Source organism: Microtus oregoni, unplaced genomic scaffold, assembly GCF_018167655.1.
Source record: "Microtus oregoni isolate MIOR12 unplaced genomic scaffold, Mior012 000014F_ref0000157, whole genome shotgun sequence".
NCBI lineage: Eukaryota > Metazoa > Chordata > Mammalia > Rodentia > Cricetidae > Microtus > Microtus oregoni.
In genome coordinates, this window is record NW_024543073.1 from 11,880,225 (window position 1) to 12,168,582 (window position 288,358).

General features: G+C 40.5%; 2 protein-coding genes and 1 pseudogene across 11 annotated transcripts; 2 read left to right on the forward strand and 1 right to left on the reverse strand.

Moving 5' to 3' along the window:
• Positions 1-38,075: 38,075 nt before the first annotated feature.
• Erbin (erbb2 interacting protein) lies at positions 38,076-146,977 on the forward strand. Of its 7 annotated transcripts, none has more exons than XM_041663621.1 (27): positions 38,076-38,311; positions 69,695-69,742; positions 77,003-77,200; positions 79,704-79,821; positions 90,954-91,032; positions 92,846-92,935; positions 94,066-94,122; positions 98,664-98,727; positions 101,039-101,113; positions 101,813-101,957; positions 103,242-103,314; positions 103,605-103,734; positions 104,272-104,387; positions 106,595-106,664; positions 109,263-109,362; positions 116,856-116,977; positions 117,476-117,646; positions 118,925-119,098; positions 121,305-121,419; positions 123,086-123,269; positions 127,155-128,697; positions 135,877-136,020; positions 138,318-138,434; positions 140,620-140,826; positions 142,086-142,178; positions 142,619-142,693; positions 144,912-146,977. In XM_041663621.1, exons 3-27 carry the CDS (start codon positions 77,012-77,014, stop codon positions 145,017-145,019), a joined length of 4,359 nt encoding a protein of 1,452 aa, XP_041519555.1. In that variant the 5' UTR covers positions 38,076-38,311; positions 69,695-69,742; positions 77,003-77,011; the 3' UTR covers positions 145,020-146,977. The 7 variants fall into 7 exon arrangements, with proteins under 7 accessions (XP_041519555.1, XP_041519550.1, XP_041519552.1 ...); XM_041663615.1 differs by lacking the exon at positions 38,076-38,311 and adding an exon at positions 38,368-38,886; XM_041663616.1 differs by lacking the exon at positions 138,318-138,434 and having other exon boundaries at positions 38,229-38,311.
• A 34,403-nt stretch (positions 146,978-181,380) lies between these two features.
• On the forward strand, positions 181,381-215,045 carry Srek1 (splicing regulatory glutamic acid and lysine rich protein 1). Of its 4 annotated transcripts, none has more exons than XM_041663288.1 (12): positions 181,381-181,656; positions 189,768-189,901; positions 195,014-195,138; positions 197,498-197,662; positions 198,115-198,293; positions 199,470-199,600; positions 200,427-200,541; positions 203,543-203,662; positions 203,981-204,301; positions 208,680-208,775; positions 211,834-211,978; positions 212,941-215,045. In XM_041663288.1, the coding sequence occupies exons 1-12, from the start codon at positions 181,496-181,498 to the stop codon at positions 213,079-213,081; spliced, it is 1,833 nt and encodes a 610-aa protein (XP_041519222.1). In that variant the 5' UTR covers positions 181,381-181,495; the 3' UTR covers positions 213,082-215,045. The 4 variants fall into 4 exon arrangements, with proteins under 4 accessions (XP_041519222.1, XP_041519223.1, XP_041519224.1 ...); XM_041663289.1 differs by having other exon boundaries at positions 195,014-195,129; XM_041663290.1 differs by lacking the exons at positions 181,381-181,656; positions 189,768-189,901 and adding exons at positions 192,471-192,487; positions 194,603-194,726.
• A 25,856-nt stretch (positions 215,046-240,901) lies between these two features.
• LOC121455608 lies at positions 240,902-243,809 on the reverse strand (annotated as a pseudogene).
• Between the last annotated feature and the right edge of the window lie 44,549 nt (positions 243,810-288,358).

The window sequence follows — 288,358 nt, forward strand, 5'->3', positions numbered from 1 at the left end:
GAGAGAGTACCTCTTCCTAGGTGGATCTGTGTAGCTCCTCTCTATGTTCAACATAGGTTACCCCAGTACTGTTTAGACACACGGCTTTCCAGGCACCCCCTCCTTTGTGTGCTTGTGTGAGTGTGTGAGTGTGTGTGTGTGTGTGTGTGTGTAGGCCAGAGGTCAATATTGAGTGTTGTTCTTGAGCCCCCCCCCCCTTTTTGGAGACCATCTTTCACTGGGCTAAACGGGCTGGCCAGTAAGCCTCTGCCCGTCTCTATTTTTCCAGTTTCATCTCACCTTGTTTTCTTTCGAGGGCTTAGTTCTGGGGATTGAACTCAGATACTTGTACCTGAACAGTAAGTACTGACGCAACTGAGCCGTCTCTCCAGCCTGGGCCTCTCTTTCTAAAAAAGGAACAGTTAGTAGAAAAACTATATTCCCAGCTTTGGGGACTGGGCTGGGGCTGCAATCAATTACCTTCCCTATCGCCTATTCTAGAGGCCCCTGAACCCCAGCTAACATCTCTCCTGGTTGGGGGGATTTACCAAATGCCATGACACAGACTCACTCCTAAAGAGACTGAGCTCTTGGTCTCCACTCTCGTCCTTCTCTAGTCCATCTCCTGCAATGTTCGCAAGGGAATGCGTGCTGCTACCATTCAACTGCCCATGCCAGTCATCTGGTTCCACAAGGAGGTCTCACCTGCCCTCGGTCTCATCAACCTCCAATGGCCAGGGTTGCTTTCTCCTGGCTTTGTCGGAGCTCCCTTTCTTGGTGCTAATAACCCCTTAACACAGGGTGCTTGAAGTGCTCAGGGCTGGCCTGGTTATAGTTCAATTGAAGACTTTGAGGTATGGGGGAGGGGGGTAACGACTCAGTAGTCCTGGCTGTCTTAGAACTAACTCACTATTAGATAATGCTGGTCTTGAACTCACAGACATTTTCCTACCTCAGCCTCTGGGTGCTAGTAGTACAGGTGTGTGCTCCCACGTCCCACCTCAGTGGGAATCTTATTGTGCTCCTGGGGTAGGGACGTGCTCCCCTCTGAAGCTCAGAATCCCCACCTCTGAAATGTAATGAGGCCAGGTGGCAGAAATCCTGCACAGAGAGTGAGGGTTTTGATCCTGTGGTTCACAGTCCATAAATTCTTTCTGTTAGGGACATCACACCCTGGAGGATGATGTCCCTTCTTACAGGGCATTGACTCTGAACTGGTGCTTCAGCACATTTTCAGCAAATTTGCCCAATTCTCTCTGTCCAGAAGCTCTGCTTCGTGTGTGTGGTTAACACCACGGTTTCCTGGCATGGGTAATAAAGTTCTCAGAGTATAATGATCTGGTAGGCAGAGAAATCTAACATACAGCCTAAGTATATGCCTATTACTGTCAGAATTCTTTGTGGGTTTTTGTTGTTGTTGTTGCTGCTGTTGTTGTTGTTTGAGGCAGCATTTCTCTGTGTAACAGTCCTGGGTTGCCTGGAACTAGCTCTTGTAGACCAAGCTGGCCTCAAACTCACAGAGATCCGCCTGCTTCTGCCTCCTGAGTCCTGGGATTAAAAGTGCTAGCCGCCACCGCCCAGCCTGTCAGTAAATATTTTAAGATATGTTTATTCATGTGTCTGTGTGGGTGTTAGTGAGATCAGAGGCATCAGATCCTCTAGAATTGGAATTACAGCTATGAGCCACCTCGTTGGTGCTGGGAACCAAACTGAAGTCCTCCGAAGAACAGCGAATGCTCTTCACTGCTGACCATCTCTCCAGGCCCTCCATCAGAACAGTTTTGATCACAGGACCCATTGCATTTAGCTGCTCATCAAGGGGCTGTTTGGTTTCTTCTCTTGGCCTATGGGGCAGGGTTGTGAGTGGCAGTGGAAGCACAATGGCCTGTGTTTTCCCTGTGGCCCTGTTCTTGTGCCCAACACAGCAATGATGGGATGGTGGATGACACTGGCTGACTGATATCAACTGAGGCACTTGGTTTCGGTGTGCCAAAAGAAATAGAAGGAACGGTCTAGTTGAGATAGGAAGACCAATGCTTGGGTTGGCCATCTATTATGTTTTCCTCAGTTCCATCGCGCATCAAATACTCTGCTTGCTTGTACCCCTTCATTAAGAACATTAGAAGCAAGGTTTCAGTTCACGAACTTGAGTCTCAAGAAGATTTGTGAACGCAGTTATTTGAAGCTTATCTCATTAGATACCACCAAATGTGACTAGAATTATCGATTTCTCAAAAGAGAGCAAACAGCTAAGCACTCACTCCCTCTTTAACCAAGTATGTTTGGTTAATGAGGAAAGCTCCTCTAGGAAGAATTTCATAATTAAATGAGGAAGAACGACAGGGTTAGAAAATCATTTGAAATATCCGTGGCAGGCAAAGCTCATCAATCTCGTAGCTAAACGCTGGTGGGATTCTTCCAACAGAGATCAGGCTGGGGCACACGGGCTTTCTGGTTAATCTTAGCATACTGAGGGAAGAACAGCCAGGCACTGTGGCTTCCCCTGTGGGGTGCAGAAGAAGGCTCACAGCACCCTATTTGAAAAGTTCTTTTAGTGACAATGAAAAAAAAAAAAACAACAACAAAAAACTGAGCTTGAATCTTGTCAAGCCATTAGAAGCTTCCATTCATAAACAAAGAAAGAAACAAACAGAACCCCCAAAGCCAACCAAAGAACCCCCCCCAAAAAAAAACCTTAAACAAAACAAACAAAGCAAAACAGATTTTTAAAAAAAAAAAACACACACACACACACACACAAGAAATAGAGGCAAAAAGGTTATTTTAAACTGTGGGCATTCTCTAGGCAACTCACCTGACTTCTGCAGTTAGTCAATGGCAGGATGTGGCAGGAAGCAGGGAAGGGCTGTGCTAGATCGGGGCTGGAGTGGCTCAACAGATGAGTGGCATTTGGGGACCCAAGTCTGACCACACAAATGGGAAAGCCTGGTCTAGTGAAACATCTGAGGATTTTACACAGTACAGAGACGCTTCTTAATTCCTTTGTGTGATGATGACATTGCAACTGTGACCTGAGATTCCTATCTTTTAGAGATTCAGAGATCAAGTTTATAAGGCAAGGTGTGTCTCCCCCTCCCCCCTCAAATCTAGTTTGGAAAAGATTGGCATTGACAAACAGCAGCAGAAGAAGCAAGTGTGGTAAAATCTATCCCTGCATAACGATACTTACATGCAATTGTGGTCAAGGTGGCAGCCATGTGGAGGGCACTTCACTTGTGTAGGCTTGAGATTTTTTTCTTTCTTACGCTAAATGTGCAGGAATGGGAGAAAGGAGGGAGCAGCAAAAAAAAGGCACTGGGAACAGTGGGACGTTGCGCAAGAAGCTCAGCAGGGAGATTTCTAGTTTAAGACCAGCCTTAAGACCCTGCCTCAAAAAACGGGTGGGGACAAAGGTATTCAAGAATGACAGGATTTGTAAACACAAAAGTATTCCTAGAATCCAGAGCTCAGGCTGTTCTTACTTCTTATAGGGCATCCAGAGGCTTAAATACCAATTATGGAAGAAAGTCATTCAGGGAACAATGGAGAGAGAGAGAGAGTGTGTGTGTCTTTGTGTGTGTGTGTTTCTAGTTTCTTAAACAACGAGCAATAAATCTAGTCTTTAGCAAAACAGCAAGGTTACTGTTATAGCCAGCTCAGGTTCCTAGACAGACAACCTACATACAATTTATGAGATAAATGTTTTAATATTACCACATTTTAAACCTCAGATGCCATCATTTATAGACAACAGTTTGAAAAAAGAAAAACAAGCAGCTAAAAATAACCATCAAGGATCCTTGCCAACACAAACACAAAGCGTGGGGCTATAACCTCAAACAGATGTCTTATTATTCCGCAGTAATTGTACACATGGAGACTCAAATGAACTGAACTGGTTCGGTATCTCGTTGACATTACAAAATGCCAGATCCCTGGGAATTAAAAGACCTGAGATTCATCCCTTGCTTGCTGCTGACGTAGTCCGTGACCTTGGGCATGTTCGTTCATTTCTCTTGGCCTTGTTCCTGTTCGTGTTGTCTGTGCCTAATTCTTTCCATCTACTTACCTTGGAAATGGTGAGGACGAATGAAAAACCACCCGGGAAATGCTCGAAGGTTCTCGGGCACACAAATATTTTTCAGGACCACAACATACGCTCTTACTTTGGCAGAGAGCCCCATGAAGTTTCTGAATGGTGGACAACAAACCAACTTGATAATTACCAACAAACACTATGTGGATCGCATTTCCTAGCGAGGAGCACTGCACACACAACTTTTTAATTACCCTCGGATTCAATTCACCTTTAAACCTCACACGTTCGCTAGAAAGGCTACATAAGCTGCAATTAAACAGAGAAGATTTGCAAAACCTCAGCCCTTCACCCAAAGGTCTGAAATGAAGGATTGGAAAGCCTTGTGTTCTCATTGGATGTGGCTGTTATAGGTTCTGATTTTAATTGCGATAGCCGCCTGGGAGGAGAATAGGTTAAAATTAGTAATTGCTTTAATTTTAGTTCTTAAACAAAATTACTTTCGAATCTCCCATTGGGTAGGAACAGTAGGGAAAAAAAAGAATTAAAATATGCAGAGAGGATTCGTTCTTCACCCGGAGTCACTAACAGACATAAAACATACTACAAATGCATTTTAATATGTCAACAATTCATTCTGAGTATTGAAATCTGACAAGGCACAAACAAATGGTTTTTAGTTCCAGTGGGAGAGGTTTAAAAGTAATAGTCACTTGCGTAGAGTTTCTAATGCTTCCTCGGTGCTCAAATCCAATCTTGCAGCCTGCAAACCGCCTTTGCCGGCAACCTTGAGGCTTGTCACAAATGTGCTTCTTTCCTGTTTCTTGAACTTGCAAATTTATTCTTTGCACTTGCTATTTCTTCCAACGTGATTATTCTTCCTCCACCTCCCTCCTTTTTACCATTCAGGTCTCAGTTCAGAGGTCCCTTCTTCAAAGAGGACTTTCTGGAGCATGTATAGAAAGCATCCCCCCCACCCTCTATCAGATCACCCCATTATGACATCATAGCATTTATAACCTCTGATCTTATCTTGCTGATGTCTTTGGTGACTTCGATTCTTCTCTTCTACCAGCAGAAGCCCTGTTTCTTGTGTAAGCCTGCTCCTGGTGTGTTTCTATTAAAATATTCCAAGTGTTCAATCCATGTGTTCGAACCCTCTGTCCATGCTCATTCTCCAGAATGATCTTTGATTTTCTAGAGTCTAATGTGGACCCTACAACAATGAAGAGAGCTGTGACTCGAGTTCCATCCCTTGTCCTGGAGTTCTGGAGTCTGCTGGCTTGGCCCTCTGGCAGAGACAGTAGATGCTTCTGTGATGTTCAGGTCAGAAGCATAGCCACCTGGGTCCCAGAAAGTTTGGCTTCCAGTGTAGACTAAAGAGAAGCAGGTCTCCAGGCATCTTCCAGACTCTAGCACTAGACTAGAAGTGCTACAACATCCAGACTCCCAAACTGAACAACCACCAGAGTCTCTGCCTTTCCAGTATGAAACAGCTATTGTGGAAAACCCAGACTGCATCCTGTAAGCCAATCGTGTGTGCGTGTGTGTGTGTGTGTGTGTGTGTGTGTGTGTGTGTGTGCGCACACGCGCATGCACACTATCAGTTTTCTCCCTTTTGAGCACTCCGACTAATACATGTAGTGTACTAGAAACCTTTTCCATCTAAGGCTGCTACAAAGTCCTAGGAGAAGGAGAAAGAGAAAATTCCTAAGCCGTCTGTCATTATGCCATTGTAAGGGACAAATTCTTCAGTGGAAGAGCTCCAAGGAAGATGGAAGGTTGTAGGCAAAAGTCATTGAGTGCTAACAATTGCTTTTTAAAGAAAAGAGAGAGGAAGAAGGGAGAGCGAGAGCAGGGACAGTGGGGGAAGAGAGAGAGAGAGAGAGAGAGAGAGAGAGAGAGAAGGTTTAAGTTGCCTAGTTTATGACTCATTTAGAGGATGAAATATCTCCTATCAGGACTTAGAGAGAGCTCAGCTGGTAGAGTGTTGTGAGGAGCCACTAGTTGGTTCCCGGCTGCTCAGCCCCAAAATAATCACACAGAAACTGTGTTATTTAAATCACTGCTTGGCCCATTCGCTCTAGCTTCTTATTGGCTAACACTTCTATCTTAATTTTACCCATTTCTAGCAATCTTTGTATTGCCAGTGGCTGTGGCTTACTGGGTAAAGTTCACAGTGTCTGTCTCTGGCAGGGCTACATGGCTTCTCCTGACTCTGCCTCCTTTCTCCCAGCATGCCATTTAGTTTTTCCCGCCTACCTAAGTTCTGCCCTATCAACAGGCCAAGGAGGTTTCTTTATTCACCAATGGTAGTCATAGCACACAGAGGGGACTCCCATATCAGCAAAGCATTTGCCATGCAAGCACGAGGACCCAGGTTCATTCCCAGAATTATGTAAAGCCAACCAGGTGCAGTGGCACATACTTGTGATCCCAGCACCTGGAAGGAAGAGACGGACAGGTCTTGGAACTCATGGATGGCCTGCCCAGCTTAGCCATTTCCAGGCTAGTGAAAGACACTGTCTCAAAAACCAAAGTGAGTGGTATCTGAGGAATGACACTAGGGATGCACACACAGATACAGGCATGTGCACACAAGTACACACACACACACACACACACACACACACACACACACAGTATTTTACAATTCAAAGGCCTTTGACTGTTAAAGCCATGACACTCAACCTTGGGATCAGGTCATCCTAGGCCATGAAAAATCAAAGTCCCGATATCCCCAATCTGGCACAGGCCCGAAGGTTTGTTTACTTGCTAATCCAGGCAGAGGAACTCAAGCTCTATTTGTAACCATTCTAGCAGCCAGGGAGCCTGTCACTTCAGCGACTTCATTCATTAGTTCAGTCAATAGGAAATGAGAGCTTAGTCCCAGGCCTCTCCTGGGTCCTTTACAAGACCTTCAGGCTATCGTCTTACAGCATTAAACAAGACGCCCTGTCTGTCCATAGGGAGTTAGCGATCTAATAAAGGTGACAAAAATAAACAGGAAATGAAAATCCAGTGTGCAATGAACTCTGACAGGAATAAGAATGGGGTGCTGTGGGAATGGAGGGGGATATTGTACTCAGTCTAGAACAGATGCTGGGAAGGCCTCCCCAGGAATTATGGAGTCCGCATGAAGATCTGGAACTGAGGGAGGCCGATAGCAAAATCTGGTGATGCAGAGAACACTTGGTGTCTTTCTTTTTTTTCTTTTTGGTTTTTTCGAGACAGGGTTTCTCTGTGGCTTTGGAGCCTGTCCTAGAACTAGCTCTGTAGACCAGGCTGGTCTCGAACTCACAGAGATCCGCCTGCCTCTGCCTCCCGCGTGCTGGGATTAAGGTGTGCGCCACCATTGCCCGGCCACTTGGTGTCTTTCAAGTGGTAAATGCAAAGACCAGGAAATGCCAGGGCACCCAGAAAGAAGCTCATTGTTGCTGCAGCTAGGTTGGGGGAAGGGACGCCAGGAGAGGTGAGGCTAGAAACAGGAAGCAAGAACAGACCAGGAATGTCTACAAAGCCAGGCTAAGAAATTGGAACTTAATCCTCAAGGCAGTGGGCACCATATAGTAACACAGAGAACAGCGCGGTTAGGTTGTGGTTTAAACAATCATTTTAAGCTACTATGTATAGACTGGATCTCTGAGGACAGACTGAACTCAAGGAGGTGATTTAGGACCCTTTGGCTATGATTACAGCAAGACATTATGGTGGCCTGGACTGTTAGTAGCATTGATGATGCAGGGAAATGGTTTGAAGTCTGTTTAATGAGCAAAATGTATAAGACTTGGCATTTGGATGAAGAGATGATGAACAGGGATGGGTCAAAAATGGCAGTTGGCATAGGTAGGAAACTAGGAAGGACCCTGAAGACTAGAGAAGGTACAGAAAGAAAACTAATGCAGGGTGCTGATAATTGGCCTTCCTTGAAAAGAAAAAGAAAAACAACTATTTGGTCTCTTAGAAATGAAGAACTGTAATATGCAATTTTATAGAAATTTGATTGTATATCACTTTATTCACAGGTAAGTCAGTGTGTTCATGCTAGTGTACAGCACTCTGAACCAGAAAGAGGCTGGTGAGGAAAGTTTTATACAGAGGCAAAACTATCAGAAAAATAGTTGGGACAAGAGAAGATGGCTTTCGGAAAAGCTTTTTGAAGTCTTAATCAAGTAACATTAAATACTCACGTGTCCTGTGCTACACTGGTTTCCTATTTCTATTTTTCATTGAAACACAGCAATCATACGAGTTTATGGGCTACCGCAAGATGTGTTGGCGCGTGTGCACACATGTGAGCACGCATCTGTGTGTGTGTGTGTTGTATAATTATCAAGTCAATGTGACCAGCGTGATCATTGCCTTAAACATCCATCACACCTTCCCAAGGCAGCAGTCGATTCCTTTCTGCTTGCTGTTTTGAAATACATACTGCAAAATTACCAACTATCCTGATGGATCAATAGCCCTCCAGAACGCATTCTCTCTGCCCACCCAACCGTAATGTGGCGCCTGATCCACATCCTCTCCCCGCCTCCCCTCTTCCTCCCCAGTCTCAGGCAACCGCTGTTCTCCTTTTGGCTTCCATGAGTTCTCTTATTTGTTCTGTTGGTTTTGAGATTCCAAGTATGGGTGAGATCATGGTATTTGTCTTTCTGCATCTGGCTTACTTCCCCTCTCATAACGTTTTCTAGGTTTGCTCATGTCGTAAATGGCGGGCTTTGATCTTTTATGGCCAAATAGCATTCTACTGTTTATATATTTTCTGTGTTTGTTCATTTGACACTCAACTCAAACCTGAACCTATGAGTACACATATTTTTTTGACGTGTTGACTCGATTTCCTTTGGGTAGCTTCGTGAGTGGGACTTCCAGGTTATATGACAGTCTTATTTTAAGGCTGTGTTTTATCTCGTTTTGTTTTAAACCTTCGTCCTGTTTTCTATAAAGGCAGTACTCATTTACATTCCCACCCACAATGTGGAGCCTTTCTCCAGGCTCCACATTCTCAAGAGCACATGCACCGTCAACTAGTTTCAACAAGGTTGCTAAGTGCACACACTAAAGAAACAGTGGTCTCTTCAGTAAATAGTACTAGAAAGAAAAATGGATATGCATAAGCAGAAGAACAAAATTAGGCCTCTGTCTTTTACAACATACGAAAATCAGGAGGCAGGGATGCAGTCAACAGGAGTTATCCGTACACACAGGACCCTGAGTTTGAGCCTCCGCACACGAGGATCAGTTCAAAGTGGACTAGACTTAGATGTAAGACTTAGATCTGTGAAACTTCTAGAAGAATACCTAGGGGGAAAAGTTCAGGATGTGGGACACGTTGGATTGGATACATCTGGGAAGCAGTTCTGGACGTGGGATGCATTGGACTGGCAAGAACCTTTTAGATAAGCCCTCTAAGAGCACAGACAGTAGAAGCAGAAATAGAGAAATGGGATTTCATTAAACTAAAAAGCTTCTGCTTAGCAAAGGAAGCAATCAACATCATAAATTTACTGAGTGGGAGAATAGCATTTGCTGAGAGCCAGTTTATGAACAGAACTCAATAGCAGGAAGTACACAATTCAACTGAAAAAGGGGCTAAAGACTCAAAAGACATTTCTCAAGAGAAGATGTACAAATGGCCAATGAGTATGTGGTGTGCTGGACACCACTGATCATCACAGAAATGCAAATCAGAACCGCAGAGTGTTATCACCTCATGCCAGTGAGGATGACTAGAGAACAGAATTTCTCAACATCAAAGCCAGCCTGACTACTGTGTCCTGAATACAAACATACCCTCACTCTGAAGGAAGCATCCTAATGCCTTCCTTCCTGGAATTCAGAAAGATAACGTCCATAAGCAACGCTATATTAACATGGCTTCATAAACTACACTAATAAGATCCTTCTCCTCTGCAGTTCCTGGCAGGCCAGTCTCCAGTACAAAGAACGACAATTTTATTCTTCATTGCACGATTGTAATTGTGCAATTCTAATTGATTCCAATGTTCGCCCGTTCCAGGGCCTGTGCTAACTTCTGGAGATATAATTTTTAGTTCACGGATATGCCGCTGTTTGCATGAAGCTTATTGCTGGCCCCACCGTGGAGAAAATATTAGAGGCAAAAGAATGAGGAAGGATGGATAAGATCTTGTTCTCAACCAAAGCTGTGCTTTGGGTCAGCAAAACAAGATCCAAAGTTGGTGGAAAGCAAAGGGGATTAAAAACAATGTTAGCAAGGGTGGAGGCCTCCGTGTGTAATCCTAGTGCATGGGAAACAGAGGCAGGAAAATCCTAAGTTTGGGGCCAGGCAGTACTACATAGTGAGACACTGCCTCCAAAATAAATAAATACATACATACATAAATAAATAGAAAAGAAAAAGAAAGAAAAAAAAAAGCCAGTAGCAAAAAGTGCCAAAGTAAATCAATGAAAAAATAGGTAGTATTTCAACTGGATGTTGATAAAGTCAAAGATAAAATGTTGAAAATGTTGAAAAAGGCAGACAGTATGAAGTACAAACAACACCAAGAAGTAGGACAGGAAGACTCTGCCTCCCACTGGAGGACCTGCCTTTTTAAATCTCCTTCCTAGGCAGTCACTACCAATCTCCTGCGTCTTCTTCCAGAGACATGTCACCAACATAGAGTGTGTTGAAGAACAGTGTCCCCCATCCTTCATAGGCAGCTTTGATTCTTTAGAAATTCCAGTTGCTGCCAGGCGGTGGTGGCGCACGCCTTTAATCCCAGCACTTGGGAGGCAGAGGCAGGCGGATCTCTGTGAGTTCGAGGCCAGCCTGGTCTACAAGAGCTAGTTCCAGGACAGGCTCCAAAGCCACAGAGAAACTTTATCTCGAAAAACAAAAAAAGAAAGAAAGAAAGAAAGAAAGAAAAAGAAATTCCAGTTGCTAAACACTTCCATAGACTTACTAACAAAGCATCTAAAGACATGACATTTTAATAATATATAGAGGTAACTTTTTGTAAACAATGTAAAATTCTTTTCTAGATAGTAGATATCACTTTACATTGAAGTAAGATTTTAAGAAATTTTAGGCATCTTGATCTATGTGTTTCATAAATTCTCGAAGAAGTTACATTAAGACTAACTCTTCAGTCATTCTGCTACATCTTAAACCTCCCACCGGTTCTGTCCGCAGTCATCCTGTTCCCACCGGTCAGGGAGAACCTCTTGGTGTGCTCGTTTCCTCTTCTCTCCATCCCAGCTGCATGGTGCAGAACAGTCTTCCACTGTTTCTCTGAAAATCCCACTCTCCTAGTCTTCAGAACTGTTAAAGGGCAGTCTCTTCCAAGTGACCAGTCCTAAAACACTCCAGTAGTCGGGGAAAATTCAGCATGACCTGAGTGTGCTACGGCATCCTCCTCTCTGCTTTAGCCTCTCCTCCATTCCAGCCTCAGAGCTAAAAACAACCCTCCTTCTAAGCTGTGTAGTTAGACTGACAGGATATTATAGTCAGGGTATGAGCTGGTGTGTGTTGAATGGGTTCGTCCTTCCATCTGGCTCCAAAAGCCAGTTTAAAACATCTTCCTATTTATATCGCCTACTTATAAATGAAGTGACTCCCACTTCCTCTTCTGCCCTTCTGCATGGCAGGTGTTCACTTAGAACACAATTGTACCATTGTCCTTTTTTTTTTTTTTTTTTTTTGATTTTTCCAGACAGGGTTTCTCTGTAGCTTTGGAGCCTGTCAAGGAACTAGCTCTTGTAGACCAGGCTGGCCTCAAACTCAGAGAGATCTGCCTGTCTCTGCCTCCCAAGTGCCCAAGTGTTGGGATTAAAGGCGTGCGCCACCACCGCCCGGCTCCATTGTCCTTCTTAAATCCAGGTTAAGCACCTTCGATCACTTCAGCTTTTCCTCAGACAACGAATTCTTCCTCAGTCTTTTGGCTGAGACAAAATGTATGCATGTGTTGTATATTCTAGATATAGCTTCATGCTAGTTCCCCTCAATTAAAATCTGTCTTAATGAGATTCCTATAACATAGTAATTACTAAACCTCTTCCCAAATACTTGAGGCCATGGCTTGATGCAATACAGAAACTTTAGGAATGGATCTTGCTGGCATGGGCTTTGGGGTACAAAGCAGCCTCAGTTGATAGCTACTTCCCAAGTCAGGGCAGTCAAGGAGCAACCCAGAATGTGAGCTAGCTAGGGGGAAGGGTCTGAAAACAAGAAATGGCCCTGAAGCAGAGTTTTAAAAGGTTGAAACTGATGTCTTGGAACGGTGGAGATGGCTCAGGGGTAAGAGCATTTCCTGGAAAGCATGTGGACTGGAGTTCCATCCCCAACACACAGTTAAAAAGCTTCCTGTAGCTCTGGACCTGTAAACCTAGCCTGGTGCAGAGGAGAGACATGAAGATGACCGCCCCACCCCATCCACATTAGCTAGAAGGGTGAACCCCAAGGAGAGGTCCTGTGTCAGGGCAATAAAGTGGGGCGTGATAGAGTGGGCATCTGACGTCCTCTGGCCGGCACTAGGTGGGCGCACAGGCATACCCAGGTGTGCACACGCATGCACACGTGGATTTCTAAAAACTATGTGTTTTTCTTGTTCTGTTATGCTCACTTTCTCTTAGTTCTTAATGGTAGTAAAACATGGGGTACAGACACAAGCAACCGAAAGGTTAACATTCTGTCCAACATGTGATTCAGGGCACACAAAGCGGAAGCTGCTGCAATGGGTTAATAGGACTATCGCAGCTCTGATAGGCCGACCAGCGTGACCCCAGGTCGCACCGCCTGTATCAGTACTACAGCACACCAGGGGCCCAGTAGAGACTGAGTAGCCTAAGCCATTAGCTGTCTTTCCAATGTGAATGGTGGCCTTTACCAAGATGCCACGTGGTATTAGTGCAACATACTTCTCTCCCCTACCGGCACAAATGCTTACTTATGACAATTAGTATTTATTTAATGTTTTGTGTATTCTACCTGGTTTAGAAGTTTAAGAGTTCAAGGTTATACTTGAACATAGGGAGTTTGAGGCCAGCCTGGGAATGAAACTGTGTCAAGAAGGAGAGGGAAGGAGGAAAAAGCAGGGGGAGGGTAGGGAGAAAAGGAATTTAAGTGCTTTAAAGTCAGATGGGCTTATAATCCAGTTCATCAAAACATGTCCATACATTAAAACTTAATTGTAAAGAACTTGCCAATAAAAGAAAAACACAGACCAAAATTAACGAGACCCAAATTCTATATACATCTTAGCAAACTTCTATACAGTTAGAATCGAAATATTTTCTTAAATAACTTTTTTTTTTTAACTAATCACATTGACATTACCCTGAATTTGGCCCTATGCTATTCATCACTCAACAAATACGTGCCTCCCAGGTACTAGGGTACCAATCTGCACATCCGGTGAGTGCCTTCGAAGTCCTCGTGAAATCCACCAGTGACTCTGATTCACAGGCTTGCTTGAGAATCCACCGTTAAGAACATCTCTTTCTCGGCACGGGTAAGTAGACAGACATCTACTAATGAAAACAGAATCACTGTAGCATCTGCTACAAATAGACTCGTGCGAACTAGGTCCTGTGCTCCAGACATAGCTGCACAATGAGTAACTTTTTTTTTTTTTATTCTGCAGTGCTGGAGACCGAGCCCGGAGGCTTGCACATGCTCTGTTAAATGCTTTACCGCCGAGCCATAGCCATGGCCCACAGCTGTATCACTGTTTATTCATTCCTCACTCTGATCAGTCATGGTGGGCTTGAGCTGTTGCCCCAGTTGCTTGTGAAGTAGAGGCAGGAGGATCACTTGAACTCGTGACATCAAGGCTCTCTTAGATCTAGCATCCAGAGACTCTAGATGGAAGAAACAAATACTTCATACCAAGCAGGCAGCAGAGCTCAGGGCCCAGTTACAACTAATGGAAGAACAAAAAATAGAGTCAACATATTCCCCCAAAGACTAAGATTTCCTCCCGTCTTTAGTGTGTGTGCTTGTGTGTGTACGCGTGTGTATGTGTGCGCGTGCGTGTGGTTTGTGTTTTGAGGTAGAGCCTCACGGCATAGACCTGGCTAGTGTAGAACTCACAGAGATCTACCTGCCTCTGTCTCCTGAATGCTGGCTGGGATTACCATGTTCAGCTAAATAACTATTTTTAATAATCTCAAACTGAGAACAATATAATAACAGAGAAAGTAATTGTGGTGTTTCATCGTAACCGATATAGCAACAAGAAAAGAACAAATTAGTTATATGCAGTAACTTGGATGAGTCTCACAAAAGAACGTCAAGAAAGGAAGCCACACGTGAACACGTGAAATGGCAGACGTTGTATCAAACTGCTTACATAAAATACGAAGCAGACAAACGTCATCTGCTAAGACCAGTCTAGTGTTTCCTCCTGGAGGAAGTGGTGCCTGGAAGGAGACTTTCTTTTTCCAGGGCCGGTGCTTGCCCTTGGGCCTCTCTCGCACAAGGCATGTGCGTTAGCACTGACATTTATCCCCGTCTTGGTTTTGCGTCCTGTGCTACAAGTCTTCAGAAGAGCAATTCATGAGCCCCCAGGCTGTCATCATTCATGCAACTGTCTCCTGGGGGCCCAAACTGAGAATCCCAGCAGTCAGGGCTGAAGCAGGTTCAGCTTCGTTCTCGACTGCTTAGTGAGTCTGAGGCCTACTTGAGCTACACGGCAGCCTGTCTCAAAGCCAAAGCCCAAGATTTTCTTGTTGAAATAGGGTTTTAACAAGGCCAGATGGACTGGGTCTGAAAAAGCATGGGATAAAACCAGACTCGCTGAACATAGCAGACAATGAGGACTGCTGAGAAGTCAAGAACAATGGCACTGGGTTTTGATCCTACTGCACATACTGGTTTTGGGGGAGCCTAGGCTGCTTGGTTATTCACCCTACTAGACCTGGAAGGAGGTGGGAGGTCCTTGGACTCCCCACAGGGTAGGGAACCCGGTCTGCTCTTTGGGCTGATGAGAGAGGGGGAGTTGATTGGGGGAGGGAAATGGGAGGCGGTGGCGGTGAGGAGGCAGAAATCTTTAATAAATAAATAAATAAATAATTTTTAAAAAAAGAAATAGGGTTTTAATCCATAAGATATATGTGGACATATAAAATGAGCTAAAAACGGCAGACCCCTTATCAAATTTGTGCTTAAATTAGAAGCGATTACTTCTTGAATTCCTTAGTCAGCGCCTTTCTGACTTCCTCAGGCCCAGCAGGCTTCATGGGATTGGTTGCAAGGCCCAAGCGTCTGGCAGCCTCCCTGGGAGCCCATCTGCCAACGACTGAAAAACAAGCATGCGCTCAGTTGCACAATGTGTATCAAGTCACGCAGTTCTATAAACGGAGCACTTGATTTGCTCTTTAGTGGCCAGGCTCTGGTGCCCGGAAGGTGATTATACGGTGTCCGGTATTTATATCAACCTCAATCACTCACTGTCTACCGACGGGCTCTAATAAGATACTCCAAGGCCTGCGTTTAATTCCCATGAATGACTTGTTGATTATCTACACCGCAGATTATCTTTGTCCTGAGCCAGCCTCTTGTACTTTTTTAGTCTACTTTTCTTCCCACCCAGCTGGTGTGTGCAGAGCTGCAAAGTCAAACTCATTTTGATGTTGGTATCAATCAGTGGGGGAGTCATTTGGCAGTGTCTGCAGTCATGTTTGGTTGTCCCAGTTGTAGGAGGAGCTTTTTCTACGTCATGTTTCCATTGACAGAAGCCAGAAGTACTGGCTGCTTCATTTACGAGATGCCCCATTATCATCTAGTCCAAAGTATATGTAGTACTGAGGTTGGGAAACCCTGGTATAAATAAAGATAAAGAATGGGGAAGTGATTTACAATTAGCAAATATATTTTACCTAGACATACACATGACATAGGAGTTATCCTCAGCGTTAGACCCTCTATTCCACAGGTGCCCTCCATTGACAAGGAGATTGGGCATTGCATGTGTGTTTATTATCTCTGTGCATGTCTTTTCACGGTTATTCAAGGATATGTATCATTCAAATTAGGATGATAAACCTGCCCCCCCCCCTTTGTAAATGGGAATGTGCTGGCCTTTGTTGAAAGGTTGGAGCTTGGTCATGGGTTTGCATGCAGACAACCATGCAAAGAAGACCTCAGGAACTCTTGACTAGGGTGCGTGGAAAATAGTTTCCATGTCAGATCATTCAGCCTGTAAGAGGGTCAAGCCTATGGGTTTTTACAATTTTATTTCACCCAATTTTTGTATATTCTATGTGTGTATATGAAAGGCGTGTTCAGTATCCTCATTTGACTCATTTGATGAACTGAGTTATTTGCATGCTTGGTTCTGCATGACTGCACAAATTCTTCGCATAAACTTTCCTTTTTGCCCTCATACTAAAAGTGTGGTTAATTTTGTTTATTTATTTATTTATTTTGAGATAAGGTCTCCTGTACTCTAGGCCTGCAATGAATTTGCTGTGTAGCTGAGACTGACCTTGAATGCCTGACCCTCCTGCCCCACCTCCCAAATGCTAGAAAATCCAGAGGCCTGCTGCTGCATTCAGCAACTCTAGTTAATGCTGGCAGGTTGTGGTTGGTTCTGTTTTGTTTTAATTTAAATTGAGAGAGGACTCACTGGTTAAGAGCACCTACTGCTCTTGTAGGGGACTCAAATTCAGTTCCTAGCACCCATATCTGGTGGCCCATACTGTCCATAACTCCAAGTCTGGGGGATCCACACCCTCTTTTGTATTCTGAAGGGACTGTACTCAGGTGTACATAATCACACACAGAAGACACATATATACATAATTTAAAATTTTAAATTGTATGTATTTACTTGTTTAATGTATGTATACATGCGTGTGCCACAGCCCTCATGTAGAGGTCAGAAGACAATTTACACGAGTCGGTCTCTCATTCCACCACATGGGTTCTGGAGACGAAGCTCAGGTCATGGGATGTGGCAGCAAGGCCCTTTGCTCACTGAGCATCTTGCTGGCCCCTCATACTGTTAGTTTGTTGTTCACATTTCTTTCAATAGTGAGTTTTCAGTGCTTCCAAAATTTCCATTTCTTTGACAGCTCTTGAAACAGCATTCTTCGTTTTAAATGAACTTATTATGGCATTTTATTTAGGAAAATAGCCTCAGCGAGCTGCCACCTTGCGAGCAGGATTCCTGTACAACTCTTCCCAGTGTGAGCCTTCAGCATCTAAAGGATTGGCGTGAGTGGCTCAAAGAAACACACTCCTGTTAATTGTCCACCTAGGAACAAGACCACATGTGTGTCAGAATTCAAACTCTACGGTGTCTACACTGGTGTCTAAAGGAGAGGAGTGGTCCAGGATCTTTGCAGGTGCTGTAAACAAAACCAGAAGATGCTAAAAGTCAAAATCTTTCCAACGTCCAACAAGAATGCACTCCTCATGAACGGAGAGTATAAGGAAGAAGTGTGGACCCTGGAATCAGTCTACTCTCAACTATCAATGTGTTCCTTAAGCTTCCAAACAGAGGATAACACATGGGATATACTTCCTAAACATGGCCGTAACTCAAACCCCCGTCTTCTCCTCCAGACTCTGGAGTGGATTCAGGAAGGGAATTGGGTGACATTTTTTTCTTTTGGATTTCCAGAAAACTGTTGATTTCACCTTGGAAAACTGAGTTCAAAATACATCATAGACTGTATCTTCATGTTGACTCCGTCTCTAACCAAACTAAAGGGGGACGGTTAATATTATTTCACAAGCCTGGAAAGTTAATAATAACGAGAGTAATTTGCACCAAAGCTCTATTAATCAGTTTTTTAAAGAAACATAGCAGAAACTCGAAAGCTGTAAAGTAAACACGACTGTCTTCTTACGTAAACTCGTAACTGGAAAGTTAGCAAAGAATCTTTTATAGCCGCAGGGACGGTGTGTAAAATCGTCCACATATGGCGGTAAAAAGCTGGTGTACTGAAAGTCTGGAAAGCAGGGCAGTAAAGGACAGTGGTCTGGTGTCAAACAGACCTCCAGTCAAACCCTGATTTGCCCCTTAGTAATTAGGTAGGCCTTGACCACCTACATAAAACTGTCTTAGTCTCAGCTTTTTCGTATTCAAAAAGGAGAGGAAATAATGGGGTTTACCTTTAAGAAATACTAAGTGATACAGTGTAGGTAAGACTCTTGTGGAGGCCTCAGTAAATAGGTTTGTATTTGATCTCTTTATTTACCTGTTACTTTTTGGCTTCAGAGGTGAAATACAAGGCCTCAAATATGCTAAGTAAGCAATCTACCACTTATATTTATCTTTATTATATAATCAAGCAAGGAATAGTGGTTTTGGATATTTGGCCATGGATATAAGTGAGCACGGCAAGATCATGGCACTCAATACATTTCACTGAATGCCAAGTTGATCTGTAATAAGAACACTTGCGCCGGGCGGTGGTGGCGCACGCCTTTAATCCCAGCACTCGGGAGGCAGAGGCAGGCGGATCTCTGTGAGTTCGAGACCAGCCTGGTCTACAAGAGCTAGTGCCAGGACAGGCTCCAAAGCCACAGAGAAACCCTGCTCGAAAAACCAAAAAAAAAAAAAAAAAAAAAAAAAAAAAAAAGAACACTTGCTACCCTGTGTCAATTTTCCATCACTGAGCTGAAACATGAAGTAAGTCAAGTCATAGGATAAAGGGTTTACTTTGGCTCACAGTTTTGGAGGTATCAGTCCACGTTTGGTTGGTGCATTGCTTTTGGGTCTATAGCAAACCATCATTATGGGCAGGTGTAGTCGAAAGTGCAGCTCACAGCAGCCAAGAAGAAAAAAAAAAGGGAAGAAAAGATGGGGCCAGAGTTGTAATATTCCCTTTAAGGGCACTTTTACCACAGGGCCCACCTCTTAAAGTTTCCACCATATTTCAGCAGGACCTTAGGCTTCTCACCCAGTCTTTCACACATGAGCTTTGGAAGGCGCTCATCCAAGTTATAGTACTTCTATTCATGTCATTATTTTACCATGGGGAAGTACACATCCCATTCCATCTGCGTGCGCCAGTGTTGTAAATACATCACAATATGCTTCTTGCTGTAACTACTTTTCCATCCCCAACAAAAACCTTGTATCTATTAAACAATAAAAGATTCTAATTTATGTTATTTTAGAATGATCCTCTTCCTCCTCCCCATTTTTCTTTTCCTCCCCCCCCCCCTCCTCCTCTGCTTCTTCTTGGTCACATGGAAAACACAGGCCTTGGGCTTGGGAAATCTCTCCTCGCCCTATTTCATCTTCTTAACACTTTTCTTGGTTTCTCAGTTACCTGTATGTGAAAGGGAATGTGAGTGCAGGGACCTGTGGAAGGGAGAAGAGGGTGCTGGATCTCATGGAGCTGGAGGTAGAGTTGGTGGTGAACCACTTGATGTGGACTTAGGGAACTGAACTTGGGTCTTCTGCAAGAGCAGAGAGCACTCTTAACCCCTCGCCATCTCTCAAGTCCCTATTTTATCTTTTAATAAAATGAAGCATATTTCTATTTTTAAATTATCACTTAGAAAATACATGTAAAAATAAACATGAAATAATCTAAGCAAACAGCATCAACATTTTGCTATAGAGTTACAACAAGCCTTCCTCTTACAAACACATATGTATATGGGATTATAAATCTAATAAAACTGTAGTACCTATTATTAATTTTTAAGTTAATTTTCTTTACCCCCCATGGAAAATTCTTTATCTAGCAAAGTTGATAAAAAGCCATGGAGAACTGTCAGAAAACAACGTCTTCAGTTTAAAAGGCTTTTACAGGGAAGCAACGAGGAGAGAAAAAATGTTGTTTTTACAAAGACCACCTTATCTGAAGACAAATTCTCACTCAACCTGCAACTCTCAAAAGCCCAGCTCCACCCACCGCCTAGAATGTCTCAAGAGAACAGAAACAAATGAAAACTTTCGTTTGTTTGTTTGTTTTGTTTTTTCGAGACAAGGCTTCTCTGTGAAACAGCCCTGGCTGTCCTGGAGGAACTTCCTCTGTGACCAGCATAGTGATCCGCCTGCCTCTGCCTCCTGACTGCAGGGATTGAAGGCTTGCAGCACCACCACTACCACCCAGTGTAAGACTTTAAGACAATCCTGAAGCCATTTTTGACAATTCTGAATCCTCTCAGCCTCCGTGCCATAGTGCTTCTCCTCCTCCCCTGGGAACCAAGGACCTAACAGCTACACTTGCACGTACTCAGTTCCTGAACAATTACCCATATACTTAAGTTTTGGTTCGGTCCCCTGGGAAACGGGGTCAAAATGACCTCTTACCTCATCTGATCTGGCAACAGCTCTCCAGTCAATTATTGGTAATAGTCCTTTCAAATAAGCCAATCAGAATAGTCAAAGAACAACCCCCCTTGCTTCTGTGGCCCCTTTAAAAGTAGACTGTACCCGCTATTCGAGGTCCTTCGGCTTCCCGAATGCTGGGGGACCCTGTCATGACAGAATTAATAAAATCCTCATGCTTTTGCATCGGCTGTGTGTATGAGATGGTCTCTGGGGGCGACTCCTTCTCGGTGTTTGGACGCTAGAGTCCAACACCAGCAAAGGGAAATCTTTTAAAGATACAGCATACAAACTCAAACAAGAGGATTGGAATGGGTGGTGGGAAAGGAATGCAGGGAAACCAAATATATCCTTTATATAGTTTGATCATGTAAATATCTAAATGTTTCATTACAAACAAAGTCTAAAAAAAAATCTATAAAACTCTAATGCCAAGGGAAACAAACGAATCACACTGGAACTGAAGCCCTGCCCTGGGAGGGCAGAACCAGAAGATCCCAGGAAAAGGGAGGAGGGGAGTAAAAGAAAAAAAGGGGAGGAGGAAGAGGAAGGGAAGATGAGAAGGAAGGGATCATTCTAAAATAACAAGTTAGAATTAGAACTTGAAACTTTCAAGTCCAAATGCATCTAATTGCTGCACAGCCAGTTGTGGTGATATTTTGTTTGTAATCTGACAGATAAAGTTTGCCTGAAGATCAGAGAACAGAGCTAGCCATTAGTTAGTCACAGAAGCCGGGCGGTGGTGGCACACACCTTTAATCCCAGCAATTGGGATCTCTGTGAGTTCAAGGCCACGCTGGGCTGTACTAGATTGACTCAGACTCAAAGCAAAGCGAAACAGAGTCAGGCAGTGGTGGCTTACACCTTTAATCTCAGCACCGGGGAGATGGAGGTGGGAAGTGGTATGGCTGGGTGGAGAGAGGAATAGAAGGTGGGAGGAGACAGGAGCTCAGATGTGGTCTGGAGATGCAGTTGGAGGATTCCTAGAGACAGATGCAGTCTGAGGATTCGTAGAAGAGATAGGATTGCCCATTTGGGCTGACCATTGGTAGAGAGGTAAGAACTCTAGTGGTTGGCTGCTCTGCATCTCGGATCTCTTAGCTCTCACCCACTAATATCTGACTCCGGGTTTTTGATTATTAATAACAAATAGAACTCGTGCTACAGCTAGTGCAACCCAAACAGTGAGCTCCAGGTTCACCTGAGAGATCCTGTCTCAGACACTAGGAGTGTATAACAGGAAGACACGCAACACTGACTTCCAGCTTCCACGTGTGCACATTCAGACATGCCCATCTGCATACATGTGCACACATATGCATACACACACGAGTTTAATGCAAATGAATAATATTGTCATTAACAACAAAGCTTGTAAGCATGAAAGATGAAAGAGTAAAATGCCAGCAAATATAAGTGGAAAGACTCTACAGGAATTCCTTATTATAATATTAAATTTGAATTAGAACTATCCTTACTGGGGCTGGAGAGATCGCCCAATGGTTAAGAGCACTGGCTGCTCTTCCAGAGGACACAGGTTCAGTTCTCAGCGCCCACATTACAGCTCATGCCTGTCTGTAACTCCAGTTCCAGGGCTTCTGACACCCCCACACAGACACACATACAGGCAAAATACCAATGATTATAAAATTGAAAAAAAGAAAATATTATTACTGTAGTCATTTCCTTTCCCTACTGAATATAGATGGTCCTAGACTTAATGATGATTTGGCTTCTGTTTTTCAGTTTTCTGGGGACTTGAAGGAGACACACATTCAGCAGATTCTAAAGGTTGATCTAGCCCAGAGACACGACGGTACTCTTATGGGGTGAGGAGCAGTAGCGAATGAGGCTCCCAGTCCGCGTAAGGTCCCCTAGGAAAAACGTCAGTTCTTAAGAGTGGGTTTTGTTGCCAGTTTATTTTTGTTGTTATTCTGTTTTTGTTTATTCAGGTATTCTGTAAATAATATGGAGTATTCCCCCGCTTTCTTATAAAATAAGCTGGGTAGTAAATGATTTTGCCCAACTGTGTCCTCGTAGCATGCTCTGAGCATGTGTCAGGTAGGAAGCACTAGGCTGAGCTACCATGTTCAGTAGAATAAGTATATTAATTAGATGCATTTGGACTTGGAATTTTCAAGGTCTAATGAGTTTAGGGTATTGGCAACACAAGTCTTTATAAATCGAGGAGTATCTATGTATATGTTTCAGTAATCGAAAAGGCAGTGATGAAATAAGTTATGATTCAGGCAACAATTGTCATTGTTTGAAGCAGTTGGAAAGCTGATGGGAGCTGACCAAGGAGGCTAAGGTTGTAAGACTATGCCAGTCTTCAGAAGAGGAAAACCCAGGCATGCAGGCCTCCTGATGGGTGCATGTACTCTGAGGGGGGAGGTTGCCTCCAGCTCCGGTAAGCACTCTAAAGGTAGCGATCATTAACTCAGTCAGGAGATAAAGGAACAAGTTAAATGACACCCCAAGAAAATACATAGTGCACAAAAGGGCCATTTATTTGTTTGTCATTGTTGTTTGAAATAGGATCTTGCTTTATAAATCAAGTTGGCCACAGACTAAAGTTTCTTTTGCCTCAGTCACCCAAGAGCTTGAATTACAGAGTGATGTTTTGCTGATTTTTTTTCATTTTTCATGTATATGTGGGGTGTGTGTGTGTGTGTGTGTGTGTGTATGGGCACCACACACTAACTCAAGAATCATCCTCCCTCACTCTTCCACCATATTCATTGAGGCAGGGTCTCTCAATCAAACCCAGAGCTCACAGATTTGGTTAGTCTTACTAGCCAGCTTGCTCTGGGATCCCCTGCCTCTGCCTTCTGCGGCTGGAATGCCCACTGGACATTTATGATCTCCAGTCCTCAAGCGCCTGAACTGCAGAGTCATCTCTCTAGCTCCTAGGTTGCTCTCTCAAAAGCAACAGCATTTCCCTTGTAAGACGTGTGAATGAATCATGCCAAAGCTTTTTAGAGAAAACTAATGAAGCTTGAAATCCAATCTGTTTAAAAATATTTCTGAAGATTAAGCAAAACACACCAGATTTTTGAGTCTAGAGTGTTGCCTTGGCCTCAAAGAAACTTCAGATGCTCGTTTGAAAGCGTAAAAATCCTTAAATATATTGTTAGACATTTTAATTCATTTGTGTCATTTCCCGAAGCAATAATGTGAATCAGATAACACCTACGCCTATTCAAGGCAATACAATCTATATATCAAACTACATGTTCCTGTGCTGGTGAGAAAACTCAGTGGGTAAAGATGTTTATTGCTAAACTTTATGACCTAACCACCGTCTCAGAACCCACGTGGTGGAAGGAGAGAAAGGACCTCTACAAGTACATTGTAACACATGTGCTCTTCCCATAAACAATACGTGTTTGAAAAAATTAAAAACACAAGTTTTCCAAAACATGTCACAGAAACAATGAGTTAATTATAAATGATTACTAAATAGTTAATTTTCCTTGGTGCTTTGATAATACTTAACAATAAAGCCATGACATAGCGTTTTAGTACTTCACTGATATAAATTGTTGGCCCTTCCAACAATTACATAGATTTCAGTGCCTTTATTTCTCCTATTTAGCAAATTTTACTTACCTAGGGATCTTTGGGGCACTGAAATTAAAATCCACATATTTTGGTTTACTAGACTCAAGGATTATATGTTCCAAATCAGCCAATTATGATATATTTTAGGGCATAAATTTTAGAGGTTCAAAGGTTGTTGGCTAAATGCAATTGTGCTTTTTATGTCACATGTTAAAAAGAAATAAAAATTCTCTGGCAGTGGGTGGTGCACACCTTTAATCCCAGCACTTGGGAGGGAGAGGCAGGTGGATCTCTGTGAGTTTGAGGTCAGATTGGTCTACAGAGCTAGTTCCAGGATAGCCAGGGCTATGCAGAGAAAGCCTGTCTTAAAAAAACGTAGATAGATGGTAGATAGATAGATAGATAGATAATAGATACATAAAAGAAAACTTAGAAACAGATGAATCTGTAATGATACTGAAGATTCTTTCCAGTTGCTGCAGATAGGTTTATAAATCCTGTAGGAAAAAGATATTTCTGTAGATGGCATTTTATTGAAATCAAGAATAGGTCTATTAAAAAAGAGGAGCATTGCAAATGTTTTTTTTTTTATTACATTCTTTGTGGAATACACTCTGGCAAAATAGAAGACCTTCCAGAAATCATGTCACTGAGCATGAAATCCCACTCTGCACAGAAGCACCATTGATGTCAACGGGAGTTCTGTGAATGGAACAAACGCTGAACTTGACCCTGTAATGTTTAAACTGCAATCCTCCCAGATCTTGGCAGAGCCTGGCTTCCCACTGAAAGGAGCTGTGGTCTGTGCAGGGATTACAAGGCAGGTTAACAAGCTAGTTCTTCGCTTCTTTTGGAGCAACAGATGAGACACAAAAAACCTTCTTTCAGGACTATTACGTACTTTCAAAAACAAAGGCTTTAAATGAGGCAATGTGAGCAGGTAAAAGGTGAATGGAAGTTTACTTGGGTAATGGTTTTAAAACTACTTTCTACTCTGCTAGCTGAGAACCATCAATGAGTCCTAAATGTGTGACAGGGAAGGAGACCAAGGATAAAGGCATCAATTTTGAAAGTAAATATCAACTGAGCCTTGCTTATGTTACATTGTGCAAGTGTGCAGAATGGTTATTAGAAACATTCCAGTGCAGTGATACTTGATTTAATTAAATAAAGTTGAGACAAAATACACATCTTAAAAAAGCAAAAGCCTTGAGATGGCTCAGAGAGTAAGCAAAGGTATCTGCCTATCTGCCGTGCAAGCCTGGTGACCTGTGGTTGATCCCTGGAATCCACAGTAAAAGCAGATTGAAGAGAACAGACTCCACAAAGTTGTCCTTTGACCTCCACATTGCACTGTGGTCTGTGCATCCCTCATTCCACACATATCAGACACACACAGCAATAATGAAAGAAAATGTGAGCATTATTTCAAGGTGAGCATGGTGGCTCATTCATGCATTCTTAGTACTTACGAGGCTAAGGCAGGAAGAGTGCCGTGAACTTGAGGCCAGACTGGGCTGTCACAGTTCCAGGCAGGTCTTTGTCATGGAATGCCCTTATCTCAAAAGAACAAAAGCAAACCAGACATATAAAACAGGTAAACAGCTTCAGCAGAGAGAGAGAGAGAGAGAGAGAGAGAGAGAGAGAAAGAGAGAGAGAGAGAGAATGGTGTGTGTGTGTGTGTGTGTGTGTGTGTGTGTTGGTCTTTGTTGTGGAATATTACATTAACTATGCAAAAATGTGGTATATTTGTTTATACTACATTTGTTTAATGATGTAAAGATGTATTGCTTTGCCTGCCTAAGGCATCTGATTGGTCTAATAAAAAGCTGAATGGCCAATAGCTAGGTAGGAGAGGAATAGGTGGAGCAGGCAGGCAGAGAGAATAAGGAGAAGGAGGAATCTAGATGAGAGATGGGGGGGGGGGGCTATTTAGACAGCCAGACTTGGAATAGGACATACAGAATGAAAGAAAGATAAAAAGCCCAAAGGCAAAACGTACATGAAGAGAAACAGATTAACATAAGCTGTAAGAGTTAGTGGGACGAGCATAAGATAAGGACAAGCTTTCGTAATTGATAACAAGTCTTTGTGTAGTGATTTGGGAGCTGGTTGGTGAGAAAGCTGGCTACAGATATTAGTTATGAACTCCTTCACTTAGCAATTGCTGCAGTCCAAAAACGAGAGAAAGAAGGTCTTTAATCACCATCTACCCTGTTCTACTGAGGCACTTGAATAATACTGTTAATAAGGTCCTGTTTTAGGCTGTTTAGGGTGAAATGTTTTTGTCCTCCCCTTGTCTACTTCATAAGCTGCCTATCTACCTCAATGCTGAAAAATTGCCTATATATTAGAAAGAAAGGAAAAAGATCAGTTTTTGTTTAGAAAGAGCATATGAGAAAGGTAAAGACAAGGAAATATTTGAAAATAAAATTGAAATTCCTTTGCTTTCATTTAACAGATTATAAATTATGCAAAAAAAAAAAAAACCCAGCCCTAAACCCAATGATTTAGAAGTGAAATGTTTTCTTGCTTTCAGTATAGAAAACCTACTGGTCCCAGAACTAAAAGTAGTTCAAGGGCTACAGGTGGTTTAATAGTTGGTGCTGATGGGCTGCTCCCTGTAGCTGGGTTCACATCCCAGCCCTGTCGTCTCCTAGCTACCTAATCTTTTGCAGCCAGGTTATCTATTAACTGGCGTCATAACTTACTGTTCTAATAAGGATGCATTGAAGATGAGAGTGAAGTGAAGGGCTTGGGAGAAATGTATAAAGGGCAGCCTGTGCTGCTGTGTCAGCGGCAGACGTAAGTCAGCTACTTCCTTAGAGAGCAGAGGACACGGAGGACACGGGGAGCCATGGACCTTAAAGTCCAAGGACGTTTTCAGAGAGGCCTTTTGTTTCTTCACCTCTCTGCTCAGGAGGCTGAGGATCTTGTCTCCTGGTGACACCAGACAACTTAAGAATTGTAAAAGCTGCCTCCAGCAGCTGTCTTTCTTTTTAACAAATGCAGAACTGTATGTGTGCATGAATTTATTTTGCCAGGAATGGAACCCCGGGCTTGATGTATGCTAGGCAAGTGCTCTACCAGTGAATTATACCTGTAGCTTTGTTATTCTTTCTGTTACAGATTAAAAATTTCCATACTAGCCTGGGTGGTGGTCATACACACCTCTACCCCCAGCACTTAGGAGGCAGAGGCAGGTAGATCTCTTTGAGTCTGAATTCAGCCTGGTTTACAAAACGAGTTCAGGACAGCCAGGGCTGTTTCACAGAGAAACCCTCTCTTGGAGTGAGGGAATAAAAATTACCATACTTAATGCCATACCATTTATTTAATATATTTTTGCTGTCATTTTGAAACAGGGTTTCATGTAGTCCAGGGGCTTGTTTCACACAGCTATGTAGCTAAAGATAACATTAAACTTCTAATCCCATACCTCCACCCCCTTGTAATGCTTGGGATTACAAGTTTACATCATAAGGAGTGGTGAATTTTTCAAATTTTAACTCAACTTCCCCCCACATATATACAACATAAATAATTTCCTGCTTTTTGTGGGGAATGTAATACTAAACCCCCCATTCTGCTTGATTCAGTTAGCAAATTTTAACTGCTTTCCTCCCTCTGCTCATACATTGTTTTTGACAAATTCATTTCAGTTTTCAAGATATTTCATTCTGCGTGAGATACTTGCAGGCCTTTGGAGGTAGAGGTGTGAGGATCAGCAATTCAAGGCTCACCATGCCTCTATAGCGAGTCGGAGAGACCAGAGAGATGGCTTGGTAGTTAAAGAGCCCTTGCTGCTCATCTGGAGGACACGAGTTTGGTTCCAAGCACCTCTCAGGGCATCTGATACCTTCTTTTAGTCTTCATGGGCTCCTGCACACATGTGACAGTCACATAAATACACATATATTTACATTAAAAAAATAAATCTTGTCAGACAGTGGTGGGGCACGCCTTTAATCCCAGCACTCAGGAGGCAGAGGCAGGCAGATCTCTGTGAGTCTGAGGCCAGTCAGGTCTATAGAGCGAGCTTCTGTCTTAGCCAGGGCTAAATGGAAAAACTCTATCTCAAAATACCAAATAAAATCCAAAATAGTAGCCGGGCAATGGTGGTGCACGTCTTTAATCCCAGCACTCGGGAGGTAGAGGCAGGCAGATCTCTGTGAGTTCGAGACCAGCCTGGTCTACAGAGCTAGTTCCAGGACAGGCTCCAAAGCCACAGAGAAACCCTGTCTTGAAAAACCAAAAAAAAAAAAAGCCAACCAAAATAGTGAGTTTGAGACACCCCTGGGCTATATGAGATCCCATTTCAAAAACTGAAATAAATAAGAATAAAGAGATTTTTATTTTAATCTCTCATTTTAGGCCTACTTTAGTCTATTTTAAATTTGTAGGATTTTTAAAAAGACTTCTTAAAAAATATATATGAGTGTTCTGCTTGCATATATGTATGGGTACCATGTGTGTGCCTGGTGACCGTAGAGGTTAGAATCAGGCACTGGATTCCCTGGAACTAGAGTTATAGACAGTTGTGAGCTGCCATGTGGGTGCTGGGAATTGAACATGGGTCCTCTAGAAGATCAGACAGTGCTCTTAGCTGCTGAGTCATCTTTCCAGCCCTTTTATTTTATTTTAAAAATGATGTTAAGCCTCACTTTGCTTTCTGTTCAGATCCAGGTACTTTCTCTTTAGTTGTCTTTATGATAATCTGCAAGAAGCAAATCCAAAGGTATGTGAGGAGTAGTGAAACCCCATGGTAACAAGAAAGGAGCCTCTCTCCTTCCTCTGAGCCCCTGCAATAGCTCCAGATTCCTTGGATATTCTCACAGGAGTCTCCAGGACTCACCGAACTGGGCACTACCAGCCTGGCAGAGAATTGCGAAGTTGCTCCCCTTAGAGGCTCAATCTCATCTCACGTACTGTTCTTCTGGACGGCTGCTGTGTGGCCAACTCTTGTGATTTGCTAGAATTGTTTGCCACCATCTCATCCCATTCAGCGCTTTTTTGGGAAGCATCTCATACAGGTGTTCCTGCTGGGGATAGGCTTCAGGAATCTCTGCAAATACCAAAGTCCTCAGCTGTTCAAGTCCCCTATACAAAAGCAGAGTACTTTCTTGTCCCCTACACACATCCTCCCACACACCATAAAATAAATCTAGGTGCTTACAATGCATAATAAAATGTGCATTCTCTGTAAATGCTTATGGTGTAGTGTTTAGGGAACAGTAAGAAAAAAGTCTACAAATGATCAGTGCAGATGGAGTGTTTTTCTTCCCAATATTTCCAGTCTGTGATTGGTTGAATCTGTGTGAAACTCAAAGATACCGAGAGCCAATGTATCTTTAAAGCTGTGTTTTTCAAAGCCTATAGCACTGCAATTTGGATAAACTATGGAAAACTCATGCCCGGAAGCCTGGTAGTTTAGGCTGGGGGAACGTGTCCAAGCTTGACACTCTTGGGGTACTGCTCTCCAACTTCTTTACAGGTGTCTTTCAGAGTGACACCAGAAGGACCCTGTCTACATTCTGGGGCCAGGGGTAAAGCATTTTAACTCCAGTCGGCTTGTCATCAATTTGGGCTACTTCCCTTTGTGTCCACATTGTAGGAGCACCCTTTGACTGTGGCTCAGAGCAGTTCTTTTTGCTTGACAATATTGAAAAGCAATTATTCCAACTACAGGGCAAATAGCAGAAGCCAGCAGGAGGGTTTAGATATCCTAGGTTCAAATGGGGCTGTTCAACCCAGAGTTCTAGTTCCATTACTATGACTATTATTAATATTAGTTTAGTGAGATAGGATCTCATATATCCCACAGTGGCCTCAATCTATGGAGCTGAGGATGATCTTGAACTTCTGATCCTCCTATCCCTACCTCATGAGTTTCTGAGTGCTAGGGTTACACACCCATTTATGGGGCGCTGGGATGGAAGTCAGCATCTCTAGCCTACTAGGCCTGCATTGCACCAACTGAGCCTCTTTCCTAGCCTTATGTGTTTTCAAATCGTCATTGGCTCTTTATACTGTGTGTGCACGTGTGTGTGTGTGTGTGTGTGTGTGTGTGTGTGTGTACCACCAGTCTATGTCTTTTGTTAATTGTTCAATTGGACTGTTATTCTCTTCTAGACTTATAAGAGATTTTATATATTACAGATATTAACTACTATATCTTACATCTTTTTTTTTCTGTCCTAGCCTGTTATTTATCTTTCAACTTTGTTTATGGTGTCTTTTGCCAATGGGAGTTTGAAAATTTCAAGTAGTTGTATCTGTCAGTCTTTTCTTTGGTGTTTGCTGGGTTGTTCTATGTTTGGATTCCGCTGTGGTGGCAGTGTGGCAGAAACGGGGGGGGGGGGGGGGAACTGTGCTCTTCCTCCCCTCTTCTCCTCTTTGCACCTCCTCCTCCTTTCTTCTTCACCCCTGTGCAGCACTAGGGATTGAGCCTAGGCCCTGACCCACACTAGACAATCACTCTGCCCCTGAGCAATATCCCATCCTCAGAGAACCGGGCTTTTATTAACTTGTGGTGTGACTCAGGGACAGTTGTCAAACCTATGGGGTTTTCCCACCTATAAAATTAGTTGAAGTGAGATGACTTCTTCCTGGTTATTTGAAATTACAACTTCTAGTTTTAAGAGCTTCTTTTCTTTTTTTAAATCCTTTTACTTTTCTTTTTAATGTTAATGTTTATTAATTTTTAAAAAATTTCTAGCAGCAAAATGAAATATAAGATAAAACAATAAACCACCATATTGAAATTGGACCAGATAAGCCAACAGAAAAATAAAAGAGAAGATTTCTCTGTGCAGCCCTGGCTGTCCTGGAACTTGCGTTGTAGACCAGGCTGGCCTTGAACCCCGAGATCCACCTGCCTCTGCCTCCCAAGTGCTGGAACTAAAGGCATGCACCACCACTGCTAGGCTAAGAGCTTATTGTCTTTATAAGACAAATATTTATTTACCCATCAGTATTTTTAGAGTATAATATCTAGCTACTGCTTAAATTATTAAGAATACTAAATTTTTGGTCTTTGGGTTAATAACTTGAATTTTTATTTAAACCATGATGAGTTAATACCTTCTATAGGTGACAGACTTTCTTTAAAAAAATGAGGCCCTACATTTAATATGGAATTGAACGTTTCCATACTGTGTTTGTTCACCTTTAGTCACTGAGACAAATAACCTAAGGGATGTAAGCAACTTATTTTACCTTGGAGGCTTCATTCCACAGTCAGAGGGCTCCATTGCTTTGGCCCTGAGGGCAGGCAGAGGCCTGGGATGAAGAGGAGTGGCTACCTCCTCTAGGCCGCTGGGAAGCCGAGACTGGCACGGAAGAGTCCAGAGACTAGTATACTTCTTAAATGCACCCTCTTGGTGGCCTCGTGTTAACCCATGGACACAGCCCTCATGAGGCATCACCTCTCAGAAGTCCATCATCTGGCAACAACATTTTAAAACATGGCCTTCAAGGAAGGTGTTTAGAGTCAGATCCTAACATATGCATGCCATGTAGTTGCCAAGTCAAGGAACGTTTAATATTGCTTATGCTGTTTTAGATATAACAAATGATGGTTTACTTAGGTAGCGTTTACAATATGCTTTAATGTCCACCATTTTATTTGGCACTTGAAATAACCATATATTATGTGTGTGTATTCATATAATATAGTTAAAATAGGGCTTAATTTCCCATTTTATAAGTGATTTTTCGATGGTTCTCAACTAGTAAGTGCTGGTATTAATCCCTGAACTTTTCTACAAAATGATCATATTGATAAGAAAGATTCTATCTGCAGCAGATGAAATAGAAATATGAGTTATCTATGAAACAAAAGCCACAAAATAAGAGCCCATGGGGGTAGTGCTTCTAGTGCTCTGCAGGCTAAACAGAAGTACTGAAGATCTAAGGCCAGCCTGAGCTTCACAGAGACCCCCTGAAAAGGAAAAGCATAAAAACAAAATATTCTTTGAAATTTATAAAGAAAGTATTTTAGAATATTGAGAACTTTTTCTTCTCTATGACAAAACATCTGGTGGAAGCTAAGTTGTCTTTTACTAGTAGTCTAGTATGTGATATAGCAGGAAAATGAAGGCTATGCTATGTAAAGTTCCACATAAGAAAATAAAAAAATCTCCAAGGGAGTTTCAAGAGGGAGAAAGAAATTAAGCATCTATCACAGAGGAAAACTGGGAGGAAAAAAACCAGGAATAATTAAAAACTAAGAAATCTGAAATAGATGGCTGATGGGATGGTTGACATTAATTCAAAATAAAAATACTGAGAGTAGATGGGGAACTGGCATAAAAATAAAGAGATTGGATTAGAGGAAACAGGAAAGAGAGAGGAAACATTTAAAATTATGTTGCTGTTTGGACAGCAGTGGGGGAAGGAAATTTGCAGGCTATTTCCAGAAAATAAATTTATCTGTAAGAGAAGAAATGAAGCCTAGTAAAGCATACCCAGAATTACTTTAGAAGACCTAATTGAGAAATATCATTTTCCAAATACTGCCTAAACCAGATTTAGATACGATTTATCCAGTATTACAGTTATGATATGCCAGCCTTTAACAGTGTAGAGAGGTTTTACTTTTTCTGAGATGGGAATGATACAAGGCTTCACTAGAAGATAGCTTTTTAAAAATTTAGCTGATATTTTAGAACAGGGCATTAAGCCACTTACTACACCTCAAATTATTTTCAATGCCTATTCATCCAGTTGCTATTTTCCTGGTATTTTAAGTAGTTTTTTTTAAATAAAATGCTATAAGAAAACTTTTAATTCATGAAATGTAGACTTGATTATGTAGAGGAAGAGTAATTTTGTTATCTAAAGAAAGATTTATTATTATTATTTGCCTCACTTGGAATTGCAAGCCTGCATGGATGGGCAATGCATAGCAATATTTAAATTTTTGTTGATTTAACATTGCTAAAATATTTTTTTTAATGTATACTGTAGTATGATGGAAATAGACTATGATACATGCTAGAAGAAGTAGATCGGCAAGGAAGCAGAGGTGGAAATGATTCGGGTAATTGCTTATAGGCTCAGGACAGTTTGGGTTTCAATTGTCACCCTGTGTAATCATCTGTCTGCTTCCATTTTTAAAGGTGCTGCTTTGCCCGGTAGACTATGGGGGGGTCTTAGAAAAGGCGGGAACACGATACACGTTGTCAGTTTGCTTTAAAGTTGCCACTAACCCTAGCTAACACTCCTGAGTCTGCCAAGAAATGCACACAGCACTTGGCTAGCTATTCCACTCAGGACTGCCAATTGTCTGTCATGGAGTTCCCCACTCTGAAGGGGACACTCACGTTTATGCTGGCACCGACTGAGGAACTTGGCCCCTGTCACCCAATACCCATGTTTCTGATTCAGTCACGCTTCAGAAGCCACACATATAATCTTTAGCCATTGTTTATAGTCCCCTCGTATTAAAATTATTAAAAAGGTATCATAAATTGAATCTTTCTAGCTCACGAATGGATAGGGTAAGGGGAAAAGATTAACAAGTATACATAACAGCTTCCCCTTATCCACACTTTCACCACAGTTTCAGTTACCTATGGTCAAACATGGTCTGAAAATATTGTATGGAAAACTCTAGAGGTGGCCATGTCTTACATTTTCAACTGTGTGCTGCTCTGCTTTGTTGTGATAGGGATGTAAACCATTCTTCTGCCCCGTGTTTTCCCATTGTGCTAGTCACCGTGGCAATACCACTGAGTGCCTGTGTTCAAGGAAGGCTTACGTAATAGACCATTGCTATACCGTATAATTTATCTCACTTTTCTCATCATGTAGGCTTTATGGTTGTTTTGTTGTTGTTGTTTGTTTGTTTCTGACATAGGATATCTTACATAGCCCCGACTGGCCTTAATCTTACTGCTTTTTGCCTTGTGAGTTCTGGGGTTGTAGGTGTGTGTTCTGCCACACTATCATCCTCCATCCTCACAAGAATGTGAGTGTTACACAGACGTTTAGAAAGACTTCATTCAGCATAGCTTTAAAAATTACATTTTATTCGTGGGCCTTGGTATGTGTACGTGTGTGAGGAGGCCAGAGGATTTTTGAGAGGTGACTTTCTCACGTGAGTCCTGGGGACTGAATGTGAGTCACGAGTCCGGCTCGGGGACACGCACTTTCACCCACGGAGCCATCTCACTGGCCCTCACATGATTTTATTAGATTACAATTATCCTACTGTTGCTGCCGATCCCTCGTGCATTTAGTCTATAAACTGAACTTCCTCATCCTTATGCATGCCCATGAAGAACAATACATCCAGGGCTAGTTCTGTCTGCAGTCTTGGGCATTGGTGAGATTCCGGGAATGTTTCTGTGTGCAAGAGAGGGAACCGCTGTACTGGTGTGGAAACTCTGAAACTTGGACAGAAACCTTTTCACCAATAGTCTTTGGCTGTAATGCATAAGATAGTACTAAATCTTTTTCCTTTTGTTGTGGGAGGGGTAGTTCTATTCCCAAAGTATTATTTAAAAATCCTAGTATTGGTTCCTGTAGGTGTTGGGATGCCTCTTTTGAGTCATAGATTCGTTCCCTGACCTTGTGCCCTTGCTCTCTGTCCAGGGGCTAAGGGGGAAGTGAGAAGAGGGAAGTGAAATCTCCACTGAAAAAAATGACATGGTATAATTTGACCCAGTTCATCTACAGCGTCTTGGCTTGGTTTTAATCTAACCCCTTGCTAGTCAGAAGGTTCGTTCTCCTAAATACTACCGTGATTTAAAAGAAAAAAAAAAGTAAAACAGAAAACTTTTGTTTTTAGATGACTAACTCTTTGTCAAAGGCCGAGAAAAGAGTGCTGGTTCCTTGTACTCTTCCAGTGTCTCCTCCTCAGGCTTGGTTGACATGGGGCTTCGGCAAGGGTCTTTTAAAAAATCGGTCAGTTAGGCCTGGTGGTGGTGCATGCCTTTAACCCCAGCACTGGGGAGGCAGAGGCTGGTGGACCTCTGTGTGTTCGAGGCCAGCCTGGTCTACCGAGTGAGTTCCAGGAGAGCAAGGCCACTCAGAGAAACTCAGAAAAACCCTGTTTCAAAAAACCAAAACCTAGCCGAGTGGCCGTGGTACACACTTTTGATCCCAGCACTTGGGAGGCAGTGGCAGGTGAACCTTAGTGAGTTTGAGGCCAGCTTGGTCTACAAAGCAAATTTCAGGACAGCCAGAACTGTTTATACAGAGAAACCCTGTCTTGAAAAAAAAAAAAACAAAACAAAATCAAACCAAACCAAAACACCAAAGTAAACAAAGAAAAAACAGTGCCAATGCCCTCATTTGGGGTTATTTTTCTTCAGCAAAGTGGCTTATTTCCATCAGGCAGCGTTCCCCTCAGCCCTGGGTTTGGGAAGAGGAATCCCAATGGGGATGCTGAACTGCTATCAACAGACATCAGTTTACTCTTGAAGGTGGTTCTAGAGGCCAGTGTGTCACTAGCAAGTCACATTAAGGCCGTCTTGCTGAAGGTGGGATTTTGTTTCCCGTTTAACGATAAATGAAAGAAAAGCTCAGTCCATCGTTCAAGGTCTTGTAAAAGGGTTTTCAAAGACAAGCACAGTACAGGCATGCGTGTAAGAAAGTCCAGGCAGAGGTTCGGCTATTTCTGTGTGTGCTGTTCATGAACTAAACAGTGATGGATAACAATGATGAACTCATTTTATTGCCCTGTTACTCTACTCTCCCTTATACTGTTCTCAGTAGTGAGATTCATTGTCCTGTACTTACTCAGCATCAACATATGCTGTCCTTATTTTCTCCTTCCTCCAAAAGCTGCTTTAGAGAACAATCTGATGAATTAGGTATAAATGACTATTAAGGCTTAAAATATTACCTTTCCCAGGATTATGGCTTTGCTCTAGAGAAATAAGCCCTAAGGGGATAAATGCTACTGACAGAATTTCAGGTGAGTTAGAGCAACTGTTAGATGGAGTGGTAGTCAGAATGGTCCCCAGTAGGAGTTAAAATAAAAAAAGGTTAGCACCAGGGCAAGTTTTAGCCTAGAGATGGGTTATTCAGGCTGCAAGTAGGTTCAATTCATTGTACTACCCTCTCCTCAATGGTGCTGGGGATTAAGCCCAGGGTTAAGTGTGAGCTAGGGAACCCACAGGCTGCTGTACTGGAATCCCAGAGTTCTCACCGGATGGAAGCTGCTCTATCCAGAATGCTTTAGGAGAGCAACGCTCTTTGATCGCAGCCCTCTGCACTGAGTCCTGATCAAACTCCTGACCTGCTTCCAAAGTGGAGTAAAACAAAACTTTCTCATGTCGGTTGAAACAGTCTGTACGAATACACTGTTTAAATATACAATGGTTAAGAGCCATATTAGTGTAAAAAAGATACCTCGGTACCATGCTCAGAGTTGCCAGTGAACGTTCTCATAGGCAGCAATGAAGCCCCGGTATCGCCGTCCATCTTCACCTTCTGCTCCATGCAGAAACTAACGCCTGCCTGTGCTAATTCTAGCAGTTTTGGGTGTAGTTAAAATGCTTCCACTTCGATTCAAAATGACTTGAATATCTTTGGAGTTATTCCAAGTATTTGTCTTTGGCGTAGAGCTCACTTTAGTAAAGAATCCTTGGGTGGACTTCGCGAACTCTTTCCTCTGGACGCGAGCCAAAACTCATCTGTAAAGCATACAGCTTTTTATTCAAACTTGGTGATGAATAATTATCTCTGGGCTACAGACGGAAGAACTGAACCAGTGGCTTGAGGGACCAGAGGCTAATTACCAACCCTGTGCATAGTTAATACGGCAGAGTGGGGGTGGACGATGGTTTGCCCAGAATCTATTCCATTCCCTCGGGTAAAACAAGGATGTTCTGTCTGTTAACATACTTAAAGCAGTAACTGTAAAAACGGCAATGTTATGGTTGAAGCTTTCGAAGCCATATGTGTTGACAGAATGCTTAAGTCTCTCTCTGCAATAAACGCAAACCCTGCCAGGCAGAACTACCAGGGCCAGCGCGACTGAACGACTTGCAAGCCCAAAAAGCGTAGGGGCTGGTAGGCTGTGCGCCGCGTTCGGAGCGCATCCAATGTTTCCCCTAACAAAGGCACCGTCTTGAGGCAATTTCGCGGGCCACGATCCCCTCCCACCCCCCATTCCAGCACCAGCTTTGTCTCCTCGGAGGGGCCCCAGCCACTGGCAGCCAGCTCGGCCCGGCGTGGGAAGAAGCTGCAGCGAGCAGCGGTGGTGGTTTCCTGCAACCTGAGCGTGCCATTAGAGGCTGTCGGAGCGCCGCGGCTGAAAAGAGATACCTGCCGCCTGCAAATCGGGGCTGCACCCGAACAACCTCTTTGCACCAATTAGGGCCGTACAAAGAAACTCGAGCGGCCGGGGTGGCAGAGGCCTCGCGGGGTCGCGAGGAGCCCGGGGCGGGGGCCGGGCCTGGCCGGTCGGGTTGGGGGTGGGCCTCCCGCCGCGCGCCCCCCGCCGCCGACGTCGGCCGCGTCGACCCCGCGCGCGCTGACTGGCTCGCGCCGGCCTTCGCCCGGCTGTGGGCGGTTGGGGCGCCCCCGCGGGAGGCCGCCCCGCCCCCGCCGCCGCCGCCGCCGCCTCGCAGCCTCGGCCCCCCAGCCGCCGGGGCGGTGGCGCTGTTGCCGCCGCGGCCTGTGAGGCAGAAACTCCCTCCACCCCGGGCCGGCCCGGGTCCGCCTCCTCTTTCTCTGCTCGGCCTCGCCTCCCCTCTCCCGTCCGTCTCCGCTCGACTGAAAGGTGGCGCGGCGGCGCGCGACGCAGCCTCGGTCCTCGGCGCGGGCCCGCGAGCTCCTGAGGAGGAGACCCGGAGGCGACGGCGCCACTGCGGCCGCGAGGAGGACGGCGGCGGGAAGGCGAGGGCGCAGAGGCCGTGCCGGACGGACGGACAGCCCGACGGACGGACGGCCGCCTCGGAGCCTGCCTGCGCGGCCGGTCGGCTCCGGCTCCGGGCGGGCGGGCGCAGGGCGCGGCCGGCGCACTAGAGACAATACCCGCGCGGCGAGGCTGTGGGGGCGGCGGCCTAGCGCGGCCCAGGCCCGGCCGAGCTCCGCATCCTCGCCCCCGTGAGCCGCGCGTGGTCCCGCGGCTTCGGGGCGGGCGCCGTCCCCTCCCTCCCCCTCGGAGGCGCGCCGCCCCGGGGTTCCGGGTTCCCGGGGCACCGAGCTGGATCCTGCTTTTCACCCAGGCAGGAAGTGAGTTTCGCACGGCAATTCCGGGTGGTGTCACGAGTGAAAAGTTTTTCCCTTCGGCGGAGGACCCAGTCGGGGCCGGGAAACTCCTGACACAAGTGGCGAGCAGGAAGCCAGCGCGCACCCCAGCCCCCACCGGAGCAGCCGCACTGCTGCGGGAGGCAGCTCCACATCCGCCTCGCCCTCACGGGAGCCTCGGCGGGGCCCCGAGCCGCGGAGGAAGGGCAGGAAATCATGTCAAGCCGAGCCTCGAGACGGCTGCCCTAAGACACCCCGAGAGGTAAAAATAAATAAATTTTTTTTTTCTTATGAAGAGCGTCGAGCAGCCGCCAAGTTCGTGGGCCGGAAACGATACTTTTAGTCGGCTTCGCTTTGCCCGAGTTGCCTCTTCTTGCTCTCGTGTCGGAGTGGTTTGGTATTTTAGGCGCTGAGTAGTAGGAACTGATGTATGTTTGGGTTTTTGTTTTGCCCGGTCTACCGTCTGGATTCCTTTCTTTCTGAGATGGGCTTGTAAGAATGCTGTGGGACGGAAAGTTTGCAGCCATCGGAAGAAAGAGTGCCTTTGTTCGGCCGAAGGTGCACAAGTTTTTAGTGTTCCGGGACGTATACAACGTGTAGTAAATCGCTGAGCCCGGCAACTTTGGTTTCGGAAGAAAGTTAAGTCTCTGCCGGGAGAGACGGATTCGCTCTTACCGAGATGGCTGCCACATTTGTTTATGTTGGTGCCGATTGTTTTGGCCCTGGCGTTAATCCTACGTGGAGCCCGTTTTGTTAGGGCTCCTGGGGTTCTTTGGACTTTAGAACCCATCTGTCTGCGGTTCTCGGTTGGCTTCTCCGGACAGCTGAGGCTAAGTCGTAAGTAATGTGCTCTTTTCAGTCGGTAGTGTACAGTGCTTGTTTGGCTACTTGATTGGAGACAAGGAGCTGCTAGATTTTTCTTGAAACTGGTGTTCTAGGAAGCAGAACGAGGTCGTGAAGATTAGGGTAAAGACAGAAGGATATGGCTACAAAAACAAAGCAAAACCCCAAACACCTGCAAGTGGTTGATTGGTCAGGACTTGGGTGCAGTTCCGAGTAGGGACGTAGGAAGGGAAGAGAAAGAAAACGCTTGAGATCCTCGGGGGAGGCACATTGTGGGACAGAGCGGCGCTGTCCTGCTGTTGTGTGACTCTCAGATTCTCGCGCTGGCCCATCTGTTTTTGTTTGCTTCTGCCTACTAAGTGAATAGGTACGAACTGTGCGAGCAGGAACTCGTGAAGCATGGCCGACATTCCACCAGTCAGACTTAGGAACGCCTCTGAACCAATGGGGGTCGGCTTCGTGGGGGAAACTAGTTTTGGCTGCAGTAAATCTGCTGTCTTTACCCCTAGTCGTGTTTCAACTGCGTGCCTTTTTAAGTTTAGTCCCCCCCCCCCCCCCGTGCTTTTATAGTAAAGGGAGGTGACAGAAAATACTGTGTTTAAAAAGTAAATATTAATTATAGGTAGATGTAACTTAAGCTTAAATTGATGTTTAATCAGATGCCATCGAAATAATTACCAGAAACCCGAGGAAAAAGAGTTGACTTTTTTTAGTTGAGAGAGGAAAGGTAGGTTTTAAAGATCAGGATCAAATTAGTTCACAGCTTGTTCTTGGCTGTATCGCTTTTATGAAGTACATTTCAAAAAGAGAATCATTCCAGTATTTATATTGTTTTGTTATTAGGGCCTGGTCTCTGGAGTTTTTGTTTCCATTTTTATTTTATTGGTAAAATTTGTGAGCCATCAAGTTATTCCTATTAAAAGTCCGACTGCTTTATGAAGGAATTTAAAGTGCATAACTGGCGGACTTTATGATTGGGGACGTATAATTAGGCAGCAAAAGAGGTTATTCTTTAGCATATGAAAGAGGGGAACAAAATAAATGACATTGAACTTCGGTTTCCTTTTATGGCTTCTGCTTGGCTTCAGAGCAGCAGCGCCTTAATAGAGCAAGTCTAGAGAGAAACCCTTTGCAGAGATGACAGGCACTGCGTTACTTCTGGATGCAGATGACAACACTGGACTATGCTGCTTAGCGCCCCCACCCACTCAAGAAGGACTTTGTTTTTCTTTTTTAGAGAGCAATATGTTTAGGTTTTGACATTTTAAAAATGAGGTGTTCCACCTTTGTTCACCTTTGGTTCCCTCTTTTTCCTCAACAAGACATTTATTTTGCATTTTACTGAAAGGTAAATTTAGCACCAAATTAGCTAATGAATTTTAGGTTTTATACTCTTCTCAAACCACATATTTTTGAAGTCTTGTTTAAAATGCAACAAAGGTTTGAAGAGAGATTTCTTTTTTAAAAGACAGTGATTTGAAGTCTTTCTCAGTGGACTCAAATTTTATGTGTTTTCAGCATTGTTTGAGGGAGGTTCTCCTGCTGGATTAAATTGTGAAACAAAGTACTTCCCAGTGTGTTTGCCTGTCTTGCTTAGAGAGGCTTGTTAATGAAAGTAATCTTGGGCTTTCAAAGCTCCTCCTGATTTTGTATTATTACGTTTCCTTGGCATTTAAGAACAAGCTATTTTGAACGTCATGTATAAAATGCTTAGCGAGATTCAAGAATGGAAACAGTTTTTATTGTATACTGTTTCTTAGCCAAGTGACTAATCTAGAGGCATTTTACATTTATCATTGGTAATAAATCAGTGAAATTTGGTTGTGTTAGACCTTTTTATGTTTTTTGACTTTTTTTTTAATTTTAAAAAAATTCATGATGAACAATATCTGCCAAGGAGCATACTTTAAATTTTCAGAAAATTATGTATTTGGCATTATTTGAAATAATTGCTTATTGATAATATGATTTTAGAGTTTAAGCTTCTTTTTGTTGTAGAAATAGATACTCGCAATATTTACAAAGCATTTAGGCTTATACAGAATTTGAATGGTGTTGGAGATCAAATACATTTCTTTATAATTGCTGTTTCTTCAGTCTCCTTTAAATATACCTGCATTTTAATCTTGACTCTATCTTATTCATCCATTTGTGATGTTTTGATTGTTGTTGAAACCATAGCCACACAGGATGGCTTTCCTTTTCTTTCTTGACAGCAGTGTTACACTTCCGTAACTGTTCATATTAGATTAGTTCTTGAATGCACACTGCTTTTGTTGTAGACCATGTATATATGAGCTGTATTCTATCATATCTACTGAATTTGCTAGGGAAATTGTTTCCCCCTTCATTTTATAGTTTCTCTTCCCTCGGTACCTTTTGTTATTATTTTTTTTTTAAATATTTATTTATTTATTATGTATACAACATTCTGTCTGTGTGTATGCCTGCAGGCCAGAAGAGGGCACCAGACCTCAGTACAGATGGTTGTGAGCCACCATGTGGTTGCTGGGAATTGAACTCAGGACCTTTGGAAGAGCAGGCAATGCTCTTAACCTCTGAGCCATCTCTCCAGCCCCCACCTTTTGTTATTTACTCCGAATAAGTAACTCCCATTTCTCAGTTTACATTTTATCTTCTCTCTCAGTGTTTGGTTTCCTAATTTTATTTTATTTTATTTTTTTTAAAAGATTTATTTATTTATTATGTACACAGTATTCTGCCTCCATGTATGCCTGCAGGGCAGAAGAGGGCACCAGATCTCATTACAGATGGTTGTGAGCCACCATGTGGTTGCTGGGAATTGAACTCAGGACCTCCAGAAGAGCAGTCAGTGCTCTTAACCTCTGAGCCATCTCTCCAGCCCTGGTTTCCTAATTTTAAAACTTGCTGTTATTCAACTTTCTCTTCTAATTTCTTTAGTTTTTAAATTTTTCTTTAATTAATGTTACTTGTTTATCCTATTTTTTCATGTTTACTAATTATTTAGTTATTTATTTTATTTTATTTTTTGCCTTTCCTCTTTCCCAAAAGTCCTTAGTCCATGCATATTGTTCCTCAAAGTGTTTGAAACATGAAACAGAAAAATTGATGATTTGGTCAATTTGTTTAATTTGGTGTTTGCATTCCAACTCCGTGTACACAGAAGTGTTTCAGTGCCTGTTAGCACACTGCTTTGTTTTTATGCAGTTCTGAAAGTTCTCTTTTTCTACCCGTGTGCCTCTGCAGGTAGTTTTTTCAGGTTGTATATATTCTTGTGTCTTGATCCATAATTGCATTGGTATTCTGTCACACATTATTTTTGTCACTTCCAATTTTGTTGCATTGAATGAAGACCTTGTCATACCTTATTAATGATAGTATGTAAGAGAATAGAAAATAACATTAGAAAATAAACGTAAAATAAAGCTCTACTGATATGTATCTATGAATTTAAGAATATATATTATGTTTTAAGAAACCCTAGAAAACAACAAAATGGCAGGTGTATAATAAAAATAGGTATAATAAAGACTGTGAAGTTTATTTATAGGGACACTCTTATTTAGATTTTTGTGCATAGTAAGCTGTTTCTTTTTGTTGTGCTAGAAGAATTGAGAAAGGCACATGACAGCACCATGAAATTATGACTAATGAGTATTACAGTGAGAGAATGGGAAAATGGAAAGAAGATTAAATAACTTGGAAAGTAAAGATGTTCCTGAACTTGTGATGGGTTTGCATGCTGATAGCTGAAACTAATCAAGAATGCATTCAGTACACCACACCTACTGAGTATTATGGCTTAGCCTAGACTACCTTACCCATGCTCAGAACACTTACTAAATCCTTCAGTTGGGCACAATCATCTAACACAAAGCTTAGCTTAAAACAGTGTTTAGTATCTCATGTAATTTATTGAGTACCTGTATCAAAAAACTCTGGCAACCCAGGTCACTATAGGGTTCATTCATTCATTCATTCATTTATGTGGCTCCTAAGAAATATCATCCCTGGTTGAATAAGTGATCATTTTAAGTAGTTTCTGTTGAGTGTATATCACTTTTATATGTTGTAAAGCGAAACAGCCATACATTGAATCTTGTTATTTCAGAGACCAATTTGTAGTCTGAACCACTTATTTTGGGACAGAATGCCTTCTTTACATTTCATTTGCAGGTTGGAGGAGTCATTTGTTGTGATGTGGTTTGATTATGAGAAATCATAATGGTCCTAAGGTTATATGGTGTTTTGAATTTAGAATCACCAATACTTCTGTACATTGAGAACCCCCTAAGTGTTTGGGTTTGTGCCAGCTATTGGTTACTGTTCTGTTAGAAATTAAAACAAACTTTAAAAATAACAGCAAGCCATTGCATACTAACATTGTTTGAGCAAAAAATGTAATGATTTTCCAGAACAAATACAGTTGTGACATGGTATCCATGGTGAATTGTTCCATTTTCATAGTTGTGGCCTAAGCACATCTGCTGAGACATATTAAAGCAGCTTCAGATGACTTGTATACTAAATCCTGGGGAAATACTAGGCGAACAGTGTGAAGTACTGCAATTTTCCCCAAGAATTTTCAACATGGTTGAACCTAGAGATTTGGAGGACTGGCGATAATAAAAAGAAGGATTTTTTGCAGTTTTGCAAGTTACTACTTATGTTGGACTTAATGGAAAGGAGTTCAAATCTCAAACATCACTTTCTTCCATCTGTTGTAGTATGTTGTTTTGATTGAAATATATAAAGGAAATCCACTCCTTATATACATTTCTAGAAAAGGGAGGGCTGTTTTCAAACATTCTTATGGGGATACTTATGGGGACTCTTTGAGTTATGGGAGAATCTTGAGACTTACTCTTTCAGCTCACTCATTGGTTTTTAGTTCTTAATAATTTGTTTTTTGCAATACAGTTTCTAAGAACTCCTCCCACCCCCAGAAGTTGTTTTTTATTTTTCAGTTGTATTTTGGTCTACATGTAATTAAGATTCTCTGAGATATTTCTTAATTGTTTCTTATTTGAAGTTTGATCTTATTGTACCTGGTAGATCTGTTAATGCTCTTGGGTTTTCTTCAAATACTGTATTTTACTTTTTGGTAGTGGATAAAGTTTTTATTAATGGCCTACTATGTACCTTACTGGTCATTTAAGCATATTTTTCCCAACCCAAGTGAATACTTGTTCTTGCTTTGGTAATTGCTTAGAAGAGGTGTGTTGTACTAATGTGTTTAGCTTTACGATGTTTGTGGGTCTCTTGGCTTCTTGGTACAGGTGTTTCCTGCCCTTCAGGAGATGCCTCCTATTTTCAGAATCCTGCTGGCTTGTCAGTTTTCCCACAGTACAGATAGCTACGTTGGAGCTTCAGCACGTTCTACTATAGTTTGTTTACAAGTTGACCAACTGCTCAGTCACAACTCTTCCAGTCCTTCTTGCTAAGAAAATTTAGTAATTGTGGAGATATTTTCTGCTTGTTTTTAACATCTACCCCTCATATGTATAGTAATAACAGTACTTGTTTATCCTTTGGCTATAAAAGGTTCAAATGCTTGTAGCCACTGATGGTACCAAATCCTATAATTGTATGCCCTTTCTGTCTTAACTAAGCGCTTGCTACATACTGTAGTTGTAACTTTTTTTTTTAGTTTTAATTTTTTAAGTGGTAAAAACTGATTTTGAGGGACCCAACCTGCTAGACAGGTAGTCTACCATATAGCTGTAGCCCCAGCTACAGTAGCTATAACCTTTGCTGTTTAAGGTGGGATAGCAAACTACTGTAAATTTCTGTATAGTTTCACAGATAGAAAGAAGAGTCCTGTTGTTGATTTGGAGACAGGGTCTCCTGTAGCTTAGGTCATGAACTCACTGTGTGACTGAGGTTGGCCTTGAACTATGATCCTCCTGCCTCTAAAAGTGCTTGGGATTATAGGTGTGTACCACTACACATGGCAAGAAGATGGACTGATTCTTAATGTGGATTTTTAGCAATTTCAGCATGTTCTTTCCCTTTATTATTGAGAATTTGTACTTTTTACTGAAAAGGAACTGGCTTTTCTTCTGCTTATTAGCCTATTTAATAGCCTATTACTTTTTGGTCCATTGAGTAAAAATAAGCTTTACGTGAACACCAGCCCTGTATCTGATACCCTAAATGGCTATTAAGTGGTTGACAGGTAGGGAGTATATACAGTATGGATGTACTGGAAAGGAATAGTATAAGCTTTTACTTAGAATTGTTTATTTCTGGAATTTTCTGTCAAATAGTTTCAGACTATGGATGACTTCAGGTAACTGAAACTGTAGGCCATAGAACTGGGTAACCTGCATTTGATGTCACCTTTCCTCGCCAATCCTTGGTAGCTGCAGATTGCCTTGTAGGTATATTCTTTCCAGGTTTTTAAAATGGCCACAGACTTCTTGAAAGCTTTCTTATTTGAGGTTTTTTTGGGTGTGTGTGTGTGTGAGGGAAAGAGAGATAGGGTCTTACGTAGTCCAGACTGACCTCAAACTCACTCTGTAGCCAAAGATGACCCTAAACTCCTGATTTATCTCCTGAGTGTTGTGATTACAGGCAATGACAAGACATAAAAGTTGAATCTATTTGTTCTTTAACCTGTTTGACAGTAAATTACCCATCTGATGCCCTGTTGCTCTGAAATACTTCCATGTTTATTTCTTATAAAGAAGGATATGTCACATGATCACATGACTGTCATAGTTATAATGTAACACGAACACGACCTTCTAAACCCTATTAGTTGTCTTTATATGTTACAATTGCTTGTCACTCTGCTCCTGAATGTGGAACAATTTCTTTCAAGGCACGGATACAGTTGAAAACTACAGGCCTCATTATTTCGTAGAATATTACTTCATTTTCAATTGTCTAATAGTTTTCATATTTAGTTTTACATTGGATTTCATAATTAGATTGTTATGATTAGCTTTTCAGCATCCTTATCAGAGATTTACAGTTTTTTTGTGTTCTCATGGCATCAGAATATTCCGTCATTTTCAGTTGCCTGATATTTTTCATATTTAGTTATTACATTGGGTTTCATATCATTCTCCACCTGGCGATTCTTTTGAGGCAGTTTTCTCCCTGAATCTGAAGCTCAAAGTTCTTTTCTTTCTCTAGGCTGGAATCTAGCAAGCCTCCCATCTCCGTCCCCTAGGATGGGCTCACAGGCTTGTGCAGGATACCTGACTTAATTTGTGGGTACTGGGATCTGAACTCCAGTCCTCAGGATTTGTGTTGCAAGTGCTTTTCATTATTGAGACATCTCTCCAGACTCACCAGTGTCTGGGTACTTGTATTTATTGCTCTTAAAATGCTGCTGCCCCAGGCCTTGCAGTTTACAGAGCAAGGGAATCTTTTTATGGACTCATATTTGTATTTATGTGAGACTACAAGTTTACAATAACGCTAGCTCTAATTTACACAAACAGATTTTTTAGTTATTTTTTACATTTTCTTTTGCTTTACTGGGGATCGGACTTGAACCTCGACTTGTATCTCTAGTTCTCTTTTTTGCTTTGTATTTCAAAAAATGTCTTACTACATTCCTCAGGCTAGTTTTGAACTCTGAAGCAGTATTTCCGCAGGTTCCTCCACGTCCTCCCTCCTCAGCAGTGAATTACAGAACTTTTATCACTAAACCTTGCTCATTCTTTGTCTACCTTTGTTCAGTATTTATAACATCTCTGACAGTGAAAAGTAGTTTTTCTTCTTTGTGTGTGTGCGGGTAGCGGGGATGGAAGGGGAGGAGAATGAATTAAGGCAGACTGTTTTAAAATGGCACTCTGAACTGGGAGTCCCTATAGGCCTTGGACATACTAGGTTAAGTGATCTTTCTAAGCTGTATCCAATCTGAATTTGGTACTTTAGCTGTTACTCTTAGACTAGTTCCCTATAGAGGAAGTGATTTTGATACATCTATGCCTTTTTGGGGAGGGTTGTTAATGGGTGCAGGCATTTGAGTTTGTTGGGGGAAGCCAGATCAGGAAGTCCAGTGTCTCTCCACCTTATTGGCTTGAGATGGGATCTCTTTATGAGCTGGAAATCCACCTTCTTTGACTAGGCTGGCTAGCAAGGGAGCTGGTAGCATCTGGGTGGCTCCACCCTCAGTGCTGGGGATATAAACACACATGCTTGCAGAGCAAGTACTCTCTCTCACTCATGGAACTTTACCCTAGATCCTCTTGTACCATGTTGAAATTCTATTGTTTATACCACCCCAGAATTTGAAGCATACACCTACACGATCCTGATGGCCTTGGTTTTCAAACCACAGGTCAATTCTAAACTTTGGAGTGGAGGTGTTTACATTGGGATCTATGTAAGAAACTTGTAATCTAAATATGAATCTCTTTTTTTGTCACTCTATCATCTAGAATGAATAGGTTGGACTTTCCTATTCTTGGAGATTTTGGACATGATTTGAGAGCATACTAAGATAGCTTTATGTGACCAGGTGGTGGTGGTACACGCCCTTAATCCCAGAACTTGGGAGGTAGACACAGGCAATCTCTTGTGAGTTTGAGGCCAGCCTGGTCTACAAAGGAGGTTCCAGAACAGCTAGGACTGTTACACAAGGGAACCCCTGTCTCGAAAGAAAAACAGAAAGCAAACAAACAAACAAAAAAAGTAGCCTTATGCGAGTAGATCTACTTTTAGGTTTTAAGGAAAGGCCCAATCAAGCATCCTGAAAATATCTAATGGACTTTAGATGCCCTGTGATCTCTGGGGACTTCATGAAATGTGGTTTATTGTCTTGGTGTACTGTGTATTAGGAGGGGGCTATACATAGTAGATACTGTTTCATATGTCGTAGGTAAGAGAAAGCCATTTCTAAACCAGAGATCATACTAGTCATCTTTTTTTTTTTTTAAGGCAAAGAGCAAACAAGCAAACTTTTTTTTTTTTTAACTTAGAAATTTTACTATTACTAGTGTGGGGGGGGGGCGGGGCAGGGGCATTCAGGTACCACAATGAAAGGCAGAGGACAGTTTGTGAGAGTTGATGCTCTCTTACCATGTGGGCTCTGGCTTTGCAGCAAGTGCTACTTGCTGAGCCTATGAACCCATCCCTTGGCAATCATCTGTAGTCATTTTCTTTACCATTGTTTTTAGCTATGGAAATTGTTTCTAGTCTTATCAGTTTTGTTTTGTTTTGTTTTGTTTTTTTCTTTCAAGATAGGTTTTCTGGGTATAGTCCTGGCTGTCCGGTATTACCAGCTGGGCTATATATCTGCAAACCCCCAGAGGAAGATTTTATTGCTGCCTGGGGGCTTCCGTTGAACTGTTTCACACTTGCTTTCTGTAGCATCTTCAGCTGTGAAAATAAGAAGCAATAGGAAACTTAGTAAACTCTGAATATTTATAGAGAAAAAAAGGTTCTGGTGTTGATTCTTTTAATCAGAGTTGGTCCTTTCTGTGTCTTTGTGTTTGAAGAATTCTTCAGTCATCTGAGAAGAACCTCTTGAGCACTGCTTCTGTACTGATTCTTTTTCTCCCGAAAAACAATCAAAAAACCACACCACTGTCTGCAGACATTTTCCTTGAACTCCTATTTCTTTTGGTTAACAAAAAAGGAAACTGTTAGCTCAGTTGAGGAATGAAGGTCTGGAGATAATTTAGTTTATCAGTAACATAAATACAAATCCAGTTTTCCCAACTTTACTGCTTTCACCCTTATATTAGCATTTCTTTAAGTATGTTTGACAAATCTGATTTCTTTAGAATAGTACTATTTCCTAAAGATTAATATTAGAGAAGAAATGTTGGAGTTCGCTTAAGTCAGGGAATTCTGGATTAATATACTTTTTCCTTTTTGGCAAATGCCATTATTATAGTTTTTAAATTTTAGAAATAGCTAGAACACAGTTCACTTTACAAGAAATGTTAGTATTAATATTTGAGCCAGTAAGTTCCACAGAGAAGTTTGTTTTAAAGCAGCATGCAGTTCTTCAACATGATTTTTTAAAGCAGTATGCAGTTCTCCAACAAGATTTCAGATTTTTGTTTTTCCAAATACATATAAGCTCTCTGTGTAGTTTCTGGTTTACAAAAAAAATTGCTATCAACTGAAATACCATGTCATATTTCCATTTCTTGTATTCTTGTGGCACATTCCTTGCACTTGGTAAGCTAATCTGATATATTGTTACTAACTTGAGTTCATTGTTTATTTTAAACTTTGATCTGTATGTTATATTATTGTTGAGGAATGTATAATGACTTTGGTCTATCATTATTGCTAAGACTAGCAATAATACATCGGTGATGTGACTAACATGAAAGAAATGGCAGCTTTGGTATTAGGGATGACAGTGAGGATCTAAGACAGTTATTTTATCTGAGATCCAGTTGTCTTTTACTGACTCTTACATGTGAATAATGTATTACTAATGTGAAATTACTTGTAGTTTTGAAGAAATAAAATCATAAACATTTGGTAGTTTTTGTCTGGAAAGTTGAAATTAAACATTTTATTTCTGAGAAATAAAAAAATGATTACAGATCAAGTGAAAGATCCATTTAAAAATAATCAGTTATCAAAACAGTCTCACTACCTAGCTGAAACTGGACTCATGATCCTGAGTGCTGAGATTTCAGGTTTATGGCCCAGTGTTTTACTATGAAAACCCAGATTTTTATCTACAACTGCTGTCAACTTCTAGATAATTTTGACTTAGTTCAACTCAAGTACCGTAGTTGCCATTGACACATCTTCCCAATATTTACAGAGCCTCCCGCCCCTGGGATTTTTCTCTTTAGTTTTCTGATTGGTAAAATACACATAAAATTCACTTTGATTTTCCTTTTCCCCCAAAGGTAGAAAGGAAACTTTATTCAAGCAATAGTCAGATTAGAAAGGAATACTTTGTTAAGATTGACTGCTAGCCACATGAGTGAAGGTACTAAAGGAGTCTCATATAGCTGAGCCTATCTTTGGACTTGCTGTGTATCTAAGGGCTGAGGGCTGACTTTGAATTCCTGGTTTTCCTGCCTCCACCTCTCTAGTGCTGAGATTACAGGCGTTCACCACCACTTCTGGCTTCATCATTTTAGAGCATACAGTTTTAGTCTTATGCATATATTGTAGCATACATGCCTCCATCAGCAATCTCTGGTATTCTTTGTTTTATAAAATTGAAACATCTTATTAAAAGTAACTTTATGCTCACCGAGTCCCTGACAACTACCATTTTCCTTTTTGTCTGTATTATTTTTGATTATATGATATGTATTTTAGTATAATATCTTTAGGGTTTATCTACATTAAGCCTGATACTAGAATTTTCTTGACCATGACAAAGGTAACTTATAGAAGAGATTATTCAGGTTTATGGTTTGTGCTGGTTAGTTGTTGCTGTTGTTGTTGTCAGTTTGACACAAACAAGGGTCATTTGGGAAGATGAAACCTCATTGAAGAATATGCCTCCATCAAATTACCTTTAGGCAAGTCTGTGGGTACATTTTTTTTTTTTTTTGATTAAAGAGTGATGTTGGAGGGTCCAATCCACTGTGGGTAGTGCTACCCTTGGGCAGGTAGTTCTGGGTTATATAAAAAAGCAAACTGCTGGGTGGTTGTGGTACATGCCTTTAATTCCAACACTCCAAAGCAGAGGCAGGTTGACTTCTGAGAGTTTGAGGCTAGCCTGGTCTACAGAGTGAGTTCAGGACAGTCAAGACTGTCACACAGAGAAACCGTGTCTCAAAAAAAAAAAAAAACACCAGACAAACAAACAAACTGAGCAAGGCAGTAAGCAATGTTCCTCTATGGCCATGACAATTAGGGAAATACAAACAAAATAAGTTAGATTTCATCTTACCTAGGTCAGAATAGCTATGATTTAAAAAAAAAATCAACCAAGGTGGGCAAGGGTTTGGGGAAAGGGGGAACCCTCATTTACTGTCAGTGGGATTGCATACTGGTGCTGCCAATCTGAAAATCAAGTGTGGAGAATTCTCAAGCTAAAAATAAATCTACCATATGGCCCAGCTATATACCACTGATTGCCATATGCCCAAACGACTCCATACTCTACTCCACAGATACTTGATCGCCATATTCATCGTCACTGTATTCAAAATAGTAGGAAATGGAAACTACCTGTGTCCATCAACTAACGAATAGATAATAAAATTGGTACATATACACAACGGACTGCAACTTACCTGTAAAAATAAAATGAAATTTACTTGTAAATGTGTGGAACTAGAAATATTATATCTAGTGAGATAGTGATGTGGGATATCTTTATATGCCTTGAGTATGTCTTATTAACATTGGTTAATAAAAAAGCTGACTTGGCCAATAGCCAGGCAGAATAGAGCCAAGTGGGAAACTCTAGCAGAGATAGAGGGAGAAGGAAGGTGGAGTCTGGGAGATGCCAGCAACTGCCGAAGAAGAAAGATGTGAGGTAACAAGCCATGAGCATCGTGGTAAAATATAAATGAATAGAAATGGGTTAATTTAAGTTGTAAGAGCTAGCTAATATTTTTTTTTCTCCTTTTCTCAATAAAAAAAAGAAAATGTGGATAAAAAAAAAAGAGCTAGCTAATAATAAGCCTGAACTAATTGGCTAAACAGTTTGTAATTAATATTATGCCTCAGAGTGGTTATTCAGGAACTGGCAGGCAGGAAAGAAACTTTCAGTTACAAGGTAACCCAGACCCAGAAAGACAAATGCTACATGTTCTCTAATCTGCAGTTCTTAGCTCCAAACTTTCAGATGGGAATACAGAACCTGGAGTAATCACAGAAACCAGGAAAGTAAAAAGAGATCATGGGAGATAATGGGTGATGCTAGAGAGGGGAATAATAGAACCCAAATTGTATGAAGGAGGAAATGGGAAAATGGGCTGGGGTGGGCGTTAGGAAGGATAAGGGGGGAGGGAGGGAGATCAATACAAAAGAGAAAAGGGGAGGAGGGACAGACAACACTAAGGATGTTTGAAAAAGATATAACTAATCATATCCTATACTTACCTGAAATTATAAAAAATACATATAAGTGTTTATGTGTCTTAAATGAAGTTATGCTGTTCGGGCTGACACTGCTCCCTCCCAGGACCATAGACTATCTAACAAGAACCCCAATACCAGGCATGAGAAACCTGATAGCGTTTTGAGTGAGAATGCACCCTCCTCCCCAATCTTGTGCATGTGAACGTCTGGTCCCCAGTTTGGTGGCACTGTTTGGGGAGGCAGTGTGTCACTGGTGATAAAATTTGAAATTAAAAGCCTCATTCCAACCAGCCTGGTCTACAAGAGCTAGTTCCAGGACAGGCTCCAAAGCCACAGAGAAACCCTGTCTCAAAAAACCAAAAAAAAAAAAAAAAAAAAAGCCTCATTCCACTTGTAGTTCACTCGTTGAGTGGTAGTGTGGTTGAGGATGTGAGTTCTCAGTTTTCTACTCCTGCCACCATGCCTGCTGTCTGTTTTCATGCCTTCTGCCGTGATAGACTCTTACCCCTCTGGAAACATTCATGTCTTGGTTTGCTTTCTATTGCTGTGATAAAACATTATGGTCAAAAGCCAATTGGGAAAAAAGGGTTTATTTCAGCTTACAGTTGTAGTCCATTATGAAGGGAAGGCAGATCAGGAACTCATGGTAGAAACCTGGAGACAAGAACTAAAGAAGTTTTGTGGTGAGGACCTGTGTGTGTGCTTTTTATTCTGTTTACCTTAGTGGTACTATATGGCAGAATTACAGTTCCATGGCAGCATTTAGTTTTTAATGGCTGCACAGAGAAACCCTGCCTCAAAAAACCAAACCAAACAAAAAGCCCAAATCAGTCTTTCATTGTTTCATTGTTTTTACTTGACCTTGTGTGTGTGTGTTCATTCTGCTTAAGTATTTTTTTAGTGATCCTAAATTGAGGTCTCTGATCTCAATGAGGGAGCTACCTCATTAGAATGAGGTTTTAGGAATTTTACAAGGGAAGTGCTCTTGACATATTAAGAAAGATACACAATCTTACCATGATGTAACTTTGATTACTTAGTTAAGATAGTATCTATCAAGTTTCTTCATTGTGAGATTATTTTTTTCCTTTCTGTAATCACTTGTTAGAAGCAACCCACTTTGAGGAAATTGGGCCAACTAAACTAAGTTGGATCTCCTAGAGAGAACTAAGTGTTAAGACATATTGTTAATATAAATATCAAGACATCAAATAGATATTAAGGAAAAGATGTTTCGATACTTTGGAGATACTTCCTTCATAAAAGTTTGCCCAGTATGTTACCGTACTTCTGATTTAAAGTAGTTTGCATGTAAAAGAGACAATGGCATAGCCAGGAAGGTTTATATCACTAATCCAAAAAAAAAATATGTTAGCAAATCAAATGTAGTTAGTTTAAACTTTTAAAATTTGTTTGATCTGTATGTTACCGAGTCTTGAGGTATTGTGTTGTGTTTTGTTTTGGTTCTTTTGAAATAGGCTGTTCATGTCCAAGCTTTCCTTCAGTTTGCTGAAACAAGGTCTCTTACTGGGACCTGTGGCTCTTTGATATGGCTAAACTGGCTGGCCATAAGCTCCATGGCCCCCATCTGCTTCCCTATGGCTGAGAACATAAGCATGTGCTACCATGTCTGGCTTTTTATGTGGGTTCTGGAAATCTAACGCAGATCATTGCTGCAGGGTTATACTACATTGACTGTCTAGTTAAGTATTTTTATTGTTTTTCATGTATGTGTGTGATTGTATCTTTTTTATGTGTGTTTGTGTACTAATGAGTGTATGTGAAGGTCAAAGGACAATCAGTGGGAGTTGTGTTCTCTGCTTTGACCATGCTGGTTCTGGGGATTGAACTCAGTTCATCATCAGCATTGGCCTCAAGTACCTTTATCTGCTGAACCCCTTTCCAGCCCAGAAAATGGAGATTTCATCATAACTGTGTGATCTACGTACGCTGTTTCATGCCTTGTGATACTTCTCCTGTGTTAAAATTTTGGATGACATTTCACCATAGATGAAATTTGGATTTGTGAATCTATTTATTTATATCTTTTCTACTTACTTTATCCTATCACTTGGATTTCAGCGTTGAAAACTCTAAGCACTGAGCCATATGTAGTGATAGTTTATTCCTCTACTCTCAACATCCAAGAGGCCGAGACAGGAAGATTGCAAATTAACGACTATCTAGACTATGTAGTGAGAATTTCTGCCTTTGTCTGCTTCTCAACTACATAGTGGGTCTCTTCTATCTTTGTTTGTCTCTCTCTCACACACGGACACACATATCAGGAAGTCCTACCTTTGAGCTAAGTAAATTATTTTTCATTAAAAAGTACCAATATTAGACATTTGGTTGTGATGGAAAATTGACTAAGATACTTTATTTGAAATGAAAATCATAGGTAATTTAATCTTCCAAACCACTTAGAAGGTTAAGGGTGGGGGAAGTGACCTGTTCTCCTAACTAGAACATAGAGTAGATAGCAGTATTATTGTTGCAACCATATACTTTTCTATGATCACATTTAGAAAATGTCATTAAGTTTTTTGGGGGTGGGGTGGGGTGTCTAGACACAGTTTGTCTGTGTAGCCCTTCTTGTCTGGAACTTACTCTGTAGACCAGGCTAGCCTTGAGCTCAGAGATCCTAGAGATCCATCTGCCTCCCAAGTGCTGGGATAAAAGGCATGGGCCACCACCTGCCAGCTGTCATTAAGTATTTTAAAGGTGCATATTAGTATTCTGTAGAGAATTTGAAAATTTTGATGCCCACTCCTTCTGAAATTTAAAATACCTGAAGTAAGCAGTTCCACTCCCGTCTGCCCAAGAGAACTGAAAACATGCATTTAAAATATGTTGGGAGCAGCTTATATAGTTCCTAAGTGACTGAATTCAAATATTTAATTAAAAGATAGATAAACAAATTGAAGGAGATGTCACTCTGCAGTTAAATAGAGCGAATTATTGACTAAACATAGATGAATTTCAAAAACATTGTTTAATGAAAGAAGCCAGACACAAGAGTATAATATTGTATGATTCTATTTACTACGAAATGGTAGACTTCTGCTCTAACATTAGATGTAAAGAGTGATTGCCTCTGGATAGTAGGGATGTTAACTGGATAGAGGATTTATGGAAAGGTTTTGGGTAATGAAAATGTCCTGAAACCCCAGTATAATTGTATATACATTTAAAATGTGTTCATTTCATTGTATAGACATTTTGCCCCCCAAAAAAGGAAGGTGAAATGACTCGGTAGATAAAGACATTTGCCACCAAGCCTGGCAACATGAGTTTATGTGTGTCATGGCATGTCTTCTTCCACCAATAAATAAATGAATATAATAAGAATTTTAAAAAATGAAACAAAAATATGTACATGTCTAGGTCCTGCTTGCCAGAGATTCTGATCTAATTTGTTTAGGTGATGGCTTAGGCATTGGATTCTAATGTACAGTCATAACTAAGAACTTTGAGTTCAGCTAGGCAATGCTGGCATAAGCCTTTTATCCCAGCGCTCGGGAGGCAGGAGGATCTCTGTGAACTGGAGGCCAGCCTTTGTTGTTCTTTTTTTTTTTTCCATTCTTTTCTCTTTTGGCTCTTTCTTCTTTGTGTGTGTGTGGGGGGGGGGGAGGGGGTCTGCTACTGCCTAGTCTTAGTTTGGCTTGTTTCTAGACAGCTTTTCTTTGCTTAAATTATCCCATCTACCTTTTCACTCTGGGTTTTTATCTTTCTCTATTTCTGTATACCTTTCTTTAGTTCTTGCTTCGTTGCCAGCTGTGTGCCTGGTGCCTGGAATCTCCCTCTCCTTCCTTTTCTCTTGCTCTTCCTCTCTGTGTTTTTCTGTTTATTTTTTCTGCCTGGTAGCACCACCTTTTTCTCTGTCCTGCCTAGCTATTGGCTGTTTAGCTCTTTATTAGATCAATCAGGTGTTTCAGGCAATGTACTTGTAGACTGACACAGGTATGTTGTATTGTCAAACTACAGGTAGACATGGCTGTTTATAAGATTTGGTGACAAAAATTTTGATAAATTAAAATTTTAAAACAAAACAAATCTTCATCTCTTAATTTACTGGATATTTACAGCTTATTAAAATATTGTGCAAAAAGCAAAACAATCTACCCACTCCAAATATGACCATTGTATTGACTCCTTCATTACAGGACATCAATTAGTCAGGCCTCTGACTATTCCATTTACTATCATATCTGTGAGAACCACTTTCAGATGTGGTGTTTGCTGTGTTAGTTCCTTATTCTGTAAGGAATTGTTCTTTTCCATTTGCGTTAGAGAATGTGTGAAGATGAGTTTTAGGTATCTCTGCTGGGAGGGCACTTTAAAATTTAAGAAATTTTTGTGTGTGTGTCTGTCTGTGTAGAGCAGTGGTTCTCAATTTTGCTAATGCTGCAACCCTTTAATACAGTTCTGCATGTTGTGGTGATGCCCCTCCACCACAAAATTATTTTCATTGCTACTTAGTAATTGTTATTTTCCTACTGTTCTGAACTGACATGTAAATATCTGATGGTCTTAGGTGACTCCTATGAAAGGGTCATTTGATCCCAAAGGATCGAGAAGCACTGGTGTAGAGGTGTGTGCACACGTGAGTGCAGGTGCCCACAGAGCCACCAGATGGCAGTGCTGAGAGCTAAAATCTTCAGGGCAGCAATTTCTCCTTATCCTCTGAGCCAAGGGGTACATGTCAACATTGAGAACAACCAGCCAATTTGGTATCAGGAGAGGTAATGCAGATGAATGGTGATGTCTGAGTTTTAAAGTCATGTGGGGGGACTGGAGAGGTGCCTCAAAGGTTAAGAGCCCTGGCTTCTCTTCCAGAGTTCCTGAGTTCAATTCCCAGCAACCACACGATGGCTCACAACCATCTGTAATGAGATCTAGTGTCCTCTTCTGGCCTGCAGGCATATGTGCAGGCAGAACATTGTATACATTATAAATAAATAAATCTTTAAAAAATAATAAAGTCATGTGGTTGGAAGAACAGTTATTTTGTAAATGCATAATATATAAAAATGATATTGAAGAAACTCAACTGATTTTTCCATTTGAATGAAAAATCAGTGACTTCTCACTATTTTATATAAAATTTGTTTGATTAGAGCATAAATCTTGTTTCTGAGTTAATTACTACTTGGAGAATCTTACTGGAAGAATGGAGAAATTAAACTACTAGAAAAAATGTCATGTTCATCTGTAAAGCTTCAGAGTTTAAAATACAGTTTACAGATGTATTTGTGTGTTTCTATTATGGACAGTCTGTGGACAACTTGAAGCAAATGTTAGAACTGAAGCAGTATGGCAGAGGAAGCTGTACACTTGCTTACTTTGATTCTGCTTAGGCTTCCGTAACTTTAATGTGGCATAATGCATGAAGGTATATTTATATGGAAGCATTTTATAAATGCAGGCGTTTCATATTCATAGTTTTAGTTTTAATACTATAAGTCATTTCCCCCATTTTAAGAGTTTATATTAGCTGATTTAACTAGGGGCTCGTGCATTCCAGGTGAGTGCTGTACTCCTGACTGTATTCTTAATCTCTATTTTAGTAATTTTTGTCGAATTCTATAATTTTCTTCAAAAACAATTCATACTGATATTCAGAAGATAAACAATACTGAATTGGCAAAATGACTTGAATCATAAGAGATCTCTTATTTGCCACATTACTACTTTTATCTTTTTTGAAAAAGTTTCACCAAAAAATGCAAATCATTTATAAATAAAATCAAATATATCTGCTTTGAAATTTTGTTGTTTGTAAATACAGTTTAACATAAACAATATTCACCTGTAAAATAACATGTTTCTTTTTTTAAAATAAGAGTTTCATGCAAAAATATTTTTAAAGCTTTTGATTAAACTGTAGACGTGATGGCAACTTCCATGTACTCAATTGCTTCCCACTTCTGAGATTCCTATGTTAATACTACTAAGTTAATAAAGTTTTTTAGTAATGACAGTCAGTGCACATAAAAAACTATTTCAGGGCCAGTAAGATGGTTCAGCAGATAGAAGCCCTTGCTATGGGAGCTTGATGACCCGAGTTTGATTTTTTGGAGTCCATGATAAAGAGAGAACCAGCTCTGAAAGTTATTCTCTGCCTCCGCTGGTGTGCTGTTGGATTTACTACACACTCTGGGTTGTGGGGGGACGTTAAAGAGCCCGTTTTAGAAGACTGTAAAAATAGAATCCTTCGGATTAATACTAAAATTATTGTGATTCAGTAAAGGACAGCCTAAAACAGTTCTTTTTGTGTTTGTAAGCATGCATGTGGTGTATGTGTGTGTCCAGGTGTGTACCCTGTTATGCACATGTGAAAGCAAACTTTGGTTTAGATATCTTCCTCTATTGTTCTCTGTTGACAGAGGTTTCTGTCCTGTCCGGTCCTGCAGTTGTTCAGTCCCAAAGAAATACACAGAGGTCTACATTAATCATAAACTGGTTGGCCTATTTGCTCTGACTTTTTATTAACTCTTACACCCTACATTACCCACAGTTCTTGTCTGTGTCAGCCACACGCCTTGGTACCTTTTATCAGTATTCTTACCCTGCTTCCTCTGTGTCTGGGTAATGACCTTAGACTGAGTCTTTTCTCTTCTCAGAATTCTGTTCTCCTTGCCCTGCCTCTACTTCCTGCCTGATTGCACTGCCTATACTTCCTGCCTGGCTACTGGCCAATCAGTGTTTTATTAAAGCAATACAGTTGATAAATATTTAAAGGGTGTACGATCATTGTCCCACAGCAGTTCTCCATCTTATTTTTTTTATAATTTATTGTTTTTAATTGAGCTATACATTTTTACCCACTCCCCTTCCTTCCTTTCCCCTTTCACACTTCCCTCCTCCTCCTGTCCCCCACGATAATAATTTATTTAGGAAATCTTGTCTTTTTCTCCTTTGTAGGCGGATCCATGTATTTCTCTCTTAGGATCTTCTTTGTCTAGGTTCTCTGGGGTTGTGGTAGGCTGGTTATTCTTTGTTTTATATTTAAGGGACATTTATGAGTGAATATATACATATACATATTTGTCTTTCTGGGTCTGCGTTACCTCACTCAGTAAGTTTTTTTCTAGTTCTGTGCATTTGCTTGCAAATTTTAAGGTGTCATTTTTTTTTAATTTTTTTTATTTATTTATTTATTATGTATTCAATATTCTATCTGTGTGTATGCCTGCAGGCCAGAAGAGGGCACCAGACCCCATTACAGATGGTTGTGAGCCACCATGTGGTTGCTGGGAATTGAACTCAGGACCTTTGGAAGAGCAGGCAATGCTCTTAACCTCTGAGCCATCTCTCCAGCCCCCATGTCATTTTTTTTAACCACTAAGTAGTACTCCCTTGTGTAAATGTACCACATTTTTCTTACCTATTCTTCAGTTGAGGGGCATCTTAAGTTGTTTCCAGGTTCTGGTTATTATGAAAAATGCTGCTATGAATATAGTTGAACAAATGTCCTTGTGATATGATTGAGCATACCTTGGGTATATGCCCAAGAATGGTATTGCTGGGTCTTGAGGTAGATTGGTTCCTAATTTTCTGAGAAATTTTTACACATTTAATGTTCTGTCACTCTCTGCCTGTTAATTTGAAGCAGGGTTTTCCCCTGAACTGGAGCTCATGTTTTCTTGACTAAAATGGAAGTCCAAAAGCCACAATAGTTCTTCTGTCTTTGTTCTTCACTCCAAGAGCTGGTGTTACTGGCGTTCAGGGAACACCCAGCTTGATACCTATGTGAGAGGGTCTAAGCTCTGGTTCTCATGATTGTACAGCAGGCACTCTTAAACTGCTGGGCCAGAGCTCTAACTCCTTTACTGATTGTTTTGCTTATTTGTGTGGAATGTGTGATGTATTTGCATTCATATGTATGTTGATGCATATAGGTTCATAGACACATATAGGACATCTTTAGGTTTAACATGATCATTTCCCACCTTATTCATTGAGCTGAACAATAAGGCTTGGCTAAATAGCCAGCTTGCTCCAGGGATCTCCTGTTTGTACTTTCTTGAAATTAAAAGCAGGCTACTACACCCACTTGGCATTTACATGGGTTCTGGTACAGAGCTAAGGGTGTTGAGTCTTTCAGTGTGGATGGAAGAATAGAGACAGTGGTTTAAAAAGTAATTGATGCTTTTTATATTAAATTTTTCATGTATTTGAAATTTTTTTCCAATTTTAAATTCAAAATCTTGGGTATAAAGCTATCAATGTAACTGACCCCCCCTTTTTATCAAATAAGCAGAAACTAGAAAAAATGGGATTATATGAAGGACATAGTTGGTCTTGTGAGCACTCAAGGTCTAGAAAGCAGTTAGTTTTAGGAAGGAATTAGAACTAAGAATTAGAAAGTATTCAGAAATTCAGGTGCATCTTGTCTTATATTTTTCTTCAGTGAGAGTGTTCTGATTCTGTGCAGTTTCTTCCACAGGAGCTGTCCTTTGTTCTTCACATGTTATGGAGAGAGAAGATGGTTGATTAGCTTCTCTAGTCGGCCACAGTGTTGCTGCTATGTAGTTCTACAATGGATCTGGGAACCATTCATCTAGTTTATTCTTTTCTCCCCTCTTTCCTCCTCTTTCATTCCCTTCTCTCTTTCATTCTTTTCTCTTTCCAGCAGCACTGGGAATTGAATGTAGGGCTTCACACATTTTAGGCAGGTGCTCTAAGCTAGGTTTCTGGATCTTTTTAAAATTTTTGCTTTAGACAGTACTGCTAACTTACATCTTGATCCCGTACTTGTTTTGTAGCCCAGGCTGGTCTTGAACTTGGGTTCTTCCTGCTTCTGTTTCCCAAGTACCTGAGCCTGTGCCTAGTATTCTTTCTCTTAATCATTTTAGTGCCCTTATTAAATGGGGCTGTTGGGTGGAGAGTTAAATGTGCAAGTTTGAGTTTAGAAAAGGACTCACTTTAGTGCAACTGTCATTGCTCGTGGACTGCATTATATTCTCTTAGTTCCCCCTTGACTCAGTCATGGGAATTGATACTATGAGAAATCAAGCTTACCTGAGGCTGGACTTCCTGTCTCAAACAGGCTTTTTTTCTTTTTTTTTTTTTTTTTTTTTTTTGGCCTCAGTGACTTTGCTGTGGGAAGCCTGGATTAGAAAGCAAGGAGGTGATAGTAAGGAAGAGTTAAAGTCCATAGAAGCAGTTCTGCTCCTGTCTCCCCCCACTGAGAAGAGCAGTAGATAAAAGCTTCTCATTCTATAGATAGAGAGTTCAGAGTAGCCTTGTGTTTTTCTATGCAGGTTTAAGGGGAACAAGCCCCTGTTCCATCATATGGAAGACTTTGATAATATATGATTCCTTGTATTGGGATTTACTCTATTCCTGCCTTTTCTTGCTCTGCCAACTGACTTCTCAAACACCAATCTTTACATGTTCTAGTTTTAGCCAATTTGAAGAACAAGTTGGAACCCAAACAAAGACAGCATTCACTTGTATTTATTAGGTTATTTTTCAATTAAATTACTTTTGACTGGTACACAAAAACTTACAGTTGTGCATATTAATGGAGTAATATGATATTCTGATGTGGCAACACTGAATTATTGTTAAGTCGTGTTAAACATATCTGTCTCCAAACATTTATAATTTCATTAGAGTTAAAACCTAAAAAAAAAAAACTGGTTGGTGGTGGTGCAGGCCTTTAATCCCAGCACTCAGAAAAGCAGAGGCAGGCAGATCTCTGAGTTCTAGGCCAGCCTGGTCTACAAGAACTAATATCAGAACAGCCCCCCCCCAAAAGCTACAGAGAAACCCTATCTTGAAAAGCAAAAACAACAACAACAACAACAAAAACAACCTACAAAATTTTCATAGCTTCATGAGTACTTAGTGGTATGGGAGAATTGTCTGTATTATGTCAATCATGTTTTAAATAAACGCTGATTGGCCAGGCTGGTAGTACAGGTGGTAAAACCAGACAGGAAGTAGAAATGATACAATGAGAACAGGAGAATTCTGGGAAGGAGGAAGTTGATTTCTCCCACTCCTGCCCAGACCACCAAAGTGGCAGGATGTGATCTGCTCACTGAAAAAGGTACTGAGCCACATGGCTAACATAGAACAGAATAATGGGTTAATATAAGCTACAAAGTTAATAAGTAGCCTGACCAAATGAGCCAATCAGCTTTATAACTTATAGAGATCTCTGTGTGATTTTCTTTGGGGCTTGCTGGCTGTGGGGTACCAGGCAGGACAGAAAACCCCAACAAGCAGGCTCCGATAATGTTACAACTTAGTATTTAGAAAATAAATAATCCAAACCTTGAAATTGAGCTATTTTCTGGCCAGGTTTGAGTATATGTAAAAGAGAAATGAGATTTGTGTTATGTGTTAAGAGGTTGATTTTAAAGAGGATCAGTCAACAAGCAAAGGAGACTTTGGCATTCTCAGGTGTAGTAACAGAACTAGGATGTGTGGATAGTTTTAATAGAAATGATAAGACAAAATGTGATTGAGGTTGGATTAAGAACAATTGAGTGGCAGTGGTGCACACCTTTAATTCTAGCACTCAGATGCGGGGCGGTGGTGGCGCACGCCTTTAATCCCAGCACTCGGGAGGCAGAGGCAGGCGGATCTCTGTGAGTTCGAGACCAGCCTGGTCTACAAGAGCTAGTTCCAGGACAGGCTCCAAAACCACAGAGAAACCCTGACTCGAAAAACCAAAAAAAAAAAAAAATAAAAAATAAAAAAAATAATAAAAAAAAATAATTCTAGCACTCAGGAACCAGAGACAGGTGGATGATATCTGTGAGTTTGAGGCCAGCCTGATCTACAAGAGTTAGTTCCAGGACTGCTAAGACTGTTACACAGAGAAGCCTTGTCTTGGGAAAAACAAAAACAAACAACTGGGGACTAGAGAGTGGGGAGATGGCTCAATGGCAGAGTGCTTACTGCTGTTCTAAAGGATGCAAGTTCAGTTCCTAGCACCCACATTGAATGTCTCACAGCTGCCTGTAATTCAGGCTACAGGAAATCTGATACCCTCTTTGGGCCTCTCTGGCCTCTGCAGGCATGCAGACACACATGGCACATATACATACGTACATGCACATATCCTTTTAAAAAAAATAAAATTTTTAAAAAAAGTATGATAGAAAGAGTAAATGAAGATAGTAAATGTAGACAACTCCTTGAGGGATTTTGTTGTAAAGAGGAGCAGGATAAAGGTCTGAAGATAACGTAACAGAGTTGTTTTTTTTTTTGTTTGTTTGTTTTTTTTTTTGTTTTGTTTTTGATTTTTCGAGACAGGGTTTCTCCGTAGCTTTTGGTTCCTGTCCTGGAACTAGCTCTTGTAGACCAGGCTGGCCTCCAACTCACAGAGATCCGCCTGCCTCTGCCTCCCGAGTGCTGGGATTAAAGGCGTGCACCACCACCGCCCGGCCAGAGTTGTTTTTGAAAGAGATTCTTTTTTAAGATGGAAGGGAAAATATGTCTTGTTTATGTTGCATATGATCAAACTCTTTTTGTCAATTACAATTTAATCTGTTAATTTAAATATGGTACTGAAGCACAAATCCATAATCCAAGGTCTTATGAATGCTGAGCCTAAGATCTGCACCTGAGCTAATTCTCCTGGCTCTCTTTAAAAGTACTTCCAGTTATCGCTGGGATGATAGTCTTAACATTGCTCATGATTTTAATATAGTCATTTGGTTTTATTCTCATTGACTCTTCCTAAATCATGTTTGATGAATCTTAGAAGTGAAAACAGTTCTTACAGGTTACTAACAGGAACAAAGAAGATTAAGAATTACCTTGGTGTTGGGAGGAGGCCACTTGTTTGTCCCTGCCACCTAGAACCTAAACACACAGAAATCATATTATTTAAATCACTGCTTGGCCCATTAGCTCTGGCTTCTTATTTGCTAACTCTTACATCTTAACCCATCTCCATTAATTTGTGCATCACCACGAGGTCATGGCCTACCAGCAGAGTTTCAGGACATCTGTCTCTGGCAATGGCTCCATGACTTCTCTCTACTCTGCTGTTCTTTCTCCCAGTATTCAGTTCTGTCTTCCCCGCCTACCTCTGCTCCACACTGCCATAGGCTCAAGCCAGTTTCTTTATTAACCAGTCATATTTACAGCATACAGAGGGGAATCCTACATCACTTTGGCATAGATTTAAACACTAGAAAGTAAAGAAAATTGAAGGCATTTACATAAAGAATCCTGCTGCAGGATTCTTATTTATGGAGAATAAGCTCATGTCAAGACTGTAGGAGAAGGCCATGATTAAACATCTTTCCCATGGTAAAGCATTTACTTTGTGAATACACATTTGCGATAACATTGAATAAAATGTCTCTCTGTTGTCAACTGGATGCTGAGAACTCAGTCAGCTTTGATAGGAGCAGGTGTACTCTTTCTCCTCCCCAAGTTTGAGCTGTTTACTCCTATTTATGCTTTAGGCTTGTAGAATGCTCTGTCACAACCTTTTAGTAGCTAATTTGCTTTGAGATAGTCAGTATTGTAATTGTAGAATGAAAGACTTTGGAAAGTAATTGGAAGGTCTTTTGTGCCTTAAAGAATATCAATCCTCCTAAATTGAGGTGGAGAATTCCACAGATTCTTCTTCTTGTCAGAGTAAGCCAGATAGTATTTCTCCCATTAGAGTATTTTTTTCTGTAAATTGAACTGTTTCATTTGTACTAAAAATCTATATGGAGATTTTGACTTCTAATTAGGCTATAGGAAGATACAAAAGAGCATTGGTTACTAATATCAAGAAAAACCTAAAAAACAAAAAATGTAAATCACAGGTACAAAAAGTAGAGCCAGAAAAAAATTAATGGACTTAGGACTAGAAGGATGGCTTAGTGGGGTAAGAGCACTAGCCATTCTTCCAGAGGACCTGGAGATTGAGCCCAGGGCCTCATGAATGCAAAGCAAGCTCTGTCTTTGAGCAATATGCATTTCCCACTCTGGGTGAATTTTAGCTAGCTAGTTACAAGGTTTCGCCAAGGGTTTATTTTGTTGTGATTTCCCCCCTCCTCTTTTTCTTTAGTAACTTTTAATGGCAGAGGTTTTGCTAGTGCAATATATGGATGGCTATCCATATCCTATTTATAAAGTTTATAATGGGTTGGAGAGGTGGCTCAATAATTAAAATAAAAAATTAATTAAAAGTGCTTTTGCAGAGGACTGGGTTCTGTTTATAGCACACACATGGGGCAACTCACAAGCACATATGACTCCAGTTCTTGGGGGATCCAACCCTCTCTTGCATCCATGGGCATCTGCATGTACATGGCACACATAAACTTACTCAGGCATACACTGCATATACTTAATAAAAAATAAATCAAAAAGGTCTTTTTCTTTCTTAAAAAAAGTTTATAATTGGCTTCTCTTGTCCAGAGCATGTATATATTTGAAAATGACACTCATTGCTTTGTACCACTAATTTATGTTCTTTAACTAGATTTTTCTTCTTTGCCTCCAACTCACTGTGTATCTTTTGATTCATATTCTGTTTTGCTAACTGGCTTTTTTTTTTTTAAATAATCCTGTTTTAAGTAAAACTGCCTGGCTATGTTTTGAATTTCCAGTTTTGCCCCCTTTCTTCTTCTTTGGTGTTGGTCATTGAACATAGGGCTTTGTGCGGGCTAGCAGATGCTCTACCCCTGAACTAGGGCTACCACCTTCTCTTCTTTCTTAAATGCCTCCCCAACATTTATTTTTTCCAGTAAAAGTGTTTTTGTTGAGATACTCAGAGATTGTTGTTTTTGACAGATTTTGTTATTCCATCTACCTTGAAACATTTTTCATTTTGTTTTTACGCGATCACACTTTTGCCTGTGTTGTCAGGGTTTCTGCCCTACCCGGGTCCTGCAATCATTAAGTCCCAAAGAAAATCGCACAGAGGTCTACATTAGTTATAAACTGATTGGCCCTTAGCTCAGGCTTCTTATTAACTCTTATAACTTATATTAACCCATTATTCTTGTCTCTGTTAGCCACATGGCTTGGTACCATTTTCAGTGAGGCAGTCACATCTTGCTTCTTCTGTGGCACGGTCACAACTGCTGAAAGAGCTTCCTTCTTCCCAGAATTTTGTTCTCATTCACCCCCCTCTACTTCCTGTCTGGTTGTCCCGCCTATACTTCCTGCCTGGCTACTAGCCAATCAGCATTTATTTAAAATATAATTGACAGAATATAGACATTTGTCCCACACCATCCCTGGAATGCAGTGTTGTCCTACCTGAGTTGACCATACTTCAGAGTCCTTGGCTGGTTCTTTTTCTTGACCTGTATAGTATTACAGTGTTGTGGAACTCAGTTATTGACCCTCTTTTCTGTCTATCCTCATACTCCTGATGATCTCATCTCATTTTTTGCTGTTTTAAGGAATAACTATAAGTAAATGTCTTACAAATTTATATCTTTAGCATGAGTCTTTTCCTTATATCCCTGAATGCCTATATCTGGTTATCAGCTTTGGGTCATATTTGTGTATCTCTAAGGTACTTTAGGCCCAACTTTTTAAATACAGATACCTCATCTCTCTTATATCCAAGGACCGATGTGATCTTTGCCATTTTAGGTTACAGCAAGCTCCATTCTACCAGCTTATACTGCCACATCTGGACAAACACTGAATGATAAGATTTAGTGACTATCTTTTTTTGTTTGTCTGTTTTTCAAGACAGGGTTTCTCTGTAGCTTTTTGTAGTTTGTCCTGGAACTCCCTTTGTAGACCAGGCTGCCCTCAAAACTCATAGAGATCTGCCTGCACCTGCCTCCTGACTGTTTTAAAGTATGTGCCACACTGCCCAACCCAGTTGGTTAGCTTATACATAAAGGTATTGTATGTCAGTGCATGCAATATATGAAGGTTAAATAATTCATACCTAAACCATTTGCACAGAGATTAAATAGCTTTATTTGATTAGAGCAATTGTAAAATTAGAGAACATACTATGGATATCTTCTGTTGGTCTTTTTTTTTATTTGCATTAAAATTTTTTTGATTGTATTCTTCATTGATCCTTTGGTCCTACTTCCTACTCTCTCTGGTCATCTTCCTGTTCTTACATAGCCTCCCTTCTTGTGTGTGTGTGTGTGTGTGGTTGTGTGCACATGGCAGAGATCAGAGGACAACCTTGTGTGTTGGTCCTCCTTGTCTTTCTGCCTTGTTTGAAAATAGGGTCTCCTTGTGGCTGCTTATGCAGACTAGCTGGGGTGGGGAGCTTCTGGGAATATTCCACTTCTGTCTCCCATCTCCCCCATGGTGAGAATAGTATAGTTGCGTGTGCTGCTGCATGTTCTTTATGTGGATTCTAGGGCTCTGAACTCCTAATCAGGCTCTTGCTGCAAAGTCTTATACCCATAAAGCCATTCCCCCCACCCCGCTTTATTTATTTGAGAATGTTTTGTTCTGTGGTTATAGCTGACGACCTGGAACTTGCTATGTAGACCAGGATGGAATTGAATTTGGGATTCATCTTTCTTCCTTCTGAATTTGGGGATTACAGGTTTAAATCATCATGCTTGACTTACCTCTGTACTTTTGTGGGTTTTTTAATTCTAGATTCTGTAGATGAAAGAAAACATGCAGTGTTGGGGATTTAGATTGTGTTACTTAATCATCTTTTGCTGCATTTGGTGTCTGACAGTTGTTTAAGCAAATAGATTAGTTTCAGGACATACTGAGAAATCTAGAAATGGTATTGGTTTAGCTACTCAGCTCATTTTGTCTTTCTACTTGATATTTGATAAGACTTATTTATGAACAGACTTTAATTCTTTTATTCATTGACTTCTGGTACTAAGATGATTTTTGCAACTCTAGTCATTATGTGATGATTCAAGAGTAGGAAAATGAAGGACTAAAACTGTTGTTTAGCCACAAAGTCACTGAATATTGTATACGTCATTGATTTTACTTATGCCCTCTTTCTGTGTCCACCTCTTTTAGTCTAGAACACTCAACCCACTTAACATTAGTGTGCTGAATAGTGGGGATTCTTAAGAGCAGTAATAAATTGTCTTTTTTTTTTTGCAAGTTAGCCTTAGTAAGTTTATTTTAGTTATTTGAGGAAGAAAACTGATAGCCTGGCAATTTTTCAGTTTCTTTAAAAAGCCCCTTTAATGCTTGAAGAGCTTCCTACAAGAGATGTTCTGCCTGAGAAGGTCCGATGTCTTTCAATGGTTATGCTGCTTTCTCTTCCATTGAGACTTCTTTTATTATTACTAAAAATTTCCACCTTCTCCCATTTCCCTCTCCCTCCCCCACGCCCCGTCCCCCTTCTCCTGTCCAAAGAGCAGTCAGGGTTCCCTGCCCTGTGGGAAGTCCAAGGTCCTCTTCCCTCCATCCAGGTCTAGGAAGGTGAGCATCCAAACAGATTAGGCTCCCACAAAGCCAGTACATGCAGTAGAATCATTCTTTAAGCTATTAGCAGTACTCATCGCATAGAACCTGAAGTCTGCTAAATTGAAATATAGTTGGTGATTGAAATTTATTTGCATGGAAAAAATTGTTATTTTTCAGTAAGCTCAAATGACATTTTAGTGAAAAAATATTTGCTTTATTTTGGTTTTTTGAGACAAGGGTATTGTACACTGTAGCTGTGACTGATCTGGAACTCACTATGTAGACTTCAAACTGACTTCAAACATTGAACTCACAGAGATCTGACTCTTCCTGAGTACTAGGATTAGGCATGTGCTATGTCACCTAGGCATGTATATCACCTGGGCATTTATTTTGATAGATGAAGGCTCCCAACAGTTTACAAATATATGAACAATTTTTTTTAAGAAACTAGCCATTTCCTTAGAAATAAGCAAATTTGTGCATACAGATATGCCCGTGTGTTTTTAAGAAGCAGTAGCAGTCTTGGTAGATATGTCTTTGTTGCCCGGTCCAGAAGGCTGTTGAGATGGGAACTTCCTCCAGCTGGGAATGAAGCCTTGTCTAAGCATCACCCGAACTGTAACTCTTAGCTCTAGAAGATACAAGCTTGACAACAGGTTAAAATGCAGGAACCAAAAGTAAGATGACTGCCAGTGGTCCTAGAAGTGTAAGTAGCCTGGACAGGTATAACCATTGGTTTTAAAAGTCTACCAGTGAAAACCTCCTTTTGTTCCTTGTTCCTTAAATCACTTGCACATTTGATGCTGTTTGGGAGATTTTGTTTTATATGTCTAGATTTATGGATATAAAAGCAGCAGTCTTATTTAGTCTTATACAGTTTCTTATACAATAGCTGCAAATCAAAGACTTACATTTTGAAGCACGGTTTCTGCAAATAAATTTAACTATATTTGTATAATAAAAGTTCTTGGATGTATTAAGTTTCATCCAATAAAAACAATTAGTGAGTTCTAGGAATAGTATTTGAGCTGTAAAAGAAAAGCAGAGCAGTAGGCTTGAGAGAAGAAAATAGTTGTTTTCTTGTATAATGAGAGCAGGATATCTTGTGTTTTATAAAATCCCAGGAAGCAAGAGAAGAGTCAAGATAGGAGACATACTTAGATATGGTCACTTAGTGTGTACCAGTAGTAGCCCACTTGTGTTCTGGGAGTTCGTTTTTGCTGGCCAAAGCTGGTTAATTGAATGATGGCCTGTTTTGGTCTTGGAATACTAGGTATCCTGTCAGTAAAAAGTGAGAACTATTGGCCCAATGTGGTTACCTATCTGGGAAGGCTGCCGAGTCCACTACAGCTGATGTGTTGTCAGTTTATGGTGGTCAGCATTTTAAAATTTCAGTTTGGCTTTTGTTGTAAATTAAGAATTAGGAAAGATGGTTCTTAGCTATAAAAATATATTTTTATTAATTTTGGTTTTCTTTTGCTTTTTATAGAATGTTGGCTCAATTAAGAAACATCAGGGAGATAAATTCAACCCAGTGGTAAGTAGAATTTCTTTTTTGTTTGATTTGATTCTCTTTCCGTCCCTCTCCTCCTCCCCCCGCCTCCTTCACCTATCAAGCTCTGGCTGGCTTGGAACTCAATATGGAAACCAGGTTGGCATCAAAGAGATCTACTTCCCAAGTGCTGGTGTTAAAGGCATGAACCATCGTGCTTGGCTAGATTTAGTTTTTGTTAGAAAGTTGTCAGTTTCATATGCTCCTTTTCTGGGTTAACTACTTTTCTTCATTTATGATTAGAAGATTCTTAACTCCAAACCTGGTGGTTGTGGCGCACGCCTTTAATATCAGCACTCAGGAGGCAGAGGCAGGTGGATCTCTGTGAGTTCGAGGCCAGCCTGGTCTACAAGAGCTAGTTCCAGGACAGGATCCAAAGCTACAGAGAAACCCAGTCTTGGGGGGAGGGGGGAGGAAGATTCTTAACTCCATTGTCACCTCTGGTTTATGTAGTAGCTTTTCCTAAAATTCTCATTAGCAGTCCATCAATTTAATTGTGCATCACTTCTGTTCAGTCTGGTTTGGTAGTCTTCCTTGAGGGTAACTGTCTTGTCTTATGCATTACGCCTTGTATTATTATTGCATTAGGTAATTTTGCTTTCCGTTTATACCTTTCTCTCAAAGATTAAAAGTCTTTTTAGTTTTTCTTTTAAATTGGTTAGTAACTTTCATTCTATACTGTCTTATCTGTAGACCTATGTAGAATTCAGACCCATTTTTGATATTGGCTTTGTGCTCACTCAGTTCTGTTTGAGGACTAAGAGTCTGACATAATGGCACATGCTTGTAATCTTAAGTTCTTATGTCTGTGCTTGTTTGTTTTCTTGAGACAGGGTTTCACTGTAGCTTTGGTGCCTGTCCTGGAACTCACTCTATAGTCCAGGCTGACCTCGAACTCACAGAGATCTGTCCGCCTTTGCTTCACGAGTGCTGGGATTAAAGGCATGTGCCACCACTGTTTGGCATAGTCTTAACATCTAAGACTGGATGCTCACTTGACTCCAAGAGGCCAGCCTGAGGCAGAATGAGGCCTTGTCTCAAACAAAACAAAAAAGACAGACAGAAAAAAAAAGTCTGAATTTAATCTGATGTTTGAATTGCTCTCTTTGTAGCTTTCATGCACAAGAGTTTCCTTTGAATGTGCACTCTCTAGCTTCCTGGAGCAAAGCACACATTATACTTACTTTTCTGAACTAATTGTCCTGCTATAATTTTTTTTTAAAATATTTATTTATTTATTATGTATACAATATTCTGTCTGTGTGTATGCCTGCAGGCCAGAAGAGGGCACCAGACCTCATTACAGATGGTTGTGAGCCACCATGTGGTTGCTGGGAATTGAACTCAGGACCTTTGGACGAGCAGGCAATGCTCTTACCCTCTGAGCCAACTCTCCAGCCCCTATAATTTTTTATCTATTTGCTCTATGAAGGAAAATCTTGGGGACATTCAATTTAACAATTACTTTACTCTATAAATTACCCTGTACCTCAAGTGACCTACATCATATCCAAAATAAATATGCTTTCTTTCAGATTAACACATATCAGGTAATAACATTTCGTGCCATTCATTTATTATGTTCCTAACTCTGGAATGGTTTCTGGAACATAAATTTATTTTAAGTCATATCATTCACGTTCTTGCACACTGTCAGATTGTGTGTCCAGATGTATTTGTCAACATGTAGTTGGTGAGAGTCGTAGTTGAGTCACTGCAGTGGCTCTGTGCAGCTGACGTTTCTGTCATGGTAGAAGTGGCTTCATTCACTTTGGTATCCCTCATATGGTGTGGCATTTGAGCGTTTGAACTAAAATGGAATAAAGTAATAGATTTTAGATTTTATTTGATTTAATATTAAGTTTAAATAGCACATGTATCTACTGGCTACCATACTGGATAGAACAGGTAGCAGGTTCTTAAATGGCCTGACTCAATATCAATTTAAATGAGAAATCTTTAATCTATTTTGAGGATTCAATTTTTTTAATTTAATATAATTTCTTTATTTTTTTTTTAAATTTATTTATTTATTAAGGATTTCTGCCTCATCCCCACAACCGCTTCCCATTTCCCTCCCCCTCCCCCGATCAAGTCCCCCTCCCTCATCTGCTCGAAGAGCAATCAGGGTTCCCTGACCTGTGGGAAGCCCAAGGACTGCCCACCTCTATCCAGGTCTCGTAAGGTGAGCATTCAAACTGCCTAGGCTCCCACAAAGCCAGTACGTGCAGTAGGATCAAAAACCCACTGCAATTGTTCTTGAATTCTCAGTATTCCTCATTGTCCGCTATGTTCAGCTAGTCCGGATTTATCCCATGCTTTTTCAGACCTAGGCCAGCTGGCCTTGGTGAGATCCCAATAGAACATCCCCATTGTCTTAGTGTGTGGGTGCACCCCTCGTGGTCCTGAGTTCCTTGTTCGTGCTCCGTCTCCTTCTGCTCCTGATTTGGACCTTGAGATTTCTGTCCGGTGCTCCCGTGTGGGTCTCTGTCTCTGTCTCCTTTCATCGCCTGATGAAGGTTAATATTCCTGAGGATGCCTATGTGTTTGTCTTTGGATTCACCTTATTTAGCTTCTCTAGGAACATGAATTATAGGCTCAATGTCCTTTATTTATGGCTAGAAACCAAATATGAGTGAGTACATCCCATGTTCCTCTTTTTGGGTCTGGCTTACCTCACTCAGGATAGTGTTTTCTATTTCCATCCATTTGTATGCAAAATTCAAGAAGTCCTTGTTTTTTACTGCTGAGTAATACTCTAATATGTATATATTCCATACTTTCTTCATCCATTCTTCCGTTGAAGGGCATCTAGGTTGTTTCCAGGTTCTGGCTATTACAAACAATGCTGCCATGAACATAGTTGAGCATATACTTTTGTATGATAGGGCCTCTCTTGGGTATATTCCCAAGAGTGGTATTGCTGGATCCAGGGGTAGGTTGATCCCGAATTTCCTGAGAAACCGAAACACTGCTTTCCAGAGTGGTTGCACAAGTTTGCATTCCCACCAGCAATGGGTGAGTGTACCCCTTTCTCCACAACCTCTCCAGCAAAGGCTTTCATTGGTGTTTTTTATTTTAGCCATTCTGACAGGTGTAAGGTGGTATCTTAAAGTTGTCTTGATTTGCATTTCCCTCATCGCTAAGGAAGTTGAGCATGACCTTAAGTGTCTTTTGGCCATTTGAAGTTCTTCTGTTGAGAATTCTCTGTTCAGCTCAGTGCCCCATTTTATAATTGGGTTGATTAGCCTTTTACGGTCTAGTTTCTTGAGTTCTTTATATATTTTGGAGATCAAACCTTTGTCAGTTGCAGGGTTGGTGAAGATCTTCTCCCAGTCAGTGGGTTGTCTTTTTGTCTTAGTGACAGTGTCCTTTGCTTTACAGAAGCTTCTCAGCCTCAGGAAGTCCCATTTATTCAATGATGCCCTTAGTGTCTGTGCTGCTGGGGTTATACATAGGAAGTGGTCTCCTGTGCCCATGTGCTGTAGAGTACTTCCCACTTTCTCTTCTATCAGGTTCAGTGTGTTCGGACTGATATTGAGGTCTTTAATCCATTTGGATTTGAGTTTTGTGCATGGTGATAGATATGGATCTATTTTCATTCTTCTACAGATTGACATCCAGTTTTGCCAGCACCATTTGTTGAAGATGCTCTCTTTTTTCCATTGTATACTTTTATATAATTTCTTTATTGATTCTGTGGGAATTACATATCATTCCACTTATTTTCTAGTCTCTCCATATTTGCCCTTCACCCTTGCAGCATTTCCCCACCACCCAAGAAAGTTTTTAAAAATTTCAAAACAAACAAACTCACTTTGGTTCTCTGTCTTTCTTGCCTATCCAACATCTTTTTATTCATTTTAGTGGCATTGGGAGTCACAGTGTGTCACACAATATATTTTTGTTCTTTCAGCTTTACTTTCAAATGTTCATGGCAGTGAGTCACTGGTCTGCTTCAAGGCCTTCAGTGGCAACTGAAGCCATGGACATCAATACAGACCCAACTGGTGTAGGGACCCAGACCCAGACATGGCCTTTGGTAGCAGCTCAGGCCCGAACATTATTAAGGGCCCTGGCGGGAGTGCAGGCCACTCAAGATCAGCATGGCACAGTTGCAGCATGACTCTTAGACACCAACATGGCCTCAAGAGACAGAGCAGACCCCTGGCATCCCCATGGCCTTTGCTTGTAACAGGAGCCAAGGACATCAGCTCAGATCCTGACTACAGCAGTACCATGGACTCAGACATGGCCCTCAGCTTCAGTTTGGTCCTGGATGTCACCATAGCACAGTGTGGCAGGGCAGACCATTCAAGATTAGTAAGGACTCTGGTGGCCTGGCCCTCTGACACCTGTATAACCACAGATGGTAGCCCAGACACTGGGCGTCCTTGTGGCCTTTGGTGGCAACATGGGTCACGAATGTCAACATAGACTCCAGCTGCAGTAGGACCATGATCCAGATAAGGCCCTTGGCAGCAGCACAGGCCTGAACTATACCATGGCCCCAGGTGGCAAGCTGGCTACCCATATTATCCTGCTCCTCATCCATCACCTTTGCTTCACCTGTTGTACGTCTTGCCACAGCAGATGAACCATTCTACTTCTCTTTCTCCCCTTTCACCCAGTATTAACCTCATGTTGTGTGTTATTTTGTAAACAAAGACTGGATGGACTTTTACTTTCCAGCTAGCTGCCTGAACCCAAATAATCACAAAGAAGCTATATTAATTATAATACTGTTTGACCAATGACTTAAGCATATTCCTAGCTATCTCTTACATCTTAAATTAACCCATTTCTATTAGTCTATGCATTGCTATGTGGCCATGGTGTTAGTCATTTTCTACATGTCTTTTTTTCTCAGGGACTGACAGGCATCTGCTTGACTCCACCTACTCTCTCTATATCTCTGTTCTGACTTCCTGCCCGGATTTACTCTGCTAAGCCATTGGCCAAAACAGCTTTATTCATATTCAACCAATAAAAGCAACATATATACAGAAGGATATCCCACATCAGTGTTTAATCCCTTTAGCAGTTAAATTCTTTATTGAATGAACTGTTATTTCTGTTGGTAAAAATTTACATCTCTTTAGACATAGAATTGTTAGTTAGAATTCAGTATGCTTCATTTTTTATATTTCTTTCTAGACAAAGAGTTTAGATCTAAACCTTGTGGGTGTGTGGGGCTGGGGTTCTAAACCAGGGTGAGCCTTACATGGCTGGTCAGCAAGCACTTTATCATTGCACTGAACCTTCAGCCTTAGGTGAAACCATCTGATGCTTGACTGACTAGATTTTCTTAAAAAGATTTTTAAGTAGACCTATTGATACTGGATTTTGAGGATCTAGTTCAAATGTATATTACATGCTTTTACAAAAATCCGTAAGTCTGTGTAGTTCTAAAAAAGAAAAACTAATTACTGCCTTAAAGATCTTCCTTTAATTTCTGGCTGTTGTTTCCTAGTTTAAACTCTATTTCTCTATGGAAACAAAGGACATTCCCTAGGAAATTGTAATACAGAAAATATTTACATACTTTATCCAAATAATTTTAGCATGGTGCCTGATGATTTAGTAAAGTCATAGTGTGAGAACGAGTATAAGGGGAGTGCTTACCCTGCCTGTTATCAGACATTCAAGTATCATAAAGTGGGGAGTAGAACCACTAGTGTAGTGCTTTGCAGAACCATATTGGATCCTGAGTCAAAGAAAAAATAATGCTGATTATGTCTTTATTTAAACATTGACATTTTAACTCATCGATTTTCAGTAGTTAAAAATTTTAAGGTATTTGTCTTTCTTACTGAGTTTTTATTTTTATATTTTGTACCTGAAGTCTTAATGACTTTAACTCAGATTTGGTGCTAGTTAAAAGTGTTGATTCTGTGCAAGAATTGTATTTTTATACAAAGAATTACTTACCAATTGGCAGTCATTCTCTTTATATTAAACTATTACTCTGCTAGTTTAATGTTTGCTTAGTTGGAATTTATGCACAAATCCTTAATAAAATTGACTTTGTGAATTTTTACTAATTCAAAACCAGCTTTCTGTTAACTGAAAGACTGTATTTGAAGTGAGTTTACTCACATGTAATCTTAAAAAAATTATAATCTTTAAACTCTTCTAAAAACTATAGGCTAGTATTTGATTGAAACAAAATTATACTTGAAGTAATTGGGAATTTTCATGTAGGAGAATCATAGTGTCTTAATTAGGGTTTTCAGTGCTGTGAAGAGACATCATGAACATAGCAACTCTATTAAAAAACATTTAATTGGGTGGCTCACTTACAGTTTCAGAGGTTCAGTCCATTATCATGATGGGGACCATGGCAGCCTGCTGGCAATGGTGGTGAGAGATCTCAAAGCCTGCCCCCACAGTGACACTCTTCCTCCAACAAGGCCACACCTCCTAATGGTACCGTGATAGGAAGCCACTTGTTTGTTCCTGGCTGCCCAGATCACAAAATAATCACTCAGAAACTATATTATTTGCAATACTATTGGGCCAATAGCTTAAACATATTGCTAACTAGCTCTTATATCTTAAATTAACCCATTTCTATTTTACATTTTACCACAAGGCTTGTGGCCTACCAGCAAGGTTCCAACAGCAGCTATGTGGCTTTTCTTCATTTCCACCTTCTTTCTCCCAGCATTCAGTTTAGTTTTCTTGCCTGGTGCTCTTCTGCTAGCCACTGGCTGAAAAGCTTTATTCATTAACCAATAAAAGCAACATATGTATAGAAGGACTTCCCACATGAGTACCACTCCCTTTGGAGGCTGTTTCTTTCAAAACACCACACATAGGAAAGTTAAATGGGGCTTGATTCCTAATGGGTGGTTAAGAAGACCCGAAAATTTCCATGTAGTCATTTCCTATTCAGAAATACATATAGTCAGTTCTTCTCTAAGAAACAACTCTTAGAGCCAGAAATGAAAGAGAAATCTTTTATTGTTGTTTTTGAGAGTTAAGCAGAGTTTACAAAGCACGGTTTTATAAAAATATGAATGATTACTTCTTGGATTGTTTTGTAAAGTACTGGAGTGCTTGAATTTAATTTGAAGTCCAGTAGATAATATAAATATAGATACTAAAGCAATCTTAAATAGGCTCCATTGGGTGTGTATGATGATGAGGAAGTATTTTGTCTGTGGCATATTGAGTTGGTAATTTGTTGGAAAAATTTTTACATTGTATATAATTTGACTTGTTTTTATCTACATGTTGCAGCTTTTAAAAATGACTACAAAACGAAGTTTGTTCGTGCGGTTGGTGCCATGTCGCTGTCTACGAGGAGAAGAAGAGACGGTCACTACTCTAGATTATTCTCATTGCAGCTTGGAACAAGTTCCCAAAGAGATTTTTACCTTTGAGAAAACTTTGGAGGAGCTCTATTTAGATGCTAATCAGATTGAAGAGCTTCCCAAGGTGTGCTAATACTGTTATTAATTATATTAGATAATGTCTCCATAAATGTTTACATTCTTATATTGTTGTACATATGTGTTTCCATTCACTGGTTTAGTCCTACTGTAAGCACAATTCAAAATGATACAGATTTTACCTCTGTTCAAGTTGTTTAAGTACTCGTGTTAATAACTTTATTCTATTTTAATTGAAGCATATTATAACCATCAAAATAGATAATGCATCAATACAGCTTCTGGAGCCATTAGATTTTACTAGTCAAAAAACTGAAATTTTACTTTTGTAAATTCTATAAACCCTTTATATGCAGTGTTATAATTGGGGCTAGTTGTTATTTCAGCTACCACATCATGCTTTTATGGTTGTATAAGTTTTTAGAGGTGGGATTCTGCGTTCCTTCATTTTGTCTGGAATTGATTTAGAGAACACGCATTTTTGAAATCTCATAACATCTGGTGGGAAAAGATTGATGTAAAGTTCTTTTTTATATTACCATTTTATTAATTTTTTTAGTAGGTACTTACTTATTTTTCTCTTATTACCTGTATTTGTTTTCATGTTTTATGAAAAAACTGCAGTAGCTTTAAATAGTTTCTTAGGGGCCATCTGAATGGCTGTTTTCTGTTTGTTTGTTTCAAGACAGGGTCTCACCTTGTAGACTAGATAGATGGTCCTCAGCTCTTAGAGAGCTCCCTGCTTGATGTGGGATTCCCTCTGTATGCTGTGATTACCATTAATGAATAAAGAAACTGTTGTGGACTTATAGCAGGACAGAACTTAATTAGGCAGGGAAAGCTAAACTAAATGCTGGGAGGAAGAAGGTGGAGTCAGGAAGAAGCCACGGAGCCGCTTCCAGAGACAGATAAGATGTGCTGAAACTTTGTTGATAGGCCACGACCTTGTGGTGATGCACAGATTAACGGAGATGGGTTAAATTAAGATGTAAGAGTTAGCAAATAAGAAGCTAGAGCTATTGGGCCAAGCAATGGTTTAAATAATATAGTTTCTGTGTGATTATTTTGGGGGTCTGGGCAGCTGGGCGGCCGCCAGGAAACAAACAAGCAGCTCTTGCAATACCTGCTCCTGCCTTCCAAGGCCTGTGGTTAAAGGTGTGCATCACCATGCCCTTTGAAGCTGTAAATGGAGTCTTGAAATTGGTGGCTTTAAAAATGGATTAGAGCTGAGCCTGGTGGTCCCTAAAGGAGAATGATCACCAGTTCAAGGTCAATTTGAGCTACACGGTGAGTTCTGCCTTGGCCTGGGTCATATGTATAGTGAGACCTTGTTTCAAAACTAGCCAGCCACAGCCACCAAAGAATAATTTAATATGTGTTATCAGAATTCTGAAAAATAGACTATAATTTTGACTATGAGATTTACAAAATAAAATTACAGGAGACTTATTTAAATAAGAATTTTGGATGAACAAGAAATAATTAGTATAAGCATGCCGTATGTAAGATATAGTTATACTAAAAAAATTATCTGAAATTCAAGTTTAATTGGGTATCCTGTATTTAATCCAGCAACCCTAACTGTAACATAACAGAAAATAAAGCATATTGCTTATAAACCTTGTTTCATGAAATAGTTGGTTTAGAGATTTGTGTGTTTGTGAACATCCTGGATGACAGTATACAAAGGCTTTTAATCGTGATGACCAATACTAAAAGCATTGGAAGGCCAATGCTATCCTAGGTAATTATTTTTTATAAATTTTATTATGATAGAATCTCACTTTGTAGTTAGTCTAGCTTCAAACTTCACTGCAACCCTCCTGTCTCAGCTTTCTAGCTATGGTCTCAGCTTCCCAGATCTGGGGATTAAAGGCTTGAGCCACTAAGCCCAGTTTATTCTTGATAATTTTGTGAAGTCTTTAATAGCTGTGGAAAAACGTTAAATGCTGCCAGTTACCTGATTGTGAATCACACCTACACTGTGATTGTAGTGTTCTTTGTAATTTACTGTTCATCATGACTGTGTTCTCCAATAATTCTGTTACTTGCCATGACTAGTTCTCTGACAGAATATGGAAAACCTAGGTTAGTCATGAATTAGGACCTCAGTGCGGAGGCATGCATAAGAGAGATGCTGACTGTAACAGTGCAAGTAACTGAACACATACCTACCACAGACCTAACACTTTGATGGTTTTCAAGGGATGCTCTTCAGTATGGCTTTCTTTTTGGAATAAGGTTGTTTGAAAGACAAGCTTATAGTTTGTAATGACCACTTACTATTTGATAGCTTCAACAAAGAATATAGGCATATATTTTATATACTGGTTCTCACTGGATGGAGGCTAGAAGTATAAATCATTCTAAGTGATTCAAGTTTATTCAGATTTACAATAACGTAGTAAGAACAGTGTGAAGCCTTTCTTAGTGTTAATATAGGCATAACTCATTCAGCTTTAATATGGATATTTATCATATAAATTAGTCCATGAAATAACTAAAGAAATATAAAAGATGATCAAAATCCTCTCTCTTTTTTTCCCTAGCAACTTTTTAACTGTCAGTCTCTACATAAACTAAGTTTGCCAGACAATGATTTAACAACATTACCAGCATCCATTGCAAACCTTATTAATCTCAGGGAACTGGATGTCAGCAAAAATGGTAAGTCTTCCAGATTCTTGTCCTTTGAGACATATTTCATTGGTAGGATTTCTGTTTTCCAAATGTTTAAAAGTATATTGTAATATATTAGATTCATCTAGAATCTATTTTACATAAATATAGTAAGATTTTTCCCATTCAAAAGTTGTTACCTGCTTTATGTCAAATACAATAAAATTTAATGTCATATTTTCAGTTTAGAATTGTTTATCGATATAAAATCAGTGATACCTCAAAACAGCTGGAAAATAAGCAGATTTTAAATATATTATTATAAACCATGTTGTGCAATGACCCTCTCAAATGTATTCCTCCTAACTGAAAGTTTTTACTTGGATCAACATCTTAATCACCCTACCCCCTCACCCTGCTTTCTGCTGACCACCATTTGACTTTCTGTTTCTGTGAGCTTGCCCATTTAATATTCAGTATTGGAGAACTCAGGATGTTCATGTTTTAATTCATGATTTCTTTTACTTAACCTGGTGTCCTTTAGGTTCATCCATCCTGTTGCAGATGACCAGGTCTCCTTTTTTAATGACTGAAGAGTGTTTCACTATACATACATATATACAGTTTTTTTCTTTATTGAGTCATTTATTTATGGAAGCTTAGGTTAAGTCCACATGTTAGCTATTGGGAATAATACTGCAGTGAGTACAGACATGCAGACCTTTCTTTTTTTGTCAGAAATTGTATGGCTTACAAACATTTTCTCCCACTCAGACAACTATATCCCTGACTTGTTTGGGTGTGTATAGCTTTCTAGTTTTATGTAAACTGGTTTATTTTTGTATTTGTTATCTTTTTGGTATCATATTTTTAGAAAACCATTGTATAGGAGGCTTCTCCTCCCTCCTCCTCCTCCTCCTCCCTTCCCCCCCCCTCCCCATCCTCCTCTTCCTCCTCCTCCTCCTCCTTGTTTTGTTTTGTTTTTCAAGACAAGGTTTCTCTGTAGCTTTGGTGCCTGTCCTGGAACTTTATCTGTAGACTAGGCTGGCCTCAAACTCACAAGTATCTGCCTGTCTCAGCCTCCCAAATGCTGGGATTAAAGGCATATACCACCATTGCCCGACTTTTTTTTTTAATTTATTTTTATTTATGTCCATTGCTGTTTGGCCAGTTATATGCCTGTGTGAGGGTCAGATCCTCTAGAACTGGAGTTACAGCAGTTGTAAGCTGCCATGTGGGTTTTGGGAATTGAACCCAGGTCCTCTGGAAGAGCAGTCAGTGCTCTTAACCACTGAACCATCTCCCCAGCACCTGTAGCAGCTTCTTCTTAAGAGGCAGTTTTACAGTATCTGGTCTCATACTTAGAATCCTTTGGTCTACACAGTGACATCTGCTTTCCCCAGTCCCATTGAAGAGACCCCCCTTTCCTTGTGATGTGTGTAGGCAGATTTTCCTTTGAGCTACCAGCACACAGAAAACAATATGAAGACATTAATTATGAAAGCTCCACCTTAGCTTAAGATTGTTTTTTAACTAGGTCTTATTACTTAAATTAACCCGTATTTTTAAATCTACATTCTTCCACACACTTGTTACCTCATCTCCATTATACCTATCTGATCTGACTTTCTTCTTCCTAGAGCTCTCTCTGTCCAGAAGTTTGTGCTATACCTCCTATTGGCTGTTTAACTTTTTATTAAACCAATCACAGTGACATGTCTTTACATGGTGTAATCAAATATCTTACAACAGATGTGTTCTTGGTAGCATTGTTGAAATCAATTGATTATACATATTTGGCCCTCTGTTCTGTTCATTGGCATTTTTCTATTATACTGGTACCATATTCTTTCATTGTTAGAGCTTGTAAGTGAATTTTGAAATTAAATGAGGTGAGGTCCATAGCTTTGTTCTTTTTATTGAAGATCATATTTGATTTGGAGTCTTTTGTGATTCCCTGTTAGGATTATTTTCTTCTGTTTTTGTGAAAAATGTCATTAGAATTTTGATAGTGCATTGGATCAACAGGACACTGGGTGATTTGGATATTTTAACAGTTTTGTTCCTTCTAATCTGGAGACATGGAGAATCTTTCTTTCCATTTATTTACAGTTCTAGCTTCTTTCATCAGAGCTTTGTTGTTTTCAGTGTAGTTCCTTTTTTGCTGTTAGCGATTATAAATAGAATTTTGCTTTAAAAGAAAAAATGTGGATAGATTATTGTTAGCATATAAAAGTATGACTGACTTCTGTATGTTCCATTTTAATGTTGATCCTTTTCATTTCTTCCTGTTGCCTAATTACTCTGGTTAGGACTTAATACAGCTATGCATAACTTAATAACCATATATTTACAAGTTTCTCTGAGAAATACATCACAGATAATTGTGTTTTGGTAAATATTATAGAATATGGTCTTTTTAAAATCATCTTTTTTTTTTTTTTTTGGTTTTTCGAGGCAGAGTTTCTCTGTGGTTTTGGAGCCTGTCCTGGAACTAGCTCTTGTAGACCAGGCTGGTCTCGAACTCACAGAGATCTGCCTTCCTCTGCCTCCCAAGTGCTGGGATTAAAGGCGTGCGCCACCACCGTCTGGCATTAAAATCATCTTTTATATTTTGAAATTATTTAATTTTCCGACCCCTGCTTCTTCCCACGTAACTCTCCCCCTCTCAAATTCATGGCTTCTTTTTCTTAATTGTTCTTACCTAAATATAAATACATACTTTCTCAGCCTATGTGTTATTTGTATTTATATAACTTCAGGACTGATCATTTAGTATTGGATAACCAATTTGGTGTGCTCTTCCCTGGGGAAGACTATTTCTCCCATTCTCCATATTCCTTAGTTGCCTGGAGACTTTTTTGTATATGTGTGTTGTGAGAGGTGGTGTTGAGAAAGGGTCATTTTACATAGCCCTGGCTGTCTAGAACTCACTCACTGTGTAGACCAGACTGGTCACTGTGACCAGACTCAGTGAGGTCTGCCTGCCTTTGCCTCCCAAGTGTTCTGCTACCACACCTGATCCCTTTAGTTCTTTGTCTTTATGAGGGGTGAGGACTTTGCGTACCTATAAATATTTAGAGTGTAGTTTTAGATCAGGCTGGTTTATTTAACCAGGTGTAGGTTCCTTCAAGATCCATAACTTAACTAGCCCTGGATAGTTGTCCGGTTTTCCATTATCAGGGATGATTTTCCTCTTGTTGTGTAGGTCTTAAGTCTAATGAGAGAGTCCATACCACCAAGGTATGAGTGCTCCTGCTGCACCCTTAGAGTTATCTGCCATTCTGCTAGATAACTTGGTCTTGATGTAATCAAGCAATAGTAGGCGTAGGGTGCATGAGAATGCAACTTGGATTGTACTACAGTAAATGTTTCCTTAATAAGTAGGAAGAGCTCTGTGCTCTTTCACTGCTGACAAGATACCCAAGAAAATACTGTTACAAAGAGCAAAGATTGTTATTGACTCACAGCAGTTTTGCAGTTTGAGATATATATGGTTTCGCCTCATTGCTCTTGGCTGGTGGCACAGTGCATCAGAGCAGGGACATGTGTTGGGGTCCCATCATCCTATGGGAGACAGCAAGCAGACAGAGAACGGAGGACTGGTGTTACATTTTTTTTCTTTAAACCGTGGCCATACTACCTGACTTTCTTTTAGAAAACCCTACCTATCTGAGAGTCCCACTATTTCCTAACAACCTTAGAAGTTGTCAATAAAACCTTTGGAAATATGTAAAGCACAAATTATAACAAGTATTCTTTAAAATTATTACAACAAGTAACAGTATATAACAGTAAATATACAAACCAGTGACGTTAAACTAGCATTATATAGTGTTTATAACTGACAGAACAGATTTGTTTACACCAGTATCACTACATATACATGAATAAATGTATTGTACTTGGACACTGGAGACTACTGCAGCATTTGAGACTAGGTTTCAACTGCAGTGTTATAGATAGCTGTTGCTTGTGTGGTTGATAGTTGAATGAAGCATTCTGTGGTGCTGAATAGGTGTAGTGACAGTAGTGATTTTTTTTCCTTGTTCCTTATTGTAGAAGGAAAGCTTTGAACTTTTAGTTGTTGAACATGATGTTAGTTGTGAATTTATATTAGGTCTTTATTATGTGGAGAAATAGAACTATCAGGGCTGGAGAGATGGCTCAGTGGTTAAGAACATTGCCTGCTTTTCCAAAGGTCCTGAGTTCAATTCCTGGCAACCATATGGTGGCTCATAACCATCTGTAATGAGGTCTGGTGCCCTCTTCTGGCCTGTAGACATATACACAGACAGAATATTATATACATAATAAATAAATAAATAAATAAATAAATAAATAAATATTTTTTAAAAAAGAAATAGAACTATCCTTAATCTGTGTGACTTTTTAAAAAGTTATTAAAAGATGTTAATTTTTTGTATTTGAAAGATTTTCCTTCCATATTCTACTAATGAGGCATGCTCAGATTACTGAATAATGAATTATTAACAAATAAGGAATAATTTTGTTTAGCTTTCTATACCTAGTATAGAAGATAACATTTTAAATTTTAAAATCTTTCAGAGAGGTAGGGAGAGAAGAAAAAAATGAGCTCTTAAAATTTTTTAAATGAACATATGTTTTATAATTACAAAAAAGAATGGCTCTCATTAGAATAACTTTTTAATACCCTATGTCTCTGTCATATATTGCACATTTGGAAGCTGCTGGATTGCACTCCCTGCCTAATACTATCTCCCTTCCCAGGCCTTCAGTGGAGTTGAAGATTAAATAGTTGTAGTTACCTTCCTCTTATGATCTAGCCAAGCCACTTCCAATGCAAGATTTAGACTCTTTAGGATTGAATGTTTATTAAAACATTTTTTAGCATATCTTCTTTCTTAATATTGTTTATGCTGGTTGTAATTCTAATTTTATATTTGATATCTATTCCTAGTGCATATAGTTTTCTATTAGGTTTGGAACTCTCTTATTTAGACAAAAGGGGGAGGTAATGGGGAACCTCCTTCAGCCAATAACCTTTAAGAGGCTGGACCAGGTTGGGGTGTGACCTTTTGGGTACCCAGAGAAAACCCATGGCCCACCCAGCTCACTCTCGTGTGCTCTCTCTCTCGCTCTCTCTCTCTCTCTCTCTCTCCCTCCCTCCCTCCCTCCCTCCCTCCCTCCCTTCCTTCCTCCCTCCCTCCCTTCTTCCTGGTGGGTGGGTGGAGCACAGACACTAAACTGAATGCTGGGAAAAAGAAGGTGGAGTCAGAGAGACGCCATGTAGCTGCCAGAGGGGAAAGACACGAGTTGCCAGGTGGAACCTTGCCTGTAGGCCACGAACATTGTAGTAAAATATAAAATAATGGAAATGGGTTAATTTTAGATGTAAGAGCTAGCTAGTAAGAAGCTAGAGCTGATAGGCCAAGCAATGATTTAATTAATACAGTTTTTGTGTGGTTATTTTGGGGCTGATCAACCAGGAACAAACAAGCGGCTTCCTACAACACTGGTCAGCATGTATGCCTCCAGGCCAGAAGAGGGTACCAGACCTTTACTGTAGGTGGCTATGAGCCACCATATGGTTGCTGGGAATTGAACTCAGGACCTGTGGAAGAACAGCCAGTGTTCTTAACCGCTGAGCCATCTTTCCAGCCCATAGAGTTTCTTGTGAGATTACAAATTTCTTTTAGGTTTAGAGCTGTGATAGGACAAACTTGGTTATACATGTTTAGGCCGTAAGCATGATTCATAGGTATTTTAATATTCTGTCTTTATAAAAGAAATATTAACTATGTAGATAACCATTACAGCAAAGTTTCTTAATTTTGTTGGAACTTTTGACTCTGGACTGGTTATCTTAAATCTTGTCTATAGGAATGTCAGACCATAGCAAAGCAGAAGTTACTATCATCTGAATAAAGTCATTGTGAAAGGGATGTTTGTCATTTTGATGACTTTGGGGTTTCTTTCCTTTGTCCCTTTAATTTTCCCTGTCTTTCTTTTCTGCTTCAGACTAGATAATACTCATACTTTGAAGGTAAACCTCTTTGGGAATGTCTTGAAAAAGTAAGGAAGTTTGCCATGTACATATCTGAAGTAAGTGCACCAGAAAGAGAAAATAGCGAGTGTACGAACATCTATAATGTTTTAGTGTCCTTAGCATGTGTGATAAACCCAGGGACAGGGTAGTAAAAACAGAGTACTAAGCTAATCGATTATATTAGAAATAAAAGCAGAGGTTGGGATTTGTAGAAGCAGATAATGTAGGCCTTGTGGGCATCTGTATGAACATTGATATTTAGGTTTAGCTATGTGTATGAAGTTTGTGAGTACATGGGTGGAAACCAGCCAATTCAACACAGTTTAAGTCTGTGGAGATGATAGTGGTAGAGATGGGTGTGGCCGACTGTGGATATCCTTGAAGGTAGAATCAGTGTTTGGTGATGGATTGCTGCATGTGCATGTGAGAAGAGAGTTACAAATGACCTCGTTGATTTTAACTTGCAACTAGAAAGACAAAATTGCAGCCAGCTGAGATGGAGGAATTGGTAGGCACTGCAATTGCAATTTCAAGGGGCAACTCAGGAATAGTTTTCAATTAAATTACTAAATACCAGATTTCCTTGTAATATTTTCATACATCCTTTTGTTTTGGTTGATCCTCCTGCGTTCAAGATATTCTTTCATCTTACTGCCCCTCCTTTTCCCTGCTTGTATTCTATTGCCACAGTATTCCCCCTTCCACATTAATATTCCATATTCTGTTGTCTCCTCCCCTTCCCAGGCAAGGACCCCTTTTTAGTTTCTTGCCCAATGGTCATATATACTTCCTCCTAGATGCACAGGTTTTACAACTAGAACCTAGGACTTGGCGGGTTGTAGCAACTCACTCTAATTGAATATGCTAAAGAGAAGGAAGCAGGAGGCTCACTAGTCAGAGGCCAGCCTGGCCCATTTTGGACTGGAGAGAATCTTATCTCTTAAAAGCATTGGGTGCTCTTCCAGAGGACCTGGGTCAGTGCTCACAACTGCTTTAACAACTGTTCTCAGGAAATCTGATGCTCTCCTTTGGTCTCTAGACACTAGGCATGCATGTGGTGTACACATAAACATACAGGGGAAAGACGCACCCACACACGTAAAATAAAAATTAAAGCTGGTATTCAAATATGCAAGAGAACAGATGACGTTTGTCCTTCTGAGCCTGAGTTACATCACTCAATGCTTTCTAGTTCTTCCCGTTTCCTGTAGATTTCCTAACTTCATTTTTTTCTGTGTGTATATGTGTGGGTGAATAAAATATCTTTGGTTTATATCCTATGTTGTCATTATCCATTCATCCATTTGCTGGTGGACATCTGGGCTGATTTTGTTTCCTTTCTATTGTTAACTTATCGGTGATAAATAAGTATCTCTGAGTATGATATAGCTCTTTAGGTATATGCCGTGGAGTGTATAGCTGGTTGTATGGTAGTTCTGTTTTTAGTGTTTGGAGAAGCCTCTACACTGATTTCTGTAGTGACTGTATCAGTGGATAAATTTATTATTCCTTTTTCCCCATACCCTCCCCCACATTTATTTTTCCTGACTGTAGTCATTCTGACTGGAATGAGGTAGATCTCAAAGTAGTTGTAATGTATGTTTCTTTGGCCATACATGTTTGTATATATGTGTGTATGTGTTTAACTTTTGCAATTCTTTATATATTCTAGATATTAAACACTTGTCTGAAATATAGCTGACAAAGACTCCCCCCCCCATTTTCTAGATTAGTTATCTCAGTAACTTGGACTTTTTGTTTAATTGCTTGCTTGCTTTCTTGTTTGAGATACCAACATCTCATCCAGTTTTTTTTATAAGATTATATTTGTAAGTTATAAAAACAGTTCTAGAGGAATACATTTGAAAGTTGTCACCATATGGGTACAAAAGATTAGGTGCATTCACTAAGGTCATAACTTTAAAGGAAAAGCCCAAAGAATGCGGCCTGATTGTACCTAACAAGATCTGCAAGAGTAAGAAAAAGGACAATAGATAAAAAGAACTTTACTAGGGTAGGAAGTAACCAGTATGAAAAATCATTTTCTTTACTACATTGATGTGTGCGCATGCCTGTGTGCATGTGCAAGTGAGTTGTGTGTGCCGGCCTGCTTGCTTACCTGTCTTGTCTTGTTTTATCTTGTCTGTCTTTGTACATGTGTGCTCATGTGGAAGTCGTAGGTTGAAGTCAGGTATCTTTCTCAACTGCTCCCACCTTACTTCTTTGAGACAAGGCCTTTAAGTGAACCTGGAACTGATTGATTTGGCTAAAATAACTATATATCAAGCCCTTGGTTTCTTTCTTCCCCCACCTTCCTACCCAGAGCTGGGATGACAGAAAAAAGCTGTGGTTCCATGCCCAGCTTTTCTGCACAAGTGCTGGAGATCCAGATTCACACAACCTCATTCTTGTACCGCAAGCACTTGACTGACTGAGCCATCTCCCCAGCCCACTTACCAAATTTAAATTTTGATAAAGTCCTAGTATTTGTAATTCATGTCTTCCACTTTGTATTTGGAACATGTTTGCTGAATAATAAAGTAAACATATTTTTGAATTTGAGGTACTTGAACAAAGCCTAGTTTTTTAAAAAGTGTTATTATAACATTCAGACAAGGATAGGAATTATAGATAAAGTTTTGAAGGTTAAAAGATCTCTTACATTATACAATTTGGTAGAATTTAGCACATTTTAAATTTTCTTCCACCATTACCAGACCTATATAGAATATTTTCATCAGTCTATAAAGAATTCCTGTCTCTTTCCTAGCATCTCCCAAGCTCTCATGTTGTGTGACTTTTTCCTATGGAGATGTGGGTGAACATTTTTTTCTCACCTCAGATAGTGTACCCAAGACAGACCAAAGAAATTATTCCAAGGTCTAGTGTTCTGAGCCAGTGAGTTTACTTGGATTGCTTACCCAGAAGGGCAGCTGTATCAGCAAAGAACTGGTGACAGCCATGATTTGTCAACTGGCTTCTGCTGAACTTAGAGCGAAGCCCCACTGGAGTCTCTTCTTTCCTAGACTGTTTGCTATTTATATATAATCTTGGGGTGAGGTTGTGACTCTTCTAAAGTTTGAAGAGCCTTCTAAGTCTGTGAACCTTAATTTTAAGTTTCAATTTGGAGGAAGTAACTGCAAACACCAGATAACCTCTTATCTGCTTTGTTTCTGTAAAGATTTGTTTATTGTTGGTTTTTCAAATAAATAAAACAATATGACCTTTTGTATCCAGCTTCCTTCTTTTAGCATATTTTCAGTATTCATCTTTGTTGTATCATATTTTGATATTCTATAGTGTGAACATACTATATTATGTTCATTATGCTTATACATTCATTTATTATTGATGGACATCTGGGCTCTTCTACATAGTATGAGCATTCATGTATAACATTTAATTTGAACATATGTTTTACATGCTCTTACATATATACCTAGTAGTGGAACTTCTGGGTCATTTATAATAGTGTATGTAACATTTTGAGGTACAACCACGTTTTCTATAGTTGGCTATGTGCTCTTATCAGCAATGTATATTCTCAGCATCCATATTGGAATTTGTTACTTTCATGTGTTACCTTTAGTCAGGTCTCTTAAGACAGATTCCTCTTCCTAGTTTCTCGGACTTCCTTTTCTTCCTGATAATTTTTTTATTATACTGGCATTTCTTTAAAGTTCTCTTAATGTGAGTTTTGTTTTTTCTTAGATGCCTCCCATCATTAAATTCAAGGTGTATGCCTTTGCATTCTTTTCTCAGTTGCCACATGATGAGGCTAACTGATAACTGCTAATAAGTCCAAAACATGTCATTTAGGAGGTGCTCATCAGATTCAGTTACTCTTCGTTACTCTATGAAGTATCTTGTTGGGGAATCTTTTTCACTATACTATACTTTTACCTACTAATTTTGGCATCTATTGGTGATTTTTTTCTTTGATGATGCTGGGGATTAAACCCAGGACAACGTTGCATATGTTAAGCACACATCTTACCACACCCAATTCATTGGTGAGTTTTGACCAAAATAGTATGCTAATTGTGGATTTTCATCATTCATTTTATCATGTAGAACTCCACACTTAGTGTTACAGTAAGTTTGTTGTTTGTTTTGTTCTGTTTTTTAAGTAGGATCTTGTGATGAAATTGATATGATCATAAATAACCCTAAAGTGACAACCCTATTGGATCATTATGATAATGAAGGAGACTATATAAAATTCATTCAGAATATGCTTTTCAAAAGTTTCTAATTAGTTTTCATTTAGAACAGAATGATGCAAGTAATTAAAATTGATCTGTAGTCTGCTGCCAATCACCAATTATTTGTTCCTATAATTTTGGTATGATAAATTAATGAAACTAAAATTTGACATCACAGTAATTTAACGGCATATTGCAAATATATAGGTAAATAACAGATTGGAAATTTTTTTTTTAAAAAAAAATCCTTTACTTCATTGGTCTGAAGAACATATAGAAACCAAAATGCCCAGTAGGTCTCTTGAAACATAATAGTGTACAGAAATCACTGTGGCCCTTAAATAGTTACATTGTAAGTGTTTCACTGTGAAGTAAGAAGGTTCGAAGAAAAGGGAAGTGATAACATGGGAAGGTATGGGAAAAGGTTTATATTAGAGGTGGACAGCACTACTGCCTTAGGGCACATTTTAGGGTATATTTTCCATCCTTTCTTCCTGCAGGTTTGTTTGCAGCTCTGTTCCTTTTATACACATAGGGGAGCAGCCCAGTCTGGAACCCTCCATTTTAAAAGCTGCTTTCTTTTTCCCTGAGGAAAAAAATAGGATGTTAAATGTTTTGCCTTTTGTATCTTTTATCATTAACTAGTTCATAGGAAAGATATTGATTTCCAGAAGTGCTAAGAAAAGGCAGAAAAACTAATCAAAGTATTTAGCAGCTATAGGGAGGCAAATGAAAGAAAATTAAAAGGGAGTTAGACAAATTGTGGTGAAAGTGGCCTGATTTGCATTGATGTGTCAGTTTCCTGAGTTCTTGGTTAGTTGGTAATTAGTTTCTGAATCTCCACAATGTCTTTATTATTATTATTTTGGCCTTTGTAATACTTCTCTTCCCCAAGACTGACATATCTGTACTATATCCTATTAATTTGGTTGTTTGTTTTCTAGGAATCCAAGAATTTCCAGAAAATATTAAAAATTGTAAAGTTTTGACAGTTGTGGAGGCCAGTGTAAACCCTATTTCTAAGTAAGTCTTTCAGTTAAATTATAAACTGCTTTCTTGACTCTAAACAATTGCAGAGCAGCAAGTAGTAGAATGTAGATTGTTTCTTTAGACACTTGAAGAAAAATTGGATCAATCTTAGTTATACAGAGAGTCAGGGTTTTGTTTGTTTGTTTGGTGCAGGTATGTGTGTGTGCGTGCGTGTGTGTGTGTATTTACCTGATTATATGTCTATGTACCATATGTGCTCCCCCCCCGTGTGTGTGTGTGTGTGTAAGAGAGAGAGAGAGAGAGAGAGAGAGAGAGAGAGGAGAGAGAGAGAGAGAATATGAGTTGAGTGTATGTAAAAGTGTTTTGCCTGCATGGTCTATGTACCATGTATGTATGTATGTGCCTGGTATCTGAGGAGGCCAGAAGAAGGCCTTCAATCCCCTGGAACTGAAGTAACATAGTTTTGAGCCACCTTTGTGTTTTGGGAATCAAAGCTGAATTCTCTGGAAGAGCAGCCAGTGTTCTTAAACTTGTCCAGCCCCATGAAGATTGAGTTTTAGATACCTTCTAATAGTCTTTCTAATGTGTATACTACAGGTATAAATTTGAGATCCAAAAGAAAGAATGCGAGTGTTCTAGGTCTTATAATCAAAGTAAAAAGTGGACTAATATATGCATATATCATACAATCAGATGGGGCACTTTCAAAATAAACTAAAAGAAAACTGAAGAAAAATACAAGTGATTGGTTACAACATGTACCTGGGGTTATGTGTTCTTTTATGATAGTAAAGTCTGTAAACAGTTTTCTTTTTTGTACCAGAGCTGTTAAATTTTGCAAAATTGTAATGTTAGTGATGCTAAAGGTAAATAGAATGAAGCACAGCCTAGTATAACCAGAATACTCATTCCATGGTAAGTTTCACCAAAAATAGAGCTGCCTTACTTGGTATTGAAGATGGTGGAATGTTGTGAGTAAAGGAAAAATAAACAGGTCAGAGTCTGATACGTCTTGCAACATGGATTTTATGCTTGTCACAATCCAGTACAAATATTTAAAGATGAAATAGATACTCATTTGAAAATATTTTTTCTAACATCAAGGTGTACATCAGTAACTTATTCAGAACGTATGTAATAGAAATATAAAGAACATGTATTCTTATCTGGCCTTAATCTGTCATTTACGGCTTCAGTTTCTCCTGTGCTCATTATAAAGCTCTACAGCCTTAGTCATTCATAGGCCAAAACTTGAAACTGAAAATAATACAAACCTAATGGTTCTTAACTGTTGGCTCTTTAATACTAGGAAACACATGGCATCCTTGGAGATTTTGGTCTTCACAGTGGGCATGTGATTGTGTGTGTGTATACTGATGCTACTGGCTTCTAACTGTAGCATCAAGGTTTATAGCTTTACATCCTACGGGACCAATTCTCAAAACAAAGAATCTCATTCATCTTGCTACATTATTAGTATTTAGGAATTCTTTATATAGTCCTTTTAGTTTATGCTGGATGAGATAGATTTGAAACAAAAACTAAATCTAGCCAAGCACAATGGTTCATAGTTATATTCTTCATTCTGTGTTTTTGGCTCATTCTAAATGTACTATTTTGTGCACATTTTATGATACTAAGACAAATTTTATCTTCCTTTGTAAAAAAAAAACATGCAGTTACTAGTTTACTAGGTAAGTTGTTAGAAAAGGAAAGCTTAATGTAAAGGTCACTAATAAAAGTGAAGAGGTAACTTTCTTTATTATACCAATTCTGAGTGAAGTTTTTGGCAAGAAACTGACATTTTAAATACGTACTTAATTTAATCCTTTTACATCTTACATAGGCTTCCTGATGGGTTTTCTCAGCTGCTAAACCTGACCCAGTTATATCTGAATGATGCTTTCCTCGAATTCTTACCAGCTAATTTTGGCAGGTAAATTACATTCTAAAGATATTTATTTATATTGTTGGCTTCTGTAAAATTCACAACTGCAAAGTACTTTACTAACACTCATTTCATAAACCTTTCTTTCGTAATTATTTCCAAATGTTGCAATTCTTGTAGTTCCTTTGAATTATTTCTACTTGGGTTTACTATCCCAAATAAATAGTAAATGCAAATTTAAACAGAATAAATGTTCTTAAAACTGGCAAAAACAGATGTTTTTAATGGGAACAATGCCTCTATATTTGAGATACTGAATGCTGTGTTAGTATTTATGAAACTCTAAAGTGACTTAACAGTTTAGCAGTTTTCTCTTTAGAAATCAAAGTTTTTAAGAAAAGGGAATCTTTTTCTGAGGTCTCTCTCATCTTTCTGTACCCACCCTCAACTGTCGAGTGTTTTTCCTTCATGGTCCTTAATGTTCTCTTATTCATATAGATGTGTACTATTGTCCTATAATCCTGGAGTGGTAAGCAGTTTTGTAGGTATTTTCTGAAAAGACATAGAATTTGTTCCAGGATTGAAAAATTAGGAATAAGCACTTTGTTCCTTTGAAGATGTATTAAAGTGACTTAGCTGTTTGCCAGTGAAAAGGCTCAGCAGGTAAGGCACTTGCTGTGCACGTCCTGTGTCCTGAGCTGGACCCCTGGCACCTATATAAAAGTGGAAAGAAGGGACTGACTGCATAGAGTTTTTCTTTGACCTTTGAAAGTGTGCTGTGGCACATGAACACACACACAAACACAGAATGCACACACAGTAATCAAAAACAAAAATGTTTTTTTAAATTGTGCTTATTTTTTTTACTTTCTTGATTTTGAGGAGCAGTCTGTTTTGTTTTAATCAAGATCTTACTGTATAACCTCAACTGCCCTAGAACTTTCTATGTAGATCATGCTGGCCTTGAACTCATCGAGATCCAGCTTCTGCCTCTAGAGTGCTGGAATTAAAGGCTGCACCTCTGTGCCTAGCTCTATTAAAATTATTTTTCTTCTTTCACATTTAACATTACATGTAGTAACTATATAGTTGATGCTGCTTTACTTTAGAATATGACAAATGTTAATGCAATTCCTTTTGTTTGATTCTTTTGTCTTGCTTTATTCTTTGTTTTACAGATTAACTAAACTCCAGATACTAGAACTTAGAGAAAATCAGTTGAAAATGTTGCCTAAGTAAGTCAGTATGCTGCTCTTTTAAAATCCAATTAGAGTTTTTAATCTTTAGGTCATAAAGCAAATTTTCTTAAAATATGAACATACATTATTTTGAAAGACATGTTTTAATACAATTCTTGGTATTAAATATAAAAATATATAAATTTGTTGGTTTTCAGTATGGTAGTATTATAACACTGATTTCATCCTTCTTTGAGCCACAATCTTATTTATATGTGACACAGCAGTGAAAATATCGAGTAAGAAAATTTGAATCTCAGACAGAGAGATTTTGTTCAAGAGTTCATACTTACACATCATTCAGAGTGGTTTGTGAGATCTTCATGTGACATTTTGTAACTACAGAACTTTATTGTATGGTTTTATAGTCTGTTGTAAATCTAGAAATGAGTGATTGGTTCTCTAATGTAAGCTGACATCAAGAAAAAAGGGCTTCATAAGAGCAAATAGTAATATAAGAGTATTTAAAAGGCAGAAGTTCTGATTCAAAATCGACTGTAGTTGTTGGCCATTTACTGAATATATAACCTTGAATGCATCGCTATATAGTTTATTAGTTAGTCTATGTGGTTAAATATGATACACAGTTCATATTTAGAAATAAAATTTCAGTGGAACACATCCACAGTTATTAAATTCTCTGGTTGCTTTTTCTTTTCCTTTTTAAAAAATTTTAATGTATCTTTATTTCTATTATACCCTTCTCTGGTTAACATGTATGCATCATGCATACATACCCCTACCCCTACATGATTATATGTCTTTGAGGACAGAGACCATATTTAATTTTTATTACAAGTGACTTTGCTAGGGCTGGAGAGATGGCTCAGCAGTGAAGAACACTGACTATTTTTCCAGAGGTCCTGAGTTCAATTCCCAGCACCCACATGTTGGCTCACAGCCATCTGTAATGAGATCTGCTGCCCTCTTCTGACTTGTAGGCATACATGCAGGAAGAACACTGTATGTATAATAAATAAATAAATAAATAAATAAATAAATAAATAAATCTTAATAAACCTTAAAGTGACTGTGCTAAACCTAGTGGCTGGTTTTATTATGTGAATGAAGTTTGTGGTAGTGCAAATAAATGTAAATTAGAGAATAATTTATATTATGATTTTATGGGATATATTACTGATTTGGTCCTGGCCTAGTTCAAAGTTTTACTGGGTAAGAAGAAATGTAAAAAAGCTAGATAAAAATTGTAATAGCTGATGGCAAAAGCTAGCTGTCACTGTGACAAAATGCCTAATAAAAACTGTTTTGCTTTATTCAAATGTTATATCACAGTAATGAGAAAAGTAACTAATACAGCACTTCCCACCCAAACACTTTGACAGAAAGCAGTTATGCTGTTTCTACTTATTGTTCATGCATTCTCTCTCTCTCTCTCTCTCTCTCTCTCTCTCTCTCTCTCTCATCTGTGTATGTGCACGCATGCGCTCATTCTTGTGTTCCTTCATGCCATTGATTGTGGAAGTCAGAGGACAGCTTACTAGAGGCTGTTCTTTTCTTCCACCATGTGGGCTATGCAAGTCAATCTCAAGTCGTCAGGCTTCGTGGCAAGTGTCTACCTGCTGAGCAATCTTGTTCCTGTGATACAACTTTTTAGGGTTTATTTTAGTCATAATGTTTGTTGATCCCTGGCTTTTTGGCTTTTGTGGAGAAGCAACACACTTTGATGAGGAGTGCAAGGTGCTCTCACCTTGTGACAATTTAGAATTAAAGAGAAAAACATGAGTGGAACAGAGGGTCCTTATGACCTCTTCTTTGCCCCCTCACCCAGTCTGACTTCCAGACCCCTTTCTAAAGCATATTTCTGAGTATACTACATGCTAGGGACCAAGCCTACAACATATAGGCCTATAGGGGACATAGAAGATGCAATCTGTAGCCTGTGGACCATCTGATACCTAATGGACCATTTGAATTTTAACTCTTTAGAAATTCAGTCAAGTTGTATAAATGAATTTGTAAATATATATTTTTATCTTGAAGCTATATGATTAAAATGCTTGTAACTTTATAGGATATAAATAGTTTTACTATTAAGATATTCATGTACATTTAGATTATGTAACCAGACTTTAAATTTTAAAAAAGTGTTGGATGTGGTGGCACATGCCTTTAATCTCAGTGCCCAGTAGTAGTAGTGAGTTTGAGGTCAGCCTGGTCTACAGAGTGTCAGGACAATCAGGGCTACACAGAGAAACCCTGAAAAAGAAAGGAAAAAACTATGTGTGCAGAGTGAGAGGGAGCCAGTCCTCCTTTGGCAGCTGGGCCCTGGGAGTAGAACTCAGGTTGTCAACTTGGCAGCAAGTGTCCTCACCCACTGAGTCTTCCTGCAGACTCAACTTTTTGTGATGAAAACTTATTTTATATATACAGTTAAGCGAAACTTAATATTGCATAAAGGAGTCTGAAGGGCACTGACAAATTTTGTAGGGCAGTCTAAGTTTTCCTTGAATTAGCAGACATGTTCTTATTCTAGTATGCATTTTTTCCCTGTGGCCTCTGAAGTATACAAATAGATCCAGAGTTGCTAATAGCAACAGAATTAAGTGGAGATTACTTGCAGTGGGTTTCCTCCTTTTGTCACGTATCTAAATTTCTCAGTGTTTTAGGACAGTGTCTGTAGTGGAGCTTTTCCAATGCTCTGCTTTTTGTTTTTGTACCCTGAAATGAAAGTAGTAGGTTTATTTTCTTCAAATAGCCCTCCTGTTTATTATGTATCCTGATGCTACAAGTAAATTTCTGTCACCTTGTCAGTTTGACAGTGTCGGAACAGGACTTGGTCTGTGTTTTTCAGGTGTCTCTTCCCAGCACCCCTCTTTTCTCAGATCCCCACCTGCACAGTAGTTTGAAGATAGCAACTTGATAACAGAGCATGCGATTTTATACATTTGATAAAAACCCTGGAATTTCTTTGTCTGATTTATGAAGGAAACTAGAACTTATAGGCTTTATAGACAAAGGTCAACATGAATGAGGGAAATAGAACTGTAGTCCAGCAGATAGGACCTCAGTAAATCTTACATTAAGGTGATTTTGATAAAGATAGGTGTTGTGAAATGAATTAAAGAGGTGTTGTTTTTTTATTAATTTAAAGAACGTTAAGAATTAAGGAATGTTATGTTTAAAATGTATTGACTGGAAAAAGTAGCTATATTCAATTTAGGCCCATAAAATTGTTCCATTAGAGTATGATGTATATTCTTTTACTGAAAAGCTGAAAAATATTTTAACTGAATTTTACTTTTTATTTTTACACATTTGAACATTCAGAGAAGATAAAATTCCATAATCTTTCACCGTATTTTTAAGTTCCTTTGTTTTTTAAGTTTTCATTTCCAGTATGATGTTTGAATATATTATACTAATGGTAATTTGATATAATTGTATTATTTTGCCTTAATGCTATGAAGTCTTAATGTGTGAGTAACACAGGCTTTTCTTTTCTGTATAGTTGATAGTGCCTCAGTGTATATAAAAAAATATTACCTCTAAGCAATTCAAGAGCATAAATACACATTTGAATGAATTCACAATTAATTTTGTATAAAAGATATTGTAGAAGAAGAAATAAAATTGCAGCATAATTTTTTTTCATTTCAGAATCTGTTTTTTTTTTTAGTCTATTTTGTTTTAGATTTATTTATTTTATGTGTATGAGTGTTTGTTTTGCCTATATGTGCCTGGTGCCTCCAGAGGTCAGGAAAGCAGCAGGCCAGATTCCCCTGGAACTGGAGTTAGGTGTGGTTGTGAGCTACCACGTGGGTGCAGGGAACTGACTGTGGGTTCTCTGAACCAGCTCCCCTTTCCTTTTTGATTTTTTTTTCTTATAGAGAAGTATTGACATTGGGGGGGGGGGATTGAACATGATATATTACTGCTTTAACTTAAAATTTTTTCTTGCTAGATTTATTCACTTTATGTGAGTGTTTTGCCTGCACCCACATGAGCCTGTGGTGCTCAGAAGAGAGCATTGATTGAATCCCCTGGAACTGCAATTGTGCATGGCTATGGGTTCTGGGAATTGACCCTAAAGTGTTCTGCGTGATAAGTGCTTGTAACAACTGTGCCATCTCTACAACCCATATTGCTTTAATAAACTTAATATCTAATTCTACTTTAATTCTTAACAAACCCTTACTTTGAATTGTATTGATTTGGCTTGAGCATGTGAGGAGCAATTTAACATTTGAAAATTACTTTTTAGAGTTATAGTTGTCTTTAAGTTTTACAAATGTATAAGCAGCCCAGAAAAAAAAGACTTCTTGAAATTGTGGTGGTAATGATTATGCATCTGCCAGATAGTCTAATTATATGATATCTTATTCTATGAAAACCTGAAATTAAAGCGATGAATTGACAGCTTATCTTATGTAGAAATTAAAAAAAAACCTTTTTTCTTTGGAAATAGTATGTTGAAAAGTCTGCACATCATATAAGTATGTTTTTAACTATGAGATTTGAAAGTGCTATGTAATTTATGATTTTGCGTCGTTCATTCTTTGTTACTCCTTTGTCAATAGAACCATGAATAGACTGACCCAGCTGGAAAGACTGGACCTGGGAAGTAATGAATTCACAGAAGTGGTAAGTCCTCACCTGTCACACCAGTCTTTAGTCTTGCATTTGTTCAGGGGCATGGTGCAAAATTAAGATTAGGAGAAACTACACATGCTTTTAAAGAAAATTCCTAACCTGAACTTTCCTGTCCATGAGAAAAGTTAACCCAAGGGAAATCTGGAAATGGCTAGACAAAATAGGAAATTGTTTTTAAGTTTGCATTGAGGTCTGCTAGTTGAATTTGTTCTTTGTGTTCTGAGTGAACTGTGGTACTGGATTTATAAGGAGTGGAGTAAGCATGCAGATTTGTATCTAAGTAAGTTCTCAGAAAGTAAGCCCACATGGGTTTAAAGAAATATTCATTAACTAAACTCACATTTAAAATTTTTGATTGCAAGTCTGTTGTTCAAAATTAGGGCATCTTTCAAATGGTAATGTTAAGAATAAAAATTTCTGCTGCGCATTTCAACTGTAGTCAGTATGATACTGTGGAATTTGACCTTATAACCTTTTCTAAAGTTCTTTTGCATATCCTTTTTGAAAAATTTATTGAAATTTTTAATTATATATATGGGTGTTTTGCCTTCACGTGTGACTTGTCTACCGTTAGCATGCCTGGTGCCTGAGGAAGTTGAAAGAGAGTGCTAGGTCCCTTGAACTGGAATTACAGACAGTTTGAGCCAGCATCTTCCGGAAATCAAACTCAAGTCCACTGAAATAGCTGCCAGTACTCTTAACCACTGACCCATCTCTCCAGCCAACTTTTTCATGTTCTAATTTAAGATGGTTTTTGATGGATTTCACTGTATTTGCAGAGTTTTACTTATTGAGAAAAAGTACATATTTTGCTTCCTAAGTTACCCTATATGACCTTATCTTTTATTTTTTAATGTATTAACTTTAATATAAGTAGTGTGAATACTAGTTTTGTGAATCCTATTAGCTTTCAAAAATCATCTTTTTTCTTACCCATTTTGATCTGTATTATTATCACACATGGGGAAAAATAAAAGCCAGCGTATACCTTTATCCTAGCACTCGGGAGGCAGAGGCAGGTTGATCTCTGTGAGTTTGTGCCCACTCTGGTCTACAGAGCAAGTTCAGGACAGCATCTAAAGCTACAAAGAAACCCTGTCTTGAAAAACAAAAACAAAAACAAAAAAACCCACCACAACAACAAGCTTAATAGTAGAAATACAGGCTAGGTGACGTATGCTTATAATCCCACCATTTGGGAGATGGCGTCAAGGAGGATCTGTTTAAAGTCATCCCTGTTATAAAGGGCCTCCAGTATGTCTCCAAAACAAAGCAAACCCATAAAACTTACTACTGGGTTGCAATGATAAAGACTTATAAAGAATAAAAGGAAGTTTCTCTTAATTCAAGTTATGCCTATATGTCTTGCCTATACTTATTAATAATAGATCTGAATATGTGACTTGCTATGGTGAGTGGGTATGTAATACCCTTTGCCATTGTGTACTTATTGATTGCCATGACTCTTTAGAATGAGAGAAGTAACAACTTCAAGAAGACATTCCAACCTTTAGCTCCAATGGCCAGTGCCCAAAAGCAGGTTTACCTGAATACCAAGGTTCACAGCAATATAAAGGGGGTTTTTGAGTTTAGCCTTTCAGCACCAATGTAATTTACCACTATACAGTTTCCTACTAGTTCACATAATAATATACTCTTATTATGTTCCTCTTTCAATCAAAGGACTGGTGTGTGGTTCCCAGCACCCACATTGGGCAGCTTACAGACACCTGTAGCTGTAGCTCGGGGATCCTTTATGCACACATGCACGTGTCTACTGGTGCACATGCACACGCACGCACATGCACACGCACGCACATGCATGCACATGCACACACATGCACACGCACGCACATGCACACACACGCACACACATGCACATGCACACGCACGCACATGCACATGCACACACAGAGGAAATCATATATTGCCTCTTTACTTTTGAGCTTTTTCCTAAGATTTTCTAAAAGGCTATGTATATCTATTAATGATGAACAAGAATATTTTTATTACATACTTTTAAACAATGGGTCCTATTTTAGTTTTCTTCTTATTATTAACTGTGTAAATACATGACCCAATTGGGTAATCCAGAACTTTAACAAATCTTTCTACCTTTGTGGAATTTGGCTTTCCCAGTGGTAACAATGGTGCTATACAGAAGCACACCCCTTGTGGTGCTTCCCTCTCCTCTCTCCTTTAATGTTTTGATTAAAGAATTTCTTGGCAATTCCTGGGCTTTTTCAGCCAGATGTAGATAGTCATGTAAATTAATTGAATTCTTCTGATTCTGTCCAAACAGCCTGAAGTACTTGAACAACTAAGTGGATTGAAAGAGTTTTGGATGGATGGTAATAGACTGACTTTTATTCCAGGGGTATGTATATGAAAATTTTAGTAGCTTTCCATTTATTACTGTCTCTCTTTTTGAGTATTTAAAATGCACATTTAAAAGTTGTTTAGTCATTTAAATGGTGAATTTTTACTTAATTTTTTATTAAGCAAAAGTTTGAAACATTGTACTTTTTAAAAACCATGCACACATCTGAAAACGTCCATAACAAATTGTATTAAAAATAGTCTTTTTACTACTGAGAACATATGCATTCTGTTACTACCAGTCAGTTATACTAAATTCAGTCTTTACAGAAATAGTTAAACTAAAATAATTTCTGTTTTATCACCTGAGAAACGGTATGCTTCCATATCTAGAGAAGACATAAGAGAATTGCCATTTCATAGGAGGTGATCAATGTTTACCTAAGAAAACTATCATTCTGCTTGAATAAAATTATTCCGCATCTTTATTATTAAATATGTCTGGTGATTGAGAAAACATTCACATTTAGTTATTAATTAAAACTTGGTATTGTGCTTATTACTTAAATTTTAAAAATTATTTGATCCTGGCCATAGTGGTGTACGTTTTAATCCCAGCAGCACTCAGGAGGCAGAACAGGCAGATCTGTAAATTCAAGTTCCAGAAAAGCCAGGGCTACACAGAGACACAGGCCTTAAAACAAACAAAACAAAATTACTTGATATAATAATGGCATTTTCTGTCCTTTACCTACAGTTTATTGGTAGTTTGAGACAGCTCACATATTTGGATGTTTCTAAAAATAATATTGAAATGGTTGAAGAAGGAATTTCAACATGTGAGAACCTCCAAGACCTCCTCTTATCAAGTAACTCCCTTCAGCAGCTGCCTGAGACCATTGGTCTGTATTGTTTTCAAAACAATTTCTTTTTAATTATTAAAGACTTCTTTTTACTCAAATCTTTCATAGAAACTCAAAATCTTTCTATTAATGTTTTATTGTACCACCACTTACATATATTACTTGAACTTTCCCTGATGTGCTCCATTGTACAGTTTACTACTTTTGTTACTACTTATATTTATTCTAAGGAAATTCTGTTTTTATCACTTTAATAAATTCTTGACAAAGAATCTAGCCTACTCATCTTCTGGGATCCCCATCCCTTATTTGGAAACTGTTTTCTCTTACTTTACTATTGATTGATTGATTGATTGATTGATTGATTGATAAGAAAACAGGAGGCTTTTAAAAAATTTATGGTATATCTACAATTCATGCTCAATCTATTTTAAAGTTGTTTGATAAAGTATGAGGTAGATAGGTCACTTGGATGAAAGTCTCAATGCTTAAATCTTCAAGGTGATATAATAGAAAAACTAAATTATATTTCTCAGTTGAATTACACCAGTTTTAAAGTTAAGACACATTTTACATTTTAGAATTCTATTCTAATCTAATAAGTACTTTTGATTTTTGAGTTGAAATATAGTTATTTACATACTATTTTGTTATGTAGTGACAATTCATACTGCTGTGTTTTTATTAATTTAACAGATTGTAGTTAATTCTTTATGTCATGACTTTGTTTTTAGAACAAGGATACAGAAGTGGACACTGGAGACAAAATGTCTGTCTTCTTAGAAAGCTTATATTTTACTTGGGGGTTGGGTAGTAAGTTAAACAGTACAGTGGGGGCTGGAGAGATAGTCAGTATAAAAGACTTGCCTGCCAATTATAAGGACTTAAGTTTGATTCCAAACACTAACATTAAAAGCTAGCCTTAGTGGTGTGTACACTTCTGTTCCCAGCATTGAGGAGGCAGATCCCTGGAGTTTCCTAGCCTGCCAGCCTAACCTAATAGATGAGCCCCAGGTCCTAGTATGATAAAATGAGGATGGTTCCTGTGTAAGGACACCAAAGTTTACCTCGGGCTTTCATAAGCATGTTCATACACCTGCACACGCACACACATGTAGACACATAACACACAGGTGAGGTGGGTGAAAATAGAAATATTGGGCGAGTAAGAGTGGGTGATGATAGGGTGTAGTGTCTTTTGTAAGTAGGTTTTTATTGGTAATGTCTTCTAAATGTTGTCAAATCCAATGTGTTTCACCGTGATTATTGATGAATTTGTTTTATAATTTAAGCTGAAAATGATTTATTACTTCTTCTCAATAGGTTCATTGAAAAATGTCACAACTCTTAAAATAGATGAAAACCAGTTAATGTATCTACCAGACTCAATAGGAGGGTGAGTTGTGTGTGAATGTGTAGACAAAGAAAGTGCTGTTATTAACTCAGCTTGTGTCTCTGCATGCATTTTATTTACATAAAGAACATCAAAGCAGATTCCACAAACATTCAAAATAAGTAATTTGCATACAGTTTTGTTATTATATAATAGTAATAAAAATATACTCATTTATTGTTGATAAAGTTTAGCTTTACCAAATTTCATTTGTTAATTTCATGTTGACGTGTTCTTAAATATTGGGTACAGTGTAGATTTTAAAAACAATGTGTTTTCATTTATAATTGTAGTCTAAGGTCTATAGAAGAACTGGATTGCAGTTTCAATGAAATTGAAGCTTTGCCTTCATCAGTTGGACAGCTCACAAACATAAGAACATTTGCTGCAGATCACAATTACTTACAACAGTTACCCCCAGAGGTACAGTATTTTACATTTATGTCAGATTTTTGTCTTCTTTTAAACATATTCTTTAAGTATGTTTTATTTTCTTTCTAAAATAGTTTATTAATCAATTTATATTCTGAATAATAACAGGCTATGCAACTTTGAAGCTGTTCCTAAACACATTTCTTCTTAAAGGAAAGTTAATAATTTAAAGAGAGTAGTTAAACCTGGGTGGTGGTGATGCATGCCTTTAATCCCAGCACTGGGGATTAAAGAGGCAGGCATATCTCTGAGTTCGAGGTCAGCCTGGTCTAGAGAGTGAGTTTCAGGACAACCAGAACTACATAGAAACCCTGTCTTGAAAAATCAAAGAGAGAGAGAGAGAGAGAGAGCGAGAGAGAGAGAGAGAGGGAGTGAGGGAGGGAGAGAGAGAGATAGAAGTTAGTTACTACAAAAGTAATACTTTTGTAAATGCAAGGATTATTTTTCACCACTTTCAGATATAGTAATACAGTTTTGTTTATTGACCTATAGGCCAGGTTTGTGATCTCCAGTTTGTTTCTCTTTCAGATTGGAAACTGGAAAAACATAACTGTGCTGTTTCTCCATTCTAATAAACTAGAGACACTTCCAGAGGAAATGGGTGATATGCAAAAATTAAAAGTCATTAATTTAAGTGATAACAGGTTTGTAATCTTCTGTTGGCTTATAGACTACATTGAAGTTAAAATTTGATATGAAATATACTATTCTAGCTGGTGTTTATTTCATTTTATATATATTTAAATTTTTTCAATTGAAAAAATGAGCAAACTACCTGATGTTACTGTGATTGTCATGGTTTACTTTGAACCAACATAATTATACAACCTTTATTCTTTCATTATTATATAGCCTTTTAATTCCTGTAATCTTAAATTCACCTTTGTACTGCTGCTGAACAAAGCAATTTTTTAATCTAATCTTTGCTTATGTTTTTCTAGGCAGAGATTCATTCATACAGTTTGGGCCACAAAAACCAAATTGCAGAGCAGATTGATTGCTCTGGATTCCCAGACTGGAGTAGTGATTGCTGGAGTGAAAGACTAAGGCTGTTTAAATAATAGTTGCAGAAAGTTATAGATGGAAGTTTCTGTCCCGCCCAATCTCACGGCCATTTAGTCCCAAATAAACACACAGAGGCTTATATTAATTGTAAATGGTTTGGCCTATTAGCTCAGGCTTATTATTAACTAGCTCTTACAACTTAAATTAACCCATAAGTCTTGTCTATGTTTAGCCATGTGGCTTGGTATCTTTTCTCAGTAAGGCATTCTCATCTTGACTCCTCTACATCTGGATGATGACTGACTCTCTGCCTTTCCTCTTCCCAGAATTCTCTTAGTCTGGTTGTCTCACCTATACTTCCTACCTGGCTACTGGCCAATCAGCATTTTATTAAACCAGTATGAGTGACAATCTTTATAGTGTACAAGAGCATTAATCCACAACAGAATGTTTTTTATCTGGTAACACTTTACAAAATACAAACATAAGCCTTTTGTAATAGTATAGTAGGTTTCTCTCTTATGTAGGAGAAATTTCAGGCTCAACATAGTTTGTAAAGTAGAACTTTAAGTACAGTATTCTGACTGACTTGTCAGAAATGTCCTAACAGCTACAGTTTATTTAAGAAGAACCTCTGCCTCTGTAGTAAAGTTTGTTTCTTCTCATAATTTTTTTTCCAAGTGAGAGCACCAACTCTTCAAACTCTGTCTTCAAAGGTATGCACAGACGACTAGTTAGGTTTAAGATAGCAAGGATAAAGTAAAAATATTATTTTAAATGGAATCTTATTTTAATTTACTACTCTAATAAGTGTTTGTATCACTTTATTTTACGTATTATCATTTTGAAATAGTAATAGCTCACTAAAATGTGGAGCAGCACAGTGTTCTTACAGCATTAGTCTTCCTACAGCATTAGTTCTCTACAACAGTTTGGTGAGAGAGTGAGTACTCAGGGTGGCCTTACCTTACTTTACGGCATGAACAATTGTTATTTTTTTAACAGATTTGTTTATTTTTAATTTACAATAAAGATTGTATAATTATAGTAGCTCAAAATGAACCATAACATTCACAGAATAATAAGTAGCATCAGATAAAGTTTGTTCATTCTTTCATTTAAAAGTATAGTTGTGGGGGCTGGAGAGATGGCTCAGTGGTTAAGAGTAATGATTGCTCTTCCAGAGGATGGGGTTCAATTCCCAGCACCCACATGGCAGCTCACAACTGTCTGAAGATCCAGTTGCAGGGGATCTGACACCTTCAAACCAATGCACATAAAATAAAAGTTAAATAAACCATAAAAACTATCATTTATAAATAAGTAAATAAATAAATAAAAGTATAGATGCTCATATTGGACAGGTTAATGTGCCTGTCCTAAAATAAATTGTCAGATAATCTAGAAGTCTTATACTAACGTTAGAGATGGCTTTTCAAGTCTTAGATTGTTGACAGTCATCAGGAAATACAGCCGCCTTTGGGGCTAGTGCATATACTCTTTTTGTTTTTGTTTTAATTTTCACTATTGACCTGATTATCCTTTTATCTCCTGAATTAAACCAGTTATAGAGAATTGTGTTTTAAAACTAGGTAATGCTTTTGTCTTTTCTCCTATATAAAAGTGTACATTTGACTTTACTTTTTTATGTTAACTGCATATGCCAGTATACAGCATTGTTCAGATGTTTTCATTTTAATTATTTTTTGTGGTACTAGGAGGTAGGAAGATAGGGTCCATGCTAGGTAAGCACTGGACCACTGAGCTGCACTTCTAATGTAATCTCTTAGTCATTTGAAATATTCTCATTTTTAAGTATAATTTTTGTTTGTCTTTTTCCAATCAGATTAAAGAATTTGCCTTTTAGCTTTACAAAGCTACAACAGTTGACTGCTATGTGGCTCTCAGATAATCAGGTGAGTATTCTGAACTAGTATTTGGCTGGACTTCCAATTGTGTTATGTAATTATACCCTTTAATTTATATAGTGCCACGTAAGAGCAGTTAGACCTTTGTTCACATGAAGAAATATCTTACCATATCTAGAACCAGTGTTTAACACAGATATAGATATCTGTGATTATCTGTGATACAACAAAATAAGTGATTTTGTTGTATTTTAGCAAGTTTTCAAACCCATAAAAATATAGAGATTGGAAATCAGACTCAGTTCTACCTAACTTTTTATATGACTTACTACCATTGTCACTTCTTTTTGAGTGCACATGAAAATCTGTTCTCTCAGCAATTTTGAGCATAGAGGCATTCAGAGCATTCTTTGCCCTATTCTTTTCCTCTCCTCACCTTAAACCTCTCAGAAATGCTGTCCTGTTTGTCTGAGACAGCAGTAAGTGAATGCCCCTATGCTCTCTAGTACCCTACACCTTATCAACTGCAGACTCGAGAATTCAGTGTACATACTTGTTTTGCTCTGTCTTGTGTTAGTGCTTTGATATAAAATATGTTAGTAAGTATTTGATGAATAAGTGATTTTAGGTTCCAGAGGAAGAATGCCAACAGGTAACATCTTGAGTTTTTATAGCTAGAGAACTGAAGGAGTGTCTAAAATTAAATGGAATTAAAGAGCAGTAGTTAGACATTCAGGGTATGGGAAAAGCTCAGTAAACTAATTCTTGTCTCTGCCCAGGTACTCCATAAGTAGCCGTGGTTATAAATTTTATGAAGTATAATTCATATGCCATTCAATTCACCCATTTTAAAATATGCCAATTTTGATCTATGTAGTGGGTTGTTTAAAGGATGATAGCAGAATATTTTTAGGGAAATTGGTTTTTACAAATGTCCTAGATAATTTTGATACTGCCATTTAAAGGGGTTGCTTCTTTACACACTAAGAAATGCTTGGACCAAAAAGTTTATCTATGTTCTTTATAGTTTATATCTGTTGAATTACCTTTGACTGTGGAAATATTTAATATAAGAGAAGGGAACGCAGATTGAGTATTCCATATCTGATATACTTGGGATAAGATATTTTGGAGATTTTTGGATTTTCTTTTTATTGTTGTTGTTTTGGTTTTTCAAGACAAGGTTTCACTGTGTAGCCCTGGCTATCCTGAAACTCTCTCTGTAGACCATTTTGACCTCAAATTCACATAGATTCACTTGCCTCTACCTCACAGATTTTTTTTAAATATTCACAGTTAAAAAATAAGATAGGAATAAAAGTCTAACTATAAACTTTATTAATGTTTCATATATTACTTACATATATGAAAAATAATTTATGTAGCATTTAAAAATTAATTTTTAGGTTTTTTTTTTTTTTAGTATAAACTTTCTCTTGACGTCAAATGTGTTCTGTTCTACTTGGGACAACCATGTCAGTGTTCAGTGTTTTCAGATTTTGGAATATTTTGAAATATTTTAATTAACTATGCTCTGCCTGGGGTTGAGGAGATTGGTGGATAATACGGAGATTGAATTTAGAAACCAGGATGATGTGTGCAGGACTGGCTTTTACATTTGACGATAGACCAGGGTCAGCTCTCAGAGCAGTGTTAATACCATCGTCTCTGTCCTTGTCAAAAACAGTGTGAGTGAAGAATCAGCCTGTCTTTGAGATTTCAAGGAAACAGATTTTTAGGAAAGAGTAGGCTTACCACTTCCATTATTTGAGGAAGTCACGTAAATTGGTCAGAATATTTGAGACTATAGGACAGTGTAGTTTTTAACTAGGTGGAAGTCACAAAATTTTTAAGTATTTGGAAGTAAGATTTCAGAATAGAATCAGGTTTTCACAAGAGTTTATTTGGAGAATAAACTGAAAGATAATACAGAAGACTGGGTAATTCCTACCTACTTGGAGTTATTTAAGGCTCTTAATGGTAGAATTTTAGGGGAGTATATTAAAAATAAGAGTAGTTGTATTAGAACAGATATTGATACTATTTGTTAACCAATTAGAAGAAAGATACTAAGAAAAGAATGAAGTCTAAAATACCTGGTGGCTCCACCAAGTGTCTTGTTGGTGCCATTGATGGAGATAGAAAAGAAGCAGTGTTCAACTTACTGATTACTTTTAAGCACTGTCTGTTTAGCAGCTAACTGGAATAAATGTTTAGATAACTAATTTAAACCTTCTAAATGGTTTTTTTTCCTTAAGCGTTTTACAAAAGAATATACTAGAGACAGCAAAATAACATATAATGGAAAACATTTTAAAACCTTTTTAGTAAAATCTCTGTGTAGTAAATAATTCATAGGCTATAGGTATTCTTGACATGTTGAAATATTTTATAATTGTTTCAGTGATAAATAATACATATTGAATTTGCTTTTTATTAAAATTTTATTTTCTAGATTTTTATGTGGTTTCATATGAATGCTCAAAAGTGTTCTTTTGTATATATACAAATTTGTTTTTGTAACCTGTACCTTGATAGTTTGTAAAATTGGTGGATGGTTATTTGTAGGGATTATTAGATGTGTATTTTCTTTTATTGAAAATTAAATGTTTATTAAAAAATTAACCATTTGTTTTCTTTCCCTAGTCCAAACCTCTGATACCTCTTCAAAAAGAAACTGATTCAGAGACTCAGAAAATGGTGCTTACTAACTACATGTTCCCTCAGCAACCAAGGACTGAAGAAGGTAGGAATTAAAGACTTCCTCCCCTTCTTCTTAAGTGCCAAGAGAAGTTTTAGTTCCAAAACTTTTTATTACTTCATTGGAATTTAGAATATTGATCAGAAAGTTTTCAGGAAATAGGTGGATAAGTAACATTATAAGTTGAATATAGAGGTGTGGGAATGTATTGTGTGCTTTCTTTATTTATGTAACACTGATAATGTTATCAATTGTAGCACTCCTTACTTCAAATCACACTTGACTAAATGTTAGGAATGCTTGTGAAGCATTGTGTGATTAGAAGTATTCAACCAGGACATGGTTTGTTCTATTGTATATAATACCCTTGGAGTCCACACACTAGATCAAGGTCATCTGTGAAGCTACTATCTAGTCACTACTAAGTTACTTTCTAGGTTTTGCCAAGCAAGAGAGAATATATTCTGGCCGCTAGTGTGTACTTGGGGATTATTGTGTGAAGACAGAGGACCAAATTATTTTTAATATATTTTGTTGTATTCTCTATGTGTGTAACATTTTTAAAATTACACTTAAATGTCTTTTTATATATGTATTAATCTTTCTGAAGACAGTAAGCATATCTATGGTCTGAAGTTACTTAGAAAGTAACTCAATATAAAATGTTAAAAAAAAGTGTAAATTCATTGTTAGTCTTAATGATAATTAGAAGGCTAGAGAAGTAGCTCAGTGGTTAAGAGCATTTATATTCTTCCAAAGGGCCCAGATTCCTAATCTTAGCACCCACTTGACAGCTTATAATTGTCTGCAACTCCAGTTCTAGGGTATATGGTTCTCTTTTCAGGACTCTATGGGCCCCATGCATGCATGTAGCACACAGAGATACATGCAGGTAAAAAGCACACACACATAACATAAAAATAAAATAAACCATGGTAAGTTAAGTGAGTGAGTTTCCATTTTCTCATTTTTAAATGAATTTAGTAGTTCCATTTGAACCAGCTTCCAGTCTATACTTGAGTGCTAGCAACAGAAATATTTCATTATATGGTGTTTACTGAAATAGTATGTTAGTTTATGAATAGAACATTAAAATGTTCTCTTCTCTGAACTAAGAAATCACTTCCTGTCTTTCTTTACAAATGTTTTAAGTACTATACTAGCATTCTTTACTACGAAAAGGACAATTACTTGATCACATTGCATAGCAGGTAGTAGCTACAGGACTCTCACACCTTCTTACTGTGCCAGTCAAGCTTTACATTGTCACAATTATAGAAGAGGAGAAACAAGGAAAGAAAGATGTATCTTTAGAGATCTCATTTCATCCTAGTAAGAAGGTGAAGGAGATCCAGAGCAGAAGAAGAAGAGGTTGGGGACCTGGTATTACCCTTAGAGGCATGTTTCCTCCAGCACAAGCCCAGCCCTAAGGTTTCCACAGACTCCTAGAATAGTACGACTAACGAGATTAGAATACTCCTAGAATAGTAAAACCAACTCTTCAAATGTGAACCTGTGGGAGATATTTCATATTCAGATCAATACTTAGTGCTGTTTTCTATTTTCATAAATCTTCAGAGATCAGGAAAAATGAAAAAGTTGAGATGAGTTCTGATGAATAAAAGCAAGCAAACAAATGTTTTGTTGACATGTTCAAATATTTGGTATCATTTTCTGTACTGTTCTATTAGTACCATAAGTAGTATTTGCCCATTTACCTTTTCTGTCTGTTTTATGGTTTTGGTAATTGAACCTAGGACCTTACAAATGGTAAGCAAGCACTGTACTAGTGGGCTATACCCCAGTGTTGTACATCCATTTAAACTTAATTTCTGTTTTTGTTTTTTTGAGACAGGGTTTTCTGTGTAGCCCTGACTTTCTTAGAACTAGCTCTGTAGACCATGCTAGCCTTGATCCATCTGCCTCTGCTTCCCCAGTGCTGGAATTAAAGGCATGAGACACAACTGCCTGGCCAAACTTTATTTTTAACATGCAGAATTTTTATTTACATGTGTCTTGGAGTTTATACTGTAAAGCACTATGACCAAAAGCAACTTTTGGTAAGAAAAGGGTTTATTTCAGCACTGGATGAAATTCAAGTCAGGAACTCAAGACAGGACCTAAAGCAGAGGCTGTAGAGGAATGTTGCTTACTGGCTTGCTCCTGATGGCTTGCTCAGCTTATTTTTTTGTAACATCCAGGACTGCCAGCCCAGGAGTGGAACTGCCCACAGTGAGCTTGGACCTCTTACACCAGTTATCAACCAAGAAAATGCACCATAGACATATCTGATGGGGGCATTTTTTTAAATGAGGTTCCTTCTTAAATGACTACCTTATGGCAAGTTGACATGAAAGTAGTCAACACAACATTTAGCAGTGTGTCAGTCTAACAGTTTAAAAATAAGTACACTAGTTCATTATGGAAACAGTTCTACATTTTATAATTTTGATAAATGAAGTTAGTAGTAGATTTAAATACATAGAAAAGAGATGTATCTTTTAAGTTTATTCTTACAGCTTTAATTTTATAGAACTTTCAATGAATTTATTTATATTTTGCATATCAAAAGCCTAACTTGGATTTCAACAGAAAGTCTGAATAGCCTTTGCTGTTCCTAAATAAGTGTTACAGAAAATACCTATGAAACAATAATCTTATCAAAGCAAGACTCTCTTCTTACAAAGATGATAGTGTTCTCTTTGTCACATGATAGAAACAAGTTAGATGAGTTAAATTTTTAATCTGTTTAGTCATTTCCAATCTTTTTATTAAATAGGCCCTTAAAAATCATCAGTTCGAATGACTTTGAAACAAGTTAAATATCTTATACCTGTAACTTCTCAATTTTACAGCCGTCTTCCAACATATATACTATGTCATTAGTTGCTTCTAGTTCATAGAGTTTGGAGTATTTACTCTCTGATCATTTTTTAGAAGTGTTTTTGCTAGCCCCTTCTTAAGTTGTGTAAACTGTGAATGTTTTAACCACAAATAGATATGCCTTGACCTCTTACTTTACTGTTTCCTATTTTCATGATTCAAATTCGCCTGGCCTTTTTTTATCCAGCCCCTATTTTAGCTGACTTCCTATTATGATTTCTTCTTTTAAAGGATGATTGTTTAGATAAGGAAGTGCTGTTCAGATTCTGATAGAATTATGCTGTCATAATTTTGGAATTTGTTTTAAGGTAGAGGGAGCTAGAGTCTGGAAATTTGTAATGCATTAGTTAATCAGAAAACTCTTAGATTTCCTTGGAGTTCATTTGCCCCTTAAAGTACCTTACCATAGGTATACATGAATATAATGTACTCACATCTCAAATTAGAAAATGTAGTGTTTGGGGGCTGGAAAGTGGGATCAGCAGGTAAAGGAGCTTACCACCAAGTCTGATGACTTAAGTTTGATCCCTGTAATTCACTTGATGGAAGGAGATAACTGATTCTCTTATTCTCCAACCTTCATTCTCATGCAATTAATAAAACTAAGAGAAAAAATTACAGTAGTGTTATCAAGAGGATGATGAACCTTTGAACTTCCAGGAAATGTTTTTCTTTATCTCAGTACCTCTAAGAAACAGATAACTCATATGGTGAATATTACTGTTCAGTTGTACCTTTATGCCAGCTTGAGAGGAATTGTGTTCACTTTGTTAAACTGAATTTAATCTGGTTTTGTCATCCTGTGAAACAGGTGCTATTAGAGCTAAGTAAAACCACTTGCCTTTCAGAATCGAAAGGTGTATAATGATGAGAGAATTTGAAAGACTAGGAATGAGAATGTCAGTCTAGGTTGAGGAATTAGTATTTTTTTTGAGAAAATGTTTCACTTTGTAGCCATGACTTACCTAGAATTCTTTAAATTCAAAGAGAATCACCTACATCTGCCTCCTGAGTGCTGGGATTAAAGGTGTGTACTACCATGTCTGGCCTAGTGGAATTAGACTTAAGCAGGGAGAAGGGAATGTATGATTGTTTTTAAAATTACCTCTATTCTGTTATTTAGGTACATATTGTATATGAAATATAGAGAACTCGGAAAACAGCCTGGTGGGGTAATATCAATCTGAAGTACCTCTCTAAGAGTTTTTACCCCCCTCCCCCAATAGTGACATGAAGGGTAACAGTAATGTGAAAGAAATTAGCTTCTGGTGGTTCAGAAAGGACATTTGAAGGAAGTGATAGGGTATCATGAAATGGAAAACATCATTAACGAAGGAAGTAAAACCTAGAGTGGTTTTGCATGTTAGAAAAGAAAGATGGCTAAAAATGTAAGCATTTACCAACAATCAGGGCGTGACTTAATATTTAGCAGGAGGGTACAGTGACAGAAGTGGGAATGTTTTGAATATGACTATGGTTATGAATCCCTTATCTGATTTGAAGATTAACTTTGGCATTGAAGATGTCTAGCAACTAAGATTACACAGTAGGGTGGCATCATCAGACATTCCCATTACTCAGGATATAGCAAATCTTTTTTTTTTTTTTTTTCGAGACAGGGTTTCTCTGTGGCTTTGGAGCCTGTCCTGGAACTAGCTCTGTAGACCAGGTTGGTCTCGAACTCACTGAGATCCGCCTGCCTCTGCCTCCTGAGTGCTGGGATTAAAGGCGTGCGCCACCACCGCCCGGTTATAGCAAATCTTGAAAACAATCTGTAGTCAGATACAGGAGTGTTGAATGAATTCGCCTCAACATTCAGATTTGTGAGACTGTAAAGTAAGAGTAGGAAATCATATTGCCTGGTACCCTGAAGTTAGAAAGGTAAGGAATTTATTCAAAATACTAAGAAACGTAATTCACCAGTAGCTATTGAGAGTGAGAGCCGTGGTCAGAGTTACAAACTCTGGGATTCTTGTATAAAATTGCTTTAATTCTTAAGCATTTGGAGGCTGGCTGGTGATTGCAGGTGCTACCCAAGGACTCTCAATGACTCAGGAGTCAAAGTACTTGCCAACCAAGCATGGTAATTATCTTCAGAATCCATGTAAAGGTAGAAGGGGGAAAATAACCCAGAAAATCGCCTACATACACACACGCGCACACACACATGCATGCATGCACATGCTCTAATGGCAAGAAAGAATTTTAAAGATTACTACCTAACTTAAGTGAGTTAATTTCATGAATCCTAGAAGTAGACTGTTAAAAACTGCCTGGCTCTGATTGCCTCTCTTTGTCTTCTGGACCTGGGTCTCCCGTAGACCTGGTTGACCTCCAACCCACCATGTATGTGAGGATGAACTTGAACATATAATATTATGCCTCTCCCTCCTCAGTGCTGTGATTAAAGGCATAGTGCTACTCTACCTGGCGTGTGGGTTCATTTAGTGCTTGAAATTGAACTCAGGGAGTCATTTTACTGAAGTATATCTGTTGACAGAGATTTCTGTCCCACTAGGTCCCGCAGTCGTTCAGTTCCAAAGAAACACACAGGGGTCTACATAAATCATAAACTGGTTGGACTATTAGTTCAGGGTTCTCGTTAATTAATGCTTACCTCTTAACCCATAATTCTTGCCTGCGTTAGCCACATGGCTTGGTACCTTTCATGAGTGAGGCATTCTCATCTACGTCCTTTATGTCTGGGTGACAACTGCAGAACTGAGCTTTCCTCTTCCCAGAATTCTCCTGTTCTCATCGCCTCCACTACCTGCCTGGCTACTGGCCAATCAGTGTTTTATTAAAAATAATATAAGTGACATGATAAAAGACCATTGTCCCACAGCATACATCTCTTACCTTTTTTATGATACCATGGAGATTTCAACAGTTTGAACCATATTCCACATTAGTTTAACAGAAATAGTCTGTTAAGTAAATACTAAACAACTCACCAAAATAGTTAAAATAAAAATCTCAAACTAAGTCATGAGAATAAAAGCATATGTATAATTTCAACACTCAGAAAACCAAAGCAGGGGATTCAGAGTTAGAGAGGTCAGCACAGGCTGTATCATGAGATCCTGTTTTAAAACTAGCACACAGTGGTCTGGAATTGGAACTCAGTGGTAGAATACTTGTCTAGCATACAAGAAACCCTGCATTAAGCCCTCAGCCTGTAATCTCAGCATTTGGGGAGTGGAGATGGGAGAATCAGAAAGTCAAGATCTTCCTCAGCTACATAAGGAACTGGAGGCCCTGTGTAGGAACACATAACAAGAAATAAAACTACACACACACACACACACAATGTCATTCTTATTGTTCCTGTTTATTTTATGTCACTTTTAGTGTGGACAGGTACTTCACAAAGGAAAAGAAAATCCAAATAAGTCATAATTTGGAATTTTTGGTATTAATGTTGTTTCAACACACATATTTAAGATGGCCATACTTGGGTGCTTGAGATTCTTCAGGGTTAGTTCTTTGGTTTTTGGTGGTTTGTGCTGGGGTGGTGTGTGTGTTGGCATATATTTGCTTTTACTCCCCCATTCTATAATTTCTTTTGTTCTGAATACAAATCCTTTTTTATGGGCAAAAATCTTGACTTCAGGGCTGGAGAGATGGCTCAGTGGTTAAGAGCATTGCCTGCTCTTCTAAAGGTCCTGAGTTCAATTCCCGGCAACCACATGGTGGCTCACAACCATCTGTAATGGGATCTTGTGCCCTCTTCTGGCCTGCAGGCATACCTACAGACAGAATATTGTATACATAATAAATAAATAAAATAAATATTTAAAAAAAAATCTTGACTTCATTTTATATGTATAACTTTTGTCTAATTGTTTTTTGTATTTTTTATTAAATTTATTTTTCAAAACAATCTTTTCTCATTTTACATAATTGTTGAATGAATTTTTTTGGTTGGTTGGTTGAGTTTCTCAGTGTAACAGCCCTGGCTGTCCTGGAACTTACTTTGTAGACCAGAGATCTGCCTGCCTCTGCCTCCCAAGTACTGGGATTTAAGGTGCACGTACCACACCCAGCTTGATTCTTTTAATTAACTAATTAACTTAATTAATTATTTTAAGCCATTCCAGAAAACTTACATAAGTCTTTGAAGATTTAATATTATATCTGATTGGGTAAAAATGATTTGATTTACATTAAATTTAAAATTTTTTTACATTTTTGTGTAGAAACCATATTTACTTAATGTAATCTATATTGCATATAATGTTTAATACAAGGAAATAATCATCACTGAAGTAATTTTATTTTTTAACAAGATATTTTATTTTGCCATTGGGCTAACTCTTCCCATGCTTATTGGACTGTTAATGTTAAAAAGAATTCCAGAATTGGAAGATGTGGTAGCTTTACTGTCTACAAATTTTTAGGGTCCTACACAAAAGCTATGTCATGACTCCTTCTAGTAACAAAAGCCTGATCAGCTTCTGGGTAACTAAAGTTGCATTGGTTATGGTAAAGAAATCTTAAAACCAGTGCCTGTTTCTTAATACTGGAATTTGTTACTGTTTATCCTGGACCAGTTTTAACTGCCACAGACTTGTTTTTATAATGCAGATTATGACTAAGTAATAGTTTCTGTGTTTATTGTAAAATACAGAAATTTTTCTTCTACTTTGCTATAGTTATGTTCATATCAGATAATGAAAGTTTTAATCCTGCACTGTGGGAAGAACAGAGGAAACAACGGGCCCAAGTGGCATTTGAATGTGATGAAGACAAAGATGAAAGAGAGGCACCCCCCAGGGTAAGTCTGTCAGCCATAACTTCAGATGTGCTGTGTACCTGTATGATGCTATTTCTGGCTCCAAGTATTGGATTCATTGCGTACCCTCAAAGCACTTACTAAACCAAAATATTTCACCTATGAAAAAATTTGAGAACAGTACAAAATTTCCATTAAAAGTACATTTTGAGGAGAGATATAACTCATTGGTGGAGTTCTTGTCATGTAAAGGCCCAGAGTTTCATCCCCAGCACTGGGAGAAAGAAAGGGAAAAAAAACAAACAAAGCAACTGAATTTGAAATATATATATTATATTTATATATAGATAGAGAGAAATATATATTTTATATTTAGATATAAATCTAATATATGTAAAGAGAAAACAGAATTTTGTGACTCTGTTATCTGTCTGCACTATTCTATGAGTCAGATGTCCAGAAGTTCTGGTGGATTCTTACATATTAAGTTGAGATTGATGTTAGAAATACTAATACTTCATATTTCTCTTACTTTTCTAGGAGGGAAACTTAAAGAGATATCCAACACCATACCCAGATGAGCTTAAGAATATGGTCAAGACTGTTCAAACCATTGTACATAGATTAAAAGATGAAGAGACTAATGAGGAGTCTGGGAGAGATATGAAACATGAAGATCAGCAAGTTGTAAATAAGGATATGGGTGTGAAGGTTAGAAACTCAGCTCCAAGAAATGATGTCAAGTGTTGGAAGTTACCTAAAAATTGAGAGAATTGATCTTAATTTTATACTACTTAACTTACAGTTTTGTTCTTAGATGCCTAAAGTAAACCTTTGAATTTCCCAGTTGCTTGTCTTCTAGTTCTCTGGCTACAGAATGTCTAGTTTATCAGGATAGTGTCAAGATAGCCTTTAAAAAGTTGTTACCTGAACACTTAATAAGATATAATGATTGTCTGAGAGTCATTCTGGAAATACTCTTACCTCCTACTTCGATGATCCTGATCCACTTTATTCTGATTTTCAGTCAGTTGTTATTGCAGACATTGACGTTTCCTTGGAATGCTTCAGAACTTTCCTCAGTGCCACCCATCTCCAAATCAAAGATTTGTCATGTCATTAGAGTCACTGTGCATTCCATAGCAGACAAAAAGATTTATGACCCTGGGCCATCTGCCTTCCAAATGGACATTTTATCTTCAGGTCTTAATGTACATGTCCTCAGTTTTTGGTTTTTTGAGACAGGGTTTCTTTGTGTAGTCCTGACTGTCCTGGAACTCACTCTGTAGACCAGGCTAGCCTCAGAATCACAGATGTTTGCCTGACTCTGCCTCCAGAGTACTGGCATTTGTAGCACAAATAATAAAACTCAGAGACAGATATTGGGGTTCAAGCTGAAGATCAAAAAAGCAAAGTAGTCAGTCAACCACTGGAGAGCTCTTACCTCTACCAACGCTCAGACAAAGGGACGATCCTGCAATGCTCTCCATCAACCTCAGACTCCAATCCACTGAGTTACTGTCTTCTCCCCTTTATATTCCTCCCTCTGCACAGCCATATTGCTCTTGTCTCCACCTCCCCTAGTGCAGGGATTGAACGTTTGTGATCCTAAATGCCGGGAATCTTCTTTGTGTGAGCTCTGTTTCTCTTTTAGACAGATTTGGTCTAGTACAGCCCAGGGTGGCCTTGAACTCAGAGAAATCAGTCTGCCTCTGTCTCCCAAGTCCTGGGATTAAAGGTGTGTACTCCCTGACCTGTATGGCTAACTAGTTTAGCTACTTTGCCCTCTGATCTCAGGCAAACTTTATTTATTAAAACACAAATAATATAACACTAAAGGGATTAAAGATGTGTGGCATCACTGTTTGGCAACAGTTTGTTTAGGACTAATTTAGAATTGGAGGTTGATGGATTGCTTAAATTTTATATAACACTTAATAAAAAAATAAACACAAAACATATAATCTGAGGTCTTTATCTTTTATGTAGACTTCAGAAAGTACTACAATGAAAAGCAAACTTGATGAAAGAGAAAAGTATATAAATTCTGTACAGAAGATGAGTGAACCTGAAGCTGAGACCAGTCCTGGAAATTTACCAGTGACTGCAAATATGAAAGTGTCTGGGAACCTGAAGCATATTAACCATGATGATGTTTTTGAGGTATGACTTCATTCTGACATAATCAGAGTTTCCAGTTTAATATTTCATTGATGTTAACATTAGAAGCATAATATGATTCAGAAAATATTACAATCCTTAAAAAATTTCACACTGCTAAAATACCACTCATCACTTTAAGCTTAAATTTTTGTTTTTGTTATTAAATGACTAGTTGGTAAATTAGATTATGATATGTTACATAAAATTAATAATTACAAGTGCTTTTATTTATTTTTGTGGTAATGAGTATCAAACTGAAGTTCATTGTCCATAACAGGTCCATGATATCTTACTCCATCCCCAGACCTTGCTTTTATTTCTGTAGTGTCAAAATGAAAAGCTAAAGATGTAGATCAGTAGTAGAGCAATGTTCTAGCTTGCGCACAGCACTGGATTTCGTCCCTAGCACTGTATAGGAAAAACAGAACAACAGAAAATGGCTGTTATGGCTATACTCAATCATTATGTAAATTTTCATCATTGAATTGTTTAGTGTCTAAGAATGTATAATTTCTCATATTGAATAAGTAAAAGCTAGAGATCTTTTTAAAAGACTTTATTGAGAGGTATCTCAAAACTACGCAGTTTAATACTTCAAAGTATATAATTCAGCAGCTTAAACAGTTTACAATGTTGTAAAGGCATTCCACAATTACTTGCAGAATATTTTTGACAACCACAAAAGAAAAAGAAATCTCATATGTTTTGTACCTTTGCTTCCCCCTCAACTCTAAGCAGTTAAACCTACTTTGCCTGTATAGATTTGCCTATTTTGTATAAACAAAATCATACACTTAATGTGTTTTGTTTTGTGTTTTTGTTTAATACTGCCTACTGCCCACTGAGCCATCTCACTTGTCTTTTGTATTTTCTTTCACTTACCATAATTGTCTTGAATTTCATTTTGTGATATCTCTCAGTACTGCATCTTATTCCTATTGCTGAATAGTATTCTATTGAATATATATATAATATATATATGAATATATATATATATATGTCTTAGGTGTAGATGAGATTGCTAAACATATGGAACTCTAACCTTTTTGGAACTACATCTCAGTTTGTGGCCTCAGATGGTCTAGACCTCACTGTGTAGCCCATGTTGGTATAACTTGTGGTATTCCTCCTATATTAGCCTCTTTCATGCTAGGTCTATAGGTGTGAACTACCATGCCTAGCTGGAACTCCATGGTGGTTTTGGTTATCTTTTAACTCCAGTCCCAGAGGCTCCAACACCCTCTTCTGGCCTCCATGGGTATTGTACACACATGGTACACAGACATACAAACAGGCAAAACACTCATACATACACAATAAAAATAAACACATCTTTAAAGATATTAATAGAAGTTAGCCAGCTATTTCATTAAAATTATAGCATTTTTGTGTGCCAAAAACTGGAGCTTCTATGTGGGTGTTGGAAAATAAACCTTTGTTCTTTGCAAGAACAACAAGAGCTCTTATTTGCTGAGCCATCTCCACTATTCACACCTTTCTTATGGCACTTAGGAAGAAATAAAGTATTTTTTTTTCTTTTTCAGGGGAACAAGTTTTGTAAAGAATTTGCTTTAGTTTCATTTTTCTGCCTAGGAATGAATTAGCCAGCAAGAGTTCTGTTTTCATGTATACTATATGATATTAAACTCTCTGCTAATAGTTGTTGGCAAGTCATTTTCTTTGCTGACACTATTCAGTAGTCGGTAATCTGGAACAACTGTGGTATATTGGTTGTAATAAACATGGACAATCACATTTTCAAAATAAATGAGAATTTCTAAGTTCACATTGATAGCAGTCTATCCTAGAAGATATCTTAGAAGCTAAGCATACTGAAGAGACCAGACTTGACAATTAGGGAGAGACTCTGTTGAGGGACTCTCTATAAATTGAATCTTTCAAAGCTAGTACTGTGTTTTGGTCATTTTTATTTACCTGTAACCTCACATAGCTCTGGCACGTAATAACTATTAATATAGCTCCAAAATGATAGAGTAAATATTTTAATATGTTGTTAATAACTGCTACAGTTTTATTATTGTACTTGAAAAGATTAAGTCATGCAGATTTTTATTAACTATTGCCATTAAAAGCTGTTTTGTACATGTTCTTAGTTATATACTTTGTCTTCCCTGTGATGTTTTTCTGGTGTATTTACTCAAGTCCAAAATTAAATTTTTATATCCCCCCCCCTTTTTTAAACTAGGAATCCGAAGACCTTTCTTCTGATGAAGAAATGAAAATGGCGGAGATGCGGCCCCCATTAATTGAAACCTCGATTAGCCAGCCCAAAGTTGTAGCACTTAGTAATAACAAAAAAGGTTAGATGTTGGAGGGTAAAGCATTAAGACCAGAAATTACCTAAATGTGGGAGTAAATTTTATTGAATGACAAATTATTGAAACATTTTAAAAACTGCTGTTCCAAAATGTTATTTCCTTTTCACAGGAAGATATCAGTGGGTCCTCCCTACCCCCACACAGACTTTGTTTGTAAGGTCATGGACATTAGAGGGATATAGTTACAGATTACAATTCCATTTCTGTTGCTTATGTTCTAAATACATTATCCTTGTGTGCTTAATTTTATTCATAAATACATGAAAAATTTGAATTGCAGTGAGGCCTGTTAAAGATTATGCATAAAATATATAGCCTAGTACCTGATATATGCTAGGTGCTCACATTACTTTAGTCTGATCTGTTCCAGAATGATATTAAGGCCTCTTCCCTAGTTTTTGCCAACTAATTTTTATGTAAGAAAATAATAAACTCTTAGAAATGAAGTTGTAGCAAACACCTCTCTTGTCACACACCTTTTACTACTAGTGCCTGATTAACTTTGCATTATCTCTACCAAATATCTGTCCAGACCTTTGCCTTCACTGTACTAATGATACTACATGGTGGTTTATAATGATACTTAGAAACTATTGAGTACTTTGTTTACCAGTTGCTTAGGTACTACTTTGCTAAATAGTTGGTTGTCATAATCGCCCTATAAAAAGAACTTCAAAGGCAATCTAATGGTATTTTTATAAATGAAGAAACCAAGACTCAAGTAACTTGAGGTTGGGATTTCTAGACCATTTGAGCCTAGCTTATAAGAACAACAAACATACCTTTAATTCATATGCTGCACTACAGCTATGTCTGGGCATACTAGTTCCTTGATTTGCCTAGAATTGAGCTTTTCAAAAAGAGCTTTTTTTTATGGACTGTTTTCAAAACTGCTTTTTACATTTCTGCCTTAGCGGAATGTAAATACTGACTTGTTTGCTTGTTTTTTCATTGTTAGATAAACAGGCACATCACATATTAAGAGATTACCACTTTATAAGCAGTTCTTTGAAGTTGGAGAAATACAGAAGACCCATGTTGGTTCCCAGCACTCACAATGGGTGGCTCATTTGTAACCTCAACTCCAGAGGAAGTGATACCTCTGACTTCGGTAGACATTTCACCCAAATGCACATACATATATAAACATACATATTAAAAATAAGTCTTTAAACATTCATAAAAAGTGAGGGAGATGACCTTTGAAAATCATTAATTTTGTTTATGTATTGACTACGTTGCTCAATTTTATTATAAAAATAAATTGAAAAAATTCCATGTGCATAGGACATAATTTCTTACCCAGATAAACTAAACTGTAGGAAGGTTGTGAATGATTAAGTATGTTTTATTATATGAGTTCTTAAAATGAAAAACATTCACCAAAATGAATGGGTAGGCTTTGAAAACTACCCATCATTTTATCAGTAAGCTAAATCAAATCTTGAGTACCTTTAAATTTGATTGCATTATAAAATGATACCACAACTTTAAAGTTCTTGAATTTCTGTATATATTTAGGATTTAATTTTCATAAATGCCTCTGATTATCTTATCTGCTTACCACCTTGTACATGGAATCAATACAAAAGCTTTCCATAAATTCTTAGTGAATTTATTATTGCTCTTAAATATTTTGTTGTTTCAGATGATGCAAAGGATACAGATTCTTTGTCAGATGAAGTCACACACAATAGCAATCAGAATAACAGCAATTGTTCTTCTCCATCTCGGATGTCTGACTCAGTTTCTCTTAATACTGACAGTAGTCAAGACAACTCACTCTGTTCTCCAGTGAAACAAATTCCTACTGGTAGTAACTCCAAAATAAGGTTTGTGAACATTTTAATAATATTATTTACTTGTATAATAAATAGAAATAGTAATACAAATAATAAATACAGGACTAAACATAAGCATTTTCAGAAATATTATACAAATTGCTTAGGCAATATATTTCTTTCCATTTTGAAACTTGTTGATTATTAGTTACTTACAATTCTGATTCTTTTGGTTTTGATTTTTTCTAGACAAGGTTTCTCTGTGTAACAGTCTGACTGTCCTGGAACTCACAGAGATCCACCTGCCTCTGCCTCCCAAGTGCTGGGATTAAAGGTATGCACCACCACTGCCAAGCACAGTTCTGTTTTAGAATAGCTTTTTTTTTAGTTGAGAAAGAAACAACAAAATATAGTGGATTTTTAATTTCTAGGTAAAATGAACAAACATAAATATTTCTAGATGCTAGAATATATAAACAGCCATTTTAAAGAAATTTATATTGAAAGTTATTTTTATTCTTATAAATCATGTTAATTCCTTTCTCTTACTATGATAAAATGCCATGACCAAAGCAACTTATGGAAGAGATAGTTTATTTTGGCTTGCAGTTCCCAGAGGGAGAGTTTATAATGGTGAGGAAGAAATGGCAGCAGGCAGCTAACGTAGGAAGCTAAGAGATCATACCTCTAACCACATGAAGAAAGTAAAGAGGGCAAACTGGAAGTGGGGTGAGACTGTAAATCCTCAAGTCCACTCCAAGTGATATACTCCCTCCAGCAAGGTTCCATTCCCTGTCTCCCATAGGCTCATGGCCATATCATAAGGTACAATGCATTTAAGTCTGTATTAAAAGTTCCCATGGTTTTTAAGTCTTAACACCGTTCAAAAGTCTGAAGTCTCTTCTGAGACTCAATACAGTCTCTTAACTGTGACCTCCCAACCTTTAAACCTCTCATGGCCCTTTCTCAGCAACTCCAACCAAAAAAAAAAAAAAAAAAAAAAAACTCCTTGCTGGACTTTACCTGTCCTCAGTGGCTCTGAAACCATATAGGAGGAATCCACCTTACTCTTACATTTTCCCATAAATGTCATTGACAAGTTAAACTGACAGCTCAAGTGGGCCCTTGATATTCTCCCTACATTAGTAGCATCTTTTGTAAACTGAAGACACCTTGTCATTGTTTTAGTGCAGAGCAGGGCACTGTCCTTAATGGTGATATCTCTAGAACATATCCCTTTTCTAGCACTTGCATTGGCTGTAGTATTAAGTTTTCTAGTGTTTTATTCTCTCCAAACTACATTTTTCATTTCTTTTGTTCTACTTGCTGTTTTTCATTATAGACTTGTATAAAGAGTAATCGATAGTAACTATGCCAAACTCTACATTATACTGTATTGAAATTTCATGCCCCAAAGAAATTAGTTCATTACTTTTTGTTTTGTTTTTAGACAGAGTCTCACCACATAACCCTGACTAGCCTTGAACTCACAGAGATGCTCCTGTCTCAGCCTTTCATGTACTGGAATAAAAGGAGTATGTAGCCACAGCTGGCTATTATTATTTTAGCATCAGGCAAGTTCTTAGGAAAGAGAAGGCAGCCAAATTTTTTGCCAACATATCAACAAATGGCCTGTAGCACAGTTGCTAAGACAGTTATTGCTTCCCTCAAACCTCTTGAGCAGGACCTCTCCCATCTTCAGTACTCTCAGCGCTACTGTCTCCAGGTTTCTACTGTAATGTAAACTCGGCTTAATTTTTAGTACGACCTTCAACAGTCCTCCACATTCCTCCAGAAACAACCTGGTCAGATTCTTTACAGCAACAACCCATTCCCTGGTGCCAACTTCTGTTTTAGCTTCTTTTTCTTGACCAAACATGATGTATGGGGAAAAGAGTTTGTGTTTATGGTTCCTAAAGGAGAGTTTTTAATGGTGGGAGGGTCATGGCAGCAGGCAGCTGAGAGATCACATTTAGACAGACTGCTCCTTTGTTCCAGGCTGACCAAACCCGAATAATCACACAGAAACTCTTATTAATTACAACACTGGTTGGCCAATAGCTTAGGTGTATTTCTACCTAGCTCTTATTTCTTAAATTAATCCATTTCTTTTAATCTGTGTATCACCATGAGGCTGTGGCTTACTGGAAAAGTTCTCGTGGTCGCAATGTCTTCCTCTTTCAACAGCTATGAGGTGTCTCCTTGACTCAACCTTCTCTCTGTATCTCTTCCAGCCTGGCTATATTCTACCCTGCCATAGGTCAAAGGAGCTTTTTTCGTTAACCAGTAAAAGCAATACCTATACAGAAGGAAATTCCACATCAATCACATCTCCAACCATAGCTAGAAAGAGAGAGCAAATTGGAAATGAGGCTCTTAAAGCTGGTCCCTAGCAATGTGTTGCTTTTTTCAGCAAGGCCCCATGCTCTAAAAAGTTCCCCCACACAGCATCATCAACTAGAGACCCAAGTGTCCCTACACATGAGCCTGTGTGAGGCATTTCTCATTCAGACCACCATGGAAATGTGGATCATACTAGTGAGGTGCCATTGAAGGGTTCATTCAGATACTCTTGTTTGGTGCTTTATATTGTCCTCAATATTGTAAGAAATATCTAACAAAGTAAGGGTGGTAAGCAAGGAGTAAAGCAGTACCTTTTACATGCTTTTTTTTTTTTTTTTTGGTTTTTCGAGACAGGGTTTCTCTGTGGCTTTGGAGCCTGTCCTGGAACTAGCTCTGTAGACCAGGCTGGTCTCGAACTCACAGAGATCCGCCTGCCTCTGCCTCCCGAGTGCTGGGATTAAAGGCGTGCGCCACCATCGCCCGGCTTTTACATGCTTTTTTAATAATGAACTGTAGTTTTAATGTAGTGACTATAGTTTTAGAATGGCACATTTATGAAATATTTGCCAAATACATTATATTACAGAGTAATGGTTATATAGTTTCTCTTTTGATCCCTTTTTGAACTTAGGTGTTTATACGGTTATTTAACTTAATTGTTTATATATTTGGATTTAATAACCACTTATTATTAATGACGTTAATGTAAAGCTTCAGAATTTACTTGTAAAATAGTCCTATGCCATTTACTTAATCACTCAAGTTACTGTCTGACTCTCAATGTAGCTTTCCCACTTTGAAGCATTTAAAGTTTTAGCACATTTGTGAAATGACAGAAGATACCATTCTGTTCTTGTTCTTGACTTAGCCCTGGTAATCTATTTTGTAATAAGTTAAATTGAACATGTTGATTAAAATTAATCTGTAAGCGGAGTTTTCCTGTGTCCCAGCAGTTGCTTCCCAGATAACTAACACGTAGATTTAATACTAATTATAAATGCTTGGCCAATTGCTCAGGCTTGTTACTAGCTAACTCTTACATTTTAAATTAACCCATATTTCTTACCTTATTCTCTGTCTTGAGGCTCATGGCTTGTTACCTCATTTTCTGCACATCCTGCCACATCCTACTTCATCTGCATCTGCTGGCATCTTCCCTGACTCTACTTCAACCCAGCATCTTTAGTTTGGTTGTCCTGCCTGCATTTCCTGCTTGGCTACCAGCCAGTCAGCTTTTTATTAAACCAATTTGAGTGACAAATCTTTATGGTACACAAAAGGATTATTCCACAGCATTAATCTTGATATTATTGATGATTTTTAACTGTTTTACTTTTCTCTCACTTAATAAAAATCTCCACTACTTGACATTTTTTATTTAACTTTAATGTTAACTGATATAAAAACATAAAATTTGTACATATCAGTAGGTTATAGTGATGTTTTGATACTTGTATATTATAATTAAAGTCTTTATCTGGCGCTCCATCAATTCTTTTAATGTGTGTTATCTACAGATCAAATAGTTATTAATGACTCTGTTACCAAGAAAACTTGTCTTTATTACTTTCTCATAAAATTCTTTTATTTTAGGCAAGAAGATGAAAATTTTAATAGTCTTTTACAAAATGGAGATATTTTAAACAATTCACCAGAAGAAAAATTCAAAGTTAATGATAAAAAGGATTTTAAGTTGCCTGAGTATGATTTGAATATTGAAGAACGATTAGTTCTGATTGAAAAAGATGACTCAAAATCCACATATGATGAATCTCACCAATTAGACCGTATCAACATGAATCTTAATAAACTTGTGACAAATGATACACGCCAGCCAGAAATCACGGAAAGATCAAAGGCACAAGATGTAGTGCTCGGAACAAGCTTTTTAAGTGTTCATCCTAAAAGTGAAGCTCAACATACAGAAAATGGAAATAAGTATCCGAATTTGGAATCCATAAATAAAATAAATGGTCTTCCTGAGGAAGTCCCACAGTCTTCTGGTAGGATAGAACCCCAGAATTCTACTTCTTCTGCTGACATGGGTGTTTCTAAAAGCACTGAAGATCTCTCCCCTCAAAGAAGCGGTCCAGTCGGGTCTGTCATGAAGTCGCATAGTATAACTAACATGGAGACTGGAGGCTTAAAGATCTATGACATTCTTAGTGATGATGATCCTCAGCCACCAAGTGCAGCAGTTAAAATGACATCCTCCGTGGATGGGAAGAACATAGTCAGGAGCAAGTCTGCTACACTGCTGTATGACCAGCCACTGCAGGTCTTCACTGCTTCTTCCTCCTCTTCTGATTTAATGTCAGGTACAAAGGCAGTTTTCAAGTTTGATTCAAATCATAACCCTGAAGATCCAAATATAATAAGAGGCCCCATAGTAACTGGCCCACAGTCTACGCCTCAACTGTATGGTCCTCCACAGTATAACGTCCAGTACAGTGGCAGTGCTGCAGTCAAAGACACCTTGTGGCACCCTAAACAAAATTCACAACTAGATCCTGTCAGTTTTCCTCCTCAGCGCCTTCCTAGATCAGAGAGTGCCGAAAATCATAGTTACACAAAGCATTCTGCCAATATGAATTTCTCTAACCATAACAACGTCAGAGCCAATACTGCATACCATTTACACCAGAGACTTGCTCCAGCCAGGCATGGAGAAATGTGGGCTGTCTCTCCAAATGACCGGCTAATTGCAACAGGAGCTCGAACTGCAGTTCAGCGACAGAGTAGTGTGTCTTCAACAGCTTCTATGAATCTTGGTGATCCTGGTCTCACAAGGCGTGCTCAAATTTCTGAAGGAGATTATTTGTCATACAGAGACTTACATTCAGTGGGAAGGACGCCAGTGATGTCAGGATCACAGAGACCGCTTTCTGCGCGAGCATACAGCATTGATGGCCCAAATACTTCAAGGCCTCAGAGTGCCCGTCCCTCTATTAATGAGATACCAGAGAGAACTATGTCAGTTAGTGATTTCAATTACTCACGGACTAGTCCTTCAAAAAGACCAAATGCAAGGGTTGGTTCTGAACATTCTTTATTAGATCCTCCAGGAAAAAGTAAAGTTCCTCATGACTGGCGAGAACAAGTACTTCGACATATTGAGGCCAAAAAGTTAGAAAAGGTAATTGAACGTGAGTTTTTTTTAATTCTTTATGAATTTATTTATTTTCCTTAGAAATGGTTTTTAATCAGTGAAATAACATAGTCCAAATTATTATCTACTTACAATGTAAGTGTTTTTTCCTGTTGCTAGAACCAGAGTTCTATATTTAAACTTAAGCCAGGACAAGTGAGGTGATTGTACAAACTGCTTTTTTACTCCTCAAAGTCTCTGATGGCCATGCAGTCTCCTTATGCTTATGTGTCTCTTTTAGCTTGTATCATAAACTGGATACAATATATATATACACAGCCATGCTCAGCATTTTCTGAACTGATTACTACCAATGATGATTGTATAAATATTTTAAGAAAAATACCGGTTTACTGTATAATTACTAAGATAATAAGAATATATTTGTAAATGTAAATCTTTTCTGCAGTCTATATTAAATGAACTAACCTCACTGACACAGATGACTGGCAGCATGGCATTTATTTTTTACTTTGCTGCATTACATTTCTGTTGTTCTTGAACAACTCAGTTGAGTGTTTTTTTTAAAATATTTATTTATTATTTATTATGTATACAATAGTCTATCTGTGTGTATGCCGAAGGCCAGAAGAGGGCACCAGACCTTATTATAGATGGTTGTGAGCCACCATGTGGTTGCTGGGAATTGAACTCAGGACCTTTGGAAGAGCAGGCAATGCTCTTAACCACTGAGCCATCTCTCCAGCCCCCAGTTGAGTGTTTTTGTGCCTGTATTGCAACTCGGAAAAGTTGGTATAATAACTAATGCTTGTGTTCATCTCATAACCGTATTTATAAATCTGTGTCTTTTGAAAGGATACATTGTTATGTGGCCCAAAAATATAAAATACAATCCTTAAGCCAGGCATGGTATCATAGGCCTGTAACTGCAGTACTTAGCCGTCTGCAGGAGGAGTTTTGAAGCCAGCCTGGGCTACAAAGAGAGATCTTATTTCCCCTTCCGACTCCCAGCCAAAGATTTTTTGTTATTAAGACTCAGCTTTATATATCTCTCTAGGTTTTCTTTTAAAAATTATTGTTTCTCTATTTATTAAAGCTATAATATATTTTAAATACAGCTGAACATATGTAGTCTGTTGCTTTATAAATTCCTTAATTTATTGGAAAAATACAAAGTATGATTATTTCTTTATAGCTAATTGTATTAAATTTATTTTTTAGCTAACATCTGTCAACTGTAGCTAACTTCATCTTCATCTTTTCTGTTTGCTATAACTGTAACACACTGTTGAGGCTGTTTGAATTTGTGTTCATTTTGTTGGGAATTTGAAAATTTCTTCAGCTGAGATGAGGAACATGGCTCCAGCTTATAATAAACTTGTGTTGCACATGTAGAAGTAGATTTTAGAAGAAAAGGTTGTTGACCAGGTGATGGTGGCGCACGCCTTTAATCCCAGCACTCGGGAGGCAGAGGCAGGCGGATCTCTGTGAGTTCGAGACCAGCCTGGTCTACAAGAGCTAGTTCCAGGACAGGCTCCAAAACTACAGAGAAAGCCTGTCTCGAAAAACAAACAAAAGAAGAAGAAGAAGAAGAAAAGGTTGTTGTCAAAGAGGCTTTTTCAGAGACTTGAATGAGAGCAAATGAAGTGTTTATTAATGGGCCGGAGATACAGGAATGAATTTCAAGAGAGCCTCAAAGTTTGATTGTAGTTGAATACTCCTGTACTTAGTTACTGTGGATAAGGGACAAAACTTGAGAGTTTGTGCTTTGCATAGGTGACTATTGGGAATTCCGGATTATCAGAGATAAGGGAGGGATTGCTGGTACAGATGAAGGTTTTTATTTGGTATAGTTTACATCATAAGTGGCTTATTCTCCCACTATTCTGTTTGATAGAGAAGTGTCTGGACTTCAGTTAATAGGAAGCAAGCACAGTTTTGCTCATTGTTGAATGTGCATTGTCGTTTTTTTCTTTCCATTGCATAAATTATGTATTTTTAAATTTGATACACAGTTTCTTAGAAAATATATGACAGTGGTTTTATAGTTGTATTCTGAAAGTCAATTTAATCAGTGGATTTATGAAATAGAACACTTGTAAGAAAGAAAATTTAAAGGCTAGATGCAAATTCATTGCTGATTGGAAGGAGGGAGAAGGAGAGAGGAAAAGTTTTCTCCTCAGCTATGCACCTCTGTAATCTTAGCACTAGGTGCCGTAGAGACAGTAATTCAAGGTCTGCCTTGTCTCAGAAACAAACAGTATTTTTCTGGTAAGAATACCGAGAATAGGGAGAGACAATTGACCTTGGCTGAATTAAGGATTTATTTATTTTTGAAATAATTTGATAGTGTGTAGGTTGAGTTAGGAGAAACAGAATATTCTAACAGTTAATTTTACATAAGATAGCATAGTGTAAAATAGTTCTAAACTTAAACAGAACCTTAAGATACTCTTATCACCACATTTTTTTGAGATTGCTAGGTGGTGGTGGCACAGGTCTTTAACCCCAGCACTCTGGAGGCCGAGGCAGGCGCGACCTCTGTGAGTTCGAGGCCAGCCTGGTTTACAGAGCTAGTTCCAGGACTGGCTTCAAAAGCTACAGAGAAATCCTGTCTCAAAAAATAAACAAACAAAATAAAAAAAAAAGTGTATGTATGTGTGTGTGTGTGTGTATATATAATTTTTTCATTCCTGCTCCTCCCTTCAAACCTTCCCATATATTCCTCTTTCAAATTCAAGTCCTTTTTAATTTTATTATTGCATGCATATAATGTATGCACATGTTTATTCATAAATAGAACCTTCTTAGTTCATAATAATGTTACTTGTAGGTATGTTTTCGGGACTGTTGGTGCTGGACAGCCAGTTGGTGTGCTCTTCCCTGGGGAAGACCACTTCCCAACCCCCTTCTTTCTTCCTTCATATCACCACATTTTATGAAGGAAATTGAGGGTCAAAACAGCTAAGTAATTGGCCCAGGATAATCTATATTATATTGCAGGAACAGAATAATTTTAAAAAATTCAGGAGGAAATTTTCTGTGTGAATATCACAGGAAACCATTTTTTTTTGTTGTGATCTGACGATTGATAATGATGAAAGAGGCATTTTAGGGTTTCCCAAGCACGTGTCTTCAGCATGAATTGATGATTCATACAGTATCCAAGATTATGGATTCTGTAGAGATCAATTTGAAATATACTTTAATGTCATTTTTAAAAATGTTTAAGTTACATTGTGTGTGTGTGTACATGTGTACATTTATCCATAAAAACTGTACTAGGAATTCAAACACACAGATACGGTAGTCAGAGGAAAACTTGCAGGGATCCCAGGGGTAATGCTTGGTGGTACCCTATCCTCACTAACCTAAAATATATTTTAGTCCTGAGTGAAAGAAAGAAAATTAAAAACTTTACTTGATCATAACTTTGTGTTTTTTTAATTCTAAAAAATTTGAGAATGGAGTTTTTAAAGCATTGTGACACTGTGGAGATTTGGCAAGATATAACTTACTTGGTTTTGAGTTAATTGAATTTGATGTGATAATAGGGCATAAAATTACTTCTAACCTTTATTATAGTACAGAGACTTAACTTATTTTCTTGTGTTCAGAAATGTTCCAAAAGTATTATATAAGATTCTGAAAGTTGACATTTTTAACTGTAGAAACTACTTTATGCTTTAGTCTGGCAGTTTTTCATTAGGTGTGAAATGGTAGCATGCATAGGCAATACAAGTACTTCATAATGATGCTACTAAATAGCTACTTTAATAGCAGCAAGATTTAAACTGTAAACTCAAACAATTGCTTCAAGATATTGGTAGATATTAAAGGACCCCGTTCCTTCCTTGGCACTGTGCATGTGGACATGCACACATGCATAATTGACGGTGGTGGAGGAGGCAGCATGGGAAAATGCTTCCCTTACCTTTTGAGGTACTCGAATTTTTTGCTTTGCATAGTAGTTTATTGAAGCATATGCATTTATGACCTTTTAGTTATAACCCTCTCCTTTATCCATAAAATAACTGTACTAAGAATTCAAACACATAAAATAGATTTTACTTTGAAGATCTTACCACTGACTTAAGTAAATTAACAAAATTTGAAAAGGAATTAAGCTGGGTGGTGATGGTACACCTTTAACCCCAGGACTCTGGAGGCAGAAGCAGGTAGATCTCTGTGAGTCCAAGGCTAGTCAAACCATTTCCTTTCAGAGTTGAATTATCACTAATACTAGTATTTGCTGATATCCCTACCTGTATAAAAAATCAGATATAAAGTACTCTAAACCATATTAATACAAAGTGGCCATTGTCTCATTTACTTGTTCTTGTTAGATAATAGGCACTGATAACCTGTGGTTACAACCCCTAGGAGGTTACATATCAGATATTTACATTATGATTTATAATAGCAAAATTACAGTTACGAAGTAGCAGTGAAAATATTTTTATGGCTGGGAGTCACCACAACATGAGGAACTATCCTAAATGGTTGCAGCATTAGGAAGGTTGAACAGCACTCTTCCGGGGCATGGCTAACACGGAGGTTTGTACTCACCACAACATGAGGAACTATCCTAAATGGTTGCAGCATTAGGGAGGTTGAACAGCACTCTTCCAGGGCATGGCTAACACGGAGGTTTGTACTCAGCCCTGTTTCCTCTCTACATGATAACAACAGTGCCTAGTACCTAAGGAGTAGTAACTTTACAGATCTTTTTTTCTTTTGGAAGTCTGTTATTTTGTGGTATTAGTTACCAGCTTCAAAATCAAGAGAATATATTTCTGAAGAGTAATATGTAAATGCTTGCTATTTCATTTCTCTATTTTAGTAACGGGTTTTGCCTAAAATGTGGTTTCCCTATCTTAGCCATCAAGCCCCATCCACATTGAAAGTCTAGGAATGATGAAAACCAGAAGTGTATTTATTAAGGTGCATCTTTAATTCTTGGGTCAAATACAAGGGTCTTCATGAAAACCCAAACTATAGAAGGATACTATTATTGAGCTACCACTAACTCCAAAATGCAATAACCATCTACTTGAATGGGAAATGTTTGTCAACATAAAGCTTTTCTAGGATTGTTTTGATGATTATAGAATGACAGACACTCTACAGAGGACTCCCCTTTGTTTCCAGCGCCTAATGTAAGGTGGCTCACAAGCTCCAGGTGACCTGATAACTCTCTTCTGGTCTCCATGGGCACTCATATACTGGACATACATACATGTGTGCACAGACACATGTACATAAATAAAAATAATAAAATATTTTTTTAACTTTTTTTTTATTGAGAAAAGAAAAAAAAATTTCCTCCTCCTCCCAGCCTCCCATTTCCCTCCCCCTCCTCCCACCCTTCTCCCCCTCCTCCCACTCCTCTCCCCCTCCCTCTCCAGCCCAAAGAGCAGTCAGATTTCCCTGCCCTGTGGTAAGTCCTAGGTCCTCCCCCCTCCGTGCATTTCTAGGAAGGTGAACATCCAAACTGGCTAGGCTCCCACAAAGCCAGCACATTACGTAGGTTCAAAACCCCGTGCCATTGTCCTTGGGTTCTCATCAGCCCTCATTGTTCGCCATGCTCAGAGAGTCCAGTTTTATCCCATGCTTTTTCAGTCACAGTTCAGCTGGCCTTGGTGAGCTCCCAATAGATCAGCTCCACTGTCTCAGTGGGTGGGTGCTCCCCTCGTGGTCCCGACTTCTTTGCTCATGTTCTCCCTCCTTCTGCTCCTCATCGGGACTTTGGGAGCTCAGTCCAGTGCTCCAGTGTGGGTCTCGGTCTCTGTCTCCATCCATCACCAGATGAAGGTTCTATGATGATATGCAAGATATTCGTCAGTATTGCTCTAGGATAGGGTCATTTCAGGTTCCCCATCCTCAGCTGCCCAAGGAACTAACTGGGGACCTCGGCTTGGGTATCTGGGAGCCACTCTAGGTTCAAATCTCTTGCCAACCCTAAGGTGGCTCCCTTAACTAAGAATCGTGCTTCCGTGCTCCCCCATCCAACCTTCCTTCATCCCAATCCTCCCCCTTCCCCAAGCTCCCCCCATTCTCCCCCTCTCCCCCCTCTCTCCCCATCTCCCCTTACCCCCATCCCACCCCACCCCCAAGATCTCAATTTTCTCCCCGGCAATTTTGTCTACTTCCCATAGCCAAGAGGACAAGTATATGCTTTTCCTTTGGTTCACCTTCTTACTTAGCTTCTTTGGGATCACCAAGTGTAGACTCCGTGACCCTTGTTTATGGCTAGAAACCAATTATGAGTGAGTACATCCCATGTTCATCTTTTTGGGTCTGGGATACCTCACTCAGGATAGTGTTTTCTATTTCCATCCATTTGCATGCAAAATTTGAGAAGTCATTGTTTTTTAACGCAGCATAGTACTCTAATGTGTAGATATTCCACACTTTCTTCATCCATTCTTCCATTGAAGGGCATCTAGGTTGTTTCCAGGTTCTGGCTATTACAAATAATACTGCTATGAACATAGTTGAACAAATGCTCTTGTCATGTGATAGGGCATCTCTTGGGTATATTCCCAGGAGTGGTATTGCTGGGTCCAGGGGTAAGTTGATCCCGAATTTCCTGAGAAACCGAAACACCGATTTAAAAGTTACATTGTACAATTTAAAATATTTTTCAAAATGTGGAAAATAAGTTTTTGAAAGAATGAAAATGACTGGTAACCAGGTGATTATCACAATGACATTTTGCTGTAGCATATATGTTTAAATGTTGATATTATTTAATAGTAGAATTCCCGTAGAATTAAATAGATCCTTTAGAAACTTCTTTGACTTAGAATTACTGGTTGCTGGTAAATTCATCTGATGTTGAAAAATTTGCTCATATACAACTTTATATAAATAAACACATACCTGGGTGTGTGCTCAGTTTCTGTTTCAGACATACTAATAGACATAAAGGAAATGGTAGTGTCTAATAAACAAAAGCAACTATATGTTTGTACTTCTTTGATTCTTAAGCATGTGATTAAACATGATTATACCTGTTTTTTATGTATGTATGTGTTATGTAACTGTATGTATCAGTTTCTTTCTGGCTCTGAATTCAGTGTTGCATGATACTTGTTCGTGGTATGGGTGGGGTTACTTGTAAATAAATCTGTGTACATAACACGTCTTGTGGAATTTGCATGCTACACTAATCTTCTGTAAATCTACCCTTTCTTTATTCAGAGTATGCTGTCAAGGTCCTTTAATTCCACTCTCACTGCTGTAAGCAGCTCTCACTATGGCAGCTCTAGGGATCTGCATGGCAGCCAGGGCAGCCTTGCCCTGAGTGTTGCAGACGGAAGAGGTTCTGGTGGGCACATTTTTCGAGTGAGTACCGATAGTAGGCTAGTACTTTTTGCACACACGAGAACATTCAGATCTTAAGTGTTTTGACATTTCTGGGGGAAAAGGTTCTCTAAAAGTTAGAAATCTTTATATTTTCTGGGTTTTTTATGGCTTAGATCTACAACTTCTGTCTTTAATTTCTTTGGTCATAAGTTAATGATTTTAGCCAGGTGTTATGTAAACTTAGTAACTAAGAATCAGCTAATAAAAAGCACTATATGCACCAGAGTTTAATCCCATTTCACTGAATATGACTAAACATGAGACTGAAGAAGTTGTGAGAGTATAGCAGAAAGGAAAAATCCAACTCTTAATTGAACACATTTCATCATGGTCATTAGTGGAGAAAGATTATTATCTAGTGATTGTTTAAGAGTCAGTTATAAGGACTGCCAAGAATGAACAAAAACAAGGCTGTCATGGCTTGGTAAGGACTCACAGCCTCTAAATAAATCTCCCCTTCTGCCCCGAATGACCTTTCTTCTCTACAACCTTCTTTTATTCCTTCTCATAGTTTATTTCCATTTTGACTCCTTGATTGTTCCAGGCTCTTTACTTGTTCCCCAGACCCCTTTCACCTTCATCCCTGGCTGTTGTCTGTTATGTTCTAGAGCAGAAGCACTTTTCTGGTTTCAGTTTGCTGTGGCTGCTCTGAGCTGGTCTTGCCCTGTGCTCCGCCATCTGCCATTACTTGGTGTCTTTGCTGTGAGCCAACAGCGGTCATCAAGCTTCTTAGTTTAGAAGAACAAACAGGCTGATGACTGCTGAGTCAGCCTTTTACTTCAGCATACCCGGAGTGGATTTATTAACTCGGCAATCTTTGCCATTCATAGTCACCTAGACAGCTGTTCTTTCTAAATTTGTTTTACAAAAATATTTTGTCCTTATTTTCCTTAGATTTAAAGTCTATACAGACTTTGAATTTTAGTTTTTCATTCACAGTATGCTTTTGTATATGATGCATAAGTGTAGTTGTCTATTCAGGCTTGAGTATAAGTTTCTAGCTTTGAGCTGTGTTGATTATATATTCTAAATGTATATCACAAAAAGAGAAGAAAACTGAAATACATACTGTTAGTAGACAAAATTAAATCAATTCACACCGGAAAATGCTAAGCCATGCTTTGAACTGGCAACTAACTGGACATGATATGTCAGTTTGCAACTATTACTTTTTAAGATTAAATTACAAATTCTTAAAACTGTATGTGTTCGGGCTGGAGAGATGGCTCAGTGGTTAAGCGCATTGCCTGCTCTTCCAAAGGTCCTGAGTTCAATTCCCGGCAACCACATGGTGGCTCACAACCATCTGTAAAGAGGTCTGGTGCCCTCTTCTGGCACCAGAATATTGTATATAATAAATAAATAAATAAATATTAAAAAAACTGTATGTGTTCCATGGTACATTATAATGGATTGTATTTTGAGTTATTTTTCAATATAAAATTTAATTTTTTTTGCTGCTAGGCATGCTTTGAAAGAGTGAAAGCAATGGTGAAACATACTGTGCTTTATTTTCCACATTAGGTGTGTTTAGAATTAACTTAAGGTGAATAGAGATGTTTTATTCTTACCATATTTATAAAAACAATCAGGGATAATGACATTTAGCTTTTTTTCTTTAAGGTTATCATTAAGTTAAACTATAATTTAGCATATGTAGGTATGAATTAGTTGAGTATGAAATAGTTAATGTTAAAGCATTTCTTTAAAACAGTGCCTTTAAAGTATTGAGCCAATGTTAATATGACAGAATTACAGCCCAGCAAGTTTTATACGGTGGATTTAGGGCACTGCACATCATTGTAATCAAGGGGGGTTCTTGGTGGTATCATGAGATCAAAACAATACCAGTTCATTTTCTTTTAATGAAAAACACTTCGTTAGTGCTTTACGATAATTTATTAGTTGCTCCTAAAATTGGAGAGAATTAGCTAGCTTTAACCACTATGCTTATTGAGTAAAGATATTAAGTTATAAGTATAAATGAAAGTAAAAGGAAAAAACATAAAATGGTGTGTATATATATATATATATATTACAAAGATTAAAAATGTCTGTCTTTATAAATTTTTTTACACATTACAGGAACAAATATTTTGCCATGTACCTTTGAAGGAAGCTAAAAGACCTGATGGCAGTGGTGATGCTAGTATCTGAGTTGAGTCTTCTGTGTCTCCAGTCTAGCAGCATTTCTTAAGCTTCTTTCATGCATCTCATTGTTTTGTTTCACATCTTAAAGTATATTATTTGTTTACTTTTTCCTCCCTCATTTGAAGCATCCTCAGACATCCAGTCCAGGAGATTCTTGCCAAGATGATAGATTGATTTCAGGAGAGCAGAGCTACTCGTCAGGTGCACTTGGTCACAAAGACCTTCCAGACAGCTTGATGAAAGTAGGTGCTCACAGCAGTAAACAAAGCAGTGTCTGTAGCTTACTGTCTTCAGTGTTTTAGTTTGAAATCTCATATGTACTTTGAAAATATTTTATAAGTCTTGCTTTCATTATGTAAGATTATTTTAAATGATTCGTAAATACAAGAGAATTTGACTCTGCTGTTTCTTGGTTTATTCCGTGATTTTTCACACTAGAGAATCGATTTATAGTTACATTTCTTGCTATAGTTCCACCTGCTTATTTTAGCATTTGAATCAAGAACTTTTTGGCATTCTTGACAATAAACCTACTTGGAGAGTTAGACAATGACTTTGTCTTAAATTGTGCATTCTAGAATATTTTACTGTTAATTAAAAACATTTGAAAATCTTTAGATAGAATTAGAAATCATCTTTGAAAGACCTTGTATATAGTAGAAGAGGTGATCATTTTGTCTTTTTTAGTGTTTTGTAGGAAAAACCTTACAGATAAATTATTTGTAGCAGTGCCAGAGATCATTCTTGTTCTCTCTCAGCTATTTTTGTTTTACCCAATTGCATGCCTCTAGTGTAACCGATATAATAATTATGACTCACGTTTATTATCTACAACTCTTAAGTTGCTCTGGAGAATAGGCATCCAGCCATCTGATATATAAGCTCATACATGCTTACTTATTTTATCCCTTTCCTTTTATTCAAAGCTGTCATTCAATTTTTTTAACATGCACCTTACAGTTCAGTTCTTAACACTTTTTTTTATTTCATGAGGAATTGACTAAACATAGCTTAATATATTTCTTATGTTTAATACTGATTTAGACAAAACTGAATATCCAGGTGTCAGCAGCTTTTAAGAATAGGAGAGGCTCAATTTAATAGCAGTGTCTGTGTTCTAGCACTTGAAACCCGCGGCTGGAAGGTCAAGAGTTTGAGGCCAGCATGGGCTACAAGGTCAGGGAGGTTGAAGCAAGAAAGATGGCTCAGTGAATAAAGGCAGCAGCTGTCTTGAGTCTGACAGCATGAAGTCAATCTCTGGAAACTACAGGGTGGAAAAAGAACAGACCTCTGAAAGTAGTCTGACCGTCACATATGCCATGGCATGCATGTACTGGCTATAGTCAGAAGAAACTATACTATATATATGTATTCTTTCTAAACAACAAACCTTTTTGTGTCTTTAGCAAGGTAGAAGTTCACAGCATACAATTCTGAAACTTTTGCCAAACTTCTATGTTTGGATAATTTTCAGGGAAATTTTAGTTTTCTTCTAATGTCCTTTGGACAGAAATTCTTTTCGGTTACCTACAAGGAAATTTAAATGATGAATAACAGAAACAGGCTTTCTTTAGCTAGATTCTTTGTAGAATAAAATAAGCTATCACTACAAATGTAATCCTAAGTCTAAAATTCAGGTTCAGTTTCCTAATACATGGGGGTTATTAAAGGTAGTTAGTTCATTAGCAAACTAATAATCTCACAAAATTTGTGGTGGGTTTATTTTGTTGTAAATAAGGTAGACTATCAGTGTTTTAACTCTTGTGTTTTTAAGTATTCCATAGAATTAATATTTAGAGAGCTTGAAAATTACTGATAGTACATGCAGGCATAAAGAATAAATCACTTAATTTCTGTAGAGATAGCTGAACTTTTATTTCTGAAAAGTAAGAAATAAAGTTAAAATATATTCAAATTAAGAAAAAAATTACACTCAATTAGTTTTTTTTTCTTGAGGAAAAACATAACTACACTCACCTTTTGTGTATGTATGTTATGATTTGGTATGAGAAAAGGATAACCTTCTACTAGGATACCTTAAGTTTAATTTTTTAGTATATAAAAAATTTGTTTTATGTATATCAGTAGTTAAAGTTTTCCAGTATACTCGTTTCCTACTTTAACATTGGTAAGTGTAACAGTAGATTTATATATAACAAAAGCAATTTAAAATATAGATCGAGGCCTTCTTTTAGAAGTTTGCTGATAGATTCGATCAGTAAATATTCAAGAAAGTTTAATATCTAGATATTAATAACTTTCTTTTGGAAGTTTTGAAATTAGAAGAATAAATGAGAGTAACTCAGTATTTAATGATGTACAATATTAAAACTCTAGTGCTTTTGTATTGCTCCAAGAAGAATGTCCAAATACTTGTAATAAGACATTATTACTGGTCATTTTAAAGATAATTCATGTTTTTCTTAGATGCCTTTGAGTAATGGACAGATGGGCCAGCCTCTCAGGCCTCAGGCAAATTATAGTCAAATACATCATCCCCCTCAGGCATCTGTGGCAAGGCATCCCTCTAGAGAACAACTCATTGATTATTTGATGCTGAAAGTGGCCCACCAGCCTCCATATACACATCCCCATTGTTCTCCTAGACAAGGCCATGAGCTGGCAAAGCAAGAGGTAAGAATTATCAATACTGTTTGAAATATGAAATTAAACTTTCCATATATTCTTATAGGTTAATAGCAATATATCCATATAGAATTTTAACAGTAGTTTTTAACATTTTAAGTTTATAAAGTTTAGTTTTCTAAAGTGTTAGACTTTGTAGTTTTTAGCTTGACTTTATGATCATGTAACATAGGATTTAGTGTTGGAGGTGTGTTTGTTTTTGTTTTTGTTTTTTTTTAAATTCTAAGGCAACTGCTTGTCCAAAATGGATTAATGGTGCTCCGGTAGATTTTCTTCTGAGACTATAAATAGTAGGCCAGTAAACTGAAGTGGTCCTATTCTATAGCAGAGTCTGAGCTTTTAGATTAGAAAATTCAGCCATCGTCTCCAGACCATGTTGAGGGTTTGATCTTCAAAACATATAGGTCATAATTTCTTATACCTTAATGGTTTATTCATGAAGTAATAACCTTGAAACCCTTGGTATTGATCACATTTTGTTTTGAGCAAGTCTGTGGTAAACAGGAGTATCCTTTAACAGAACTTTAGCTTCTATAACCTGCTATGCCAGCACCTTGAAGCCTGAGGCTGGAAAGTAGTGTGTTCAAGGTTCGCTTGGATGCATCAGACAATCCAGGCTAGCCTAGGCTGTTTAGTGAGACCCTGTGGTAACAAAACAAGCCAGCATTTAGGACGCAGAGGCAGGAGGATCTCTGTGAGTTCAAGCCCACCTGTTCTACACAGCAGGTTCCAGGACAGCCAGAGTGAGCCTGTCTCAAGAAAAGAAAACATTTCTATACCTTTTATTTTACAATAGTTTATTAAAACTGCTGTTAGTCAGTCTGATCTTACAGCCCTAATTCCCCTGAACCTTATAAACATAGGGAATGAAGGGTTGAGTTCTAAAGCCAGTTCTCAATGTTAAGTACCTTATGGCACAAGACAGTAAGCATATAATTTAAGTAGTCTGTAAGTGAAGACTGTTGGGAATGTGCATATGTGTTCTGTAGATGTTAAAAATTCAGGCTGGCTAAAAAGTAAAATAGAGCCAATGTCAGTTGATTGACTGAAGTCATAAGTAATGTTAGGAGCCACACTTTGTAATTCCGCTGTGCCTTTCCCTCACTAACTCATTAACATGAATAATGGTGTTATGTGTTGTTGTGTCACCTCATCTGCTTAAACTTAATTCACCAGTATTTAAATATGAATATTATTGTATATTTTTCTTGTATAGTGATATTTCCTTTATTTTCATATTAAATCAGATTCGAGTAAAAGTAGAAAAGGATCCAGAACTTGGATTTAGCATATCAGGAGGTGTTGGGGGTAGAGGAAACCCTTTCAGACCTGATGATGATGTAAGTTTTTTCTAAAAAAAAAAAATACCTTGAACATTCATAGTGTCTCATTTATTAATCTCATACTTATTGAGTAAAAATCTAATGTAAATTTTCTGGATCTCTCACCTCTTTTCTTTCTTTATTATCTTTGTTTTTTGAAATTTGCTTATTTCATGTTGTTAGAAGTAAAGAATTTGACCTGAAATATGATTATTGATATTACCAAGTGATTTTTAGTTTTGGTACTGCTTCTGCAAAAGTCCATAGAAGTGATTTCATTGCATTGCTAAAGTCAGGATTACTAGAGGGAGAAATGATCCTCTGAAAAGTCAGGAGACAGCTTCCACCATGTTCAAGTATTTACATGGTATTGAAAAGGTTTTCCCCCTTGCTCCTGAGTCATGCTTTCAGTTTGTGGTTTGGCCTTAAATAATATTTTTTGTGGTTATTCATTAAAGGGTATATTTGTAACAAGGGTACAGCCTGAAGGACCAGCATCAAAAATACTACAGCCAGGTGATAAAATTATTCAGGTAATCAAGTCAACCTTTTTTATTTCCTTTCATTTTGCAATAATTTTATTTTACAGTACTTTCTAATGTTTTAGGGTTTAAAATGTTTTTACTTTTTGAAAGTCATGTTTACATATTGATAAATCATTTTAAGTTTAGAAATGTTTTTACTAATTTAAGAGGATCTACTTGAATGCTAGTTGTCATTATATCAGATAGTAAAATTTTAAAATCTGAGAAACATTTTGGTATTTCCACTCCTTCTCTCTATTACTTCAGTAACTTCATTTTACCTAAGTTCAGGCAGTATGACAGTCTCTTAGTTCGCAAGCATAGTCCACTTCCTCCTTCATACGTGAACTACTGTTAGTTCAGATAATATTACGAAGAAGCCTTCAAACCAAAAATGATAGAGACATTATAGAGTTTAGTAGTTGAAAGTAAATACCACGTCAGAACAAATTCCTGCCCAGCCGTTTATAATGTTAGCTCAGTGCCTACTTCAGCAACACATACACTAAAATTGCAGTGATTAAAGGATTACATGCAAATTCATGATGATAAAATTTTTAATGGTTTTGACTTTTAAATAATTTCAAACTCAGAAAACTCACAGGAACTATGTAACAAAAGTGATCATGCTTTGCCACACTATCTTTAGTAATCCATTTTTTCTTATTTTGTAACAGGCTTTCTTTTGGGCCACCAACCAACTCTCAAATCATGACACAGAGATTTATTAGTTAAGAATGATCAGCCTTAGTTTACATTTGTTTCTTGCTAGTTCTTATAACTTATTCTAACCTGTTTCTCTTCATCCATGTTTTGTCTTGGGACTTTTTACCTTTCTTTCATTCTGTATGGCTGGTCCTGGGCGTCTCCCTCTTTTTCCATTGTTCTCTCTCTCTCTCCTCCCTGGAGCCTCGATTCCTCCTCCTACTTACTCTCTCTGCCTGCTAGCCCTGCCTATCCCTCTACTCCCTAGCTATTGACTGTTCAGCTTTTATTAGACCAATCAGGTGCTTTAAGCAGACAAGGCGAAACAGCAGTACATCTATACATAATTAAACAAATACAGCGTAAACAAATGTAACACGCCTTTACATAGTTGATCAAATGCGTTATAAACAAATGTAACAACGTCTTTGCCTAGTCAAACAAATATTCCACAGTATTATTTTTCCTCTATAAATACCCCCACACAAATATTCACACATATACTTTTCTGAATAACATTGGAATTCATGCTTTCAGTTTTATGGCAGGAAATTATTATTTCTGTTCAGACATTCCTGGGTTTTCAGTCTTCTGAAATAAGATGAGTCTATAGTATTACTTTTAATCTATAGTGTTCTTTTTAAGAATGAAAGGATTTAATTCATATGAAACATTTCAACATGTATGTCTGTCTGGTCCAGAGTGAGAATTCAGTAAATGCTAGCTATCTTTTATATAACCTGTTTGCTGATCTTGAACCAATGGCTCCAATGAATAATAAGTCTAGACACTGCCTTCCGTTACCCTTGAAGTTTGGTAAGCCTGGATCTACCTTAACACATACATAAAACACCCTGTCTGATCTTGTCTTGACAAGTACTTCCCAACATTGGAACAGTGTATTAGAATTATATGAGGGTCTGAAGAGATGGCTCAGTGGTTAAGAGTACTTGCTGTTCTTCCAGAGGACCCAGGTGGGTTCCTGGAAACAACAATCTGTAACTCCAGTCCAAGGCATCTAATACCCTCTTCTGGCCTTCTTGAATACCAGGCACAGACACACATGCAGGCAAACATCCATACACCTAACTTAATAAAATAAAATTTGTTTTAAAAGAAGCATCTGATAACCTGAACAAAATACAAGTTCCTGGGTTATTTCTATAGAGATTTTATTTCTGCTAAGTATGGAATGTAGGGACTGTTAGTCTGTATGTGTCTTTAATTGTATGTATGTGTGTACAGCACACATGTGCTGCACTTCATGAGTGTAGAGGTCAGAAAACAACTTGAAGGGGTCAGTTTTCTCCTTCTGCGCTGATGGTTCCCCAGATTCAAAATCAGGGCTTCCAGCGTGTAGTCAGATGGAATTATCCCATCAGCTAGTGTGTTGTTTTAAATTGCTGGACTGGTTCTTTTTTCTAATAGGTTATGAACTGGCTGTCAGAAATTTACAACTAGAAGTACAAATATTTTTCTGAGATTTTTTTTTTCTAAAAGTTGTTTTTCCTCTTTCTTCTAGGCTAATGGCTACAGTTTTATCAACATTGAACATGGACAAGCAGTGTCCTTGTTAAAAACTTTCCAGAACACAGTCGAACTCATCATTGTACGAGAAGTTTCTTCATAAGTACTATAGACAAAAAAAAAAAAAAAAAAAGAAGAAGAAGGAAAAAAGGAAAAAGAAAAAAAATGGGGAAGATAGCAAGATTTATTGGAAGACACTTGGAGGGGAAATGACTATTTTGCTTATTTTTATATATAAAGAAGAACTCAGACAGTTGGCTTGGAACTTGTACATTACTGAAATAATAATGGAGCTTGTGGTTAGAGGGAAAGAACCACTGTACAGAAGATAAAAAGAGACTGTTGAATTCATATCATATGAAATTTGTTGTTAGGTTTTTAAACTTAGCAAATCAAGGCTACAAAAACAAAATTATGTTGTTTTTGTATAGAATGTAGGTTTATTTTTGGATTTCATACACATGACTGACTGTATGCAAGGCAATAGTTAGCCTTGATTGTAGCCCAGAGACAGATGGCAGAGCTATCTATCTCATAGCTTTTGTGCCCTTATTTTTATCCAACTGGTATTAATGTTTTTTCTGCCGAACTACTTTTTTCCAGGTGGGTAAGAGATTTGAAGTGTTGGCTTTTGCTATGTGCATACTGAAGAGTGACTAGATGAAGTTGGTGCTGGTGGGTTCACTTTCCGAGGCCAGAATAAAACATTATTTCCTATAAAAATCTGAGGCTAACAGTGAAAAAAAAAGTTATCTGATAATGTATTTTTATTAATAGAATAATGCAATAAAATACATAATGTCTTTTTAAAAGACAATAATTGCATTTTATGAGCTCTACAAGATGGATTCTTGTCATAGCTGTTGATTATACATTTGCTACTGGTGATTCAATTTTTAATTTTTTTAGTTACTGAAGTTTTTAACTCTAATGTAGATGCATGTCCACACATTTCCCATACTACGAAGTTCTCTGATATTTTTTTTATTTAGCAAATGGTGGTACTTGCAATCTAATTTTTATAATTAGTACTCCATAATTAATTTATAATTTTTGTTTTAAGAAGCAAATTAAAAGGCCAGTTTTAAGATTGTGTCTGTTGCCTGTAATATGAAGTGTCAGAAGGTTTAGGAAAGCCTCTTGATTTTGTTTGGCCTGGTGTTGCCTTGGTAAAGTGAAAGAAACTGTGGCGTGAGTGCGCATGGAGCTAGGAAACCAAAGCAAGTCTGTGAGACTGCGCAGTGATAGAGAAGTGCTGTGGAGAACGGTAGAGCAAGGGATGGTCCCTGGGGCCTACCAGTGTAGAAAGGGTTCAAGTCAAGGGCTGTTCCTCCAGATCACGTTAAATGTGAACTCCACACTTAAGAGTCTTTAAAGGGTTTCTAAGTGTACAGTGTAATAGTGTTTTACCACCAACTGCCTTTGTTCCTAGTTACTGTAACAAATATTGGATGGTAGAGGTTATTAATTTTGTTTATCCAATCCATTAATTTTATTTGCTTTTGTTTTATGTAATCAGATAAAATTCAAATGCCATGCATGGTTATTTGGACCAGAGTAAAGTGCCATAGGAGACCAGCAACTGTTTTTAGTTGAGGCTAGTCTGAAAACTTTTATTAGAGCAATATTCATTTCTCAAATTCATTTTTAAATTTCTGATATGCATAATTTGGGTATTTTTAATGTGATATGCTTTTTTCTTCAACCTTGACTTAGCTGAGAATCTTGGACTAGCTAAAACAGCACCTGCATTATTTTTACAGAGCGAGTTGAAGCATTTCCATTCTAGTCAGAATAGTCAGCACTTTTAAAACATTTGAACTCAGAGATTGCACTTCTTTCAGGCTGTTATCAATTGGGTATTGTATAGTTTTCATAATTTTGATTGAAACCCTTTAACAACTCTTTGTAAATTTTAACTCATTTTAGTTGATTTTTCAGTACTATTTACATAGGAATTGATTTTTATGAATATAGTAGAAGAAATGTGCTGTATTTTGATAAAATTCACTTGTATGTGTTGTAATCTCTAAAACAAAGAATGACAAACCGCTTCTTTAATATAAGTCTCGGTGTTCCCTTTGTTCTTCATGGCGGCATTGTAAGACAGTCACACTCTCCCTTTCTTGACTTCACATTTTAACAGCCACTTTAATTAGAAATAAGTAAAACAGATATAATTGCACAGTTCTCAGTGGCCTTACCTTAAGCCAGAATTGTTGATTATAATTTTGCAAAGGAAATTAGGCTTCCCAGAATCAGGGCTTCTATACTGATTAGTCTGCATATTCCTGTTGAACTATTATGAGTACAACAGATGTTATATATGCTGTCATTTTATTGAGCTGTAGTTCCTTTTCATTTTGGAGTATTTATTTATTTATTTTGGTTTTTCGAGGCAGGGTTTCTCTGTAGCTTTGGATCCTGTCCTGGAACTAGCTCTTGTAGACCAGGCTGGCCTCGAACTCACAGAGATCTGCCTGCCTCCGACTCCTGAATGCTGAGATTAAAGGTGTGTGCCAACACCGCCTGGTTAATTTTGGAGTATTCTTGAAAATTGGATAAGAAAGTTTGTTGCCAAAGTTTGGGATAGCGTATGATATAGAGTAAAAGTAAAAAAAAAAAAATTAAATAGTGAAATTTTGTCCTTAAACTAATATGCAAAGTTTTCTTGCAGAATATTGGGGGTTTGTGGGGCTTAAAATTACTCTTTGTGAGAATTTTGTTAGGATAACAGAATTACAGAGTTTGAATAATAATCCGTATCTTTTGAAGAAACACAGAAACCGCTTTTAGTTTCTGTTGTTTACTAAATTGTAGTAATGGCCACACTCAAAACTGACCACTACTGTGCAACAGGTTTTCAAAACCAGAGCCATCTTGTTTGTAGTAACTGTTTAAATGTGGTGCCCAGTTAGTAGACAGTTGTACCAGTCGGGATGGTCAGTGAGTGACTTAGGGGATACTCAGTCTGGAAGGTACTTTCCACACAAACAGGAGAGCCTAGGAGTGGATCTCTAGGACCCACATAAAAAGCCCAAGTGTGGCAGCACGTGCCTGTAATTCCAGCACTGAGGAGACAGACCTGACCAACCAGTGGAGCAGAATCTCAACTTCGGGTTCAGTGAAAGACCCTGTCTCAAAAAATGAAAAATGTAAGGTGAAGTGCTGTTGAGAAGATAGCCAGTACCAGCCTCCACCCACAACTAGTGCATGCACATTGCATACATGAACACGTACACATCGTATTGTGGTGTTCGTTAAACTCGGTTCCTCTGCTTCTGGAGCATGCCTAATTAGTTACCTCTCCTGGTTGTAACACTTAAGGGCTTGTTTTGGCTCTGCAGTTGAGGTGCATTCCAGTCTCTCCTGGCAGAAATTCTCAGCTGGAATTTGAGGCGGCCGGCTGTCACATTGCTGCTGCACTCCAGAATGCTGGCATTCCACTTACTTTATACTTTCTATTCCATACAGAACCCTCCCCTGTGGGCTGGTGCCCCACCCCCAGGACTGTATCTTCCCTCCCTAGTTAAACTCTTCTGGAATCCTCAAAGACACACCTAGGGGTCATTCTAAATCCAGCCAAGTTGGCAGTAGGGATTTTGCCCATCATGGTGCCTATTAAGATTTAGCATTTTGGAAATTTCTTACTCTTTTTGGCCTTTTTGACTTTTTTTCTACCTCTCTGAAGTTTTAAAGACAAAATTGCAGGAGTTTCTTACAGGTTTTAAATACGAATTTCTTAAATTTTGTCATAGGAGTGCTTGAGACAGAGTTCTGCTATATAGCCCAGGAATCTTCAAACTCAGTCTACAGCTAGAGCTCTCAGTACTGCCACAGATTTCCTCGTGTTGGAATTGCAGGTTTGCACCTCAGTGCCTGAATTTCTTACTATATTCTTATATTACAAACAGTGCCCAGTCCACAATATAGTCACCATTGTTGATACTATCTTGGGTTTTGTGGGGGGTTTTTTTGGTTTTAAAGATTTAACATGCATATGATGAAACCTCATTTATGCTTCATTATTCTTAATAAAATCTTCATGCCCAAGTCACAAAGCTCTTCCATATTTACTTTTGTTAATGGTATAAATTTTTCTTTACCATATAGATCCTTAGTTCCTCTTGTATTTATCACTGACTGTTGTGTCCAAAAGCAGATCCATCTACATAGTCCCTCTGAATCAACTATACAAGACTAGTTTTTAAAACATTTATGTGTATGGGTGTTTTGACTGCATATATGCCTGTGCATCACATGTGTGCAGTGACCACCGAGACAGAACTAAAGTTAGAGATGATTGTGAGTCACCATGTAAATGCTGGGAATTGAACCCAGGCCCCATGGAAGAGTAGTCAGTTCTCATAACCTCCAAACCATCTCTCCAGCCCCAAACCTACTTTTCTTACAATCTGCAATGTAAACTTTTAACATGTATCAAGTACCTGTATGTACAGGACTTCTGAGCATCCACAAAAGTTGTAAAGTTTGTAGTGAATACCTGTCCGTGTTCCATAAATTACTTATGTAGTACCTGTTTTTATGTGTCATGTAAAACCTGCATGAATCTTAATATTTTATGCCAGCATCTCTCCTATGGCATCTGTCTGAGTCACCTGCACAGGGCCCAGGAATGTACATCTCTAGTGAGATCTCAGGAGCTGCTGATGCTTACAGTCTGAGGATACCAAACTGCACTGCTTTAACCATAATTCCTCTTTGTTCCTGCTTTTGGTTGTTTTGGTTTTTTTCCGTGTTTCATGGTAAGTTTTTGATATTTCATTTTCTGGTCATGACTGATTCATCCTTCTGAAAATAGCTAAAATTAGGCAAAATATAAAATACTGACTTTTACACTACTGAACATAGGCTAGACAGTGGAGAATGGTGGTGCTAAGGGAAGGGGTAGAGAGTGGATGGCCTATAATTATCCCTAAATTAACTACCTTGAGAAAATGTCTAGGTTGTGGAGCAGAAAAGAGGAGGAGTAGAGACAACTTTTTTTTTTAAATGAAACTCTTAAGAATTTTGCCTATTTTGTGTCTTAGAAATGTCAGTTTTGGCATACCTGCACTTTTGGTTATCCTATGAGAGTATAGACAATCAGTTCCTTTTGATACTGTTGCTTAACTTAGAGGTAGGTTTTTTTCAAACTCCCTTAAATTATACTTCTATAAAATGTTGACACTAATAATTGCATCACTTAAAAACCATTTAAGGAGAAATTATATTAGCTATTTATTTTGGTTATTTCAAACTATCTGTGAAGCCATGTCTAATGTGGAACTCATTGCAGTCCTGTCTCAGCCTCCCAAGTGCTGGCAGTACAGGCATATCCTACCATGCCCAGCCATTGATACTTTAAAGTTTATGTGTTCAGGAAAGAATAGAAATGATTGAATATAAATAACTTTTTTTGTTTTTGAGAGAAGGACTCTCTTTAACCCAGGTTATTCTAGAACTCAGTATGGTGCCCAGACTGGTCTTCAATTCATGGCAGTGCTCCTGTCTTAAGTTGCTGAGCTAGAATCACAGATGTGGCAACAAACTTTATGAGTAGTATCAGCTATAAAATTACCTGGCCCAATTGAGAAGGAAGCACACAACAAGCCCACTTAGGAGTTTATTAGAGGAAACCTGTACAGACCTGGGGAAGTCAGTGTGCAGAAAGGCTGAAGATGGCATGTCCAGCTTTTAAAGGCTGCCTAGCTCATGCACACAGGGGGAATGACATAGCTACATCATATGTAGGTGATGCAACCATGCCGCACATGGGTCACACAGGACCTTTTAAGGTCCCTGGGGCAGCTAGGTATTTTTGCCTGAGGGCTTGTCTGCACGTGCGTGGCCCTGGAATCTGGAAGTGCCAGCTATGCTGGTTGACTAAAATCATAACATTCCATCCTTTGGTTTATTCTAAATATTTGGGGAATTTGGGGTTCTTTAGTGGGTGGGAATGGGGCATTGTAAGGGTCTCTTGTGACTGCTTCCTGCTGATTTTGTGGACATTGGATGGTTGAAGTGCTTGGCCACATCCTGGGGTTGCTGATTACTTTTTGTTTTTTCGGGCTCTGTGGAACTGGCTGACTTGCAGCTTGGACCTCGCAAGATGCTGGAAAGGCAGAAATTTATGTCTGGAAAAAAATTAAATCTTAGAGATTGAGGGAGGAGAGTCCCAAGATAGAAGATGGGGGAGGAGGTTGGGGTGGAGGAGGGAATTTCCCAGGGGTTCCCTAGACCAGGAATGATAAGGGAAGAATTAAGCGATACTTATTCTGGGCAAGTCTGGTCCATTTAGATAGGTCCAATTGGCTCCCTGGAGCTTATGAAAAAATGTTTGAAAAGAAATTTTAGACATATTAAAAGCTTATGGTAATAATAGTATAGTGTTGGAATAGAAGACAATGGGGAGGAGGGAAGAAGAGAAGGGGAAATTATTAGAAAGGGGAATTATTAGGCCCCTCAATGTTTTACCTAAAGCAAATCTTGGCATTACCTTAACATCCAAGAGACATTGCTACAGTCAGTGATAAACCTGTTACGTTAAAGTCTGTTTTGTGAGTTTTTGAAGTCTGGGGCTGCGAATGTCCCCAAACTCGTTATTGTTTCTTATCACCTGGGCTCTTAGCAGTCCTTGTACCTCCGACTCTATGTTTAATGATGGTCCCTGTGATAACAGATTAGTGGTTAACTAGAAATTTAAGTTATGACATTGGAGATACAGAGAAGTTGGTAAAGCAGAAGAGGAAGAGGGAGAATATATGGAGTTTTGGGCGCAGGAGAATTGAGTATGGTGATGAGACTTATTCTTCTGGAACTGACGAAAAAGTGGCTGACCTTGGTGTCCTCTGGAACTTAAGGGAGCAGGACCCTGTTTAACTTACCACATACAGGGAGTATCTTGAGCTGGAAGAGTAAAAATTTTAAGATGAGACAGGTGGATCCAATGAGAGAGTTCCTCCACCTTGGCAGCTGTGGGAGTTACAAGAATTACTTTAAAGGAGCCTTGTCATTTAGGGGAAAGGGTTAAGGCATGTTGGTCTGGAGGGCAAATAATACTTGCTCTCCTATTCTAATCGGCAGTGGCATGGATTGGCACATGGTTGAGGTAATGAGTAGTTGGTAAAATCCCATAATAGGGAGCAAAGATGGGATAACAATGGAGTAAGCAGGTGATCAAGAAGGGAGAGGTTTTAGGTGAGAGGCCGGGGGTTAAAACCGCCTGCCCATACATGAATCCAAAGGACAAGATGGAAAGGGGGCTTTTGGGGAGAGCCCTAAGCCTAAGAAGGGCCAGAGGTAAAAGTTTTACCCAGTCAAGGTGAAATTCCTGTGACATCTTAACAAGGACATATTTTAAGGAATGGGTAGTTCGTCCTACCTTTCCTGAAGACTGAGGGTGGTATGGGATATGAAAATGCCAGGGAATGTTAAGAACCTTAGACAAAGTTTGAGAAATTTGGGGAGTAAACTCTGGGCCATTATCCGACTGAAGAGAGGTTGGGATTCCAAACCATGGGATAATTTCTCAGAGAACAACATCGGAAAATATCTGGGCCCTCTTGTTAATGGTGCAGAACGCTTCAATCCACTCAGACATGGTGTCCACCAAGAGCAGGAGATATTTAACTCGTCAGACTGTGGGCATATGAGTAAAATCAAGCTGCCATTCAGTTCCTGGAAGGGAGCCCCTGGCCTGGTGAGTGGGAAAAGGGAAGCTATGGTATTTGGTCTTGGGATCTGACTTTTGACAGATTTTACAAGAGGCAGTGATAGCTTTTAAGAACTCTTAAGTCCTCGGGGGTGGGTTGGAGATGAACCTTGATAAAATGAAGCAGAGCTTTGCTATAAAGGATGAAAAAGGTGATGTAGGTAGGATAAAATTTGCCGGGTGTCAGGGGGTGCCTGCAAGAATTTGGGCTGTACTATATTAACCCCCTGAGGTGATGAGGTAGGTTTGGGCCCTGGAATGCTGCTGTTTTAGCTGCTTGGTCAGCCCCATTATTTCACCTGGAAATAATGTAACTGTTGGTCTGATGAGACCAACAGTGAATAATTCCTATAGCTTTTGGGAGATGGGAGGCCTTTAACAAGTTCATAATGAAACCTGAGTTAGTTATGGATCCTCCTTTCATTGTTGTAAGAAGCCCACACTCCTTCCAGATAGCTGCATGGAACAGGAGGATATGAAAGGCATATATTACATATTTAAATGTAAACATTTAAAGATTGTTGTGGGAGTCCTTTTTGTGTGTTGCTTGTACTGGTTAATGAATAAAGAAACTGCCTTCGCCTGATAGGGCAGAATTTAGGTAGGTAGAGAAGACAGAACTGAATTCTGGGAGGAAGAAAGCAGAGTAAGGAGATGCCGTGAATCCACCAAAGACAGATGCTGGGAATTTACCCAGTAAGCCACTGCCATGTGGCAATATACAGATTAATAGAAATGAGTTAAATTAATATGTAAGAGTTAGCCAATAAGAAAGTAGAGCTAACAGGCCAAGAAGTGATTTAATTAATACAGTTCCTGTGTGATTATTTCAGGGCTAAGCTAGCTAGGCGGCTGAGACGAACAAGTGGGCCCCCCTGCAACATTTGGCACCCAACATGGGGGCATTGTCCCTTTGATTAACTGGAAGATATGGGTAAGGGCTATTAATTCAGCCTGCTGATTAGTTGTATGGGCAGGGAGTGCCTTGCCTCCACCACCCCAGTATCTGACACTATGGCATAGCCTGCTCTATGGGTCCCCTCATATAAAAAGGAGCTGCCATCTGTGTACCAGCTATAAGTGCCCGGGACAGTTTGCCCTCCTGTATATGTGAGGAGTGGGGCAGTAGATCCTTTAAGGTCTCTGTGCAGGAGTGGGATGGGGAATAATGTTAGGTTGAGGTAGGAAATTTGAGATATTAAGGGGTGGGCAGCATTGAAAAGTGAGTGTGGCATCTTCTACTAGTGCCACTTAGAGGGAAAGAACTCAGGAAGGGGGTAAGGTTTGTAAGCCTTTGTAAGTTAAGAGATGGGACTGATTGTGGTGGAGAAGACAGTGGTGGGCAACCCAAAAGTTAGTGTCTTTGATTCACCAATAAGAAGCTCAGCAGCTGCTAAAGCATGTTTGCAAGGTACCCAGCCCTGAGTGGTGAGATCCAACTTCTTTGACATGTATGCTACAGGTGCAAAGGAAGGTCCCAGATGATGTCCTAGGACCCCAAGGGCATATCCCTCCTCTGTTACATGGAGAAAGGACAAGTTAAATCTGGGAGATGAAGAGCTGGAGCCTGTATAAGGGCCTGCTGGAGTCTCTGGAAGGGTTTAGTAATGGGATAGGGAAGGAGCTCATGCAGAGAGCTGAGAGCTGCCTTGTATAAGAGGTGCGGGAGGAGAGAGAAAGAGGGGATCCAGGAATGCAGGAAGCCAACTATTCCTAGGAACGATAAAACCTCTTCTTTTGTAGAAGGAACTGCAAGGGACTGAATTAGCTTTTTTCTATCTAGAGTAATAGCTTTTTGGATTGGGGTAATAGTTAATCCCAAGTAAATTACCTGGGAGGTAGATAGTTGGATCTTAGAAGGTGAGATTCTATAACCCTTTTTGGATAGGAAATTTAAAAAGGCGGAGGTACCAGTTTTGCTAATCTCCAAGGATGGACTGCAAAGTAAGATATCATTCACATACTGTATGAGTTTAGACTTAGAGAGAGACAGTGAGAGTAGATCAGAAGCTAAAGCCTGACCAAATAGATGTGGGCTGTCCTGGAATCCCTGGGGGAGGACAGGCCAGGTGAGCTATATGGAGAGGTGAGTGTCAGGGTCCGTCCAGGTGAAGGCAAAGATTTTGAGATTGAGAACTTCGAGAAATAGAGAATAAAAGCATCCCTGAGATCTAGAACTGAGAAGTGGGAGATTCCTGGAGGGATAGTGGAAAGAAGTGTGTAAGGGTTAGGCACTACAGAATGAAGAGGAACCACTGTGGAGTTAATGAGCCGGAGGTTTTGAACCAGGCAATTGGTTCCGTTAGGTTTTTTAAGAGCAAGTATAGGGGTGTTAAAGGGAGAAGAGGTGGGGCGAAGTAGTTTTCTTAGAAGGTCAGAGATAATAGGCTTAAGTCCCCCAAGGCTCTGGAGAGAGAGGAGGTACTGAGCTTGGGTAATGTACTTAGTAGGATCTTGTAATTGGATAATGATGGGGGAATGGTGTTTAGCCACAGAGGGGTTTGGGGTGTCCCAGACTTGGGGGTCTACCTGAGAGGCTGGTAGAGGAAAAGACACATTGGAGCTGGGAGGTTGGGAGGGTAGAAGGAAGAGGAGGGGAGCTGATGGCAAATCTGGGGTAAGGTGAAGAGAAGGAACAAATGAGATGGAAGGTCCTACTTTGCTAAAAAATAAAAAAAATCTCTTCCCATAAGAGGTACCAGGTAGGTTGGCATGACTAAAAATGAATGAGTGAGATAAATACCCTTAAAAATACAGTCAAGTGGTGGGGTCTGCTGAGGTAGATAAGGCTTTATTGTTTCCCGACAATAGGGAAACTAGGAGAGGTAGGCCCCCAGAATTCCCTTAGTACCAAATGAGAAAGGAGATGGGCCGCCCTGATACTGTGAAGTTTACCCGTGGCTCCCATTATAGATGACAGTTGTGGTCGGGTCAAAGGAGTCCGGGAAGCCTCACTTGTCCATGGCTAGAACTGGAAGGCCAACTTGGGAATTTTCTGGGTTTGATGTCTCTATGCCACGATGTGCACGAGGACAATCAACTACCCAGTGTTCTTCTCTATGGCGTTTTAGACAAGGTCTCACAGGACCAAGATGAGAATTAGGGCATGCTCAGGCCCAGTGACCAGTTTTAACACATTTGAAACATGGGCTTGGCAGTTCTTGAGCCCTGGGGGGGGGGGGGGGGGGGGGCAAGGGAGTAGCACAGACAGCATAGATGGGGCGGTCTGTCACCTCAGCCAGTTGGGGGGCCATGATTAGCATGTGACAATGATTGTGGGCTTTGTCATTCCTTATATGGTACACCTTAAAAGTCAACTCTAAGACTTCTGCCTGTGGGGTCAAGGGCCTTTCTCCAAACATCTTAAGTTTAGGCTTAATGTCGGGGTAGCACTGGGAAAAAAATGAGTCATGAGTAGCTGTCTGCCTTCCATGGTTTCTGGATCTAAGTTAGTATATTGTAACAGAGCTTTAGTGCAGAAAGTTGCACTAAATTCCAAAAATGCAGAAGGATTTTCCTTCATGTCCTGAACAACATTTGAGAGCTTATTATAGTTTACTAGCTTGAGGGCAGCCTTATGGAGACCTGTCAGAAGGCAAGTCAAAAACTGGTCCCTCTACTCCCTGGGGGAGAGGGGGAGTGTTGCATGAGTTTGGTGAACCTCATCTGCATGTAGTCAGCCTGCTCCCAAACCAGTCTGTGCTCTTCAGGAAGTAGGTTATTAGATAGGATCATATAAATATCATGAAAGATGAGATTACAAGACTGGGTAATATATTGTAATTGCCTTATGAAAGAGCTAGAATTAGACGTATAGGACCCCAGTTTTTGTTCTGTATGGGAGAGTTTTGAAAGGGAGAAGGGGACGTGTATCCTAACCAACCCATCAATACTGGCCACCTGTCGCAACGGAAGAACTGCAGCTGGCTTGGCTTAGTCAGGGTTGGGTTCTATAGCATCATGAGAGCATGCGAGAGGAGGGGTAAAGGTGGGTGCCAGAGCCAGGCAGCTGCTGTAGCCTGGCACTGAAAAGGGGGAATTATCCAGTGGGGCTGATGGAGTAGTTAGTGGGGAGAAAGAGAGAGCTGAAGAGGGCAGCGGAGCCTGCAGCAGCGCGGTTGCTAATGGAGAGAGGTGGTGAGGCAAGCTGCGAACCAGTGGGAAGTGGAAGAAGTGGAAGTATCTGTCTGTTGAGGTTGGAAAGGTGTGGGTTCCTTAGCGGGGTCCAGAGCAGAAGCTGAAGAAGCAGAAGTAGCTGCCTACTGAGGTCAGAAAGGTGGGGGTTTGTTGGCTGGGTCCAGAGTGGAAGTGGAGTGTTCTTCCGTCTCAGATGGCATAGCCAGGAACATGTGAGCAGGTAAACAATTTGCAAGGACAGAAGGCTTAGACTTAGAGCTTAGCTAGTAAAAGGCTGGGATGTAAAAAAATTCCTTCCATCTGCCTGTGTGCTGACAGTAGTTAGAAAGCTCCCATAGAATATTGGGATCAAAGGCGCCATTAGGCAGTCACTTTAAATTGTTATCTAAATGGTAATGAGGCCGTTTTTTCAAGCAAAGATGGACAAGTGTGGGAATCTGTAAGTAGGTCAATTTCTGGGGGTTTGGGGCCTCTAAAGAGCATGGCAGGGTGGATTGACAGTCTTCAATGTCTTGTTTTCCATAGCTGAAACCGTGAAAACCCACGAGAATGACACCACAAGGCGTGCGATAGGAGGATATCTCCTTTCTATAGGCAGGGTGTGAAATGGCAACACTGCAAAGCCTATAAGAAGGAAGACATCTCTTCTCTACAGGAGGGCTGTTGTGTCCTGACTGGCTCCGGTCCTGGTGACTCAGAAGCCAGAGAGGCTATAGGCTGCTCCAATTGGTCTCTCATGGCAGGGACCACTTAATGAGTGGCCCAAAAGAAAAGAAAAAGAAAAATCTGAGGGACCCTGGGCCCCAAGGTAAACACACTCCTCAGCATGTGCAGTGCTAGCACAGTAGAGTACCCTGGGTTGTCTGACCACGTTTTTAGTTATGAAAAGCAACCAGGGATGGATGTCAGTGAAGGGCTCAGCCGTAGCTGTGATGGCTGTGGTTGGGGGCTTTCCCCCCATTTCTAAGAACATCAGAAGATTGCCAGGAGCTCAAAGGTCAATTCCTTGGGTTTGGAGAAACAGTTAAGCTGACCAGAATAGGGAAACTCACCAATTGAAGTCGGTGGTATGTGTACAGGTCGCACTCAGGCAGATGGAACACATTGTTGTGGAAAACATACCCGGTTCCGGATCCCTACCCCAGGAGAGGGGCAGGAAAGCCTTCGAGTCTCACAGCACCAATGAAATTACCTGGCGCGAGTGAGAAGGAAGCGCGCAGCATGCAAGATGTGTACAGGCCTGGGGAGTCAGTGTGCAGAAAGGGCTGAAGATGGCATGTCCAGCTTTTAAAGGCTGCCTCGCTCATGCACACAGGGGGATGACATAGCTACATCATATGTAGGTGATGCAACCATGCCGCACAGGGGGATGACATAGCTAAGTCATATGCAGATGACGGTGCTCATGCATGGGAGCAAGGGCCTAGTAGCTGCATCATACGTAGGTGATGCAACCATGCCGCACATGGGTCACACAGGACCTTTTAAGGTCCCTGGGGCAGCTAGGTATTTTTGCCTGAGGGCTTGTCTGCACGTTCGTGGCCCTGGAATCTGGAAGTGCCAGCCATGCCTGTTGGCTAAAATCATAACAAGCTAGAGAATAGAAAAGTCAGAAGTGTTCATGTTTGATATCCATCTAACAGATTTTGTTTAATTGAATAACCCAGTGACTCAATAGTGTTGACTACCTCCCCATAATCTCTTAGGATAAGAGTGTATATGCAAACGTAGGAAGTTCAAATAACTCCAACTAAAAAAAAGAAAAACACCAACAAGAAGACATGCCATAATAAAGAATTACAAAGAGATTATCAAATTAGTTGGCAGAATGCTCACCTAGGATGCAGAGGCTGAGTTCAATCCCTAGACCTCACAAAGCATGGGGGCACATGAGGATCAGGAGTTCAAAGTCGTTCTCTGTTACATAGAAAATGGGGAGTCCAGCCTGGGTTACATAACATTCTGTCGCCGAAATAATGAGGAGAAAACTAAACCATTGTAGCCAGGCATGGTGGTGAATACCCTTAATCTCAGCACTGGGGAGGCAGCAAAAGGAAGATCTCTGAATTTAAGCCCTGCTGGTCTATAGAATTCCAGGATAGCCAAGGTCACACAGAGAAACCCTGACTCAAAAAAAAAAAAAAAAAACAACAACAACAAAAACCGCATCATTATGTACAAGGCACGTACTATTAAATAATCATCTGATTTCTTAATGAAAAACTCTTCAAAAATGAAGTTGAAATTCAAATTTACCCAGATAAAAGTAAAAGTGTATCACTACTAAACCTATCCTCCAAGGAATGCTCAACAGAGTTCAGAAGAGTTTTTAAAACAGCAATACAAAACCAGATTAAAATACTGAACTCAATACAGGTAAGTGTACAGGTAAATATAGAACTGGTAGTGTCATAATTATGTAGTTCATTTGTAAATGAGAGAAAGAATTTTAAAGTAATTATAAGGCCATCTCAATGTATATGCAGTGAAGCAAAACATTTAAGTGCAGAGGTATACAGGAATAAGATTATTTGTGGTTGAAGTTATTAATTCAAACTATATTACTATAACTTTAAGGTGTAGTGATAATTATAAAGGCCAGTCTGGGCTACATAATGCAACTGTCTTAAAGAGCCAAATAAGAATTTTAAAAAGTTCCATATGCCCTAGTATCATTCTCATATTGCCATGTGTGTTGTTGAGTCTCAGAAAGGTATTGGGGAATCCTTTTAGGTCTGCTCTGACACAATGGATGTGTACTAGGTTTTCTCTGAAGGACTTTGTTCCCAGACAAGGGACTTTTACACTTCACCTCTGTAGTCAAGGCAGAAGGTGGTGGGAGAGAGAAGAGAGGAGAGGTCATATCAGATACTTAGAGGGATTGATATATATTGGCTTTTAGGCCATTGTAAGAATGGCAAGAATATAAAAGGAAAATGATAAAAGGAGAAAGGCAGGAAGAAGTGCTGTGGGCTTTCACAAAGAGCCCTATGCTAACTTGCTTTCAAAACAAAATTTGTGATATACATGCTAAAGTACTCAGCATCTGCATTCAGTACAATTTGTGAATGAATGAACAAATTATGCATGTGCTCTTTGGTCTGCACACTACCATAGGCAACAGCACTGTGCTCACAAGAGCAATGTTTGTAGGCAGGAACTTGTAAATTCATTGTAAACTGACATCAGCAAATCAGAAAGTGAATCCCAAACTGGCTGGCTGGCCTCACAGGTTATAAAAGAGCTATTCTTGGCTTCCGAGGAGGTAGTTAAGATGTCTCCTCACTGGCAGACTCCAGGTGACACTTTCTTAATTGCTTGAGGTATTTTGAGCACCGTATGCTAGAGCACTAGGTAGCTCCCACTGCCAACAGTCAGGCTTGCCTAATGGCTGCCAAGAATCCCATCTGCTCCCCATCCTCAGTTTCCTCACAAATCAGTACCATGTTCATTAATTCTAGGAACAAAGGCAAAAAAAATCCCTGCTTTAATTACACTTTTTTTTTTAATTTTGAAATGAATGTGTGTTTCCATGCAGTTTGTTGATCAACGAGGCAGCCACACATATGTCAGGGCATAGAACTACCCTACCTAAATATTGCTGACGTCCCTGCTACTGTGCTGAGGAATGTATGCAGCTGTAATTTCTTCTCTTCCACTCTTATTATTTACACTATGCCTTGGATGTGTTGCTAACAAGCTAAGAATTTCATTTATCAGGCATTTGTTTGCATTATAAAATACCTTGACAAAGGCTCCAAAGCCACAGAGAAACCCTGTCTCGAAAAAACAAAAAAAAAAAAAAAAAAAATACTTGACAGGAGCCAAGGAAATAGCTCAGTTGGTAGAAGGTTTGCCTTGCAAGAACAAGGACCTGAATTTGATCCCCAGAAACCACATGAAAAAAATAAATGTATGGTACTTGTCTTAGGGTTTCTATTGCTGTGCAGAGACACCATGACCACAACTCTTTCAAAGGAAAACATTTAATGGGGTAGCAAGGTTCAGTCCATTATTATCTTGGTGAGACATGGCAGTGTGCAGGCAGACGTGGTGCTAGAGAAGTAGCTGAGGATTGTACAACTTGCAGGCAACAGGAAGTGAACTGAGGCACCAGGTGTGACTTGAGCATAAATGAAACCTCAAAGCCTGCCTCCACAGTAATACACTTTCTTTAACAAATCCAAACCTATGCCAGCAAAGCCACACCTCCCAAAAGTGCCATTCTCTCTGGGCTTATGGTGCTAGTTACATTCAGACTATCAAATTGGTGAATACTTGTAATCTCAGTACTGGAAATAACAAAAACAAATTTTAAAAAAGAGAAAGAGGCAGATCCTGGGTCTTACTAGCCAGCCAGCCTAGCCTAGATGGTGAGCTGCAGGCCTGTGAGAAACCCTGTCTCAAAAGCAAATTTCAAAAGATGAACTATGCCTAAGGAATGATACCTGGATTGCCCTGGACTCCACATTCACATGTACACAAGTGCACAAATAAATCGGATGGTATGCCCAGGTCATGGGGATCCCCAAAAGACAACCACAGAGACAAAATCCCATACATAAAAATGAGAAGAACCTTTAGTCAAGCTTGAGCTTGGACTCTCTGTCTGCCCAACTCAGCTGCTGAGAACAGAGAGTGCCCAGCCCAGGCAGGGTAGGGTTTTGGGCTGACATTTGTCTAGGGGTATCTTAGCAAAAGGGGAGTAGGGGAGTCCTGGGCTCAGGGACATCTGGTGATCTTATCTAATCTTATCTGATGGTTGGAATGTCAGGTACTCCTCTTTAGATGCTGGCCCTCCTTGGTGGTATCTGTTAAACACTTTTCCTGGAACCAGGGGCTGCCTGTCGTCAGTAAACTGAGAAATTCAGGCCTATTTTTTAGCCTATCAAACCTGCCATGGCAGCTGTGTGGCTTGGGCCCCATATGTGTGGCCAGGATGCCCTGGGACCCACAGGAAAAAGTCAATTTCTGCCGAAACTCTTAAAAGAGGGAAGGGTTCCACTGAATTAATATATTGGGAAAATTAAATACTAACTTATTATTTGACCTTACTAATGGCCAGGCAACTTTTATTTTGCTCAGTAACAAAACTTATAGAAATTTCCTTCATCTGAAAATCTTAAAGAGGCTTTAGAAAATAATATTCTATATATTTAGAACTAGTCAAATTTTAAAATCTCGTGTTGTCAAAATTATTTTTAAACTCTACTAAGTATAAAAAAGATGAGGTGAGGTGTATGTTAGAATTTTGGATTTTTTTTAAATTTTGCAGTTCTGGGAGATAGAACCTAGTGTTCTAGTTCTTGTCACACAGCTCTGTGGCCAGCACTTCTGTGTTCCAGGGCCCCACATGCACTGACAAACGCTCAGGCAAATTACATAGCAACCTAGGGTTCTCAGGCCCTATGTGACCTACGTGCAACATGGTCATGTCACCTACACATGACGCAGCTATGTAAGTTCTTGTGCACATGTGTGTGGGCTCTGTCACCTACGTATGACCCAGCTCTCCAGGCAGATTCTATACTGTTGTTATAACTTGTCTAGACCCGATAAACAGCCCACAACTGCTCAGAGATTGGGGAATTTGGCATTTAAATGTTTAATTATTAAAAGACTTTTCATAACAGAGACAGGTTGGCTCCTAGCAACACTCTACTTCCTCCAAAGAAGACAGAAGACAGGTTGGCACAGAACAACGTCCATTCGCAATTAGCCTCATCAACTGCCAAGCACTGACCACTGGAAAAACTGTCTTTTGTCTAAACTGAAGATCTTCAGACAATGAACAGAATCGCTGGAATCAACAGCCTAGCTGCTCAGGTTAAGGTAGGCTTGTCTTCCTACAGATTTCTTAGACACAGGATCTTCTGGAGTCTGTCAGGCCCTGCACTAAACAGCAAAAGGCAAATACAACCCTCAGCGATCACGAAGGATCCTGAGGAGTGGCTCTAGGTAGCCAACCAACTCTAAAGAATGACTCTAGATAGCCAACCAACTCTAAAGAATGACTCTAGATAGCCAACCAAGTAAGTTTCTTCTTGTTTTTTAACCAATAACTCAAGTAAAATTTTATCCTTCTTAAAGATCTCTGATGCAGTTTGACAGCTGAGGTTTTGTCAGTTTAAAAGGACATCTTCACCAAACGAATTTCAGTAAAATACAAATACAAGTTATTAAGGTGTGTGCCTGCAAGTTATAAAGGTGTGAGGATAAATACAAGTTATCAAATTTCTCTCTCACTCTGCCTTTCATAGTCTTAAACATACTTTTCATTATGCAAAAATATCTGTCACAATCATTCTGATATAAACATGCTGCCGTTTCAAGCTTATGATTTCACAAACCCAAAGAATTCTTGTGAGCTCCAGGTAGCTTAATTGAAGGATCCACCTTAAACAGGTCAGATACACCCTTCTCAGTACCCTGGTCCCAAAAACTTTTTCTTCCTAAACTTAACTTTGTCCTCTGTTCTGCCAACACCTTACCAGGTCCAAGTGACACCGGACAGTTCCATACCACAAACCCTGGACAGGAGTAAAGAGACCAGCTACCCCAGGATGTGACCAGCACCAAGCTTTCTCAGGTCCCACCCCCAGGTCAATGCCCACAAATAAGCAGGAAGCAGTCTTGAGAAACTGCCATCCCAATTCCTTTAATCTGTTGTTCCTAACTTCCCTCCTTTTTATTATAAGAGATGGGAATGTTATGGTCTGGCAGCCTATCACCTGGGTACGCTGTTCCTTTAAGAGACAAGCCACACCTACTCCCAACCCTCCCTTTCTGCCTAGGCAAGTGGATAAGTGGATCTTCCAACCTCTTCCAGCCTGCCAGCTCCCTCCCTCCCTCCCTCCCTCCCTCCCTCTTCTGAAGAGGTGGCTGCTGCCTTTCTCTCTCCCCTTCTCTCTCTACACCCACTCCCCCTCTGCCTCTCTCCCTCTTCTCCTTCTCCCCTTCCCCTTCCCTTTCCCTTCAATAACCCACTAAATAAACTCTATACCCAAACTCTCTCGCTCTTTCTGCATGGCATATCTGTCTGTCTCCGATGGGCTGTGGTCTCCCGCCAGCTGACCCCCTGAGGCCTAAAGTGACCCACCACTACTTGGGTTACCTGCCACAGCCCTACCAAAATTTCCAGTGACCTACCATGGCCCCTTGTGGGACCCGCCTTCCCCACACCTTATCTTAAAAAAAAAAATTAACACCTAGGGCCTTGTCTATGTTCAACAAGCAGTCTACCATTTACCATTGAGCTACACAACTAGCCTAGAACATTGACTTTTGAATTGGTTATAACCAAAAGAAATAAAAGGATTTCTGTTTTCTTTAAGCCTTATATTTTAATACTTCCAAACTGGTAGCCTCACAAATAGATAATGATATGAGTATAGTTAATGAAATAAGCCAGATATTTGGGAAGCTCATAAAATTCTAAATGGAAATTAAGAAAGTAAGAAGGCAATGTAGAACAATGCTTGTGGGAAATCACGAGGCCAAATGGAAACCGCATCCTGTTTATATATTCTTTGTGTGTTATGCTGTGTTTGTGTTCATGGATGGCGTACACATGACACAGCATACCCCTGGAGGCCAAATGACAAGCCTGGGTGTCAGTCTTCACCTTCTACCTTGAGACAGATTCCGTCTTGCTGTTCACTCATGCGTCAGGTAGCTGCCCCCTGAGATTCCCAGGACTCTCTTGTCTTTGTCTCCCAGCCAAAGAGAACATGTGAAATTATAGATGCATGCTTCTAAATTATCTTTATGTGGGCTATGAAGGGCCAAGTCCAGGTCTCAAGGAGTTTATCCACAGACGAATCTCACCAGTCTAAAAACAGCATTTAATACAAGCATAAGTACACTGAGGTTCATTCATTCTCTCTCTCTCTCTCTCTCTCTGTCATTTTCTCTCTCCCTACCCTCACTCACAGGGTCTTGTTATAGACTCCAGACTAGTGTTAAACTCCTGATCTGCCTGCTTCAGGCTCCCAAGTGCTGGGATTACAGGTGTGCACTTTCATGCAGGGCTCCTGGACTTTATTTATATGACATGTTTTCTAAATTTTAAGGAAAAGAAGTCATCTTAAGTCAGTCATTCTTGAATATGATAGCAGATAATTATGTCCTGGCAACCACTAGGGATGTTTATTTTTTTAAAAACACATACACATTCCACAGCATGCATGTAAAGATCAGAGAACTTTCTCTCCTTTCTGCTTAGACTGTGGAGCATGGCAGCCAGGGCTTTTAGCCACTGAGCTGTCTTGCTGGTGCCAGCAGGAAAGTTTAGATGCAGACCTTGTACATAATCAAAACCAAATATGACATTGAAAAAGCTTGAAGTATTCTATAAGTACACCTACCTCTGGATTCACTACACCGTGAAAGTTATTTTTCATCCTAAATGGTTTCACTTGATTTTGACAGTCTTATATTTTTACTTTTGTCTGCAGGACAATCATTATGTCTGTTCTGAAATTTAACATGATCATCTTGAATGCTTGTATAAACACACTCTGTGAGGTATAAGGTGACCCTCAGTCTCTTGCCATTTAATTGGACGCTTGAGGAGGTTTTGCCATATGTCATTGCAAAGTTGTTTCTTCCTTGATTTTCATGAGATCCAGAGTCTATGGATCTGATGGTTAAGTGTAAAATGTTATGCGGAAATTTCTAAACAGTAAAAGGTAATTTAGTTTGATTTAATCATGATTGCACTGGAATCTGTAACATGGTCAGATACTAAACTCTAAAAAAGGCTCAAGTTAACAGTTGGGTTTTTTTTCTCATTGTAAAGTGTGGTACTGTTCTGTCTCTTCACACTGGGGTCAGCATGTGTGCACAATAACCATGACCTTCACAGGTACAGTGAGAACGTGAACTCTACTTTCATTTCATGTCAAGAATAAGAGTGTGACCACTTCCTGGAGAATAGTGGTGAAGACATTTCTGGGGTTTTCTTACCTTTCACTGTGGTAGATGATCTTCAGATGTAACAAACACCCCCTTCCAACAGATCTACTGAAGTTAGTTAGGACATAATCATGAAAGGAAAAAGTACCGAATGGCGAGTTCCGTGATGTCAGAGACTTAACTTCCTCTTGTCTTATTTCCTGAAAGGATTAATTAATCATGTTGGAGTGTGTCCTTGACAAAGGTTTATCTCCTCAAGGACCATGTTTCTGGGGCTAAAGAGATGGCTCAGCAGTTGAGAGGGTTTGCTGCTCTTGCAGGGAATCCAAGGTCAGTTGCCATTACCTTTATCTGTGGCCCACAACTATGTTACCTTCAGCTCTAGGGGATGTGACCCAATATCCTGGTTTCCTAGAGCCCTTGCACCCAAGGGACACCCACTCACTCACACCTGTATGCATAAACAAAACTGTTTGAAGGCATATTACTATCTAGCCTGACACCCTCTGGTAGGAATTGCTGAATTATGTACAGGTTCTCTGCCTGTGCTGTACAATACCATAGCTTGCAGCTGCACATCACAATTGAACCTTGAAATGTGGCTAGTGTGAGAACTACATTTTAAAATTACATTCATATGAATTAATTTCAATTTAAACAGTCATGGGTGGCTAGTGGTAACTATATTAGATGGTACAGATCTCATGAACAGATTTCTCCCAAGTGCTGTGTCTGATTGGAAAAGTGCTATATGGTGGTTTAAATGAGAACGGACCTCATAGGCTTATATATTTAACTGTTTGGGAAGAATTAGATGGCATGGCAGAGGTGTGCCACTGGGAATGGTCTTTGAGGTTTCAAAAGCCCATACCATTCCCAGTTAGTTCTTGCTGCTTGGTGGTTATTGTCTCAAGATCTGAGCTCTCACCTTCTGCTATACTCTCCACCGTGAACTCTTTCATGAAGCAGGAACCCCAAAGGATCATCTTACCTTTAGACAAGTTCAGCAGTTATCTCTCTGTGGGTACTGCATGTCTAGTGAATCAGTCCAGGCAAGAGCAGTTTCTTGCCCAAATGGCTAAGGAGCCTCTTCGATGCCCATCTTCCTCTCAAAGTAATTGGTGCTGCCAGAAGCTGACATGTCTCATTGCCATGAAAAGTCCTAAGTTATTAAAACATTTTAAATGCTATATTCTGAAGGTCTGTGAAAGATTTGAAGAATACCTATATCACTATACATCTAGAAAACCTAACTAACATGACTACAAGATAGGCATTCTTCATATCTTTCAAAGACTACAGAATATGGCATTTTAAATGTTTTAATAACTTAGGGCTTTTCATGACAATGACACATGTCTGCTACTGACAATACCAATCTACCTCAAGAAGAAGATGGGCATGCCAGGCGATGGTGGTGCATGCCTTTAATCCAAGCACTTGAGAGGCAGAGGCAGGCGGATCTCTGTGAGTTCAAGTCCAGCCTGGTCTACAGAGCTAGTTCCAGGACAGGCTCCAAAGCCACAGAGAAACCTTGTCTCGAAAAACAAAACAAAAAACAAACAAACACAAAAGAAGAAGAAGAAGAAGAAGAAGAAGAAGAAGAAGAAGAAGAGGAAGAGGAAGAGGAAGAGGAAGAGGAAGAAGAAGAAGAAGAAGAAGAAGAAGAAGGGCATCAAAGAGGCTTTTTATGGAGTTTGATAGCCATTTGGGCAAGAAACTGCTCTTGCCTGGACTGTTGCATAAACTGTACACAAAGAACCCGCAGAGAGAGGACTGCTGAACTTGCTTAAAGGTGAGATGGTCTTTCAGGGTTCCTGCTTCATGAAGGAGTCTGCAAGACAATTTGTAGGACACAGCAGATAGTGACTGAACTGTCTTTGGACTCTCCTGCTTCATGGAAATGTCTGCTGGATACTATGGGCCTCTAGGCTGAAGATGGATGCCCCAACGGTACAGAGGAACTTTGGGTGACTGTCCAGGCAGCAAGATGTCTCTGTCATTTCTAGAGTTTTGGAAGTTGCTTATTTCTTGTTTGCTTAAACAATATTATATCCTTCTGGAGTCTTTGATGGAGTTGAAGAATGGTTAGTTATAGTTTTCCTTAGTTATGATAAAAGATAAAATAGATATAAATATTGTATCTGTAATTCTTGCATGATAACTGTTTTGTTATATGTAATTTTACTATGTTAAAGTGAAAGCCTTTCTTTTTGTTTAAACAGAAAAAGAGGAAATGATGGAGGAGGGTCATCTATCTATGTGTTACTCTCATTGGTTAATAAAGAAACTGCCTTGGCTGTTTGATAGGGCAGGATTTAGATAGGTGGAGTAGACAGAACAGAATGCTGGGACAAAGAAAGCATAGTTGGTCAGACGCCATGGAGCCAGCCGCCAGGTTAGACATGATGAATCTTTCCCTGTAAGCTACCACCTCATGGTGCCATACAGATTATTAGAAATGGGTTAAGCAAGATATGAGAGTTAGCCAAGAAGAGGCTAGATATAATGGGCCAAGCAGTGTTTAAATGATTACAGTTTCCGTGTAATTATTTCAGGTAAAGCTAGCAGGGTGGTGGGACGCAGCCTGCTGCTCCTTCTACACTCTGAGGCGGAAGATACCAAGTCAGCATCTAAGAAGCACTATGTCTCATTCCTGAAAGCCACATTCTTACCAATGAAGACTCAGCAGACCCAGGTAGCCTTCTCTTCAGAAATGAGAAATATCAGACTTTTCTCTCATGTCTGTTTCGCAGTCCCAAGTGCTACTTGACTCATAGGCATCGGTTAGGAACAATGAGCTTTGGATGGCCTCACTTCTCATACTTGTTAGTGGGGGTTCTCTAGGGGAATAGAACTGATAGCATGTATGTACATACTAAAGAGGCATTTCTTAGCTTGGCTTCCAGGGTACAGTCTGGGTAGTCTAACAGTGACTGTCTTCACATTGAGTCCCTGGTAGCTACTCATCGCTAGGGATGCCTCAGCAGTCCCAGGCTGGCACTAAAAACCCAGAGAATGCCTGGGGAGTCACTGGTCCTCGGTGCATTTAGAGAGCAGAAGAGCTGTCTTCTGAGTAGGTGGACTGGACACAGAGATGTAAAGGCAAGAAGGCCAAAAAAAAAAAAATGAAAAGAGGAAAATATGTTCTATTGATCAAGGCTGCTGGAATGTGCCACCACATTCAGGGTGAGTCTTCCCTTCAGCAAATGTAATCCAGACATTCCTCACAGGTATGCCCATAGGTTAGTTTAGTCTAGACTACCCCCTCCCAAGTATGACCAATCTTGTCCAGTAGATACTGTCAAGTAGACAATATCTCCCATCACACTTAGGTAGTACAGACATCACCGGACATCAAATATGACTAATAGCGTGGCACACTGGAGTAAGGCTGGAGGGAGTATAGCACACCCTGGAGATGAGGGCTGAAGGAATGTAGACCCAGCTAGGGAACTGACAAGGGCAAAGGGCAGCAGGCTTCACACGCAGATCAGGAAATGATAATAGATCTCTTTGGGGGTGTTTTGAGTATTAACAATGGGATATCTGAAGGAGATGACTAAGGGATTTCTAGATATTCAAATCTGGCTTGGGGTACAGGTCTGGGTATAAAGCACTGATTGTGAGATGTTGGTATAAATGTCAAAGCGAAAGACAAATATGAGCAGGTAGAAAGAAAAATAAAAAGTGGGTCAACACAGGGGTCAAAATATAAAAAGGAAAAGAAGAAAAAAGAAGTGGGAAATGGAGATGGGAAGGGGAGGAGGAGAAAAGTGATAAGATTGAGAACAGAAAACTTCTAGAAAAAAATCACAGTTCCCAATCCTACGGAATGAGAATGTCTGATTTTATCTGAAAAGAGCTGTTTGGCTGGTGTGTGGAACATTCCTTTTATGGCACAGTGGAAGCTGAAGTTCAACAGTAAAGGAAAACGGAGAAGTGGGGTCCAAATATTAGAAATACTGGGTACTATGAGAAAATTGAAAACTGCCTATTACAAACACTAGGAAATTCTATGCAAAACATCAAAAATATTAAGTGCTTAACTAAATCCTCCCATTCCTCTGTTCCCTCCATCCCACCCACATATGCACACAGAAAATAGCAACGAACAACTTCCAAAAATAAAGCAGGAACTAGAGCTGGAGAGAAAATGGGGTTCATACTGAATTTGACTAGGTGCTTGTCTCAAAGGCTGAGTCTTTGGAGGCTAAGGTATATCTCCAATATCCGGATTTAGGAAATCAAAAATTCTGAGAGAGGAAAAGAAATAAGAAATTCTTAGATAAACTCATCATAGTGAACCTTCAGAAAAGCTGATGATGAAGGTAAAATTTGCTTTTTTTAAAAAAAGTTATCTGATTCAGGGGCTGGAGAGATGGCTCAGAAGTTAAGAGCACTGGCTGCTCTTCCAGAGGTCCTGAGTTCAATTCCAAGCAACCACATGGTGGCTCACAACCATCTGTAATGAGGTCTGGTGCCCTCTTCTGGTCTGCAGGCATACATGCAGACAGAACACTGTATACATAATAAATAAATAAATCTTTAAAAAAGTTATCTTCACAACTCGGCAATGGTGGCACACACTTTTAATCCCAACACTTGGAGGCAAAGACAGGTGGATCTCTGAGTTTGAGGATGGCCAGGGATAAAAAAGAAAAAAACCAAACCAAAACAAAAAGGAGCCATATGTGATATACAGCTATCTTTGTTTTAATCAAAACAATAAGTACCTAGCCAGTTGAGTCGTAGCAAGACTGACGCAAAAACAAAGAGAAATAAAAACCTACAGAGCCACAAGAAACAAGCTGTCACTATACACAACAAGATAGGTGAGTCTCAAATGCGTTATACCAAATAGTAAGCAGTCTTGACATGCTATGCACGACATGGATTCATTTCCATGACATCTTAGAGAAGGCAGACATGTAGAGATGGGAACCCGGTGAAAGGTGAGTAGAGTTTAACTACAGATGGGTGCATGAAAGAATACTTTGGGTGATGGGGATACTTTTCATGTTTGTTAAAATGGTAGCTCCATGAAACTCATTCGTTAAAACTCTTTGATGTCTATTGTAAATGGAGACTGCTTTTCTGTTTCCCAGCAGTCCAGACCCGAATAATCACACAGATTATTAATTATAACACTGCTTGGCCAATGGTTTAGGTGTATTTCTACCTAGCTCTTATATCTTAAATTAACCCATTTCCATTTTTCTATGTATCACCATGAGGCAGTGGCCTATCCGTAAGATTCCAGTATCTTTCTCCTTCGGCAACAATATGGCATCTCCCTGAGTCCACCTTCTTTCCCCTGCATTCATGTTAGTTTTCCTGCCTAGCTCTATTCTCTCCTGCGATAAACCAAAGCAGCTTCTTTATAATAAATAAATTATTTATTTATTATAATTCAATGATAATAAAACATATTCACAACATATGAACACAGAGAGGAATCTCACATCAGTCTATTCTAAAAAGACAAAGGCATTATAAGAAAATTATTGATAGTATCATTATTAACATAAATGTGAAAAGTTCCAACAAAAATACTAGTACATTGAACCCAGAAGCATAGCCCAAGGATAATAATCACGAGCCACCCTTGCATTCGTGGAATACTATCATGTTTGATCTAGAAAAATCATTTGCCAAAATCCAACACAATTTTATGGTTTCTCTGCTTCATCTTTCCATCATCTTATAGGTGTAGAATCATCTATCTGGCACTGTCTGTGTAACAAGTTCTGGCCAACTGCTACAATCAGATATTTAGCTCCAGGAGTGAGATTCCCTTTGGATTCAATGTCCTGGTACATCTGGCCAGTGAAAAACATTTTCCCACCTAGACGGGATTCTGACTCGAAGGCACTCAGCTACAATTTCACAGATGGCAGCTTCACTTCATTGGCTCCTCAGTCATGCACATACACCAAATGTTTGGACCTCCAGCACTGAGTTTGATTGCCATGGCAACGATACTATCAGATTACCTCATTATGATTTAAATGAACTACGGTCTGTACATGACTAATTGATCTTACCACATCCCTGTCTTGGGCCGTACATGCCAGCAGCAGTCATGCATTTATTTCAGGAACAAAGAGGTTTCCCTTTCTGGTACTTAGTCTGACTGTTGGCTCATTGCTTTTTCTACATTGGTGGCCTTATAAGAAGATTCCTTCTACACATGACTCTTAAGAAAACTTTCTAGTATGGGGACCCATGAAGAAATGGGACCACTTATACAATAGGTTAAAATCATACCCAATACCAGCCATTCTTTAAGGTAAGTTGATGACAAATACAAGATATATGACAGTATTCTTAAAGAAAAGAGTAAAATAACCAACAATAAGAGGAAAATGAATAACATTAAAAGTTCTAAATGGTATCTTCAAATTTTTGAAGCTCATGTGTTCATAAAGAACAGAGCACTAGAACACTGCTTGCTTTTTGCTCTAAATTCAGCCTTAATCTGTGCAAAGATTTTGGCCTTTGCTTCCTATAGAAAGTTGTTGCTTTTAGGTATCTGTACCTCTATTTTAAATTCAGTATATGTTTATCAGGTGTCAGGAACTGTGCCATGGTTTGGATATGGGTGAAGGGTGTTCCTCAAAAGTTAAAGTTCTAGAAAGTCCCCACTATGGTATAATGTTGAGGTGGTAGAAGTCCTAATTGAGCCTAATTAATCAGGTCATGGTGATGCACTTCTCCAAAGGAACTAATGCAAGTTTTGAGATGCAGATTTAAGTCACATGAAAATGGATTGGTATAAGGTATGTTGGCTATCTCAGTTTTCTCTCTTGATTTCTGTCTTATCATTGACACAGGTTCCAGCTCTCAGGCCACCAGCATGAGGTTTTCATCAGAGCTGAGCTAGTTTCATGCTCTTGATCTTCCAAAATCCACGAGTTAAACAATTACCATCATAACAGCGCAGTTAAGGTTTAGACTGGCAGTAAACTGGAGGTACCGTATTACCTCTATATGGTGCAACTTAAGTTTTTAAGAAGTGCTCCTGGATAATAAAAAAATTACAGATTCACAATAAAACAGATTCAGACATTTTGCAGATCACTTTTTTAATTCATATTCTATAATTCAAAACAGTTTTGGGATTTCAGTCTGTTTAGCTTATGATCTTTGGGGCAGCAAGCTCTAGTGCATGGTCTTGTCTGCTTAAAAGTTAAGGGGAGGGGTCGAGCTCTCTTGCTTTCTTGGTGGTTGGACCCCAGCACCCCTGGACAGAGCAGCAGGACATAGCAGCTGGACTGCCATAGCATCTAATCTTTATCAGTGAAGTGTTCACTCCCGTTTTATACCTAAAAAAATTCTTGAGACCCTTTAACGAACTATCGTGGTAACACAAAACCAAGTTACTAGCTAGGGTAGTGGTGCTTTCATGGAGTCCTGGCACTGCAATCCCAGCACTGGAGTCCCTAGACAGAGTCCCAGCGCTGGAATCCCAGCACTAGAGTCCCTGCATTGGAGTCCCTGCACTAGAGTCCCTGCACTGGAGTCCCAGCACTGAGTCCCCACACTGGAGTCCCAGCACTGAGTCCCTGCACTGAGTCCCAGCACCGGAGTCCCTGCATTGGAGTTCCAGCACTGAGTCCCAGCACTGAGTCGCCGCACAGAGCCCCCCACACCCACTGGAGTCCCAGCATGGTGTCCTTGCACTGGAATCTTTGCACTGGAGTCGCATTACTGAATAGATTGAAGAAGAGGCTCTAGAGTTGGAGACCAGTCTGTGGTCGAACACAAGATTCCACCTCAAAAAGCAAAACAGGACTAGAGAGAAGCACTGGTTTGCTCTTGCCGCACAGCTGGGTTCAGTTCCCAGAACCCTCGCAGCTCATGAACATCTGTAACTCCAGTTCCTAGAGATTCAATGACCTCTTCTCTACCACTCTGCCACCCCCTCGCACCGTGGGAGGCATGAGGCACACATGTGGTGAACAAACATACATTCAGGCAAGACACCTATACACACATTAAATAACAATAAAACATCTTTAAATGCAATGCAAAGCAAATACACAGAGGTGGGCAGAGAAAAGAACCTCCTCAAGTACCTGGAAGACCCGCCTCATTTGATACAGAGATCCCACACCAAAGTGATCATGTTTGCATATATCAATGTATGTATATATAAGAAGCCTGGCTTTTACTTTAGTTATATTTATTAAACTTTTTCATACAATACATTTTAATCCTATTCTGTTCCCTCTCCAGCTCCTTCCAGATCCTCCCTACCTCCCTACTCACCCAACTCCCCTCCCTCAAGTAAAAAACAAAAATCAAAACAAGTAATACTTCAAAAAAGCGTGTGCACATGTGCACGGGCACCCTCCCCCACAACACAGAACCCTTTTAGTGTTGGCTACTCCTGGGCATGGGTACTGCCTTGGATTGTGGTTGATATACCCACTGTCACTCTACTGGAGAAAGCTCATTTCCCCTTTGCCAGAAGAAACAGTGCAGTTTTTAAGGAAATCATCACATATACTTAAGGTCCTTGTAAACTAAAACTCATTTTTGGGGTGCAGCGCAGTGGCAGGGCACGTTCTTAACATGAGAGATGGGCAAGCCGGGCGATGGTGGCGCACGCCTTTAATCCCAGCACTCGGGAGGCAGAGGCAGGTGGATCTCTGTGAGTTCGAGACCAGCCTGGTCTACAGAGTTAGTTCCAGGACAGGCTCCAAAGCCACAGAGAAACCCTGTCTTGAAAAACCAAAACCAACCAACCAAACAAACAAAAAAAACATGAGAGATGGTCCTGAGTGCAATCCCAAGCCCTGGAGGAGAGGGGTGCCTCCCAGGATTCTTTTTTTTTTTTTTTAACTTTTTTTTATTGAGAAAAGGAAAAAAAAAAAAAACAAATTTCCTCCTCCTCCCAGCCTCCCATTTCCCTCCCCCTCCTCCCACCCTTCTCCCCCTCCTCCCACCCTTCTCCCCCTCCCCCCACTCCTCTCCCCCTCCCTCTCCAGCCCAAAGAGCAGTCAGGGTTCCCTGCCCTGTGGTAAGTCCTAGGTCCTCCCCCCTCCGTCCATTTCTAGGAAGGTGAACATCCAAACTGGCTAGGCGCCCACAAAGCCAGCACATTACGTAGGTTCAAAACCCCGTGCCATTGTCCTTGGGTTCTCATCAGCCCTCATTGTTCGCCATGTTCAGAGAGTCCAGTTTTATCCCATGCTTTTTCAGTCACAGTCCAGCTGGCCTTGGTGAGCTCCCAATAGATCAGCTCCACTGTCTCAGTGGGTGGGTGCTCCCCTCGTGGTCCCGACTTCTTTGCTCATGTTCTCCCTCCTTCTGCTCCTCATTGGGACCTTGGGAGCTCAGTCCAGTGCTCCAGTGTGGTTCTCTGTCTCTGTCTCCATCCATCACCAGATGAAGGTTCTATGATGATATGCAAGATATTCGTCAGTATTGCTATAGGATAGGGTAATTTCAGGTTCCCTATCCTCAGCTGCCCAAGGAACTAACTGGGGACCTCGGCTTGGGCATCTGGGAGCCCCTCTAGGTTCAAGTCTCTTGCCAACCCTAAGGTGGCTCCCTTAACTAAGAATTGTGCTTCCGTGCTCCCCTATCCAACCTTCCTTTATCGCAATCCTCCTTTTTCCCCAAGTTCCCCCCATTCTCCCCTTCTCCCTTTTCTCTCCCCATCTCCCCTTACCCCCATCCCACCCCACCCCCAAGATCTCAATTTTCTCCCCGGCAATTTTGTCTACTTCCCATAGCCAAGAGGACAATTATATGCTTTTCCTTTGGTTCACCTTCTTACTTAGCTTCTTTGGGATCACCAATTGTAGACTCCGTGACCCTTGTTTATGGCTAGAAACCAATTATGAGTGAGTACATCCCATATTCATCTTTTTGGGTCTGGGTTACCTCACTCAGGATAGTGTTTTCTATTTCCATCCATTTGCATGCAAAATTTGAGAAGTCATTGTTTTTTACCGCAGCATAGTACTCTAATGTGTAGATATTCCACACTTTCTTCTTCCATTCTTCCATTGAAGGGCATCTAGGTTGTTTCCAGGTTCTGGCTATTACAAATAATACTGCTATGAACATAGTTGAACAAATGCTCTTGTCATATGATAGGGCATCTCTTGGGTATATTCCCAGGAGTGGTATTGCTGGGTCCAGGGGTAAGTTGAGTGAAAGATCTATTTGACAAGAACTTTAAGGCATTGAAGAAAGAAACTGAGGAGTATACCAGAAAATGGAAGGACCTCCCTTGCTCTTGGATTGGGAGGATCAACATAGTAAAAATGGCAATTCTACCAAAGGCAATTTATAGATTCAATGCAATCCCCATCAGGGTCCCATCAAAATTCTTCACAGATCTTGAGAGGACAATAATCAACTTTATATGGAAAAACAAAAAACCCAGGATAGCCAAAACAATCCTATACAATAAAGGATTGTCTGGAGGCATTACCATCCCTGACTTCAAACTCTATTACAGAGCTACAGTGATGAAAACAGTGTGGTACTGGCATAAAAACAGAGAAGTCGACCAATGGAATCGTATAGAAGACCCGAATTTTAACCCACAAACCTATGAACACCTCATTTTTGATAAAGGAGCCAAAAGTATACAATGGAAGAAAGAAAGAATCTTTAACAAATGGTGCTGGCATAACTGGATGCCTCCCAGGATTCTTAATTCATATGTTTTTTTAATTACTTTTTTTTTGCTTCTTTGCCTTTTGAATAAACACAACACACCTGAATTAAAGTGAAATGTTTTAAAACTAGGTTTCCTTTGTGTGGTGACTAATTGCAATTTAATGAAATATGGAATGACCCAGGGCACAGGCCTCTGGGCATGCCTGTGGAGGACTCCCATGGTTAGGTTAACTCCATGGGAAGACATGCCTGCTGGGCTGGGATTCTGGACTGTATAAAAAGGAAAAAGTGAGCTGAGCACAGGAACCCATCTGCCTCTGCCCCTGGATTGTAGGTCTAAGGATACCAACTGCTTACTCACCTGCTGCTGTGACGTCCCCACCGTTGTGGACTGTAACTTGGAACTATGAGCTGGAATAAATAATTTTTTCAAGTTTATTTGCCAAGCGTATTTTGTCACAGCAGCAGAAAAAGCAAAACACTTTGTCATTGGCTTGTGTTTTTGTTTGGTTGTTGTGCTGCAGACTGAATGCAGCTCTGACCTCTGCATGTGTTATGGCTATATATGCATGTGTTATGGCTATACATGCAGGCAAATAGCAAATAGGTGTGTCAAGTGAGAACAAGGCCCACAGAGACCAGAGGGGTTGGACCCTCTGCATCTGGAGTTCCAGGAGGTTATGAGATGCCTGCCATGGGTCCTGGGTCTCTAATCCAGGTTCTCTGAAAGAGCAGTGCTTGCTAAGCCATCTCTCCAGTCCCCAATGGAAGAGAAGAATTTTAAACAACTACAGAGAGACATTAATGGTCACATACTGTAAAGGAGATACATTTGCTTTTCCAAATTCACCTTTGGTTTTCAGCGTTGTGTAAATGAATGTCTGATGGTGCAATATTAAACACTGTCGACAGAGGGTGCTAGAGACTCAACATGGCAGAAAAGGTCTATCCCCCACCCCCACACTATTCTGGTGGGCTTTTACTTGGGCACTCCTTGTGTAATGAATGATTTAATCAGAAACAGCAGTGGATGTGGCTTTAACAGCGTGGGCAGTATCATTAGTCTGGGTCCTACAGCGCATCCCACACAAGGAAACAAGTCTTGAGCAATATTATCAACCAGCTTGACCCAAGTGACAGGATGGCTCATTTTGCTTTTCAGCATGACACATCTGCGAAGAGGGAGCCTTCAGGAATTACGTGTACCATATTGAAACCGTGGACATGCCTGTGGGTGTTTTCTTGCTAACTGGTAAGGGAGGGCCAGGCCTACTGTGGGCGGTACCATCCCTGGGCAGGTGGGCTTGGGGTATGTAAGGTAGCTGAGCCTGTGAACAAGCCAGAGTTCCCATGGTTCCTGTCTGCTCCTGCTTGAATCCTGCTCTGACTTGCTTCAGCGATGGACGGTGATCCAAGGTGTTTAAGTCAAATGAACCCCTTTGCTCCCCAAGTTGCTTTGGTCGTGGTGCTTGTCACAGCAATGGAAAAGCAAACTAGAATAGTGGCCTAATACTCTGACTGCAGAAGGCACAGTCTTCTCAAGTGCACAAAGAGCAGTCTTCATGATAAGGCGTGTGCTGAGTCTGAAGACAAGGCTTAGCAACTTTAAATTCTGACAATATTCGAGGTGGCATATACAAGTTCAGTAAACCTTGTATTTCATTTGAAAACTCAGTAATACAGTGAGTGTTTTGCTGGGGACAGCTACTTTACCTGTACAGAAGTTCTTGTTTTGTTTTACATTGATCATTAAAAAAAAAAAAAACCTTTAATCTCAAGGATTTGGGAGACAGATGGATCTCTATGAATTCAAGGCCAGCACATGGTGCATTTGAAAAAAAAATCAGTGTTGCATTTCTTTACAAGGAACTTACTTGAAATTTACAGCTAGTGTAGTGTGAGTGGACAGAGGTGAAGAATATCCAGAACTCAGTTTAGAAACAGCCTTGTTTCCTGATTGTCAGTCCTTTAACCTACCATTATATCTATCTATCCATCCATCATCCATCCATCCATCCATCATCCATCACCCACCCATCCATCCATCCATCCACCCGCCCATCCATCATCCATCCATCCACCCACCCAGCCACCCATCCATCCATCATCAACCCATCCATCATCCATCCATCCACCCACCCATCCATCCATCATCAACCCATCCATCATCCATCCATCCATCATCCATCCACCCATCCATCATCCATCCACCCATCCACCCACCCATCCATCCACCCATCCATCCACCCATCCATCATCCATCCACCCACCCATCCATCCACCCATCCATCCACCCATCCATCATCCATCCACCCATTCATCATCCATCCACCCATCCATCATCCATCCATCCATCCATCCATCCATCATCCATCCACCCATCCATCCATCCATCATCCATCCATCCATCCATCCATCATCCATCCACCCATCCATCATCCATCCATCCATCCATCATCCATCCACCCATCCATCCATCCATCCATCCATCATCCATCCACCCATCCATCATCCATCCATCATCAACCCATCCATCATCCATCCATCATCAACCCATCCATCCATCAATCCATCCACCCACCCATCCATCCATCATCCACCCATCCATCATCCATCCATCCATCCATCATCCATCCACCCATCCATCATCCATCCACCCATCCACCCACCCATCCATCCACCCATCCATCCACCCATCCATCATCCATCCACCCACCCATCCATCCACCCATCCATCCACCCATCCATCATCCATCCACCCATCCACCCACCCATCCATCCACCCATCCATCCACCCATCCATCATCCATCCACCCACCCATCCATCCACCCATCCATCCACCCATCCATCCACCCATCCATCCATCATCCATCCACCCATCCATCATCCATCCACCCATCCATCATCCATCCATCCATCCATCCATCATCCATCCACCCATCCATCCATCCATCCATCATCCATCCACCCATCCATCATCCATCCACCCATCCATCATCCATCCACCCACCCATCCACCCATCATCCATCCACCCATCCACCCATCATCCATCCACCCATCCACCCATCCATCCATCCACCCATCCATCATCCATCCACCCATCCATCCATCATCCATCCATCCATCCATCCACCCATCCATCATTCATCCACCCATCCATCATCCATCCACCCATCCATCATCCATCCACCCATCCATCCATCCATCATCCATCCACCCACCCATCCACCCATCATCCATCCACCCATCCACCCATCCATCCATCATCCATCCATCATCCATCCACCCATCCATCCATCCATCCACCCATCCATCATCCATCCACCCATCCATCCATCATCCATCCATCCATCCATCATCCATCCATGATGGAGGAAGGTCATTGGTAATAAACAAACTGCCTTGGCCCATTTTGATAGGCCATCCTTTAGGTGGGTGGAGTAGGCAGAACAGAACACTGGGAGGAAGAGGAAGTGAGGTCAGACGCCACAGCTCTCCTCTCGGGAGCAGACGCCTGAGAGAGATGCCATGCTCCTGGCTCCTGGGCAGACGCACGCTATGAAGCTCCAACCCAGGATGGACATAGGCTAGAATCTTCCTGGTAAGCGCACCTTGGGGTGCTACACACAGATGATTAGAAATGGGCTAAATTAATATGTGAGAATTAGCCTAGAAGAGAAATGGGCCAAGCGGTATTTAAAAGAATACAGTGTCCGTGTAATTATTTCGGGGCATAAGCTAGCCGAGCAGGCGGCTGGGGTGTTGGGGACGCAGCCCCGCCGTCCTTATTACTACACATCCACCCACCCATCCATCCACCCATCCATCCATCATCCATCCACCCATCCATCCATCATCCATCCACCCATCCATCCACCCATCCATCATCCATCCACCCATCCACCCATCATCCATCCATCCACCCATCATCCATTCATCCACCCATCCATCATCCATCCACCCATCCATCCATCCATCATCCATCCATCCACCCATCCATCATCCATCCACCCATCCATCCATCCATCATCTATCCATCCACCCATCCATCCATCCACCCACCCATCCATCCATCAATCCATCCATCCATCATTCATCCATCCATCCATCCATCCATATGTCCATCTATTGGTAGAATCTCACGTAGCCTACCCAGTCTCGCCTCAACTTGCTTTGTCGTCATGGGTGACCTTGAATTTCTGATCGCCCTACCTCCACCTCCCCAGCGCTGAGATAACCAGTACACGGCAGTTTCAGGTTTACTGGATCAACACCGGGCTTTCAAGGAGAACATTTACCGATGTGACTACAACCTCAGCCCTACTGTTGCTTTTAGCTCACCAGCACAAATGTTAATGTGAAAAGTCTCAATAATAGTATGTTTCTCGATATTTGGGCCTACAGGAATGGACTCCAGACCATGCACTTTGGAGATAGCCGCTCTGGTTGAATAGTATTGAGGCATATTAAGGTGCAAGTTCTATGTGGACCGCAGGTACCTTTGTCTAACAGTATAAATATCAAGCTCTGATAGTGAATAAATTGTATTTTATAAACAATGACACCTACTCATTTACTTTAATTCAGTCGGAATCTCCATACTTGGTGTGGAAATTTCCAAGGATTCTCACTATCAGGGTGCATGCCAGCTTTAAAAACAGGTTAAGTGGGGCAGTAGCCTGTACTTAAGAAAGCTATAGTTTGGTCAGGTATTTATTTGTACTGTCCAGACGTTATTGCCTTTTCCCCCCACTGCAGCCCAGGCCTCTTGATTCCTCCTCGATGTTCGTAGCCGACCAGCAGGAGCCGGGCTTCCTACGATGACGGACGCACAGAGTTTCAGGGGACAACCTCCGCTCCTCGACCCGCGGCAGCGGTGAAACATCTCTGGGGACACAGTGACGCCTAGCAGCAGCAGCCGCGACCAGGCCCGGAGGCTGGAGCAGCCGGGACCCGCGGGAGCCGCCGCGTTACCAGGGCGACACTTCCGGCCGGCGCGCGCAGCCCCCAGAGCAGGAGAGTCGCGCGGCGGGCGGCTAGACGTGCCCGGCGCCGCGAATTAGCCCGCGGGAGCGCGCTCGCGGCCGCGCGTCTGCGCTTCCCAAGCTCCGTCGCTGACGCGTCGTGGACGTTGGGGAGCGGGAAGGCAGCGGCAGCGGGGCCGGGATGAACAGCGGCGGCGGCTTCGGTTTGGGCTTAGGCTTCGGCCTCTTCCCTACGGCGGTGATTCAGGTGACGAACCTCTCGTCGGCGGTGACCAGCGAGCAGATGAGGACGCTCTTTTCCTTCCTAGGCGATATCGAGGAGCTGCGGCTCTACCCCCCAGAGTGAGTGCTGGAGCCCGGCGGGGGGAGGGGCGCGCCGCCATCGGGACCTCGGGCGCCGAGGCGTGGGGGGGGGGGGGGGGGAGAGAGAGCGCGGGCGTCACGTGACAGCGCGCTTCCCTAAGGCGGCCATGTTTGATGAGGGCACCGGGCCGCTTGCCCGGTTCCCGGCGTTGGGATTTTGTTGATTAACCTCGACGCGCGGTGCCTGCGAAGGACTTAGGAGTGGCTTCCCCTTCCGAGCCTCCGGGACTGTGGTTGATGTCCGGGCTTCGAACTGGGTGCCCCCAGCCCTTAGGTTCCCCCCGAACTTAAGATGGCTGCAGGTGGGCCCTCATGGCAAATGCTCATAACGTTTTTGCACTGGGAGAAATCGTGGAGAACGCCTGCAATGGCCCGGACCTCTAGGTTTTAGTGTCAGGGTGCTAGTGCTGTTGAGCGTGCCTTTGACAACATGGAATCAGGGCTGGTTTTGTTCCCCGGGGTGATCACAGACATTTACTATCTTTTTGGTGTTTCTCACCGAGCCCGTATCTACGATCTTAAAAGATCACGTCAATACCTCCTTTTGGCTGCAGCCTGAATTTTTCTCCTAGAAGGTCACACTGGCTCAAACCTTTCAAAAACTATAAGTCAGTGCGGAATTATCTCTGCTGCGTCTGTGTGTTTAAAAATCAGGGCTTAATTGGCATTTTTATGTCGAGATCGCTTCCCAGTTAGTGTACTTGAAGTGGTACATTTCCTTATACAATGTTAACTAATCAGATAACTCGTAATGGTTTTCCCGTTCTTAAAATTCTTATACTCACAAACTTTAAGAAAAATATTGCAGTATTTTGTTCTTTATGTTAAAATCATTTGAAGGAAAAGGGTACTTGTTACGATTTTTTTTTTGTAAAAGAATTCGTCTTATTTCGTATATAGAGCGTTTTTTTCTCCCTACTATCTATCTGTAAATATTGGAACCACTGCATATTGATGTCCTATGCATTTGAATATTTAATTTTAAATTAAATATTTTCTTTTTTCTTTTTTTTTTGATTTTTCGAGGCAGTTTTTTTTTCATGGAAATATTTCACGCATCCAGAAAAGTTGAAATACTACATTGAATGCCCATCCAATTCACTGATTTGTTAGTACAGTTGGTTATTAAAATTTCATTTGTTCTAGCTGGGTGTGGTGGCGCACGCCTTTAATCCCAGCACTCGTGAGGCAGAAGCAGGTGGATCTCTGAGTTCAGAGCCAGCCTGGTTTACAGAGTGAATTCCAGGACTTTTTTTTGTATAGGGAAACCCTATCTTGAAAAACAAAACAAAACAAAAGAGCTAACAACAAAAAAAAAGAGTTCATTTGTTCTAAAAGTGGGATTCTGCCTCCTCTCCTTTCTCTAGTGTATCTTCAAAGACCACGTGATTTTTCCCCGAGGTCTAGAATAGGCCCCTCCCTCGCTTTAAAAAAAGTTTTTCACGAAGTTGACCTTTTATGAGGTAGTATCTTGTAGAAGGACGTTTAGTCTGTGTTTAAACAGGTTACTGGATCATGCTGAGATTCAAGCAGTATATTTTTGATAAGAGTACTGCATAAACGCATGAGCACAAGGTTTGAGCCGTGACATTACAGTCTGTGCTGTCTTAGCGGCTGAAGGTGCTTTCAGCAATCTCACGTACTCAACAGTTAGCAATGAGGAGTGTGCTTGGGGAGGACCACGGCCTGGAAGGGTTGGAAGCCAGTCTGTAAAATACTCTGCCTTTGAGCTCTTTTTTTTTGGGGGGGGGGGTTCGAGACGGGGGTTTCTCTGTAGCTTTGGTGCCTGTCCCGGAACTAGCTCTTGTAGACCAGGCTGGCCTCGAACTCCCAGAGATCCGCCTGCCTCTGCCTCCCGAGAGCTGGGATTAAAGGCGTGCGCCACCACCGCCCGGCTCTTTGAGCTCTTGTAAATTAACTTTGGGACCGTAGAGTATTGAGGAAATATGTCACAGAATAGACTTCGTTCCCAGTGAGTCGCCATTGGTGTGGTGCTTGGAACTTGGGTTCAGGTGGCAGCACTGCCAGGTATTAACGACAGCTGGGAAGATGCACCTTGAAGAGTCTACCCTCTTTCCTTTTCCTGCTTGGGAAAATGTTATTATTTGGGGTTTAAAGGTCAAAGGGAATGAAAAGGGTTGCTATTTGTATTAAAATAGAGTCATTATGTCACAAAGTAATCAATTCCTTTGGCAAAGTTGTTGCCAGACAAATGTTTACCTTTCACAAGTGCAGGAGTGGAGCCTGGTTCTGGTTTTGCAGGGACACTGACAACATTCCTGGCAGGTTTTCCTCTCCATGATGCAGTTATGCAGTTTGGTGCAGTCAGTAGAATGTTTGTCAAACACAGTGATAGTTGTTTTGATTGTCATATAGACATTGTTTTGTGATTAATATTTAGAAGTTGAGTGGTTATTCGCTTTAAAATTGGAAATACATTTCTTTAGTGAAATGTGAAAATAGCCCTATTTTGTGCTCCACCGTGTTTTTAAAGCAGTCTGTCATGACCCTGAAACCGGCTTAGCTGGCTAACTCTAGGGATCTGCTGGGTTCCATTCCCTGGTGCTGCAGAGGCATACCCCACACCTTGCTTTTCTGTGAGTGCCAGGATCCTACAGATCCTTCTGAAGGCTTTGTGGAAAGTGCTGTACTGTTTCCCCAGGGGCCAGTTTCATTGGAATTTTTAAACTAAGCATTCCTGTAAACAAGTCAGTAACATGGCTCACCAGGTGAAAAGGCTTGCCTCTTAAGCCTGCTGTCTTTAGTTCAGTCTCAACCACCGTGGAAGGAGAAGTCAGCTCCTGAAGGTTAGACTCTTGACATCTCTGTACAGTTCACCCTGTGTGCACACGCTTGCACAGACAGTACAGAACATTAAAGAAGAGATTATGTAGACATTCATTAACATCATTCTTTTTTGTGTTGCCACATAATTAAGTACCCAGAATTACTGTCCAATTTTTTGCACAATAGTTGAATTTCATAGTGTATGAAAACCTATTTAAACAAATTGCTTTTTTCAGTAAGCTTTCATTGTGAGAAAATATTCATACAGAAAAATGGACGTCATGGTGTGCAGCTCAATGAATTTTTACAGAGTTAAACAGAGCAATGGAGCAAGCACACAGTGGGGAAGTACCTGCGTCCTCCAAGTTCCCCTGTGCCCTCCTTCAGTTGACTCCCCCATTACCCCACCACCACCACCCCTGCCCCCAAGGGTAATTCTTTTGATTTCTAACACTAGGGAGATTTTCACCTGCAGTTTTTCTTGCTTGCTCTGGTTTTCAAGTTCAAAGAACCAAAGTTAAAGTGTCTAACTACTTAAAGTAACTTAATTAAAGAAATAACATGCTGTGTCTGCTAGATTTTGTTGCCATGGCAAAACACCTAAGATCGTAAAGCAAGGAGTTACTTTGGCTCAGGATTTCAGAGGTTTCAGTCTGTGCTGACTGGCTCTGATTCAGCCTGTAGCCAGGCTGCTGGAAGGAGCCAGCGACAAGATAAAATCTCCTTAAAGCTACAGCCTAGTGTTTTAGCCCAGCCCCCACCTCCTAATACTAATAGTGCATTCACCTGTTTAAGTAACACCAGCAGTTGAAGACCCAGCCTTCAACACACCAGAGCCCTTTTGGGTGGGGGGGGGGCTGTTTCATAACCTAGCTTTAGCAGCCATTTTATGTAGAATGGAGAACAAGAAAGTCTGTAATTTTTTTTTCTTTTTTGGTTAAAGTCTGTGATCTTAGCATCACCCCACCAAACTCCTTCCATTAGCATGTTTTTCCTTCTGGCTCCCTGTATGTGCTTATTATAATACAGTGTAATCAAAGGATTTATACACTGTGATTATAAGCCTTTTTTACTTAATCTGTAATAAGCATTTTGCATATTACTGTGCTTTACAGTAATATTTAAAGACACGTCCTGTGTTGAGTGTTTTTTAAAATTCTGTCATATGTTGGCCATCGTTTTAATTTTTAATTACAAATGAAGGAGTTTAAACTAGGTGCATTTGGAAGTGTTTGATCTTCAGTAGTGACTGGAAGGGCTGTAGGCAGTGTCAGCAGTTCATAAGAACGGCTTAGAACTGTCCCATCTAAAGCACTATTGGAGTCCTTAGATAATTCATGAATAAAATTATTTGTTCGTGTGATTCTGATAGTCTTTAAAACGGGGATTGCCAAGACCATTGGAAAACAGATATTTGCTTTATGATTTATAACAGTAGCAAAATTATACTTATGAAGTAGCAACAACAATAATTTTATGGTTGGGGTCACCACAACATGAGGAGCTGTCGTAAAGGGTCTCAGCATTAGGAAGGTTGAGAACCACTGTACTATATACCTTACGTGTATGTACCATGGTTGTGTTCTTTAGAATAGACCACTTTTAGATCCGTTCCCAGGTTTCTCAATCTTACTGGTAGACCTTTCATGTAGTTTCTTTAAAAATTGGGCTGGTTTACTGTGTCCATAAATATTAAATTTAAAGTGAAGTAGAGATATTGAGGATACATTTTTCATTTTCAGTAGTGACAATTTAGGTATGCATTTTTTTCACAAAAAGGTCTGCCAACTTATGAAATGTAGCTCTAGTGATGGATGGCTTCTTGATTAGAGAGAGGGCTGAACATATTCCTGTTTCAATTCCTAGGGCTTTAGTAGGCTTTTGACTCGCTTTAGCTGGGAAGGACAGAAAGTGTTACCTATCTCCTGTACTGGTGTTTGTTAAAAAAGATCTTTGCTAAACTGAAGAATAAAGGCTGTAATGGCCATAGAGCAGTGAGGCTTCCTGGGTCCAGGGACTGGGAATCAGAAAGGTAGCTGCAATCAAAGTGACTCTGCCTTTTTCTCTCAAGAGGCTGTTTGTCTTTGTGTATCTTCTTTGTTTCTTTATGGACCTACTCTCTACTCCCGCATCTGACACAAGCCTCTTTCTAGAAAGAATCTGATAGTTCTGAGTTTGTCTTTTCAAGCCTGCCTACCCAAATTAGGTGGTGTGTTCAGCCAGTGAAGTGGACTCTTGTGGAAGGGGCTAGAGAAACTTATAGAATGTGTTGGGGGGGGTGTTCAAATAAATTGTGCTAATGCCCCGCTGAAGCTGCATATGGTGCTCAGCGAGGGCTGCCTGAAGCCTGTGATGTCTTTAGATGGTTTCAGAGGATTGAGACTTGAGTCTTAAAGAAAGGTGGAATTAGTGTAAAGGAGAGACAGAGAGGAAATCAGATTCCCTGAGTACAGCAGCATGCCCAGAGTCCCCATGCCCAGAATATATGTCTGCAGTTTTGGATATATATAAAATGAAGCCGGAACACAAAGGCGCCTCCAAGGAAATGTAATCTTAAGGGATGTGATGCAATTTAGGGTTTAAGGATCACACTGGCACTTTTGTGGAAGACCATTAATAAGGGATTAAAGTTAGACAAAGAGTGATTGACTTGGTAACTGTAAAATGATCCAGGTGTGCATTGCTGAGGTCCTGAACTCAGACCTCAGTAGTGAGAATGAGGAAGGACTTACCTAGGATGACTTGTATTTGGGAGATGAGGAAGTTGGAAAGGCCAAGGATTAGGAGTGACTCAGGATTGGCAATTCAAAGCTCAGTTTGACAAGAGAGGTTATTTCCTAACACGCCTTGGTGGTTCTCACTGAGAACTGGCCTCAGTGAAACACTCTGAGATGAAGTGAACCATCAGCTTTCTGTCTCTGGAACATTGCCGGTGGCTGTGGCAGAGGAAAGGGGCTAAGCTGTGGCATCTAAGGCTTCTGCAGAACCCAGATGTTAGTTCTGTTGATCCACCAAGGCAAATTATTTGGACACAACTAAGTTCATGAAGTAGAAAAGTCTAATTTTACCGTGCACTTAGAAGGAGCATTGACAATTTTGGTGAATAGTGTCAGTTACTGTAAAACTAGTGACTCCCAGATACCAGAACAGAGAATGTCCTGTTACTTTTAACTAAACAGAAAATATAGGATACTGGCGGGACTGAAAAGCAGAAAAGGCAGTGAATGGATTGTGAGCTGAGATAAGGGTGCATCAAAGTGTACTATTCAGCAGGCAGACTCTTGGATGTGGCTGTTCAGATCTCAGGACAGACCTATAGAGGTGTGGTCGTGTAAAGGTGGTGGCTTAAATCTGAATGGGGTGTTTACTTATGTGACACCAGGTGATTGATTGCTGAGGAGGGGTTTTTAGTGAGAGCTGCTGTGAATTGGTGACCTTAGGTGGGTGAGAGAGAGGAAATTGAGCCGACTAGGAAAGAATTTGTAGTTTTAAAAACTACTTAAAGGGCTGGAGAGATGACTCAGTGGTTAAGAGCATTGCCTGTTCTTCTAAGGGTCCTGAGTTCAATTCCCAGCAACCACATGGTGGCTCACAACCATCTGTAATGAGATCTGGTGCCCTCTTCTGGCCTGCAGGCATACACGCAGACAGGATATTGTATACATAATAAATAAATAAATATTTAAGAAAAACTTAAGTGGTCCCACTACTTATATACTTATATTTATAATATTGACTTAAGTTTTAAATGCAAATATTATTACAGTGTTTGGATATCAGTCTTTTGCTGTGATAAAGGCAGCTTGAGAAAGGAAGGTTTTATTTTGGTTTATAGTTCTAGGGTTATGGTCCATTATGGAGGAGAAGATTTGGTAGCAGAAACAGGAGGTAGGTGGTCACATTAAGTCCACTGTAAGGAAGCAGAGACCTTAATGCTGTGCTCACTTGGCTCTCTCCTTTTTATGTTGTATATAGAACCTTAGCCCAGAGAATGTTACCCCTTCAACCACTGTAATCCAGATAATATGGAGTAGAACTGTCTCTTAGTGTTTGTGGATCCAGTTAGTTAGACTAGCAATGCTAACCATCACAGGTTAACAGTGTAACTGTAGCTTTAACCATTTAATGTCATTCTACATTGTTTCTACATTGCTTATGTGAAGGATTATAGAGAACAGATTTAGTAATAAATGACTGTGTAGGGGACTGGAAAGATGACTCAGTGGTTAGAGCACACACTAGTGTTAGGTTCTCCATGCCCTCTTAGGCAGCTCACTTGGGACTCCAGTTCCAGCCTTCTTCTGGATCTGATTGCCACCAGCATTCACATAGGTACACACACTTAAAAATAACATGTCTTTTTAAAGGGGTGAATTTATAGCCAGGTGGTGGTGGCACATGCCTTTCATCCAAGCATTCAGGAGGCAGAGGCAGGTGGATCTTTGTGAGTTTGAGGCCAGCCTGGGCTACAAAGCAAATTCCAGGACAGGCACCAAAGCTACGCAGAGAAACCCTGTCTTAAAAAAAAACAAAAACAAACAACAACAACAAAGGTGACCTTGTAATTACTGGTTAAACAGTTATTCAGTGTTTTAATGAGTAGTATCGATAACCCATGAAGGCAGTGATTTTATGTAATATAACAAGATCCTATTATAGACAAACTCTTTTCAACATGCTGTTTCCTTTTTATTATAGGTCTGTCTAGATTGAATTGAATTGAATCAAATGGTTTAGAATGTCTACTGTTTTGCAAAATAAATTACATAAAATTTGTTTGTAAGAACCTTTTGTTTTTTTGTCCGAAAAGCACATTTCTCTGTAGCCTGAAGCCATCTGGTATATACAAAAACTCCTTGTTTAATTCTGTATTACCTGATTGTCTGATTATTCTGAAGTTTTCAGTGATTTCTTTTTCCGTTGTTGGCAGTGAACCTAGGACCTCCCGTGCTACTACTAGCTATGACTTTAGCTCTGTTTTTAGGATATAAATGTTGGGTAATCAGTTAGGATTGGGAGAGACGTCTTGAGAACTGGATCTTCTAAAGAGATTTTACCAGAGAATATGTTAGCTGTTTTCAGATGTCACTCAAGGACTGATTGATTTTAAATTTCACTTGTCAGGTTTTGTAGATAGCCCTAGATTGACTTCTGCTTTGTCAGACAAGTCAGCAGTAAATGACTGAAATTTGTCTTCAGCCCATGAAAATTACCTAAGTCTGGTGAGAGAAAGTAATTGCAAATGAAAATTATAAAACTATGCAAATGTTTATTAATCCATTTGTTTTCTTTTTATCTTGCAGCAACACACCTCTTGCTTTTTCCTCCAAAGTATGTTATATTAAGTTTCGTGACCCATCAAGTGTTGGTGTGGCCCAGCATCTAACTAACACGGTTTTTATTGACAGAGCTCTGATAGTAGTTCCTTGTGCCGAAGGTTGGTATCGCATGTTTTTTTTTTTATTGTTTTAATATCTGTCCTGTGTGTTTGACTTTTCTAGAAATTGGCCAGTACTCTAAAAACACACCAGATAGAAAATTATACTGAAGTGGTTAGTTCATTATTCATGGATATTTGAAATTTTACAACTGGACACTTAGAAAATTTATTGCGTATTTGCCTTTTATAGTTGGCTTTGGCTTTTCTGTAACCAATTTGCAGATTGTAAGAAGAGCTTTCGACTTTAAAAACTTAAGTTGGTATGGAAAAGTATTTAAAATGCTTATGTAAGTGTATACTAATGGGACAGAATTAAGAGTTTCCCAAGCAAAATGCTACACATTCAGCCAAATTGGGGTTGTGACATTTTTATATTCATTTGAAAAATGCTCAGTTTATTTTTTCAAATATCCTCTTAAGGTAGTTTTTCTCAATTGTTACAAGACTATATGGTTTTATATTTAGTCTAATTTTTGCTATACACTTAGAACTTTTTTCTTTGATTGGCTTTTATTGGGGAGGAGGGTAACTGGAAAGCAATTTTTAAAACCTCCATCAAGGAGTGATGTCAAAGGTGGGAGCAGGGCCAAAGACCTTCTAGTTATCTGTTAAATTTTATGTCTTGCAGTGCTTTAAGAGCCAACTATTAAAAAATTTTAGGTTTTCCCAGAGTCATTCGTGTATAATTAATTGGTTTCTGATTTCGACAATTTTAATGTACAATTAACTTAGAGTACTGACTGACTTACATAAATTTTAAAATTTGGTTATTTTCTAAATTTAAATGTCCTCAGAAATGAACTTTTTTTTTTGCTGACTGATAGTAACTATTTTATAGCATAAAAGTATGCTAGAAACAATTTAATAGGCTTTTCATGTGTGATTTTAAAACTTGTTGTAATTACTAAGTTAACATTAAAATCACTTAGTGCATCAGGAATTTGTTGCACTCTGTGAGTTTTATGCTTGTTTCAGAACGCTTGCTTTAGAATGTTAAGAGCTATATAGCTCTTTCTAGACAGATAATTTTGAAATTCCAGAACAGGAAGTTCTGGTTCCTTTTTTTTTAACCCCCAGATAAATTAAAAGCATATCTCTCATGTTTCAGGGGTTAGAGTAGAGAGGGAAGATGGAGTGAAGTAAATTATTTGCCAAGTAGGTTTTTATCTGACACTCTTTGAGCGTAGTGAGCACTTACTTGGGGAGTAAGATGGGAGAGGAAGAGATATGAATTCTACAAAGTTTCATGCCATGAAACTGCACAGGAACTATTCAGTAGATTTCTTAACTGGAAATATCATAAGATTATAGCATAGGCTTTTATCATTACTGATTTTGAAAGAGGAGTTTTAAATCATTGGAACCTTGCTGTAATCCCATACAGTCAGAGAAGCTCTGGTTTGTAAGGAACTGTCAAGGTTATGAGCACATGGAAGTCTGTTGTTTATTTTACTTGGTAGAAATTTATAAAAACACAATCAGTTACAGCTCCTTAAATATTTTTATGCTATCATTTTGAAAGAAAATTTTTACCAATTTTGGACATGCAAATCTAAACATTTACTGCATTTTGTAGTTCCATGTTTATATTGGGAAGAAACTGATACACATTTTTTATTAGTTTTGTCAAATACAACTGATGAATTTCACAGCTGTTAAGCCTGATTATGCACTGCCAACAAAGAAGTAATGCATTGCTCTATTAAAAAGGAGCGTGAGAGAAGCAAACGAAGGGAAGTGTGAGTGGAGGAAACTCTGAGTGGAGGTGTGGGTGCTTTGTGTGCCCTGTGCACTTGACTCACTGCTCGCCTCCACGCCTTAGGAACAGCATTGTGGTGTAAATGGAAAAGGCCATGTAAAACATTTTACCTGGGTTTTCAGTTTCTTTCAGTTTGCTGGGTTTTAGTTCAGACAGTAATGTAGAAGAGGGTGGAAAAAAGTGGTATTGATACCTATTGAGCATGAACTGTTGCTAATAAAACATGCCATTTTGAATAAAATATACTTTCATTATACTTGTCTAGATATGACCTTTTTTTGTTGTTGCGTACATTTCAGATTTCCTTTTATAAATGTTAACACTTAGAAAAAATAAGATCAATATAGCAGGTGTCAGCCTAATCATCAGTCATAACTTTATGTCCACATTTTCTGGTAGATGGATTTTGACTATTAATTTGGTTTTGTATGTTTTCTCTATGTGATATTTGTGCATTATTAGATGACTAGACTGGCCAAGGCAGACCTGTTACACTTGCCTGAGTCAGGCATTGTTTGCCATGCCACTAAACCTGCCGCCAAGTGAAATCTTCATTGGGGAAATGAGATCGGAGTCTGAACCGCAGAAGATGGACGCCCTGTCTCTGTTTTTATTGTTTTACTTTCATTTCTTTTTATTTTGTCCCTTTTTTTGTTTTGTTTTGTTTTTGTTTTTGTTTTGTTAAATCTCTCTCACTTTTAGCTTGTGAGCTGGTTTTCCAGTTCTTTGTAAATGGTATTCCATTAAGAATTCATAACGTGTTGCAAATTTATGGGGGAATGATTAACAGAACTCAACCTCGAGATGAACTAAATTGTCATGCAGTAAGTTAGAGTGCAGTGCTGGGAAGATGCTCAGGGCCTTTTAATTGGTGTTTGTGGGTTGAGGTACATTTTGATCTTCAAACATTAAAACGCTTACTGGAATCGTAGGAACATTTTCTGATGGGCTCAGTGCTTATTATTTTCCCCAAGTCTACATCTCTCATAAACCCAACTGATGGCTTCAATTTTTATCCTTCCCCTAGAACTATAGGCATATAAAACCAGCAAGGAAAATTAAGTACATTTCTTTTAACAACCTGAAGGTAGGGGGAGGTCTTTGACTTTTATTAGCTTGGTCTTTAAGAAGCCTTTTGTTGCCTCTGTGGGGAATGGATATTAGAGAAAACTATTGGTTATTTATTTGCATGCATTTATTTTTTGTTTGCTTGAATTTTTTTTTTTTTTTTTTGTTGAGAATTCTTCAGAGGTTACTAGCTTTTTACATGGATTCTGAAGTCAGGACTCACAGTAGCGTGAGAGATGTTTCCCTTAGTTTTCTTTGAAGTATAGTTTGGGGAAAATGCTAAATGCTTATGTGTTTTATACTTCTATATACTCTGGTAGAATGTTAGAGGATAAATTTTATTTTGGAAATAAAGCAATGGAACTTTTCTTAAAATATCTTTAATAGAATAAGACAGAAATAATATTCAGCTTATAGTTATTGATTTTTAACAGTTTGTTGTCATGAACAGCAGGGAGAATCTGATAGCCTGCTGATACTTAAGATAGAACTGAGGCCACACAGTACTAAGTAATGAGCTTGGCTCATGATTGTGTAGCCTCTGTACCGTATGAATAGCTGGATTTGGTTACTGACAAATAATATTAAACCTAGAACTCTTTGAGGTGCGTGAATTAGGGTAATGAAGCATAGTGTGCCCACCTCAGGACAGCAGTTACTCATCAGATGTGTTCAGGTTTTAAACCTTAAAAAGTACTCTATATTTCTAATAGATAAAATGAATGTGATAATTATTATAATAGTATAGTATATGTGGCATATATAGATTTATAGTAATAGTGGTAACTGATAGTTCATTGTTATTTGATATCTTCAGTAAGGCCTACCTTGTTATCATTCTGCATGTTATGAAATTTATTCTCCAGAAGTTAAAGTAATAGCATCGTTTTTGAAATTAGTTAAATTAAATTTAGATGCTGTAAAATTAGAAAGTATGCATTTGCCCAAACCCCTAAACCAATTCTAATTTTCTTTCTATAGATAAGCTATAACCATTATCTAAAGTTTTAAATTCCAACTTGAATTCCATCCATCCTTAGAGATCTTTCCAGAAAAAGTTGTTTGGAGATTTCTCTCTTACATCTGGTTGTATTAAATAGGATTTTACCATTGAAAGCAGGCATAATACTTTTGAAAACTTGCCATATGTATTTCAGTCTTTGTAATTTTTTTTAAAGTACAGTTTTAAGATATTCTTAATTGATAATAGAAATGGTTATTTATATATGCAATCAAGTTTGAGAAATATTTTTTTTTGCTAAAAAGTTAGGGGAAATGTGAAAGTTTTAGTTTGTCAGGTTTTTTTTTTAAATTCAGAAACTAAATATGGTAGGACATGAACTTCAAAGTAGATTTTCCATTTTTTTAAGTTGCAGGCATTTTTCTTCTTCTAAAGTGATTTTAGTTTATTCTGTTAGAAAGTTACAGACTTTATAAGAAAAGCATTTTTAAGTACTAGTTACTATTATTCAGATAAGTATACATAAGTTGCATCTGAAAGTTAGAATTTTTTTTTTATCAGTTGCCTAAGGATCTTTGGGATTGGATTCTTTCTGGCATTACTGATGTTGGTGAGGTGCCTTTTTGATGAATGGGTGTGGACCATTGAAGTTGATTGCATGTTGTAGTTTCCTGTTTCTTTTGTTTATCTGAATTGAATGGAGGTGGAGAATTGTTAGAATTGTCTGCTCACAGTGGGTAGCTTCAGTACAGGGTAGAGACACTCATTATGGAGCAAATTTCAATTCGCACATATTTGTTTTTTTCTTTTTCTTTTTTTTTTTTGACTAATTTGGTTATTTGCCATTTCTGGGGATTAAACTTTAAAAAATGTTCTTCTTTTCTGTATCTGATGTTCTGTGTGCTATTAGTGACGCAGCCAACACGAACGGTTGTCATGTGTAACACAACTTTCGATCACCGCGAAAACAGCGTCCTGGGAAAGCGTCCATGCTTGATATCGTTTGGTTCATGAACATTAAGTTTCCAGTACAGGTGACCCATAGCTCAAAGTGTTAAATAATTGTCTACATTATTCAGTTTTTAAAAATAATATTCCATTAATGAGATTGTTAGTCTTTGAAGTTTTGCTCACTTTTATTTTTCCTAGTAGAGCAGGATAAAAGGAAAGACTTATGTTCTTATTTGTTTCTTTGTACGGATCTGCTAGATAGATTCATTTATTATTATTATTTTTTAAGTGCAAGGGTAATTGTAAAATCATAGTGTAAAGTTGGTGTGGTGTTTCTGCTCGCCATAATATTTGGAACTTGCCTCTGCAGGTAAAATCCCAGAGGAAGCCAAAGCCCTTTCTTTACTGGCTCCTGCTCCAACCATGACAAGCCTGGTGCCTGGTGCAGGATTGCTTCCCATCCCGACCTCCAGCCCTCTGACGGCAGTGAGTAGTGTAAGTCTTCTTGGTGGGTGAGCACTGACTGTGAAAACTGGTGAGGAAGGAGGGGGAAGTTGTTTTCACCTTGTGTTAGTTAGTGACACCATCCAAAGTCCATACATAAGAACTTACCCCACATCATCTTACTTGAGCTTGTTTTGGGGATTACTCTGAAATAATTGGGACTTGTTTAAATTTGAGGATTCAAAAAGGGTTATTTGTTAGAAAAATCATTTCCAGGACTTGGTGCTTTAGATAGCACAGACTAGATCACTCCCCAGTTCAAGAGGACCAGGACTAAGAAATTTAAACAGGAACTTCGTGTTAGTCATGGGAGTGCCTGGTGACTGAGAAGATGAAACAAGGTTTGACAAACACCTGAGATTTTTCTGTGTAGAATTAAACATAATTAGTATCTTGTGATTTCTTAGTAAAAGACTAACTTAATTATTACTGGACTTTTAGTTTTTGCATGAACTATCCAGTCATACTCCTTTTAAAGGAGGGCCATTCGACAGGTAAGGACTGTGACTAGTGTTTCCTAGGGAGCGCACAAACTTTGTGACTGTGATGGTCAGTTTGTCCTGATTAAAGAAGTGGTTTCTGAAACTTTGAATCTTGCCCAGCATTCTTCTCTGGAGACCTGCACTATGATCCATGGAGCGACGTGATTTTTACCCTCCCCCCAAATGGTTTTCTCCTTGTGTAGCCCTGGCTGTCCTGGAGCATTCTCTGTAGTCCAGGCTGACTTTGAACTCAAAGATACCTGTCTGTTTCTGCCTCCCAAGTGCTGGGATTAAAGGCGTGTGCTACTACTGCCAGCTTTTGCAAATTTTTTTTCTTCCTCGAAATGATTTTTAATTGAACTTCTGTGTTTGAGGAACCCATGCTGGTCAGTTTGGCTGCAGCATAGTGAGGAGAGAGAACCAGGTGTAGGGGGTGGATAGGATACTGACTTTGTAGGGCTTTTTAGGTCATAGAGAGGCATTTGGATTTTATTTTAAACTTGATTAGACTCTAGCATGTTTTCCAAAGAATAAGACTGGCCACTATGAAAAGAGTAAATGACGTTGATTTTTTTCATCTTTAGGAACTGCTTTTATTTAATAGTTGTTAAATCTTGGTCATTTACAATATATTTGCACATATTGTTAGTTAATCAGTTTTATGGAGTAGCACAAGGAGAAATGAAAGTGGTTGTATTTTTTCCTTGAAAAAAATCTTTTGTTTTGCCAAATGTTTTCAAGTCCTGAGATCTTCTATCTCTTCTAGTTTAAATATACCTTAAAATAAACATGTTTCCTAATATATGTTCTGAAAACTGATTTTATGAATGTCCTAGAAAAATTATCCATCCCATGGAGCCTGGAAAGATGACTTGACAGTTGAGAGCACTTACTGCTCTTGCAGGACCTGGGTTTGGTTCTGAGTACCTTTGTTGTGAGGTGCCTTACAGTCTTCTGGAATTCCAGTTCTAGGGATCCAGTACCTTCTTTTGGCACCTTTGTGGTGCATATAAACTCATAAATGTACACATAAACGTTTAAAATTTCATAAAAGATGACAGTGTTTTTTGTTTTTGTTTTTTTGTTGTTACACCTGTGAGCCACCTTGCTTGAGTTAAGTTTTTCTTAATAAAATTGGATTTAGTAGTACTGATCTCTTAGTGTTGATAACAAGGATTATTTTTTAACTTATTCACTTAGTAATTGTGGACACATACTCTAGAGTAATAATAACTTCAGTCACATGGTGCGCATATTTCCAAGCACCTCCTTGCCCTGTTTCAGTACTCATGCTGCAGACGAGTGTGATTGTAGTTTCTTTTAAGTGTTTGAAGTTTTGTTCTTTTTCTTTCAGTATGTGATTTTGCTCTTTAAATAGTTTCCCACACACAGTGCTTTTTTTTTTTTTTTAAAAAAAGAAGCTTAGTCCTTAATGATGAAAATGTAGAAAAGCTTCAGAGTTACTTTGCTGACCGTGTATGCATTCTGTGTTAACATGTATTGACTGAGGGAGCATCAGACAGAAAGGCACTGTACTGAATGCTTGATGGACAGGGGGTATTGTGACTCCAGGCTCTTAGAAACTTAACCTTATCTCTTTCCTACAGTGTATTTTATGGAAATAATAGAATGCAGCTACCTTGGAGGTTAAAAATTAGTGTTCATTTTTAGTGTCAGTTTAAAGGTAGTTAAAAACGTTGCTATTAAAAACTAATATGATTTCACGCTTAATAATTGAGATACGTGTAGCTTAAAGCAAGGGGTCCTTTTATACCTACCATTCATGATGAGTTGATCTCCTGGTAGCAACAATAGTTGGAACACTATTGAAAACTGTGCCTTATGGTTTACTTTTGTTTTTTTTATAGCTTGGTGTTTCACTTAGCAGTTTGGGAGCCATACCGGCAGCAGCACTGGACCCCAATATTACAACACTTGGAGAGATCCCACAGCCACCACTTATGGGAAATGTGGATCCTTCCAAAATTGATGAAATTAGGAGAACAGTCTATGTTGGAAATTTGAATTCGCAGGTAACTAGGAAGAAACTGAGTGGCACTATCTGCTTATTCATTCTTCTTACAAATTCTGTTGATAAAGTATTATTTACTTATTTTTAAATTTTATTTTTATTAGCATATTTTATATAATAGGTTTCATTATGGTTTTTATGCATGCATATATTTTGATGGTATTCATTTTTCCCACTATTCTCTTGTGACTACCTCACCCCATTGGTCCCCTTTCTCCTCCCAGCTAGTCCCCCTTCTACTCTCATGTGTATCTTGTGACCCAGGAAGTGTAATCAGGATCTTAAAGGAGCATAGGTAAGGGGCCGTTGACAGCAGCCTGGGAACCTTGCCAGTGGCCCCATCACTAAAGAAAAAGTACTTCCCTCTCCCTACAAGCATTAGCTGCTTTATTTACCTGATTTTAGAAAGAAAAAAAGATTATACTGTATTAAAGTGTCACTCTGCTTCCTCAGACAACAACAGCTGATCAACTACTTGAATTTTTTAAACAAGTTGGAGAAGTGAAGTTTGTTCGGATGGCAGGTGATGAGACTCAGCCAACTCGGTTTGCTTTTGTGGAATTTGCAGACCAAAATTCTGTACCAAGGGCCCTTGCTTTTAATGGAGTTATGTTTGGAGACAGGCCACTGAAGTAAGAAATCTTCCAACAAAGAAATTTTAATGGCTTTGAAAAAGTTTTAACATGTTTGATTTAATTAAGGCTTTAAAAAGAATAGTTATTGGCAATTTGTGGATAGGAAGAAACTATTAAGTATAAATGAAATGCATGACACCATAGCATGTTATATTTGAAGACATCTCTTTCTTCTGTGTTTAATATCTAGTTAGCCATTAACTCTTTGTATATAATACATAATGGCTTCAGGTATTTTTCTGTATAGTTCTGTAAGTCATGTTTGTTTTGTGAAGATTGCGGATTAAGGGTAACTTGTAGTCGAACTACAGAACTTCTTGTAATAAGAATATCACTTTTCAGATACTCAAGACCAGAAATTGTGTATTTCATAGATTATTAAAGTAAATGTGGGTTTGAGTTTTATAGGTTATCTCTTAATTAATAGTTTGATGGGATTTTAGTCTTAAAAGATAAGTCACTGTTATATGCTCAGTCTTCTCTGGAGAATGGGTAAAGAGACAAAGCAGGTGTGCCTGTATGTCACAAGAACCACCTTACCTACTAGGGGAGGTTACCAGATACCTTTCAACTCTGAAGCTGTGCCTGACTCAGATATGGGACAGTACTTAGCTTCCCTTTAATTCTGTTGGGGTATGCAAGTTATTAGCAGAATCTAATTAAGAATAGAAATGTTCCCTTGCCTGGTGATGGTGGTACACACCTTTAATCACAGCACTCGGGAGATCGAGGCCAGCCTGGTCTACAGAGTTAGTTTAGTTCTAGGATAGCCAGTTCTGTGCAGTAAACGATGACTCCATAAAAACCAGCAGGGTTGGGGGAGAAGTGGTCCATTTTAATCCTGGTATCAGCATTGTTATTTTTCTAAGGTATATGCATAAGCACTTGTAATTGTTTATTGTAATTCAATTGTCTATTCAATTGTTGAAGAAGTTAGATAGACTTCAGTTTTTCTTACTTTTTTCTTTGCTTAGCAAGAACTGATGGTAGGTTTAGATGAGCGATTAATCATGGTTTTCTGAGACTGCTGTTGGCTATTCTGTATTTAGTTATTTTATTTCCTTATGTGCTGTTGCAATACCCTCAGGTTCATAAATGTGTATATCTACTAACAATTGTTTCATGTTTTATAAACTATGGTGTGTTTGTGATATACTAATATTTTTAATTTAGAATAAATCACTCCAACAATGCAATAGTAAAACCTCCTGAGATGACACCTCAGGCTGCAGCTAAGGAGTTAGAAGAAGTAATGAAGCGAGTACGGGAAGCTCAGTCATTTATCTCAGCAGCTATTGAACCAGGTAAGGCCACAGTGCTGTTGTGTAGTCAGAGAGAGTCTTAGGACTGGAAGGAATTTTAGGATTATACTGCTCAGTTCCTTCAGTGTACAAATAAGAAGACTGAAACTCAAGAAATAGTAAGTGGATTATTCAGAATAAGTCAGCAAAAACCGACATTTCCCTAATACTGAGCTGACACACTTTAACTTAGTGAGTTTTCTATGGCAACAAGTCAGTGTTGAGGTTGGTTTGCCAGAAACAGTATGAGTGTTATTATAAGGCTAAAAAGGAAAGAAAAAAATGTGTAAAATGTTAAAAATAGGCAGCTTGACTTTCCCTCAAAGTTTTAATTTTAAGACGAGAAAGGGCATATGATTTCAAAAAACACACTCAGTCTTACAAGATTAAAGGAAAACTGACTCATTTTGTGTTGCTAAGTGCTGTAAAATCCACTCTAAAAATGTCTATGTGATTTAGCTTTAATTAGATTTCCTAAATTAACACTTGGAATTTAGCTTCAATTCTGACAAAATAAGTGCAGGAAGGTCTTAGCCTCAGTGTCCTAGGAATTGCAGACATGTTTTAATCGTGCGTTATGGCAGCAACAAAATACTACGAACAGCTGTTTATAATCATCTGGTTTATATGTACTGCTGCAGGGTGGCTGCACTCAACGAGTTTATGCAATGACTTTCTTGGATGTTTCTGAAGGATAATTGCACAGGAGGAGGATGTACAGAGAGTAGGCCCCTTGCACTATATGTGGTATATTCCACTTGTGCCTAATTATTAACTGGGATCTTTAATTGTTCTGAGCTTACGCTGCAAAGTGGTTTTTTCCTCCCAGAGTCTGGAAAGAGCAATGAAAGGAAAGGCGGTCGATCTCGCTCCCACACTCGCTCAAAGTCCAGGTCTAGCTCAAAATCCCATTCTAGAAGGAAGAGATCACAGTCAAAGCACAGGTGAGACTCTATACTATCAATGTTTAATGTTTTGTTTGTTTTGTGTTCCAAATAGTTAAGATGTCAAAGTATTAGAATTCAGAAATTTTCATTAGTGTTTGCTTACATGGTAGTATGCTTACTGTTAGCTAATGCTCTACCAATAGTGGTCTAGTTGTGGGTACACCAGTTACTGCCCTGCCCATTTCTTGCTTTATGTTCAAAGGAAAGAAAGTTTATCAAATTGGTTCTTTTCTCTTTGTTTGTTTGGTTAGTTTTTGAATTTTCGAGACAGGTTTTATCTGTAGCCCTGGCTGTCCTGGAATTTGCTCTGTGGACCAGGCTTGTCTTGAATTCAGAGATTGGCTTCCACCTCCCAAGTGCTGGGATTAAAGGCATGTACCACTGCTGCCCAGCTCAAATTGTTTCTTAATTTTTCATATTTTTTTTAAAGATTTATTTATTATGTATACAACATTCTGCCTCGATGTATGCCTGCACGACAGAAGAGGGCGCCGGATCTCATTACAGATGGTTGTGAGCCACCATGTGGTTGCTGGGAATTGCACTCAGGACCTCTGGAAGAGCAGCCAGTGCTCTTTAACCTCTGAGCCATCTCTCCAGCCCCCATATTTTAAATCTTTAATTTTAGAAGTGTTTTTCGTATTTGCGTATGTTTTGTACTTGATTTTTTTGTAAGCTAGCCTTTTACACATACTTAGCAGGAAGTGTTTTCCTTGTACATTCTGAGAAATGCTAATGCTGGAGCAGTGCTCAGGGTCTCCAGGCAGAAATGGCGCTGGAGAGGTAGCAGAGAGTTCTACATCTGCCTCCTCAGGCAGCAGGAAGAGAGAACAGCACTATACCTGGCTTGAGCTTCTGAAACCTCAACCCACCCCACCTCTAGTGGCATACTTCCTCCAGTACCTCCTAAAAGTACCACTCCTTATTGGCCACCACAATGCCTGACATGTAGTGAGTCTTCATTGTTGCCGAGTCACTTGTGTCGTGAGAGAATGACATAGATGTGTGCATGCATGTGCAAAGTAGGGGAATTAAAGGAGGAGGACTTGAGAAGCTACACACACCTTCCATCTTGTTTCTATTTCTGTGGTGATGAAGGAGATTCAAAGATAAGATGGGAAAATAGAGTGTTGTTCTTTGACTTTGGTAAACTGTATTTCTGGCCCTTTTAATGGTATGGTACATACATAGTTTACAAAATCTCCTTTGAGGACTTTACTGTCTCCAAGCTCTTATTGAGGTAAGCTCAAAATCAAATGCCTTATATTTAAGCCACTGTGGTCTACATAGTGAGTAAATACCAGATTTGCCAAACCTACATTATCTCAAAAATACCCAGAAAATAAGTGCAGTAGGGACCAGAGTCAAAGCAGGAAAGTAACACAGATACAATAGTATAAGACCAGGATGTATGATGGATGGATTCCCACATTTTGACAGGATAAATAAGATTGAGGAAATAGGAAGCTGCTGAAGAGTAATAAAGACTGATGTCTTAGTAAAGGTGTCTGTTGTTGTGAAGAGACACTGTCCACGGCAGCTCTTATGAAGGAAATATTTAATTGGGGTGACTCACTTAGAGCTCAGTGGTTCAGTCCATTATCATCATGGTAGGACATGGCTCCGTACAGGCAGACGTGGTGCTTGAGTGGTGCTTGAGAAGTAGCTGAGAGTCTTAAGTCTTGCAGGCAACAGGAAGTTGACTGAGACACTGGACAGTATCCTGAGCATAGAAACCCTCAAAGTGCACCACCACAATGACACTCTTCCTCCAACAAGGCTGTACACTTCAACAAAGCCACATCTCCTAATAGTGCTAGTCCATATGAAATTAGGCCAGAGACATTCAAACCACCACAACTAGTTTCCTAAGTCTTGTTTTGAATGGTTATAAAGGAGATCCAAGCTCTAAGGTTGAGATAAATTAAAACTTGTTCGTTAACATCAGTTTCTTTGATAATTCATGAAACTTTACATGCTTTTAAAAATTAGGGCAATAACTAAGGTCTTTGAATTTGCATACTATTTTCTCCCTCTAGGATAATGGTTCTTAACCTGTCTTCTTGGGTCACATATCAGATATTCACATTACAATTCGTAACAGTAGCAGAATTACAGTTATGAAGTAGCAGTGAAATAATTTTATGGTTGGGGGTCACCACAACATGTGGAACTGTATTAAAGGATCATAATATTAGAATGGTTGAGAATCACTATTCTGTTTATTATTTATAAATTGAAATTTGGCAGTTCTTGATATTCATGACTGAACTTTCATATAGTTGCATTTGAGGCTAATATTAGAAATAAGTGGCTCTTCATACACACATACACACACACATACATGACCAACATATTTTACACGTGCATGTTGAAATAGGCTAAAGACAAAAGAGAATGAGTTACCTCTGAAATAGAGGCATGGGATCATTCATTAAATACATAAGACTTGGGGGTTTTGACCTGAAAGAATCTTCCTACACTTTCCCCTACTCCTCAGCTGACTTAGCAGGATAGTGTAGATTATAATGTCAGCTGTTTCTAGAACTTTGCTTCCCCAGGCAGAAAGCTATTCCCATGAAAGAGCTTCAAAAGTTGCTCTCCTATAAGTGCAGGACCATTTATCTACAAACAGCAATGTAGAGATTGCTAAAGCATATAACTTGTTCCCCTCAGGACTCAAAAGCAGTTTGCAAGGAAGCCAGTATTAAAGACAATTGGTGATATGAAAACTCAGGCAAAGGAAACGGTCTCTAGATTTGAGGCTTGTAATGCTGTGATGAAAGGGAAAGCTATCCCTGAAAATACTTCCTCTGATAGGAAATAACCATTAAATTATTTTTGTTTTGTGTCCTACACAATAATATAGCTGGTAAATTTTCCAATAAATTAATTTCTGGTGTTATAACTAAAACATTATAGAAGGCTCATTTAAAAACTAAACTTTTTGCAGTTGAAATTCTAAGTTTTGATCTCCTTACAATTTGTTTTTCTTTAGAAGTAGATCTCATAACAGGTCACGTTCAAGACAGAAAGATAGACGTAGATCCAAGAGTCCACATAAAAAGCGCTCGAAGTCTAGGGAGAGGCGGAAGTCAAGGAGTCGTTCACGTTCACGGTGAGTTGCAGAGATATAAAGAAAATTTAAAATTTATCAGTTCTCAGTCATTTGAAATTGTGGTTTAGGTTTATCATGAGAGAAATAAGGCTTTCTTGTTTCTTTAGTGTCTAGGATTAATATTGATTGCCTCTGATGCAAATATGATCAGTGTGATTCAGGTCAGCCTGGTAATTGTCTACTCTGTAAGCTCAGGTCCACATTCGAGTTACACAGAAATTTCTAATGTCTGTAGCCATTGCAGATGATATTGTATTGGTAAAGGTCTCTCTTTTTGAGATAAAATTCTTTGAGCTAAGAATTTATTTGTTTTTCAAGGGACAAGAGAAAAGATACCCGAGAAAAGGTGAAGGAAAAAGACAGAGTGAAGGAGAGAGAGAAGGAAAAGGAGAAAGAGAAAGAGAGAGAAAGGGAAAAGGATCGTGAAAAAGACAAGGAACGGGGTAAAAACAAAGATAAAGACCGAGAGAAGGAAAAGGACCAGGAAAAGGAGCGGGACAAGGACAAGGAACAAGACAGAGACAAGGAGCGGGAAAAAGACAAATCCAAAGAGGCGGATGAGAAACGGAAGAAGGAGAAGAAGTCCAGAACTCCACCCAGAAGTTACAATGCATCAAGAAGATCTCGTAGTACCAGCAGGTTTGTGTGTGCATAGGCCCACATGCCTGTGGTTGTTTGTGTGTGGAGGTTATAGGGCAACTTGTGGTCTGTGTGTCTTCCTCCCCAGTACTGGCATTACAGATGCATGCTACCATACCCTGTTATGGTAACTCGAGTGCTGTGCTTTTCCATTTGGACTCTGGAGGTAGAACTCAGGTCCTCAGGTCCTCGTGTTTGCACTACAAACTCTTTACTGACTGAGATATCACTGCACCCTGCTTCAACTCTTTCCATGAGGTTGCTGGTGATCAGTGAGTACATTTTTAATCAAGGGGGAAAGATTATTCTATGCAAGTATAAAAGTAGTAACATTTACTCTTAATTGAACAACAGAGGGGTCACTACATCATTGAACCTCCTGGGTGAGATATTTGGACTGACTTAGCTGTCTTTCATAATGCAGTATTTAAATAATATTACTTACTATTTTTCCTAGAGGATGACATGTGATGGGGAAGATGTTTTTCTATTTAAAATTCTTTTTTTTTTTTAAAGATTTATTTATTATGTATACAGTGTTCTATCTGTATGTATGCTTGCTGGCCAGAAGGGGCACCAGATCTCATTGCAGATGGCTGTGAGCCACCATGTGGTTGCTGGGAATTGAACTCAGGACCTCTGGAAGAGCAGGCAGTGCTCTTAACCTCTGATCCATCTCTCCAGCCCCTCTATTTAAAATTCTTATGTGTAATAGTTGACCTTCGAGGCTTTGGTGTTTCTCTAGAATGGTGTGGTAAATCTTAGCATGTCCTAATGATATCTAAAGTTCTAGTGTGAGTCCTTTCTGTCATCTTGAGTTAACTTTTACTTCTGTTATGCTTTGTGTATGACATTTAAGTTTTGTTTCTTGATGTTTTAAGGATTAGATTTTAGCATTGTTGTTTCCACTTATTAATAGATACACTGCCACCAGGTGGCAGCAGGTTGCTATAGTAACAGCTACAAAATGAGAATATTCCTCTAGGTTCTTTAACCCTCTTACCCCTTATTTCAGATTGTTCTATGATAAGTTAAGCTTAGTCTTTTAAAAATATTTAAAAATAACGGTTTCAACTAATTTTAAAGTTGGCTTTTTAATTGCAAACAAGTTGATAAAGGAATATATTTCCTTTTTTAAAAAAGAGTTACTTAATGGTGTTTTTTTTTTAAAGATTAATTGTTTATTATGTATATAACACTCTGTCTCCATGTATGCACACATGCCAGAGGAGGGCGCCAGATCTCATTACAGATGATGGTGAGCCACCATGTGGTTGCTGGGAATTGAACTCAGGACCTCTGGAAGAACAGCCAGTGCTCTTAACCACTGAGCCATCTCTCCAGCCCAATGGTGTATTTTTTTATGCTAGCCTATTAAAAGATACTAAAAGCTAGTTGCAGTGTTTATTGGGAGTTGTTGTAAGAGGACAGTTCTAGTTCTTGGCTGACTTTGATGTCTCACCTTGTTTAGTCCTTCCAGCAAGCTGGTGAGACTATTACAACCTTGGTAAAGACAGGCCTTTCCCTTGCCCCCTGCTCTGCTGTCAGAAGTGGAATGCCTTGTTTTCTTCATTTAAGAAAGTGTGAAGTGGCCAGGCACTGGTGGTGCATGCCTTTAATACCAGTGCTTGGATGGCAGACGCAGGCGGATCTCTGTGAGTTCAAGGCCAGCCTGTTCTACAGAGTGAGCTCTAGGACTGTTTCACAGAGAAACACTGTCTCTGGAAAAAAAAAGAAAGAAAGAAAAAGAAAGTGTAAAGTATTTGTGCCCACTTTTGAAAAACTGCCACAGACTATGAAGTTGAAATTAATAATATCTGTCAGGATGGGTTTCTTGAAATAGAAACAGTGAAGCAGACTTATAGCCTTTGCCTTAGGGATCAGCTTAGACTGTCACTGCACCTTGCTTGCAAGTGAATTTGTTGATCATGCTCTGGGTACCTTTATATCAATGTATGATTCAGATATTCTGTTTACAGCATCAAATGATTGGAATTAATAACATAACCGTATAACTGCATTTTCTCACCTTTTAGCAGGTCCCTTCTTTTCTAATGTTCTGATTTGTTTATTGAGTGGGAAACAATTCTAACTGATCAAAAAAGTCTACTTCATGCTTTTATATTTAACATTGCCTCCTATTCTGTATTTTCAAAGAAAAATTGGTGGCTTAAAAAACTGTTTAATGGTGGCCGGGTGGTGGTGGTGCACGCCTTTAATCCCAGCACTGAGGAGGCAGAGGTAGAGGGATCTCTGTGAGTTGGAGGCCAGCCTGGTCTACAAGAGCTAGTTCCAGAACAGACTCTAAAGCTACAGAGAAAGGCTGTCTTTAAAAACCAAAATAAGGGGGCTGGAGAGATGGCTCAGCGGTTAAGAGCATTGCCCGCTCTTCCAAAGGTCCTGAGTTCAATTCCCAGCAACCACATTGTGGCTCACAACCATCTGTAATGAGGTCTGGTGCCCTCTTCTGGCCTGCAGGCATACACACAGAAATAAATAAATAAATATAAAAAACGAAAAAATAAAAACCAAAATAAATAAATAAAGTTTAATGCAGCCAGGCATGGTGTCACATATGTTTAATCCCAGCACTTGGGAGGCAGAGGCAGGTGGCTTTGTGAATTCTAGGTCAGCCAGGGCTACACAGAGAAACCCTTCTCAAAAACATAAACAAATACCAATGCTTGGAAATTGCTTTGAAGAAAGGATAGGGAAGGCAGAAAGAGTGGGTCAGTGCTTTCTACCATACGTGAGTAGATTTGGGTTTGATTTCTACAACATTCTGTTCGCGCTCCCTATAAGAAAAAAAAAATCTGTCTATTGAGCACCTGCTATGTGCCAGGCTCTGTTCCTAATACTTTACAGGTGCTATCCGCTAGCCCTCCAATAACCCTGTAAGTCTTGAATTGTCTGTATTTTCTTTGTTTCCGTTAGGAAAAGTAGACCCAGTTTAAACAGTAATTGTGTTGTTACAGATCTTTGCTTTTTTTTAGTCCTTTAAAATGGCAATGATGTGCAACTAATAATCCATGCGCTTAAATTTTATGAAAGAAAATTAAAAGCAATAGTAAGGAAGACTTGGATTTTAGAGGATTGCTGTTTTGGTTGTGTGGTCAGTGGTTATCAGAGCTGCTGCTTCTTTGCGTGTGTGTGGGATTGTGCACTTGTGTGTATGTGTTGCCATTAGAGGTCTCTGTCGATGTCTCCGTCTGTTGCTCTCCAGCTTATTTTTTGAGACAAGGTCTCACTGAACTTGAAACTCGCTGGCTAGCAAGTCTCCCAGTCCTCCTGTTTCTGCCTTCTGGTGCTGAATTACAGGTATGTGCCACCCTGCCTGGCCTTTTACATGGGTCCTTGGGCCACAAATACTTTACTTTTTCCACTGAAAAATCTCCTCAGCCCTTGTCAGAACTTCTTATATAAGATTATTGGCTATATTAATTAGTCATTTGATAAATATTTCCTGATACCTCATCCCTTAGGCATTGTGAAGTTTATTTTTTGACTACTATTAAAAATGATACAGTTTAGAATGTGCATTATATATTAATGTTAAATTTTTTTTTATCACTTATCTTTCTTTTTGGTAATTATTTCCTTACCTAAATTTCAGATTTTAACTACTTGTATAAATTGTTACATTGAGTTTTAAATTACTGGGACAATAGTAATGATAGCAAGCTAGAGGAGAAAGTGGTTTTTGAATAAGTTTCTTAAATGATTTTTCTGACACACCTCAACCCTAGCAAGATGGCTTATCTTTCAGTTTTGGCTGACTTTGTTATTTTTTTAAAAAATCTTTATGGAGGGGCAGAAAGGAAGAGCCAGAGGCACAATAGAGGATCTGATGCAAAAGATTTTAGTTGCTAAGAGAAGATATTTGAACATCTAATGAAACCCATCACTTTGTATACTAACTTGAAGAATTAGAAAGCATTTAAAGTACGTCAAATGAATTTCTCATGAAATTTTAGATGACGGTTTTGTCAGTGATAAAATTTATGGTTCATAATTTGTTCTGTACTAAAATCAGGTAATAAAACATGCTTGTAAAAAGAGTTTAATGGGCTCTTCGGGGGTTGGAGGAATGGCTCTTTGGCAAAGCACTTGTCTGTTTGGATTTGATCCCCAGAATCCCTTTAACTCCTCTCCCAATTATAAAAAAAATAAGCTAAACTGGTATTATAAGCAGATTTAAATGTCCGTTCTAAGGAGCCTGAGACTGGAATCAAGGTCTGGAAAACATTAAGAAGATAAAGTAACCAAACTAGTCTTAGAGAGATGTTCTCAGTGAATTGGGTACCCTTTTGCTTTATAGTTTGAACTGTTCTTTATTTCAGTTGCTGATTTTAGAAAATGACATGTTTTGTCTTTTCAGGGAAAGGCGGCGACGGAGGAGCAGGAGTTCTTCCAGATCTCCAAGAACATCAAAGACCATAAAGAGAAAGTCTTCTAGGTCTCCGTCTCCCAGGGGGTAGGTGGAAGCATTTGGTGAAACAAAATGTGGGAAAAAATTCCTTCTTTAATCTGCTTTCAAGTTATGTTTTTGAGTGGCTGATCCATTTGTATTCTTAAGAATTGATGTAAGATGTTGGTGTCTAAGACCATCAGCTTCCAGCCATGTGCCCATCCACTCAGTCCATGTAGGGACTGCTCCCTGCCTTTCCAGTTCTGTGTAGTTAACAAGATGGAAAAGTGTGAAAAAGGTGGGGACTATACTTTTCTGCCACTCTTAATTGTAAGATATGTCTCCATATGGTGAGAGAATGTCCCCTTTGCTTTTTATGATGTTGGGACTGGTTCTGTGGCAGTCCGGCTGACTTGAGTTCTATTTTCCTTCTGCCTTCTTCCCATTTGCTGTTTGCTTCAGCTTTTGTCTTTTTTTTTTAAAGTTAGGCAAATGGATATTTTCCAACTTTTTATTTCTCCACACAAAGGATAGCATATCCTTGTATATTTGTATGCTCAATGACTAGGCCTCATTGGTGTTTACATGTTAGACCAGACTAACTTTGAAACATGTCATGAACTGTCATGCCTGTTTTTGATTTTTGTCTTTTATTTTTTATTGTGTGTGATATACATGGAGGGGCATTCCTGTGCCACAGCATGTGTGTGGAAGTTGAAGGACATCTTTGTGAAATTTGTTCTCTCCTACTTGAATGTGGGTTCCAGAAATCGGACACATGGTTCAGGTCACTGGACTCTAGGCTGTTACTCTGAGCCATTTGATCAACCCTTTCATGTGTTTGGAGGTAACTTTTGTATATGGTTAGAGGTAGGTTTTCAGCTTCATTCTTTAGCACATGAATTTCAAGTTTTCCTGGCACCATTGTTGAAAACATCCATTTACCCATCTTGGAAACCATTTGATGTGGTATGTAAGAGTTTATTCTAGGCTTTCTATAGACTCATATGTTTGTCCTTAGCACCATATTGTCAGTTAATGTAGTTTGTAGTCATTTTGAAATGAGAAATTGTGAGTCACCTAACCCTGTTTTTTCTTTTGCTTTAAAAATATTTATATACTCTTTGATTTTATCTGTGTGTGCCTGAGTGTTTGTATGTTCACACATGTGCAGGAACCTGTGAAGGTGGGAAGAGAATGTCAGCTTCCCTGGCACTGGAGGTTGTGAGCCATGTGAGTGCTGGAAACCAAACAGGGCTCTTCTGAGAGCACCGAGTGCTCTCAACGACTCTGCCGTCTCTCCAGCCTCCACTTTGCTCTTCTTTAAAAGAACATTTTGGCTATATGGAGAGCCTTCAAGATGTCACATGAGTTTTAGGACAGGTTTTTCCTGTATCTGCTGCTTAATGCTGTTAGTGGTTTTTGTAGGAATTGCATTGAGTCTGTACATTGTTTTTGCTGGTGTTCTTAATGGCATTCAAGTCTTCTGAGTTCTTTCATTACTGTGTTATGGTGGTAGGATACAGATTGTTTTGTTTTTGTTATTTTTAGTTAAATTGATTGTATTTTCTTAAAATTTTTATTTGTAATCATATGTATGTGTGTGTCTGTGTATTTCTTCATGTGCACACAGTGCCTGTAGAGTCCCGAAGAAGATGGGGAGTTACAGGCAGTCGTGAGCTGTCTGACTGGAGTTCTGGGGACTGAACTCCAGTCCTCCGGAAGAACAGTACTTAACTACTGAGCCACCTTTCTAGCCCTTGCATTTTATTGTTTATGTTGTTCCTTTGTATTGTTCCTTAGATTTTGAAGCCGTATATGAAGACACATAATACACACAAAAATGCTTTCTTTTGAAGACCTAAGGTTTTGCTTTGTAGTTTTTTTTTTTTTTGCTTTGTTTTGCCTGTAAGGTTTCTTGCAAACAAATTTACAGATTTTTTTTGTTTGTTTTATGTATTTGGAGGTTTAGTTGTGACCAAAACTTCCTCTCACTTAGAATTCATCCAGATTTGCTTCCAGTATATAATCATTTCATTTAAAAATAAGTTGGGTCTCTAAACCATTTATTTGATTTCTTTTATGTAGAATAGCATGTGGATCCTACTTTATTACCAGTCGTCCCCAAACCTTCTATGATAAAAAATGGTTTTCCACAGTGGCTTTAAATGTTACCTTTTTAAAGCTACTAATAAGGAACTGCTCTAGTTCTGTTTTAGAGCTATCTCAGCTAGATCGGAGTACTTAGGTTTCTCAAATAATATGCAGAATTTCCCCTCTATAATCTTAGGAGTTTGTGATTTTGTTTTTCAAGTAGTGTAGTGGTTTGTGTGTTCTGGGTTTGCTTTTGAGTTGGTGCTTCTTGTTTCTAATAGTAGATGAGGTGGGCAAGTGACGTAGTAGGTTACTTGAAATTCGAAGTTTTGCTAGTATCTATTCTCACACATCTGATTCTCTGTCCTTTTATTCTCTGTTAAACTTTTTTTTTTTTTCCCTATTTTGTGTGGATGTGTGAGTCAGAAGATAGCCTAGGGACAGTTGAGTCTCTCCGATCTTGTAGGTCTCAGGTCTCAAACTCAGGCTATTATGCTTGATGTCAACTAAGCCATCTCGCAGGTCCCTTTTTATTCCCTCTTGAATGTTCATATATTAAGTTGAGAATGTGCATATGAAAGTGTTATATAATAGTATATTTAGAGATTCAGTGGAAGGGTTCCCTTACCAGGAAGAAAAGCGTCTGTGTTTAGTTCAGATGCAACTTTTCCTCCATATTGTTGATTTGTGGTTGGGTGAATCTAGGGACAAGGAATCATTAGAGTGTAGACTGACTATAGTTTGTTTTTATCTCAACCTTCTTCTAGTAGAGAAAGTGTATCTTGAGCATTTAAAAAGTAGTAGGTTGACAGTACAAGTTGTCTTTTATAGGAACACATTGGTGGCTGCTGAGCAGAGGTGGAAAGAGGTCAGGTTGTAGACCCATCTTTGTTACTTTCTCAATCCAGTTTATTATTATGCTTATTTACGATGCCTTGTTTTGGATAGCCAGTGTTAGATAAAGGACTGTTTTCAAGAGTACAGTGGGTCTTTAAATTCTTGAAAGATAACTCCTGTGTTTTCAACATAGCCGAAATAAGAAAGATAAAAAGAGAGAAAAAGAACGGGACCACATCAGTGACAGGAGAGAAAGAGAGCGTTCCACGTCTACAAAAAAGAGTTCTAATGACCGAGATGGGAAGGAGAAGGTGGAGAAGACCAACACACCGGTTAAGGTGAGCTCCTCAGCCAGGGCCCAGGGCACTGCTGCCTTACCTGTAGATTCCATTTCAGAGAGATGAGGACCTGTTGAGACATAAGCAGCTTAATCCCTTATTTGGAGAATCAGTAAGTAATGTACTGTGAGAAAATTGTAGAGAACTTCTGGGTAACAAGTATACTAGATGTTTATGATACTGAGGTTGAATTTGTGTCTGATGCTGTTTTCCTCAGCATATATTTGAGCAAATTTGATGAGATTTTGTTGTCATTGATTTTTGTAATATATAGTTAAGCTTAGATTTGTTCACATAATAATTTGTTCACATAATTAGATTCGTTCAAATATGTAATATATAATTGAAAACTATATTCCTTTACCAGTACAGAATTGAAAACTAAAACTCTCTAAACTTTTTCTTGGAAATTGAAAGTACTTGCGAATTTTGTCAGGTCTCTTTACTGTCTTGTATAATTCTATTTGGAAATACAGGTTCTGGAATTGGCTTTGCTACTGATGGAGGGTTGTCATCATTAGTAACATTAGCGTTATTTATTAAGCATGTATTCCTTGTTAGGCATTCCTTGTTCTCCTGTAATTCTTCCTTATGCCTCGGCAGAATTTGTACTGCTTTTGAAGGCTTTTCTAAGAGGAACGGTGGCTTCCTTTGTACGTGCTCACACTTATTTCTTGTGGTGTTTTGGAAAGTGCTTTGTCTTCTGGGGGCTTTTACAAGGCTGTTTGTGAAGAGCTAGAATTTCTGTTTACCTGTTGTACTCTGATTCTGTTACCATGAGTTGCCCATCTTTTGTTGGAAATAACTTACAAGGAGCAAATTGATACATGTTCTTTCATGGATTTTTAATGAAAGAAAACAATACGGTTTTATTCACAAGAGAGAGTTGAATCATTTAGCCATACATAATTAGAGACAATTATTGTGCAAAATAGTGAACATGCACTTGATATTTGTTGTAGAAGGAACACAGTAAAGAGACAGATTCAAGTGTGAGCAAAGATGCTGACGAGAAGGACTCCCCAAGGACTGAGGAAGAAAACAAAGTGCAGCAGAATGGGAATTGCCAACCAAATGAAGAGAACAAAACCGACGTGGCATAGGACCGCCCGCTGCAACTCTCCCTCCACGGTGGGATCAAAACCCAAAGCGTTCAGTTTGCAGCAAGGTGTACATGGGGAAGAAACCCACATATGGGAACTAGCAGCTCTTCCGGCTATGAGGTGACATTGTGGACATCATGGAAATAATCAGATGTTACCCAAGTGCACCATCTTCTGAAGTCTGCATTTCCTTGGTGGCTGGCACACTTGTCATGTGGTTCATTAGTGTTTGCCAAGAAGCATTGCAAATCAATTGAACATCAGAGGTCCAGAGTTGAACTATCCCTTAAGACTGGAGATGAACATTGGAGGCTCCTAAAGAAAATGCTAGTTATTGAATTTTGTATTGTTTTACTTTTTTAAAAAAATTTTCAATATATACAGTTTGATGATGTGCTTGAAATTTGTGCAAATATATATACACACTCTTGTAAGTAAAGTGCAAAATATGTAAGGAATTTTAACATTTACTTCACAGGACTTAACAGTGATTGTGGTAAATTCTCACTATTGTGTTTTCTTTTGCTCAATGTTTTGGACGTCAATTTTTCTTTAAAACAGTTTTACAGATTAAAATTGCTTAAATAAGTGGATTAAAAACCAACTGACAATGCATGCTACTGTTTGAGAAGAAGAGCAGCTGTCGAATACTAATAACAACGTGTTAGTATTCAGTGTTTAGAACCATTGGGTCTGCCACAAAATGAGCATTTCTTCTTGAACTTTCTTTACATTTCCAAGCTCATGAATAATACTGCAGTGTGACTTGTCAACTGTAGGCGGCAAGATGCCCTTATAAAAAGGAGACTGAGTTTTCAAAATGGGCTATGGGAGCACAAGCTGAAGCTCTAGTGCCTTCTGCAATGTGTGGTGTACTGCTTTCTGGGATTTTATATGTGCTAGTCATGCTCAATTCGTATGGAGTCTAGATGGCTATATTCTGTTCACAACCATTGGGAAGTGTGCGAGGGCTGTGTCAGAAGCTTTTTCATTCAGTTAAGAGAAGAAAGTCCTGTTTATAAGACTTGTGAAGTTTCAAACAACAGCGTAGTTTTGGGACCACCAGTTTTCTACTGTGATGATTGAAAAGGAAATACTTCAAATCAGAGGAAACTTATTATTTGACTTAATTGGATGGCCTTAATATTACCTCGCAATCATTTCTTCTAATGATACAGAAATTATACTTAAAGGAAGGACTAGGAGCATACAGAGGTGGTTTTTGTTCAATGATATGCTTATGCAAGTTTAAGATACACGGTCATCCACCAATCTTAGACTCAACTTTTCATAGACGGTATGGTATGCAAGTAGTAAAATGAATACTGCTCATGTTTTCTGCAAAACTATAAATTCTAGTTAATGCACTATTCATTGTTACATTTTCAAAAAAAAAACCAGAAACACTTCATTCATAAATCTTACTTTAAAATCAATTTTAATTTTATTTAATACAACCTAAACAATCAAATTACTCAGTTGCCTTACCTCATGGGAAGGGTTACTGTCACAGATTTAAAAAGTCAAGTAGCACTTTAGTTGCTTGGTTCCAACTTGAGTCTTGTTTTCATATTAATACTGTTGAAACTATAATTAGAAGAATAGAAAAGCCCTTTCTGCAAGTCATAAAGCCTGGTTCGATTATGAAGCTGCTTAATCATCTTCAGGTGTTCAGATTACTGTGTGTATGTGTGTGTTTTCTTTTCTGTCACTGTGTACATTAAACTTTTGGAAAATGCTTTACTATGTAAAGTATAAATGGCCATTTTAATCGTTTAGCCACATACAGTTGGCTAGTAACAGCTTATTCTGATAGAGAAATGCTTGGGTGCCTGTGGAAAGATTGTGAAGGAGTGTGTCTCACTTCAACCGCTGTCTTATTTATGATATGTAAGTAGACTAGAGCAAATGTTTGAATCTTTGCTATTTTTAGGACCATTTCTCTAATAAAGTTCAGTATTTTAGAGGAGTCTTCAGTTTCATCCCGCTCTTGTTTTGCATGGCACACAGAGGGTTGTGACGTGGCCAGAGCAGCCTTGTGCACTGTCTAAAACAGCCCTTTAAATGAGGTTGAGGTGTTTTCCTGTCCTCTGCACTATTCAGATGTTTTCATGGTGGAAAATAGCATTATTCTACCACTAATTACTCTTTATGTAGGTATTTATTTTACTCAAGTAATCACTAACGTAGAAGAGGTTTACAAATTCAGAATAAGTAGGGTTACAAGAGAAAGTAAAGTCAGAGGCTGTGGGATTGGTGTGTGTGTGTGTGTGAGAGAGAGAGAGAGAGAGAGAGAGAGAGAGAGAGAGACACATGCAGGGAGGCAACCACACATGTTCTTTTTTTTTTAATTATTCATTTGCTGTTTTCTATTAAGGTATTCTATTTCTTTAAAGAATATTGTCAACCATGTTGTGGTGGCGCACGTCTTTAATCCCAGCACTCTAGAGGCAGATGCAGGTGGATTTCTGAGTTTGAGGCCAGCCTGGTCAACAGAGTGAGTTCCAGGACAGCCAGGGCTACACAGAAAATCCCTACCTCAAAAAACAAACAAATATTGTCACTCGAGATACTGTCAGGAAAACCTGAGGTAAGATAAGAGAAGCTTCTCCCTCTGACAGCGAGTGTGGTGGTTCCTCTCCTCTCTCTGGACAGGATCTGATACTGTGATGTCTTCATGTGCACACTGACCTGGTGGCTTTACAGGTAGACCGCAACAGGTCCTTAACTTCTGTGACTATTGCCATCATTGCCGTTTAATCTAGTTAATTTAGGCAGGAAAACACTATTCAGCCAGTAATCTCCCATGTTTAGAATTCTTTTCTGGACAGATTCAGTGTTTTTTATGTATTTAACTTTATGTTAGAGAATTAAATTTTGGTATACTTAGTTACAAATAAAAACCAATGTTTATAATTGAGATGTTTATTTATTTATTTTTTGGCAGAGGGGCAAGAAAAGTTTCTCTTAGGATACTAATTCCTTTGTGTTGCTTTTATTTTCGGATTTTTAAAAAGACCCGACTTTTTATCTACACCTGTCTTAACCTATGAGAATATTTAACTTTAAGGGTTATGGAGCTCACTAGTAGGCTTTAAAATATTTCTCATTTATAGTGCATAACAGATGGAGTATGATTTCTTTTCATGTTGGTTGAGTTAGCAACTAGCATTAGTGTTTGGAGGGATGCGTTGGGTAAGGGCATATCTGGGCGTCATTGGAAAGAGGGTTGGTTGAACCGAGTGGATTGTGACAGGGAAATGCAGTGATGGTTCGTTACATATGTTTTCCCGCCAAGATGGCTTCTCATGTTTACTTACTAATAGTCAAATTATTTTTAAATTCCAGGTTTAGTGCTCTTCAAAAGGCTTCATCCTATTTCTGGAAATAGGAGTCTACTATAAATGTAACAAAATAAAACTTGTTTCCTACTTAATTTGTAGGTCAGCTTTTCTGTTCCTTTTGTTTCTTATTGTACAGTTAATGCTGTTTTCACCTGTGGCATGAATGATATATAATTAAAAGATTAGAAAATAAAGCCATTTGTGACTTTTGGTCCATAATCAGGTTAGAGTTAGTAATAGATCTTCTTACAAACTACGCTAAGATACTTTTGTAGTTTCTGGAATTGATTGTTTATAGTTGATTCTTTTTTTTTTCCTTCTGGGTGTTGGGGATTAAACCCAGGGCTTCAAAGTACTCTCTTTCTCACTGAACTGCAGCCCAGCTTATAACAATTTTTTAAACATAGATTTTTAGTCTTTAGCCCGATACTTAATTTTATAGGCAGCTAACACTTTAATTTGGAAAATGACCAGTTTGGGAGATAAGACATATAAATTCCAGGATCAAAATGGGGTAGCGGTCTCTGTAGTCTTTTTTTTTTTTTGTTTGTTTGTTTATTTGTTTGTTTTTCGAGACAGGGTTTCTCTGTGGCTTTGGAGCCTGTCCTGGAACTAGCTCTAGCTCTGTAGACCAGGCTGGTCTCGAACTCACAGAGATCTGCCTGCCTCTGCCTCCCGAGTGCTGGGATTAAAGGCATGCGCCACCACCGCCCGGCGCAGTCTCTGTATTCTTGACAGAATACAGACATTTGCTGAGAGACATTTCTGACTATGGGTAAGTTCAGATTCATCAAGCTCATACTAAGAGAATTGTAGGATTTTACTAGTAAACAGGACCAGTGGGCAGCACAGAATTGAGGAATAACGCAGAGGACTGATTTCCATACAAGATTGAATATACTGTGTAACTGTATAGGTCAATTTAGTAGTTAAAAATACTCTCTTGGTCTCAAGTAGTTTAATAGAACAGTGCTGTCGATCATCAGGGGAAAAGTTAATGTAAGCATAAAGATACTGCCTAGATGTGTCTGTGAGGAGGACTGCTTTTACATGGTACTAGTAAAAGAGTTATCAATAGTTGCTGCTATCATGTTGCTATATTTTTAATAAAATGAAAATATTGAAGTTCACTGTTGTGTAGTAATTTCATGTTTGGGCCAGATATTTGCATATTCACAGCTTGTTTTTATAACAGAAACGTGATTTTCTCTTCCAGAGTTGAGAAATGACCACCCAGACAGGTTTTCACATATTGGGAACCCTGTCTTATGGTAACTATAATCGAGGCTTTCCATATCAAGCATTTGGTGGTAGTCTCAGTGATAGCTGCTTGGAGTCTCTTTTGTTCATGGCATCCACTTCCTGGAGATGCCGCCATGTCTTAATAGCAAGTGGAATGCTTGCTCTGATTTTGGGGAAATGCAGTTCTCCATGAGGCCAGTGAATTGTGTGCTGAGGGTGGCCTTGGAAGTGAGACTAACCAGTTAGTCAAATTGCCTCCTTAATAATAAATTAACTAGACCTGTAAAGATGGTTCAGCAATAAGAGCATGTGCCAACAAGCCCTGAGACCAGAGTCATTCTCTAGTCTTGTTTGCATGGTGTGTGTGTATAGCAAATGCAGTAGACCGCCAGCCATGTAGATTTAGAATTTAGTGTGACCTTGTGGCTTGACTGGCCCATCCATGATGAGTGAGGCCCTTGTCTTAGCTGCCCTCTCAGAGGAAACTAGGCCGTTTGGTTTTCCGGTGGGTTATAAAGCATATGCAGGGGCTGGAGAAGCTTTCTGGGAACAGACATAGGCTGCAGTATGTGGTTCTTACTGTTTGACTTCATATATAGGTACACCAAGTTAGAGTAGCCACTTCTGACAGACACTGGATCATAAGTATAATTATAGTATTATAATGTGTTTTTATAATAGAACCTTTTTTTAAACATTAGGAAAACCAGCCTAACTGCAAATGACTAGCTAGTTCTCTTTAGAGTATGCTCCTGTGTTTAATGTGTTAGTCACAGTGTGCTCAGCTGGAGGTCCTAAGTGGAGTCACATAGGCAGGGCCTTTCCTACTTCCTCTCCTAAGCTCCAGTCTCCAGTTATTTGTCAGTGTTACAAGACTGGGTAGCTTACTAGTGACATCCACTGTTCTTTCTACAAACTTTATGATCATAGTGTGTGCCTCGGCTCTTCAGTTCACCAGTACCATCGTCCATTTTAATTCTCAATTGCCACATCGATCTTTGAAGTGACATGACCCTCATTCACCTTTGCTAAGTCTCTCAATTCTGGTTTCCTCTGAAAGGCCCTTGTTTGTTGTTTTGAGACTGAGTCTTGTGTAGTCTGTCTGAACCTGAACTCTTGGGCTGTCAGGCCTCACCACTGCCCAGTCCACCCTCGCCCCAAATATCTCAACACTCCTTTTATCAGAAATGATTGTAGATACATGGGATAATTCCTCTGGCAGAAAGGTAATTATTACAGTATTGAAGTTAAGTCCTTTTCATTTTAATTTATTTCAGTAGAGTCCTAATTGGTCTGACCCCGAGTTATTTCAGTGTATGTTGTTACTTAATTAACCTTTAAACTGGCCAGGCTTTCTCATTTTGATAAAAGGGTCGTGTTAATCTAATTGCTTAAGTTAAGTGTTCCTTCATCTTTAATTTTCTGAGAGGATTTGTATTTTATTGTTAAGTGTAATTCCCCAGTGAAGCTATTTGAGCCTGAAATATTATTTATAACCCATTGGTGTGTGTGTGTGTGTGTGTGTGTGTGTGTGTGTGTAGGTTGGAGGACAACTTGAGGGAGTCTGTTCTTTCACTACATGGGTCCTGGGAATTAAACTTAGGTTCCCAGATGCCTTTATCAGCTGACCCATCTCACAGTGGAGGTTTTTTTTTTTTTTTATTTTTATTTTTATTTTTTACTTAAAATTCAGTATTAACAAGCAGACTTAGGGTTACTTATGGTATTTAAAATAAGCTGTTGTGTGATTCTTTTTAAATTTATTTATGTGAAATTGTTCGCATTTTCTTTAAACATGTTAGATTTGTTGTGGGGTCCTCATTGTTAAGCTTTTTATTTGGATCAGTTTAGTAGGACACTTGTCAGTTCTTTTTTCTCAAGTCACATTGTTTTCATTGTCTTTCTGTAGTTTTGTGTTACAGGGTTAGGTGTTTTGTTACTTTTTATCTTTATTTTCTCCCCCTAAAGTATGAATTGGAGCCCTTGACTTGAGACCTTTGCTGTACTGACATTTTAATACCCTGCATCTGCACAAATCTCAATATATTGTTTCTTTGTTGTCATCAATTCAAAACGCTCAGAATTTCCATGGGTTTTGTTTTTAACTCATGGGTTATTTAAATCTGTGTTATTTACTGTCAAAATATTTGGAAAATCCCTAAGATCTTTCTTTTCTTTTTTTTAAAAAAATCTATCTTAATTCCTTTGTAGTTAGGAAACATTTGTATGATTTTATTCCTAATTATTTTTGTTTAATGGTTCATAAATTCCATTTGGTAAGTGTTCTCGTGTACTTGTTATAAAGATGTAACTTGTAACTTCTGTTCTTTTATATTCTTGTTAATTTTGTTTGCTTTCTGTCAGTGAGAGGTCTTAGTTTCATTTTTGTTTTATATGTTTTGAAGTTCTGTTATTTGGCTCATAAATGGTTAGTACTGTCAAATAATTCATATTAATTTGACCTTTTCCTCATTATTAAGTTGCCTTTCTTGTTCCTAAGAATGTTCTTTGCTTTGAAATCTTTCTCTGATACTAATAGCTCAAAAATTTATGAAGATTTTTTGCATTTGTGTAATATCTTTTACCATTATTTTACTTCAATTTTTTAGCATACTATTGAAATTATTCACCTATGAGAAGTGTATAGGTTTGTTCTTTCTTTTTTTTTAAACTGGGTCTTGCGCAGGCATGGTAATGCATGGTAGTGTATGCCCTAAGTCCCAGTATTTGGGAGTCAGGCAAGTGGATTGACCTTCAGGACAGCCAGGGTAGTTACACAGAGAAAGCCAAAAACAAATAAACAAAACAAAAACAAAACACAAGGTGGATCTTAATCTCTTTCTTTTCAAGTTACAGTGTGGTGTTTATGAGTTTACAAGGCTGATGCAGGTGTGACTTCTCACTAGCGTGTGAACAAAGGGATGTGTACACAATAGCTCCAGTACCCCGCAGTGCACTCTTAAGGAAGAAGCTGGTGCATGGTCTGTCCTGCACCTTAATGCCATCGACAGACATGCTTGTAGTTTTTGTCTTTCATTGTTTGTTTGCCATATTGGGGATTGAACATTGAACACTGGTGCATACGGGGTAAGCAATCTATCACTGAACTACATCCTGAGCCCATGATTATAGTTTCTTATCTGCTATTAATCTTATCTAGTATACTTTAAAAGTAACAACTGAAACCTCAGATACTGTGTTGTGCAATCCCAGCTCAAATTTATATTTCTTTTATATCTTTACAGGCTTAAATGTGAAATATAGTAACATACATGTACTTTGTAAAATTTACTATATTGGGTATTGGGTATTTTTGTGCCTTGTGGATACTCTTGAGTAGGAATGTGTGTATGTGTGTTTTCCGAGGCACCTAAGTTCCTCAGGGACTTTCTTTCAAAGCGTAGATTTTAAAGTTTTGTTAAGGACGCCTTGATTGGCCTTTCCTCTAGGGCTCATTTTACCCCACTACTAAGGCAGAAACTCTTCAAGCACCTGCTGTTCTGGGAATTGTCTTCCTTGCCCCCCACTCTCCACTCTTCCCCCCCCCCCACGCTCTCTCAGGATTATGATTGTCAGCCCTGTTCCAACTCTGGGGAGACTGATTGTTCAGAGAATTTTTTTCATGGGGGAGGGGGCGTGCAGAAGTTAACTTCAAGTATGGTTCTTCAGGAGACAAGGCCTCTCCCTGGAACTTGGCATTTGCTGGACCAGCTATGGTGACTGCCAACAAGCTCTAGGGGTGCCTGCCTCCCCAGTGTTAGTATTACCGAAGCACACCACCATTTTTCCAGGGGAACACTGGGGATCGAACTCAGGGCCTCATATTTGGACTGCACCTAACTAGCTGACTAAGCCTTCTTTCTCTCAATCTTGGGCCTTGGCTAGTAGCTTGATGGTTCCTCAGTTGGCAACACAGTGGCCCTGTGGTGGCCTGCAGATCTTCAGAGCTTCTATGCAGACCTTTCCTCCACATTCTGGCCTATAATCTCTGACCACCTTGATCTCAGTGGACCTTCTAACTTCATCTCCTTAACACAGACGAATAGGTTGGGCCTGGGTTCACCTTTCTACAGTCATCCAGAGCAGGCAGTGCCTACCTTGTTTGTTGATAACATGCTCACTGACTTGCAATGTCTGACATTCAGTTTCTGATTATCTTCTATCTTTCTGACTACCTGCCTATTGAGCTATTATGTCTCAATGATTATATGTTTTTTCTATATCAAATATAATGATACATGTAGTTTATAATTGTTGTTACTCTTATTTTAGCCATAAGTAGAAATCTGCTGTCATAATTTTTGGTCTATGGTTTTAGGCTGTATGCTGTGTGTGTCTGTGTATATAGATATATCTATATGTAGATAGGCTTGTGTGTGGTATATGTGTGGTGTGCAGGTGCATGCCTTTTCAGGTGCGTGCAGAGTCCAGAGCAAGATGGCAGATGTCTTCCTCTCTGGCTCTCAGTCTTACTGCTTCCCAGACAGGGTTTCTCACTGAACCAGAAGCTCGCTAACCAGTGATTAGCCAGCCAGTGAGCTCTCTGAATCCACCCCTCTTTGCTTTTCAGTGTTGGGGTACAGACATGTGCAGCCATCCTGGCACTTTACCTGGCTGCTGAGGAGGATTTGAACTTGCGTCCTCATACTTGCAGAGCACACATCCCCTCCCAGCTGCACACTGTTTTGTTTTGGTTTGTCACACACACACACACACACACACACACACACACACACACACACACACAGATTAGGTGGGTGTAGAGGTGCATCTGTGATTCAGGAAGTTAAGCAGGAGAGTTGCTGTGAGTTCAAGGCCAGTTTGTGCATGAAGCAAGTAACAAGTCAGTGCTGCATAGCACAGCCCTGTCTAAAAACAGCAACAAAAAAAGGACTGTGCAGACATATTGCCAAATACCCTTGGAAAGGGTCAGAACGTGTAGGTTTAACTATGGAGGCTTCATAGTGAATCCTTCCCAGGCCGGAAGAGGAGGAGCTGGTGTTAGCAGGGTTGATGCTTCCGCCCAGCCTCTTGAGCATCTTGACCTTGCAGTGTGAAGAAGTAGGCTTTATAAGGCTTGCTTTCTGGGCAGATGACAAAAACTCTTTCTTAAAAGATTCCAGGAATCTTTGCCAGGGTTAGATTCCAGATGGCCCAGGAGCTTATGTAGATAGACACTCTTGATAGAAGATATGAAATTGCAGATGTTGAATGGATATTAAACTAATGATGGGACAGGCTGTGAACTACTTAAGCTGAACAGTTTAAACTCTAACCAATGACTTAGATGGGCTTATCTTAGTATTGTTTGCATTAGAATTTTGTGTATGTGTATATATAAATGTGTGTTTGCGGTATATGTGAATCCATGGCAGAGGGGTGTGATTGCACTAGTATACACATGTAGAGTTGAAGGAAAGATGCCAGGTGTCTGCTCTCTAGCTTACTCTCTCCCTTGGGACAGAGTCTCTGTGGATAGCCCCAGCTGTCTTATTGTCTCCACCTGCCCCACCCAGCAGGGACTTTCGTTTTGGTCTTTGTTTCTTTGTTTTTTTGAGACAGGGTTTCTCTGTATAGCCTTGGCTGTCTTGAAACTCTTTTTTTGTTTGTTTTTCGTTTTTATTTTTCTTCAAAATAGGGTTTCTCTGTGTAACAACTCTGGCTGTCCTGGAACTAGCTCTTGAAGATCAGGCTGACCTCGAATTTACAGATATCCTCCTGCCTCTACTTCCCAAGTGCTGCAATTAAAGGTGTGCACCACCACTACCCGGCTATCAGGAACTTTAATGTGGGTTCCGAGGGTTGGAAATCAGGCCCTTATAGTTGTGCACCGAGCATTCTTATTTTGCAAGCCTTCTATCCACTAGAATTTGATACAGCTAGTCTGTTTGGCCTTCAAGTCCCCTAACTTCATGCACTTGTAAGTTATTCACCGAGTCCTAAGAATAGTGATAATAAGCCTGGTGGTGGTGGCACACGCCTTTAATCCCGAGAGAGGCAGAGGCAGGCGGATCCCTGTGAGTTCGAGGTCAGCCTGGTCTATAGAATAAATTCCAGGACAGCCAGGACTATTATTACACAGAGAGACCCTGTCTCAAAAAAACAAAAGAATAGCAATGATAAATGAATAAATTAAGAGCAATAAAAATAAGTGTATTTTTCCACAAAAATATGTTTCTTTCCAGTCTTCTTGGAAGCAAAGGAAGAACCTGGTGGCTTCCCATGATCTGAAGCTGATGACAGTAGGAACAAGGCTTCTGCTAACCTCTGGCATCCCGTGTTATGCGGTGTGCAATGTGCAAACTTGAACTGTAGAAGCACCTGTGGCGGGAGTTGGCGTCAGGAATCTTTCCTCCAGGTGCTAGCATCCAGCCAGCCTGTATGGCATGTCGAGGCTGAGAAGTTAAAAAGAGATGTAGTGTGCCCCCCCCCCAATGAAAACTGAGCACTGTGGTGTGGTGCATGACTCTGATCCCAAAATCTGGGGCAAAGGCAGGAGGATCAGGAGTTCAAGGCCAGTCTCAGCTATTAGTACATAATCAATTTTAGGCCATTCTGGGCTATATGACAGCAAGTCTTAAAAACAAAGCAAAACATACCAAGTCTGAGACTAAGCCCATACAGATATGCCACTGAGGAATAAACTCTTTGGGCAACAAACAAAATTTTAGGGCAGGAGAGGATCATGGGAAAGGCCCGGCTCTTTCCAGGTGAGGAGGAAGTGAGTGCCGCATCTCACTACCAGCTAAGGAGCAGGTCCTGAGTAGGACTCAAAAATACAGACTGTGTTTCACCCAAGACACACTGTTTGCCACTCTAATAAATTAAAATTTGGGTGTATTTTCTTTTAAAGTGCTGCTTAGCTTAAAAACCTATGTAAAAATTACTCAAAATGCAAGTTCTCTGGTGCCACATTCCAGGGCTTGCAAACATCACTGCTAGCATTTAAAAAAGACAATCTTCAAGGAAGCCAGGGCTGCTGCTTCTTCCATGAATCTTGGTGAATCAAGGGAGATGTCTGAGTTAATGCAATTTATGGTCAAAGATGTCCTGAAAGGCTGATATAACTATATCACCGGCATGTTTAGACTTTGACTTTTAGAAGCATTACAGACACTAAAATAGACAATGAGAAACATTCTGGCATTGCTGTAATGTGAGTTTTCTTCTAATCCCAGATGAGGTAGCAGAAGTTTAATGAGCACTTTCATTGCGTGATGAAACAAATAGGTCTGATGTTTGCTCCAAGGGTTGGGGTGATGTTGGCTCAGATGGAACGTGGCAGTTTTGCTTTGATTACTTTGCCTTCACAGACTAAGACCTACTTTAGAGGTATCCTGATTCCCTGGGTCCTGTATTGTGTTCCAGTCTACTCTCCAACAATTCATAAGTCACAAATCTTAGAGGTAGATAATTTCCTCTTCTCATGTTACCCAAGTAGTGGACAACAGGACTGCAGGAACAAAGCACCATGGAGGAGAGGGTTTAAACTGACCGAAATTTCCTTTCCCCCAGTCCGAGTTAGGGGTCAGAAGTCAAAGTTCATTGGGGGCCTACACTCACTGTAGACTTTCAGTGTTTTTGGCAGTCCTGCACTTCTTGGCTCATGAGTGCAAGACTCCAGTCCTGCCTGCAAGTGACCTTCTCCCTGTATCTCTTCTCTTAGTATTTTGTTTCTCTATGTGATGTGGGGTGTGTGTGTGTATGTGTGTGTGTGTGTGTATCTGTGTATGTGTGTGTATCTGTGTATGTGTGTGTGTGTGTGTAGGTGCATTGCCCTGGGAGTGCATGTGTAGAACTCAGATCAGCTTCCAATGTCTTCCTTTTCCCTCTCCACTTTATTTTCTGAGAAATATAGTGGTATATTATTTATGTTTTAATAAATAAAGCTTGCCTGAAGATCAGAGGGCAAAGCAGTCATACTCATTAGCCAGGAAATGGTGACACACACCTTTAATCCCAGGACTTGGGAGACAGAGGCAGACGGATCTCTGTAAATTCAAGGCCACCGTGGGCTACACAAGAGTGAATCTGTCTGAAAGAGAAATAGCTCACACCAAAGTGATCTCAACACATGAGATCTCATGCCTTTAATCCCAGTACTAGGGAGATGGAGGCAGGAGTGATATGGCTCATAGGAGAGAGGAATAAAGGGGAAGAGACAGGAACTCAGTGGAGTGTGGAGCCTGAGGATTTGTAGAGACAGGATCTTGTCTGAAAAATTGGTAGAGGTAAAAGGTCTCTGTAGAGGCTCGTTGCTTTGCTTTTCTGATCTTCAGCTTGAACCTCAGTATCTGTCTCTGGGTTTGTATTATTGTGCTACAGAGACAGGTTCTCTTCAGTGGTAGCTCACCAGTTGGCTAGATTGGCGAATCCCTGGAATCCTCCTGTCTCTGCTTCAGTGCTGGGGTTACAGGTGTGCACACGTACACACTCAACTTTTATGTGGGTGCTGGGATATGAACACAGGTCCTCATGCTTGTTCTGCAGGCACTGAAAACCCACTGTACTATCTTTCTGATTCAACCCCCACAACTCCCTCTAATGGGGTCCCTAAGAGTCCAGCTTCCTCAGGGTTCAAAAAAAAAAAACAAACAAACCAACTCAACAATAAGCGAAAAGGGGCTAGAAATTTCAGGGTTAGGAAGTCTACTCACAGCAGGTTCTTTGTATCCATCTTTCTTTATTCTTTTTTCTCTCTTCATCCCCCGCCACACATGTTCCTAGTCATTTATGCCCTTATAACCAGCGATTTCTCAGCCCTAGCAGGTTCTAGGACCAATCTTTTGCCCCAAAGGAACCAGATAAGAGTTTTCATGCACACAGATCCGTAGCTGTGAGCGTGGCTAGTATAGGTCGTACATGTCAGGAGGGCTCCTTAGTGGAGAAAGTCAAGGAAGGAATGACATCATCAGGGGTTCCAGAAGGGAAGGCCAGTGTGCTGTACTACATTTTTAGGTGGTTGGTAAAGAGCTAAAAAGTTTATTTTCAGTAAAAGTATGAATAGTGCACAGATTGTATTTTAAATCAGTGCCCCACTTCTTTTCTCCCAGCATGCACAGAGGGTACCATGTTACCAGACAACCTACGTAAACAGTTGAGGAAGCTAATGGCTCCTGATCTGATTAGCACATTCACCAGACACTGTAATTTCTGCAGGCCTAGGTCTGGAGTTAGGCTTATTGCTCTAAGCAGTAGAAATGAAGACTAGACCCAGGCCTCAAAATTATCAGTTCCAGGATATACTGTTATCAGCCATTCTGATCATGGTCGTTGTGGATCTTTCTCTGGATTATGGTTAATTATCTCTTCTACTGTCCTTGAGAGTAAAACACAAGCAGTAAATTTCCTGAACTAAAATCATCAGTAAACTAAGGTGAAAGTGAGTGTAAGGAGTTAGGAATTTTTTAAGTGGGGTAAAATCAGAGCATACTTATTCTAAGTAGCTATGAGTCAGCAGCTGGGGCAAGTAGTAATTCTGTGTCCTTGGAGATCTGTGAATTTCTTAAATGGGGTGCTTTTGCTTGGACCCTAAACGCCGACCGAATGCCTGCTGATAGATGATTGCAGGAAGGCAGATCTCTGTGTTTACCTAGGAGAGAGGAACCAAGGCCTGGCAGTGGGGAACTTTTCACAAATATCTAGGGCAATGTGATCACTGAGCCCCAAAGGCTTAGAAAACAGTTCTCAACTGTGGGACTTAATTCCCAAACATGTAGCAGAAAGAGTTAACTACAACGAAAATGTGCAGCACAAGACAGCAACTTTATCTACAAAGCGATAATGCCAAAATTTCCTTGAAACTTGGTTTAACCTTTACCAAGGCCCTTTGAAGTAATAGGGGTGGCGGCGGGGCTGCGTCCCCAACACCCCGGCTGCCTGCTCGGCTAGCTTATGCCCCGAAATAATTACACGGACACTGTATTCTTTTAATCACTGCTTGGCCCATTCTCTTCTAGGCTAATTCTCACATATTAATTTAGCCCATTTCTAATCATCTGTGTATGGCACCCCAAGGTGCGCTTACCAGGAAGATTCTAGCCTATGTCCATCCTGGGTCGGAGCTTCATCGCGTGTGTCTGCCAGGGAGCAGGGCATGGCGTCTCTGCTGAGGCGTCTGCTCCGGAGAGCAGAGCTGTGGAGTCTGAGCTCACTTCCTCTTCCTCCCAGCGTCCTGTTCTGTTTACTCCTCCCACCTATCCTCTAACCAATAAAATGGGCCAGGGCAGTGCCTTTATTAGCCAATGACCTTCCTCCATCAGCCCTTGACTCGCTCGGATAAGTCACTCGTGAAAAAATAGCTGAGCAATTACTGTATAATGTTGTGGCTTGTATTATCCTTCTGCTTCTTTTGCAGACAACAGTCTTACTAGATTCAGGGACCAGCTTATGCCAAAATGATTTCACCTTAGCTGATTGCATGGGCATACCTGCAATGACCCTGTTTCCAACTAAGGTCCCATCATTAACAGTGGTTAGAATGTAGACTTTCTGAGGACATACTTCTACGCATTATAGCATGCATCCTTACTACTTCTGTACCATTACTGGCACCAATCCCCATGGTTTTCCATGGACCTCTTTAGGAGCCGGGAGTAAGGTGTGCCATACACAAAATCTGTTCCTGACTTCAGCATACACTCCACTGGAAGTATGCAGATCAATCCACAGGTTTCCATGAGGAAAAATTAGCAAATGCAGTCTTTGTTTGAGTTTGAATTGCTATAACTATAAAGAAATACTTTTGCCTGGGTTGTTGAGAGCCCACTTCCTCATAGATGATGCCTTTTCTGAGGTCTCACATGGTGGAAGGGACCAACTACTTCAGGCCCCATTCATAAGGGCACTAATCCTATTTATAAGGCCTCCATCCCCAAGACCGATCACTCCTAAGGGTCCTTAATAACATGATGGGACAATTAATGGCTTCCAAACATTTTTGAGTGCTGGACATAAAATATCTTAAGAATACTTCCTAATCCACATATGCCAGCATATTCAGTGGGAAATAGAAATGAAGATAGTGAATTTTGGTCACCTTTGGAGGTGGCATGTCAGGATACCAAAATAGAATATACGTGGGAAAGTGAAAGAATTTTATGGTGATGATTCTCGGGGCCTGAGCAGTTGGGTTGAAGGTAGCACCAACATGTGGACTGGCAAGTCTTGGGGAGTAAAGGATCTTGAGGACAGAGTACAAAGAAATAATTTAGTGTGTGATACGGTAAGGAGGGAACATCTGTCCAGCTGGAGTGAAACAAATGGAGTGTTTTCTCCTGTGCTGTCAGCGCTCAGCCTAACCCCTCACCTCTGCTCATCCAAGTGTGTTATGGGATTGCCACCAGCAATCCATCCTCCCACAGACACTGCATGAGGGTCCTCGCAGTCAGACGTTAGCCTCTGGGAGTCTCAAATCTCATGGTCAAGGGCTCAGTCCCGCAAGACTGCTCACTTCAGATGCCGTCTCAGATCTCAGCTCGTGCTTCTGACACAATGGTTTGAACTAAGGGTTCCCATGATCCCCTCCTCAAGCATAGTGATGTGCTGGATGGAGAACTTTGAAAAGCCCTCAACAGGTAACAGGCCCTTTGTAAGGGATGTCACAAGAGATAACAGAGATGCCGCAGATGCCAGAAATACAGAGGTCTGTCTCCCTCCTTCTCTCCCTCCCTCCCTCCCTCCCTCCCTCCCTCCCTCCTTCCTTCTGTCCCCCCCTCTGTGTGGGTGTGTAGACTTTGGAGGTGCTTTCGTCTGTGTTCTGCAGCCCAGATTCTCTCAGAATCCTGTTCATTTGAGTTTTCATGAAGGCCTCTTTCTATTCACCTGGCTGATTGAATGATTACTGATGATTTATGACTTGTATAGGCACCTTTAAAGACTTGAGTATTTATGGGGTGTGTGCAGCCAGTGGCTCATTTGAGAGATGGAAGCAAGTTAAGTCTTTGGTGATTAGGAACCCATCCCCTTGCTGTCTGTCTTTCCTGACCCCCAACAGCTTTACTCTGCCATGTATCGTTGCTGTCTGTCCTGCCTTGACACAGGCCCCAAAGCAATGGTCAGCCATCAGAGTCAGAAACTCAGAACCGAGTGAAAATAAGTCTTTCTCCTTAATAAGATTTTGGTCTGAGACATGTTGTCATAGTGTCAGAAAGTTGACTGATGGCAATTAACTTTCAGCCCCTCCCCCCTTTTTTTTCTGAGGGGGTAAGGGATGAGAGTTCCTACCTTTTTATTTTATGGTTGGTCCCTCATATTATTGAGGAGACTTAGCTACCAATCTTCTAACACTCCAAAAGATACTCAGAACTTGTGATGGTAATTCTTGGTTGTCATCTTCCCATACCTGGGAAGAGGGAATCTCAGCTGAGGGATTGCATCCATCAGATTGGACTGTGGGCCTCTGTGAGCATTTTCTGAATTGCTAATTGACGTAGGAAAGCCTAGAGCCCACTGTGGGCGGTACCATCCCCTAGGTGGGTGGACTGAGCTGTGAAGGTGAGTGTGGGTTTGGAAGCAAGCCATTAAACAGAGTTCCTCTGTGGTTTCTGCTTGAGTTCCTGCCCTGACTTCCCTCAGTGGTCAAGTGTAACTTGGAAGTCTAAGATGAAATAAACACCTTTCCTCCCCCAGATGCTTTTGGTCATGGTGCTTATTATAGCAAAAAGAGAGAGAGAGAGAGAGAGAGAGAGAAAAGAAGGAAGAAAAAGAGGAAAAAAAAAAAGCAAAACCAGAACAGAGCACAAGAGAATCTAAAAGTCTTAGGAGCTTGGACAAAGACCCAGTAGACACATTTCTTTAACATTTAAAAAAATTACACTTTTTTAAAAATTTTTGTGGGCTGTTGTGTTTTCTTTTACTCCCATGTTGAAATGCCAAAATGTAATTGGTTTTCTTTTAATGTTTTTACTCTTTTGGTTTTTTTGGGGGGGCCCACCAACCCGTTCCCAAAGAAATCATACACGTAGAGGCTTATTATTACTTATAAATGTCCGGCCTTAGCTTGGCTTGTTCCTAGCCAGCTTTTCTTAAATTACCCCATCTATCTTTTGCCCCTGGGCTTTTGTCTTCTTATTTCTGTGTATCTTACTTTCACTCTTTCTCTGTGACTTCTGAGGAGTTGGGGGCTTGCACCCTGATGTCCTCCTCTCCTTCTGTCTTGCTCCTTCGTTATCACCTCCTCCCAAGAGTTTGCCTCCTATATTTCTCTCTGCCTGCCAGGCCCGCCTAGCCTTTCTCCTGTCTCGCTATTGGCCATTCAGCTCTTTATTAGACCATCAAGTGTTTTAGACAGGCAAAGTAACACAGCTTCATAAAGTTAAACAAATGTAGCATAAACCAAAGTTATACACCTTAAAATAGTTTTCTACAACAGTGGGGGATGGAGGGAGACATGTTACAGCACCTATGTGGAGGTCAAAGGTCAACTTACTGGAGTCAGGTCTTGCCTTCCACCTTACAGCTCCCAGGAAATGGACTCAGGTCATCAGGCTTGGCAGCAATGCCTTTTAACCCACTGCGCCTTCTTGGTGTTTCGTGAAAAGACGCAGTTCTTAATTATAAATCGTACTATCAGTTACTGAGGTTGAACCCACCGATATCATTTCCAAAATGAAGCAAGCTTCCTTTGCTGCTTTTGTGTTGAATACCCCCGAAAGCCAGTCTACAGTTTCGTGCCCACAACACAGTATGTATGCAAACACACACGCATGCACACTCATGAGCACACGTGCTGAAAGGCTTTTCTAAGGCAAAGTGAAGTTCATGAGCCCAAACCGAGCCGAGCTGTCCAAATTGGTTTCAGCTGACGGCTTTTGTTAGCGGTGACTGCGCTCCTGCTGTCTGTCTTCTTATGGTTTTCATTTTCTTTCTGAATTCATTTCTGGAGCTCTGAGCCTCAAAAATAACAAGCTTGAAAATGGCTTCGTGCACTCTCTGGATTCCCAGAGCCCAGCTGCCACGGCGGTGTGTTCTGAGCAGGACTTGGTGGGAGGGAGCCAGGGTTGTTCATGCTGGTGCCGAGGTGAAGAGACCAGAGATGCTGGCAAATACTGGCTAAATTCCAGCATTCCCTAGCAATGTAAGACTGAGCCAAAGTCAGGAACTGCCAAGCCAATGCCTGTGGAAGAATTCTGTGCTCTGGCTCATGCTTGGTCCTTGTGGTAACTGAGGGAACCTGCCTCACTCTTAGAAAAGTACTGCCTCAACCTGGGCAGTGGTGGCACACGCCTTTAATCCCAGCAATTTGGGAGGCAGAGGCTGGTGGATCTCTGAGATGGAGGCCAGCCTGATCTACATGATCTACAGAGAGAGTACCAGGATGTTCAGGGCTACACAGAGAAACCCTGCCGGGCGGTGGTGGCACACACCTTTAATCCCAGCACTCGGGAGTCAGAGGCAGGCGGATCTCTGTGAGTTCGAGGCCAGCCTGGTCGACAAGAGCTAGTTCCAGGACAGGAACCAAAAAAGCTACGAAGAAACCCTGTCTCGAAAATCCAAAAAACAAACAAACAAAAAACAATACAACAACAACAACAACAAAAAAACAAAAATAAAACCAAAACAAAAAAAAAAAACAACCAAAAACAACCCTACATGCACAGCCTTACAAGATGGCATTTGTTTCCTCCAAGATTTGGCTACTGACCTAAACTGGAGTTGGCTGCAGTTCAGTCCGATATAGATAACGATATACTGCATCGAGAGAGAAGACTGCAAGATCGAAACTAGATGGGTTGGCAAACCTTGGCCAGGGAGGGGCTGAGGGTGGTTGGAGGGTCTAAAGTGGGGGCGGGGTAACTGACCTAAAAGCCCTCCTGGCATAGATACCTGGGGTAGAACACTGAGACATGGACACAGAGGATCTGAATATTTTGGAGCTGAGTGCCATAGTGCTCTGATCTCAGGGCCAAGGAAGGGTGCTTAAGGGAGCTGGCAGCAGCCGGGCGGTGGTGACGCACGCCTTTAATCCCAGCAGAAGCAGGCGGATCTCTGTGAGTTCGAGACCAGCCTGGTCTACAAGAGCTAGTTCCAGGACAGGCTCTAAAACCACAGAGAAACCCTGTCTCAAAAAAGAAAAGAAGAAAGAAAAAAAGAGGAGCTGGCAGCATTAGAATTGATTTCTTTGGTGAGGCCAGAGAACCTTCACGAGAGAATGGGAGGGAACGGAGGCCCTTCACCAGGAAATCAGTATGTACCAGCAAGCAGAAGACGCACAGCTTCTAGAAGCTTAGGTAGAGTCAAAGACCGGGATTGACAGGAGCCATGTGCCACCTAATGGGCTGCCAGGCTTCCCTTGTTCTCTGGCACCAGGATAGACTGTCATTCTATCACAGGGTGTAAATAGGTAAAGAGCTAGAACTTTAGACGTGACCTCCAGAAAGCAGTCCTTCCCGCCCCCCTCCCGGGAAAAATGTCACCATCCCTCAACAGCTCAGACCTGAAAGCCAACCGAAGCCCCAGGTGTCCCTTCCTGTTCCCAACTCCTGCTGGTGGTCACTAAGGGCTACTGCTATGGTCCAGGTCCTTGTGGCGAAGTCTCTCTCCCATCTGCGTCGCTCTTATTTGCTCACTGGTCTTTCTAAACCCTGCGTAAAGTTTAGTGGTTTCCCGGTGCCTGCCAAACAAAGTCCCCAAGAGATGGCATGCCAGGGGACGTGACTGAGAGCAGTCCCCGCACTTTGGTCACCGACCTATCAGTTTGCCTGGAGGAAGACACCCGCAGGAGAGTCTGGCTGAGGCCAGTCCTCTTGGGAAGCATAGCTGAGGCCAGGGAGAAGAGAGAACAAAGAAGGAAACGTGTTACACCTGCATGCAAAGCACTGGTGGCCTGCCCGCCCCCGCCCAGCTCCACACACACCCAGTTGAATGGGAATGAATTCTCCACCTTTCCTTTGATCCGCCTAATTTGAATTGCTTTGCACCTGCCCACAGAATAACCCTGCTAGCCAAAGCTCCCAGCCATGTTCCTTTTGCCTCCTTTAATCCTGTCTCTGTACTCCATACTCTGGCCCACTCTTCTTCCGTCCCCCGCCTCTTCGTCCCCCCCCACTCCCGGTTCCTTCCGTGTCTCCGCCACCCAGAATGCCTTCTGCCCCCATTCCCTCCAACTTCATTTCTCCTTGACGGCCCTGCACAGCGGCCTCCGGATCAAAAGTTCCCTGGGATGTTGTAACCGGATGGATAGATGTGCTTGTCTTTCCCTGCGCGTTGCAGGGCAGCCTCAAACATCCCGGGGTAAGAAGCACTTGGGTGCCAGGGAACGCTGCCTTTCAGGAACGAATATGCTGCGCTCTGATGGGACTGCCGACAGTGCCCTAGGATAGCATCACAGCCACAGCATTTATCATAGAAATCGATTTCCCTCCTCCATGGATCGCTAAGATGTATCCATCTTACTTTGAACTTGAAATGTTTTGCTGCACAAAAATCACGGTCAGTATTTAGCAGCAAGGTCAGTCGAAGGCATCGATGTTCTGAAACAGAAATTGCTTCATCTTGATCTCAGAGAGAGTCAAGGCTGGCTTTGCAGGCGCACAAAATGCCTTCAACTCACTCAGCCTTTCCTTGTTTGGGAAGCCAAGAGGCGGCTTAAGAGCCACGGCCGGACCTATGAATTCACACACGTTTTATTGGCCTGTACTTCTTTCAGGTTTACCGGCTGAACTCAATTTCAAAATCATCTCAACCAGGCCGAGTCTGCCAGGTGTAGAATTAAGGATTCTAGCACAAGCATACTGCTAAGGTCATTTCAGCTTGGGTTCTTTGGGCCCGGAAGATGCTCCAAAATGGGTGGAACTCAGTTAAGGCTAATTAGAACACTGTAAAAATCATTATAACACATTTGATTGGTTTCTTCTTTTGTCAAGTGGGTACAGTATTATCTACATCTCAGTTAGGATTAAGATAATGCTTGTTAAGAGCTCAGCACAATATTTAGTAGAAAGAAAATACTTACTAGGTGGTTCCTATTGTTGTTATTATGAGTTACTTTTATTTTTTAAAAATTGTGATGACTATAAATGAATGGCCAGAGAGGGAGGGTACCGTGAAAGCAGGCGGAGAGGCTTTGTGGATTTGTAAGGAAGGAAGGATAAAGTTGGGTCCCAGAGGGAGGATGCAGGTAGGGCCCTTGGTCACGGGACTTTGTGAAGCTAGAGTGAGCTCTAGCTCACACCAATATCACGAGTGTCTTTCCAGTTTGTAGCAGTTTGATTATGAAATGTCCCCCCATAGGCTCCTGTATTTAACACTTGCTGCTGGACTGGGAAGGCGGCTCAGTTAGTAAAGTGCTTGCCTCACAAGCATGAGGACCCAAGTTCAGATCCCAGCACCGACTTAAAAGCCCCACATAGTGGTGCAGACCTGTAATCCAAGCCAGAGAGGTAGGAAGATCCTTGGGGCTTGCGGGCCAGCCAGTCTGCTCGCATTGGTGACCTCCAGATTCACTGTCTCAGTGAATAATAAGGTAGAGAGTGATGGAGGAAGACATCCATTGACAACCTCAGACCTCCTCCCACATACCTGTGCACACGTGTACAGGTGCCTGCGGCCACAGGTGCACACACAAAAACCACACACACCCCAGCAGACAAAAGACAAAATCAAGAGGACCTGGTCCCCTGTTGGTGCTGTTTTGTGATGCAAAACCTTCAGGAGGTAGAGCCCTGGTGCAGGAAGTAGGTCGTGGTTAGCTCAGCTAGCTGACATCCTGTTGGATTTTCTGCTTCATGTTGCACAGATGTGAGCAGGTAAGGGGCTCCGATCACACAGTCCTGCTTCTGTGGAGCTGCCTGAGGCCATGCCTTCTTGGGTACAGTGGACTCTACCTCTCAAACTGCAAGCCCAATGTCTTCAAGTTGCTTCTGGGAGATATTTTGTCATAACAACAAGACAAGTAACTAGTAGACAGCCCATGAAGTCCTCATAGCAGCATCTCCAGAACAGGTCCCTTCAATCCCTGTTTATGCTGCAGTCACCCGAGAGACTGCCTTTACTTATAAAAAGCCCCCATCAGACACAGTGATCACCCTAGTTTTCAACTGCTAAGTGTGTTTCTTCTTCCTCCCTCCCTTCCTTTTCTTTTCTTTCTTTTTTCTTTTTTTGCTAAGTGTGGTTTAAAATGGGGCTTTTAAAGTTTTTCCCTCTCACCGACCCCTTTCTGCCTGATTTTTTTGTTGTTGCAAAACCTCTGGTTATATAGTATATAAAATAGGAGCGCAAATTAGACATTTACTGTTAATAATCAGAGACATTTATTTTAAAACGCTTCTTTGGCATACATATAGTTTTACCACTATTTAATGACAAAACAAACATGCATACTAATGAAATATGCCATTTTTATATGGGGAATTACGTCTCGGCTGAACGTTTGGTGCCGCAGAACGCAGGCCATCTTCACCTCTGTTCAAAGTTGACAGAGATCTTGAACTCATCACTGTCAGTGGTGAAGAGCCTTTTAGCTTCCGTGGAGAACACCATTTCACATAGAAACAGTACCCTAAAATACAGGAAAGAATGCCAAAGGCCTTTTCAGAAACTCTTGAGCACTATAGGCAGGTGACATCACCTGACAGAGGAAAAATTATTTAGAGTAGCTACTTTGAAGTGCTGTTGCATTGCATGCAGGCAAAACACCTATACATGTAAAATCATGCAAACATTAAAAAGAAGATGCACGTATATTCCGTGCCATTCAGCAGCACTCTGTAGTACATTCTAAAGGTTGCGTTGTACCCTGTTTTCCTGTTTTGTTGGTCCTGGGGGTTGAACCTGGGAACTCATCCGAGTAGTTCAAGGTGACATCATTGTATTCTAGTATGCGCATGCATAGGAATATACTTCAATAAGCAGAAATTACAAAATGATGTTGCTCATAATTTTTCATTTTACAAGGAAAAGCCAACTATCATTCCTTGCCCCTTAGAGCCATAGAAGTGACTTTTATATTTATACCCAACTTTAGGACAAATTCTAGCATCTGATTGTGAGGACAAAGGCATTCTGAACTCATCCTTAAGCAAGAATATACCTGCTCCAAATGTGAAAATAACCCATGCATTTTTATCAGATTGTATATCATCTCTTAAAATACATGTTCTAATCTGACAGACTAAAAGAGGCCATTTAAAAGTTCCATTTAGGTTTCCGTCTCGTGCATAACTACTGAGACTAGCACTTGATGCTTGGGTGAAGGTGTTTCCCCAAGTGGACTGTGTATTCTGTTACCTTTGTGCGGCTCACAGTTCTGTCCCAGCACCAGCCCTGCGGTGCAGGTCTGTGACTGATTTCTCTCCAGCGCATCCTCCCATACCGTCACTCCCGTCCTATGCACACCATTAACTGCTCTTCCTGGTTATTAAAGCACGCCCTTTCACTATAGAACATTTATAAAATAAAGATTAAATCCTCCCCGTGGCAAAAAAGGCTTCCTGTCCACTAAAAATCCCACTCCTTTTGTCTATAATTAGTCTGGGAATATATTTTCCAGCCCACACCTGCATCTAGGCATGACCAAAGGTGTGGGAATAGGTCACTTTAAGCTAAGACTTTGAGGTTATGGGTGTATTTTCTTCAGGATCTTTCTCTGCTAGGAGGATGCAATTGTTAATGAGGCCCTAGGGGACTGGAGAAACTGCAGCTGGAGTAGGCCTAGAGTTGGAGAGAGCCACCTTCTGGCCAGACACTGGGCTACCCTGCTACAGGAACATGGCAGGGACACTCTGGTTACATTACAGAAATGCAGGAGTGATTCAGTCTTTAGAATTACTGTTAGCACTTTAGTCCAATTTCCTGTTATTTTCTTTTGTATTTTTATTATGATTGTTTCTCTCTCTCTCTCTCTCTCTCTCTCTCTCTCTCACACACACACACACACACACACAGAGAGAGAGAGAGAGAGAGAGAGAGAGAGAGAGAGAGAGGGCACCACAGTGCCAATAATTAAGAAATGAGGTTAGTAGTTAATCTATAATAATAAAACTTGTAGTCATATTATGTGTGTTTTCAAGGTTAAACAGGAATACTTTAGACAGATAATTTTCAAACACTTCAAAGACCTTCAGAATATGGCATTTAAGATACTTAATAACCTAAGGGTTTTTTTTTATGACAATGAGACACATCTGTTCCTGGATTTACTTTATAAAAAGATGGTGGGCATTAAAGAAACTTCATATAGAATTTGCTTTCAGTGTGGCAAGGCTAACCATTTGGCAAGAAACTGTACTTGCCTTGATTGTTGACAGTATGCTGTACAGACTGGACTAGTGGGACACAGGAAAAAAAACTTGAATTTTGCCATGACAAGGTAAGACAGTCAGTCCTTTGAGAGTCTTGCTTCACAGAAGAGTCTGCAGGACACAGAGGGAAGCAATTGGTGAACTTTGTCAATATAAAACAGGACAGTTCTTCAAATTTCCTGCTTCACTGAAGAGTCTGCCGGATATTCTAGGCTGATATAGGTGGGTCTTCTTTCTATGTGTTGCTTTCATTGGTTAATTAATAAAAAAACTGTTTGGCCTGATAGGTCAGAACATAGATGGGTGGATTAGACAGAACAGAATGCTGGGAAGAAGGGAAGTGAGTCAGGAGCTATAACTCTCTTCTCTGAGATGGACACAGGTTAGAATCTTCCCTGTAAGCCACCACCTCATGGTGCTACACACAGTAATAGAAATGGGTTAATCAAGATGTGAGAGTTAGCTAGTAAGAGGCTAGAGCTAATGGGCCAAGCAGTGTTTAAATGAATACAGTTTCTGTGTTATTATTTTGGGTGTAAAGCTAGCCCTGCTGGAGTCGGGTAGGACGAAAAGCAGGCCTGCCCGCAGCTCCTTCTACACTAGGTTTGTAGGCTGAAGATGGATGCTCCAATGTTGCAGAGAAACTTTGGGTGACTGTCCAGGCAGTCAGATGTTTCTGTTGTTAGGTAATAATACATCCTAGTAGGGTCTTTGATGGAGTTAAAGTCTAAATAGCTAGAGTTATAGTTTTCCTTAGTTATGATAGAAAGTAAATTAGATATTAAACTTTGGAATCACTAAAATAAGATAGATAACAAAGTATTTTCTCTGAATTTGCTAAATACAAGTAGACTGACTACTGTAATTCTTGATAACTGCTTTTGTTGTATGGTTTACTATGTTGAAGTTAAAACCTTTCATTTTTACTTAGATAGAAAGGGGGAAATAGTATGGAATATTAGTTCAAAATGTGTTACATTTGTTAATACTGTGGAATATTTGTTTGGTGATGCAAAGATGTGTTGCATTCTTTAATGTTGTATTTGTTCAGCTTTGTAAAGCTTTGTTACTTTGCCTGCCTGAAACACCGGATTGCACCAGATGATGATGGCATACGATTTTAATCCCAGCAGAGGCAGGCAGATTTCTGTGAGTTCAAGGCCATCCTGGTCTACAAAGTGAGTTCCAGGACAGCCAGGGCTGTTACACAGAGAAACACTGTCTCAAAAAAACCCAAACCCAAGCCAAAACAAAACAAAAAATAACAAAAAATCCCACCCAATTGGTCTAATAAAGAATTGAATGGCCCAAAGCTAGGCAGGAGAGGGACAGGCAAGGCTGCCAGGCAGAGAGAAGAAATAAGAGGAGAAACATATGCTCGAGAGAGAAGAGGCGAGGGAGGAGCGAGAAAGGGAGGAGGAAAGGAGAACACCAGGGGCTAACCACCAGTCACCCAGCCAGACACAGAAGGAATGATGAGGTATAAGATATATAGACTAAAGAAAAGTAATAAGCCCAGAGGCAAAGCGTAGTTAAAGAGAAATGGGATAATTTAAGTTAAAAAAAGCTGTCTAGAAACTAGCCAAGCTAAGGCCAGGCGTTCATAAGCAAGAACAAGTCTGCATGTATTTACTTCAGAGCTGGGGGTGGGCCCCAAAAGAATCAACATATCAACTCTATACATGTACACCTGCACACACAGGCCACCATGACATGCCCGTATGTGTACACACAATATACAAATGTAAAACCCAAACCAAAATCCCTTCCCCTCTCTCTCTTTCCTATCAGAACAATTGTGCTTGGATTCAAGGGCCAAGATGATCTCTCTGTCAAGATTCTCCATTTAATTGTGCCTCCTAAGGAAATGTTTGCAGGTTCGGGGAGTCGGAATCAGTGCTTGATCATCTCAGCGGCTATTTTTGTGACCCCAGCCACAGCACTTATATGCTCAGACGATATTCTCTTTGTGTTCGGTTTTGCTTTTTAAGAAGGGTCTTAAAAAGCTGTCTCCACATTTTCCCCACCCCAGCACACTTTGCCACTCACAACCCCAGTGCTTCTGGGACTTCATACTGTGAGGTGCAGACCGGGTAGGATTCCTTAGACATTTGCCTACCGACTTTCCTCTGTTCCTTCCTTCCCTGTTCTCTTCCCATGTCCAGGTCTTGCACCAAAAGAACAAAAGCTAAAACTAAAAATCTCTTTAAACAAACCTGCTAAGTCTAGGCTTCAGGCCAGACTACGACCCTTACAAACACAGCGGATGGAATACAGCCCCTACAAATACAGTTGATGAGATACAACCCCTACCAACACAGACTCTGTGTCTGTGTTGTGTCCCTACAAACACAGCTGATGGGATACAATCCCTACCAACAACAGTCCCTACAAACACAGCTGATGGGATGCAGCCCCTACAAATACAGCTAGTGGAAAACAGCCTTCACACATGTCCTACATTAGACAGAATGACACGTTTTCCTTCAGCTGGGATGCCCACTCTAGACTCCAGGATCTTCGAGATGAGCTCTGGGTTGCTAGGGAGGCTACACATGGTGCCAGCTCAGAATGTGTCAGGATTATAGGGGAGGGTACTCAGGACATCGTATCAGAAGGCAGTAGGACCGCTAGGTAGGCACTTGGGACAGTGTTCTGACTTTGGCCTAGGAAGAGGTTTGTATACCCCTCTGACTGTTTGGGTTAGGATTTAACTGGAACCTTGGCTGGTTTACATGGTGTTGACACAATGACACCAACCTAATCTCCCCCAAGTCTACTTGCCAAACGGTTTCTGGTTTTGTTTACATTGTTCTAGAACATAGCCATATATGGTCACAAGGAGAATGGATGCTGGTGGCCGGTAAACACTGAATTATTGCAAAGGATCTGTCTTTCCAAAAGCAAATTCCTTGAAAAAATTTTTTTTGAGTTTTTGAGACAGGGTTTCTCTGTGTAGCCTTAACTATTTTTTTTAAACAGACTTAATTTCCTTTATTTTTCTTGTATAAAAAACCTTATGTGAACAGAGACTCTGATGAGGGTTTTCACAAGATGGTCAGTGAATTCCTATTAAAATTTGGTGAACATAGTGTCTTTCCAAAGGTCGGCGGTCAGGTAACTTGGTCTTGGAGATGGCATCAAAGGCGGCCTTGGCAGAGTCACCCGGAGTGGCAGTGCAGCCCCTGGCTGATGTACTGCAGTCCTCAATATCAGCCATCATCAGAAGCTTCTTGGGCACAGGAGCAGAGACGATGTCAATGCCTCTGGGGACAGGGATGGAACACACCAACACAGAGTCACAGTGACCTGTCTGTCACCTTGATGGATCCGTGTGAACTTGCCAGTCTTGCTCCCCCAGGAGCCTCTCAGCACAGGAAGGAGGGAAAACTTGGCCATGATGGTCCCTCAGATGGCAGTGGCTACCTCCTTGGAGCACTTCACCCCAAGACCAACATGATCATTGTCATCCTCAATAGCAACAAAAGTCTTGAACCTGGTCCACTGGCCAGCCTGAGTCTGCTTCTACAGTGCTGTTGCTGGGTGTTGAGGGAGGTTGTTTCCTAATTTTCTGAGAAATCACCACACTGACATCCAAAGGGGTTGTACCAGCTTGCATTCCCACCAGCAATTCAGCAGTGTTCCCTTTACCCCACATCCTCTCCAGCATAAGTTGTCATCAATGTTTTTGATCTTGGCCATTCTTACAGGTGTAAGATGGAATTTCAGAGCTGTTTGATTTGTATTTCTCTGATGGCTAAGGATGTTGAACATTTCCTTAAGTGTCTTTCAACCATTTTAGATTCATCTTTTGAGAGTTCTCTGTTTAGGTCTGTACCCCATTTTTTTTATTGGATTATTTGTTCTTTTGATGACAAATTTCTTGAGTTCTTTGTATATTTGGAGATTAGACTTCTGTCTGCTGTGGGGTTGGTGAAGATCTTTTCCCATTCTGTAGGCCGTTTTGTCTTTTTGATCTTGTCCTTTCCTTTACAAAAGCTTCTCAGTTTTAGGAGGTCCCATTTCTTAATTGTTTATCTCAGTGTTTGTACTGCTGGGGTTATATTTAGGAAGTGGTCTCCTGTGCCAATACATTCAAGTGTACTTCCCACTTTCTCTTCTATGAGGTTCAGTGTGGTTGGTTTTATGTTGAGGTCTTTGAATTTTATGCAGGGTCATGGATATGGATCTGTTTTTATTCTTCTACATGTTGATATCCAGTTATGCCAGCACCATTTGTTAAAAATGCTTTCTTTTCTTCCATTTGATATTTTTTGCTTTTTTGTCAAAAATCAGGTGTTCATAGGTGTGTGGATTGATATCTGGGTCTTTGATTTGGTTCCATTGGTCCTCCTATCTGTTTTTATGCCAATACAAGGTTCTTTTCAGTACTGTAGCTCTGTAGTAGAGTTTTAAGTCAGGGATTATGATATTTCCAGAATTTTCTTTATTGTACAGGATTTTTTTTTTTTTGCTATTCTGGGTTTTTTGCTTTTCCATATGAAGTTGAGTATTGTTCTTTTGCTTGGCATTGCGTTGAATCTGTAGATTGCTTTTGGTAAAATTGCCATTTTTACCATGTTAATTCTACCTCCCCAAGAGCATGGGATAACTTTCCATTTTCTGATGTCTTCTTCAGTTTCTTCCTTCAAAGATCTAAAGTTCTTGTCATACAGGTCTTTCATTTGTTCGGTTAGAGTTACTCTAAGATATTTTATGTTATTTGTGGCTATTGTGAAGGGTGATGCTTATCTGATTTCTTTTTTCAGCCCATTTATCATCTGTGTAAAGGAAGGCTACTAATTTTTTCGAGTTAATCTTGTATCCTGCTACATTACTGAAGGTGTTTATGAGTTGTAGAAGTTCCTTGGTAGAATTTTTGGGATCATTTATGTAAACTATCATGTCATCAGAAAATAGTGAGAGTTTGACTTCTTTTTTTCTGGTTTGTATCCCTTGACAGTGATTGTTATCACCTGTTATTTTAGTTTTTGTTGGTGGTGATGTTATTGTGTTATTGTGTGTTTTCCCTTCTTTGAGATTTCCTGCTGTGAGGTCATCTATTGCATGTGTTTTTGTGGATGTAGCCAACTTCCTTGGGGTGGTGTTTTCCTTCTAGTACTTTGCGTAGGGCTAGGTTTGTGGCTAGGTATTGGCTAAATCTGGTTCTAGGACAGGACAATTTATAAGCTGAGGGAGAGGGTCTCACTGTCTCTTGCTCCTGCGCTCTCTTGGGTGGTCAGAGTGGAGCAGGTGGCTTGCTCTTCACCCCTGGACAGAACACCTGGACGAAGACATTTGGATCTATGGTGGCATCTAAACAGTTCTGTCTCAGTGAGTGTTTACCCCTATTTTATACCTAAATAAATTCTTGAGAACCCTTAACAGATTCTAGTGGCTTTGTGTAACACATGTACATATACACTTACTCATACACACACACCCACACATACATATATATATACACACACACATACAGTCCCATATATAAACATCTATATAGTCACATAATAGACACATGTAGCCCTGTATACACTCTCTATCTTACACACACATATTCCCATAATCCCCATATATAAACATACATATAACATACATTCATACGTATACATACACATATGTAGCCTTACTCTCTCTCACACACATATGTACATTCTCTCTCCCTCCTTCCCTCCCCCCTCTCACACACACATACACACACATGCACACATCCCCCATGCATACATATACATAAACTCATACTCATACATACATTCCCCCACGCACACACACTTAAACATAAAATAAGGGCTAGAGAGATAGCTCAATGCATAAAGGCACCTGCTGCCAAGTCTGATTACAGTGTTTGACCCCCGAGACCCACATGGTGAAAGAGGAGTGTGGAGTCCTTCAAGTTGCCCATGTTCAGACTTCCACACATAGATTCTGATTTTCCTATGTTTCTTTGATTAATTTTGGCAGGGTGCAGAGCCTTACCTTGCTACATTTTAATAAAAATCAGTGTATTGTCATCCTTGATAGGGGCCAGTCACATTTGCATATCTCACTGGCTAAAGTCATGCGTATCTTCACTCATGGGGACAAACTGGCACGTATTTCCAGACTCTTGGGCACAGCCTGGATGAATGCAGCGATAAATATCCCTTGCTGGTTTGGAAATGCAGTGATTTATTTTAACAATCTTCCTGATGGCACAGGCTTCCTGAATGACTTTGCTCTCTTTATTTATATATATCCTTCCTTGTGCACCAGCAGCTTGTCCCCAAATCCCATCAGCCACCCTCCAGCCAAGGGAACAAGGATCTCATTTCTATCAATGAGAAGATCCTGAAAGTGCTGACAGTGAAGGATTAGCTGGAGGAAATGGGAAGGAAGCAGACAGAAAATGGAAGAGAGCCCCTGGCCTTGTTGTTTTCAACCGGGTGCAAGCAGGTCCCTCTACACATACAGCCTTTTCTTTTGACCTTTTTTGTAGGGCTCTGTTCTTGGTGGGTGGTGATTTTAAAAGGGTCAAGAAGATGCTGAAAGCTGAGCCTCATGCCCAGAGGCCAGGGAACAGAGTGGGAATGAGGTGAAAACAGAGAAGCTACCTAAGCCAAACTTCAAGCTAGGTTTAACTGAGGCCAGTACTGGACGAGTGTGTTCTCTGGGTCCTTGGCTGCCTTGGGATCTCCTCTCTGTCAATGCTGTAGCTCTTGATACATCCTGCTTCAACAGGGCTTGGGATGGGTTCAAGCAGACCTTTCTCAGATGCATTTCGATAGAGACACTTTGAAACAAATAGAGTTCTTACTGTTCTTTCGGTAATCATACTATTACAAAGTAGGATATGTAACCAGGAACCCGTGCCGTAGCTTAAAGGTTTAGAGTGTAAAGTCACAACTGTAAAGGTCTTTCTTGTGCTTGGGTGACCCACCCTGCTGCCAAAGGTAACTACTGCCATGGTTTCTGTAACCAAAGGGGCTTTCGCCTGTGCTGAAATTTCTTGTACAGATAGACTTTTCCAGACCTTTTGCTTTAGCTGTTCAACAGTGCACTGGTTAGTTTGTGTTAGCTCCATACAAACTGGAGTCATCTGGGCAGAGGGAAGCTCAGTTGAGGAAATGCCTGCATCAGATTGGCCTGTGGGCAGGCTTATAGGGACATTTTCTTTCATCTCTGTGTGTGTGTGTGTGTGTGTGTGTGTGTGTGTGTGTGTGTGTGTGTGGAGAGAGAGAGAGAGAGAGAGAGAGAGAGAGAGAGAGAGAGAGACTCTGTTATGTAGCTCTGTCTGTCCGGGAACTCACTATGTAGACCAGGCTGGCCTCGAACTCCCAGAGAGATCTGCCTGCCTCTACCTCCCCAGTGCTGGGATTAAAGGAGCATGCCGCTATGCCTGGCCATTTTCTTGATTACTGACTGATGTAGCCCACTGAGGGTGGCGCCGCCTGGGTCAGTTGTTTAAGAAAGAAGACTGAAAAAGTCATGGAGAGCAAGCCAGTAAGCATCATTTCTCCATGGCCTCTGCTTCAGTTCCTGCTTTCAGGTTCCTGCCTTGGGTTCCTGCCTTCCTCAGTGATGGAATATACCCGTGAGCCAAGTAAAACCTTTTTTTTCCCAGTTGCTTTTGTTCATGGTGTTTATCGTAGCATCAGAGATACAAACTGGGCAGAGATTTTTGTCTTAGAATCATCAATGCTATTGGTTACTATGTTATTTGTAGAATTCAGTTTTTGTGGAAAAATACCCTCTGTTTATTTTTTATTCTATTGTTAATGAGTATTTCCATAGATTTGGACTATTTAAAAACCTTTTTTAATAACTACATTTATGTAGTATGTGTGTATCTGTGTGCATGCACATATGCTCACATGTATGTGCTTACTTATGTAGATGCCATATCATATATGTGGATGTCAGAGGACAACTTTTAAATTGTAGCTCTTTGTAGGGTAAGTAGATGTGCTTGGCTATTTTAATTTACATTTCCATAGTGACTAATGGTATTGAGGGCTTTTTTTTTCTTTTTGGTTTTTCGAGACAGGATTTCTCTGTAGCTTTGGAGCCTATCCCGAACTCCCTCTGTAGACCAGGTTGGTCTTGAACTCACAGAGGTCCGCCTGTCTCTGCCTCTCAAGTGCTGGGATTAAAAGCTTGTGCCACCACCACCCGGCTAGATTTTTTTTGTAGACTTATTGGCAAGTGTTCTCATTTATGCATTATCTGTCCAATAGATTTTAAAGGTTGGTTTACATTTATATACAAATGATGTATAGCCATGTATAGCTCATAAATAATCTAATATACACATGTGTGTGAGAATATGCAATCTGTTTCTCTATCTACCTGTACTATTTAGATAAATATAAAAATATTTAATGTCTCATTTGTATGATATGGTTCATGTTTATTGATGAGAATAGGCTCATTCCTACCTTTTCCTGTAACCATATTTGCGATATGATTTGCAATTCTGCCTGTGCCCACGTGGGGGCAGTGTCCGTATCCCTTGAATCTGCTGGCTTTTGACTATGCATTGGTTGTGTAGTGGACATAATCCTGCGTCAGCTATGAGACCCAGCCTCCTTGGGACCACTTGATCTCTGCTTTGGTGCCAGTTAATGACTCCTTAAGTTCAGCTTCCCATCTACAAATATATATCATCTTTAAGTAGACCCTCAACAAATTCACATTTGTAAGTCATGTCATAGTTTAGTTTCCTTAGTTGGGTTTTTATCATAAGGCATTTGAGTAATTGTGGTCGCTATATCGTATATTATTTGTTCAAAGGCCAGTGTCAGCATGGAGCTGACATTTCTTTCCAGTCACGCAGCTACTCGCCTTCCACTGCCTGGCTGTTTTCATTTCTCTGCAGTCCTAGGAGCATGGGCACTTTATCCAGGAATGACACTGACATCCCCCATGGGCTGTGTCAGGCCCCGTGTCTCGAGGATTAGCATTTATATGATGATCCTGTCTATGGAGAGATGATGCTCCAGTAGCGCATTTTAAGTCATCCTCTGATTTAATCATAAGAAGCAGTTCACTTTCCCTCCTTGGAGGTACATTTGCAAGCAGATTTCTCCCATTTTTGCCATCTCATGCTTTTCAAGAGAAGCTGAGCTTCCTGGAGGCACCTTGTGTGTGTGTGTGTGTGTGTGTGTGTGTGTGTTTCCCCCAATGACAAGGTAATCCATCATTCTGGCAATGAAGAACGAGTCTCATAGACAGCAGGACTGGGAAGCAGACAGCCTCTGAGAGCTGTCATTCTGGGCTGGCGACCTGGGCCTCTACACCTGTCACCGCAGTCAGCCCAGCACTTGGGTTGTGACCCAGTGCAATGTCTCTGCAGCTGGCAAGCCAGAGAACTGGCCTGGCATTGGGCATACCTTAGCTTTTCCCTCAGTTGATGGGAGTAGCTGGCTCTCCATTTAAAGCAAAATGTGAGTTCTTTGGGCTTGCCTAACCCATCTCAAACACACAGACATAGAGGAAGTTGCATCTTCCCAAAGGCAGTGCGATCCTTTTGGAATATTCATGAGCATTTTTTTTTTCTGAAAAGGTCCCACTCTATAGTTGAGGCTAGCCTGAAGCTCACTAGGTAGCCTAGAATGGTCTCAAACTTACAGCAATCCTCCTGCCTCAGCCTTTTGAGTCCTGGGATTATAGCTATGAGCCACCACTCCCAGCTTTCCGAGGCATCTGAAGCCTGTCACCTCACTGTGTTTTCTGTTTCTTCTTTAAGGAGACACCTCATTTGACCATAAAATTGGCAGGTGGCAGAGGCTGATATGCTAAGTCTGCAGGCCCAAGTCATTCCACCCAGCTAGCTGTTTGACCCTGTATGGGTTAGTTAGCACTGCTTAGCCTCAGTCTTCCTGCCTATAAAACAGAAAACAGTGTCCGTTGGTAGTTGTGGAAATATACAGGATGATCCTGTGAAATGCTTAGAAACACTAGGGTCTGGGGTGTAGCTTGCCTAGCATGAATAAGGCCATGTCCCATCCTCATAAACATACACACACAGTTATTTCTAAAAACTCACAACAAGAGCAATTTATGGAAGGACTGTATCTGCTTATTCAGTAATTACTCTCTCTGTCTCTGTCTCTGTCTCTGTCTCTCTGTCTCTCTCTCTCTCTCTTTAGTTTTTTGAGACAGAGCTACTCTGTAGCTTTGGAGTCTGTCTTAGAACTTGCTTTGTAGACCAGGCTGGTCTTGAACTCAGAGATCTGCCTACCTCTGCCTCTCGAGTGCTGGGATTAAAGGTGTGCATCACCACCACCTGGTCAGTAATTACTCTTACTTAATTTTTCTCAGTTTCTATGCTGGCTTTAAAATATTTATAATTTGTTTATATCCGAGTGGGTGTATGCACACATCTGTGTGTGCACGAGTGTGTGGGCACACTCACAGAGGGCCAGATGAAGCATTCAGTATACAGCTCTGTCACTTGTCCCCCACTTCTCCTCTGAGGCAGGGTCTCTCCTTGGAGCTGGGACTTGCATTTTTCTGGGTTAGGCTGAAAGTCAGCAAACCCCAGCAACCATCATCTCTCCACCTGGGGTTCAGGTATGTGTAGGGTGATTGGTTTGCTATAAGGGCGCTGGTATCTGAACTCTGACCCTCAAGTACTCTCTAAGTGCTGAGATATCTTCCTGGCCTCTTTATGTGGGCTTTTGTCTAGACGTTCAGCAACAAACCCGATTCTGGACCAGTGAGCACTGTTGTGTCTTTGAGGGAGCACCAGTTCTTCCACTGATGGTAGAAGCACGTCCTCGTCTTTTTAGTTAGTCAAGAGACTCTTCGTAAGGACTGATCACTAGAAAGATCCAGTCTCAGAAGAAGTTTGGACCTCCCAACCTTATCTTCAATCCTTGGGAAGGGGAAAGGAGGCAAAGATGGAGTTAATACATGCTTATGCCTATGTTAGGATGCCTTATCTGAAGTCCCAGAAGTTTGGGGCTCAGGAAGCTTCTATGTTGGTGAGATGCATCAATGTACCAGGAGAGTTGTACCCCGATCCACAGGGGTGGAAACTCTTGGGTTAGGGGCCGTTCCATACTCACCCTAATGCTTTTCCTCTGCTTCTCTGTATGCTGAGTCACTTTACAGTGTCCATGAGCTATTATAACAAATTATTGAACGTGAGGAGGCACTCAACGGAACCCTAAATTTGTAACTAATTGGACCAAAGCATGGGCAGCTGGGAACCTACTACTTGTGACTGGTGTTTGAAGTGGAAGCCTTTGGTGTGACTGACCCTTAATCTGTGAGATCTGAAATGAAAGGGAGTTATGATATTATGGGGCAGTTGGTGTCATAATTACATTGTGGGGATTGGCTACTGTACATATTAGTTATTTTCTCATTTCAGTGATGCAACATCTGGCAGGAGCAGCTTGAAGGAGGGGGTTATTTTGGTTTAGAGTTTGAGGAGCACAGTCCATCATGGCTGGGGTGTCAGGGGCACAATCCATCATGGCTGGGGTGTCAGGAGCACAGTTCATCACGGCTGGGGTGTCAGGAGTAGAGTCTACCATGACTGGGGGTGTCAGGAGCACAGTCCATCATGGCTGGGGTGTCAGGAGTGGAGTCCATCATGCTGGGGTGTCAGGAGTAGAGTCCATCACAGCTGGGGTGTCAGGAGTACAGTCCATCACAGCTGGGGTGTCAGGAGTAGAGTCCATCATGGCTGGGGTGTCAGGAGCACAGTCCATCATGGCTGGGGTGTCAGGAGTACAGTCCATCACAGCTGGGGTGTCAGGAGTAGAGTCCATCATGGCTGGGGTGTCAGGAGTACAGTCCATCATGGCTGGGGTGTCAGGAGCACAGTCCATCATGGCTGGGGTGTCAGGAGTAGAGTCCATCATGGCTGGGGTGTCAGGAGTACAGTCCATCATGGCTGGGGTGTCAGGAGCACAGTCCATCATGGCTGGGGTGTCAGGAGCACAGTCCAACACGACTGGGGTGTCAGGAGTGGAGTCCATCATGGCTGGGGTGTCAGGAGTGGAGTTCATCATAGCTGGGGTGTCAGGAGTACAGTCCATCATGGTTGGGGTGTCAGGAGTACAGTCCATCACAGCTGGGGTGTCAGGAGTGGAGTTCATCATGGCTGGGGTGTCAGGAGTACAGTCCACCACGGCTGAGGTGTCAGGAGCACAGTCCATCACGGCTGGGGTGTCAGGAGCATAGTCTACCATGGCTGGGGTGTCAGGAGTACAGTCCATCACAGCTGGGGTGTCAGGAGTACAGTCCATCATAGCTGGGGTGTCAGGAGTACAGTCCATCACGGCTGGGGTGTCAGGAGTACAGTCCATCATAGCTGGGGTGTTAGGAGTACAGTCCATCATAGCTGGGGTGTTAGGAGTACAGTCCACCATGGCTGGGGTGTTAGGAGCATAGTCCATCATAGCTGGGGTGTTAGGAGTACAGTCCATCATAGCTGGGGTGTTAGGAGTACAGTCCACCATGGCTGGGGTGGCTCTGGGTGGCAGTTGGAGCTGGTGGGACAGCTTTCTGTGTTTCCGGAGGAGAGGGACCACTTGGGGTGGAGTCAGGCTGTACCTTCAAGGCCCACCCCCATCTGCTTCCTCCTGTCAGGCCTCACTTACCAAAGGTGCCACAACATCTCCAAACACCTGACAGTACCACCTGTTGGGGATCAAGTGTTCAAGCACAGGGCCTGTGACACACGCGCAAGTGCACGTGTGCGTGCGTTTGTACGTGTGTGTGCGTGTGTGTGTACGCGTGTGTGTGTGCGTGTGTGTGTGCGTGTGTGTGCGTGTGTGTACGCGTGTGTGTGCGTGTGTGTGTGCGTGTGTGTGCGTGTGTGTGTACGTGTGTGCATGTGTGTGTGCGTGTGTGTGCAATGTGTATGTGTGTGTGCGTGTGTATGTATGTGTGTGCGTGTGTGTGCGTGTGTGTGCGTGTATGTGTGCGTGTGTGTGCGCACGTGTGTGTGTGTACGCGTGTGTGTGCGCGTGTGTGTGCGTGTGTGTGCGTGTGTGTGTACGTGTGTGTGCGTGTGTGTGTACGTGTGTGCATGTGTGTGTGCGTGTGTGTGTGTTTGTGTGTATGTATGTGTGTGCGTGTGTGTGCAATGTGTATGTGTGTGTGCGTGTGTATGTGTGTGTGTGCGTGTGTGTGCGTGTTTGCGTGTGTGTGCGTGTGTGTATACATGTGTGTGTGCATGTGTGTGTACGTGTGTGTGCGTGTGTGTGTATGTGTGTGTGCGCGTGTGTGTGTGCGTGTGTGCGTGTGTGTGTGCGTGTGTGTGTGTACGTGTGTGTGCGTGTGTCTGCGTGTGTGTGTGCATGTGCGCGTGTGCGTGTGTGTGTGTGTGAACTCATTAAAATCACAACAGTATGGGAAATCTACATTCCTTCATAATTAAAAATGAATGAAAAGGGATGGAGAAATGGCTTAGCAGTTAAGAGTACTGGCTGCTTGATCAGAGGACCCAGGTTCAAGTCCCAGCACCCACATGGCTGCTAACAAGGACTCCAACCCCCTTTTCTAGTCTCTGCATGCAAGGTATGCATGTGATGCACAGATACACAAGTAGGCGAGACATCCATGCAAGTAAAATAAGTGAACAGATATTTAAAAAAATGAGATACAAGGATATAAATAAGTTTTTCTAAATAAAAGGAAAAAATAAGTAACTACAAGGTGCACAGAGGTGGTTTATTCTGGATTCAGATGTACTTTTCTTTTTTTTTTTTAAATTTTTTTATTACGTATACAGTGTTCCTCCTGCATATATACCTGAACACCAGAAGAGGGTGCCAGATCTCATTATAGACGGTTGTGAGCCACCATATGGTTGCTAGGAATTAATTCAGGACCTCTGAACCATCTCTCCAACCCCAGATGTATTTCTTAACTCCAATTTAAAGCATGCAAAATAAATAAATAAATAAAAATTAAAAAAGCCAAAGGGGGAAGAAAATAAAGGATCTTGAATGTCCCCTGAAGGCCATTTGTTGAAGGTCTGATTAGCAGAATACCTACGAAGGGAATATTGGAATCCAGCCCTTTCCTCTCTTTCCTTGCTTCTTGGAGGCCATGAGGTCTCTACTGCAGGCCACTGCCATGATGTTCTATCAAAAGGCAGCAGGCAACTGAAGATAAGTGGAAACCACTGAACTCTGAGCCACAATGAACCGTCCCTCTTTCTGACAAAAGAAAAGAAAAACAAGGTTTCCTTTCTCCAGATTGTTGATTTCACATCACCCTTCTACAGACATTTCTGAAAAACCACAAAGCTTTAGGGGAGCCAGTTTTGTGATCACCTCATAGCCATTTGTCAGGGGACACTAGGTTACCAGGCAGAGCTCTTCACTACTGTGAGCCCCAAGGTAAACAGGCTCCTGTGTGTATCAAGGAGCAGGCTCCAGTGTGCAGCCAGGCTCAGGGAGCAGGCTCCAGTGCGCAGGGAGGCTCAGGCATGCAGGCTCGATTGTGCAGGGAGGCTGAAACACACAGGCTCCAGTGTGCAACCAGGCTCAGGCACGCGGGCTCCAATGCACAGGGAGGCTCAGGCAAGCAGGCACCGGTGTGTAGAGTGGTTCACGCACACAGACTCCAGTGTGCAGGGATGCACTGACACCCAGGCTTTAGTGTGCAGGGAGGCTCAGGCACTCAGGCTGTAGTATACAGCAAGGCTCTGCACCTTTCCTGCTAAGCTTAGTCACTTGTTCTAGAACAGATCATCATTAAAAACACTTACCCCACAGCCTGCTTCTGTTTAAACTTGTTCTACCCCTTCCTTCTTCCTACATTCCACTTGATTGGAGGTGAAAGATTTTCCCGTTGAATGGAACCCACCAAGGGCCACAGCTTCCGTCTCTTTCGCACTGTAAGGAAGCTTAATCAGGAGTGGTTGATGAGGCACCATGGCTGTCAGGTCCCCAGGCCTCAGTGACTGAGGGGACTGGTGGTTTTTCATACAGGGCATGTATACATTTTATTGCATTGTCTGGAGAATCAAGCTCTGTAACCCTCCTAGATCAACACTGCAGGATTAGTCCATGCAGGTGACTGTACCTTGCTAGGAAACTGTTACCTCAACAGCAGCACACTGTGCTTTCAGCAGCACCCAAGACAGGAAAATACCCTCTGGTCTCCCCTAACAGAAGGCCACCTTCCCAGACTTCTGTGTATCTATGTGGCCAGGCTACTCTGTGGAAGCTGGTCCTCGGGTAGAGCCTGAATTCTGAGGGACCGGGAGACACACGGTCCAACGTTCGCTGTCTATGTGCAGCAAATGGAAATGCGCGGGGCTTTAGACAGTTTTCAGTGTCCACCCCAGGCCCATGGGAGGCTCGAGAAAACAAGAATAAAATGCTGTCGACTAAACGTCACCTAATTTTACAGCCACGCTGTTCTCAAGCCTTTTGAATTTAAATGCTTCTAGAACTTGCCTGTGTATTACAGGTGTTTGTGCATACATGTGTGTGTGTGTATGTGTGTGTGGAGGCCAGAGACTGATGTTGTATGTCTGCCTCGGTTGCTCTTCAGTTAAGTTTTTGAGACTGGGTCTCACTAAATTTCGCTGGGTACTGCCTGGTGAGTCCCAGGGATCTGCCTGTCTCTGCCTGCCTCCCCTTCCCCCAGTGCTGGAATTGTAGATGTGTGCCACTGTGCCCAGCCTCTACTGCTGTACTGGATAGTTAAGGGGTCCTCATGCTTGGCCAGCAAGCACTTTCCTGCCTCACTTCCAAACATATCTGTATTGCGTCTTGCATTCAGAACTTCCCAGGCTTCATGTGAAAGGAGGCGCCCTTTCATTCGCCTGTCCCCAAAATGCTCAGCCTGACAGATCCCTGCTAGGAGTAGATCCTAAGGAGACTGCAAAATGGAAAAGAGCCCTTGACTCCAAGGACTGAGCCACCCAGTGCGGGGAGTCACAGGGACCATCTCACTACAATACCTATCGCTATCGGATAGCTTCATGCCTACTCTACCTGTAACGGTCCCATTTCCCTTTGTAACAACCCCAGATGACCGCTTCCCCCATTTTTCTGACAGCTGAGCATTCTGAGTTTCAAAACAGTTGAACAAGTGACTTAGTGTCACAGACACCAGGAGGCTGGGCTGAAATTGGAACCCAGAACTGAGCAAGATCAAAGTGGGAACCCTTGGTTTCATATCTCTCTTTCCTGTGATGCTGGTATTAGCCATGAATGATAACGCCTAGAATGTGGTCGTAGGAGTGAGGGAGCAAGGCAGGTGGAGGGTAAGATCTTAGCAGCCAAGAAAGATTTTTTTTTAGCAGACAGGACTTTATAGAGGAACAGGACCTATAGAACAAAAGAGGATCTTTTGAATTGGCTTGCACAGTTGGAGGCTGTATCCTCCAATGGCAATGGAGTAAATGATTGTGTGATGGAGGAGGGTCATCTGTCTATGTGTTACTTTCATTGGTTAATAAAGAAACTGCCTTGGCCCTTTGATAGGTCAGAAAATTAGGTAGACGGAGTAAACAGAACAGAATGCTGGGAGGAAGAAGGGAAGTGAGGCAGACGCTATAGCTCTCCTCTCCAAGATGGACGCAGGTTAGAATCTTCCCCGTAAGCCACCACTTCATGGTGCTACACACATTAAGAGAAATGGGTTAATCAAGATATGCGAGTTAGCCATTAAGAGGCTGAAACTAATGGACCAGGCAGTGTTTAAAAGAATATAATTTGTGTGTTGCTATTTTGGGTAAAGCTAGCAGGTGGCTGGGAGCCGGGCAGCGGGAAACGGCCCACAGCTCCTTCTACAATTGTGGATTGAGTAGTTGCTTTGCCTTGCTGAATGCATTAAACTTGAGCTTCTCATCTATAAAATGGGTGCTGGTAATCGTGTGTGCTTTATTCCGTTGGGGAAGAAATGAAATGCGAAGTCTATCGGTCATATTGAACATGACCCTTGGCACTGAGCTGGCACAGAACCCTCTCTATAGCCTATTATGTATGCACACAACGCCCAGCAATTTGCCATCTTACGGAGGGAAGGATTTGACTTGTTCCCATGGTGTGGGACTCAATTGACTCAGGAGGATGCTAGGCAGAAAGTGTGTGTGTGCCATGCGGGATGGGGGCGGTAGCATTTGACTGGGCACTCAGCAGGACTCTAGGTGTCGAATAAGCACTGACATTTATGGCTTTGTTGTATTTTCTCTGGGTCTTAAGGGGACACGACACACTTCTATTTTATCACTTTTTTTTTGATGTTCTCTCTTTTTTATATATATATATATTTTTTATTGAGAAAAGGAGAAAAGAAAAAAAAAAGTTTCCACCTGCTCCCAGCCTCCCATTTCCCTCACCCTCACCCCCCCCTACGCCCCCTCCTCCCACCCTTCTCCCCCTCCCCCTACTCCTTTCCCCCTCCCTCTCCAGTCCAAAGAGCAGTCAGGGTTTTCTGCCCTGTGGTAAGACCTAGGACCTCCCACCTCCGTCCATATCTAGGAAGATGAACATCCAAACTGGCTGGGCTCCCACAAAGCCATCACATTACGTAGGATCAAACCCCCGTGCCATTGTCCTTTGCGTCTCATCAGCCCTCATAGTTCGCCATGTTCAGAGAGTCCAGTTTTATCCCTTGTTTTTTCAGTCACAGTCCAGCAGGTCTTGGTGAGCTCTCAATAGATCAGCTCCACTGTCTCAGTGGGTGGGTGCATCCCTCATGGTCCCGACTTCTTTGCTCATGTTCTCCCTCCTTCTGCTCCTCATTGGGACTTTGGGAGCTCAGTCCAGTGCTCCAGTGTGGGTCTCTGTCTCTATCTCCATCCATCACCAGATGAAGGTTCTATGATAATATGCAAGATATTCGTCAGTATTGCTCTAGGATAGGGTCATTTCAGGTTCCCTATCCTCCTTATTGGGGATTTCTCTGGTGGAAACGTGCATGATTGGTCTGGGTGGTCATTCACTGCTACTGCCAAAGGTTGCTGTTGGTCTCCCGTGGCACCACCTGTGATGGCCACCTGTGATGGCCACCCGTCTGCTGCCTTGACTTGACCTTTCACCTCTTCTAGCCTGAATCTGTCTGCTGTTCTTATTTAATTTCTACTGTGACCGCTCTTGAATGTGAGCATCCAGGCATGCACACCCTGGGCAGGAATATCTGTTAGTTCTTTTATTTAGTTCTTTATGACTTCTTGGCTTATGTATCTATCTGAGCTCTTAGAGACATGGGTGCCCCTCTGTCACGTGTTTTAGCGGGATTGCGAATGTATTGATGGAAGCCGTGTGATAAGAAGGATGGAGTTTGTGCCGGAATAATCTTAGTTCCTACTGGGAAACCCCCGAGGATGCATAAATGCACTTGAGTCTGTAATGTATTATTGAAGAAGAGACGATTCTCATTCAGATCATAGTGGTTTGTAGTGGCCACAGGGTCACCCAAAGCCTCTCCGTGATTGCCTCCGAATCGTCCCAGCTAGCTAAGAACTAAACGGCCGACACTCAATGCTGAGTTTCTTGATTTCTTGCTTCATTGCTGTGGATCTCGCTGTTAAACACGAGCACAATTTGGGGTAAATAAAGTGCTAGGGATTTGGAGGACAGAACCCCCACGGCATAGGTTTTGTGTGTGTGTGTGTGTGTGTGTGTGTGTGATATGAGTCCTAAATAAAACACAGCTGTAACCCACAAAATCTCTGACTATAAAAATCCCTTGAGTACGTTACCTGTGGTATTACTTGATCAGTCTCCTCCAAATTTGTCTTATCAGATGTATGGAAAAAAAGCAGACAGATGACCAAAGGCAGGTGTTTAAAAATAGATGATTTGAAAATACAGGTATCTTTCCACCGATCCTCTAGTGGCAGTGAGTTTCTGAAGCCAGGTAGCTTTGCCCCCCGCCTGCTGATGACAAGTGGCAATTGCAGCCAAGTGTCCCCTCAGCATTCCCTTTGCCGCTGTTGCTGTGGGGCAGCACCGTGGGGTGCTCTGCTGCTTAACCCTCTCGGGTTGTGAAGGATTTCATGGCAAAATGCACTGATGACTGGATGCGGATTTTTCTGTTTGTTTCTATTTTTTGAGGGTTTCTCTGTGTAGCTTTGGGAGCCTGTCCTTGCACTTGCTCTGCAGACCAGACTGGCCTTGAACTCACAGAGATCCGCCTGCCTCTGCCTCCCAAGTGGTGGGGTTAAAGGCGTGCGCCACCACTGCTTAGCTGTACGTGGACTTTAAGGACCCTGTGCACTGGAATACCCCATGGCTGTTACACAGCATTTGACTCAATTTACCCGATTCTTAGGTTAGGAAAGTTTCCAAACTTATCTTAAGCTATCAGTTTGAATTGAAAAGAAATGTGTTTTTACTATTCAGAACAATTCGTGAGGTTAAAGAGGACACACATGCTAGATTTTGTGTAGGTAGAGATGCTGCAGTTGTCACGGGCCCTAAAATATAGCACCCAGAGCCTGAGATTTCTCCAGACTGAAAATCAACAGTGGGACTGGCTTGTTCCCTCTTCCCTGCCCCCTCTCTGGTGGAGCCCCAGCGGAGCTTCTCTGATTTGGCCACAGAGTGAGCTCCTTGCTCTGAGTTGGCTACAGAGTAATAGACCATCCCTGCTGGTTTGAACAGCATTCCTGGAACTTAGAAGCAGCTCTCTCTGATGGCCCTTAATTGGATGGCCAGGTCAGTTTCGCTGAACTTTGGTAAAGGTATTGTCCATGTGGCGATTAGGGCTATTGATACTCCAGGGAGGCGGCAACTTCGCGCTCCCCCCCACCCCCCAATCTAGCTCACCTCAAGAAGTCACTAGCCTCCAGGGTCACATCTGAAACATAGTTGCTACTCAAGCGGATTTGACTAACAGTAAGCTGGATGCCACGCCCGTACAGATTCTCATCACATACATGGAGAGCTTCAGAGCTCTGGCTTTCGCGGCTCCCACTTGGGTCTTTTTGCAGGCGTTTTCCGGGACAGCCTTTGCCCCAGAGTTCTCCTGGCTTCTCTTTAGATCTAGAACTTAGCTTAGCTGTCACCCCTCTTAGCTACCTGCTGAACCCCAGCCTGACTTAAGTGCTGTTACGGTCCCCCAATCCCAATTTCTGCTAGCAGAACATTTCCTGCTCCATAGTGGACCTTTAGTTTTTAACTGCCTCTTCACTAGAGCACGGACATTTTCTTTGTTCTTTAAAAATGGCTCTTATTGCTCTCCCTCTCCAGTCTTCCCACAATGCAAATCGACTATCCTGTTCCCTTCTGTTCTTATCCCCCCTCCCCTCCCCTCTTCCTCCACACCCCCAGTTTACCCAAGAGGTCTTACCTGTTTTCCCTTCCCAGGTCCAATCTGTGCATGTTCTTCTCAGTTTCCTTCTTGTTACCTAGTTTCTCTCTGGCTGTGGATTGTAGCCCGGTTATCCTTTGCTTTACAACTAATATCTGCTTATGACGGAGTACATACCATGTATGTTTTTCTGGGCTTGGATTACCTCACTCAAGATGATTATTTTTGTTCCATTTGCCTGCAAATTTCGTGATATCATTGTTTTTTACTGCTGATTAAAACGCCATTATGTAAATGTACCACATTTCCTTTATCTGTTCTTTGGTTGAGGGGCATTTAGGTTGTTTCTAGGTTCTGGCTATTATGAACATAGTTGAGCAAGTGTCCTTGTGGTATCATTGAACATCCTTTGGGTATGTGCCCAAGAGTGGTATTGCTGAATTTTGAGGTAGATTGAAAGAGCCATCTTGATAGAGGGAGCTATTATAGGGTTGTGGAGAAACCTGGTGCTAGGGAAATTCCCAGGAATCCACAAGAATGACCCCAGCTAAGACTCCTAGCAATAGTGGAGAGGCTGCCTGAACCAGCTTTCTCTTTTTTTAAAAAATATTTATTTACTTATTTATTATGTATACAATATTCTGTGTGTATGACCACAGGCCAGAAGAGGGCACCAGACCCCATTACAGATGGTTGTGAGCCACCATGTGGTTGTTGGGAATTGAACTCAGGACCTTTGGAAGAGCAGGCAATGCTCTTAACCTCTGAGCCATCTCTCCAGCTCCCCCAGCTTTCTCTTGTAATCAGATTGGTGACTACCTAATTGTTATCATAGGATCTTCATCCAGTAATGCATGGAAGCAGATATAGAGATTCACATCCAAGCTCTGGGCCAAGCTCCTGAAGTACAATCAAAGAGAGAGAGGAGGGGTAATATGAGTAAGGGGTGGGGGTCAAGATTATGATGGGGAAACCCACAGAGACAGCTGACCCAAGCTGATGGGAGCTCATGGACTCTGGACTGACAACTGGGGAACCTATAGGGGACCAAACTAGGCTCTCTGAATGTGGGTCTGTCTGTGAGACCCCTGACAGTGGGACCAGGATTTATCCCTGATGCATGAACTGGTTTTTCGGAGACCATTCCCTATGGGGGGATATCTTGCTTGGCTTTGATGCAGGGGAGGGTGACTTGGTCCTGCCTTAACTTGACATGCCAGGCTTAGTTGACTCCACATGGGAGGCCTTACCTTCTCTGAGGAGTGAGGGGATGGGGGATGGGGGAGAGATGGAGGAGGGGAGAGAGGTGAACTGTGGTTGGTATATAAAATGAATAAAAATGGCTTTAGTTTTGCTTTGCTTCATCTTTTTTTTGGTGTAAGGTGGGGATTTTATTTTATTAATCTAACTGCAGAAGAATTCTTAATCTACCTTAATTTTTCTTAGGTACCCTGACAAGATGGTAACACATACTAGCATTTACTGGGAGACCACAGGAACTGATGCTGTGGAGGCCAAAATAAAAAGGGGGTATCCTTCCTGACCTCAAGAAGACACAGTATGCACACAGTGAGTTTATTTCGGCATGATCATAAGGAACAATAGTAAGGGAGGGGCTGGGGCATAAACCAGGGAGTGGAAACACCAAGGTGTAAGGAGGTTTCGGAGTTGGCCACTCCATTCAATTTTCGGCAGCAGCGGAGGCATTGGGAACAGTTTGCACAGGTGAAGGGGGTGAGCAGTCTCTCACTTGTAGCTGCGAGGGTGGCACACGTGCCTGTCCAGCACATCTGTCTGCAAGCAGAAGAGGGCAGCAGCGGGAAAGGGGGAAGCAAAGCGGTGTGAGTGCGGGCGAACAGTTAGACCCCAACTGCTTCTCCATGCAGTGGAATGGGCTGCGGTAGTCACTGAAGCAGAGGCTGGGTGGAGAGGTAGGCCAGGTCTAGATGCCAGAGGTGGTTTGTCTTAAGAGGAGCAGCTAACTCTGGAAGTGCCTGGAGATGGGGAGCAGTGGTTAGAGAGATCTCAGCTCGGATAGACTCCTTCCTGAGGCCAGTAGGAGTGGGGCTGGGAGTGAGTACTACAGTAAGAGGGGACAGCAGGAACAAACATGGTAACATGTTCCACTGGAGATGTTGAAGCAGGCTTGCTTGGTTAGAGGAAGAGCCTGTGGGCGCGGGGCGGAGGCAAGAGTGGACGGAGAGGCAGAGCAGTCCGGTCAAGAAGCCGGGGGTATGTTAGCTCTCTGGACCTTCGAGATGAAATATCCCAAACAGGGCAGCTTAACCCTGTTAAGTTGTCACATGGCTGTCTCTCTAAATGCGGGTCCAAATGTCCCCCTTTCATTAAGACACGATGCTGATGTCATTTTAACTTGACTGCCTCTGGGAAGTGGTTCTCCTCTCGGCACATGCTGATGTACTACGATAAGACTTCAACATAGGAAATTTTGTGAAATAAAATCATCTCCCAAGTGGGAGGAGCATCAGAACCCATGGCAGCTTCTGAGGGTGTTGTGGTATGCCATTTCCCCTTGCCGGACACCATTCCAGGAGGCCGCCGCGTTGATTGGTGCTGCTTACAGCTGGCCTGGTTTCTCTTCCCAGGCTCCTTCCTTGGTTCAGCCTGTCTCTTTTGTCTGTCACTGCTCCCTTTATCACTGGGGCTTTTATACAAGTGTGCAGAGAGAAGAAATTGAGAAGGAATCACTTACTTTTAAGGCAGGAAGGGCATGACAATATTGCCCGGTTGTTCAAGGGCAAGGAGAAGAGAAGAATTTAAACCCAGAGGGAAGGGCCCAGGTAAATTACCTAGTCCCTGGACCAGGTGAGCAATAACGAGGACACGGACGAGCCCTTGGGAACTTTATAGAACCCCAGTGTTCAGGTTCCAGTTTGTATCAATTAGACCACCATCTTGAGAGGTATATTTTTCCTAAAATTCCTGAGTGATTTAACTTGGGGTTCATTTTGAACCACTGACTTAAAGCAAGACAATATGGAGGTCAATGGCAAGTAGAGTGATTTCTTTATAACTTAATACAATTTAATCAGTAATACAATTCCATGTGATTTGAGTAATTTCTTTTGGTTATAATAATGACAGAAAAAACATTAAGGGATGATTCTTGAGTCTCACTTAATGAGGTGTTACTATAGCTACCAGCTATGAATTATAAACTTCTAAAGAATCAGAACATTCTCAGGTACACTCAAAACCAAACTTACATAACTTCACATATAATTTATAGAACTTAATCTTCTTTTAATCTGGAAGGCTTTTGGGATCTGCCACAGTAAGGCCAGTTGCTAAGCCCCACACTAGCTGCTGTGTGTGGAAGAGTCCACCCCGGGAGACCTATGCCGTGGGGGTTCTGTGTAGAAGGCGCCTCCACGTAGGAAGAGTAGTTACACTACAGGAAACTGCTAGTGTTACCAGTCTGAGCCTGACCTTCTGTGGTGCCAACATCAAGTGATGCCGTTTCAGCCACATTCATGTCGGCTCGGGAGTCTCTAATCACCCACCCATGTGATAATTCCCGTATCCCCTGCTTGAATTCAAGACCCAATGCTTCTGCTCACCCCTAACTTGTCACTACTCAGTCAATTTATTCTTTGTGGGTTTAGACTACGTATAATTTTTTTTTGAGTTCCTTGCTGTAGTTCTAGCTACCCTGGAACTCACCCTATAGATCAGGTTGGCCTTGAACTCAGAGATTCACTTGTCTCTTCTTCCCGAGTGTGAGATTATGTTCTTTTTAGTTCATATAACAGCACAGTATGCTTATCTATCTGACATATGAAAACCTTAGGCTCAGTAATGATTTCTAGTTTGCTTAAGTTTTCACAGATAATAAGTTAAAACAATATTTTTCACAGAATTTAGATATGGAATTTGAACCCATGGCCAAGACTCATGCCATTCTCACCAATCTACACCCTTCCCTAAGAGTGTTTTAGCCCTACCCCCCATCTCTCTCAGACAGGGTCATGCTATGTAGCTCAGGCCGCCTTTGAACTTGTTATCCTCCGGCCTCAGTCTCTGGTGTATTTGGATTTCAGATACATTTTCCTCTGCCTGGCTCTGTTATTTGTAATGCTGCCTTCCTCTAGTGGGGCACAGGTAAATGACTGGCTTTCGCACTGCAGTTGGACCTCACATATTGGTTGGCTTTTCTTTATGTTAATGAGCATGTTCAATGAACGGCATCAATGAGTGCCACTGTTTACAAACGATGTGAGAAACTTTCTTGCTGAATTAGAAAGTTTTCAGGGGCTGGAAGAGAACTGCTCGTTGGGGGAATCACTGTGAATATAACAATCATCAGCAAAAACATGTCAATCATTCCCACACAAACACACATCTTTTAAAAATTCTTTTTATTGAGCTATATATTTTTCTCTGCTCCCTTCCCTTTCTCTCTCTTCCCCTTCTACCCTCTCCCATGATCCACATGCTTCCAATTTACTCAGGAGATCTTGTCTTTTTCTATTTCCCATGTGGGTTAGATTCATATATGTCTCTCTTAGGGTCCTCTTTGTTGTTCTCTGGAATTGTGAATTGTAGGCTGGTCCTTCTTTGCCTTATCTCTAAAAGCCACTTATAAATGAGTACATATAATATTTGTCTTTCTGGGTCTGAAATACCTCACTCAATGTGATGTTTTCTAGATCCATCCATTTGCCCACAGATTTCAAGATGTCATTGTTTTTTTTTTTCCCACTGAAACATACTTCTGTAACAATTTCCCCAGTAGCTAAGGGTGTTGACCACATCCCATAAAAGTAGCACAAAGACATCAGTCTGGTTCCCGGCTGTGAATGGCACTTTATTGTTTGCCTGACTCAGACGCTGCTAACGGGGACTGCCTAACTCACTTGGCATGACCTTGGCATGTGCCAGCCATGTCTCCGACTCACTTTCTTTGAAAAACAGCATCTCTGGCTCTCAGAGTCCTGGCAGTCTGCATAAAGCATCATTACTGCCTAGCCTTGCTTCACCTCCTCTGAGTCACCCCGTCCTTTCCTTACGCAGGTGTTCTGTCTACCTGTTGAATTTTGAATGAAAACCCAATGGATAGAAGCTCTGCACTGAATCCTATATTTTGTCCCTTGCTGAGCTTCCATGAATATAAAATACCAGCACCAAGTAGGGGAGTCAGCAGGCAGAGATCAACACTATCCATATTTAATGGAAAGGGAGCCGGAGTTCATAGGCGGGAAAAGAGAGTTCACAGAAGGCCGAGTTCCATATCTTGCCCATGCTTACTGAATGAGCTTCTAGCCAAAAAAAGAAATAAAAATCTTATAACAAATGTTCATGATTGTTGCTTTACAGTAGCGCCCCTCCCCCCATTTTAATGCTCAAGGAGAAAAACAAATCTAACAAGAGTGGTGTTAAATAGAAATTGGTAATCAGGAAAGTGTCTTCATCCACAGCGGATGGAGTAGAGACTCAGGGAAGAAGATCACCTCCTTCACCAAGCACCTGAGCCCCTGGTGACGTGGCCGACCATTCCCTCCCTCTGAAATCTCTCCAGTCTCTACTTTCTATGAGGAAGTCGAAGGTTACAAGACATGGAGGGTGAAGTGCTATGGTCCCTCCATCTGTCCCTTGGTTTTAGCCTGTGATGCTCACAGTGGTCCCAGGAAAGTCTCCGAATGACAGCAAGTCCCAAGGTAATTGCTTCCCTGGACCTGGTAATTTGTTTGTTGATTTTGAGACAGGGTCTTGCTGTGTAGCTGAGACTGCCCTTGATCTTGTGATTCCTTGGCCTTAGCAGCTTAAGTGCTGGGATTACCATTTTGTGAGGCCATGTCTGGGACCTGATGGGTTTTGCTGTCACCCTGAGAATCTCCTGCAGAGGAACGCCATCGGTGGCGGTATTTTGGGGGCATGTATTTGCAGCTCTCAATCGTTATTGCTCCCAGAAACTCTACTTCCATGGATTTCTCCCTTGTCTCTCAACTTCTCAGACAGGTTCCAGAGTTCTCTTTAGCTGGACAAAGTCACCACCCATTTGGTATCAAATGCACTAATACACATATTCCTAATGATTTAAAAATGGGATTTTTTTTGCATGTGTCTCTAATAGAACAAGCTTATTAACTGGCTGAGGGTATAGTTCAGTGGAAGATCACTTGCCTGTGACAAGCATGACGCCCTGGGTGTGTGCATCTACACACTCATGAGCAAGTCCCACACAATCACCGTGCACACAAACACCCCGTGCATGCCTTCACACAATTAAGCACACTTATCTTTTCTTGAAATTACTTCTAGATTTCAAGTAGTAGTGAAAAAAAAAAACTTCCCCTCTTTAATCTCAAGTCACTTACTCACAAATGGGCGCATTTTCTTCCATCCAAGCTACTTCCCATTTATGGATGATAAACCCTATCAGTTTTTAAGTCTGCTCTATTTTTCTTCTTGGTTTTTCAGAGACAGCGTTTCTCTGTGTAACAGCTCTGGCTGTCCTGTAACTCGCTTTGTAGACCAGGCTGGCCTTGAACTTACAGAGATCCCCCCACCGCCTCTGTTTCTTGAGTGCTGGGATAAAAGGCGTGCACCATTATAATCTGCTATTTTACTAGTTAGTTTTTCCGTATATTTTTTTTTGTAGTTTTACAGATGTAAAAGAATGCTGGCCTCCTCGGGACTACATTTTGGTAACTTTAGAAAGAACTATGGATGTCCCATGATAATCTTCTGGGCAGTGGGATTCAGTGAGAATACCTCTCAACCAACTTGTTCTCTCTCATGTTCTAGCGTTTCCTATTAAGGGGCTCTGATTTTAGTCCTAAACCAGCCTTTACAGAGACTTAAAATATAGTATTTCCTTGACTGTTTTAGTCTGTGGCACTGTAAGAAAATACCATAAACTGGTGGCTTAGGTACAACAGATATTAGTTGTTCTCATGTATAGAGACTGAGCAGTCTCAGATCAAGGCTATGTCCTCTTATGGTAGAAGAGCCAGTCAGTCCTCTGGGCCCCTTTTATTAGGACACAAATCCCATTCACAAAGATATGTCCCCAGGAGCTGACCTATCTGCTCAGGCCCCACTTACCAGTACATTGGTGATTAAATTTCAAGCTGTATGTCTTGGATGGATGTAAATGTTCAGAACACAGGGATAACCAGATCTGTCTTCAAACACTCACATGTACACACTCATATCCCCCACATGCATGCACACACATACTCACACCTGTGTACATGCTCACGCATGCTCATACACTCTCTCACACACACGTACATATATACACATTCTCTCTCTCTCTTACACACACTTACACACATAGACTCTCTCTGTGAAATAACCCTTTTATTATTCATAATTCTGAACTGGTGTGGGATTTTTTTTGTGACTTCCATTATCATCATCCTCTCTCTCTCTCTCTCTCTCTCTCTCTCACACACACACACACACACACAGTCTCTCTCTCTCTCTCTCTCTCTCTCTCTCTCTCTCTCTTGTTCTTATTTTCCTTTTGAGAAATAGTATATCTTCCAGCTGGGTATGTTGTTCCCAGTAAGACTGCTGATGAGTTAGGGCAGCTAGTCTGAAGATAACTCAAAGTCTTTATCATTTGCCAAAAGCAGAGATCACAATCCCTTAATTTTTTTTTCTAACATTCTTTACATTTGAAATGCATTCTCGTGCCTTTTATTTTCAGAGCTTTCCTAAGGTACGAGGTGGAACATGGCCACCCCACTCTAATTTCCTGGGAAACAAGGCACAGGGCTGGCAGTTGTCTGAGGGAGGGGCAGGGATCAGAGCTCCCATTTCCCAAGTCTAAATGCCCCTTCTTCCCAAGGTGCTGGAATGCCTACCAGCCCTTCTGTTGATATTAAAAACTATTTCTTACCAGTCCTTAGCGGAGCCGGGGTTGCACAGCTCTTATTATAATAGACCTTCATCTGCATGAAACCTGTGATTTTTGTCCCCTTCCAGCTTCCCCTTCGGCAGGTTAAAGAGCCTTGGTTCCGCTCCTGGTAGAGCTTAGCTTTCAATTCTTTTGTCAGTTTCAACAAAGAGGTTGTGACTCCTGGGTGCCTGCTCAACAGAGCACTTCCTCATTATTTTGTAACCTTTACCTCCCCCCCCCCCCCCACCTTCCAGGGAGAGTTAAATAAAGCCTGTGGATTTTTGATAGGAATGTCTGGCAGAGCCGTGTGCACCGAGAGGTTTCCAGTGGGGCCTGCTGATGAAAAGCCTCGCTCCAACTGTGGCGTGCTCATTCACGGCACACGAAAGCCGGCGGCCCCTCTGCTGGCCCCCAGGCCCACCAACAGGAGCGGTGCCCACGTGAAGGTTCAGATTCCAGAACAAGTCTGATTTGGGCAGGAAAGAGATAGGCGGTGATGAGAACGGGCGCGAGGAACGGCTTGCTGGCTAATTACTTAAGGTGAACCAACTCTTTTCGGAAAAAGACCGTGTTCATGTGTAAAAATTACCCCTGACCTAGAATTTCATTACCGCACCTGAGCCAGCCTGGAAAATTGAAGAAATTAAATGCTATAAAATATAAGTGATAAAAAGGAAAATAAACCTCAAGAGTTAGCAGCCGCAGCGTTCCGGATGCTAAAACATGAAGCATGCCTAGCACGCTCGGAGGCCTTTTAAAAATGACACCAGATGCCACATCTCTTCTGTCATCCTGGAGCGCTCCCCTGACAAGGATCTCTTTATATTCCTAAAGGAGGGCCCGATCTGGAGGACTCGAAGCCACTGTCCTTTTCCTATCATACAAATTGTTTGCTCTTCTTTCTCTTTCTGGGAGTGCCTTATGGTTGATGCCAGTGTTCTTTAGAATTGACTATTGGTTAGTGTTGATCATGCATCAGAGACATGGGGTTCACACTAGCCTCTCAGGGGAGCATCCTGCATGCATTCAAGTGGGCAACAAGTTCCCTCTGAAGCTGAACTGTGAGTCCTTCCTGGGTTTCCGATGCCCCTCTTTAAGGTAAGCACAGTCAGGCCTTGAGGAAGTGGTAGGTGGGAGTGAGGAGGTGTTTTTGCCAAACGTGATTCCAGCCGTGAGGAACTCAGGCGGATACAGGGTTCAGAGTTCATGCTTTGTTTGCGAAAGGTCTGGGCGCGAAGAGAGGGTGTGGTGAGTGAGGATGGGGGTGAGTGGCAGGCCAGGGGTGTGTTAGCGAGCCCCCCTCTATGATAGGAGGGTTCCCATTTGCTCGCTACCCCTCATTTTAGAAGTTCCACCGGTAGAGATCTCTAGCTTCCCTGCTCACATTGATGAAAACCGCCTTCTTTTCTGGTATAAACACCAACTTCCCAGATGTTCTGATCATGGCCAGTTCATCAGTGGGACTAGCCAGGTGTGGACTTCAGATCTGAGGATGGGTCCGGCATTCCACATGCACGGAGGGGTTTTTCTGCTTCACTAAAAAAAAATAAAATAAAAAAATAAAAAAAAATCAAAAAAATCATTTTTCAATGATGATAAAGATGATGGGTCAATCTTTCTCCTTTTGTTCTCATGCTTCGTTAAACCCAGGTTGTTTAACGCACTGTCCTAACCATGGCTGGGGTTCTTTGGATTCTGTTTTATTGGACATAACTAATAATTTGCAGCAACTCAGATTGTTCAGTTCACCAAGCAGTCAAAATAAAAAAGGAAGGGAAGAGGAAAGGAAAGGGGTAATCACATGGAGCAGCACTTAGACTTCTCTCTAAGTCCACATGGACCCACATAACTGATGTCTCGAGTGGTTTGTGACTTGGGCTCCTCAGATCCACCATTTTTCCTGGCCTCCAGAAGGTCAGGTGACCTTTCTAGTACATTGTTGCTACTGCTTTTGCCACCCCTGACGGACCTCTCAGGGGCATTTGTGATTTCTGGAAGGGTTCAGATTATGTCGACCCAAAGGTAGCAATTGCAGCAGCACCCAGCTGTGGGTGGCATCCTTCGGTGCTCAAAGGGCAAATGGCAATGAGCTTTATTTTTAATATTTTCAGTTTTTACTTACGTGTGTGTGTTTGGGCATGAATGCCATGTGTACCAGTGTTCATGGAGGCCAGAAGGGGATATTGGGTCCCCTGGAGCTGGAGTTATAGGTGATCATGAGCTGTTTAATAGGTCCCAGGAGCTGAACTCAGGTCAGCCAGAGCAGGGGCAAATGTTCTTTTATCTATCTATCTATCTATCTATCTATCTATCTATCTATCATTGATTTTTATTGAGCTCTACATTTTTTTCTGCTCCCGTCCTGCTTCTCTCCCTCCCACCTCTTCAACCCACTCTTAAGGTCCCCATGTTCCCAATTTACTCAGGAGATCTTGTCTTTTTCTACTTCCCATGTAGATTACATCCATGTATGTCTCTCTTAGTGTCCTCATTGTTGTCTAGGTTCTCTGGAATTGTGGTTTGTAGGCTGGTTTTCTTTGTTTTATGTTTAAAAACCACTTATGAGTGAGTATATATGATAATTGTCTTTCTGGGTCTGGGTTACTTCACTCAATATGATGTTTTCTAGCTCCATCCATTGGGGCAAATGCTCTTAATCATAGAGCCATCTCTCTAGCCCTAGAGATATTTGTTTGTAAAAATTTTATAATCCAATTTATTTATTATTTACTTATTTAGTGTGTGTGTGTGTGTGTGTGTGTGTGTGTGTGTGTGTGAATGCCATGTCACAATCTGTAGGTTGGAGGACAGTTTGTGGGATCACTGCTTTTCTTGGGTCACATGGGTCCTGGATGTTGAACTCAGGTTGTCAGTCTTGATGGCGTGTGTCTTTACGTTCTTTACGTGCTAAGCCAGCTCATCAGCTGTGGGTGATGATTTTTCGTATATGAGACCCCTTATCAGGCCTATCGGAAGGATCATCTGCCAGGATGAATTCCCTGGGTGGAAAGAGGGAGCCGGAGAGCACACAGCAACTGACCTTAGCACGCACATTCCTTGGGCCCATGACTCGGAGCCTGTGTCCAGTCACCCTTCAGACTTCTTGATATGTGGGTGGCCACTATGCCATATGAGTAAGTCCAACCAGCACCCAATGGCGGGCACTCTATTGGTTGACTTCATGAGAAATTATGTTTTTTAAAAAGATTTATTTATTAATTATATATACAGTATTCTGTCTGCATGTCTGCTGCAGACCAGAAGAGGGCACCAGATCTCATTACAGATGGCTGTGAGCCACCATCTGGTTGCTGGGAATTGAACTCAGGACTTCTGGAAGAGCAGTCAGTGCTCTTAACATCTGAGCCATCTCTCCAGCCCCAAGAAATTATCTTTTTAAAAAACATCTTTGACATCAAAATCAGATGGAAAAAGATCTTCTGGCAGCAATGGGGTGTGTGTGTGTGTGTAGGGAGTGAAATGGAGACAGCTGTACAGCTTGGAGGAGCAGTGGTTGGAGAAAGGACTATAACTAGATCAGGTGACTTCTGCTTTGTTTCTTACTGAAATGTATATGAAGGCCCAGGACAATAGACACTCCCAACATCTCTCCAAGCCCATCAAGGCTGCTGTAAGAAAACACTGAGACTGGGTAGCTTATAAGCAGCAGAGGTGTATACCTTACAGGTTGGGAGACCGAGGTCAAAATGCTGGCAGCTTCTGGGTCTGTCCAGGGCCTCCTGGATCATAAGCAGCGGTTTCTCGTAGTGGAAGGTATAAGCAGGGCGGGGTGGGGGTGAGAGTCTCTTCTCAGAGCACTGGTTCCGTTAATGAGGTCTTTGTCCTAGTGAACTCCAGAAGGCCCTAATTTCATAGGACCATCATCTCGGGTGGTTATGATGTCAACATCATCTCAATTGGAGCAGGGCATAAACATTTAGTACATGGTACAATCAAATTAAAGGATCCGAGAGTGACTGGATATAGTTAAAAGCAGATGGAATCGGGGCAAGAGACAGAAAATAAGAAAACTTTGCTTTGGTTTCCGAGCAGGTTGCCTGAAAAGAGGCATGCAGGAGATAGCACACGGTTCCCGACCACCTGTCCTCTCACCAAGAGAATCAGCATTTTGTATAATTTGAAAAAGATCAGGTAGAATTCTTGAAAATGATCTCTTGTGCTGGAGGTTGCAAAAATCCATTACTATTTCCCAGATGCCTCCTTCCAGTCTTTCTTCATCTAGGCTAGAGATTCTCAACCTTCCTATACTGCGACCCTTTAGACCTGTTTTTGTGACCCCAACCATAAATTTATTTTTGTTGTTATTTCACAACTGTAATTTTTCTACTCTTATGAGTCATAATGTAAATATCTGGTTTTTCCAACGGTCTTAGGTGACTCCTGTGAAAGGGTCGTTTGACTCTAAAGGGGTTGAGACGCACAGGTTGAGAACACTGATCTAGGAAAAGACTGAGAATATTAAAAAATCATCAGTCTGTTTTCTGTTTCTCTGTGTGTGAGTGATGTATTTAGTTATTGTTCTTGACTTTGTTCATTGAGGAGGAGTCTTGCAATTGAGCCCACAGGACATGGATATGTTAGCTAGTTTTGCTAGTCTGCTTGCTCCAGTCCCATCCCTGCCTTCAGAGGCTGGGATTACAGGTGGGCTACCACTTCCACCTGTCATTTACAAAGGTTGTAGGGATTCAGACTCTAGTCCTCATGAAGGGGCAAATAAGCAAGTAAGATATAATCCCCATGACTAATGGTCCAAATTAGGAGAAGAGACTTGCAGACCTTAGCAGCACTGCATGCTGGGAGTCTTTAATACTCCGTCGTTCAAGTAAAGGAAAGAAGGAAGAATATGTATGAAGTAAATAGGAAACAAATTAGAAGATACTTAGGCAAAAGCCCACGTGGAACTGGAAGCAGCCTGAGAGACTGGCATACTACTTTGTGACAGAGTCTAGACAGATGATTCACTGAAAGAGGAGAAAACAGTATTAAGGGGCATATTTTTGCTTTTAGACTAACTGTCCCTGTAACAGTGTTTGTGTTCAGATAATCTTCATTATATTTAATAATATTCCCACACTCATGCAAGAATAGCAACTCTGGAGGTTGGGACAAAGAAGTTTCTATGAATAAAAAAGAGAGTGCCCATTGCCACAGGTGTTATATTTAGTGGACATCGCTACATGCATGTATGTACAGTAGACATCTCCACAGCTGTGTATGCACAATAAACATCTCCACTGGTGTGTATGATGGAGGAGGGTCATCTGTCTATGTGTTACTTTCATTGGTTAATAAAGAAACGGCCTTGGCCCTTTGATAGGACAGAAAATTAGGTAGGCAGAGTAAACAGAACAGGATGCTGGGTAGAAGGCAATGAGGCAGATGCCTCAGGCAGTCGCCATGATTCTCCCACCTGAGATGGATGCAGGTTAGGATCTTTCCTGGTAAGCCACCACCTCGTGGTGCTACAAAGATTACTAAATATGGGTTAAAGCAAGATGTGAGAATTATCCAATAAGAGGCTGGAACTAATAGGCCAGGCAGTGTTTAAAAGAATACAATTTGTGTGTAATTATTTTGGGTAAAGTTAGCCAGATGGCAGGAAGCAGCCCGCCACTCTTCATCACAACATGTGTATGCACAGTAGACATTCCCACAGGTGTGTATGCACAGTAGACATCTCCACAGGTGTGTATGCACAGTAGACATCCCCACAGGTGTGTATGCACAGTAGACATCTCCACAGGTGTGTATGCACAGTAGACATCCCCACAGGTGTGTATGCACAGTAGACATCTCCACAGGTGTGAATGCACAGTAGACATGTCCACAGGTGTGTATGCACAGTACACATCTCCATAGGTGTGTATGTACAGTAGACACCTCCACAGGTGTGTATGTACAGTAGACATCTCCACAGGTGTGTATGCACAGTAGACATCCCCACAGGTGTGTATGCACAGTAGACATCTCCACAGGTGTGTATGCACAGTAGACATCCCCACAGGTGTGTATGCACAGTAGACATCTCCACAGGTGTGTATGCACAGTAGACATCTCCACAGGTGTGTATGCACAGTAGACATCTCCACAGGTGTGTATGTACAGTAGACATCGCCACAGGTGTGTATGCACAGTAGACATCTCCATAGGTGTGTATGTGCAGTAGACATCTCCACAGGTGTGTATGTACAGTAGACATCCCCACAGGTGTGTATGCACAGTAGACATCCCCACAGGTGTGTATGCACAGTAGACATCTCCACAGGTGTGTATGCACAGTAGACATGTCCACAGGTGTGTATGCACAGTAGACATCTCCACAGGTGTGTATGTACAGTAGACATTGCCACAGGTGTGTATGCACAGTAGACATCTCCATAGGTGTGTATGTGCAGTAGACATCTCCACAGGTGTGTATGTACAGTAGACATCTCCACAGGTGTGTATGTGCAGTAGATATCTCCACAGGTGTGCATGTACAGTAGACATCCCCACAGGTGTGTATGCACAGTAGACATCTCCACAGGTGTGTATGCACAGTAGACATCCCCACAGGTGTGTATGCACAGTAGACATCTCCACAGGTGTGTATGCACAGTAGACATGTCCACAGGTGTGTATGCGCAGTAGACATCTCCACAGGTGTGTATGTACAGTAGACATCTCCACAGGTGTGTATGTGCAGTAGATATCTCCACAGGTGTGCATGTACAGTAGACATCCCCACAGGTGTGTATGCACAGTAGACATCTCCACAGGTGTGTATGCACAGTAGATATCCCCACAGGTGTGTATGCACAGTAGACATCTCCACAGGTGTGTATGCACAGTAGACATGTCCACAGGTGTGTATGCACAGTAGACATCTCCACAGGTGTGTATGCACAGTACACATCTCCATAGGTGTGTATGCACAGTAGACACCTCCACAGGTGTGTATGCACAGTAGACATCCCCACAGGTGTGTATGCACAGTAGACATCTCCACAGGTGTGTATGCACAGTAGACATGTCCACAGGTGTGTATGCACAGTAGACACCTCCACAGGTGTGTATGCATAGTAGACATGTCCACAGGTGTGTATGCACAATAGACATGTCCACAGGTGTGTATGCACAGTAGACATCTCCACAGGTGTGTATGCACAGTAGACATCCCCACAGGTTTGTATGCACAGTAGACATCTCCATAGGTGTGTATGTACAGTAGACATTGCCACAGGTGTGTGTACAGTAGACATCTCCATAGGTGTGTATGTACAGTAGACATCTCCACAGGTGTGCATGTACAGTAGACATCTCCATAGGTGTGTATGTACAGTAGACATCTCCACAGGTGCGTATGTACAGTAGACATCGCCACAGGTGTGCATGTACAGTAGACATCGCCACAGGTGTGCATGTACAGTAGACATCTCCACAGGTGTGTATGTACAGTAGACATCTTCACAGGTGTGCATGTACAGTAGATATCTCCACAGGTGTGTATGTGCAGTAGACATCTCCACAGGTGTGTATGTACAGTAGATATCTCCACAGGTGTGTATGTACAGTAGACATCTCCACAGGTGTGCGTGTACAGTAGACATCTCCACAGGTGTGTGTACAGTAGACATCTCCACAGGTGTGTATGTACAGTAGACATCTCCACAGGTGTGTATGTACAGTAGACATCTCCACAGGCGTGCATGTACAGTAGACATCTCCACAGGTGTGCGTGTACAGTAGACATCTCCACAGGTGTGTGTACAGTAGACATCTCCACAGGTTGCATGTACAGTAGACATCTCCACAAGTGTGTATGTACAGTAGACATTGCCACAGGTGTGTATACAGTAGACATCTCCACAGTTGTGTATACAGTAGACATTGCCACAGGTGTGTGTACAGTAGACATCTCCACAGTTGTGTATACAGTAGACATTGCCACAGGTGTGTGTACAGTAGACATCTCCACAGGTGTGTATGTACAGTAGACATGTCCACAGGTGTGTATGCACAGTAGACATCTCCACAGGTGTGTATGCACAGTAGACATCTCCACAGTTGTGTGTGTACAATAGACATCTCCACAGCTATGCATGTACAGTAGACATCTCCACAGGTGTGCATGTACAGTAGACATCTCCACAGGTGTACGTGTACAGTAGACATCTCTACAGGTGTGTGTGTGTACAGTAGACATCACCACAGGTGTGTGTGTACAGTAGACATCGCCACAGGTGTGTGTACAGTAGACAGCTCTACAGGTGTGTGTGTACAGTAGACATCGCCACAGGTGCATACATGCAGTAGACATTGCTATAGGGTGTATATATTAGCCATCCCTACAGGTGTGTATGTATAGTAGAAACATCCTATATATAGTATAGTACTAAATTTTTTCAGGCATCTACTAGAATATCTTGTAGCATCACCATAGGAAAGAGAGGATTCAATGCTATATAAGTCAAAGCTAACCACACAAACATGGTGAAAAAACTGCCAACAGTAAGACATAAAATCAAATTACCCTTAGGAAATATAGACTAAAATATGAGAAGCCAATTCACAATGGGTTAAAAAAATTACAAAACAACAGCTACCACAAAAGTACCCATGAAAACCAATAATCTAACATTATGCTATTTAAAAAAAAGCTAAAACAAAGTGAGGCAAATAATTAAATGTAAATAGAGAGGCAAATAATGATAATAAAAAGAAAGCGGTACCAAGGGGCAGTATAAACATGACTAAGCAGAACTTAAGGAGGAAATTAAATGGGGTTATGGAAAATTTTATATTGCTAAAATAAAATTGTCAGAATCCATTAACTGTCATGAATCTTTATAAACTAAATATTACTTTAAACTGCACAAAGAAAATGCCATTAGATGTATAAAGAGAACCTAAACAACATCAGCAATAAGTGGTGCTTTGAAATACATATAGATATGTATTTTAGTAGCAAAGCAAAGAAGAATCAAAACAAGATACCCACCCACTCAACCAACCGATCCAACAAAACCCAGAAACAAGATGCTGGGCTGAGAGAGGATTGTTCAGTGGTTAAGTACTTCCTGTGCAGGTGGTAGGATTGGAGTTCAGCTCCCCTGATCCCATGTAAATGCTGGGTGGGCAGGGCAGGCCACTTGGACTTGCAGTGATGGGGTCCTGAGCAAGAGTAACCATAGCCATGAGCTCTGGGTTCACTGGGAGACTCTGCCTCAAAGAATAAAGTGGGGAGTTGTTGAGGAACTCTTCTGTCAGCCTCAGCCTCCAGATGCACGTGCACAGAGATCCACACACAAACCCATCTCTCTAACCCAAGACCTCCCATTGTCACCAACATGATCTTTGTGATCTGGAACAAGAACACTTTCAAATTCACAGCCTCTACCTAGCTACAGCCTGCCGCAGTCCTGCCACTAGCTGCAAGTCTTATTCATTTGCAAGACCTCCTTGGACTGGTCTGCTCAAGTTCACAACCTCCTGGGAAGGCAGGGTTTCAGAACATAGGTTCTTAGTATTTTCTTTAGTGTTGGAAGCATTACATAGGACTTTGCCTTCAGTGTCAGCAGGGCCCGGGCTGGGGCTCTCAACAATAGTGTGAAAGCTGAGAGAAAGTCTCTCTGGGAAAGGCTGTCATGGGGCCCTGCCAAACTCTTGTGAAGGATTACTGTTTTATCTTGATTGAGAGAAGAGTTATACTCCCTTAAAGCAAAATGCAGAGGTAGAAAGAACCAGCAGTGATTGTCTGGAGTCTTGGATTTAGTATGGTTTCCTGGTGGAGTTCTGAGGTTTCTATATATCTCCTAGGTGTGTTTAGTTCCTAGGTGTATTTGTGATCATTCATATCTGCTGGTCTTATTCTAAAAAGAATTTGAGACAGTTACTAAGACTGTGGTTTGCCAGGGGATGCGGAATGGTCCTTCTAAAGAGCTAGCAGGTTCTCCAAGTCCATGTTCTTGTACTTATCACTTGCACTGGAAATTTTAAAGAATGTCAGAGGGAAACTGTTCTCCCAAGATAGGCCACACCCCCATTTATTTTAAATACAGTCTTTGTATCTACTTATAAGAAGCATTTGAATTTATTTCAAATATACACTTTATGTTTCATTTCATACGCATTGGAATGAATAAATGAAGGTAAAGCTTCATTTGTAATAAAAATTTGTTTTCAGTGAAAAAAATAATATGCCTAGAAAAATAGCAAGATGGGTTTCTATGGGGCTCAGCTGGTGACTTAGTGAGATAAATTACCTGGTAAGTTGCCTTTCTCTTCGGAACATTGATCAGCCACCACCATGGCTAGCCTAGTCTCAGTAGCTCTGTTTAAGGCTTAGGAGCTATGAAAAAAATAACCTATTTGAGATCTGTTGGTGTTGCAAAATAAACTGGGCAGGAAAATCACCCTTATTTCTTTAGCCAAGAAGTGCCTGTGCGACCAGTAACCAACCAGCAGAACCAACAGTGTACCCTATTTAGATTCTCATTTTATTCTTTATTAGCTGGGTGGATAGTCTCCTAAAATGGTGCATATGTTTAATTTATGTGTATGCATTTTGTCCACCTTAAACTAGACCACAAGCCAATTCCACGTGTGGAGTCTTATGCATATATATCTCAGGCTGACCTTGAATTTACTGTATAGTTAAGGATGACCCGAACTCTTATCCTCACACATCCTCTTCCCCTGGGATTACAGGCTTACCTCTCTCTCTCTCTCTCTCTCTCTCTCTCTCTCTCTCTTCTCTGTCTCTCTCTCTCTGTTCTCTGTCTCTCTGTCTCTGTCTCTGTCTATTTCTCTCTGTCTCTGTCTCTCTCTGTCTCTGTCTCTCTCTCTCTGTGTGTGCGCGTGTGTGTGGGTGCACGCATGCGTGCACGCGCCCGTGCCCATGCCCGTGCACTTCCACACCCTGTTTCCGCATACCTTCACCCTGGCTGTCCTACCTCTGAGCAGAGCAGGGCATTTATCCCCCTGCAGGAGGCTGGCCTTTCTTTCTCTCTCTGCTAAGGGGTTTGTTTACTGTTTCACAGGAGCCTTTTCTTCTAAGACAGGAAGAGAAGTCCTTAAGGGGAAATCCTGTCACTCTGGGTGTCTTGCCGGATTTCGTGTGTGTGTGTGTGTGTGTGTGTGTGTGTGTGTGTGTGTGTGTAAGAAAGCATGGAAGGTCAGGGAAGCAGTATCTCTGGACTAGAATTTTGTCCCTTTGAACTGCATGGCCCCTCCTATGTGAACCTTTATAAAAAAAAAATGTATGTGAATTGGTAGAAACTCACAGATGAATTTGATATATAGAAATACTGAAAAAGAGTGATGAGTTAGGTATGATATAAATGCACATGTGTAGAGAATAGCATGTTTTATCACCTAGTACATGAAAATCTATTATAAAACGTTAAAATTCACGAAAACTTAGGCACACACACTTAGACACTACACAAGGCATCACTTGAGAACAGTGTTCACAGTAGTAAACTGTGATGGCACAATCTATCAGAATATTGCATGGGTTTCCTTTCTCTCCCGCCTTCTCTCTCTCCCCCTTTTCCTTCTTGGAAATTGAACTTGGAACCATCTCCAGGTTAGATAAGAGCTCTCGCTACCATCCCAGCTGACCTCTAAGACTCACAACTGGCTCTGGTTGGTGCTGAGGAGTGCTCACACACTCATGTGTCCGTGCAAAATTCTGAGTGCTGCTGATGGTTTCTGTGTAAATGGTTTGTCTTTCCAGTAAGTTGTGTGGTTGAGAGGACAATGTTACTGGAGGTGTGGCTCTAGAGTGTAAAGACTCATGCCCGTCCTAGGGTGCTTTCTCTACTTCCAGCCTCCATGCCTGCAGCTTCCCTGCCATGACAGACTTTCTCCCTCTACAGCCATAAGCTCCAGTAAACCCTTCCTTCTATTAGTTGCCTTGGTCATGGTGTCTCATCACAGTAATAGAAAAACCAACTAATACAAATATATAAAAACAAACAAAGATAAATCTGTAAGATAAAGAAATGTTATCGGAAGAGAAATAGGGCATTAGCAGTTAAGTTTAGGAAGACTAAAGTTATGTATGGACTTTTTAGTGTTTGGGAGTTAAAGTCTGTAAATCCTACACTACGCATGGGTCAATAATATTGCAAACCTGTCTACATGATTTTCTTAGTGTGTTATACTCTTGGTCCATTCTTTGGTAAACAGTAAGCTGAATACAGGTATTATTATAGAACACTGCATTGTACATGCTATTTTTTATCTTTGGTTTGAGCCACAGTGATATATTTAACTTCTCAAGAAAATTTCAGTCTGTGGCCAGGGACAATGGCCCCCTCTGTCTAGGAATGGCTGCTGATTAATGCATAACCTGTACACGGTGTTCAAAAGGCTTTGGAAATCTTCAACAGACGTGTTATAGGGACAATGCATTGGAGACAGGAGACAGATGGGGCCACACTCTCCTATTTCTCAGACATTCTGTTTTCTTCTTTATCCTTTGAGAGAGGGGAAAGAAAGGCATAAAAAGTGATCCTTTTATGCCTGCTAGAGGATTGACTTTGATGAGGTATAGAAGGCTCACAAAAGTTGGTAGTGTTGGTGTATGGAAATGGCAGATTGTTCAAAGGAGAAACTTGTCTAAAGGGTTTTAAACATCTCCTTAGGGGGTAATGAATACTAGATATTTAAGATATTCTTATGCATATATTCAAATTCACAACTTATTTTCTTTGGTTATCTCCTTTCTTAATGTTCATATCAGAGCCCTTGAAAAATTGGTTCCCCAGTGTTAGCCAAATGTCAAGGAAACAGCCCAGTAGGGGTTATAGAAAAACTATTTAACAACTGGCAATGCAATGCCCGCCAGTCAAAGGAGCCCCTAGGAGCCAGTACAGGTGCATAGCTGTATCAGGACCTTCTGGCTGAGTGGCAACCTGAGGATAATAGGGGCTAGCTGACCTTGGAAACTTGAGGATGTCTTCATTAGCTATTCCTCTCCAGGAGAAGATATGATACACCCTGTCTATTTGTCTGCCTCTCCCTGGATTTGTCTCTGTCACTTTCTCTAACAGGAAAGACACAAGCTTATGAGAACCAGATCAAAGGTCAACCATATCAAGACAATGACTATAAAAGGCACTGTCTTTGGTACTGTCCTATTGCTGTGAAGAGACACCATGACCAAGGCAAGTCTTAGAAAAGAAAGCATTCAACTGGGGGCTGGCTTACAGTTGTAGAAGGTTAGCCCATTATCATTACGGTGGGAAACAGACAGGCATTGTATGGAGCTATAGGAACTGAGACTTTTGCATCCTGATCCACAGGCAACAACTAAAGGAGAGAGACACTGGGCCTGGAATGGACTTTTGAAATGTCAAAGCTGATCCCCCACTGACATACCTCCTCCAACAAGGCCACATCTCCTAATTCTTTCCAAACAGTTCATCAACTGCGGACTAAGCATGCAAATATATGAGTCTATAGGGGCCATCTTCATACAACAACTACAGGCACAAAAACATTACTGAAGTACAAACAAAATACAATTAACCCAGGCTTTCTTACAGAGCAATGAAGTGTGAAGCTATTTCTGTGTTTTGAAATAAACAGCACCCTTAAGGGAGAGAGTTATTTCTATGAATCAAGTACTTTGCAAAAGTGCCTATTTCCATTGGCACTTTTGCAAAGTACTACATTCCTGGACCCCGTGGGGATGCAGTACTAGTGTTGACACCTGCCTGAAGTGTACAGCATTAGGTATGCCCAACCTTCTCATGGGCCACACATGCTCCAGGATAGCTACTTAATCCTAATTACCTTTAACTGTCCCTTGACACAGCCCAGAGTCATCTGAGATGGGAATCTCAATTGAGGAATTGCCCAGGTAAGACTGGCCTGTGGGCATGTCTATGGGGGAATTAGCTAATTGTCAATTATGTGGGTGGGCCCAGCCTACTGTGGTGATACTGTTCCTTGGGTAGGTAGTCTTGAGTTGTAAAGACCTCCAGTGAAGCATGAACCTGGAAGCAAGACAGAAAGCAGTGTTCTTCAATGGCTTCTTCTTCCAGCTTCTGCTTGAGTTCCTGCTCTGATTTCCCTCAATGATGGACTCTGACCTGGCAGTGTAAGCCAAAGAAAGGCTTGTATTTGGTCAGGTTTGATGTGGGATGTTGGTCTGTATATGTGTTGCTTTTATTGGTTGATGAATAAAGCTCCTTTGGCCTATAGCAGGACAGAATATAGCCAGGCTGGAAGAGATATAAAGAGAGAGTAGACAGAGTCAGGAAGACACCGTGTAGCTGCTGAAGGAGACAGACACTTGGAAGCTTTCCGGTAAGCCACAGCCTCTTGGTAATACACAGATTAGTAGAAATGGGTTAATTTAAGAAGTAAGAGTTAGTTAATAAGAAGCCTGAGCTAATAGGCAGAGGAGTGTTGTAATTAATATAGTTTCTGTGTGATTATTCGAGTCTGGGTGGCTGGGAAATGAATGAGCAGTCTCTGTTTACAAAATGGCATGCCAACATGGGACAACTACATCCACATAAAAACTGAGAAAGTTTGGAAAGGAATTCTAGACTCAAAAGAACAGAGTTAAGCACAGCTTCTTGATAGTCACATTTTTTTTTTCAGATGGGCTCTGTTCACTGGCAACGAGCAGAGGTGCAGCTCCTCTAAGAGAAGGCTTCCTGACTCACCATTAGCAGTAAAAACTGTGTGGCTTCTTAAAAAAAATGGTGGCTTTCCAGTTTGTGCTGGTAGAAAGAACTCTGTCTCTTCTGGGAGGTCCTGCACTTAAATGGGGTTTGTGAGCAGCATGCTACAACTTGATTAATGACGATGTAGACTGGCTGTGTCCCTGGAGCTGGGGTAGTGAGCATGGTTCAGAGAAGCAATGAATGTACCTCCACCATATTGGAAGGTCAAGAGAGGTGGAGCCAGCATCCAGGCCAGGGCTGCCACAACCACACTGCTTACCATTTTACAATGCTCCTTGTCAGAAAAGGATTTCAGATACACAAAAGGACAGATTCAGACATAATAGACCTCTAAACAAGATACAGTGTGTTTAAAAAATGTATGTAGGCTCGGGGGAGAGATAGGAAAAAGAGTATAGACAGTTATAAAAAGCAGTAAAGTTAAGGAGACAATAAAAGTAATAAAAAGAGTATGGACAGTTATAGATTAAAGGAATAAAAAATAAGCCACATAAAGATGGAAAATGCACAGAGAATCTGGGTTATGTAAATTATTGTGTTTTCTTTGAATTTTTTGACTGCAGAAAGACATTTGATTCTGGGGGCTGCTAAGTTAAACCAACATATATATTTTAAAGGTATCTTGACTTATTTGGGTCTAAGGATATATTGCTTTGAAAAACAGGTTCTGCTTTTGTTTCCACAGAAGATGAAATCCTGTGGATTCCTTCCAGGCTAATGTAGTTTGATGGAACAAAACCCTCTGAAAGGTCTCCTTGAACCCTAAAAATAATTTGCCCAGCAAACAGCAGGAAGAAGTTTGGAGAAAACTATGCCCAAATTCCCCAAATGATTGTTTATAAATGTTTGTTTTCATTTAAAGGGGGATATGCTATAGAGATGAATACTTTGCATTAGCATGGATCTTGGTCTATTGATACAAATTTAAGGTTGATTTTGTTACACTGCATATATGTATTTTTGTTCTTGTTTAAGGTATTATGTTCATACAGCTCATTTAAAAATATAATGCATAATATATATTAAAAATTACAGACTAATAGATAGTTATCTATAATAGTCAAACTTGTAGTCATGTTAGTTAGGTTTTCTAGATATACAGAGCTATATTTCAGTTAGATAGGTAATCTTCAACACTTGAAGGACTTACAGAATATGGTATTTAAAATGTTTTAAAAACTTAGACTTTTCTCAACAGTGAGATGTGTCTACTTCTGGCAGGACCAGTCTACTTCAAGAAGATGATGGGCATCAAAGAGGCTCCTTATGGAGTTTGTTATCCATTTGGGCAAGAAACTGCTCTTGCCTGGACTGGGTGGTATGCTGTGTGAAATGGACAGATTAGAGTGTTCTTCTTTATAGAAACTGTACGCTTTAATATTATGTTGGTGAGTGAAAAGAAAGAGTAGTTAGATCTTTTAAAAACAGGACTTTAATCATTGTGGGGTTTTCAAAGGCTACAGAATGGCTTTAAAATAATTAAAAACTTTCTCACTGATGTGGCTTTCACAGATTTGAAGGGTCAGGGTAGAAGCACTTGGCCAGGAAGCATGTGTGACCATTAACATTTTTCTGTGAACTTAAAAAAATCTGACACAGTGAATTTATGTTGGTGATACTCACAGAAGCAAATCTAAGACTTATTCAAAGTTTTAACTCAAATTTTACTCAGATTACATATTTAACATCTTCCCCAATATCTCACATTTTATTTTTTTACTGTGCCCTCAGGTTAATGCTTCCAACTTATTAGTTTAGCTACAGCATGACACAAGCAATAACTGTAGCTCTTTCGTTTCTTCCTGTGACCCAGAAGGGCAGAGTCCCCATGCAGGAGGATGCTTCAATATGTAATTTATCGCTCTGCAAACACTGCCTGGCTGAGTGAATGGGTAGACGAAGAAATGAATTTCCTGAAGATTAGATTGCATATGCGTTTAGAGAAAGTGAATAGGAGCAAACTCATCAAGGGCAAAAAGCTTACATCTCCATTGTTCTGATTTGCTTGGTTTTATATTGCATTTTTAAGCTTGATAATTTTAATTGAAAAGGTGGTTTATGCGTATAATATCTGTGTGTGTGTGTGTGTGTGTGTGTGTGTGTGTGTGTGTGTGTGTAAGTCAGAGGAATGCCTTGGATGTCATTCCTCAGGAGCCATTTACCTTGTTTTTCGAGACAGTCTTTCACTGGCCTGGAACTCTCCAAGCAGGACACACTGGCTGGCCAGTGAACCCCAGGATCCCTCTGTCTCCATGTACTAAGCACTGGGATTACCAGCATGCCTGACTCTTTACATGAATGCTAGGGGTTGAACTCAGGTCCTGGTGGTATGTGGCAATTATTTTACCATCTATCATCATTTTACCATGACAGCTATTTCCTCAGTCCCTCACTCCATTTTTATTTTATTTTTTTTATTAAATTTATTTATTTATTAAAGATTTCTGTCTCTTCCCAGCCACCGCCTCCCATTTCCCTCCCCCTCCCCTAATTAAGTCCCCCCCCCCCCCCTCAGCCCGAAAAGCAATCAGGGTTCCCTGTCCTGTGGGAAGTCCAAGGAACCCCCCACCTCCATCCAGGTCTAGTAAGTTGAGCATCCAAACTGCCTAGGCTCCCACAAAGCCAGTACGTGCAGTAGGATCAGAAACCCAGTGCCATTGTTCTTGAGTTCTCAGTAGTCCTCATTGACCGTTATGTTCAGAGAGTCCGGTTTTATCCCAGGCTTTTCCAGACCCAGGCCAGCTGGTCTTGGTGAGTTCCCAGTAGAACATCCCCATTGTCTCAGTGTGTGGGTGCACCCCTCATGGTCCTGAGTTCCTTGCTCGTGCTCTCTCTCCTTCTGCTCCTGATTTGGACCTTGAGAATTCAGTCCTGTGCTCCAATGTGGGTCTCTGTCTCTGTCTCCTTTCATCGCTTGCTGAAGGTTAATATTCAGGAGGATGCCTATATGTTTTTCTTTGGGTTCTCCTTATTTAGCTTCTCTAGGATCACTAATTATAGGCTCAATGTCCTTGGTTTATGGCTAGAAACCAAATATGAGTGAGTACATCCCATGTTCCTCTTTTTGTGTCTGGCTTACCTCACTCAGGATAGTGTTTTCTATTTCCATCCATTTGTATGCAAAATTCAAGAAGTCCTTGTTTCTTACTGCTGAGTAATACTCTAATATGTATATATTCCATACTTTCTTCATCCATTCTTCCATTGAAGGGCATCTAGGTTGTTTCCAGGTTCTGGCTATGACAAACAATGCTGCTATGAACATAGTAGAGCATATACTTTTGTTGTATGATAAGGCCTCTCTTGGGTATATTCCCAAGAGTGGTATTGCGGGGTCCAGGGGTAAGTTGATCCCGAATTTCCTGAGAAACCGCCACACTGCTTTCCAAAGTGGTTGCACAAGTTTGCATTCCCACCAGCAATGGATGAGTGTACCCCTTTCTCCACAACCTCTCCAACAAAGGCTATCATTGGTGTTTTTGATTTTTGCCATTCTGACAGGTGTAAGATGGTATCTTAAAGTTGTCTTGATTTGCATTTCCCTGATCGCTAAGGAAGTTGAGCATGACCTTAAGTGTCTTTTGGCCATTTGAAGTTCTTCTGTTGAGAATTCTCTGTTCAGCTCAATGCCCCATTTTATAATTGGGTTGGTTAGCCTTTTACAGTCTAGTTTCTTGAGTTCTTTATATATTTTGGAGATCAGACCTTTGTCAGTTGCGGGGTTGGTGAAGATCTTCTCCCAGTAAGTGGGTTGCCTTTTTGTCTTAGCGACAGTGTCCTTTGCTTTACAGAAGCTTCTTAGTCTCAGGAGGTCCCATTTATTCAATGAGGTCCTCAATGTCTGTGCTGCTGGGGTTGTATGTAAGAAGTGGTCTCCTGTGCCCATGTGTTGTAGAGTACTTCCCACTTTCTCTTCTATCAGGTTTAGTGTGTTCAGACTGATATTGAGGTCTTTAATCCATTTGGACTTGAGTTTTGTGCATGGTGATAGATATGGATCTATTTTCATTCTTCTACAGGTTGACATCCAGTTTTGCCAGCACAATTTGTTGAAGATGCTCTCTTTTTTCCATTGTATACTTTTAGCTCCTTTATCAAAAATCAGGTGTTCATAGGTTTGTGGGTTAATGTCAGGGTCTTCTATTCGATTCCATTGGTCGACCTCTCTGTTTTTATGCCAATACCAAGCTGTTTTCAATACTGTAGCTCTGTAGTAGAGTTTGAAGTCAGGGATGGTAATGCCTCCAGACGCTCCTTTGTTGTATAAGATTGTTTTGGCTATCCTGGGTTTTTTGTTTTTCCATATAAAGTTGATTATTGTCTTCTCCACATCTGTGAAGAATTTTGATGGGATTTTGATGGGGATTGCATTGAATCTATAGATTGCTTTTGGTAGAATTGCCATTTTTACTATGTTGATCCTCCCAATCCAGGAGCAAGGAAGATCTTTCCATTTTCTGGTGTCCTCTTCAATTTCTTTCTTCAAAGATTTAAAGTTCTTGTCAAATAGATGTTTCACATCCTTGGTCAGAGTTACCCCAAGATATTTTATGCTATTTGCCTCACTCCATTTTTAAAAGTTACAAAGAAGTACAAAGAATTGTATAAAGGCAATTTACAATCTCTTTGTAGGGAGGAAAAATGTATCATTGGCTTATATTTTTTGAGAGTCATGTTTAGACATACGCACACACACACACACACACACACACACGCACACGCACACTCTCTCTCTGTCACCATGGGTTCCATATATGCAGATTCTCCCCACCTCAATTTGAAAATACTTAGGACACATCTGTAACTGAGAGGCAGAGTATTTGTTTAGCATGAGTGAGGCCCTGGATTTGATCTGAAACATGAAAAACATCCAGGAAAAAGTTGCATCCATATGGAAGCTGCCCGAGCTACTTTTGTCGTTATTCCATAAGCAATACCGTCTCCAACTATTTACATAGTTAGCATATGTAATGCAGAGATGGTTTGTATGTGGAGCGTGTTGGCAGTCTGTGTGCAGATACGGTGACATTTTAAATGAAGGGCTTGGATATCCTTCAGAGGCTTTGGAACCAGTCCCCAAGGACATTGAGGAGTTAGTATGTAAAAAGATGTATACATATACATTCACATATAAGCGTACTTGCTTTTTGCAAAAGAAAAATTTAGATTCTGTGATGATGTTTGTAAGATGTAAGCCATGACAGCACAGAACAATGTATTAAGATGTCATATTAATGTAGATCCTTGCAATCCTTCTTATGTTTTTAAAGTGTTTTTATATACACATGCATATTTTTGAAAAAATTTCAAGACTTTAAGACTGTTGCTAAACCTTTTAGTCTCGGGTGTTGGACATGTCAGGCCAGTCTTGACCTCCTTTTCTGTGGGCCCTTCAATTTGTTGTCTCTAGATCCTAAAGGGCCAGCTTCTATCCATCATCAACCTTGTCGGGTCGTTGTGAAGGTGAAAGAGTCAGAAGGTACAAGGGTCTGTTACAGCACCTGGTGCTCCAGCGGAGACTCCATAAGCTTCAGTTCCTTTCTTCAAATTCTTGGTGACAAAATTATTTGTGCCTGTAGGTCAGTGGTTCTCAACCTGTGGGTCATGACCTCTTTGTTGGGGGGGGGGTTGACCTACCCTTCCACAGGGGTCATATCAGTAATCCTGCCTATCAGATATTTACATTGTGATCCAAAATAGTAGCAAAATAACAGTTATGGTTATGGGGCAGCAACCAAAACAATTTTATGATTGGAGTCACCACAGTATGAGGGGCTATATTAAAGGGTCACGACATTAGGAAGGTGAAGAACCATTGTTCCATGTTAAGCTTCCTGGTTTTTTTTTTAACATAAAAATCATTTATACAAATAGATAAACTTAGATTACTAATATTTTTGCTAGCTGCTCAGAATGTCTCGCCACCAAACCCTCACCATTGGCCTAAATGTCTGCTGACCCCCACGGCTGACTGTCAAGGGGGGGGGGTGGTCAGCTACTGGCCACACCTGGCCTTTATTCTGCAGGTGCTCAGGCCTTCATTCCAAGCACACGATTTTCTAATACAAAGAGCAGAAAGCAATAATTGCTAACAAGCGCAGGCTGCCTCATGAGTCCTGCCTTCCTTTTCCTCATTAAGTCAGAGTCCAGGAGTCCTGCAGGCTGAGAGGCCGGCATAGGAAGGCACCGCAGGTGCCCGCCATCTCCAGAGAGGACAAAAGCTGTGTAACTGTCCTGGTGAAGTCTTCATCGCCCATGACAAATATTTATTAAGCCCCGCTCTGTGGTTTGGTTTCTAGGTATAATGAATGATGCGGCAGATGGTTTGAGGTTAAAAGACCTCCAACTCCATTTAACGCCTGGATGGACATCTGGATTAGGTGACGGTGAATACTGCAGAAGTTAGAGCACGGAAAAGCCTTTCTGTGGTGTGTTTGAATACTGACGTGACCTCCGAGCCTCCCTCCTCCCCTCCCCCGACCCAATTATCTCGTTTGGCTTATATTCCCACAGTTCCGGGAATTCTATAGATGTTAACTTGTAAGTGCTTGCTTAGTGAATGAGTGGAACATACTAGAATCACATCATCTGTCTAGAAGCAGGCGAGACAGTTATCGCTGGGGCTTGCGTAGAGCAATGTCTACATTGGGGGCTGGAAGGAACCTGGAGGGGTAAAGGCAGCTGTGGACGAGTGTGGGCGGCTGACGGCTCAGGTGTGATGCAGGGCAGAATTATCAGGGTGTTTCCAGCCTCGGGAGCTATGGTGTTGTCTCAGAGCGTCAAGCCTGGATGAGGCCGAGGGCTGCATAGCCCCACTGCCAGCGTAAGAGGTCAGGTTCAAGTCTGCTGGCCCCTTGGGGGGCAGTGAGAGTGGAAGGGGATGAGAGGGACAAAGCTGTCCTTTCTAGGTGTTCTCGGCTGTAGCAGGAAGGGCTGGGCAGAACAGCCGGAGCTCTGTGGTCTTTTCCTTCCTTTTCCGTAGTGAATTAGCCTCCTGCCTAGTCCACATTCATTCTCTGAACACATATGTAGAGGGTGATGAACTCTACGCAGAACACTGGACTGGGGCAGATCAGGCCTTGCCCCCTTCCCTGTGGCTTCCCCCGGTAGTTGAAGAGATAGATAAATACTTATCATAGTGTAAGATCTCAGGCAGAGGGTGGAGGAGCCTGCTCCTGCAGAGGCCTGGAAGCAAGGGGACAGGCAGGGCAGAGTGTCTCAGGAACCACTCTGTTTTATCATAGCAGGGTAGAAAACAGGAGGTGATATGACCGCAGGGCTGGGAGAAGCGGAGTGGAGATGTGCTTCCATTTTTCCTTCTTTCCAGCTGTACTGGGGATTGAACCTAAGGCCTCACACGTGCTAAGAGCTCTGCCCTAAGCTTCAGCCTTGGCTTTCAGACTCCTTTCTTACACCTCTTCATTTCCCTAACATTTATTAAGTGTGTGTGTGTGTGTGTGTGTGTGTGTGTGTGTGTGTATGTATATGTATGTGTGTGTGTGTGTGTTGTACGTTCAGAGGAACTTGTAGGAGTTGGTTATCTCTTGCTACCATGTGGGGCCTGGGGATCAAACACGTATTTCCACACTCAGCAGCAGGCATCTTTACTCACTGAGCCAACTCGCCAGTCCTTGTCTTTTTTCTTTTCTTTTTTCT

What these genes read in the sequence shown, in the direction of transcription:
- Erbin (XM_041663621.1), top strand. Translation starts at nt 77,012, where the DNA reads ATGACTACAAAACGAAGTTTGTTCGTGCGGTTGGTGCCATGTCGCTGT. An exon ending in ACCATGATGATGTTTTTGAG is followed by an intron (nt 119,099 to 121,304) that starts GTATGACTTCAT and finishes TTTTTAAACTAG; the next exon opens with GAATCCGAAGACCTTTCTTC. An exon ending in GGTAGTAACTCCAAAATAAG is followed by an intron (nt 123,270 to 127,154) that starts GTTTGTGAACAT and finishes CTTTTATTTTAG; the next exon opens with GCAAGAAGATGAAAATTTTA.
- Srek1 (XM_041663288.1), top strand. Translation starts at nt 181,496, where the DNA reads ATGAACAGCGGCGGCGGCTTCGGTTTGGGCTTAGGCTTCGGCCTCTTC. An exon ending in TTGGAAATTTGAATTCGCAG is followed by an intron (nt 197,663 to 198,114) that starts GTAACTAGGAAG and finishes CTGCTTCCTCAG; the next exon opens with ACAACAACAGCTGATCAACT. An exon ending in TTTGGAGACAGGCCACTGAA is followed by an intron (nt 198,294 to 199,469) that starts GTAAGAAATCTT and finishes TTTTTAATTTAG; the next exon opens with AATAAATCACTCCAACAATG.